Source organism: Coturnix japonica, chromosome 3 (assembly GCF_001577835.2).
Source record: "Coturnix japonica isolate 7356 chromosome 3, Coturnix japonica 2.1, whole genome shotgun sequence".
Taxonomy (NCBI): Eukaryota; Metazoa; Chordata; class Aves; order Galliformes; family Phasianidae; genus Coturnix; species Coturnix japonica.
Genome location: NC_029518.1, coordinates 39784920 through 40073277, shown reverse-complemented (window position 1 = coordinate 40073277; position 288358 = coordinate 39784920). Strand labels below are relative to the sequence as shown.

Here is a 288358-nt window from a genome sequence, read left to right as displayed (position 1 = left end):
CATTCATGTGGAACTTCCTATGCTGTACTTTCATCCCATTACCCCTAGTCCTGTCCCCATGCACTACTGAAAAGAGACCAGCCTCACCACTATGGCTCCCACACCTCAGGTATTTATAAACCTGGATCAAGTCCCCTCTCAGCCTTCTTTTCTCAAGGCTAAACAGACCCAGTTCCCTAAGTCTCTCCTCATAGAGGAGATGCTCCAGGCCCTTCGCCATCTTTGTGGCCCTCCGCTGGACTCTTTCCAAGAGATCCCTGTCTTTTTGTACTGGGGAGCCCAGAACTGGAAACAATATTCCAGATGAGGCCTCACCACGGCAGAGTAGAGGGGGAGGATCACCTCCTTCGACCTGCTGGACACGCTCTTTTTAATACACCCCAGTATGCCATTGGCTTTTTTGGCTACAAGGGCACACTGCTGGCTTATGGTCAATCTGTCATCCACCAGGACGCCCAGGTTCCTCTCAGTAGAGCTCCTCTCCAGCAAGTCTTCCCTCAGCCTGTACTGGTGCATGCAATTATTTCTACCCAGGTGCAAGACTTTACACTTGCTTTTGTTAAATCTCATCCAGTTTCTAACTGCCCAGCTCACCAGCCTGTCCAGGTCTTGCTGAATGGCAGCACAGCCTTCAGGCGTGTCAGCCAATCCTCCCAACTTCATGTCATCAGCAAACTTGCTGAGGGTGGCCACTATCCCCTCATCAAGGTCGTTGATGAAGATGTTGAACAAGACCGGACCCAGTACAGACCCCTGGGGGATGCCGCTAGTTACTGGCCTCCAGCCAGACACCGCACCGCCAACGACAACCCTCTGCACTCTGCCAGTCAGCCGATTTCACATCCCAGAGTTAAAAGCACTCACATAAGTAATGTAAGGGGTTATTTAATGGCTAACACTGCTTGGTGCTTTGGATTTTGTTTTCCCCACTCAGGCAATTCTACCAAACAATACATTTTCTACAAACAAAACTACCAAAGGAAAGATTTCAGATTTGACTCAGAAGAAATAATTGTATCAGCTGACTAGATTGGTCTCTAAGTTTATTTACATTCCAACAAAATGAGGCTCCACTTGGAATTAGATTCATGCAGTTCTCGCTGTTGTACAATACAGCTCTGCCCAAGTCTCACAACAACAACAACAAAAAAAAACTATTAAAGAAAGAATGAGAGTCGAACACTGACTGTCTCACAGGTGTTCAGTACTGCAGCAAAAGGAACTCTCTTATCATTTTAATTAACTCCAAGAAATTTACTATTTAAAATCACCTTTATAATAGGATACCTGTGCAGTAGAGAATACACGGTCCCATTTTGTTTGCATTACAATTATAGCTAATACAGATACAATGAATAAGGGCACAAGCACTATATAAAGCATGTGAACTCTGTTTAGTAATTCTGCCTCCAATATATTTTATTAAAGCCTCACAGCAAAGAGAAGGAAGTCCTGGAGAGAGTGCTCATATTCCTGCTGCAAACTAACTGAGCATAATGAACAAACCTGTGAATACTGAATAAGGCACTAAGGTGTTCAGGAACTTTAATTTAGGAAACCAACTTTTCTGTGCATATTATTTATTAGTCTTCTTTATAACACTTCTAGTCTTATTATGTCTTAAATGTATTATGTATTTATGTATTAAATGTAATAAATACATAAATGTATTTATGCATTAAAATATTTATGTCTAGATATGGTTTTAATTTTACCTCCATAGTTCACAGTCACTCATTGATATCATCATCAACCAATCAGCAAAGACCCAAATGGATCAGCAATGCAACTGTACATTAATTACCATTAATTAAATAACTGTACATTAAAATAAAGTAACATGCATTTTTCATGTTACAGAGCTTGCAAGGTACAGGTTTATTTGTTTTTTATCTCACTTTCAATTGGTCCTATTGTTTTTATTTACTCACGTTTTCATTCCTCAACTCTTTCTTTTTCAAACTTCTGTGCATTATTAAAATGCAAATGGCAAATGCAAATTTAATTAGAAGAATTCCCCTTCTTCCACCCCCAAAAAATTAGATTTAATTTTTTTTAATCTGAAATATCAGCCTAAGAGTATTTCACTCCTTCGTAGAAAGAAATTATTGCATAATGAAATAATTTTCTTCACAGAACCATAGCAAAATTCTAAAAATGTGAAGTACAAATAATTTCCTCTACATAACCCTTAAAATTCAATTGCTAGCATAAGGCTTACCAGAAATGATATTCATTTTTTGAAGCACAAATATAATCTGTATTGATTGAGCCAATTAAAAAAAATAAAAAATTAATGGAATCAAAGGTTCTTGTGACTAATTAAATCGATAAAAATGGCAATATTCATTCAGACTTGAACCAGAATCTAAAAGCCAAAGTCATTATCAAAACCCAGACTGAAGTTAAGAAGTTAATGAAATTATTTTGCCAGTACTACTCTAACTTGAACTATAATTCCATTCACTCTCCTTTTGTGTGCTTTTTCATTTTTACAGTCAAGCAAACTGAAAATCAAACACACAAAGTCTTCCCAGCAATTAATATTTTTAACAATAAAATAGTTATCAATACAATTCACTCTGAAAGTGAGATTATCTTGTTTAAGCCAATGTACATCTTGTTTTTGTGACATTTGCAGATAAGTTTATGACGGTTTAGTACAATTGGCAATTATGAACTATACCATGCATCGATGAAGGTCAGCACCTTCCAACAGGAATGAAAAGTAAGAATGAACAGACAGTAAATTTGTATGTATGCTCACAGAATACAACTTTTTGCTTCAGATACCACTATTAAGCAGCAAGTTTGCAACTAATTCAATATGTAAGATATGCATATGAAGAATATTTGTTTATAGCCAAACACAACAACTACACAACAGCAGATACATGTTCTGTATCAAACAGATCTCACTTATGCTCTAAGGTTAAGCAATAGCAAAATCATTTGGATATTTCTCAAAGCTAATATTCCAAGAGTAAACATGCTGTCACTGGAGATTCTGAAGATTAGAATTTTCTTATTACTTCTAAATTCATCAGCAGTTTTTGTTAGATTATTTATTTGCCATATTCTGCTGTTTACAGTTTTATTATATTTAAATTTTACTTCCAAAATAAATAAATAAATAAATAAATTGTGTCTTTGCAAATGAAACCCTTTCTTTTCTAATTTTGCAATGTGTCTTACAATTCTTGCATGATTGAGCAGAAATATTTTTTCAGGCTAAAAACTGTATAGTATTACCTAGCTTTTAATCACCATACTTGGCTTCACTGAAATGTATCTCAGGAATTATGGCAGTTTTAATTTCTTCAACTGTTGTGATCTTTGTTGTCTCTTCAAAACTGGAATAAATCCCTGAGATCAGACAGTCTTCTGTTCTTTTGTCCTATCTCTGTGTCATAATGAATTCTCACTAAATATATGAAAAGTGGTTTATTCATGGCCTTTCCTTTGTCTACGACATTTCACTGAGGCCATGTTTCTGCCTATTAGAAAAGGTTCTGCTGGATTGGAGAACTGCTGGATCATGTAGAAATAATTGCTTTAGAAAATGGAATAAGAGAAAAGAATATACGAAAGGAATGCCTGAGAAGCTCCTGAAAACCTGAGATAAGAAAATAACACGGAAACAAGCACAGTCCACTCTGAAAACTCCATGGGGAAACAAGAAAGCAGTGTGAACCACCATGATGCTGGCTACCCATACTGGCTGAATGCTGATGCAATACCCCAGACATTAAACCACATTTGTTTATGTAATGGACAAACTCAGATGCCTGTATGACATTTTAAATATCAACACTGTATACTTTTCATTGCTTTAAATGATGAAAGAAAAGATCTCGTAATATACAATAACGAAATACATACTTCAATGATTTACCTGTCTCAAGCAGATATATTTTAATGATATCTGCTGTGTTCAAAAGAAATAAAATTGACTGTATGAAGACAAATAATATTTCAAAAACTTGTGAAACTTTAGATAAAGGGAATGAAACTTCAGTAACATGTCATATGTTCCTAATTTCTCACCTCAACTACGGATGTTGATAAACATACATTCAAGTTGGAGATACAGCATGTTGCTGTATGGGCACACTCTGTAAAACAAGACCAAACGTCTTCATCTTGTTGGAAGTATAATTCACTTGGTTCTCACTCAGAAAACTTCCTCTATTTCAATCAGGTATTCTGATTTGACAAATTAATGACAATAGAGCCTTTGACAGAAGGGAGTACCTTAACTCCAGTTAGCTGTAACCTACAGGACAGGGTGTCTTATCTTTTGACAAGACAGTAATTCATTTATTTTTCTTTTCTTCCTCTAGAAAATTTTAGTTGGAAAGCTAAACTCATTCTTTTTTTGATTCACATCATTTCTTAAATACCACATTAAACACTTTCCATCTCCAAATGCTAACACGTATTCTCTCAGGTGTCTCTCGTAATTCTTATTTATTGCAGAGCACTTATAGAATAAAAGCTTTCCAAGTTGAACAGCTGAATCTACATCCATAGCTTTCTCTTCCCCTCCTGGTGCCCTACATGACCAAGCTAGCATGAAGTACAGAATATCGATTAGAAGTGTGCTATAGATTCCTTGCACTGCAAGTTAAATTACTGTATACTGTATATTTTTAATTTCCCACATATAACAATAAACATGATTGATTCTTCAATTTCAGAGCATCGTTTTGGCAATTAAGAAAATAAATATCCTTTCTGCCTGCAGCTTGCTTTTTTTCTAAGTAAATGTCTGCAGTGCATTAGCTCATGTGTGACAGACAAATAACTACCCTTCTCCCTGTAGGCCGCACTCTGTTTTGTGTTTCCTTCTTTTTTTATTTATTTGGAACCTGCCATTCATTTTCACACCTGACAGTAAAAACCTCAAGACGTGGTTGCTGTGAAGAGGATTATCTTTCAGATCAATGCTGAAATTGATTCCAAACCACACTATTTATCAGCCTGCAGCTGAAGTACTAGGAGTCAGGAAATATTTACTCTCCTCCAAATCCATTCTGATTCTCCTGTTGGAAATCACAATGCTACGGCCTCCATTAACACACAGTTTTTCTATTCCTTGTGTATGCAGAATATAATTATTAGAGAGACAACGCAATTAGTTGCATTATCAAGTTCTCTTGAAAAACAACTAGAGTGAGAACACAACAGCATAATTAATTTTCACACTACTGCTGAATGGTTGTTGGTACTGAGACTGTAGCCTTACGGTGCCATTCGACATTTCTGAATCTCATCTATGAAACAGAGATATGAAATGCATCTATTAATTATCTCTTTTAAAGCCATGCTTAAGGGTGTTTCGTTTTGTTTTTTTTCTTGCAATTAACTTAGACGGAAAGGAAAAACATACAAACAAACAAAAAAAAGCAAAAAGGCCTAAGAAAAGGCCTCCTTACTTAAACAACAGAATACTCCAAGAAGAAGTACACTAAACTTCCTAGGCAGAATACAACAGTTATTTAGGTACACAAGGTCGAATCAGTTAAACTCTGTCCTGCTTCTGTGATTAACAAACTTCACGATGAATAATGAGGGACAGTCTGAAGAATGGTAAAAGTTAATAGGAGTCTTCACTTATTTCAGGAATTATATTAGGCCTTTATTTATTTGTTAGTTATAATAACATTGTTGAAATATTATGACATGACTTCACTTGTGTTAAAATACAGACCTGAAAGTACAGGACAAAGCTTCTGGTAAAGCCTAATTCAATTCAGTACCTGAGCTCCAAATAAATAAAAGTTATAGTGTAATTTACAATTAATTTGCAATACAAACACAAAAAAAAGTATAGGGAAATCTAAAGGAATGTCAACAAAAATTAATAAATGGTTAATATAAAGATGATAATGAGTAGTTCAATTAGGCAACTGGCTTTCTCCTCACTTCTTTTATTGCAGGAGAACAGCTATTTGTGACTAAGATCTTAAACATTTATCAGCTCTTCGAAGCCCCCAAAGTTAGAATTTGAATGTTCTGGATTTTACTAGAACTGCAAGCTGAAAATGATTACAATAAGACTTAACAAATGGAAACTTAAGATTAAGTAATTTTGACTATTTTTAAAATGGATACTAAATTCATGTGTCTCAACTTCTGATGGCTAATCCAATATCTATTGCAAATACCTAAGAGGGCTTTCTAGGAAGCTAGTATTTAACCTGTTCTGAGAACTAAAACCTGCCTCAACAGTTTGTTGAAGTAATGAAAATAAACTAATATAAAATTATGATCATTCAAGATATAATATTTACAATTTTTGTGAATTAATTTTTAATCCCATTTTAATATAAATTCTAATTAATCTTTAAAATATTTAAGAAGTTAAATATTAATTTTACAAGTAGAGTGGTATGAGAATATTTCACTTTTTTTACTTAAGTTATAAAGTGTGTCTCATAGGGATCCAAAATTCAGGCAATCCTGCATTTTAGTGTTAGAATCTCACACTGTATTCTATGCTTATCAACCCTTTACAGGTACACAGCAGAGAATTCAAAATAACATTGCATTATAATTCAAGTTAAGACAGTTTAAAATTAAAAAAATTTACATAGATTTTTTTTCAATATATTTAAAGGTTTTTGAATATAGTAAAATTTAGTGAAACAGACTTATTAAGAAGCACACTATACCCAAATAAATTACTGGCAGTTCTGGAAGAAATTCAGTGACATGCAGAGAAACAAATAAGCCATGTGCATGTACTTTGATACTGAGCTTGATAGAACAGCAAACACACTGCAAAACAAAATTTTTGAACTAATCAGTAATCAAATCTCTTCAAGAACACACCTATGAGGGAGTTTCCCACTAGTAGCCAACCCCACAAATTACTTGCCATTATGCCATTTTTCTTTTCTTCTACTTTCTATTTATTTATTTATTTAATTATTTCAACTTAAGTTGCTCTAAATTCCAAAACAAAGCATGCAGAAAATTAAACTTGGCAAATCATTAATGAGCCCTTTAGCTTTGGGCTTTCCACCTTCAATTTCAGTTTTGAATATGCACTAATTTCAAAATAGAAGCAAAAAGGAAGCCATACTGTTCAAAAAATTCTACTTGAAACATGTGCAGCACATGCAGCCTGGAGCACTTACTCATATTTAGAAGAGAAAAGTACTCAGCTAGACAGAATAACACTATTTTTTATGATATGCATTGAATGCACTTGTTTCTAAGCGTGATCGATATACATCAGAACTCTTAGTAACAATTTGCATTTCTTCATGCATTACTTTTTCAAATAGAAATGAAATAAAAAGAATATTTTTAGAGTTTACATAATTTATATCACTGAAAACAAAATCATCTGTAATTTTTCTTCTTCTAGTATTAGTGAAAAATTATACATCTGATCTATAACTTATATGAAATAAACTTATTGTGTCTTATTATACACAGACACAACATGATTGGAAATTCATAATAAATAATGGCATTTTATTCCTGAGAAAATGATCTAGAAAGTAGCTTACATCATTTCATCAAACCATTAAAAATGCTCTACTATTTCTATTAAATAGAGAATATGTACATTTTGTACAGCTGGGTTTGCTTTGGAAACTGCTTTTAACTGTCTTACTCTGTCTAAATCTCATCAGCAAAGAGGTACTGATGAAATGCCCTGATTAGTAGGGAAGCATTGGATAAAACTGTGTTAATACTATTATATATTATTACAAAACCTCTTAGGAAATGAGTCTACTGATTTATACAGTTTTGACTAGTGATCTAGCTTTTTTCTTCCGGCATAAAAGGCTACTGTTGGTTACTTTTTATCACATTAGGCAATTATTTCCCACTATAATTCTTGACTCATTGGTCTGTCTACTAATTTCTAATACATATATAAAGAAACATTACACAGATACATGTGATCTTACAGCTACATATCATGTTTAATCAAATCACATTAGCCAAGGAAAATGGGTCATTTAAGAAATTAGCAGAGACCCACAGTGTCTTCGTAACTTCATAGCTTATTTTGAATTAGTGTCGAATTCCCTCCTCAGGTTTATAAGGAATTGCTGAAGGATAAAACTAAGTCTTACTTACTTACCTGTTAAGTAAAAAGTTGTCTTCAGTGTTCATATACACTTGCTATATCTGCACCCACAGGCAGACACATGTTCAAATTATGATGCAACCCACTGATCAAGACCCTGGACTTCATTTAGGGTATCAGGCTCGTTCATTTAAGTACAGTCCTGTTTTATGATTTCTGAGCAAAGTTTAATCTCTCCTTGTTCATTTTTTTTCACTTCTCCATTAATGCTTCAATTCATTATCCTACTGTATGTGGTGAAATAGAATCTCACTGTGTTTAATGCTAAAGCATCCAATCACGTTGTACTTGCATGACATAATGCTACATAAAAACAGGAAGTACCAAATAGTGATTGAGCCTTGAAACCGAAAGAAGATGTATCAGCACAGCAGTTCCCCAGAACTGAATAGTCCTGCAAAGTGAAGGCAGGCAGGTAGGTATTAACTGAGTAAGAATAGAAACAAGAAAGAAAAGACGAAATGGGAAAGGGGTGGAGGAGAAAGGAGGGAGAAAGGTGGAAAAGGAGATTTTGACAGCACAGTGCCATTAACAGCAGGTGATTCTCAGCCCTGCTCCCTTTACTTCCCTATGATACTCTCACTCTTCATAGCAAAATCTTCTGTTTCTTTGTTTGGAGCCACTAGTTCTGCTCCAGTTCTTAGGAAACAAAAATCTTGCCTTGAATACTGCTTTTCTCCTTAGACCCATATTCTGAGATTTCTTGCTTTACTTAAAGAACAGTAAAACACCATCAGAAAAATCAGAAAAAAATAATAATAAAAGAAACATATCAATAAATGTATTTGTATTCAACAAAGCCTAAATGTTCAATATATGGTAAGCGATTCATCTGTGAGAGTCAAACAGACCAAACAATGAAGAAATTCTATTAAGCTTGTTTATTTCTTAAATCGTCTTTTCAGATACAGTGCTAACCACATACAAAATTCTCAGAATATACATAATCCACCACACTTTCCACAGTGCAGGCACTTCTCTGTAAGTGAAACACAGTTAAGAGATTTAACTCAGCATTGTAGTAAGAGACCTGTTAGTGTCTCAATTGACTTCTGTGGAGTAATGCTAGAGTAAAATGAAACAACATAGTGCTTGATCAACCCTAAGATATGTCCCTAATGGCTTTTTGTTGTATTCCAGCCCATTAACAGGCTATCTGGTATGACAGTGCGAAAGGATCATTATGTCTTAATGAGGTGATTAAAAACCAAAAATGTGCAGTTGTTGCAAAATATTAGAATGGACTCAAGAAAACACCAGCAATATTTAACGTACTAATTTAATATTGTATTTATTTACAGACATTGTTCTGATATAATTTATGGTGTATTGCTACATGTTTTATTGATCTGTGCTTCACAATGTCTAGCATTTATAGGAAGCAGAATAACACAGGTTGTGCTAAAACTCAAATTTTGACTAAAGTTTCACTTGTTAACAGACATATCAGAGGTTTCAAAGTTTCAAAGTTTCTGAAGCCAGTGAATACACTAACACAGCTTCTGAAAATATGAAGCTTGAAGGACATTACCATAGTTCCATTCTAAATGATTCTGCCTTGCCAGTTTCCTGAGCACACTTTCCTTCAAAGGAAGGGAAAGTGCTTCCCATGAGAGCCCACCTGCAGTTTACATAACATGGTGAGTTCTGCTTGCTTGTACACCAGGATCTGCACTCTGCTACTCTCCTTCCACACTTCCCTCAGGATCTTGAACTCTATTTCATGGTCACTACATCCTTTTTTTTCTTGCCAACAGCAGGATCCAACTACGTAGCACCCCTGTTTCACCAATCCCCTATTGTAACAAGAAGCTCTCCATAAAACTTAACAAGAGCCTCCACAGTCAGTAAGTTTAAAATCTACTGGGAAGTGGGAAGGCATGGAAGAAAAAGGAAGTACTGAGTAATGGATTGATGGTGATGCTGAACAAGCCTCATTTCCCTAGAAAATCACTTTAACTAGACACACAAATAAATTTGATCTAGTGTTTCCAATGGAAGAGAAAAACAGCAGTAGTATGTACATGATAGTTTCAAATGGTATGCCAATAATATATTAAATGCTTATGCATAATTGCAACATTATTTGGCAAGTCAATAGCACTAAGATGCAAATGAAAGTGACATAAAACATAAATTAGGCCTTTCAAAACAGAGTTCAACAGGCAACCTATCAACTTATCCCTTTTTAAGGCCACATACCCCAATGTCATAGTGCGCAAATTCATAACTATAGTCACTTTTACTCAGGTAACCTCAGGAACTATTCTATAGAAACACTGGATATGCACATCCTCTAAATGCAAAAGGGATCCAGTGGCCAAGTCAAAATTACAGTCCTACTGTAGTGTTTACATACTGAAAACTACATATGTTATGATAATTAAAAGATGCTACACAAATGTGAAATATTTTTAAGTAAGAAAAAGGAAATATATATATATATTACTCCTATGTTATATAGATGTTGCCCTAGAGCTAGGGGACTAAATAGAAAAGTCATTCCCTAGAGAATTTTTATAGTAGATTTATGTATCCCTTAGTTTTCTAACAAAACCGTTGAAACATATATCCTTGGTATCTCAAAAGCAAGGCTACAATGTTTGCCTGTCAATTTTTAAAACATACATATTTCCTTAAAATATGTATTTCATTGCTCTTTAACTTATTCTCCCTAAAAAGAAAAATTAATTACTTCCATATCAGTAAGATACATACCTTCTTTTTTTATAACACTATATTACAAAATGCAAAGAACCACAGAATTATGAACATCCATTGTTCACTTGAAGCAACAGTATCTTAGGATCTTCACAACTGTTGAAAGTGACCCAAAATAGGATACAGACATCCTAATTTTAGAAAATGGGTTTATTTTATTGGTCTAGAATGTAACATAACATAAGCTTAGAAGATCTAGAAAATGTGTGTTTTCTGATCAGTCAGGTAAGCTTACCAGCACACATAGCAGCTAGTTAAAGTGAAAAATTTCAGATCTGGATAGCAATGTGAACACGAGTAAAGTAGTTCGAGAAAAATGTTGCTTGCCATTGTGCAGTACGTGGCCTGAGGTTCAAATTGGTACATCCCTCCTGATCTCTTTGGTGATGTCACATGCCAGAGTTCTCCCAAAGTCAACAAACTGCCTGATGTACAGAGAAGCATCTGCTTCTGGTCAAGATTTCTCCTTCATCAGTGAAGTGTTACTAATCCTCTCAGCATTCAACATCTTATACAGGCATAACCAAAACATCCTTTATGCATGATGTTGACAAAAACACACACACAAAGAAATCCCTTTTTTGTTTATGTAGAGGTTCATTTACTTTCTTCCAGAATGTACTTCCGATGTCTTAAAAGCTATAATGATGAATTCTAGTATTAGTAACAGAGCCATCACAGTAATAGACCTTACAAAATATATACTCTGAAACTTTTTTACCACAAATAAGATTTCTCTCTGAGCTTGTAAATTTATGAATGTTAAGGCAGGCTTAAAAGAAATATAGCACATTAAAATGAAATAAGGGCTGTTTTATTATTATTTTAAAAGGCTACAATAATTTATTACCTATAGCGTGTTCATCAGGACTACAATCTGACAGACCCATGTATGCTTTCCTCCCTAATAGATCAAGTTAATCATAAAACACACACTATTTTCTGCTCAGCTCCCTTCTGTTAATCTACTTGCTAGTATTAAATCCTAAACAGCAATGCTAATTCTAAACATTTCAGAGCCATAAAAATTATTTACATGACCTGGCACTCAATTTTTTTATTTTGCTAAGTGCAAAGAATATCCAAGGCAGTGACAACTTTAGATATGTTACTGAAAATAGTAAGTGATTTAATACTTTAACTACGTTATAGAAATTAATGGAATACAAGTCAAGAGAAAATGAGAGCTGATGAGTTTCTTTTAACTATGATTCAGGACACAAACAATGGTAAATGAGACAGTCTGACTGCTGCTGTATTTAAACAGGAGAATATACATGCAGTGAAAATGTGAATTAAAAAATAAAATAAAATAAAATATGGAAGCTTTTCTAAGTTCACATTTAAAACCATTAACTTTAAAAGAAAAGTGGCTTCACTGAAGTCCAAAGAGTTCAAGTTTCCTATGGGTTTAGTGCATAGCATAAGTTGATCCAGAAAAAGTCCATTTTTGCCACTTTTGCAAGGTCATGTTTTAGCAGAATCTATGACCTTACCTGACAACTATCACTAATGAATGACAAAGAGAGAAAACACTCTGCCAGAGGTGTTACAGCATATCACAGCATCACATTCACTGCCACCATGGTCTCACAGCAACTTAGATCAATGGCTTTTAGTATAAGCCATGTGTGGTTAAGCTGAAAAGAAGAACGGAACCAGAATATGCCTGCTTTTCAATTGTGTTGGCAATTTTAAATCTCCGTGTAGCGCTACGGCACCAATATATTTCATTTTTATCATATTTATTGTTTATTTTTTTGCACTCAATAATTGCTTGATTAAATTTTCACAGCACTGTTTCATCGCACATTCTGGATGGGTGTTCTCCATTTACAAGCCTCAACACAGTTGCAACACAGAGCAAGATGAAACCACCTGAATTTGTTTTCATTACAGCACAGCTCTTGATATTTTTTCATTGATCTATAGTATAATCAAAGCTTTGTCTTACTTGCAGAACAAGAGACCTCTTGAATTCGATGTAACAGTTAGGCACACTGGTTCACACATAAAATAAACAGGTATTCTGTTCTACCACCTGAATGAAGATGAAATATTCTGGAATACTGAAGAGTACTGAATAGAAATATACTGAAACAAAGAGGGATACAGAATATGGACTCTATTTGTAGGAAGAAGGATGGAGTTTGCAGGAAGAGTAATAAGAATAGCAAGCTTTGCTCCTTAAGAAAAGTGGAAGAAGCAGTGTGTGGCATTAGCAGACTGTCATTTCACTGAGCAAACCAGCTGGCACACCTGTTAGTGGCCTTATAAAATGAAAAATAAGATTTTTAAAGATTCCTTTCTGGGAAGGACAGACATTCTCTTACTTTTAAAGTATATACATAAAATGTGATTATGTGATTTGGAAGCCATGTGATGTATTAAAAAATAAACAGCATCACTTCATTTTGTTACCATAAATTCACAAAAATATTGACATGAACCAAGTATTCAGAATATAATGAAATTTGCCTTCAAATATCTAAAATAGAATGAATGTTAGCATTCATTAGTAGAAAAAGAAAGGTCATTTTTTTACTAGACAAACTACAGCTCTCAAAGGAAAAAGTGTGAAATCAAATTTGCTACAAAATGAAAGGACAAACCTGAAAAATCAGTTGATCACAATGGATTGTGATGAATATTATTTTCTTACTAGCTACTTCCAGTATTTATATAAAAACTCATTTTCAGCACAGTCACTGGAAGCATTCTTCAAAACATACCTTCATGACTGAAATGTCTCATGTCCTTATGATTCTTTAATAACAAACAACCTTTCAAACTGCAAACAGTAATGCAGCGATGATTATATCTGCTTAGTATTAAGCCTTTCAGAAAGATATGTCATAAAAGTAAGTAAATTATGAATTCCAAATCACAACTAGACAAGCAAAATAGCCCAAGATAGAAAGCACTGCATGTGATAGAGTTACTGTGCTTTATTTCTGTTGTTGTTGTTGCCATTCTACACGCTTCCTTTGTTGTCTCAGGTCATTCATATGTATTTTTACTTTTATTGAAAGGAACACAGTTTCTGTGAAAATAATAATATATTGCTCCCTGAACTGAAAAGTAGTCAGAATATCTCTGTGGCTGTGGTCTACTAAGTAAAAATAAATGTTATCTACTGATTATCTTTCTGGGGTTTTTCTTGTTGATTATGGTTTTCACAGAATCACAGAATCGTAGGGGTTGGAAGGGACCTTCAGAGATCATTGAGTCCAACCCCCCTGCCAAAGAAGGTTCCCTACACCAGGTCGCACAGGTAGGCATCCAGGCGGGTGACTCTTGGACTGAGAGGCCCAGACTGGACACAATATTTCAGGCGTGGTCTCACCAGGGCAGTGTAAAGTGGGAGGAGAACCAACCACGACCTACTAACCACACCTCTTCTAATACACCCCAGGATGACATTGGCCGCCTTGGCCATGAGGGCACAGGGCTGGCTCATGGTCATCCGGCTGTCCACCAGGACCCCCAGCTCCCTTTCTCTCTCCAACGAGCTCTCCAACAGGTCAGTCCACAACCTATACTGGTACCTTGGGTTGTTCTTGCCCCACTGCACTTTTCCTTGCTATATTTCATTAAATTTCCCCACCCAACTCTTCAGCCTGCTCGTATGTCAGTCACTCCTCCCAGTTTTATGTCATCAGAAACTTGCTGACAGTGCACTCTAGTCCCTCATCCAAATCGTTGGCAAATATATCAAACAGTACTAATCCCAGTACCAACCCTTGAGTGACTCCATTAGATACAAGCCTCCAACTAGACTCTGTCCCATTGACCACAACTCTCTGGCTTCTTTCCTTCAGCCAGTTCACAGTCCACCTCACTACTCAATTGTCCAGACCACAAATAATAATACCATGATGCAAGCCTAATTATATGAAAGAAAGAACTAGTCAGTAAGTTTTTTGTTGTTGTTGTTTTGCTGGGTTTTTGTTTGTTTGCTTTAGGGGAAAAAAAGGTACTGTATGACATCTGGCAATATAGTCTTTTCATCCTGTTGGCTAACTACCTACAAACTGCTGTACCAGTTATTACTGCTGCTGGTTAGTTTTAACTGGCGTGTGTTTTCTCCTGAGGATTGCTTCTATATTTCACATCCTTTCAATTTTCCCAGAGAAAATGCATTTAGCATTCCTGATGCTTAATGCACTGCATTATGAATTCTACCTTCTACAGTCAAATCTTGTATGGAAGATACATCTTGAAGAAAAAGAGGATTGAAAAATGTTACACATATATCACAATGACTTATAGCTGGAAGTTGAAATTATTGAAAACAGTTATATTTGTGCCAGGATTTTCTTGTGCTTTGTAGAAACAACATAGCCCTGGGCATAATCTCTGACAAGCATTAAAATGATGCAATAATGATTTTTGATATAGAAATAATTAGCATTTTTTAATGATCTGTTCTGTAGAAGCCATGTCTAATTTAGGGCATCTGTTTCTAACAATACTTCACCATCCATGTATTAAAGTTTAAATCTTAATTATTGCTTTTGCAATATAAGAACACAAACATAACTATCAATTATGGAAACTACAATCACTTGCAGAACACAGCTGAGGCATTACTGCCAAGCAAACAAAACTACAAGAATAAGTAAAATCCCTTTTAAACCACCCTGCAGCCCAGAAGATTCTATGAGTTCCACTCTTTGATTAACAACTAATTATGCAAATTCAGATCTACAATTCTAATAGCTAAGAATAAATGACTTTGCCTGGCCTATTTAGATCATATGCATGCTTTATTTTTCTCCTTCATATGTTTATATTGTTCAAGAAACAAATCAATTTGCCAAGATCAATAATGATTCAGATATTCCTCTAGTAGCAGCCCTGTAAACATCACCGCAATGAGAGAAGAAAAACAGAAACAAAAGAATAACAAATTTTTTTTCTGTTTGCTGGAATTAAAAAGCATAAAAACAGCTTTGTTGTACTGTTAAACAAATGTTCATCTGTTGGACTTCCAGGTTTAGCTTGCCAAAAGTGTTAACTAGAAGACAATTTCCATACCTTATGCTAAATGTATATGTCTACAAAGATAAATGCATCATGATTCTCTTTTAGATATGTGCATATATCAGAATGTAACATACATAAGATGTAACTATATAACTAATGTATCTTTATTATGAAAACATTTGGCTTCCAGAAAAATATATATAATCAGTTAAATTAACTTTTCTTTGTTTTCTTAAGATAAACTAGCTGGAAAGTCATAAATAAATTATCACTAATATCTTATGTTGGCTTTGAAATTGCTGAAATGAAAGTGTAAAGAAGACAGAGAAAATTTTTTCATTGGCGTCCTGTAACAGGAAAACAGATAATGAGCATAGCTTGAAATAGAACATTCTACTTGAACTTAGCAACATTTCTTATTGTGTAGGTGGCACATGAGACGCAGTGGAGTCTCAGACCTTGGAAGTCTTCAAAAGCTGCCTGGACATGGCCCTGGGAAACCTGCTCCAAATCACGCTGCTTGAGCAGGGGATTGGACCAGATGTCCTCCAGAGGTACTTTCCAACTTCAACCAGTCTGTGAGTCTGTGATAGCTAAGCCACTGCAACAAAAATTGAGTGTCACAGTTCTCCAAATACCTCCTCCACACACCGTAACACCCTACCATTGCATCGCCTTTCATATCAAACTCTCATACTTAACAGTCATCTTCGAGATGTAGCTCAATCTCACCTTCACTTTAATTATCCTTATTTTCTATGCTCTACCATTTAACAGAACTGAACAGGAACCAATTTTTTTATCTCACAGAACTCTGAGATTTCAAAAATGTTCTGCTTCGGATTTTCAGACTGGATAAATGGAGATGGAGGAAAGAAACAAAAGTAACCACCCAACAGTTGATGTGTGCATTTGAAAAATAAGTTTGCAGTCTGCAAAAGCTTAAAAAAACAATGAAACAACAACAACAACAACAAAAATAACCACCTGAGGCTAGTTGTTCTTCTGGGTAGGGCTAAAATTCATATTTTGACTACAATTTCCAACAGAGCTTAGGATTTCCTAATCTTTCCGTTTTAAATGAAATTGAACTAGCAAATGATTTCTGACAAAAGGACATCTGCTCAGAATATTCCCAACCAGATGCTCCCTAGTCTTTTCTTTTCCCATATTACAGCCTCTTCAGTAAGTGTTTTAGCCCTGTTTAGATACAGATTCTTTTTTCCTTGCATGCCTCAACATCTCACCTTAAAAGGGAGAATTAGTTCCATCTGTTTTTTCACAGCAACATTACAAATTCTGCTCATGAACTTAGAAGACCTTCCTGACAGCTGCCTTATTTCAAGTCTTTGCATGGCTACCATTGCCAAAGTACGGGGTACCAAATGTTAGGTACTCTTTTCCCCATCACTTTCAGTAACAGTTGTCAAGGTGTCAGGAAAATCCATCAAAATAAGTAAATACGTATGGTAGAGGTACAAACTTTTGTGTACTAAATCCAAAATCACAGTCTGTAACTGAGCAGATCTGACATTTCTACTCCTAGTTCCCTAGCTGCAAGTTAAGAAACGGCTCTCTTCTTCTACACTCTTTTTTTAACTCACTTTTTCAGTTTCTTAGTAAAGTTCAGAAATGCCAGTCTGAAACAATCAAGTCTGACTTCATTGAAACAGGGCCTTCTGTGACATGAGACAATTAATGAGGAAACATTACCTTTTTCCTATCTATTTTACTCTTTTTTCACACAACATGAACAAAATTAGGTTAATTAGCATTGTGCTGGGGGAAATAAAATCTCTTTATTGGGATTAACAGTTTTGGCCTGGCCGCATTATAAGGTATGAAACTGTTAAAAAAAATAAGAAAATGGAATCACATCCCCGATGTAGATTTTCTAATAAATTCTGTGTCAGAGATATAGCAAATTTGAATTAGAGTATTCTTCTATGAAACATATAAACAAACACACACATACAAATTAAAAAACAGAAATATACGTCAAATACATTTATACTTTTTGCTTTTGTAGAAAGAGATATATTGGTGCAGAACGGTTATATTTTCCTAAGATTATCATGCATGACAAAAGCTATTTTAAAAATGATAGCAAAGAAGGATCTATCATTCACCTGGGAAAGTGAAAACATGATATGAATGGATTAAAAAAGACTAAACATGCAGTTTCATTTCAGCTACCTAATGTAATTTCTGTTGGTTTTCAACTCCAGATTTAGTGTAGCTCAGGAGAGTTCAGTCAGACTGTGCAGTCAGTTCTGCACAGATAAACTATATTAGCAGCACTAAGGAGCTATTGTGTTCTGATCTCTACCAACACTACCGGAACTCCTTATTCAAATATCACTATCTATCTTGAGCTATAAATTTTAGTTTTCTAACAAAATCAGATGAATACAATTACTGAATTGTACCTCAAGTTAATAATGCAGTGACTACTAGTCTTAAATTTGAAAATGTCATTTTCTTAAGTACTGTAAAACAGCAGAAACCCCTTCATGTCAGTATGACTATGTCATATGATATTATTTGAGGATCGGCCTCAATTAGTACAAATAGCCTCAATGAAGAGGACTTTAAACTATGATATGCTGGAGAAAGCTTATAATGTCTTGGAGGCATTCAAGGCCAGGCTGCATGTGGCTCTGGGAAGCCTGGTTGCAACCACCAGGTTGGTGACCCTACACATAGCAGGGGGGTTGAAACTCAGTTATCTTAGAGGTCCTTTTCCACCCAGGCCATTCTATGATTCTATGATAAGGATGAAAAATCTGTATCCAATTATATACAGTTATGATTCCATTGAGATTAGATGGAGGAATGGACTGGCATGAACATCTGGGATGGAAAAAATCCACAATTACAGTAGGAACTGTGAGCAAACTGGCTAGAAAGGACCTGCCAATGTACTGCACAGTACATTGCACACAAGTCAGCAATATTCTCTTGAAGTCCAGAAATCTGCTGGTTTAGTGGACTGCAATAGCAACACTCCAGCCAGCAGGTAGAAAGACAACTTGTGAGAATGCTTCTGGAGTTCCACAGCCAGTTCTGGACTTCCCAGTACTCCAAGACTTAGTGCACAAGAGCAAGCCCAGTAGAAGACACTACATACAAGCTGAAGCAAGGAGCACTAGCTGTGACCTGCTTTAGAGTTGGCTGACAAAGATGTTACAGCTCTGTTCATTTTCCCTTTGGGAGAACACAGTTCAGACGGACTTTTTTCATCAGTGTCCATGGATGGGAAAAGAGGCAACCATTTGGAAGCTTGAAAGATGTAATTATATAAACAGAAAATATTTACATCATGAAGGTGTCAACCACCAGAAAAAAAGTTGCCAAGAAGGACCTGCAGTTTTCACCACTGAAGAGATTCAAAACCTGAATGGGTACTGCTCTGAGGAACGTAGCAGTTTTGAGGAGTGAGTTGACTTGATAGTCTCTGAAGGTCTCATGCCATTTAAATTATTCTGAGGAGAAAATCAGGCTTTAACTTAAAACAGAAGATAGTATTTGTTTCCTTGGGAAATGTAGAGTTTTACTGTATAATAAAGCCTTTGTTAATAGCTCTTGATGTGTCTTTTCCCCCTCATATCATATCCTTTCTTTTCTTTTTCTTTTTCTCTGAGGAGGAAAATTAGACTTCATAAGACTTAAATCAAGTGTAGAAATATTGGCCCTCTAGGGATAAACCCATCAATACAATTACAAATGCATTCCTTGAAAGAGGCATACACACAGCTACAAGACTAACATTTTTAGTTTATGGACAATTCTTGGCCAGCAGCAGTGTCATTTTTCTATTATATATCAAACACATCCTGACAATACAGCTTTCTATCATGCTTTTATTTTATTATTAATGTTTCTCTATTTTACTTAACAAAATACTATTTGTTTTCTTCATTTTCCTGTGGAAATGTTCAGTTCCTATGTGGCTGGCACTTAGTGCTTTCTGCTGTCTTTGTGATTTATGAGTTTGCTGATTCTCAGTTGTACTGCTGAAAATAAAATCCTCCACAAGAAAAAATAATTTGGAATTGCTTAATATGCCCCAATGAGTGTTCTAATTATTTTGCAGAAGTAGATTTGCTGTCACCCTTCATTGTTAAAAGCAGCCCACTCATGACAGGCCTTGACGCTACCAAAATAAATACCATAACTGGTTAATATTAGAAAACGCTATTGGCCATATGCAGTGAATGCTTTAATTTCTTCACCATCCAATGAATTTGCATGAGTCCTTCCCATGATTTATGGCAGAGACTGTCTTACAGCTTGTAATTCATCATACTACAAAGGGTCTTGGGATAAAGTTTTATGAAAAGAAATATGTTAGTCTTTATTATAATATTTTAGAAAATACATTGCCATTGCATCACAGCCCTGGAGCCCTATAACCAGATTTCAATGGATGAAATGAACAGTAATGGTTCCTAAGCATAAAAGTAAAACTTCAGGGAAACCCACAGTGTAAGAATATATATATGTAATTGAAAAAAAAACTCTGTTTTTTTTAAAGGTACTCCACACAACAGCTTGAGAGCTAGCTTAAAAATAATCAGTTTTCATTCACTGAAACACTGGGACATGCTACCCTTATTTTATGACTGCAAAAACTGTGGTTTTTTTTCAGAGTATCTAACAAAGCACACAGTATTTCAGCTGTTAATAACAATTGTGTCCGTATTTTAAATAGTATAATATATTCCGGGCAGTAGCTTTGTTTTAAAGTCAGATCTGTAACTCCAATATGTCTGACTTCTGAATGTCTTCAATGCAAAATTTAATCATGTATTGATAAGCAAGTGTGTCTAAAATATTCCTTTCATTGCTTGTTTCCTTGATTTGATTTCTTTGGGATGATTCAAATATGAAGACAAGTGATTATGTCTTAGCAATGAAAAGTAATACCTCAGCAGTGTTACTTTACGTCTTCAGACTGAGGTATAATTTTTGCTCATCTGTTTGCACTTCCAAATTTGCTTGCTACACTCCCACCTGAAACCAAAACTGTTTCTAGTGAAAAATAACTACTGAAGTAGAACGGCTATCTAAATAACAGGCAAGAAACATTTAAGTGTATCTAAAAGTAGATGCTAGCTTTTAAGGTTTAGATGTTATTTACTTTCTATATTCATTTTCATTTTTTTTTTCTCTGAGAATGAAAATTGTGGGTTATTTTCAGATTTAGATGGAAGAACAAACATAGTACAACTCTGTACTGACCAAATTCAATTACCAATTAATACACTCCAGTGATCTAAGTATTAGAAATTCATTTCAACTCATTTGCTAGTATAACTGTTGTTCTCAGAAATAGTGTATTTCCCAATACAGCCAAGCATTTCACAAACATCTAACTGAATTACACTGCTTTGTACATTCTGTTTAGCAAGAACATCTCTACCGAAGACAAGATGTCAGTGTACACTTAAAATTTTTCCCGACATTATGTAGTTTCTTTGAATTAAGAGGTAACCCCCATAACTCAAAGAAAAAGAGTTGGTGAAGGAAAGTCTTAAACTCTTACCCACATCCATCATTTGAGATTTATGTATCCAGCAGAGACCATGGATAAAGCATTAGGCTAGTACAGTCCAATTATCTCCCTTCTTCCCTGAATAAAAACAACTACAGGGGCTATATGGAAAAATGTTTTCCAAAGCATTTCCAGACAATGAACTGAGATGACTGAATTGAAACGAGGTTTATCATTACCTCTTTGGATACCAAAATTTGTCACAAATTGAAATTACATACAAGAAGTATACAAAGACTTAAATTAAATAGCTTTGCCAAATGAATTAACAGATAAAGGCTCATAATTAAAGAGATGGAGGAAATACGTGTTTCTTTGGGATCTCTTTTTTTTTTCCCTATGCTTTTTACATTATGGTTTGTAATCCTGTAAAAGAGATAAAGAATATAATATCCAAAGAGGCTTTTTCTCCTGTATACTTGACCTTGCTTCTAAAGTATTTAATAGGTTTTTTTTCTTGGTAACCAAACTATTCTTTAGTCATTATTTCCAAGAAAGATGATAAAAATTCTGTTTGCCCTCATCACATGCAATGAACATTTTACAGGCTCATGAACATCCATTTTGTTTGTTATTTAAACACAAAGCTGTTTCTAGGGTTTCTTTGCACCTTAACTTCATTATTCTGCAGCTTGCTTTACTTCATTTCAATAATTTAGTACCACTGTAGTTAATTGTTTTCTACATGTATAGCAGCAACATGTACACTGCAATGGCAGATTTTTTCAAGGTATTTCACCATATATATATTTAAAAAATGCCACAATATACTAACTGACCTTGTAACCTACACGTCAGCTTTCTCATAAAGATTTGCAGCAGTTGGCTCTACTAACATGCTGGTGTCACCAAAGTTATTTCTTATGATCACTTATAATTTTGGTTCAAGTCACCAGTCAAGGTAGCTTTTGTTTGTCAATTGCCTTTACATTCATCAATTTGAAGGAGAACTCTATGTCATCTTATGACTTACCAGCAGTTATTATTTTTAGTAAATAGGAAGACATACCAATAGGATAGTGCATAAATTATGCCAAATTCTCTGTAAGGATGGAATCAAAGAAACAATTTGAACAGCTGCTGCTAGAAGGTTATAATCAGGCTGTTTTTACTTTTTCCTCTTAAACAGCACACACACACGGAGTGGTTACTGTTCAAAATCATCACCTTTCTGAAAGAATGTTTATATACTTATATTATGAAATTGGTATTCATGAAGACTGCATTAATTTAAAAAATAATAATAATAATAATCCTACAGATGTTCTCTACAGATTATGGTGCTCAATCATGAGTAGCCTTTTGACTTCAAAGAATTTATTGTGACAAAATACTCTAAGACAAGTGTTTTACAGCTGTAGGTAAATATCTGAAAACTATTTATAAGCACCAACCGCTTTGAGGATGTGATGATTAGAGCTTTTAGGGTGAAAGATTTGCTTCTTTGTCTTATGCTTCATCTATGTCCACCTTACCAACACGCAGAAGGCATACTTTTTCCATGTAACCAATTTAGAAACCAACACAAGGTTCTTCCACTGAACTAATTCAAAGCACTTCAGAAATTAAATGTTTAACTATAATGATACAACTTTTCCCTGTAGATACTGTCTTTCAGGCTTGTTCCTGACAGCATTTGTCAGATCAATAGGTGATTTTTTTGTCACAAAGGCAGACAGGAGAACAAAGAGCCTAGAAACACATTACGTTTGCCTTAAGAGACTGTTGGTTTTGATGCAGGGTTGCATACTGCCACAGCTCAGTAGCTTGTAGCCTCTCAAGAGTTGCAATGCCACTCTACTGTGCTCTGTGAGCTACGACAGCTGTATGCCTGGCTGAACTGCTGGACCCAAAACCATTTAATGGGACAAATCCATCCTGGCACAGGCGAGACCCAGCTCCCACACACCATACAGATTTTTCAGCTGAGCCCAATGGATCAGAGAATGGGCTTAGTGCTGATTGAGAGCAATCACCCTAAAGAATATTGCCTATGTAGACACCTGGACAGTGCTAATAATCTGCTGACCATAAAGTCAGGTCATTCAGAAGACATACACTTCATCTTGCTTTTATTAGAGACAGCATATGTATATGTATTAAAAAAATAGATGGCAACTACACAAAGTACTGCTCTGAATCAGTCCTAATCTCTTAATTATAATTAGTGTGCCATGGTGGCGCAAGTGGTAGGAATGCTGCGTTGCAACACCGGAGGCCCTGGGTTTGAATCCCCCTGTGGCGCAAATGGTAGAAGTGCCGCTCTGCTACACAGGGGCTCGAATCCCAGGGGTCGGACTCGATGATCTCTAAGATCCCTTCCAACCTGCACGAGACTATGATACTATGATAATATGATGATGATACACAGTCTGTATTCATTTTGAGATTTAAAAATATATAAAACACTGAGATAAATGCAGCTTTGGGGAAAGACAGGTGCTCATCATATAACATAAGGTTTAACCTTGATGTAGCACTTTTCTGCAACACAAATTTAAAAGTCTAAGAAAAATACAAAACTCCAAACATGCTGGGAAGTTGAACCACATCAGCTATTCAAAGTTGGACTGTTTTGGGTTTTCTTTTGGTTTGGTTTGGTTTTTTTTCTTGTGTTTTGGTTTGTTTTGGGTTTTTTGTTTGTTTTTTGTGTGTGTGTGTTTGTGTTGTTTTGTTGTTGTTTTTATCAGACCCAAATAGTAAAGAGAAGCTAAATCTCTTCTCTCCTAGTTAGAGAGCTTTCATATTTAATTTGCGTCTAAGGAAATTTTACTAACATAGAGTCCCTGGGATAAAAAAATAATTTAATGGTGATAAAAGAAAATAGGGGAATTGAAGAAGCCCCTCAAGAGTTCAGTCACAAGAAGAAAAGATTCAATTACTCTAAAAATCTTTAGAGCTACAAAACAGAAATATTCGAAATGATGAGCCAAACTGGGGTCATCATCAACTGTAATACCAAATGGTACTTTTTCTTTGGCTTGTATTAGTCATGTAGAAAAATAATGAATTGCAAATTACTAAAAACATGTGGAGATAACTGTACTTAAGGAAAGTATCTTCTCCCATAATTATTAATTCATCAAATTAAAGCAAATGTTAACCACAGTAATATTTTCATTTTCTGCCTGTACTCGGTGACAAAAATGAAGTTTCAAAGAAATTATAGTTTCTGTCTATTTATGTAAGATCCCCAGTGGCAATACATTACAAAAGAGCAAATGTGCAAGCCAGTGACTAATTATAATACATTTTAATTCCGGAAAGGTTATTAAGTATATAGTAAAACACTCTGATGAAAATATATTTAACATTATCTAAATTTTCATGGAGTTAAACCGACTCACCATTTTATACTACTCTTTCTCTATTAATTTTTTTGTTATTCCTAATGAATGCTATGTAAACACGTTACTGTATTTATGTGCACAAAAATGTATATGTAGCACAGGGATGAAAAGTAAAAGTGAATTATCAACAGGCAACCACTTCATTCAAGTATTTATGTAAATTGCTAGAATCGTGAAAACCAATAAGTGTGTGACAAAATGAAATAGAAGCCTTAGCAAACAATTCTGTAGTATGAATTGTTTCATTTGAAGTGGTTTATAGTTGAACATTCAAGCATTGAAGCATTTTGAGAGACCTCAGAACTCACAATGGCCATCTTTAAAATCATCTTAAATAGGACTCATATTTAAAGCACTAACAGCAAAGCACTGATCATTCCTTTTTTTAAGTACAACCTTCTGCAACATACTTTGTCAGTAAACAGAAAATTCCATGTGGCATCTAAAATGTCTCTTCATACTTACATCTCTGGCCACTTGAGTAATTTTTCTGAGTGACAAACACAGTGAATTTGGCCTACACTAGTTTGATAAGACAAAGATGTTTTGTGTTCTGAGTGGGTCTTTCGGCAGGGGGATTTATCTCCTACATACATAACTGATTTGACCATTGATCCATCACCCTGCATCCTAATAGTTTCTTTGTTGCACACACCACTGCTTAAGATTCCTAAATTTTAAGATGATATCTAACAAACTGAAGATATCTTGAAGGTTCCCTAGGCATAATCCTCTGACAATGGAATGCTAATAAGTTAGAAAAATAAAATAAGCCATATCACGTTCTTATCTTCTGTTGACAGTGTTGAACAAATATATTTAAACTGTAGCCATCATTTCAACTACTGATCGTTATGAAATTCTGTGTGCTGCATTAACTGAGGTGGCTGTAATTCCATGCTCTACTTGTAAGAGCTCAGTAGTAACAGCATGCTGGGCAACGAAGACCACATCCTTTTCTATGCTCTGCTGTAATCTCCAAGCAGGTAAAATCATCCATTTCAATGAATATCAAGTACACAAATATTTTTAACTCTGGGACAACTGAATATGTTATGTTTGTTGTAGAATTATACCTTACTTAGAGTTCCCGGGCATTCTCAGAAGCAATGTATTCAAAGGGAATTGATGATATTGAGTATTTCATGTGGCATAGCCTGACTGGGTGTTCAGAAAAGATGATGCAGATTAATGCAGCTATACTCTGTGGCTGCAGAGGTAAGAAATCTTCAGTTTTGAAAGTTGATTTTAAATGAAACTGAGAAAAAGAAATCACAGTGACACACACTGTTGTTTTCATGAACTGATGAAAATCAAATAAATGTTCCCAGCGTTAATTGCCAGCAGTCACTCATCAGACATTATTTATTTACTTCAAGATAATTATTTTAATAGGTTTAATTTTATTACTATTTTATTGAGTTTCATCTGTCTCTATTATTTCCCTATTTAATTTACAAAGCAGCTGTCACCTTTGCCTTTCTAAGCATATAAATATTCTAGATGTACATATATCATCTTGATTGTTTGGTTGTAAATCAGTCATTTCCACTCTTTACAGTATTACATGATTCAAAGCAAAACAGTTAGGAATATCTATGCCCAAATAGCTGAAAAGATATTGTTGCCTGTGTTGTTGAAGAGAAAAAAAACTGTTGAAAAACAAAATCATACTAGTTCTGCATTAACTTTCACCAGTACATGTAATATGGCCTAATTTCCCAAGGTTTCAGTACGAAGCTCATAATTGTAAACTGTAGGATGTATATTTTTCTCCCTTACCATTTCTACTCAATGTTCAGTTTTTTGGGGAATAAACTGTTAAATATGATTACTTTTGGATTTTAACATTTCCATTTTAAATTTTTATACCTCTGCTTAAAATTTCTCCATAATTTTATCACCTCTGCTTTCATTTCTTTACTATCTTGCATCAAGCTTTCCTTACCTGTACTACTAGTTATACTAAACAGTCTCTGCCTTTCTATTTCAGAGTATCATGTTCTCACTGTGTCAGTCAATCCTTACCTTACCAACATATGGTTTCAAAAGCCAATTAGATAAAGTACAAGGAAAAAACTCTGTCTAGCAGACAAAGGTGCAGCTTCAAACTCTGTCTAAGAAAAATCCTAAACTGGATTTCTGTCCTGTTCTTACATCGGCTTTAACCGATGTTGTTGCTGAATTCTACAATAAGAACAAGCTGCAGACAGTCCTGAAAACATAATATCCTCTTACAAACAGTCAAGAAACAGACAACTTAACTGCAAATGATCAAGAGATTAAAAAAATGGGAATTAGAATGGGAAGCATGCCCTTCATGTCCTTGTTGATTCCTAAAGGCATTATCAAATATGTCAGAACTCTGGCAAATTTTGGTGATATTGTTCTCAAAATACTATACATTAGCTTTTCTAAGAGATTCAACCAATAAAAATGGTATAAACATTTAACTTACTGGCTTCATATCCAATCCTTTCTCTACTCAGATACTTCTTAACAAGCAAGGACAGCACAACATCAGAAGAGGATGCCCCAAAAGGCTATGGAATCCACACTCCTGAAGATTATCAAGAAAAGCCCTGAGCTAACTAGTTTGAATTGACTGTCTGTATTTGACCAGGGGTATAAACTAGTCCTTTCTAAGCTGAGTTATTCTGATTGTATGAAACAGGCACTTTAAGGAAAGAGATGTCTCGACTGCCTTCACATTTTCAAGATTTCTAATGTCATCAAAAATAAAACAAAGAACTGACCCAAGTATTACAATTTGTCATTTGCATTACTGTCGTCTATCCTTTGTTTCTGGACTATTTGAAATATATTAATAATTGTAATTATTTTCCAATCATTTATGAGATGTAGTACTTGATCTAGTGGCTGGCAACCTAGGGGGATGGAGTTGGAACTTGCTGATCCTCTAGGTCTCTTTCAGCCCAAGCTAATCTATGATTCTATGCTGAACAACACCACTTCCAGCTCTGTGATATGAACACATCTTGCACAATCACGTACCAAGATTTGGAGGAAAATATCTGGAATAAATTCTATTACTGTAGTTTTAAGAAGAAATGAGGGAATTATTCTGTTGAGTTCAAAGATGAAAATAAGAAGAGGGAAATAATGTTGGAAGGGATTGAGAGAAGTAACAGGTATTCCAGTGCACATATGGAAGTAATACATAATTTCAGAGAAAAGGAACACTGAGATTATGGTCAGAACATAATCTCATATTTTAAGAGCTAAAACAGATCAAACTCCTATAACAGTTGAAAGCATGTAGGGTCGCAAATGACAATTAACACACTTGGAAGCAGAAACACAAGAAAGAAACAGAAAAGCATAAGATAAGACTAGAAAACATGGATCCAGTGTCATACAATAAGGCAGAAACAATAAAGAAGAGATGAAAGATGCATTTAAGAAAAAAATTGAAAACAGTTATCAACTAAAAATATTAGGTGGGTAGGGTGGGAGGAAGAAAGGAAAAAAAAAAAAAAAAAAGCTTTAAAATAAGCCAATAGAATGCAAACCAAAAAGAGATACTAAAAAGTAAAAAAGCTGCTTAAGGTCTGAATCAAAATGTTGATACAAAAGGTAAAGCAAAACATATATTATCTATCGATGTGTAAGGTCACTCAGAGCTACAGTTAGAAAGCTTTAGATGTTTTTCTGCATATTCTGGATGATGGTGGAAGTCTGCCCCAGAAGAAATTCCTGTCTGATGCAACAGGAATTGTTCTGTCCTAAAGCACAATCAATGAAAATCAATTGGCTCATAATTGCTTTGCATCAAATTAAATTATGGAGGACTGTGTGGCCCAGGGGGTTGGAAATGAGATGAGGAGCCTTTCACCTTTAGGTCACTGCCACAAACACAGCCCAAGTCAATGATGACTGAGAGTTGTTACGGTTGTGTTTGTAAAGAAAATGGATTTTAAGCTCTACCTTTACTACTTTGTAACCTCAGATTTATTTATTTAAATAAATAATTATTTTGCCAATCCCAGAACAAAGCTGAATGAAGCTTCCAATACTTCTAATGTGACCTTTATGCCATCTGGGATTACAGTCTACAGTCAATTCTTTTTGAAAATTCTCTTCTCATCTTTTCAGTAGGTTAAGAGATCCAAACAGCCAAGTTGCTTTTGAAAACAGACTTTCAAAAATGGCAGTCTGTAAATGAAATGTAAGCTACATATCAAAACTCCTAAGCTATGCATTTCTTTTTCAACATAGGGCATAAATACTCAAAAATAAGCAAACTGTCAGCATTTGCTTTGATTCCCACTCTGTAAAGAAAAAGAAAAAGAAAAAAAGAAAAAGAAAAAAAAACAATTCACCAAAACCAAAAGGAAATATTCCAACTTTGTTAAAACATTAACTGGTAGTAAGTACAATTTTTCATCAAGCAGTGATAACATGTGGCTTTAATTTCATCCAAGCTAACCCATGCATTACTGTTTGCTATTTTGTTCTTGGCTTGAGCAGATGCTCTGACTGAATTACAATATGAGTTGAAAGAGGAGGAAACATGAATAATTATCATTCCTAGATTAATCATTGCTGTCTAACTACTTGCTACTACATAGATAAAGGAATTTTAAAATGGCGTGCTCCTATGAATTACGTACTATTATCACAAAATTAATATTGACGCTGTTTTGGCTTGTGGAGACTACAGATGAGAACTTCCTCTGTTACTACTGTGCTGGATGTAAATATTCCCATAATCGTTAGATTATTTAACATTTGAGCTAAGTAAACCTGGCTGATTTGGCCGGAAGTTTATCAACTCAAGAACTCAAACAGGGTTGTAATGAGAGATACTACATCTGGCTGGCAGCCATTCAATTATCAAGTTTTGGAGCCAGTTCTGTTCAACATTTTTATTAGTGATCTGCATGCAGGAGTTAAAGGAATCCCTAGTAAACTTGTTGATTCTACTAAACTGAGTGGTGCTCTATAATTGACTCTATGGAGGACATGCAAAAGGATCTAGACAGATTTGAGAACAGGGCCAATGGCAGTAGCATGAAATTTAGAGAGAAAAAATGCTAGATTCTGCACTGGGAAGAGAGAAATGCTGGACACTAAGTATAGCTTAGAAGATGAGTAGCTGAAAAGAAGCTCCACAGAATGGGATCTGGGGGTGTTGATTGACATGAGCCATCAGTGTGCCCTGGCAGCCAAAAGGGCAAACTGCATTTTAGCATGCATTAAACACAGCACAGCCAGCCAGTCAAAAGAGGTGATGCTCCCGTTGTATTCAGTGTTGCAACCTTGTCTTGAATACTGTACACAATTCTGATCTCCACAATATAAAAAGGATGTCTGTGAAGACATCCAGATGAGAGCAACAAAGCTGGTTCAAGGGCTGGAAGACACCTTGTGAGGAGAGGCTGAGGGCACTGGGGTTGTTTAGCCTGGAGAAAAAGTGGATGAGGAGGTGACTGTATTGCCCTCTGTAACTTCCTGACAAAGTGAAGAGGAAGGTGCTCATCTTTTGTCCTAGGTATTTAGCAACAGACCATCCTGAGTGAGATCACATGGCACGTGTTTGACAATAGGAGGATCAGGCCCAGCCAGCATGGGTTCATGAAAGGCAGGTCTTGCTTGACCAAACTAATCTCTGTGATCCAGAGACCCACCTGGTGGATGAGGGAAAGGCTCTTGATGTAGTCTACTTAGACTTCAGCAAAGCCTTTGATGCTGTCCCCCACAGCATTCTCCTGGAGAAGCTGGCAGCCCATGGCTTGGACAGTCACAGTCTTTGCTGGGTAAAGTACTGGATGGATGGCTGGGCCCAGAGTGCTTGATGGCCCTGTCTGTCTGTTTTAAAAAAGCATTTTGATAACACACTTAATGTTATGTTTTAACTGAGCTTGCTCCAAATTAGTCTGATGTTTGGACTCAGCAACCTATCTCACTCCCTTCCAACTGGAATACTTGTATTATGTTTCTATTCCATTCTAACCACTACAAGCATATGGGTTAGCAGGGTAGATAAACAGAAAGAAATATCCTGCAGCTGTTTAGTGATTAAATATTGAGAGTGTAACATCATCACAGCTAGACTGAGATGAATGAGACTGACTGTCAATACTCCTGGTTTCACTGCAAATCAGTGCATCTACTATATTTTAAATATAAAACTAAACCAGATTCAGTGTCCAGTTTTGACCAGAATCAGAACAGATAACAGAAATAACAGTGTTTAAGAGAAGAACACATTTCTAAAAGCCTCTTAACAATGGTAGCATACAAATAAAATAAAGCACAGGTGGTGATCTATCAGCAGGAGTTCTGAAGTACACTGCAAGTTTTTCCTCCCATTTTTAACAGATTTTATAGAAGTTCAGTTTTTCTAAAGAAAAAAACAGCATTCAAAAAGACTACTCTTAACAGAATTGGTTGCACTCAGACTTGCAGCTGGTATACTTCTACCATGAGCAAAACTGCATATGATAATTACATATACCTCTTTTCAGGAAGGGCAGAAAATAAGACACTTGAATTGCTCTTCTAAAATGTTCTCTGGTAATAGAACATTAATTATATTCGGATTTTAATTTAGTATTAAGAAACTGTTAAGCACATATCTATCTACACACCATTTCTATAATAATTATGTGTTAAAATGATATTTCCTTTACTCTTAATTTCTTCCTCTGAGAGCGATACAAATTAGACTTTTAGGATTTCAGTCTTCCCAGGGAGAGTAGAGCCAATTAAGCTTTTTCAACAACTCTGGTTTTTCACTACTATATATGTAGTTATTCGTAACTTCCATTAAAGTGATCAATAATGGTTTGATAGAATAGCATAAAATCTAAAGTAATATTAACAACTATAGCATGAGTCACTGAACTCTACTACAGAAGTAATCATGAAAAATACAATGAATGAGCATCCCAGGATCCCAGGCCCACAAGGATCATCAGGTCCAACCCCTGGCGTCATACAGCGCCACCTGGAATTCAAACCTTTGGTCTGAGAACGATGTCCAAATGCTTCTTGAACTCCAGCAGCTCAGTGCCGTGACCACTGCCCTGGGGAGTCTTTTCCAGAGCCCAACCATCCTATGCTGAAGAACCTTTTCTAACACCCAACTTGACATTTCTATGATGCAGCTTCCTGCTGCTTTTCTTGGACCCTGTTGTTGTCATCAGAGAGCAGAAATTAGCACCTACACCTCTGCTCCACAGGTGAGGAAGCTGTAGAATTCTCCCATTTTAATGGGAGAGTAACCCTAGTAACTGGCTGCCAGCTTGATGTCACCCCATTTACTATAACCCTTTCAGCCAGACCCCTCAGTTCATCGTTTGTCCATGAAATTATACATAGGTTGCTTCCAAAGTAATGACTCCTATTTATTTACCTGGAAACTACAATAGATACAAAGAGCACAATAACACTATTTGACAGAGCAAATTCTTGGCTACAAAACACTATTTTTCAGCATAGTCACCATCAGTACTTATGCCTTTCAACACCCATGAATGAGAGACTGCACGTTGCTCTTGTAAAAATTCACACCAGTGGAGGTGACCTGCAGCTTCACAGCTGCTAGGACAGCACTGTTGCTGAATCTCACTGCCCATTGCCTCACTGTGCTCACATCCACTGTTTGGTCTCCACCAACATTCAGCAGGTGTAAGTGAATGTCAGTAGGTGCCATTTTTTCCACATGGAGGAATTCCATGACACACCTTTGCTTCATATGCACTTACATGTCAGACGTCATTTTGTGAGACTCTCCCTCTGCTGCCATGTGTCACATGGCAACAACATGTGACGGAATATTGGTGGGAAGGTTCAACCAGTACACTGAATTTTACTTCAGTTAGAAAGATACTTTTATATAGAAAAATAGTGATTAGAGCAGTCGGGAAAGTAGGAATGCTGATCTGTGGGTACCAGACAGCCCAAAGTCACAACTTCTTGCCAGTAAAATATTCTAAGCTATACAGAGGAGCAAGGGGGGATTCTTCCATTCCCTAAGCAAGCACAGCGCACACAATGGGATTACAGCCTGCAAATCACACCACACACTTAGAGAAGTGTTTCTGTAGTCTCACTAATCTTTTATTGGTATCAGAGGTCTCACATTCACTTTTGGGGACAGTCACCCTGTTCCAGCTTAGGAGCTTGGAATGTTTTTACAGAGTGCATGTACAGGCAGTTTCTCTAAGTGTCTCTCAGTCCTAATTTAACCAGCCTCTTTGTAAAAGGTTAGCATCACAAGATGTGTTTTGGACTCAGATGGAGGCTATCAAAATGAATTTGTAATGCTCATACTCTGCCAAAGAAGCCTGCTTGTACCAGTGACTTAGACAGAGGTAAGGTACCAGCCAAAAGGTTTCAATTTACAACCCATTTCCTTTGTGTAGAAAAATGAACATTTCCCACATACCTTGGTAAATAGGACTACTAATAAGTAGATTCTATTATTCAGACTTCTCAATGCCATGTTATAGGTCTATGATAGAGAAAAAGTAATTAACTAACATAGGAAATAAATATTTATAATGAATCTTGGCCTGGACACTTGAATGAAAGATTTTGCAACTTAACAGTACTTAAAAGTATTGGTCTAATTGCACACTATACTTGAAAGCTAAATCTTTTAAGCTTTTTTACTACATGCTTTTCCACTAGCAGAATAACTATTGAAATCATTTTTTCAGCTAACTTTAAAACAGTTTGTCATGATTTTTTAAACATACATTGTATTGGCATAAACAAGTTTGATTTCAGCTTGATTTATAAGGCAGGTTTCATTGTGTGTTATTTTCCTAAAGTAGCTCTTAAAAAGCTGTTTCCATTCACAGGTACATTGCATCAAACAAAAAACCTTCTATACAAAATGTACAGCACAAGTACGATTTGAAAATATTCATCTCATTCACACTCCCCTGCCTCCACTGAAAGATTTATAACACAGCTAAAACAGGAACCAATGAATTCATCAGCATCTGGGACATTTTGATCATAATCAATAACCTAATTTTGCCCTTTAAATGGGATTTCAATTAAAGCATATTTTCCAAAGTAATTTTATTGCAAACCAACAGCATTAACTCACTGGATGCCAAATCCGGTTCTGGAAGGAGCAACTGCATTAGTTGTACAGTCAAACAATGCTAATACTTAATTAAAGAAAGGTAAATACAGTCGGTTGTGCTGTTATAAAGGTCAAATATTTGAATGTAAAACATTCATTTGGTAAATAAACACAAGAATAAAAAATCAAGCATTACTACACATGTGCAGAAGACCATTATCCAAAATGGAAGAATGTTTGGATGACTATTGAATATTGACATAAGTACAAGCTTACAGTACAATTAGAATTCTGAGCTCTCAGGAAAGCAGGAGTACCTCAGGAGGGTACCAGCAGCATCCTCTGAAAGTTAACTTTACCATTTTTATGGGATGGAAGAGTCTGCCAGCAGCAGCAGAAAGGGAACAGACAGACCATCACCAGTCTCTTCATCAGATGATGTTAAATGACACTGTCAGAACTTATTTTGAGCTTTCTCTCTTGTTGAAATAGTGCTTACCAGCCGAGTGAGTTAAGTTAGAAATGGTTTTAAATTACATGATTTAAAGAATTTTCAATTCTGTAATACAAGACACTTTTGATGTAAGGAAGGAAAAAACAAACAAACAAACAAAAAAAAAAAAACCCACATAATAAGCTGGAATAAGATGAACGAATAAACACATATGAAGCCATGCTAAATGAGAAGGTTTTATGGTCCACTCCTGACGTAAAAATGAAATTAAATCAAGTTGTATAATCTGGTTATCTTCAAGGACTCTTTGTCATGGGTAAGCTATGGGTCCAGCTACAAAGTGGCAGTAATTGATGTCTGCCTGCATAGACCCATTGTTGCACAGCTTCTCTGTTCCCAAGAGGCTGGTAGCTTAATGTCTGTCACTTTAGGAAATGAAAATACACCATACTTAGGAAAGAGAAAGGCAGGTAATTCAAGGGTCTCTTCTCTTTCCCAGGGTTGTACTGCTAAGTCAGCAAATGTATTTTCTTTGTCTATGGCAATTAAGTAAATCCTTGTTAAAGTGCTAAGATATAAAACATCACACAGCTCTTATGGGCGGATAGTATGGATACATACATCCAAGGAATAAAATTCTAGCAATTCTGACATATATATAAGGACATATATAAGGACACAAGCCTTCTGACCTTGTCCAGGGAATATAAAATTCTTCATAGTCTATGAACGAGGCCATATCCATTGTAGATGCCACCATATTTTTAGTTAATTATCAATTTTAACCATTGAGCTTGTCTTGAGGCAAATCTCAAGATAAATACACATCAAAACTACACAGCAGAGAACTATATTAGATGTAAGCAAGCTCTATGGAAGCCCAGCAAAAAGCAGATGATGCCACTGCTTCTCACTTTTGTCAGAAACCATTTGTTACTTTCACAGTTGTCCACGCAATTTGAAAACTGAAAGTTACAGCTTGGTAGCAGTCACAGAAATCTTATTTAGTTTAGGCTGGGGGTGGAAGGAAGCTTTAGCTTCCCTCACACTAATTCAATTACAGAGTCTATCAGCTTGTGTTTGTTTACATTTGAAGTTTGTCCTTGGAAGCTTCAGCATACAAGAAAATCTTTCCATGGTAATTAGCCAAATATGTGTAAAGCCAGTCATGAATTATCAGGTTACTTCATGGTAGAGTGGTAAACACATAAGTATGGATTAATTAAATGAAAAGAGAAATTTTCATTTTATGTATACTCCTTTTTTTTCTCAAAAAGATTCATTCCCGCTATACAGTTAGGAATACCTTCTGTTGTTACTTTATGCATCCACCTAGGCTCTTTGGAGCTGTGAATTCAAGTCCCAGCTGGGAGATCCAAATTTATAATGACATTCTAGTGAGTTTCTGAGGCTCAGTAAATCTGGCATAGGGAGTCAGACTCCTCCGAAAGGAATGACAGCAGATGCCCTCCAGGGGAGATAGAAAACATGAGTCATACCAGGCTGCCACACTGGGCACACATTGTTGACTCAAGAAAAAGAACTGACAGGCAGCAGCCATAACTTCTGATGTTTCATTTAGATCCCTCCCAGTAGGTGTCACTGCTATGCAGCATTGCTATAATACCTTAAAATAACGAATATAGAAGAAGCATTTATTTCCCTTCCAAGTGGTAAAAAAAAAAAAACAACAAAAAACAACAAAAACCATACAGCTGTACACTAATTATGGCAGGCATGAATAATCAGTAGGAATCAGCCTTGTACAGAGGGTGAAAGAGAAACTGCATTAGCTGTACATCACTTCTATTTTCATACAGCTAACTTTTCTCTTAGAAATTGTTACACATCTTCAAGAAATGTCCTTAAAGAAGTGGCTAATTTAATGCACAGACTCAGCGTTCTCTTCATAACAGCAATGTACACTGATGGACATATAACAAACTTTATTTATCCATTTCACACTGTTATAAAATGGCTGTTGAAATCTATTCTTTGGAAAGATGGAAAGATAGATTTATAGTATACATGGCACACACAGCAAACTTGTAGAAACTAGTCTGGAAGTCTGGAAAAAAAAAAAAAAAGAAAGAAAAAAAACCTAACAAAACAAGAAAATGAATTTTCATTTTAAAAGCAGTCTGTCTTCATGCAGAGTCTGAGCATCCTACCACCCAGCTATTCTGCGGGCATTCAGACACTTCACTATAATGTCTCAAAAATCAATAGCAATTTATTCTCTCTTTGGACCCCAAGCAACAAAAGTAAATAATACTGTCACCTCCAGTCTGCCTTCAGAACATGGCCACAAAGTGGTCTTGCTACTACACTGCAGCTTTACACAGTTCTTTATCTGTGCTGGCTTTTCTGCCTATACTGGCTTTCATTAGGGACAAATGCATAAGACAGAAACACAAAGGGGTCAAGCTCTTGCATGTTCTGGCCAGCTGGAGAGCTGAGGATGAGTAAAGGGAACAGAGAAACAAAAGATGCCAAGACTTAGCTGATTTTATTTGAACAAAAATAAGCAATATTAGCAATTGTTAGAATTTCCCACACAATAAGTGAAAAAAACAAGCTTGAAAGAAGTTGAAAAAGAAGTTGCAACTTCAAATATGCAACGTGTAAAGGCATTTCTTAAATTACTTCCATAAAACGACTAACAAGGGCTTTAAAATTCATGTCCCTTAGTAAACTGCATATTGAAAATGTCAGAAGATTCAGAATAATCCAGAATGTTCAGACTAATTAATTTCTTGACACTGATTGCAAATCATGATGATTTTAAGAAAATCTCTTTCATCATATGCCAGCTAGACTTGTTTAACTGTTCATAGTGTGTGGCATTGATAAAAGCACAGACATGTTTACGACGTTTCTAACACTCAAACTGGTAGGGATGAAAATACACTCAGTTAACAACTGGTGACCTTCTGTACACGTGTAAAATGGCCTCTTTTTAGAAAACAGCATATCTATTTTTAATTTTTACATATTTAATTGCCTTTAGTAGATGCGATAGTACAGCAGAAGATTGTCTTCCCTGTCCCCTGCCTCACTACTCCCCCCCACACCTTTAATTCAGTTTTGTTTTTTTCTAGCCATAATGATTTTCAAGGATTCATATAACAAGTTCAAGGTGTACCACTCCTGCATACTGGCATCAAGTCCTGATTTGAAGGAGGCTTCCATTTCTTCCCTGGCATTTTGTACCAATGAGCATAAGGACAGGGCACAAGCTGAATATAAAGCAAAGACTGTGTTTGAAAGAAGAAAATTTACCTTCTATTGCATAGTAATTCCATGAAGTAAGTTCTCACTCTAAAATGATAAATTGCTGGAACTTAAAAGCACTATAAAAATTCTGAATTTAATGGATTGCATAAGAATTCTCATTATCAGGCAAGTTACAGTTGTGATAATATGTACTTTTTAAGTAAAGAAAAGCAAAAACTCTAAGAGGATTTTAGGCTACTATCTTAAGAAAGAGCAAAATCTGAATGAACTGTTCACAACTGCTTGAGAATAATGAGATACTAAGACTTTTCACACAAGTAGTTGTCTAATCAAAGGGCATTCTGAATGAATGTCACTGAGAAGTTTTGGTAAAACATTAGAATACAAATGTATTTCTTCTTTTAAAATTCAAGTGGAAGAGGGTAAAAATCCAATCACCACTCCTAAAGAAAAGAAACACAAAAAGCTGAATTTTATATCCAGTCATAAAGTGAATGAAAAGGAAGGAAGATTGTAGAGATTTTATTTTTGTATATGACTCATGTAATCCACAAGGAGATTTGGATAAGAAATACCTGGAAAGAAGGCAGCAATAAAGCTGGAAACAAAGCCACAGGGCTTCCTCTGAAGGTAAAAAAGATATCTGCAAAGAATGAGAAGTCAGCTATTCTGAGAACCAACACCTGTCACAGAGCAAAGAAAGCCTAAACAATAGATTATTATTCAATTATTTAACTTAGAAACAACTACAGCAATAACATAAAATTGTACATGATTTTTAATGACAACTTAAGAAGCATGTAAGCAGCTGAAATCAGACTGCTGGTGTTTGACTGACTCTGGTCAGAACCTACACTGAACTCTCATATTCAATTCTATGCAGACTCTCACTAAACCCTTATAAAAATATCTCAAATGATAAAGAAACCAGAAATAAATAAATAAATAAATAAATAAATAACTCAATTCTATTATTGTTTTCCCCAAGAAGTATGTGACGTTTAGTTTCTGAATTAGATAATTTTATATCAGCTATTTTCTTCAGTATCAGTGAATGCATTGCTAACCATATTTAGCACTGGGAACACAAAGCAGATATGTATGAGACAGGCTTAAATCATTCCAGAAATTCTTCTGTGGCTCTGATGTATCTCCCAGTAAAGTTCTGACAAGCGAGATAAGCTTTAACACTTTCAAGAATAGTTCTATTGTGCTTACAAAGCTCTATGGGAATGCTTTGGAGCTCTGAGATTCAATAGGTCTTTAGGTATAGAGTATATAAAGCAGTGAACACCAGATCAATGTGCACTGCAGTTTCTGGCTAATCCTGTTAGTCCTGTACCTGCAAAACGTTAAGAACTTAAGTCAATACCTCATAACAAATTTATAAACTAAGCCTTTTTCAAGCTCAAGCTTATAAAACATCTGGAATTCAAATACACATATATTAATCGAAGTGATGTCCAGAAATGATATCTCCATGGTGCGACTAGATGACTCATTCAGATTATCAGGATGCCAGCTGGTGTTCTGCCATCAGCTTCAGTAAGCATCATCAGATCACACAGACGACAAGATGGGTTAATTCACACATAAACAGGAATACTCTAATATGGCTTAACAGGGATGTGATAACATAGAAGGCTTTTAAAAGTAGCTAAGTAAGATTCAAAGTACTTTTGCAAGTGAAGGAGATGAAAGAGTCTGAAACTACCTTCAAAAAGTCATTCCAACCATAGCTCAGTGGCAGCCAGCTTAGTAAGGTCAAGTAAAATCAGTTGTTTCTTGCCTGATCCTTAAATCTCATGAGTGCCAAAGCTAGAACCACAACTTTAAACCCAAGCTTTAATTAAAAGAATTCTTCAAGAGAGTTCTTGTTTTTTCTTATACCCCGTTAGTCTTTCATTGCTGCCTGCAAGGCTGTCAGTTTAACAGAATGCAGACTATACACACCAAAATGTGTTAAGGCTCTGTGCTCAGAGATATCTCCTGGGAAGCAGAGGATACAGTTTTTATTTCCTTCTCTCAATCTACATGAAGAACAGATATGAAGTCTCCTAAGTACTGTACCCTGTCAAGAACCAGCAGTAAACTGTACTGTTATTGAAAGAGGTTTAGCTCAACTCAGTGAGATGTTCAGGTTTCAAAGAGCATACTTTCGTGTTTAGAGGCACCTAAAATTATGATGCCAAATATCTGCAGAGTAAAAATTCAGCTACAAGCCTGAATAATATGTTCAACTGTAGCCCAAACAGGCACAAAGCAGTCAGAGATTCAGAACTCCTCTCAGCAGTACATAACTTTCCTCTGCAGTTGCTTCATTTTGCCCGCACCTAACTCCAGGTACTCATCTGATCTCACTGGAAGTGAGTACAAGGTGTTAAACCAAGCCAAAGTAAACTATATGAAGGCTCAAGCATCCCAATATATCAGTCACCTGACATTCTTACATGGAAGTAACACAATTAAGAACTTATAATTAAAAATTATGTGACTTAACTACCACAGTGAATGTAACACGCATTGCAAACTGTTAGCTAATTTTTATTTTACCCACAGCAAAATGAGCAATAAATATATTTATGTTCATTTCAAGGGGACCTCTGACTTGATAAATTAATTTTTAAAAGGATTTTGTAATTAAGAATTGTATAAATAAACATTTATTTTATTTGCTGCCTTTAAATATGCATTACCAAATTCAGAATGTCCAAATCCAAGTGCTAATTCTTCCTCCAGAAGCATATGAACACACACTGTATGAGTGTTGCTATCTTACAAAAGCTTCTCTTTATATATTTCTAATAATTAAACTATTATCCACTCTCAAAAATTCTGAGAAAAAGGATAATTTCACAGAATTACAGGTGTTCGAAAGAACCTCAAGAGATCATCAAGTCCAATCTCTCTGCTGAAGCAGGTACCTTACAGTAAGTAGCACAGGTAGGTGTTGATTGAATATCTCTTGAATATCTCCATAGAAGGAGATTCTACAGCCTCTCTGGCCAATCTGTTCCAGTGCTCTGACTCTTACCATAAAACTCGTATTGTTGTTTGTACAGAATTTCCAACGTTCAAGTTTTAGGCCATTACTCCTTGTCTAATTGCTACATACCACCGAGAAGAGCCTGGCCTCAGCCATTTGCTCCCACCTCCTTCTAGATATTCATTAATATTTATCAGATCCCCCCTCAGTCTTTATTCACACTGGAGTTGCTTGAAGACCTTTTATCGCTTGCATGGTCTTCCATGGATCTCCTTGCAGGAGATCCCTCTTTTATGAACTGGGGAGGCCAGAAATGAACAGAACATTTTAATGTGGCTGCACCGGAGCAGAGTTGAGAGGGAGGATAACCTCCATCAATCTGCTGGCCATACTTCTTAGTGCACCCCAAATTACCACTGGCCTTCTTGGTCACATATGGGGGCCTTGTTGATGTGTCCTCATTCCATGTATTCCATCAGGAATTTCTGTCATCGCTGTGGCTGAGTGATCCCAAGCATAATGACCACTCTTCATATGGAACTAATGAGAGGTAACAAGATTATTCACTATTCTTGTAACGAATCAAATCCTTCCCTTCTAACCAAATCACTACTAATTACTTCAACTACTAATAGCTACCCTGAACAAACTAAGAATTAAGATAGTGATTCATTCTAATCACCATTTTGCCAATACTGCCAATAAGGTTACCGCTAGGATGCTAATGTGGGCATTTTTCTTTAGGACTTAAATAAATATTGTTAACTTACATCTCTCAGATAACTAGACTCCTAATCAGTTTAGGTCCGATTGACATTTGCATTCTAAAATTAAACAAAAACAAAAACAACTAGATGACACTACCTTGCGTTACAGGTAAGCTGAATTCGCACAGGACAGCATGTTTGCTTCCTATCTTACTATACAAACTATGCAACTTAACTAACATAATTAAGCAAATCTAATTAAGGAGATTTATCTAGGTGCACTATATTACCTTAATGAAAAGTATCACCTGTTAAAACGTTCTGGTATTGATAACTGGATATATTTTGCACTGTCAACTGATCTAGTTTTCTTGGTTTACACTCACTTCTTGAACATGCTTCAATCAATTCTCAATTAATAGACTTTCTTTTTCTCCCCAAATAAGTAGGGTGTACTTTATTGACATATTAAGAATTTTACATATGACTGTTTTGTTTGCTAAAGAACACCACCTTCCTTACCTCAGTATTTTCCCTTTCTCCGTATTTGCAGTATTTTATATTTCTAAAACCATACTCTAAGGTCACAATGAGTTTATTTCAGAAAGGAGATAAATACGTAATCTAATTCACTTCATGTACTGAACCTAATTGATCAAACCATGCAGATAATTCTTTCTTTACAATGACAGAATTTATAAAGACATGCAGTTGTTTCTGAAGTTTTTTTGTAACAGAAACCTATTAATTTATATGAACGATTTTCTCTGAAAAATGAATAAAACATTTATAATGTACCTTTAAATACTCCTATTTTATTAACTTGTTCAGTTAAAGTAATACTAATCTATAACCATAGCTAATTTTCATACATTATTTTTGTTTGGCATATGTTTATACAAAAATGTATTGCAACTAAATGAGCGATTTCAATATTTTTCGCATTTTGAACCTTTGACATTATTTCTTATTTGAATAGTCCCAACACTTCCCCTCGCTGAAATCAACAGGACTATTAAAGAGTACCAGGCAGGTATGGGAGTCAAAAGGGAAATCATTCCTATCATTTAACGGGTTCTTTGGATTTCGTTCTCCTCTCACCTACTAACTAGTGCTACAAGAAATAACTCGTTGTTGCCAGTTGGCTGCCAGTTGTTGAATGGGATTAAGTTACATGGAGCTTAAATTATCAAAATGGCCTTTAGTAGGACATTCCCATCAAATAAATATGGAGTAAAGAGTTTCACTCTGGGCAATCAGGCTTATAAGTAACAGTTCATTATCCTGAAATATCCTTTCATACCACAAATAGATGTACGCAATAACTCTTTATTTAGTTTTATAATTATCAATGACCATTCTGAAAACAGCAGAAAAATTCACCTCCAGAGGCATTTTTATTTGCAAAAATGTTTACATAATAGACCACAAAATACAAAACATTAAAAAAAACACCAACACCTTAAGCACTAATTAGCTACTGCAAAACTGCTCTCCCTTATTCTCAGCAAACAGCAGAACACAACCTTTCATAAAAGAAAGATGAAGATGTTAAATTTTCTAACCTTAAACACATGCCACTATTTTCTGAAGTTCACCAAGTTGTCAGATTAGAGGCTTTCACTGTAGCTTTTATAGAAATCATTTTTAAAAGAAAAATAAATAAATAAAAAAGTCTCCAAAACAACACCATACCTGTGCTATACTTGATAGAGGCAGCGTGTGAAAGAAAGGGCAGAAGATAGATAGAAAAAAACAATTCTAAACTAGACAGCAATATGAACTTAATTGCTCTCACTGCTAGATATGATTTGCATTTATTAGGCTAACAGTTACAGATTAATACACAATTTTCCTACAGCTGTTTTGTTATTCTCTCTTTACTGAAAGTCATCAACCCACAATGTTCCCTCCTTTTCCCTAGAGCTTCTATCATAGCTGATAAATCTGCACCAGCTCTTCCTTTCGCCCTTCTCATTCCTGGCCAAACTGGACCTTTGCTTTCTTAAGCCCTTCCCTGCACTTGGATTGGGTTCCTCCAGGTTTACCTAGCCCTGATTCCAGCTCTCTTCCTTTTTCATCAGGAGGCCCCTATTAACCCCAATCTGATTTGTTTGATTTCCTGCACATCAGGATGAGCTCTTAAACTCCAGGTGATAATCCCTTGGGTGATACCCAACTGCTGACTGGAACAAGCAGCTGGGGAGAACTTCTCAACTCGCTGCTGGTTCTGCTCTTCTGCTTGAGGGCAGCAGCCTCCGGCAGAAGTACACTGCAGCAACATCACAACCACTACAGTACGACTGGCTAGATCTCACCTGTCAGAGCCTGAAAACAAGTCTAAAAGCCCAGCTGGACACAAAAACCAAGCCTACTTTATTTTACACTGAAATGACCATGCATGTAATTAGTTACAATTAAACAAATCAACAGAAATGGAAGCAGTAAGGGAGTCTTAAGCTCCACAGTTATTTTGCAAGTTAACAATTCGTAATAACTAATTAATTACATTATAACTTACTTCCATACCAACTAAATCAATGATGAAAAACAACTTGCAAAAAGAACAAATGCGCATGTCAACAAAACAAAATCAGAGTTGTATAGAAATATTACATGTGAAACATCAATGAACAATTAGTTTAGTGCAGGGAAAGGAAACACCTAAGAGGTACCCAAGATGGAAAACACTACAGTGTGTTTCCACCAATGGTCAACTCTTTTTTTTTCCCCTGAAGGGCACTTTTCCTCTGTTTGAATTACTGTTCATTGATGTCTGTCAGAAGAGTTCTACCTGTTTCCAAACAGAGGAGCTCTTCAGAGTCTGCAGGAAAAGAACATAACTTGAGAAGCAGAAACTGCACTACATTAAAAAACAGACTGAGCAGCAGCCTCAGCAAGGCAGATGAAGTAAATGCTTACCCTGAAAAGATGGATAAACCACTCACTCCATCTTAGATTGTCAAAATTTCAGTAGTTTAACAAAAGAGGTTCTGCAGTAGTAAGATCACAATTTGATTCCTAACAAAACTTCAAGAACGAGAATTTACAGCCAGCAGCTATTAGAAGTAGCATTGATTAAGCCACATGAATTGAAACATTGTGCTTGGGGGAAAATAAACATAATTTGTACAAACTTATACTACTACATAGCAACTGCTTGGTTTTGTCTCCACTATAGGTTATGCTAAGTGTACTAAAAGGAAAATAGTTCTGCATGCACCAAATCTCCAGTTTCATTTTGTCACAACTGGAGGAAAACTAATATAATTCAGTTGTGACAATTAAGAACATTAAATTTGTATATCAGCTGTGTAAGTGACAAATGGGATATCAATAAAGATCATTGAGAAAGATGGGCAAGTTGCCAAATATTAATAAAAATATGATGCATCAAACTTTGAACAGCCATATCAACCACTCTAGGGACAAGTATTAATTATTAGATCTTTAAAATATCAAAAACAAGTTTTGTATATTTCACTAATTCTTGTCTTCTTAGTTCACTTAAAACCAATTTTAATTAGAATGATCTATTAATACAACATAGTTTTTTTAAGGTATTTGTTTTGTTCCCCTTAGATTGCAACACAGCATATTTTTAACTCATATAATCAGTAGAAATGATCCATGCAATATCACAAATTTGTCGTTTTCTTTTTCAGTGAAACAAAGACAGAGCCACAAAGGTTAACTTCACAGAGAAGTATTAGTCTGCTGCTTTAAGGAACAAAGAGAGGAGACAGCTATTTATAGAATGCTGCTCACCATTATCCTTTCCAAATTCTACGGAAGGCTAAATATTGATGCATTCCCAAGTCACCTTTTCCCTTCTTTGGTGTTAACAAGAAGGAGTGCGTTTTTGATGCTCTCAATTTGTCAAGATCAGGTGGACTGAATGGTTTTACAGAGTACACTATTCCAACTCCTTCAGGGGCTATACAACCACATTAAACTCTGCTTGTTATTAATAATTCATTGCACCTTCTGTAGTTCACTACAGGGGCATCACTCTTAGGGCATCACTCTTATTGAAATAACAGGGAAAGTCAGATAAACAGTGTTACCGTCACAATGAGAATAAGCCTACCACAAACCCTAGAAAACTGAAAGCTCTACAAAACGTTTGGTGTTTTTTTTGTTTTTTTTTTTAATGCAATTCCCAGACTAAATTCAGCATTCTACAGCCCTTCCTAAAAACTTATTAACAATTTGATGCATCAGTATAAAAAAAGCCAAAAAATAAATTCTGTCTACTAAGATTTGGCCTCTCTGCAAATTTGAAGCATCAAATTTCTGCACATTCAGCTATACTGCAAAAGCATTCATGTTTCCATTATTCTGAAAGATCTCTTTACAGTTGTATTGTACTTCAATTACGGCTTAAGCAAAGTATAATTCACAAAACATAACTATGCTGCAAAATGCTATGATTTGGAATTGCAGCATTTTTTAACGTAGTTAAAAAATACCCATGACTAGACCAGTTAAAAACATAGATTACTATCATAAATACAGAGCAAGCAACTTTATCCTGGGTTCGAATCCCCCTGTGGCGCAAATGGTAGAAGTGCCGCTCTGCTACACAGAAGGCTCGAATCCCGGGGGTTGGACTCGATGATCTCTAAGGTCCAACCCACACCAGACTATGATACTATAGTACTAAGCAACTTTACTCTTCATAGTTACTGACAAGATGGTTCATACAGTCATGTCACATATTTCTCACGTTTGACTACAATGCATATGACAGTAAAGAGAAGGAAAGAAAGAAGTGAGACAAAGCTGCATTTTGCATAAGCACATTTAAGAAGGGAGTGGAGACAAATGATGTTTGTGTAATTTACCCAAACAAGCAAATTTTGCTTTGATGTATCAGGGCAATACCGCAGGCAGGGGGGACAAGAGAAAAGAAGAAAAAGGAAAAAAAAAAAAGACAACAAAACACCCAGATTTTTACTTACAGAATTAAGTCAATTTCAAAACAATAGTCTGCTGAGTAGAATATGTTCTGGGAGAACTTATAGAAAAGGACTGACAAATGTTCTGTCTTCCAGCCCTACATAATTTTTCCTTAAAATAAATAAATAAATAAAAATCTTCTAGTATACTGATGCTCTATTTAACTTCTATAAGAAGTAATGATACTAAATGTATGCTTAAGTCACCTTTAATGCAGGTGTTAAGAAGGAATTGCAGACAGATTTGCTTGAATTCAACTAGTTAGGACAAGAACTAATCTCAAGCATGATAAGAGAAGTTTATATACATTCAGCTTTATTACAATCCCCATCTGTGTTTGCTTTTATTCACAAGGAGGTGGTAGAAATTGTTTAATACAAATATTCTTCATTGGTATTTAATTTCTTGTTGTTTTGAACTAACTCCAAATAGACAACACTATTCTATTTTGTCCGTACCCATAAATAGGAACTGGGGGGGGAAAAAGGAAAAAGAATGTTCTGCTTGAAGGAATAAGGAGGAGACAAATCAGTATCACTTGTCAGTCACCAAAAGTGTAAAATGCATATTTGGACAATTTAATTCTCCAAGGAAAGACAAAAAGGAGAAGACCCTTAAGAAAAAAGTAGAGAACCAATTACTTAAAATACTGAAGTACACATTTAAGAAGCATTTGTTTAGAAAATTTTTAGTAATCTATCTAGTATCAGAAATCTTTGTAACAAAAAATGTTTAGAAAAAAAAGTTGAAATTTGTCAGTAATAAAATGTAGAGAACCAAATGAAACTAAATTCAAAGGAAGAACAGAAACCTGTCTGCTATCCAAAAAACATCACTGATTAATATCCTCATATGGGGCTACTTTTATACGAAATTATAATTCTAAACTGCCATGAAAGGACAACAACTTAATCATTTAAATAAAGATCTGGATAAAGACCTCTAGGCACTTTAAGTGCTCAACACTGCTGGCTTTATGTAAAACGTCAGATCCTTGTAAACTTCCACAGGGAGCTCATCCAGACCATCACCTTATTTACGTGAAAGAATAATCACAATGGCAGCCTGTGGAACAGTGCTGGAAGTAGGAAAAAGCAGGAAAAGGAAAGTTTACATCTTACTTCTGTTAAAACAAAACAAAAACCATCACTGTCAAAGCAGTATGAATGGTTGGTTTTAAGGGAAAGGAGTCCTGGAAAGGAAAACTAGAAAGGAAAACAGGTCACCTCCAGTTAAGGGTAGAACTCTCCTTCCCAAATCCTAAGAATTTCAGCATACAGAAGCATGGATGGGGAGACCAGATTTTTAGTAGCTGTACCTAAAATAGTAAAAATACTCCCTCCCACTTTCACCTCCAGCAAGCAGTTGCAATTCATCCCCACATCTAGGCTTAAATAAGCTTTGTTCCGACCAATTGTTTCACCTTTCTCACTGTAATTTTCAAGGTACCTGGGTCTGATGTTTTGGAGAATTAGGTACAAGATGGCAAAATCTGTAGTTAAGGAATGTTATTAGTGAATGGCTTGCTGTAAATTGTACCTAATGTACAGTACTGGTGAATGCTAAAAGGGCAAAGCCTTTGAGGCACTTGAGACTAAGGAGTTCTACTACTACGCTTTGGACATACAAGGAAAAAGGAGACTGTTTTCATAGTCCTTCTCAGCATTAGGTGAATACATTAGCTACATTATAAAGGCAAAATTTTAAAAAATAATTTCTGACTATATTGGAAAAACCAAGAAGGGTCATTATTTTAGATACAGAGATGCAGCGAGTAGATATGAATAGTAATTTCACTGATAAAATGAACGAAGACAACAAACATTTCTTGGTTTTGTATTTGAACCCTCCTCTCCCAATTGCACAAGTAGCAAAATAAATAAAGATTTCACTGTGTAGAGAGGCCCTTTGTCCTCAAAGGACTGCCTAATCATATTCATGTCTAGAAATGAAGTAAGGTTTCACAAGCTGTATTCACATAAAAATCAACTGTTTGAGTTTTGTGTGGTGATTGCATCTTAAATTGGTTTACAGCAGGCAGCCTTCTTTCTCTTAGCTCAGGAAACTGATTACATGAACAGTTCTAAAATAACACATTTAATAAGAAATGGGAGCTAACACTGCATGCTTATTTCACACAGTGGCACACAAAGACTTCCCAGCTCCTAACTGGAATTATAGCAATTGTTGCCCTACTACCTACACAAATTCCTTACATTTTTCAGTTTTTCTAATACTGAAATGATAATTTCTTAATATTGACAAATCAGGAATAGTAAACATTGTTCAAATATGATCAGTGTGTGATTAAAGTAGGAAATGCTACACCCGCAAAAGTAGAGTGCTCTATGAGAAACATTTCAAGCCTGCATTGAATCTAAGTTATCACATGCAAGAGTTACATAGTGATGTTTGAAGCTTACATCTGTAATGTAAAGCACTACATAAGCAAGAAGGAAGGAATCAAATTCTAAACATGTTTGTGATATGTCTTTACAGAGCCACAAAACAGCTTGCTCACTTCAATATAAGTTACATACTATTTGGTCAGGATGTTAACTACCCTCAGTAAAGGGTAACTATGTTAACAGAGTAGCTGTTAACTGATGCACTGCTTGATTACAAGGTATTTAATACAGCATTAAGTATCTGATCACAGAATCACAGAATGACCCGGGTTGGAAGGGACCTCAAGGATCATGTAGTTCCAACCCCCCTGCCTGGCAGGGCCACCAAACATACACCTTTACTAGATCAGGTTGCCCAGGGCCCCGTCCAACCTGGCCTTGAACACCTCCAAGGACAGGGCATCGACGTTTACTTTTTAGTCCTTATATTTCTCTTCGTATCAATAAGTAAAAATTAATTTCATCCAGAGATCAATTCAGAGATGCGCTTTTATAACCCCCAGGAAGAGCTGCACACAGAACACACAGATATTAAACCACGGTAAGTACATGTAACTCTCAGAAACTCTCAAATATGAACAGGAGAAGAAAGCCACAGATTGAAGCATCAGTCCAGAAAATTCAGACAGAGCAGGTGAACTCACAGGACAGGGCAGGGATCAGCTGTGTGATCCCCCTCCCCCCATGTTTTCATACAGGTTACTCATCTCCTGTATTTGTCTGCAGAATATCTAAGGCACAAAAAATGACTTCCATAAGCGTCTTTGCTAAGCTTCAGATGTTTTAGTAGGACTGATGTGGCCAATGCCCCATGCTATACTTTAAAAAACTAAGTCTTAATGTTCTTTCAGAGCAGCGTTCAGTACTTTTATAAGCTGCAATGCATTTTCATTTTACCTGGATGGGGAAAAAAAAAGAATAGAGAACAGCAGGAAAGCAGCTATTCTAAGAAAGGGAGGCATAAAGTGTAAACATAATAAAATAAAGAAGCAAATGAAGAAACTCTTCCTTTCCTTTATTAGAAATATGGGAAACAGATTGTGCTCATCTTGCTCAGGGCCAAGAGCTGCACTGTGTGGAATTCAGCCAGGCTCTGCCACACAGCTCACTAAGTAGTTTTGCTGTGTTAAAGAGTAAACCAGATGGGACATTTGCTTCTGACAGGATAATTCTAATGGAAATTGTTAAAAGTCATGCAAAAGTAACTTTTCAGCTTCATCTGCTATTTTATTGTGTACAATGAGGGCAATCAGTACGATGAGTAGGATGCGGGGGAGGGGGAAATAAATTAAAAAATGCAAAACATTGGTCATTAGCCTGCTTTAAAATTTCTCTGAGATTCACGTGTTTACATAAAGGACACAGGAGCCTAAAGCCAGGTACACTATTAAACAGATGCGCAGCTAATATCAATAAAATATTTGCAGATTATGTAAAGTCAGTGAGTCAAAATACTTTGCTTAAAGGTGAGCCTATAGGGTCATACAGCTCGAAGAAAATATACAGAGCAGGTTAACAGATTGCTACACCCAGGGCCTGGTGAGACTGTAATAGGCAGCCTCTTTGTTCAAATCAACATCCCAACATCTTCAGACAGTCCTACAGTTTCCAGATGAGTTTTGAACACTAAAAAAACGACATCACGTACAGCTCCTGCTCTCAATGTGCTCTTGTAAACCAAAGAATTATGACCTGACTGTGTTAGAGCAAAATTAAGGTTTCTTTCTGTTGTTGTTTGTTTTGGTTTTCAATCAAAAACTGTCCATGGCAATGAACAGCTTTAGCTGAAACAAATTTATCCCATGTAGTTCAGATACATACTGAGCCTAATACTTTGAAGAAAGCGGGTCATTTAGTGTAAGGAGACATGCTTCAGTCATAGCAATCTTGCCAGATTATGTAGTTTGGCAAGCAAAGTTAAGTACAACTAAAAGTTCGCTCTTGCAGTGGGCAATATTGATATACTCTAATCTTGCTCTCTCAGCCTAAAAACTCCTCTAAGCTCACTTCTGTTCATGAGGAACCGGCTTCACAACAGACTTGGATAGTCTTTATAAACTGTCTTCGACTTTCTCCTGCCATGTTCCTTCAATCAGCTGCAGAGCAGACATAATGAAATTGATGTGATTGGATAAAGAAAATCAATTTATTTATTTTTTAACATTTAGTTTCAGTAATCTGATTATGAAGCTTTTAGTAATAGTGTAATTACTTTGAAGTTCTGAACATATGTTTCCACTGAGAGTATTGCACAGAGGACTCTGTATCAGAAAAAGGAAGAAATAAATGTACCAAAAAATATTACAGCTCATCCAAAAACAAAACAAATGGAATGAGGACCACATGTCAGAAATGTAATGTTTCATTTTCATCATGCACAATTCCTTTATTTAACAGCAATGATTGAACTGGAAAACACTTTTTCCATGACTTCAAAGAATATCACCAGAAATTTGTTCATCTTCATTCATCTTCATTCATTTTAACCAGTTTCTGCGACTCTTAAACTTATCAAATCAATTTCTAAATGCTTTTCCTTCATATATCAGTATTGCAGACACTCTCAGTCAAAGGGTATGGGCTTGGAGTAGGAGGAAAAATACAAACAGACCACAAGAGCCATTCTAAAGTGATGGAACACAAAAAAGCAAGAAGAAAAGGTTCATGCTATATTTTTTCTCAGGTCAAACATTAACAGTCCTCATACAGGCATGAAAATGCTTAAGTGAGGAAAGTGATCATAGAATCATAGAAATACCCAGGTTGGAAAATCCCTTAAAGATCATCAAGTCCAACCGCAGCCTAACCATAGTACCCTAATTCTAAAAACCCGCTACTAAATCATATCCCTGAGCACCACATCCAAACGGCTCTTAAACACATCCAGGGATGGCGATTCAACCACCTCCCTGGGGAGCCTATTCCAGTACTTGATGCAACATGAAAAGTTACAGCTTAGTAATATCAGGCAGATTTCAGACTAACTCCAAAAGTAGGCAACAATGTTCTGATTTTCTCCAACTTGTCCAATGTCAGGAATAAAACAGACAAGAAGGTTCCAGTCAACTTTTCAGTTATTGTGTAATGTCACCCACCTTTCCACTGCTTCTGTACTGATCAAAATATATACAAATGAACTAGCTAAGACTTCCGGTACAATATTTAGAAACAGAGAAGTTGTTACAGTTTTTAAAGATAATATTTTATCGTATAAAAATGTGTCTACTTAGGAAATAAGCCCTCAGGAATACGAACACTTGCAAGACATAACACTGAGGAATAGAAGGCAGAAGAAACACATTATTAAATGACTGACAATCATATAACTAAAGCCTGCCTGCTCATAATCTGCAAAGACCGAGCTTTGGATGGAACCTGTGGAATTCTAAGTTATATAGTTATATATTTCCAACATTTCCATTTTTTCTTCTAACAGTCTCATGACAGAGCATCCTAGAGCAATGAATTTCTATCAGTAAAGGGGGTACAATGTGTTTCTGATTTGGAAATTCATTCCAGCTCTTGAAGAAACACTATCAAAACTGAATCTGATAGAGCTTTGGATTACAGTGTACCTAAAACAAAGAAATACATTACTTTGGCAGGGAATCTCTAACATATTACTTCCACATTTTGCTACAATGGGCCTTTTTTTCTAATTATTTGTGGTTAGAAATGGAACTTGGAATTCTTAGTTCTGATCTCAGATACCTTGAACCAAACATTTGGCAATAAATGCTATATGTAATTTGGTATGTAACAATTCCTCCTCCCTGCTCTCGAAGTTGTTTTCAGTTTGCCTTGGTCACTTTGAAAAGCCGGTAAGAGAGGGATTTAAATATAATCTTTTGTTTTACATTGTCTTTTGTGCCAAGGACTGCAAAATCATTGGTCAGCTCTGTATATGTTCCTGACGATACTAGAAGCTGACGGTGAAGATACACAAGAGCTACATAGATCAAATTGTTTTTGTCCCATTGTTGCTGTCTCCCACACATCCCACTTATCTTGAGCTGACTTTGGTTTTCACCAGGCATTTCTGTACGAATGAAATCCAGCAAAAATGGAGAGTGTTTTTTGGTACAACAATAAGTTTAATTAGTTCAAGAGTCAAATTACAAATATGTCAGTGAGAGGAGTGAAGCAGGATGTGCATATAGCAGCAAAGCCTGTGAGGGAAGAGGAAGGGAAAAAGAAATGGGAACCGTTTATTTTAATCACCAATTTGACTGGATCAGAAGACCTACAAGTCTGCTACAACAAACATTTAGCACAACACAAAAGTCATCTTAAATTAACACACGTTCATGTCTACCCACTCATAATTCTATTTACATATATATTACTAGTAACTAGACAATGCAGAGAAGGGTAGAGATCCTGCTCATTGTAAGGTAGCGTGAAATTGTGTCTTTAGGATCTTAGCTAAAAGACTCAGAAAACTGCACCAGAACATCCACAGCCACTGCTTTACTGATCTTAATGTGAAATATCTTAATGAATCAGATATTACATTACCGTCATTTATTTTGTGAGCAATTAAAAAACAGAATGTCATCAGGAAGTCTTTGTTTAGTTCTTGTCAATCCACACAGAATTTCTTCTGTCATCTTCAAAAATAACACCAGTGTATATTCCTTCTGACTAACCCCATATAGTTTAGTGCATTAGAGGCCCTCAGTCTTGATAAGATCCTCATATTCAAGTGACTATTTTTATTTTATCTTTTCAAGCAAATAAATAGTACATAAAATTGAACATAAGACCTACTGTTAGGCTACCACTTATATTTTCTCTCCAAAAGGAATAACTTCTCTTCAGCAGTGAAGAAAACTATTAAGAAACCTAGAACTAGTCAATGAACAACTAATGATTTAAGTCAACTAAGAAGTTATTTCATATGTAACATCTCAATCATGAAGCATGTTATCAGTTCCATTAGTTCCTGGCTTACAACAGAGTCCCTGTTTCTAGAAATATATTTAAATACAACATTTTCATCATTTCATCATGAATACATTATTACTTAACACTATTTTCTCTTGTTGCAGTGGTAGAAAAAACTGGCCTTAAAATGATTTTCAACAACCATTCCAAGACAACAATAACTTGTATGCAAGCCAGCTGCAAACCGAGATTTTAACCTAGGTTATCTTCCAGGACTTCTTCCTGACTTTAATAGGATTACTTAGGAGACAATTTTAAAGTGACAGTATCAGCCACATCAGCCATGCTTGACAGACATGGTGCTTAAAAGGTAGGTGTATTTATTATTTTTGCTGTAGTATTTAAATGCTCACTGAAAGAACAAGAAAAAAGAATATTCACCACATAACAGAGAAAGCTCGACATATCAGCACAGTTAGAGCTGTCTAGGACACCAAACAGCTGCAAATGAGCCCTTCAATAAAGTCTTCTCAACCACTGCTCCATGTTCAAGCAACAGCATTGCTGACCAGGAGAAAAAGTCACTAAAAGGAATCAACAGCAAACTCTATCCCCACATCAGCCATTAACCATGAAAATAGGCTCTCTAAGCATTAGGCAGCCTGGCACAACTGAAAAGAGAGAGAGAGCAGGGGTGACAATTCCAGCTTGCATTCATCAGGCCTCTAGGCTGATCAGTTTTCTTGTCATTGGATGTAATTTAACGTTAAACTCATGATTTCTAAATGTTCTTAGCTTCACTGATTTAAAACTTTGAATTCTCTCTAACACAAAGGTATTTCCACTGTTTCACAGAATGACCCGGGTTGGAAGGGACCTTAAGGATCATGTAGTTCCAACCCCCCTGCCTGGCAGGGCCACCAAACATACACATTTACTAGATCAGGTTGCCCAGGGCCCCGTCCAACCTGGTCTTGAACACCTCCAAGGACGGGGCATCCACAACCTCCCTGGGCAGCCTGTTCCAGGGCCTAACCACTCTCCTAGTGAAGAACTTCCCCCTAACATCCAACCTAAATCTTCCCTCCTTCAACTTGGATCCATTTCCCCTAGTCCTGCTATTATCAGCCCTTTCGAAGAGTTTACTCCCCTCCTGGGAGTAAGTTCCCTTCAGGTATTGAAAGGCTGCAATGAGGTCACCCCGCAACCTTCTCTTCTCCAGGCTGAACAAACCCAACTCCCTCAGCCTGTCCTCATAGGGGAGGTGCTCCAGCCCCCTGATCATCTTCGTGGCCCATCCTCTGGACCCTTTCCAAAATCTCTGTGTCTCTGTCTCTATGTCTTTCTATGCCTACGCCAGTGTTTCCACTGAAGCAAAAAGAGTTATTGAGCAAATGCACACATAAAAAAAAATTAAAATAAAATAAATCAGTGGGGAGGAAGCAAAGTGATAAAAACAAAAAATACACTGATTTTGAAATAAGACATGAAATCACTTGAGCTTAAGGTAAATGGTACAGAAGCTGCCCACAGAAACACTTTCATTTATAGCAAGCTCCCTTAAGAACCAACTGACAGCAGACAACAAAGCACAACACTATGGAACTAGAGACACTACTGCAAATATAGAAAGGGAATACAAATTTGACTCCACAGTATTCAATAGCGCATGAAGATTCCCATCATCCATCAGACAGAGAACATACATACAGTAATCTCTTTTCAAAATAACTTTAATTTAGTTAATTTAATTTCAAAGTAACTTTAATTTAGTGTTTCTCATTTATAAAATTAAATAATTTTCATTGATAAGAAATATTAAACATGCATCAATAAGTTCCCTGAAGTTTTTAACTGAACAACCCATCAGCACGGAACATAAGTGGATTGCAATGTATGAAGTAATACATGCAGAAGTGAAACGACAGCTGAGGAATCCTTTCAACCATGCTGAGAGGGTAGAACACACTGCAGAACAAACAATATTCTAAAAGCAGTCACAAAAGCAAGATCTGCTTTTGGATGTCCTGCAAAAGCGAACAGTTACATCATCAACTTGCTGACATGACATTCCAAATGCAGCTGTTACACAGCTGAAAATAAGTACATATGTATTAAGGGGAAACAGTTTTAAGCTGAAGGAGGGAAAATTTAGGCTGGATGTCAGGAGGAAGTTCTTAACTATGAGTGCAGTGAGGTGCTGGAATAGGCTGCCCAGAGAGGCTGTGGATGCCCCGTCCCTGGAGGTGTTCAAGGCCAGGTTGGATGGAGCCCTGGGCAGCCTGGTCTAGTATTACATTTGGAAACTGATGGCCCTGCCTGGCAGGGAGGTTGGAGATTCATGATCCTCAAGGTCCCTTCCAACCTGGGCCATTCTGTGATATGCGTAGTTTGAAGGCCTCTCTCAAGGAATAACTTCCAAAAATAAGCACATTTTAATTACGATATTATTTTATTTTAATTTTAATATATGATTAGTACTTGTTTTACAAATAAGATGATAGCATTTAAAAATCTATATGTAAGCAAATCTTTCTGTACAAGCCTTGACAAGAGAACGCAATACAAAGCAGGAGAACAAGTCATATGGACACTATTAACAGTCAGTGATGTATGTCACTTTGCACAACTGCAAAGTGGCATTAAATGGAAGATATAGGAAATTAAAAAAACAATTAAAGGAATTAATTGCCATATATTGCACAACTGTCCTGTCTTGCCACAAGAACTCACTGTGGACATCAAGCATCTCCAGCGTTCGAAGAACAACACATTTTGGATACTATGTTATCTACCTCATGATACAATTCTTTAAGCATTCAGATTCTAAATAGTGTTCATACAGATTACAGTCTTTCCACCTTTCCTTCCTACTATTCCCATCTTTGCCATAGTATTCCTGACTCCTAAGTGCTTTGAGGAAACTTTTCAGAGGGCGGGATGTTGGACTACATCATTACATCACGTGCTTGGAAAGCAATTCTTCTATTTACAGAATATTTTGGGGGGATGGGAGTGTTGGAAGATTTGTGCGTGTTTGTTTTTGCTTTCTTCATTAAAACAAAAGGTTGCTACTTAAATCACTTAGAAAGCAGCTCATATAAGGCAGTGTTTATAAGTTCGCATCTAACTGGGGAGCACAGTTCACGATCAATATTCAGAAACATTTGTCCACCGCAGAAAAAGTAAAGCAACAACTCCTCAGTCACGTAAAGCATGTCTGCATACACAGTGAACAAGCAGCAACCTTTCGCTGTGAAGGCTGAAGGCGTGAACTTCATAGCCATAGGGGTATTACCTCAAAGCTCTCAAAAGCAAACACTGCAGCTCTGCAAACACAGATTGCATATACTACAGCAAAGCAACAAAACAGCAGAGGACATAACATTAACATCGATATGGTGGACTACGTGATCCCCTATGCTTTCTTTCAGCAAAGCGTGTTGTCAGGTCATTTTAGCATACAACAACCCCGCCGAGCAGTGAGGCTGAGACAGGGCGCATGAGGGAGCGGCCCGTGCGGCCAGAGCCGGGTGGCTCCGCGGCAGGAGCTCACACAGACACTCGCTGCTTCGCACGAATTACAGCAGCAACAGCAGCAGCAGAAGGCTGCGGAGCCCCTCAAGAACCAAACGGCCAAGCTCCCAGCCTGCAGGAGGACTAAATCGCTTCTTTTACGAATACCTGCCAGCAAGCACCGTGTCAGGCCAAGAACGCCTCACGGCCAGACAGGTTCGTGAATCCGGCAATGCTTGCCCAGCGGTATTTACGTGGATATAGCGTAGAGAAATAACAATTCATTATAAACGACTCTAGCTGCAGGCCCTGGACGCGCTCTCACAGGGCTCCCTCAGCAGAGGGACGGACCAGGGCAGGGCAGGGCAGGGCAGGGCAGCGCTGCGTGCACGCGCCGTGCCCCCGTGCCCTGACCCTGACAGCGGCCACCCGAGCACCGAGACGGCCACGACCGCAATCAAACAGCCCTCATCGACCCCGCGGAGCCGACACCCGCCGCGGCGGCAGCCATGCGGGCAGGAAAGGGCGGATCAGCATCCGGGCTCTGGGCATGGGAGCGCGCTCACTCACCTATCATGGCGGCCAGGGGAGGAGGAGAGAGGAGGGGGCGCGCACGCTCGCGAGCCGCAGCTCGAGCCGGGCAGCCGGTAACAGCTGGTAACGGAGGAGACAGCGCAGCCGGCAGCGAACTGCGCGTGCGCCAAGGGGGCTGTGTGGGTAATGTAGTTGTGGCGTGCTCGGGTGCCTCACGTGGCTGCCGGCTTTCCCCCAGCGCACACAGACACACACAGACACGAGTTACACGAGTGTTTTATCTTATTCCTGCTGCCCGCTGTGATGCGGCGCAGTGCCCCGCCCGGTTCCCGCTCGTGTGCCGCGTGCCGTTCGTTTTGCTGCCCTTGTGGTTCCACCGGCGCTTCCCCCGCCCGGCGTCACGGCGGTTGTTGACGCGTTGCTTAGCGACGGGCTCTCGGCCCGGCAGGTGGCACAGGGCTGAGGGGGAGCGACCGGGGCGATCGGAGGTGAAAAGGGGCTGCGGGGACAGCGGGACCAGCCGGCAGCCCCAGAGCGGGGGCTGCGGTTCGAGGAGCGGGAGGAGGGCGATGCCGGCGATGCCGCTGGCTGCGGGGTGCGCGGGGCAGCTCGGTGCTCGGGGAACTGACCGGGGCCGGTCGTTGTCGTTTGCTTGTGCTTTTGCAGTCCGCGTGCCGATTCTCGCCCGCTGAAGGGAGATGGTTGAGGAGGAGGCGGGCGGCGGCCCCGCCAAGCCCGGGGGGAACAGGCTTTCCCAGAAGCAGGAGCCGTTGGGACACGTGAAGAAAAGCAAGCCGCAGGTCTCTGACGGCTTCACCGTTAAAGCCATGATGAAAAACACCGTGGTACGTTTGGGGATAGCGTAGTGGTGTTAAGTGGCGTCCTCAGACGTGTTCTCTGGGCGGGGAGAGAAGGCGTGGGTGCTGGAACTGCATCTGGAGTTGGCTGGTTGCTACGACTGCCTGCAGGTTGCACGGGACTGTTCCCACAAGGAACAGCCTGAGCATGTGGAAATGCAGGCTCCTGCCTTTCTGCAAGGTCCCGCATTGTATGGTACGAGCACTGTGTTAGCTGTCAGCCCATAGAGCAGAGTGCAAGGCTCCCTGCTCTGCAAAGTGCTGCCAGACGGTACTGAAGCACTATACGTGTAAGTGCCTGCACGTAGTCACATAGTGCAGGCTAAGTTTGATGTGTGTGTCACAAAGGACCTGGAAAATACAGTAATTCTTAAGCTAAACTTAGGAAACAGTAAAAACTTTTCACTCAAAACTAGATGTACACCAGCCTGTAGAGGAACTAAGTCTCCATTTGATATTTCAAAGGCCAAGGGGAATGGATCCAGCAAACTTCTTTTTCATTAATAAGCTATTTTCTAATGAACTTAAAGGTACATGAGTGAAAATAATGTGATCAAGGCTGTCCAAATTGCTTTATATTATTGTCTACTTTTATTGTTCTTAAGGAACAAATATAAAAGCTTCAACTAGTGCAGAAGGCAAATGGTCTCCATGTAAGTGAAGGAATTGCTATGAAACTCCTGGATTGCATTTATCTTTATTTAGATACAGTTCAGTGTTTTAACTCACTATTGTTTTTTCTGCTTTGCTTTTTTTTTTAAAGTTGTATATATCATTCTGATTTCAGCTGTGAAACATATAATTTCCCTTATTTTGCTATAGCATTCTTCTATTTGAGGTCTATACATTTGTTATCTGTAAGAACACCCTCTTAAGAAAAGTAAAAAATCCATCTTTTAACAAAGTTTAAATGGAACAGAAGTTCTTTACATAAATAACTTTCTTAGTATTAGTGAAATGAAAACTTGTTTCACCTTAGTGGGAATAATGCATGGCTAAGGCAATCCAAGGAGTGTTTTATAGATTGTTTAATTTGTTTGGTTTTAATTCTGTAGATGTAATAGACTCTGAGCTTAGCCTTTTTAAAGACATTTCTCTCTACAAAATTCAATTTACTAATACTTACATGTGCTTATTTATGTCTTGATCTGCAAGAGATACTTGATTTAGTCTAGAAGAATCAGTGATTTCAGCACGGTTTCAGAAATAGAAGTATTTTGTTTTTAAGAAGAGAACCTTGACTTATGAGTATAACTTGCTGTCACTTTAATCAGAATTCAACTTTTCTTTTTAAAATGTTGGAAATTTTATCTTTTATTGTCACCAGTTCTAACTTTCTAAACATCCATCTGACATCTCAACATTCCACAGGTTCTTTTCCTACCTCCCTGGCTCCATAGGAAGCAGTGAGACTGTCTGAAGTCCAAGGCTGTTTTTTCCAAAAGTTCTGAGTGAGGACAGGCAGACAGGAATTATTTCCCTGGGGTCAATGTGTGAAATGTCAGAATAGAGTAAGGATTATCTCACTGCCACTCAGTCTCTGTAGAAATGAGAGTTTCTTTTCTCTTTTCCAACAACAGACCTTGAGATTTATTAAGTACTCACTTGTCAGAGGTTGACATCATAGATGAAGTTGTCATGGAAGGCTTAGGAGTTGATTGGTGGGTTAAAGGCTAATATAGTTTAAGCATGGCAATTCTTTTTAACAGCATGACAGAGCACAGTGTCGTCAGTGACTTGTTCAGCATCTCTAGGTCAGACTGTGAGGTACAGATTAATAACCTTTGATGCAAACATGCAGTGAAAAGGGCGTAGGTTAGTGAATTACCATTATGTACATATGACGGTAAATATAGTAGAAAAGGTTCCTGAGTTCTTTGAAGTTTCTTGTGCAGGGTATGTCTTACTAAGCCATTTTTTCATGGAAGTTGCTGGATAAGGGTTGTTTTTTTTTTTCTGAAGTCTGTTTTCATAGTCAGTGATAAGTACAGAAATGTAGATATCTGGTGACTTTTGTAGAATATCCGGGACTATTCTAAGCTGTGGCGTATTACCTCCTAAATTTATTAATTGAAATACTTGTTTAATAAACATTCAACAGGCAAATTGTTTCAGAATTGAAGAATGTGTTGTATGTTATTTCCTTCTGAAATTAGAAATTTGTACAATGGTTGAATTTAGGAGCAAAATCCAGTAAAGGCTTTCTATACTAACAAGCTAGATACTATGACATTTTACATTTTAATTGTTCTATCCTCCAGTTAGAGTCAAGAGTGCCACATTACATGCTCACCAGTTCACCTCTACTGCGTGACTAGAATTAAGATTAAAATTAAAAACTTATAAGCTTTTATCAGGGATTATAATATTTCTACATGAACATGGACAGCAGGAAGATCATCATAGTATCATAGTCTCGTGCAGGTTGGAAGGGACCTTAGAGATCATCGACTCCAACCCCCGGGATTCAAGCCTCCTGTGTAGCAGAGCGGCACTTCTACCACTTGCGCCACAGGGGGATTTGAACCCAGGCCTCCGGTGTTGCAAGTGGCATTCCTACCACTGCGCCTGTGTTCACTTCTGATCCTCTCCAGACAATTGTCTATTTTTCCTGTCTTCTGTAACTGTACATACTTGAGGGAATAACATATTAATGCTCTGTTTTCTTCTATAAACTAGTGGTAAAAACACTTGTAAGGAGAGGGTGTATTTAGTGTCTGTCGTTACTAGCTCTAATGGATCTGATATTTTTTAGTACAATTGGAACATAAAACATCTCTTCATGAATGCCAAGCCAATAAAGCTATGAAATAATGTTCTTCATTTTGCTGTTTTTAAAGGACCTTGAGTTCTTTCCACTGAAATGCCAGTTTTGTCAGAAGAGGCAGTTATCCTTTCTCTACAGGTCCTCCTTTAGTGACACTAGTGGCAGTTATGTTGGAGTTTCCATCTGCAGAGTATCAGTCTTAACTCCTTTGACTAGAATACTGAATTCAAATCTCCTTCCTACTGGATGTGAAAACCAGTAGGGTTTATACAGAAAACATGGCTAGCACATCCATCTGTGTGTTCCATGAAGTCAGTCAGTACCTGCTGAGGTACTAAAGGACCACATCTGCCCTGTGTTTAAAGCATAAAGCGAGAATGTTTACTAAATGGACTTAGAAGGGAGGTGGTACTAAGAATTGTTTGATTCATGTATTAAAAAGAAAAAAAGCAAAACATGGCTATTCAACATGGGAGAGTCTTTGCTATGTGCAGAAACACGGCTTCCATCTCTAAAAAGAATGTAATTGTTTATAAGTAGAAAAAAAAAATGTTATTTAGATTACAATCCTGGATTTTCATCCCTCTGTTTCTCATTTAGGAGCCTGTATTGGAATGAACTCTGAGTCTTTGAAGTTTAAACTCCTTCAAACTATTATCAGCACTGTATGTAGAGGACTTTCTCACCCTTTGATAATAATTCAGAGCAAGGATTCCTTTTTAACCACAGAGATAATATGATTTCATTTCAATTCTGAAACTTCTGATTACGTATTTTTTTTCATATTCTCTCAGCCTATGTAACCAAAATGACTTATTTTATTTACACTGTAGCAGTAACAGTGTTTAATCTGATTTTATGACTATAGAAAAGTGCTATTTGCAAGAAGAAAGTTCAACATTTCTACTACAGCAGTTAATTTACTGAAAAGATAGTAAGTTTTGGAGCAAATAATAACAAATTAAAGGTGTATTTTGTTAAATGTGCATCGGACAGTAATATGTGTGTTTTTGGGAAGCTTGTCCTTGTCAATAGTTTTGTACAATCTACTTTAGTGAACTGTAAGGGAATTTTAACTCTTAGTGCTCTGGGAGGCTGTCCTATCTTCTTCTTGTTTCAGGCTGTTTTTTACTGCTGTCACATATTGTGCCTACATTTGTACAGTGGCGGAGCTTGTACATTTGTAGATCAGGGAACTGATTCTGCTGAACAGTACTCCATCTTGTTTAAGCTAAATGTAGGTGTGTGGTCTTCAGGGCTGAGGAGAGCAAAGATCCTTCCTGCCACAAGGCTCTTCATTCCTGCCCTCCTACCTGTCCTGAAAGCATGCTTCTCTGTCGCTCCTTTTGTGTTTGCATTGGTGTTTCTTACAACTACGCAGGAGGCTGGCAAATAAATACTGCAAGAAAAAGGGAAAACAGAAATGTGTTATAAGCACGAACCTTTATCTGCAACATCTCCATCTTAAATCACTCAAACTAGTTGTGAAGCCAAGTTTTAGCAGAATAATTTCACAAACACCTAAAGCAGAGTAAACTTGCACTATATTTGAAAGTTGTGATTTTCATCCCTGATCATCTGTTCTTCCTTTATGCAACAGAAACACTTGTGTGGCCATGCAGGGAACTAGGCTAGGGTGTAGCTAAACCTAGATTAAAAGCAACAGTTTTTTTTTTTCATAGTGCAAAATTAACTTACAACTCACAATGGTGTAAACTAACAAATCTGCCACTGTTGCACCATTGCCCGCTTCTGCTGCATTCCTGCCTCTTCTGTAACACTACTCATAGTTAATGCAACTGAATCAATGAGGCGCTTCAGTTGCATTAGATCCCAACATGAAAGGCTTCAACACAGTGCTGTTGTTTTTTTTTCCCTTCAGAAAGGGAAAATATCTGTGTTCCTTTCCAATCCTATTTCTTTTACTATAATGAGCACATTAATATTGTGTAGTGATCATGATAGCATAATGTCAAAGCAGAACACTGAAAGACACTTAATGCTTAAGATCATAATACCTTCTAGGAACCTTTAGTTTGTATTAAGTTTTCCAGCTGTATTTTATGTGACTTAATCATACTGCTTTTGCTATTTAGTACTATAAGACTTTAAAATCAGCCCTTAATTTTTTGCAAATGTGAGGGATGGTTGATATTTTTTGTTTCTACAGTGATAAGATGATAAGATTTGCTTAATATCCTCAAGCATATGAAGAAGTCATACTGTTTCATTTATGAAGATCTCTTACACACTTAAACCTCTGGTAAATCTTTGTTTTATAATTCAGTCATTTGACTTAAAATAGATAATAAACAGATTGAGTTAGAATCCCTTCCATATTTTTGATTGATGTTTCTTAAGTCACTTCATCTGACTCATAATATTTAACATATAAAAAGACCTTATACAATTTTAAATTTCATAGCTAGAGGAGGTAAATGTAAATTGATTTTAAAACATGATGACAATGTTTCAAGAATCTTCTGCTAATCAGATTTTTATGAACTAATGAATAAAATATTCTAACTAGAGACAGTTAAAAGGCAGTTGTCAAATTATTTCAATGCTGGCGCTGAAATTCAAGTGTTTTAAACCTTTGTAACCTAAACTAACATAAAATAGCAAATGTCACATTAAATTCTTGAAAGTATATGATGGAAAAACTCTTGCAATGTCACAGTTTACATACCAGTTAAAATCCTGCAGAGGTTTGAGTATGTGAGTGTCTTAGTCTTGTGTTTCACTGAATGAAGTGAGCACTTCGTTTTCAGGGGCTTGACTCCAAGTAGAAGAAGAAAATTTTAGAAAATAGGCAACAGTCTCAGAACAAATTTCTAAGCAGCCACCATGTTGAGTCCTGGGCAATTATCAGAAGCCCATATTTCCCAGATTTATGTAGTTTGCTCTAACAGTAATGCCTCATTTATTTCCACGGAAACTATATGAGGGACAAAGGAGCACAATAACAATGTTTGACAGAGAAGATTCTCAGCTACAAAACACTCTTTTTCAACACTGTCACCACTATTAGCAATGTATTTACACCAGTGATGAACAACAGCCTGCCTGCTGGGTTTGTGAAAATCTGCACCAGTGGAGGTGATCCACTGTCATTGCTGCCACTGCTGAAACACACCACCCAGCTCTTCACTGTGTTCACATCCACTGTTGGTCTCCATCAACATTCAGGAAACATCAGTGGATGTCAGTGGGTACAATTTTCTCCACATAGAGGAATTCAGTGAAACACCTTTGCTTCAACTGCACTTCCACATCAGATGCCATTTTGTCATACTGCACCTCTGCTGCCATCTGTCACACAGCAACAGAATGTAACAGAATATTGATGAGAAGAGTCAACCTCTACTGCCTTCCCACCAACATTTGCCTCTGACATTGTGGCCAAACGGAATGAAATAGGAGACACTACTTGTGGAGCATCCCTTATTGCTGAGTTGGAACGCATCTGCTATAAAGCTTTCACACCCAGACTTCAAAAGTTCCCATAGAACGTACAGATGTACCCTTTCTTTTAGAAAGCTGATAATTTGAAATCTTTTTTAAAAAATGTAGCATCTTAAATGAACAAAAACATAGTGAGACCAATTCTTTGTATAGGGAAGACTGCTTTGTTGAAGGAAGTGAAACTCCTGTCTAAGCTGGATGTCTTAATCCTACGTGGTAGAAAGGGATGAATAATGGCATCTGCAGCTCTTTTCTGAAATTGTTCTGTGGGGCAAAAACCTCGTATATAAGACAACTCAAGGAAACAGAAATCTTGTCCAGACAGTGAGAAATCTTGAGCTCTATTGAATAATCACTGTTCATTTTAAAATTGAGAAGTTACTACAGATGCAGAAGCTGCATCTTCTCTCCAGCTGCATTCTCTGCAATCATTAAGCAGCCTAGGCTTTGTACACTGTTGATGCTTTGCAAAGAGCAATGACACTGTGAATATAATAGGACATAGGTTTGAAATTGGTTATGTCTGGATCTTGTTTGGGCTTGGGCTAAGATGCAGAGTTGGTAACCTAGGTGCCATTATGTGTATTACAGTCAGATATGAAAATCACGATTTTCAGAACCGTTCTACGTGTGGTTGTCTCTAGTCTCACCTACCCCCAAGCATCCATTATGTCTAGGTTGTTGCAGAGATATAAACAATCAACACTTCAACAAAGAATGGATTAAATACCACCTGAATTGACAGCACATATTACATTTTATATGCTCTTTTGGCATGAGTGCCAAAAATACCCCTAATAAAAAATCTGTACATAATTTCTGAATTTGGTCGCAATATTTAGCAGCATCATACAAGATCATGTCGGAAGGAAATGCTATTCAGTAATGGTATTGAGTTGATTATAAATAGAAAAATGGCCTATGGATTGTACAGCACAACAGTGAGTAGGACAGGATATATTTGCAAGGAGAAAGGGTCTGAAATTTATGCTTGGAAAGCTGTACTGGTATGAAGCCCCTTGAAGGAAGGGAAGTATTGACAAAAGGACAAGGCTGGGATAAGAATGGGACAAGGAAGCCATAGAGAAAGCTCTTTCTGGGGAAGGAGAGTGCAAAAGATGTATTAAAGATGGAGTGAGAGGAAGTGCTTGAAGTGCATAGGTAGATTGGACTCTGTAAGGCTGCATCAGTGTTTGATAGCGGCAACAGATGTTTATCAGCTGAGATGTGTGCTGCAGCTAATTCTTATATGATCTGTTCTAACTATACAGCACGTATTGCTGCCAAGTCTGCATCTAATGCTGTGGGGATTTGAGTCAGCAGGATTTGAGTGAGTGTCTGTGGCTGTCAACCTCTGGATGGTGTCTCTTGTCTCTCAGTCTTCTCTTTTCAGTGTTGTATCTTAAATGACATTGGAAACTTAGTGAAGAAGACAGTTAAAATACCACAGTGGCATTTATTCTTGAGAAAATAGTTGAAGAACACTGGGGAAACAGGAAAGGAAATAAATAAAATTCTCCAGAGTGGAGATCTGGGTGGTCATTAATACAACAAGATTTTTGCTCTGCAGATTTCTCCAGAGATGAGCAGAAAAGAATTTTTACATTGTTTCAGGTACTGAGGAGTGGAACCCCTGTGAAGCGAATAGAGATTTTCTTATTTTTAATACTTCTTTGTATATATGCATAGTCTGTGTTTAGCTGAAATAATGTGATAGGGTTTTGAAGAGGGCGTATCTTCTTGTTTTCTTTCATTTCTTTTTATTTTGCATGAAGTTTTCTTGACTATTTCAAAATAGCAATTACTACAAAGCCAAAACATAATGACCACCAGTGCTGAATTAGTACGCTGATCAAATTTCTATACCATGTAATATAAATAAGCTGTGGAAGACTGAGTTGTTCCTCCCAGCAGCAGTCAATTCCTTGGTATATTTGACATTCATGGAGGCAGATTGGTGTAGCTTTTCATTCTCATAGCATAGCTGTATCATTTTTTTCTAGAAAATGTATCGCATTCTGATAACTGATTTTCTGAAACAAAATACATTTTCAGTTAGATTAAGTACAATGTTGTAAAAGTCCAGCATGGAGACACAATGTGTTGCAGACTTCTCTATGAAGCCTTTTGTTTAATTGTTACATTCTGACTGTGGGTAGCTTACAAATATTATAAATACTACAGCTGCAAATTTTTGTATTTGAGAGGTGTAAGTAAAAGATGTGTGTAAAATTTCATTAGAGAGCAAAGTAATTTTAGAGTCAGAATAAACCTTCAGTGGAACTTCAGTCAGATTTCTTACCTGACAGTACAATGTTACCTTGATATTAGATAATAAAAGCTGTCTGCAGGCAGTATACACATACATGAACTCTTCATACATTTCTGATGCTATTTGTTAATGAGTGTGCAAATTTGCATGTTTGTCTGTCTGAAAACAAGATTCTTATTTAAAAAAGCAAATTTACTCTTCATCCATGTTTTTGTTAAAAAAAAAAAAAAAACAACAAGATCCTGATAGGACTAAATACATTTTTTTTTTTTCTTTAAGTAGCTGAGGTGTAGTTCTATATGTCTAGAAATGTTTTAGGGTATGTACTTATAAAGCTTCTGTGCAGAACTTAATTGGGTACTTTAGATAAACATTTTTTTTTCTCTAAAAATATCATAAGAAATGAGCTCACTATACTTCTGTGTTGCAGCTTTATAAGGTATGAGTGAAAAATCATATTCACTGGAAATGTATATATATTAACTCATTTTTTACGTCTTTGCGTTGTTTTACTAATTCATCGTGTCCTTCTAATTTGTGCATCCTTCATTTATTTTGTCAGATTTTAGGTTAATAGTTCAATGCCAGAGGAGCAGTTAAGACAGCTCCCATGTAATGTTGTCTGTCAGACTTGAAAGGGGTTTCTGCATGAATTGTATAACCTTTAGTTGAGTTAGAAGACGTGTTATTTAGAAAGTCATACAACTGAAAGGTAATGGGGTGTTAGAGAGTCCATTATATCTGTAAATTATGCCTATACCTAATTTTACTAGCATCACTATCAGAAATTTGCAGTTCATACCTATATATAATTCACACAGAATGGTCAAATTTCACTCTGTAAATAAATATTTTACAGTTAGACACACACGTTCAGAAACTACCTTGAAAATTGACAAAAATAATATTTTTGCATACTTCTGGCTTCTACTTAAAGCCTATTTTAATCATTATAACCTTCTAGTTTTATTAACATTTGATAGAATCATATAATGTTTTGGATTAGAAGGGGTCTTTAAGATCATATAGTTCCAACATCTGTACCCGAAGCAGTGACACCTTGTACTAGATCACCTTGACCCAGGCTCCACCCAGTCCCCTCTTTTGGCCTGCCCACCACACTCCTTTTGGTGCAGCCCAGCATACAGTAGGCTTTCTGGGCTGCGTGGACATGTTGCTGGCTCATGTTGCTTGCCCCAAAGTACCCCAGAATCCTTTTCAGCAGGATGTGCTGCTGTGAAGTGAAAGTTGTCAACTTGATATGTTGTGGGATGAAAAAAGAAAAGAACGAAGTCGCAATCTGCTGAGCTTGTATTTTTATTCCCAAATAAATATACAGGTGGTGGAAATAATATTTAAGGGGTCCTTACTAAGAGTAGATTTTAATAATAGAATTTCATGTTCTATATTTTCGATAGACACATGTCCCTCTTTTATTGTGTTCCCTCAAATGGCTGACCTCCAAGGAAGAATGGAAGATCACATACATCACTGTATTCAGTATGCTGTAGGTGGTTTCTGTATCAAGACATCATCTGTTTCAATCACTGGAGTGTCTCATTCTTTTAAAAATCAATTTATGGAGCTTAGCTTCAGACCTAATTTAGTCTCTTTGAGTTGCCCTAATATTAGAGGCATTCAATTGTAATACATTATTTCACATTTTAGATTTGTTTTGTGTATTACATGATGAGGCAGTAGTCTTTGATTAGATATCCACAAAGTACTGTAATGAAAACATGGGTTTCTATCTCATGGGTTAATTTTACATCCCACTTAAGTTTCATATTTTTCATTGTAATGGGGCAATATGTCATCCCATGTGGCATTTAATAATATCTTTCAAGCCAGGGGTCCTATGGGGCGGCTGCCCCCTGTCACAGGCACAGGTAGATCTAGGTAACCCATGACACTTCTTTTTGATGGTGTCTTATTGTCTTGCTCCTAGCATTCAGAATGTGCTGGTCTTCTGATCTCCTTTCCAGCAGAGCCACATAGGAGATATACATGTACCACATCAAACCTCTTGGCATTGTTTGGTCCTGAGTATCTTCTAATAGTCTTTTATTCCCAGCACCACACCATTTGTTTTTGTTTTCGTTTTTCTTTTTCTTTTTCTTTTTTCTTTTTTCTTTTTTCTTTTTTTTCCCTCTTATTCCAAAAATTTTTAACAGTATATCCAGTTTAGTTGCAAGGATTTCAGGACTGCAATCCATCTGTAATTGCAGGAGTGAAACAAAATAAGGAAACTGAAGTTTCGGTTCACACTGAATTCTTGATCCCAGCAAGTTTTGTGTTAAGCAAAGATAGAGCTAATCCTCATAGCCTTACAGAAATAACAGCTTTCAGGGCTAGAATGAAACCACACATCTGAATTGTCTTCAAGCAGACTGATAAGAATTGACCTATGCAGTTCAGGGTGACTGATTCATTCTACCAGTCTCCCAGGCAAGTCAGCAGCACATTCTGATCTTCAGTGTCAAACGCTTCTGATAGGTTTAATGAGGTAAGCATGGATATGTTCCTCTTAGCTGTGCCAGGGAGGAAATAGTTCATAGGCAAGACTAATGCTCACTGAAGGCTGTTACAAAATCTGAAAGCCCAACTGCATAGATTTTTGTGATTGGCATAGAATTCAAATTCTGTAGAAGAGTATTTTGGTTTTTTGTGTTGTTTTGTTGTTGCCATTTTCCATCAGTAGTGGTCTGTTTTCTGTTTTTGTTTGTTCTTTGTTTTTTATTATTTTATATTTCTTCCAAGAATAAAAGGTCACAATGCACAGTAGCTGCAGAGAACATTCAGGCTAGAAGATTTTTTTCTAATCTAGGCACTATATATTTCATGTTAGTTTAAAAAATGTGTATGGCAATTTGTACTAACTAGAATTTGAATTGAATTTTGGAGATCATTTCTTCCAACTCTTTCACAGCCATATACCCAGAACAGAGCCTACTTGGAAGCATGCTCTTGTGGTTTTGTCCAGCTGGGCTTTGATTGTCGTCAAAGATGGAAATTCTATATCATTTGGACAACCTGCTCTAGTGACTCCATTCATTGTGAAACATTTTTCCTTCTGCTCTCTAGTTAGAATTTCCCTTATTAATATTTGGAACCAGTTCCTCTTGTCTTTCTGTTGTGCATCTCACCTCATGAAACAGCTTGACTCATTTCTACCGTGTCCTTATGCTAGGTAACTGCAGGCAGCAGTAAGATTCCTTTTAAGCCTCCTCTTCTTAAGGTTGAACAGAATACTTCAGACTTTTTAGTCTCATGTTCAAGCCTTCTTTTAATAGATACGATGGCTGCTCTGAAAGTGGTGCCTCCTGTTTTGTTATGTTGGCCCATAATGTCAGAGACAGTTGGTGGTGTGTCAGTAGAGGCTGAATCTTCTCACCAGTATTGTTACATTTTTTACCATGCAACAGATGGCAGCAGAAGGGCAGTCTGACAGAATGGAGTCTGATATTGGAACGGTGTTTGAAGCAAAGGTGTGAATTGAATTCCTACATGTGGAGAAAAGTTGTACCCAGTGGCAATCATTGCTGTTTTCTAAATGTAGATGAAGATCAAGCAGTGAATGGAAGCACAGTGAGGCTCTGAGTGGTGCGTTTCAGCAGTAGTGACAGAGACAGTGGGTCTCTTCAACTGGTGCAGATTTTTCAAGCACGGCATGCAGGCTCATGTTAACTGCAGGTGAAAATGCATATTTAATGGTGGTGACTATGTTGAGAGAGAGTGTTTTGTAGCTGAGAATTTTCTCAATCAAATATTATTAGTGTTCTTTGTCTCTCTTGTAGTTTCCATGGAAATAAGTAGGAGGCATTACTTTCAGAGTGACTAGCGCATATATAAGTGTATTTAGGGACTATTTCTCGTACACTTAATCTTACAACAACCCCAATATTAAATAGATTTCCCCAGTATAGAATTGCAATAAATGGATCATGTGTCCCTGGAAGATTTTTTATTTATTTTTGATTTATTTAATTTTTTATGAAATGTGCCCATTTTCTACTATTTTTTAAATTCTATATTATATAACTGCACATATTCCAAATTTTTAGTCATATCTTTAAATTAAGATATTACCACATAAATTGTAATCTCAAAATATTATAACCCAGCTGAGTTCATGTTTATACTTCAGTAGTTTGCAAGTTCAAGATGATGTTTCTACAATAAGAGTACGAGTTCATTATCTATACCTAATTTTCCCAGGAGAATGAAAGCATGCAATCTTCATTCCTTGAACACACACTACTGCCTTCATTATTTAATTTTACAGTAGTTAACAAAATAAGCAATAAAAACAGTACATATTCAAGGACTGAGACAGATGATTGATTTTGTTTCACTGGCTTGTTTATACTATTGCCATTTTAGAGGAAAACTTAAAAAATACTCTGTGGATGCCACATCACTGGAGGTGGTCAAGGTGAGGTTAGATGGGGCTCTGGGCAGCCTGACCTGGTGTATAGATACCCTGCCTATGGCTGGGGGTTAGAACTAGGTGGTCTTTAAGGTCTCTTCCAACCTAAGCCATTCTATGATTCTGTGGATAATAATTTAAAAAAACTGAAATAGTTTTCTGCTATTAAATTGTCTCGAAGCCATTTAGAATAAACCTGCCTATAAACATTGTTAAATGACCATTTTTCACATTTATGAATGTATTACTATTTTCCAGGTGCTAAATGACTGACTATCTAAGTAGCTTTTTTTCTTTGATAGTACATTTCTAGGCTCTGAGTCAGAAAAAGATAGATTATTCCATTAATTGTGAATTCTGCTACTTTTGCTCTGTGGGAAAGCATAAACTTAAGTTACTCTGTAGATCTAATTTCAACTTGCTATTTAATGGTAATACTTCAAATTGTAGTCTTCCAGACAAACCTATTCTTGAAAGCTTCAGGATGGTTAATTGTCCTATACTGAGATATTGCTGTGAAAACTGTAAATCAGGAAACAGTTACTAAGTTTCATAGAGCAGAAGAACAAGCAAAGGCAAGCAGAGATTTTTTTTCCTACCATAGTAAACTTTCTATTTTCAAATTCTGTAATTAACATAGCTGGCATAACAATGGTAGAAATTTATGAAAACCTATAAAAAATGAATTCTGGTTCCTATGTGTTTTAGTATTTGGGAAGATGTCATAGCTCACATAGTTCACTATAACATTTGCTTTTAATTTGGTATGACATAACTGACTTGTTCTCAAATAAAAAAATTATGATCATATGTTATTGGGATTTATTTTTCCTCATCCAGCCACATGAGAAATATAACTGGCTGGCACATTGCCAATAGTTAAGTCCTTGTCTTGAATCTGTTCTTCACGGTGAGGATGGTTTTACAACATTCCTTAGATACATCCTAGAAAGACAGTCCACAAAACTTCTGTTCTGAAGCAATCCCTGCTGTGTCTTTTTAGTAGGGAAAATGAAACACATGGTTTCATATGATATGCCATCATCTTAAATTTATTATCTCTGGCTTTAAGGTGTAGGGAGGTACTGTAAAATACTGAAGTATTTTACAGAGAATAAACAACTACTAGAATTCTTTGAACACGTGAAATCAGGACTTTCTTTCTGTGTCTTGGCTAAAATTATTATTTTCTATATAATGATATTAAGAAAACTAATGTGTAGAGATTTTGTCAAACAAGTGGATGGTCTATGTTTATTTCTCTTATTCTGAAGAGATTCAGGTCAGTTCCAAGACAGTTCATATGTATATATATATATGTATATATCTTCAGTCTCTTCAGCCCTTCTTATTTCATGTTGAGCAAGAAAGTGTTCCAGATAAAAAGATTTCAGCTTTTACATTTGGAAGGAGCTGTTTTCACATGCTGAAATGACAGAAAAGCAACCCCCTACTGTTAATACAGTTTTCTGATCTTACTGCACTGAAACAACTTAGCATAACCTGATCTAGACAAGAAAAGGAAACATTACTGGGGATAAGGTAGTTCTGGCACTCCAGCTTTGAAACGTATTGAGACACATTTTATTTAGGTACATAAAGGTACTTACCTCTATCTTCGCACTGTTCCCTTTTAAAACAGCATTTTGTATCTACATTTTCAGCAATGATTGAATTTTTCTAAGATTAATATATATAAACACAAAATTTTTTTTAAAAAATTATCCTAGAAAAAGCGAGCAGAGAAGTGAATTGCTGCAGAGACCAATAGAGCAGATAATAAAAAGTATACTTAGTATGTTATTTGATTCATCATCAACATTCTAGTTAATTTAAAAGTAATTTTCTTTTATCTCATTGAAAACAAGATTAGCATTCATTTACTAATCAGTGAAATGTAAACTTAAAACAGCTGCCAAAGAGGAAGGCCAACCCTATCATTACAGGTTTACTGGAAGTATTTAACTAGTACTTAACTAGTGCTTTACTGTAACACAAAATCTCAAAATGCAATGTGAATACAGTATCTATTTTTCTTGGATTTGACTTCAAAACACACACATAGTTTTCACAGTAAGCAATATTAGTTGTGAATTTTTATATTATAAGTGTATTAAAATAAAGTGTGATAGTATTTTCTACTTTGTTTTTTTGTTTGTTTTTTTTTTGTTTGTTTGTTTGTTTTATGTACAGCAAGCATATTTCAGAAACTTACAAGTCCTTGCAAAACTTTTACATACCATCGCGCCTTTAAAATCGGAACGTGTTTTACTTACAGTTCTCCTCTACATGTTGTAGTATACATAATGGTACTTCATCTTAAGCATAAGTCTTTCCACTTCTTATCTGAGTAGTTCATTAAGGTAGTAACTCAGACTACCTGAGTGAGTTAGGACCAGAATAATCATTTTGTAGTACTAGACTATTTGGGGCACTCTTTGGACGGCTTAATTCAGCCAATCACGTCTAGAGGATCATAAAGTAGGTAGTTTAAAAATTGGAATTTACTATGCATATAGGAAATAAATGGTCAAAATGTGCTTTTATTAAAAAGTCAACAGGAGCCATTCATCATGACTTAAATTTCAGATTTATGAAATCTAATAGCATAACAAGCGTGGAAATGAAACTTTGTAAAATGATCTGTCAGTCTCAAGTATTATAGAGCCTCAGATTTTATTCATCCTATTTCTTTTGAAGGCATGATATGCTGCCTATACTGATGAGAAGATATAGGAAAAAATTCATTTGAAAATAAAGAATTTCAGGTCCATTTCACAGATATGAAAACATTTTATCTTATTCATAAACCAATACTAGAAACTGCTTTAGAGGAATAAAAGGAACATAAAGTGAGTTCAACTTGCTCATACAATTATGAAAAATATTTACAGGCTGAATTTAGGTTTCACTGATTTAAGTACAAACTTGGTAAATGTAGCACTACTACAGATAGTCACAAGAGCTTGCTTCCAGCGTACACATGAGAATTAGTGAATAAATACAGTAATGGCTCAAAAGTTCATTTTAGGTGCTTTCATCTGGGTTGCATTTTATTTTCAGAAACTTGCAAAGTTTTTTCTGGAAAATTTCTGTGAGAACACAAAATAATATACTCAATATAGGACAGATTTAAAATATTACTAAAACTTAAAGAAAAAGGAAGTCTGAAAAGTACACCAAAACGTAGCACCTATTTTAGTGGCTCTTTGTTTTAATGATGAATTTTCTCTTATCCATGTTGTATTACAGAGTTGATGCCACTAGTCTTCAAGGATGTGATCAATCATATAACATTTAATAATACCTACAAAATAGTCTTTCTATAATTTGAGTTGATTTCAAAGCCATTCGAATTTTGTTTAAAAATAGTATCGTTAGGCTTGGAGAAATCAGCTTAGCAAAGAAATTAATGATAGAAATCTGAGCATGTACTATGAAATATTGTGGTATGTCAGCAGTTTTGAACAAAGATGGAAGTTCCGTGTGGTTCAGTACTTTGTAGGAATTGATATTGCCATTTGCTGTTTATTCTGTGAGCCCTGATTTTAATTATATGATTGAAACTTCATGTCCAATATGAAAGGAAAGTTGTAAAGTTTATGTTAAAATGCTGTCTTCTCACAGTCCTCATTGAAAAATGGGTGAAAACAATGAAATCACTCATTAAAAATAAATGTGGTTTCATTTTTTATATTGTTTGAAAATAACATAGTGACAACCCATTTATCCTGAATTTTAAAGTTTATCCTATAAACAGTAGAAAAATCTAATTTAATTTAATTTACATGATCTGCCCAAATCCTAACAGCCCTCAATTAATAATAATGCACATGACAGCAGAGGTAGATGTGCTGTTAATCTGTTATGAAGAACATGAAAGCAGCGAATGTTACGACTGTAAGATGTTTCCTAAGGGATCAAGCAATCTTCCACACTTTCCTTAAGACTGACCTATCACCTTGAAAAGCAGTCATGAAGGACAGCTGCAAATGAAAGACCACTGTCAGGTCAACCTGTCACCACGCTGACAGGTCTCTGATATAAAACCCAATTTAATGTTTAAGAAGCACATCCATTATCCTTCTGATTTTAAAATAGAACATACATCAGCAAAATGATAGAAGAAAGTACTTAAGAATTATGAAAGTCAAGGACTATTTCATATCAGAGAGTCACAACCTTTTTTGCATATTACTGATTAAAATTACAGTGACTGTTAATACTCATCTGTGTCTTTTTTTTCTTCCAGAAAGTTGAGTTTGCATCAGTTGAACTTCTGCATGTATTAATTTTTCATTTGGGTTAACCATACATTATCCAATATCACTCCTTATGGGGGTTGAAGGATGTCTTGGAAGTGTGGGTATCTGGGGGCAAACTGATATATCACGTTGGAGGAAAAAAAAAAAAAGAAAAAAAAATCTGTCTTTTTCAAAAGAAAAACCAAATCCATCAACAAGACTTATTTTTCCTATCATCATTTTTAAATTTCATTTCCATTTGTAATTTGAAATATAGTAAATTTAATTCCTGTGTAAAGAGGAGCTGTAGACTGTTAATATGTTTTCAGTCCTTGGAAATAGAAAATTCAAGGCATTACTGATCTGGCAGCAAAAAGGAAAAGGATATTAAAACTTTTTACTTGATGACTTTAATGGATTTAAATGGATATGCTAAAATAGTAGAAGTAAAGCACTGATTATATTACTGAAATGTCCAGCAAGGCTGATGGAGAAATTAGATTATGGATTTCTAATATCAAAGCGGCTTTCACTGTTTGAAGTAGATTCCAGTGTCATCTTACTGGGGTCTTTTTAAAATGACTGTTTGAGTTTGTGCCTGGACTTGATTATGACTCTTTTCCTGTCTTGTAGGACTTTATTTGTTTGCTTGTTTCTTTTTCATCGATTCATACCGAAGAGTTAGAGGCTCACTAGGTGTTTAATTCTGCAGAACTGTGTATAACATTAATGAAGTAAGGTACATTTTTTAACTTTGAGAGGTTCTCAGGAAAAGTACCTTACTGGTTTCAAGTTTTTGATGCGTTTGTCCTGACTGCATGTAAAAATATGCACTTATTTAAACTGGTAGGCATGTGAATTCCAGAAGGGTTTTAAGTCTTCTCTGCATTTTGTTTCACTTTCATTTTTACTAGTAAACATTTTAAAGTTAATCTCTGCACTATTCAGTGTGTCGTTTTTCTCAGTGTATTGTGTTGCTTTTGTCTTGAGACTTGAGGTATTAGTGGCAGTAATCAAGTTTTCAATGTTGAAATACATTTAATTAATTTAATTTCTAAAGTGTAGGACATCCTCATATGGAGCAATTTATAAGGGCACAAAATTTTTGTAAAACACTTAGCGTTTCCTTGTTTCTTGAAGACAGTTAAAAACTCTACAATTTAGGTTATATTTTATGTCAACAAAAAAGGTAGAACATAAATAATTGAAGTACAGAAAGAAAAACACCAAGGTATGTAGTCCATCCAGTCCATACACGGGATTATTCTTCAATTTATAATATATACATAGAAGTTCATTAATCTTTGTATGGGGATTGAAGCAGCTGCCATATAGGCTTGTAGGTTTGTTCCTTCCAGGAAATGTTTCCTATTTGAGTGATATTCTTGTTAGTGTAGCAGTATATAAAATCCATTTCTGTATGTGAAAGGTGGCCATAAATATTTGAAGATTGTCACAGATTCACATACTGCTCAAGCAACTATTGAAATACTGTTCATTATTATGAATATGATTTTTTGTTGTGTTTTTGTTGTTGTTATATTTAATAGAGGCAGATTAGGACTTGATATTTCCGAAGAAGATGCATCAAAATGTTATACAATATGGTCTTTGATTTTTGCAAATATCAATTTTGATGAAGCTAATCATATCTTAAATATTTTTTAATCCTCTTTATGTCTTTTTATTATTGCAGAATCTAGTTTCTGACACTAGTGTTATTATTATGCGTATTACAATCTGAACTCATTTGGGAAATTAGTTTTTCTAACTGATTGTATTTGTTCCTGTGTGTCTTTAAGTTTTCTACGTGGGGCAACACTGAATCTTCTGAAGTATCGTTTGCTGAGGTTTTTAAGAGATATGCTCTTACCTGTCATCACAATGACTCTCTGCCTTGCGTTATTATTAGCTAGAGGTATTGTTGATTGATAAATACAAAAATACATTTCCATTTAAATTTCTAGAGAACTCAATCTGAAAATGAGGGTTGAAGATTTGAGATAGAACAGTATTAAGACTTGGGAAATGGCCTCAAATTGCACCAGAGTAAGTTTAGTCTGGATATCAGAATAAAACTTTTTTACAGAAAGGGTTGTTAAGCCCTAGAATAGGCTCCCCAGGGAGGAGGTTGAGTCACCATTCCTGGATGTGTTTAAAAACCGTTTGCATTTTGTGCTCAGGGACATGATTGAGCAGTGGGTTGTTAGTTACGGTAGTATAGTTAGGTTTTGTTTGGACTTGATCTTTAAGGTCTTTTCCAACATGAGCAATTCTATGATTCTATTCTGTAAACATTTTAATCAGTACAATTAAAAAAAAATCAAAACAGTAGCAGTAGGTAAATAGTCATCATTTATTGTTAATATACTTTATTGAAAATATTATGCCATAAAACTTCAATCAAAGTTTTCATTCTTTCTGTCAGTCTACATCTTAGGAAATCTGTTTGGCAAAATAAGACAGTTATGAAGTGTTTTGCTTTTTTCCTTTTGAAGAAATAATACCTCAGCTGAGATAGAAGGTATCATTTAACAGCAGTCATGTTAGATGGTCCCGAGGTAATGTAACCTTTTAAAAAGCAAGTTACTCTTTTTGAATTGTTTCAGCTATATTCAAAATTTCAATTCAGACACATAGTTACTGTAAAAATGCTGTATATTCTGAGGAAAAATATGTGATCTTGTGTTAGCTTTTGCCTGAGAACAGAAGGAATGACTGATGATGAATTAGTCATTTACATATGGCTCATCTGGGTTTTACTTCTGATCCTGTCAGTCTTAAAAGAGCTATGGATTTTATGGAGACCAGTGATGCACTTACAACCTGTCTGAAAAGCTGCTCTTTAATAACAAAATGCTTTGTATTTCCTTGTGTCAGCAAATTTCCTAACCTGATACTTTCTGTTTGCTTGCTTCAGTCCTACTGAGCTGTTTATGTGGCTCTAAGGTGTTAATTTTTACAAGAACTTTAAGTAAACTAGAAAATGCATTATTTAATATATTTAGTTTAGTCATATTTCTTCCTTCTGGGTTGTGATAAGCTGCAGCGCTTATTTTATTCTGTCTTTCATCAGTGTTATTCCTTGATGTCAGTTGACAGTTAAAGTGTCAAGTACTGTATTACTGCAAATGAATTCCTTTTTATATTAGTAGGTCCGATACCTAAATAATAGCTACCGATCACCTTTCATTCGTGCCTTCTTTACTTTTCAGTTACCCAACTGTCTTTTGTTTCCAGGGTGTTGCAATTGATGTCTATCAAATTCATTTGAGAGTAGTTGTTCTCAGTTTGTGCTTAACTATTATGTTTAGGGATAAAAAGGAATTTACTACCAATCTAGGTAACTTTACAACTGTTATTTTATGCATAATCTTGAGTCAGTAGATTTCTTTTGGAAAGTGGTAAATTTTCACTATTTATAGGAAGGCATGTTTTGACTTTTGTTAAGAATCGTAGGCGTTCTGAATGTGGAAATGGAAAGGAACTCTACCTGAATAACAGAAAGATCAGTAGCTACATTTTTCCCTCAATGTTAAGAGGCATTTGGATGTGGTGCTCAGAGATATGATTTAGCAGAGGGTTGTTAGAGTTAAGGTACTGTGGTTAGGCTGTGGTTGGACTTGATCTTTGAGCTCTTTTCCAAGCTGAGTAATTCTATGATTCTATGTTAAATGTTGTAGCAGTGTTGTTTTTCATTTAGTGCATGCGCTTTAGAGTACTCCTGTTTTCTTTACAATGTAAGCAGGCAACAAAATGGAATCTTTCCAGTTGATCCCATTCCTTTTCAAGGTACAGAGTATCATCTTTTCAGTTTCTTTTCCTGACTGCAATCTTAAGTATGAAATCTCATTTTTCTGTAATAAGTCATTATTTTATCATTTTTTATTATTATTTATTTATTTGCTTTGGATGGTACATGTCTTTTAATCTTAGAAATACCATTAACTGGGACCTTGTTTCGTATGTGTGGATAGTTTGTTTTGTTTAGAATCAATTAATTTTCGCCAACATAAAGCACAAGTAACCTTTCATTTTGATTTTCCTATACAATTTTGAGCTAATTATCCTTTATTTTTAATGCTTTATTTTTTATACTTTTTCCGTGTATACAGTATAGAACATTGTCTTCCTAGGTCTGGCTTACGTTTGTTTATGTTTGTTTTTTTTTAGTTCATTCATAAATTCAGATTTACATTCTTCAAGAAATATAATTTTATGGATGTATCCTGGCATTCAAGATGGTGATATGTGATTTGAAAGCTAAGAATTCCACAGATTTATAGTATTGGAACAGATGTCTTTGGGGTATAACTTAATCTTTATTTAATTAATTCGAACAGCTTTTTTTAGAAACAGTGTATTGTAACGAATATTGAAAATATTGATATTTGTATGAGCTATTTTTCATGTTATTGAAGATACTTTTTGCTTTCCTTTAGTTCTCACTTTTTACACTAAATGTTTCCTACTAAGCTCAAAATTGAGGGAGGCTGAAATTCTGTTCTCATAGCAGGTTAGTTCCTGAGATAAGGAATGGAAGAAGGAGAAACACTCAAGAAAAGGAAATAGAAAGTAGGTCACATGTTCTAGAAGAAAAAGGAAAAGCCTCTGGTTCTGTTGTGGGGATTGTTGCAGTGAAAGGAAGTAACTGAGTTCCAAAACTATGCAGAAGTACTTGTGTTTTGATTAGTCACAGAGATGTATTCTTGTATGGAGTGGGGGGGATAAGGGGAACATCCAATATTTCTGTGGGGAGGGAAAAAAATATGTCAGTCTTAAATGTTATTTCTGGTCTGATTGATTGGAGTCAAAGATATATGCAGCAATATTAAAAAAAAAAAAAAAAAAAAAAGGTCTGAATCTATAATCACATAAGTATGTAGGGCAGTAAGGTGAGCAAACTGATGAAGTGGCACTTTAAGTCCCTGTTATCTTACACAGAAAGAAACTAAGGAAATTGCAACTGAAGCAGTTGGACAGCATATCTAAGTGAATGATGACTACATTAAAGAGGATCTGCCTCTCAGTCCTCTTTTCAAAATTGGAAAAAAAAAAAAACAAAACTGAAACAAACAATGCTTGAAGTCAGTACTCACAAGTCTAAAACTAATCTAGGAAGTGAGAATAGAGAGTTATAATATTTGAGGATTTTTTGTTTTGCAATATCACAGAAGCATTGGATCAAAAACAGTATCAAGACTTTTAGAAAAAGAGAAAGGCCTTTGATATTAAGAAAAGTTGATCTATCTCTTCATTACATGCCTATGGCATCATGATGTCAAAGAGCTGTTGTCAACTCCTACCTGAATTGTTTTCTAAAAGATGAGAAGTAGAACTCGTGGTTCTACTGCATTTTCTTCTAGTAGATAACCAGTTCACTGGGAAAGGCTACTGCTGATCAGTTAAATACCTGCAGTGTGGACATTTGTCTATTACTCATTTCACAGATCTGCTTCTGTATAGATAGTTTGGTGTCAGAGACTTGTTGGAAAGATTCATAAACACTTCATTAGCAATGAAGTGAGTCTAAATATATGTCCTAACATTCGTTTCTGCCATGCCTCAGCTCTTGAATAACTTTGGGTTTGCTACAAAATGTCCTCATCTAAGCGCCTCCAAGGTAGAATCGTTTCTTGCTTCTTTGAAAAACCCTACACAAAATTGCATAGAAAAGACTGACCTAATATGGAGATATAAATATGATGCAGAGAATTGTTTATAAAAGTTTAAGTATAAGCTGCTTTGAATTTGATGCTGCTGCTGAAAGAAATGGCTGAAAGTTATTAACCAAAAGTTATATTCATGTGGAATTTAGAGGTTACAGAGGTGAAATTGTAGTATTAAAATGATTTGTATTTAAAATAGAATTCATCATTTTCCCTTCCATACTTTTTTGGATCTGGGCCTGTGGTCCTTACAAAATGATTACATCATGATGTTCACATTAAGCAGCTGACTATACTGATTGACTCTTCTGTAGACGAAAAGAGCTAGCAAAATAGTTTAATTTTTGAAATTTTTACCATTCCAGGCACTGGGATGTAACAACTAGTACAGAGCATTTAGTTGTCAAAGACCATAGAATCTTTGAATGGCTTGAGTTAGAAGGGATATTAAAGATCATTTAGTTCCAAGCCCCTGCTGTGGGTGGGGTTGCCACCTGCCAGATTAGGCTGCCCAGGGCTCCATCCAACCTGGCTCCAACCTCCAGAGAAAGGGCACCTAGAACTTTTTAAAAATAAAAAAATTAAAAAAAAAATTAAATAATAATAAAGAATAGATAAATAAATAAATAAATAAAATCAAGAAAAATGTATGATTCCCAGGTTAAGTGGAATGCTTTGTCAGACACAGAAAACAAAACAACAGCAACAACAAAAACTGTATCCATCTGCAGACTGACAGGAGAGAAAAAATACATTAGTAATCATCACTTGTCTGTCTTCTTCCTTTATATTAAGGGAGATTGCTTGGCAAACATAAGGAGAGAAATTGAAATGACATAAAATACTCTACTCACCACAGAATGGAGGTGGAGAAGAGGTGGAGGACCTTCTGAGGACAGAGTGATGTACAGATATTTGTAAAGTAGAGCAGTTTTGGTTTATCTAAACAGCTTATCTTTTTCCCAATCAAAAATAACATTTCTGAGGTGATGAAATAGAGTAATTCTGTATGCAGCTTTTGACTTCCTTTCAGTAGTGTCTCAAGGCAATAATGAGATACAATATCTTTGTACAAAATCACATCTGATTTTTCTTTCAAGTTCTGGTGCTTTAGAAGTGTTTGTAATGTTTGCTGACCTCTATCAAAAGTTTCATTTGGGGGTCTTAAGATTGATTTCTCTCATTTTGACTTTTGAAGCTATGAGATGTGCTTTGATCTGTTGTCCAGATTTGTGCAGTAGCCCCAGAAGCAAGATTTCAACCATTAGATGTGGCACCATTTAAAGCACATCAAGAGTGGCACATGTAAAGAAATCTCTCCCAAGTTTCTTTTTGTGTACATAAAGCTTTTGTCTGCTACACATTGATAGACTGTTCTCTTTTGATATTGAGTGCTTTTGATATTGATAGTAAATAAAAGGAATTTATATGGAACTCAGAGGATCTATTGGGATGTCTTTCTATGCCACTACTATCATTTGAAGTTTCTTATCCAATTTTGGATTTGTCTGCATAGTAAAATCGAAACAGGATTGTAGCATGTATTATCCACCTATGGTATCTAATCAAATGGAGATCAATAAATGAGGACATAGCTGAACAGGCTTTGCTGCTTATTGTCAGCCAGAGTAGGCTTTCTTGGGGATGCCCAGCACAGATTTTAGTTGTTAACTTTGACCAAAAATTTGTTTCCAAGTCTTCAAAATTACTAATGCTAGTAATAATAACTAGCATTATATTTATTAGAGAGAGATCTGGATATGTCACACACATGCAGAGGCAACTACAATAGCACAGTTTTTCTTCTGTGTTGGTAGGTAACTGTGTGCTGGTTAATATGATGGGTTTCTTTGTGGTACCACTTTAGGTACATATGGACTTTTTAACTCCTAGAAAAGGAAACTCTGCATGTCCTGACTTTTGTAGCTAGTTTTTGTCTCTGAATGCAAGTTGTTATTAAGCAGTGTTGTGCAGCTGCCTTGTCGGGCAAGTTAAAAGCTTTATCACACTACATGGATGAGGAAATTTCCCACTGGGGATTGTAGTAATGCTTTGCATGTCAACAAAGCACTGTTTTGTGCTAGGTATATTATTTGATCTTTATTCTTCCTGTCTTGAGGATTTTTTCATTACATGGGGCAATTTATTTGGCTTAATGTGTCGTGCATTGCATTTGAAGTTTATCTTAAGATTTGACTCTGTCTTCAATGGAGTCTTTGTAGGAAGTATGGGACAGATGACTGGACAGTGAAGTGGAATGAAAACTCACTGACTGGCAGAGCTCAGAGGGCTGTGGTCAGTGGCACAGTCTAGTTGAACACCTGTGTCTAGCAGTGTTCCCCAGGATTTGCTGCTGGGTGTTATCTTTTTCAACATCTTCTGTGGGCTGGATTAAAGGGTAGAATGCATCCTCAGGCAGTCTTCTAATGATACAAAGCTGAGAAGAGGGACTGACATACCAGAAGGCTGTGCTGCTATTCAACAAGACCTAGACTGGCTGGAGGGCTGAGCAGAGAAGGACTTTATGAGGTTCAGTAAAGACAAGTGTAGAGTCCTGTACTTAGGGTGGAATAACTGCCTTCATCAGTACAGATTTGGGGATGATCTGCTGGAGAGGCACTCTGCAGAGAAGGACTTAAGCATGAAGGGTGCAACAGGTTGACTGTGAGCCAGCAGTATGTTCTTCTGGACAAGATGGCTGATGGTATCCTGGGGTGCATTTAAGAGCGTGGGCAGCAAGTTGAGTGAAGTCATCCTCTCCCTCTGCTCTGCCCTGGTGAGGCCATGTCTGGAGTACTGTGTCCAGTTATGAGCTTTACAGTTCAAGAAAGTCCAGCGGAGGACTGCAAAGATGTTTGGGGACCTGGAGCATCTCCCTTATAACAAAAGGCTGAGAGACATGGGACTGTTTAGCCTGGAGAAGTCTAGGAAGGGATCTTATTGATGCTTAGAAATATCTAATGGCTGGCATACGAGTGGATGGGACAAGGTTATTTTCAGCATTGTCCAGTGACAGAAGGACAATGGGCACAAGCTGAAGCACTGGAAATTCTGTATGAACATAAGGGAAAACTGTATTCTGAGGATTACAGAGCCCTGGAACAAGCTGCCCAGAGAGGCTATGGAGTTACCTCTACAGATATTCTAAACCCACCTGGGTTGTTTCCTTTGTTCTCTATGCTAGGGAACCTGCTTTAGTAGGGGAATTGTGAACATCTCCAGATGTTCGTTCCAACTTCAGTGATTCTGTGATTTGTCAGCAGCTTCTTGTTCCAGTAAACAAAGAAAAGAATGGTGACACTTCCTGTGGGTAAGTGAGTGAGTTGCTCGTGGGACTATGCTGTATTAGCTGAGTAGGATTTTAGTTTAACAGCAGTACAAGAGAAGAATACACTAAGACCCTGACAGTGAGTGGTACACAAACATTTTGTGAATGAAATTTCATTTATCTCTGCCCTAGTGCATCAGCATGTAGCAGTAGACTCCATTCCATACAGTACAATTTAATACAAATGCATTTTTCAGTTTGGATAAAAAGAAACAATTCGTACTATTTTATTTTTAAAAACAATCAGTTTACCAGATGATAATGCAGTACTGTGTTTTCAGGAAAGACTGCTAATATGTTTTCGTCAAGAAAGTTGAGTGATCGTATGAATTCTGATCCCTGTAGCTTCAAAAATAAGTATTATAAACTAATTTTGTGGGAATAAAAAGTACAAGAAGATCAGTTTCAATTCCAGTCTTCCCATAAGGAAGTCAACTGACTAAGAGCTGGATTTATTTTCATTCTTCCCATAGTCATCTAAATTAATTGAAGATGATTAAATTTGATTATGAGGATAGCAGTCATATTTTTTTTTAAATATATGAATGGTTATATAAAATCAGCAAGATCTCAGTGTATTCTACTTTAAGGAAGTACATCTTTTTAATATTCACACAGCTCTTGAAAAATTATCAACTAATCAACTACTGCTTGGAGTACTACAACCTATGTCTGCATAGGCAGATGGGAAACTGTGTCCAATTGACTTTTGGTGCTCAATATAAATTCAGCACCATTCTCTTGAAGAAGCAGTCACCCAGTTCTTCCTGTCATACCTGATCCTGCTCCTTCCCTCGTGCTATCCAAATTTTTCACATAACTTCCCGGTAAACCACTAATACTTAATAAATCAACCTAATAGAAGAAAACAAACAAACAAACAAAAGTAAAATCATCTTTGTTTCTGATATGGTCCTCTGAATACCTAAGTGAAATTTTGGGTTTTTTAATGGAAGCAGTAGCCTCTGGTAGAATCCGAGGAAGTGTTTGATTCAGGGCAAGATATGCCAGTTCAGTGACAATTTTGTTTGGCATCTACTGCCAATGAAACTACAGCACAATTTTTCAAGGAAATCACCAGTCATCCTATGCAGGTACATATTTAGGCTCCTGAGCATACATCATTTGATACTCACTTAGAAATTTAGGCAATTTGAATCTTAGGTAGTTATTATCTAACTATTTAAAGTTGACTTCAACTAATTTTTGTTAGCATTTTCCTAGTGTGTAATCACTGATGTCTGAGAATGCATCCTGATAAAATTTTTTAAAATGCCCATGAGTCGATGAAAAAAATATTATATTTTTCCTTTTTTGTTTAATGGCTTGTAGTTTTTATCTTGTCGTATAGTTCAATAGCACTACAATAAATTAGTTTTGCAATTATCAAATTGTTTTATTTCTCTTTGGCATTTAATGAACCTCAGCAGCTGTTTATTGCTTCATATAATTTGCCATCATGAATATTAGCCTTTAATTAACTGGAACTCTAGTCTTAGTCTTTCTAACTACATTGCAATGAAATTTTTTATTGGATTGATGAAGGTAGCATTTGTTTCTGCTTTTTCCAATAAACTGAGTACTTTCAGAATGTTTGGGTTTTTTTGTTTGTTTTGTTATGTTGTTGGTTTTTTGTTTGTTTGTTTGTTTTGTTTTGTTTTTTAAGTCAGTAATGGAAGATTAAACTAATTATGAGAAGCAAAGATGCAATATATTTTTGTATATTTTACTTGGAAGATGAAATTGCGTAGAAGCCACATTTGGGAAGGTCCTCTGAAAAGCATCTTGTCCAGCCTTCTGATGAATGCTGAGCCTCCCTGCCAAGCTAATTCTTTACATTTTCAGAGATATTCCACCACGTCTGGGCAATCTATTCCAATGATTTTTTCTCAGAATTACCTTTGAAGCAACTTGCTCCTGTTGTGTCTTTTCTTGCGCAAGAGAATACCACCATTTTACTAACTGCCTTTTAGGAACTGAAAGGCTGTGATTAAATCTACCCTAAGCCTTCTCTTTGCTGGGCTGAACACACTCAGTTTCTTGAACCTTCTGTCAAAACCTCTAGACCTCTAATCGTGTTCATGGTCATTTGTAAGATACACTCATTTTTGTCATGTACTGAGAGGACCAAAACTTGAGACAGCACTCTAACTGTGCAAGCAATTCTCAAGGGGAGTGGAACTCCTTGACCTGCTAATGGTACCACTACCAATGCAGTATAGAGTTTAGTTTGCCTTCATTGCTCTAGAAGTTCAACTAACTAAGTTTTGTGCTGTCCATATGAATTCCCAGGTGTTTCTCAGCGAAGCTGCACCCTAACTGGTGTTATACCCCCGGCAGCTTGCTCTGCTGTTTGGGATTATGTGTCTCATGTGCAAGGCGTATTTCTGCAGCTCTTAGTCCAAGTCAGTGAAGGTGTCTCTCTTTGTGATTATTATTTCTTCTGGTGTACAGTGCTTCTTCCAGTTTGATGTCATCTGCAAACTTGAAAAGCGAGCATTTGGTCCTATAATTCAAATTCTTTATACATAAGTTAAGTTTATAATCAATACCCAACCCATAGGAAATCCATTTTTGACCAGCTGCCCATAAGCCAGTAAAAGTCTTCTTCTGAAAGTTAAAGCCATTGCTTTTCTATTAGATTTTGAAAAGCATTTTGAAAAGTCACACCACTGAATTTGTGCAAAAAGTTCCATAAATCCATGAGTTGCTGCATGAATACATAATCACTTTTCTTTGTTCCAGACTTTTCACTTAACGGGTTGTTTTCATGCTCTGTACCCTTAGAGAGGGAAACAATGAAAAATCAGTCCCCATTCATTCTCTCTGTGAAGCAATGATTTGCTTTTATTTCTGCTTAATAATGATTTTTCTGACATTATTTTTGTATAAAAGCCATCTTGTAAGTTCAGTCATTGTGCTTCTTTGAAACTCTTTTAAATGAACCATATCTTTTTTGTTTGGATGGTTGGTTGGTTGGTTGATTGGTTGTTTTTTTGAGCTGGCAGATCAGAATAGGTACACTATTTAAAATGTGATTTATAACTATTGAAATAAGGATGACATATAAAAGCATTTCAGCAGCTTGTCAATTTTTAAAATTCATTTCATAGGTCAGAAATATTAGAGGAATAATAGAGGAATGTCTTTGATGACCAAGATCTTTTCATTCTTCCTGTTTCTTTGTTCCCAAATGAAGAATAGGAAGAAGTTGAGTTTACACAAAATTGTCTACTAGAAAATTTGCAAAAGCTCAGTAGATAAAAGTTCATACCAAAAATACTAACATTGATAAGGTAGAATAATTTTTGTTTTCAGATAAGATGTAGTTTGGGATTGCGTTTGCTACCTCTAATGGTGATAGTCCACCAAAAGTAATTAAGATTGTAGCTCATGTAAACAAGACAACATATTCTTTATCAATAATGTAATTTAAAATTTAATTAGAACGGTGACTCCTGATATGTTATGGAAACATGGCTCAAAGAATGTGAGAAGATCACACCAATATTGAAAAATACATGGAAGGACCGTAAAAAGAAAAAGAAATCTAAGGAAAAGTGAAAGAACATATCTTGATGGCGCAGAACAAATTGTACCTCTACAGAACAACAAGTGTAGATTTATTCACATGTGTTTGAAGTGCTTTTCTCAGAGTGTTATGCTCTACCGCTGCAGATGTATTTACTAAGCAGTATTACAGCTGTGCGTATCAAATCTATTTTCACTAGGCATGGTCTATCTGTGATACCACTATGCAGCAATATATAACAGTTTAGAAGCCCTAGTTTAAGCAATTTTCACTAAAGTACAGCATATGCATATCACTGGTTGATCACACTGTGTCAATCTTACGAGTAGTAAAAAATGGCAAATTATGTTGAAGGAAAAAAAAAGCAAAGTCAAATTTTGATCTTGGTTGCCACAGTTAAGTTGCAGAGTAGTGTAAGTGAAGCAAAGAATGCTACATGCTTGTATTCTGTTCACTGAAACACTAAATGTACTGCTAGAAACTAGCATCAAGGTCATTAAAGACATAGAAATATATAATGACACCATTAGAACAATACAAAATACTGGATATGATTTACGATCCTTGAAACTCTTGACTTTTTTTGAAAATGAGGCTTTTTATGTTATAAAAGGCAGCAACTCACAATGATATTTTTGGAGAAAGAGATATTGAGAGAATTGTAGGCAGTCCTTATCTCAGACATTGCTAAAAAGTAATAAAAAAAAAAAAAAGAAAAAATGGACAAGAATTTCTCAGGGAGTAATCGTCAAGGGCATTTGAGATCAGTTTAGCTCTCTTAGTCTCTTCTAGCATTTGAGATTAGCTTTGTTAATTAGTTTAAACAATAGATTTTGTATAAGTACTTGAAATTCTGTTATCTTTGTGCTGGTTTTCAGTTACTGTTACTACTAAGTTTGGCTGAGAAAAAAGTTCCTTTGTGGACGTTTTAGAATTAGACTGTCATTCAGGCACTCAGTCTACATGATATACTGACCAGACATAGCTAAGGAACCAAGTGGAGCTGAGTCGGATTTTTTCTTCCAAAGACAGAGTGGAGTGATTCAGCAGTAGACTTCTCCACTTTTTCTAGGCTCCAACTACTAATCATAGAATCCTAGAATCCTTATTGTTGAAAAGGACTTCTGAAAGCCATCTAGTCCAGCTCCTCTGCAACGAACCAGGACATCCACAGCTAGGTCAGGTTGCCTGGGGCCTTATCCAGCCTTACCATGAAAGTCTGCAGGGACAAGGCATCAACCACAACACTTGTTCTGGTGCCTCACCACCCTCACTGTCGAAGATTTTTTATATTTTTATATATTTTTTAATTATTTTTATATCTATTATTTTTATATCTAACCTAAATCTCCCCAATGATCTTGAAACGATTTTCACTTGTGCTATCACCACAGACCCTGATAAATGGTCTGTCACTGTTTACTATAGCTCCCCTTTAGATACTGAAGGGTCATTACTGAGTGGCTGGATGAAAGCCATATCCAGACAAACTCAGGAAAGGATCTAGTGAAGTAGGTCAAAGAAAGACAATGGTAAGACAAGGCAGCTGTATTAGATAGAAACCAAGTCAAATGTCTTCTATAAAGAAACAGTTGGAAGAATATTTCTCAAGGACAAATACTTGATTATACAAGAACTTCTATTTATTATGTAAATGTATTTCTGATGTTTTAGTCTTTAAAATGCTGTGGAAACTGAGGTGGCCACAAAGAAATACAAAGTTTTTATGGGGGAGACTGAAATTGGTAAACAAAGAGGAGAGGGTAGTGAATCTTGTAGAGAAGATTGCAAACAAATTTGGGAGATCAGTGAGGATTTTTGTTTGTGTTTTAAGCCATAAGAAGCTTTTTGCAATTATGGTTATTGTTATTATTTATGTAAATATTTTATTAAATTATTTTTTAATAATCATTAGCATTATTATTTATGGAATTATGGAAGATTTTGTTTGTTTCTGTTTTAAGGTAAGGGGGCCCCCAGTTGCAGGAGCATTTAAAGAGAGACCAAGAAAGCCTACAGCATTTCGCAGGTTTTATGAACGTGGAGACTTCCCTATTGCTCTTGATCATGATACAAAAGGGAACAGAATAGCATGGAAGGTAAGTCTTGGCATGCCTTTGACAGCCAGCTGAGCTTGTTGAAGTGACATCTCTGATTGTCAAAAAAAGTTATCTTGTAAGTAAACAAACTGAAGTAATTTCTTAGAAAATGGAAGGTGGTGGGGAAGCTGTTAAAAAAAAAAAAAAAAAAAAAAAAGGCTCTTGATTCAGCTGTCTACCTTGGGTAACAATTAAATTATATGCTGCAAAAAGCAAGATGACAGAGTTGCTTTGCCTTAGAGAATTGCCTCCTGCCCAATTCATCTCTCTTTTTATGAGGACCTGGCAATGCAGCCTATTTCAGGCAGTCCATCAAATGATGGAAGTGGTTGGTTTCACTGAGCAGCAGCCATTTATCTACCCCAGATTTCACCTTCCTGCAGGACACTTCCAAATAGAAGCTTTAATTACCTAAATGGATAGGTCAAGATTGCCTGCTCCCTGAAAATGCAGAGCAGAATACAAACGAAGGCAGATTCTCATTCCACAGCTGTACTCTCAGTCTACAGCATATGTCAGACAGCGTAATCGCTGTCATACGTGCCCCTGTTAGAGGCTGACCTCCACTGCTGAAACCATTACAACTACGACATTTCTCTGACAAAAGGTTAATTGGCTTCAAAATAAATGTATTGCCTAATGACTCCATTCTAATGCGGCTGTGTTTCTCTCTGAAAGGCTTGGTGATGTTATTTGTAAAACTTGCCAATCTTCTAAGTAACCACTGCAGACTTTTAAATTTAATTTTAAAAATGAATGCTGATCTTTAACCTGCTCCTACTATTTAATTATTTTTGTTATCATGAATTATTCTTTTTTTGTGTTGTTTATTGAACTAGAAAAAATTTTCACTGAAAGCGATGATAGTTACAGAAAACGAAAATGGTACACATGAAAATAATATATCAGATTTATAGAATATTTAAAACTTTTCATGTAGAGAAAATGATACAAAATTTCTATGTATAGCTTTCTTAATTCAACAAAAGGGGAGAAATTTTACGGTTTCATAACTGATTCTGCTGCTAATGATGTCAACAGGATTTGACCTATGCTGTAGTAAGTGGCATAGTATAATTTATTAGTAACTAGGATTTAAGATAGATTTTTTGTGTATTTAAGTATAGAAGAGGGATTTGTACTGTGAGAAAGTACTATTAACAATAACAGTGCTAAATTAACACAAGGAGCAATTAATATTTCTTACAACAAGACCCTACCCTAATCAGAATGAGATTCCGTTGTAATGTTACTTTATACAGCCTTAATCATGACTTTTCTAGATTAAAATTCAGAGGTTTACAGTTTCAGTTTGCATTCCAATCTTTCTTCATCCAGTAAGAGTCAATAATAGTTTGTAAATATATGCAAAAACCTGTAGAGTTCAGGTTTTCTTCCCAAAGCATTATAATTTCTAATTTCTCAAGATTGGATTGAGAGATACATTTACCCTCATTTTCACTGCTATTTGGTGTACATACTTCTATTATAAGGATTAACATTCCACTTCATTATGGTACTGGCTACTTAATTGACTTCTTGCAAACTAACTTTCTATGAGCCTTCAAACTAAAGCTTAACATCTAGAATAAGTGTTTGTTCCCTGCATCTGGCAATTTGAATAGTGTGAAGATATTCTTACTACCTTAAGACAATGACAGTAAGGAATCTCTGGTGAACAACCCAGCAGGATTTTTTTTCTTATTGCAATTTGTAGACTTATCACTCCAGTTTCTCCCTAATACCCAGGTACCACAGTAACACACTGTCATGTAGCTAGTGAGACCTGGGGCTCTTATGTCATGCAACTGTTACTTTTGGTATTGCTGTTCATCCTCTCTTTCAAAACAAATTATCATTACTTCAGCAGACATCCAAGAAGGCAGTGTAGTTGTGCAGTGTTCCATTCTTCTATCATCAGCATGGCAGGGCCCAAACTTATTTCCCTTATTCCAATCCACTTGATTTATTCAGAGATCAATCTAGATGGAGTTCTGTGGCAGGCACTCAAGAAAACAATACTGAGATAGCAGAATTACTTGAGGCTGTTTAATTTGGCACACAACCATCATTGATTATTGTGCATCTTAAGAAGATGTAGAAGGCAAATAGGAGTTTTCTAGATCAAAATTTAGGTTACATAGCTTCTAAAGTCCTGCATGCTTCTTCTAGAGGCTGAGAATGTTGTTAATCATTAGTCATTAATTTAAGATGATGCCTGTATTATTTACTTGGTTCAAGGACATGAAAATAATCAAAAAGCTAACATACATCTAAGGGCTCGTTTCCTCTCATTCATCATATTTATTTGTAAACCTGATTAAGTCACTCTAGAAACACATTTTACTTCATACTGCTTAAATTCATAAAGAAAAAAAGAAAACATTTTCCTAATATGTTTAGGAAAATGCTTTAAAATATCTTGTCTAAACTACATTTGTATGAGTTTGATTGTTCTAGGGAATGGATAAAAGAAAGAAATGGTAACTCTTGTTTGAATCTGGAAATCATTGCACGATATTATTGTTTTATTCTGACATGAGTTTTTTGTTTGTTTTTCTTTATTTATTTATATGCTATTTAAATCATGGTTCATTTGACTCTTGTTAGTTTGGATACCCAGTGGTGCATGAGAGAAAATGCAAAGAAGTCTCAGAAACATGATTTATTCTGACAAAGGAAAATACTACAGGATTTTTCTCCTTCCTTGGATACATGCAGTGGGTTTTTGGTTTTTTTTTGGTTGGCTTTTGGTAATTACTGAAACAAAATAAAATAGTCATGCATATCAGACATTAAATAATTTTTTGAAAACTCTTTACTATTCACTATATTGTAACTCCATGGAAGAGTCATGTTTTTCAGGTAGAACAGAAGAATTTGAAATCTTTTAACATACATGAATTGTGTTAACCTACAAAAAGCTTTGGCTATTATACATAAATGACCCTGGATTTTGTAATAGTTCTGGCTAACTCTTATTTTAAACCCATCATTCATTTCCTGTATGGGTGAGCTAAGTATAACTATTATTTTAGACCCAGGCAAGACATAAATGTTAAGTTCAGAACTATTCGTGAATACCTGCATGTGTTGATTCTCTGATTCTGAAATAATAATTCTTACTGGGAGATTAGCTTAATTGATTCCAATATGGACAAAATTTAGAAAGAAGCATTTTTACTGTAAAGTAATCATAAACTTTGACGAGATTAAACTTTGCCTGCAGTGATAGAGCTTACATAAGATCCCTTTCTTAAAATAAGAAGCAAAGCAAATTAGATTCAAGTTACAAGATTATTGTAGCATGATCTGGCTTTGATGTGACTTTTCAACCAAAGTTTTTAGGTTTAGAAATTCACACTGGCATCCTGACTGACAAGTTGCCATATTACACTACATAATTTCAGCATTTAGTTCTTTTATTATTATTACAAGTCCAAATAAATCTGTTTCGACTCAATGGAAAGAAAAAGATGAATGGATGAAATACGGTTACAACATAATCTTAGTAAATCATGATAACAAGTTCCGAAAATTAAATCTTATTTTAAGTAATACCACCTGAAGAAAAGAAAGAAAAATAATTTTAAATATTCTAATAATTTCAAACTTAAACAATCTGATGTTAAAAGCTGTAATTGAGTTTATTTTCAGAAGAAGGCATGATCGCTTTGTTGTTCTTAATCTTCAATTGCAGAAATGGAGAAAGATTGTCTTCATCTTTATCAAGAGGTGAATATGAAGAATGCTTTGTGAATTATGTTGGTGAAAATTCTGCATCTCTGTAATTCCTCAGAATATTTTCTGATTTTGAGTAATCTTGAGTTTAAGTAAAAGAATTCATAGAAAGTGAATTCAAGGCATTCATTCCACTCAGGGAGTATAATGGCAGTCAGTGAATTTTTTTGCTTAATTCACACACTCAGTAAAATACTCAAACATCTGATTTAAATTCTTTGATTTCATGATCCTTATGTGGTCATTAAATACATCTTTAGTACCTTACAATTGATGGAAATACATAATACGCATACTTTTGGATACAGCAATAGCTTTTGAGAACATACTTCTTAGGTTGAGCAACTCAACTAATGTTCAAGATTCTTTCCAAATTTGAAGCATTTGATTTTCTCTAGTAACAAAGAATGGATAATAATTGCATGGTTTGAAATTGTGTCTCTGATGTGGATCAAATATAAAAGTTCAGAATATAAATTGCTGTTAATTAAGAACTTGATGGTAGTGGAAAGTAATCCTTTTGCCAAAGGAAGTGCTGGAATGTTTATCTCGTAAGTCCTGCGACTAATTGTTTGGGATCCTTAAGTTCTCTTATGTATGTCACAATTTTCCTTTAAAATGTGTAGTAAAACATTCTTTTCCACAGTTTCACACTGAACAACGAATTATAAAATCCCACTGCTACATTCTTGTAAAGGACTTCCATTTTTAAATATACTGAGTTAAAGAAGGTCAGAATGCAATTAAACCTTAGACTAAGGAAGCTGATAATCCAAAGTATTTCTGAATTTTTAAGGATGTTTGAAGTGTGCTCTCTCTGTATCTTAGAGAAAGTCATCAGAATGAAAAATTACTTGTTTAGGGACTAGGGTTAATCGTGAAAGATGTTTCTCTGTGGAAGAAAAAAGCTACTCTCCTTCGAAATAATTTTAGCTATTTCAAAGAGAATCAATTTCAAAACCACAAAATTCTTCATCAAACAAAATGTCAAAATGAATATTATGTGTGTCCTTTATGGACTTTTTTCTAGTTTGTTTTTTTTTTTTTTCCAGGGTAGCAATGGCTTTTTTTCAGTGATGGTGCAAATTTTATCATTATAGTTTCTCTTCATCCTCTTTTCTACATAGTTTAGCTTTTCCAGATACTCTTGAAAGCTTTGACACCAAAATGACTTCTTGATAGAAACTAGATCCAGGGACAGAAGTCTGTTTTCTACATTGATGCTGTGTGTTTGCATGAGACATCTAATTTTTTATTGTGCAGACTATTGAAGGTTGTTTCTGGGAACAGGGACCACAAGTAATTTAAACATGCCACAGAACTGTAATTCTTGTTAGCACCTCTCATCCCTAATTTGATTTCATCTGTCTGTTGTATATTAGCCTGTATTAAATTCTGAGCTGCTGTGATTAAACTGGCACCTATACCCAGTGGCAAGAAAAATCCTTTCCTTCCTCCCCACCCCTAAAACAGCTGCTGTGTGGTTTGTAAGTTTGTTTTCAGTTTGTTTTGTTTTTATGCAGTTTAACTGTTTTTGACTGAGTACATTTTTTGACTGGGTTCATTTTAAACAAGAGGCAATATAGTTTACTGCAGCAACCACTATAGCTGAAAAAGGGAAGGTGCACAGCTCCTAAGCAATATTCCTCAGTGTTTTCCATTTCTGTAGCATTAATTTTCAATTAATACATATGAATAAACACTTAATGGATGTTGTTCCATTTGTAGAGTTCAGTTAGCCTAAGGAAGACTTAGAGTGTGCTCATTTACCTTACAGAGTGATCCCATTAATATTTTGTCATTTATAGAGGATATTATTCCAGAAGTTGGAGCATTTAGTAGCTTATTCCCATCAGAAGGGAAAGGTCCAGTTTTTCTGCATTCCTTCTCTCTGTTCCTAAAGCATACTTGGTACTGGCACTGATACTAATCTGAACTCTCCATGAGTAAACGTATCTCACTAGCTCACGGAAAAGGACTTGGATATGCTTTTTTCAGTTAACAATGTCTTCACAGTCCTGTGAATTTTCAGTACAAAAGGGTCCATAAATGTTAAAGCCATGTGTTAATGACGGAGAGAAAAACATCAGTAAAGAAAGACAGAAGGCTGAAGTATCTTAAAACTATTTTTCTTCCAACAGCAACAAACTGCTACATTAGCTTAGATGCTCATGGAAATGGGACTTCAGATATCTCTCAGATAAGGGAACTATATGACTATGAAAAATGTTTTCCTTTTGACTTTATTTTCATAAATATATATATATATACATATATATATATAATATAAAATTAAAATATATAGAAAATATATAAAAATATAATATGTATATAAATATATATATTGTATAAAATTTTATATAAATTATATAAAATATTATGTATATGTGTAGATATATATATATAATATATGTGTGTGTGTAGATATATATGTAGATATATATTTTGGCTTCTATTCATTGCTAAATTCTTTAATACCTTCTTAATAACAAATGTCATATTGAAGAAAACATTTCAGTCCATCAAAAATGTTGTCACACAGGGTTTTGCAGATTATATACAAAAGAAGGGTAAGCACGTGTTACAATCAGGCACTGTTACAGTGCAAAAATGCCAGTATTGTATTATACATTTTTTTATTTTTTTATTTTTTTAATCATTTCACTGATCTTGTTTAAGCCTTTCCCAATACACTTGTGTTGGTATAACAGAAAAGGGCAGTGTGAATTCAGGTGAGAGCAATTGGAAGCAGGAATTACTTAATCCAGAAATAATATGTAATAATTTAGAGAGGCTAGAAATATGAGCTGATATAAAGTAATGGTCTTGGAGAAACAAATTCTATAAATGCCACCTCTGAAAAATAAAAAGGTGCCAGTAGATCTAAGATGAAGAAATAGTTTAGAAAACAATTGGAAAAAAATAAGTAGTAAAGAACCTGGTTGTGTGAGGTGTACGTAATCACAAGAAGGAATTATTCCTTTACAAACTAAAATGCAGCAACAATGTGTTGCATCATATCTTGAATCTGAAATTATTTGTACTCTCTCACTATGACTTACTGAAGCAAGTACAATCATGAGATGATCATGTGTTTAGACAAATCTCATTCCTAATTCTTTGTGACTGTTTTACTAGTACCCAACTGATTACTATCTAAGTGCTTCCTTTGATGATGTGCATGTGACATTTTCTTAGACATTAAAAACTGTAATCATGGTTCTGTTCTTCTAGTTTTCTTTTAAAAAAAAAGCTAAACAGTACTAAAATACAGACACATCCTAATATCTATGACCTGATTCTCATTTAAAAGAAAGTTATTTTAAATCTCTTAAGCAATACTATGTAAGTATTATACCCTCATTGTTCCCTGAAACTATATAAAAGAGCACTAGAATAAATCCTTTCTATGGATTAAAAAAAAAATCCAATTGATCCATTAAAATTGGGTCCTTCTTGCCATAGCTAAATAGTATCCATTCTTCTTTCCATTCTTCTCCCTATGATATTAAAACTTTTCTTACTAATCTGTTAGAAAAAAAAAAAAAAAAAAAAAAAAACATGTTAATTTCCTTATCAGCAGAATCTTTTCAAGGGAAAAATATTAATGTTCTCTTAGATATGACTCAGATTTTCTTTGTTTCAAGAACATCAATGCTGAACTTAGATGCTGGTGCTCAGCTGAAATCTAAAACAGGCCTTGCAAAAAACAGTGGCAGTTTACCTGATTCTTGTAGCACAGAGCTGCCACATTTCAATTATTAATTCCTCTGTGGCTAATTAATAGCTGCATCTTGTAGCAAGATTTTAGAAAACAGTAGTGCTGTGGCAGTTAATTTTCTGTTCCTTTTTCCCCATATACACAATTAAAGCCATCTCTTTATCCGATGTAAATTGCCATCTCTTGAAAGTATATGGAATGAAAACCTAGCCATGTATCAGAAATAACTTTAATTTAAATTTGTTAAATGACCTCTGAAAGCTAGATGAAAGATTTTCTGCTGAATGGGTTGGTGCTCCCTGCCTGTATAATTTATGTGAGAAATTAGTGCGAATGGTTCACTTTTATGGAGCAATGCTGCTTGTAGCAAGCCTGCAGAAACAATTTTCCCCCAAGCCTCCATCTGTTCTTCAAACCAGGGCATATGCCATCTCATCGAGCTTGAAAGTCAACTGATTTATAACTCCTGAAAAGTGCATAGATTGAAAAGAAAGGTCGACTTCTGCTATGTGACAGTGATTTGCTAGGCACTTGGATAAAGACAATTCACATTCCTGTGGACCCAAGAGGACACAAGTGATGTAAGCTTCAAAAATTAGTAGATTGACATGTTGGACAAAAACAAATAGTTCCTCCTCCATGAGTTAAACAGCTATCCCTGTGTTCTAAAAATCAAAACTTTTTAGATGGTAGATATGTAATATAGCTATGAAATCTTGTTATGATGTGTTTCAGACTGAATATTTTCCTAGCTACAAAGGTTGCTATCTAGAAGTACCAGGGCTTATTCCACTTTAAACTGCAACCAGAAACATCTGTCTTAAAAACTGCTTGCTGTTATTTGTCAGAAAGTTCTGTTCAGAACCACTAACACAGCTTTGATGAATTTTGTATGTCTACACCGAAGGTGAATTCGGAACACTGTCCCAATTAATGGATGATATCTTTTTTGTCCATTCATTGTCAGCCTTCTTCCTTTTACCTAAATATTACATAGTTCTCTGGTGAATGACAAAACAAATGGAATTGACAACATAAAAATCAATGTGTTTTTGATGTTTTCATTTGCGGTCATGAAATACTGAGACTCTCCTACTTTGATTCTCATAGACTGAATAGCATTAACTACTTTGTCTTATCTTTTTTTTTTTTATTATTATTTTAAATTTTCTGGTAAAAATTTGAATACAATTAAGTGCCTATTGAATACAATAAAGATAATATAGAAATCATGCAGAGCTTTTTAATGTGAAAATTTGTGGGCAAATTTTGCCTTGTGAAGCACAGAGACTTAGCATAAAAAATGCATGTAAACTGCAGAAAGAATCATTCATTACAAGCATGAGCTTGTTGAAACATCTTTAGTATTCCTAAGAAAAAATAAGAAATAAAGTCTTTGTAGGTGTCTGATGTTATGTAGATATGAATGTGCTGATCTAACTCACATAGGCAAGTATAATTTCTGAAAATAGTGGATAGCACAGAAAGGCAGATTAACTAGACCACCGTTATGAATTATGTCTATTGTATAAATGAGCCTCTAACACTTAAGTCAGTATCCAGCATAAAGGAATTAAAATTCACATAATGTGTATGCTATTAACTGATTAAAGATGAAAATATAGAGCTACTAAACTGTTCAAATTAAATACAATTTATAAATATTTCACTGTGTTGAAGGTGTGTTAAATGTAGTTATAATATGGCTTTATGAAATGCTACACTGAAACATGGAAGATATTTAAGAAGGCTTTATACTGCAAGTCTTGTACAAATTAATAGGGAAAACTTACTGAAACATATATTCTAGATACATAGTTTGCCAGTGGCTCTACTTTAGAATTGTATTACAGTGGACATCTATACACAACAGTTTTGTGATAAATATTATTCTATTTTGTTACTCTTCAATTGTTTCCTTTTTTTTTTTTTTTTTTTGTCCATTACATTGTGTACATGTAGTAAATTTATCTCTCTCCATCATTTTTGTTATAGCTTCCAAAGCAGAAACAAATTTACTGTCATTTCACTGTCACTTTCAGTAGCTTCTTATGATCCTTTCACATTGAATTCATGTTCACATATCTACTGTTCTGCAAAGTTTTAATTTGTATTCTGCACTGTTCTAAATCATCACATTTAATTCTGCTCGTTAATAGTATTTACTTGTCTTTAAATAGTAAATACTATTTATCTGTCTTTAAATGAAGTTACTCATGAGGACAGCTCTACAAGAATTGTCTTAAGCTTTCTACTCAAATAAAATATACTTTAATTACTACATATGTGTGTCTTTGAATAGCAATCATTCAGATTAAGATTCCAAATAACTTCCTAAATTAATAAGCTCTAAACTTTAACTTTTAAACTTCCTCTGACTTTGAAGCTTCTTTACTACTCTGTTGAATAAAATAACTGTCCAGCATTGCCTGAAAAAATTCTCTTCCTTCTCAGATTTAAGCATGTAGGTAACACTTCGTAATCAACCTAGTCTGAAGCCTTGTTTTGGCTGATAATGTGTAACAGTGGTGTTAGTGAGATGATCTACTTAAATCTAACATGAGAAAAAGGTATTTACACTTGCTTGTTCTTTGTTACAATTATGTAACTTTCTTAATAAGTGCTTTAGTGTTATTGCATCAATAAGGCATAAATTGCCATGACCTTTAGAACACAACCTATTTAAAGATGTCTGATAAATATTTTATTGAGGCAGTTGATTTGCACTTTTTTATTTAATGGAAATTTATTTTACATTTGAAGTTGGAGTCTATATGTACATTTCAGTTAGCAATGTGTCTGTGTGACAATAGCTGTAACATGTGGTAGGTTACAACCAAAATAATTTTATGTATTTAAATTAAACAGTTCCCCTTGGCTTTCAGCTTTTGCACATTAATGCTCTGGAAACAGGCAATTTTGGGAATTATAAATGCTGTGGTACCAAGTGATAGAATTTGTGGGTTACTAGGTTTTTTCCCTATGACTTGTTTCAATATCAGACCAAAAAAAAAAAAAAAATGTTTTAATTTGATTTTTAAGGAATGAGTAGCTAAGTTGTCTGTGTATAATGAAACAATTTAAGCGCTGCAGGACATTGTAGAAGTTTCATCAGAGATAAAAGCCCAAATAAAACCAACTGTCACATCATACGATAAAATAAATAAATTATATCTCACATATTGGAACTGATTTTCTGTGTTTTAAAATAAATATTATGTTCGCATGATCAGGAAAATGTGTGCTTAATTAAAGAGTCATTAGAAAAAGTTGGAGTAGTAATACCTAAAAGATTACAGGTAAGGATCTTTAAAGAGATAAGAAAGAATATTGAATGAAAATTTCCTAAGGCTACAAAGAAGCAAAACAAAGGGTGTTGCTTACAGCTTAATCTAAACTTCTGTCTAAAGACCTATTTCTTTAGAAACGTGGGTTGTGTTATAATGTAGTGAATCTCTGCTAATAATGAAGTCTAAGTGCAACAAAGTGTGGTTCTGCTTTAAAAAGGGACATGTTAAAAAAAATTGAGGGTTTGTTTTTATTGCTTTTCACTGACCCCTAGGTAGATTTATACTCTTTTATACCTTTCACCTCTCCCAATTAAAAAGCATTTTCTTCCTCTTCATGTGCTTATCTAAAGACAAATTTAAATTAAAGCATGTAAAATGCATATGTTAAATATTTGTTGAACAAAAATATCAATTTTTCCTATTTGATACATCTGACATCTTCTTGCTCCTCTGTCAGCTGTGTTAAATGCTAAGTTAGATGATTTCATGGTCTCTATGATGTCTAAGATACCACCTATCTGCATGCCATATGTGTGTAGTCAAGTTGTATGATTGAGAAAGAGATTCTTTTGGTTTTTGTTGTTCTAGCTGTCAAATGACAAACTTTTACAGTCGCTATTTTCATTTTTAACTTCTTGCTGGCGTCTCTATGTTAAATACACACACACATAGTGATTATCGTTCTCTCTATTTTAGTAAATAGTTTTATCTCAACCAATGAGTTCTACTTTTTTTCTTTTTTTCTTTTTTTTCTTTTTTTTTTCCAATTCTCTCCCAAATCCCAATGGGAAAGAGTAAGACTGAGCAAACAATTGTGTGGTACTCAGCCACCTGCCAGGATAAACCGTAACAGTCCTTTGGGTGCCTAGTATGGGCCCTAAAGAGTTGAGATAATAGCAGATCTGACTGGAGTGTGTTAGCACAGAAGTTTTTTGAGAGTCTTTTTGTCGAACTATATTATGTTGCACCTTTCTTGTTGTTTATTTTCCCCGCTGTTTGTTTGTTATCTCTAGTTGCTGGATTAAGGATCTTATTTTGTTATACTAGGTGGCTTTGGCTCACGTTATGATAAAATTGGCATTAGAGAAACTGATATGATGTGTGTATTTGGCACTGCAGTCATCTTTAGGTTTTGAAAACCATATTGCTAATATCATTAGCAATTATACTCTTTGCTTTGTCTCCTCAGGGAGACAGGCTATGTAGAAGTCACAAAAGGACATTTTCCAGCATTTCCTCAGCCTCCTTTTCTCTCACACATCTACACCTTTCCTTAGACTAGTTACAACAGCTCTTGAGAATTTTGAATATCCATGAGATGTTCAGATCTACATGCTTTTATTGGTATGTGTCGCAAATGTGTTCCAGGTTAAGATTAAACAATTATTTAAGAACATCACCCAGAAATCTGTTCTGAGTCATAACAGTTCTGAGTAGCAGGGATAGTGGGATCATATGAGCAGATGATGCCAAGAGTGGCACCCCCAGTAATTTAGAATTTCACTTTTGGACAACTGCAGAATCCTGAAAAACTGGTAGAATACTTGGAGATAATCCCAGCTGAAACTAAGACAAAAAAATTTAAGCTCAAATTTATTGCTTTTGCTCACCAAAATGTAGTTGCCATTTTACCAATTTAGGCATTTTTTTTTTGTGCATTTGCCTATTGTTTCTAGTGGATTTTTATTTTCTAAAGTATAAAAGTTCAAAATTAGGAAATAATTGATTTTGATGCTAAAACTGTGCCATATCCATTGCTTTCAGAGGATCCTGAGTTACTAACCTATGCTGGTATCACAGAATCACACTGAGAGGTTGAGGCTGGAAAGGACCTCTGGAGATCATCCAGTCTAACCTCCATGCTCAGGCAGGGTCTGTTAGTGTTTGTTATTCAAACTGATTTTGGTGGCCTCCAGGGAAGGAGATTTTGCTGTCTCTCTGGACAGCCTATCCCATTCTATTTCACCATCACAGTAAAACAGTTTTTCCCCATGTTCAGACATAACTTCCTGTGTTTTGTTTTGTGACTGTACCGAGAGTCAGAAGATGTTGATTGTATGCTTAATGAATCATAAATGCATATAAACCCATGAATACTTATAAACCTGTAAGAACCTGTATCATATATGATGGTCCCACTTTGTGATTCTTATCTTACCCTCGGACTGTTAAAAAGACCCTGCTTTGCCTTGCAATTTAATAAGAGCACTGGAGATTTTCTATACTTATTCTCCGGCTGATGGACTGGAGGCCCATTGTAAAGCCTGCGACTGTGACAAAAACATTCTTTTGACACCACCAGTTTGGATTTAGTTCAATTTCAGATGAATTTCAGTTTCCCTTGATCTGCCATGATATGCTTCTGAGATGTGAAAGACAATGTGCATTTTTAATTGATCTTAGTAAAAATTTTTTGCTTAATATATTCACAGTTCATATAGAAGCAGGGAAAAAGAAAAAAAAAAAAAAAACACACATTAACCAGGTGAAAAACGATGAAAGCTGTAGTATATTTTATGTTTGTGACAAAGTCAAACCTTCTGCTCTCATGCAGCAGTTTGTGGGGAAATAGCATACAAAGGTTTGGAATTTAGGCCTGTCACATATATTGTGAATATTTTACACCTTTCAGAATTAGAATACACTTGGCTGTTTAAAATTTCTACACAATTTTGAATCATAGAATAGAATCATAGAATCATCAAGGTTGGAAAAGACCTAAAAGATCATCCAGTCCAACCATTCACCTATTACCAATAGCTCCCACTAAACCATGTCGCTCAACATGACATCCAGTCGTTGCTTGAACACCCTCAGGGGCGGTGAGATAGAGATGAATATTTCTAGTTTAAGCTAAAGACAAAATACACTTTTTAAAAAAACTGTCTTTATTTTTTGTTTCTGATATCTGATGTTTCATTGTATCTTATGATTCTCATATGAAGAGGTGAGAAAAATAGCTGGAATGAAACCCTTTGGTAGCACTAATGAAATTACCATATTCTTTCTTGACAAACTATAAGGAACTTATAGTCATCATAACTCCCTCCCAAAGTAATTATTTTTGATAGCTAGAGATTATCTGATAAGGAAAAAAAAATAGTCCTTATTGAATTTATGCATGGATTTTTAGTCATTTTAAAACTTGAACTTATTCAAATCATTAATATGAATTAATATAAATAATAACAAAATATTCACAATCTATTTTTCATCAGCTGGATTGACATATTTCTGTGAGATAATCAAAGGCAATAAAATTCTATCAGTCTAGTTACAATAGGTGTCACTACACTATATGTAACAAAAAACAGGAAAGAATGAAGTGAATATAACTTCCTACTCACACAGCTTTTTAATAAATAGCGCTTTCCATCTGTGTCAGAGATCTCTTGTCTACAGACATTTCTTACTGCAGACAACAATGTAATATTTATGCTTCTTGTGTAAAGAGTTGCAGTTAATTAGGACAATAAATCAGTTTGCTCTCAAGGGCATAGAAAGACAAACTTTTATGGATTTACCACCTCAGAAGGTGATTTAAACTATTTGAATGACTTTGCATAAAGTTGGTTTGGAATACTTTCATGATGCATTAGTTTAATGCAGCTGGTAACTTTCAGGTGAGAAATAATGATGATCACTAACAGCAGGAGCATCAGCCCCATACCTTTTTGTTGTGTAATTGTTCATTGATGCATTGAAGATCCTAGGTCGTTCACCTAGTTTTTAGAAATATAATTACCTAAAGCATTAATATTGCCTAATATGGAGTCTTCTGAGTTAAAATAATTCTCCAAAACATGGTTTAATTTTTACATATGCACCAGTAGTGATTCACACTTCCAGTTTTTAGTTGGTATTGGGTTGTCAGATTAATGTCTAAAGGTAGCAAATACATGTCAGGATTCCTAGAATTGTGCTGTTCCTCTTAATCTTTTATCAAACAGGTGTACCTGAGAATGTAAAAGTGTGTTCTCCCTAGCTATAAACTATGTTTTCTCCGCTTTAATAATTAATTCTATAACTTTGCATACTACCTCACAGAGTGCCAACTCTTTACACCACTCTTACTTCTGTAAAGAAGACAAAACTACTCCCACAGGGCACAGTACAAACCCCTTAGAATGGTTATTCTAGTTTTCCTCAGAGATTTCTTCACCTGGCATAACATGCTAAAACTCTAAAACATTATTTATATAAAACCTACTACTTTTGGTCTTTAGAGGGATTTAAAAGGTAGTTGAGTCTGATCTGATTTATCTCAATTAAGTGACCTTATTTGGAAGAGATTTGATTCAGGTCTGTCATGTTTTATCTAAAAACCAATTTTCACTAACCCAAATGGAAGCTACCGTGGCCTGTCTAAAACCTGCCAAGGCATATCATACGATTGCATTGAATTTTTTACAGCCATTGAACAAAACATAGTGTGCAAGTCTTGTTGTTTAATCAGTATTCATTTCAGAATACTTTCAAATACTTAGTAAAACTGTTAAATAGTAAGATATAGCAGAAATGCTGAATCATAGCCTCAAACAGTGACTGAGCACCTCGTAGAAAGGCAGGACCAACCCAGGGGAGCTCAGGTGCATGCAGTGTACCTGAATGACCTCAGTTAAGGGCTAGCAGTGCAGGTGAGGGTATTTCTTGTTGGAGGTCCCAGTCTACTTGACCTCTTTTCCTTCATTTATGTATCCGTGGCTACTGTGCTGAGGCTCATTCTCATTTGCTGTAGCTGAAGACTTCGTTAACCTGCTATTACTGTGGAACTTTCTATCCTATTATAGCATTACATAAGGTTATATGTTCAAAAATTCCATTGAATTCCATCTGACTGAATTATGCATTTTGTAAGCCAAATGCTTTCTAACACCTGCACCTGAAAGTTGACACTTTGTTCTTATATACATCGAAAGTTGCTATGAGAAAAATGCTCAGGCTTAATGTTTTAACTATAATCCAATGCATACTACTTTTATTTACAAAGGACTATGACAAAACTGTTTTACAACCTTGTAAAAAATAATAATAATAATGGTAATAATCTACTGACTGCAATACAGCCTATAGCAAATGTTTCTCTGTTGCTTAATACTTTATTGAACTTGTCTTCCTTTGTGAAAAGTATTATCTCTTTATCCTATGTTTGTCTAAATACTTATTATTTTTATACGTTTCAACATTCTTGAATGTACCTATTATACAATATGATTAAATATATTTGCTTTCTTTCTTCCTATTAACATTTGGTTTACTCTGGTAATTTAATAAATTTCTTAAAAATGAGTTTTCAAGTACAAACTCTACAAACTAGGTGAATACAGAAATGTCTGAAAAGCTAACAGATGTTTCTTGCTTGTCCCAACACTACATCTAACACATAGGATCCAAAAGTCCTTCGAAGTTCTTGGGTCTGATTGTACTCTGGCTGAAGTTTGTTTTTGCTGAGGCTGGGCTGAAGCAAATGACATGAGTCTAGCTGCCCTTTGAGAACGACGGTTGGGTGGAGTTATTCTGATATTATTTTGGACTCTTCTCCTGGTCTGCAGCTCACTTTGAAGATTAGCTTGGGTGTTGGTTGTTGTTCTGTTTGTTTAAAAAAAACTTGATCAGATGGAGATCACAGTAGAAGTACTGGGGGAGGTATGGTTTTTAGGATTTGAGTCTTTCTATTTTGTGTACATATCCAGATTTCTGGGGGATTTTCTCTGTACAGGTTCTATTCTGTTTCTCTGTATTCCAAGATGATCAAAACCCTTCCTAGTAACGTAGTCCACTTCAGGTTATATTTCATCTTTGCAGTTAAATACTTTTGTTGTTGATATGATACTACATAAATATTAAGTTTGTGATTTGCTGTTGCAACGAACTAGGAAGCTATATAAATCACGTACTACAAAACTATGTTTTGATTCATTATCATCATCTTCAATTACAAGATCATAATGCTTTTCCCTTAGGGCCTTGCTTCATCTAATATACAGGATGGATAGTTCACTTGGGATAGAACTACATCAACACTTTGTTGCATAAGAACCAGATTAAAAAGTTCCATCTGTTTGTTAATGTCCTGGGTTTCCTCAGTTGCTCTTCAGTTTTACTCTGTGTATTGAATCAGTGGAATGACAGATTTTAAAACTAGTTACAAATAAATCTGTGGCTTTGTATTTTTCTTTTCTTTTCTTTTCTTTTCTTTTCTTTTCTTTTCTTTTCTTTTCTTTTCTTTTCTTTTCTTTTCTTTTCTTTTCTTTTCTTTTNTTCCTTTCCTTTCCTTTCCTTTCCTTTCCTTTCCTTTCCTTTCCTTTCCTTTCCTTTCCTTTCCTTTCCTTTCCTTTCCTTTCCTTTTCTTGTCAGTGCAGTACCTTGAAATGTCATGCAGCCACGTAGATTGTTTCACTGATAGAAATGAAAGCACAGTTAACCAAACCAGTAGAGTAGGATGAAAGAAGTCTTAAATCCTTTTTACACCTAGATAAGCTTTAAAAAGATAAAGTATCAAATTGGCAGTCCCTAGGAACATTGCTGCCATAGTTTCTAACTCTAACATAATCCTAGTAATTATTTTAACAATACAATGATTAATTCAAATGGAGACATTTTATTTGGAGACTTGACTAACCAGGTTACTTAATTTTATTTACTTTCTCTGTTTGAAATGTAGCTTCTGCTGACTAATACAACTTTTATGGAACCTTTAACTGAAAGACTTCAGAAACCATTCTTCAGAATTTTAAATATTTTAATATTGCTTAGAATTAACTTATGCTATGTCAGTCAAGTGAAACAAATGTTTCAGTTAACAGCCTGGAAAATACTTTCCAGCCATATGTGAGGCATCTTTTCCATAAAGTGAAAGAACAAAACAAAAACCTGCTTCCTTGATTATTTTTCTACCTGATGTTTCTGCCGATCAGGTCCAGAACTCCAAAGTGCAGTGCATGAAAAAACATAAGCAGACAACCTAGAACACAGGGAAATTTTCATGTAATAAGGGCACATTGTGCCGTGTTTCTTCTATATGTAAATTCATCCTGTTAAAGAGATGAAGCTTGATTCTATAATAAAAATTTTATCACATTATTATATAATGCAAAGATTACATTTTGGATTGCACAGCAGATATAGTGTTTGCTTTTCATAAGGTTACAGGGTTCGTTCTTGCAACTTCAGAACTATCTAGCAATGCAACTTTTTTACTACATCATTCATTACCATTCTTTCTGTGTTTATCCTATGCTTATCCAGCAATAAAGTAGAGATTAACAGCCCTACATTATCCACTGTAGATGCACATCGGAAGCATTTCAGATTTAAGGTTTAAACCATTTTCTGTTGCTACATTGCATCTGTTTCTTACCATGAATTAGCTAGATATATTTTGAAAATAAAGAAAAATATTTCTGCATAGGTGAGTAAATGTTACCTCATTAAGGAAAAGAAAAAAAGCCTTCCATAGTTAAGAAAGAAACTCAAACAGCAAAATGTTTCTCTCAGTAAGAAAAGTAGTTGCAGATCTTGAGGGTTGGAAGGCTCTACAGAGGGATCTTGATAGACTGGATTGATGGGTTGAGGCCAATTGTACAAGCTTCAACAAGATCAAGTGTCAGGTCCTGCACCCCAATAATCCTGCGCAAATCTATAGGCCTGGGGTAGAGTGGCTGGATTCTGTATGTAGGAAACCTGCCTGGGAGTTCTTGTTGACAGCTGGCTAAACATGGGCCAGCAGTGTGCTCAGGTGGCCAAGGAGGCCAATGGCATCCTGACTTGTATTAACAGGACTAGGGAAGAGATTGTCCTTCTGCATTTCAGTAGAAGAGAATCTGTCCTAGATGTCATGGAAAGGTAGCCAGTGGAAGCTGTTTCTTAAGAAGCTGGTATTCAGTGGAGCAAAATCCCAATAGGTACAGAAGGTGATGTGAGATACGACTCGCAACAACTATTTCATTGTTCCTAGAGAGTTTAAGCATGGAGCACAAGAAGAATCTTTCAGTATCTCCACATAAAGCAAAATTGTATTGATACTATTTTCCAGAGGGTTCATAAATGAACCAACATACAACTAATGATTACTGTAATCTTCAATGGAATTAATATTCTGAAATAAATAACGCCTTACAAGCTTTTGATTTAGACTGCATGGTGGAGGTGAGTATCAATCTTATTTTGAGGCCTCCTACTCCAGGAAAGTGTTAAAATATTTGGTGAAATATTGTTGTGGTAAATGCGTATTGAATGTATTATGATTATATTTCATTAACAGTTTGTACTTTATTTCAGGAAAGTTAGTATATACAGCAAATCTGGTTTGTTTTTAAGAATTAAATTGCTGCAATTTAACCACTTATTTTATTTAATGAGCTAAAAGATGTTCTTCCACATAATACATTTTCATTGGATTATTTCCGTAATGGTGTTAAGAAAATAAAGTTCTCTTTCTTTACCGATTACCTAGACCGTAAGTTCAATATAGAGGGTGAAATTGTAAATGTAAATTGAATAGTAAGGAGTGAAATAAATGTTATTGAACAGAGAAGTATTTCTTTCACCTATTCTTATTATAAATGCTAGTGAAAAAGCACATTGTAGGACTGTCAGAAACTTTGTTTGCTTCAACAGAACTGAATTCAAAGTAGTGATTCTTCTTTGAGTGGCCCTTGTCTAATATTAACTGTTTTGCATATTAAGGTAAGTGGATTAGTCAGCATGGTTGTTTACTAAAGGGCCGGATGTGATCTCAATGATCTTGAGCTTCTTCTGAAGCTTTTAGAATGCAGAGAGTTACACTATCAAGCAATACCCTGAATTTTATCCAAAGAGCTGAAACGGGAGAACAACTGCAACAGCTGCTGTCACAGAACTTAAAAATCTGTCCTGTTTGTTTCCTTGATTTCTTTTACCATAAGGTAATGGAGAAGACTATGAGGACAAAAGCCTCTATGTTACTAGCTGCCTTTCTGTGTAGAAGCTTGTTGAGCATTGATAATTAAAAAGTATTTGCTTTAAAAAACAGAAAAAAAAGTAACAGGGCTGTTTTTAATTAGAGGAGCATCTAAGAAAGATTCTTCAGTGTACCCTGTAAGGGTTGATGGGGAAGTAGTTGCTATGGAACTATATTCTGAAGTAGCGTGGCATGACAAAATTTAGCCTGATTTAATTTCCATCTCTGTTCTGTATTTTCTTAAGGGTGACGTGGCTGTAGATCTCATCAGTAGTCTTCCAAGAAAGCATAGCTCAGCACTGATAATAGCTGCTTCCTTAGCAGCAGTAAAAATTTCTCTCCTCACTTCCCTTTAGCAAGATTTCCAGAAGTAGTGAGGAACGAGTCTTCTAAAGTTTTTAATATTTCATCTAGTGAGCAAGCTCCTAGTGTTATTTCAAGAAACTGAAGCTGCATTTCATAGTGTTGTGATCAAGAAATGTTTTACCTAGTCGCTGTTAATTTCATTAAGAGAGTAGTAAATTCATAGGCTTTTCAGGCAAGCTTTAATTGTGAGCTATTTAGACAAAACAATCTCAGGAGATCAGAAAATTACCCTTATCTGCAAATCCATGTTTTCATGTCCTATGGGTCAAAATGTCATATGAGTCAAAATGTGCACATTGTAAAATATATGTAAAGTAACAATTGGCAAATTGGAAGACAGAGTATGATGACTGAAATAGCTATTTTTCGTTTGACATTACATGTGCCTCTGAGACTTATTCTCACTTGAAACACTGCTAAATATGTTTAAAAATTAAGTAGATAGTAGTGCTGGGGCTGTGGTTGTCAAAATTCCTCTTTTCCCATCTAATCCTCTGCTTTGGCAGAGAATACATTTGGATGTTATCCAGTGCCTATTTGCAAGGCTGTCTCCCACAGGAACTTCTTACTAGAAAAGGGAAGGGAGAAAGCATTCTGCCACCATTAGGTGGCTCACTATGAATGTATTTGTGTTGGAACTAGCTGTGTTACCCCTCCTCCACTTTGCCTTGCTCCATGTCTGGGGCTGTCTCTGCTGCTATGAGCTTTTTTGCAATGTGTGAGTCATTTACAGGAATAAGGAGAAAAAGACCCTGTCTTTGAGTTCAAGAAAAGCTGAGACCTGGGTCTTGCTTGCTCTGAGGAAAGTGTTCAGAAACTGCAGTGTAAGGAGAGGTCTATTTGCCTCCCGTTACTGCCTGCCCCTTTGTTCCTTGTGTCCTTGGCAGAGGCTGAAAGAGCTGGGCCTGTAATACTTGGTCCCTGCTGTGCCACTTAAAGCAATAATAAGCCATTGTCTTCATTAAGCAAGCCTTGTTTTAGCAAACAGAATTCAGATACTAAAAAGGGGACATTTTTAAGGGGGGAGAGTTAAGAGACAGGGATGCTTTACAAAATTCCCTAGAGAAACTGCTTTGTTTCCACTATTTTATTGCTGCTTACTGAGAAGATTCATATTCAAATAGGTTGGGGTTGTGAATCGGTCGTTTGCACATTCTCATGCACCCAGGAAGGCTATGATTATGGCTAATTACAATGACGAATGAAATTCTAACAAGAGTGCTCAATCAGATTGCTGTTCATGCATGAAGCAACTAAGACTAGCCAATGGAGGTATGATTTTGGTAATTACAAACAATGGGGCCAAGTTGAAAAAAGCTTAGTAAATCTGCTCGAGACAAAATAAGGTCTAATTAATCACTTTAAGTTCTGAATTCTCCAGATGATCTGCATGCTCTGTTCTATTTAGCATTCTTTTAATAGACTTAGTCTGAGGAGCAAGAATGCTTCCTTTTTGCTCATACTTTCACTGAATAGAATGCAAGTGTTTCAAAATATTCTGACTTTCCCTTTTTGACAATGGTGTTGCAACCTGTTTTTTTTTCAGGCCAGTAGATGGAATGTTAGAAAAATAAACACACTGTTATTTGCCTTGCTAGCAGCATCATCGTTTTCTTTGAGAAAAAGCAATGAAGTTGCATTCGGGTCTCATAGTATTACTGACCTCATTCTTAGGTGTTACCTCCGAAGATTTTAAATCTGCCTTAAAGGATAATTGAAAGTAATCACTAAATACTTATGAAGTATTTTCAGGGTTTTCCTTATTGATGGGTAAGAAAATATTAAAAGCATATTATAGAAAATGTAGACTTAACATGAAATTCTGAGAGTGGGGTGGCTTTTGTTTGATACGTTAATATTGATTCCAGTTTTTATTTTAAACATTCTATTACATGAATCGGTACCTTTGTATGAGAAATCCTCGTCATTAGGTTTTCTGTGTGTAATCACTGTACTGAGAATAAATAGTATGTGAGTAACCCATAACCTGACTTTAGTACGTTAGGGGACACTTCAGCAACTACAATTGAATCAGTTGGCATGAGAAGACCACCTGGTTATTTGACTTCAGGGAAATGTTGCTTTGAGATATTCTTTGATAGATGCCCTTTAAGTTTTGAATGTTAAAGGTGAATATTATTTACATTTCATTAAATACCTGTTTTTCATATTAAAGTTTCCATCACGTTTCTTAATCCTCAGAAAGCTATAAGTCTGTCTCCATAAATGTTCATGAAATATCAAGGTATTACATACTCATAAAACCTACAGAATAAATTCCTTTTTAATTCACTGCAATGTGAAAATCCATGTGAAAAGCACTTATTTTGTACCACTGCTGTTTGTGTGAGTCAGTCCTCACTAATTCCAATTGGATCTGTTTCTCTCATTGAGAGATGTTGGAAGATTGTCCACAGGCCATTTTTTAGTCTTTTAAAGTACACCATATACAACTTCTGTTACCAGGAATGTGTATGAAGTACATAAAGAGGTTGAACATTTTTAATAAATATAACAGTACTGGACTAGAAACAGACTTCATCACTACTATTTTTTGAAGTCTGTGTTAAAAATGATAAAGCTTAGATTTGAAGTGCTAATGTAACTCTAACAAATTAGTCAAAAGCTGCTTGTTTTACGTGAACTTACAGATTTGCTAATAAAGCTTCAATGTATGTGGAAAACTTTTAACCATGATTCTTCTAAAATAAAAAATAAACGTATGTATGAAATAAAAATAACGCATGTGGCAATGTATTACCCAAGATGCAGAACTATTTCCTTTGTTATCTCAAAATACATAATTTTCATTGTGTGGATCAGCCATGTGAAAGCCTCAATGGCCTTTATTCTGTCATATGTTGCATTATCCAAAAGTACACACATCTCTTATTAAGGATTAATGGAATCTTTGCTATCAACAAGACTTGGGCTTATGGAATTCTTACGATAAGCCATGGATTCTGTTGCTTTAAGAAGTGATTGAGTCAATTTTGGGGACTACCATTTCCCTTGGTTAAGTTCAGCTGTTCAACTCAGCCTCAGAGAGGCAATTTTGTTCACTAAACTGCTAGTGGATATAGTGTTCTGTGAGTGAGCTGAATTGATCAGCAAAAGATCAGGACAGTGCCAGAATAAATAGGACAGAAAGATAGTACACAAAGAGTCAGGAGAGCGAGAAGGAAGTAAGACTTCAGCTTTTTTTTTTTTTTTTTCAGCTAGATTGTTTTAGTCACCCTGCCTGCTAGGTTGTGTTTATTATCTTGGGTTCCTTCCATTTAAGAAATAATTTTTCAGAAAGTGTCCTGAAAAAGTTTTTTTTCCTCCAGTTTCCTCTAGTGCTCATTAAATACCTGTACATTTGCATGGAAAGTCTTTGTGTAATCTTGTTTGGTGTTTATTGTGGGCTTTTGTTGTTGTTGTTGTTGTTTTTTAAGTAGCTCATTGAATTAAAATAGTCTGAGTTGTATGCCCAACACTAGGATATTCTGAAATTAATTAGGTAATCCAGTTCATAGCTAGGTCACACACACTGTTCATGATCTAACAAAAAGCTGAAGTAATCATTTTGCCAGGCTGCAGGTTTTCATTTCTTGTAATATAAATGAGAAACTTACTTGACTGTGGTCAAGTATACTTAAGTATACTTAACTTACTTAAGTTGAAATTCTTATAATAAATTCTTCATGTAATGCCCATACAGTATTCTCTTACCTGTGGGTCTTCCACCTAGTGAGACCAACTTCTTTCGTCCCTGTGTCTGTGCATCTTCACATCTCCATCTCTTGCTTTGATATAAGATATAGTGAGAGTAAAAGGATACTGTCTATAGTTTTATTCTGTCTGTTTATTCAGAATTTTTAAATCATCTCCAGCTCTATCTAATGGTCCTCTAAAACAGCTAGCAAACATCTTTACTCCAACTTAATTTTCAGTTATTACAAGTTCTTTAGCAATATTCTTAAGACAAATTTAAATAATAAATAGTATATTGTGGCAGTGGGAAAGGAAGGTCTTATAATAAGTCTTAATTCTGTTGATAAATCTATTTTTAATGCACAACAGTTAGAGGAAGTATCCAGTATTTACTGGATCTGAAATTCCATTACTTTTTTCCTGTAACAATATAGCTATTCTGGACATTATCATTTATAACACATTCCAGAAGTGACATATGTCAGTAACAATTTGATGTGGAAGTGTTATATTTCGTAGCAAGATCAGATGTATTAGCTATATCCCCAATTTAAATAAGTAAAATCTGTTCTTCCCCACAGTTTTGCTTCAGGAAATATTTATCACCTTATTAATTCTAGTGATAGTGAAAATTGGAAAAGCTATGCCTCACTTCAGATGTAAAAGAAAAAAAAAACCAACTTTATATCACTTGAGTTTGAATTTCATTTTGGAATGATAAACATTTTCTTAGTTTAGGTAGCCCATAACTTATACATACTCTGCATGTATACGTATATACTGTGTATTTTGCAGTTATGATAAGAACAAAGTAAGAAAAATAAGCTCTCTGAATTTTTTAACAAGTGTCTTGTTAAAAAAGTGTCTTGTCTGTGTTAGCAGACTTAAGTTTGATCTGTATCCTTTTACTAACTACAGACTTTGTTGATCCTTTATGTATGAATGTAGCAAGCAACTGTTTGGAAGTTGTTAAAGACATATACCATTTTGTCGATTTAAAACCAACCTGTAGTTTTTATTTATAAATATTGAACAGTAGTGTTCTTTTCAGAAAAGTTTAAGAGAAATGCGAGACAGAAAAATAAATTATTTTTTGCTCTTGACAGAGGGTTTGTTGTCAGCCCAATAGGATCTAACATGAACTATTTGCTGGGTAACCTACAGCTGCTCCAGAAAGAATATCTTACGTCAAGCATTTTTCTGGACAGTGTTATTTAGGACTATGTCAGAAATTAGAAGAAAATATATAGAAACACAGTATTAAGAAAAATATTTTTGCTGAAAGCTTTTCAGGGCTTATTTTTTATTCTCTGAACTTTATTAACATTGTATTACAATACTACTGTTTGATTAATGTAAATTAACACAAATCACTCCAAATCTGTTGCTGGAAAGAATACTACCATGTTAAAGCACACAGGCAATACTTAATTAACTCTTTGATAGCCTTTATATATATTTAACTAGAACAATATAATACAAAAGTAATAAATACTGCTGTAAAGTTCTGAACTTACAGAGATGCATTACAGTCAAACCCAGAAATGTATGACTTTATTCAGAATATTTTAATTAATTTTAAGTCATGGAAGTGTTACAGTTCTTCAATTTCATAATGTTGGGTGTTTGTTTTTTCTCTGTTCTGCTCTAAGTCTCTATTAATTTGTTCCTGAAGCTTATGGAAGGCAGGAAATGTTACCGTTAGAATTAACTGTTCAATAGAACTATTCTAGCTGACAGACAAGCACAGGAGAAGAAGTTTTTATTTTTATAATATTGATTTTTAATTGTTATTTTTTAAAAGAAATTTCTACCATTTTTTCCATATGAAATGCTTTCTATGCAGCTTGGAAAATGTGGAGTTTATAGTACAAGCCTAACAATCTATTCAGACACAAATAGAATAAGGTACACTTGCATAATAATTATAATCATAATGTGGGGAATAATTTGATTCTAAGAGAACTGCTAAATAGAGAAACTGCAAAAAAAGTGTGTGTAACTCACTTTAAAATGTATGCTGCTTAATAAAAACTTGGGAGGCCAGAATGAGATTCAAAACAAACAAGGAATAAATACCTGACAGGAGAAATTATTTTAAGAATTACTAGCCTTCGAAAATAAGTAGCTGTAGTAAGTCAGAACTGGCTGCTATTTGTAACCCACAAATCAGTTTACACCTTTTAGAAAGTTTTAAGGTAGGAATGCAAAACCCTTCTTGAGAATGAGTTGTAGGGATACTTCTTTATGCCTGTGATAAGGGCATATCATTTATCTGTGATAAATGTAGCTGTGTAAAACAAGACATTTTATGCTACAGTGAGTGAAAGCATAATGAATACCATATTCAATATCAATTGAGAAAGATCTTAGTAGCGTACCTATCTTATTCCCTTAAGCCATGTCATACTGTAGTTTGAAAAGTCTTATTATATTTACAAAGTAGGTTCTATTTATCTTGAAGTAGGAGTATTCTTACTTGTTAAAATATTTGCCAAACATAGTTCAGTCTCCAAAATATTTTTGGAAATGATGATTCTACGGTTGAGGGGGGGCGGGAAGGGGAGGGGAAGAAAAACAACCAAAATGTAGTAAATAATATAGAAAACAAGATTTCTCACATATTCTGTCCATTGTTTCTAATAAATTTCCTGTATTCTTGCAATAAAATATATTAGTTTTTGTGCAAGGCAATGAAGTAATGCTTGTGTATTGTTAGAGAATTTTAAAAATTTCCCTGCTAGTCTATTTCTGTATCCATTTTTTGGTCTATTACATCTTGAAACTTCTCTTGGCATATAGATAGGTGTTATTTACTTAGTTGCAGGGGTACTGCCTGTTTTATTTCTATTACTAAATTACAAGAAGAAAGAATATTATACAACTATACAGTGGCTTAGGTTGGAAGGGACCTTAAATTTCCAACCCCTGCAATGGGCAGGTATACATTCTACTAGATCAGGTTGCTCAAAGTGCCATGGTCTTCTAAGGTGGGGCATCTAAAACTTCTCTGGGCAACTTGGATCTTGCCACCCTCATAGTGAAGAATTTCTTCTTAATATCTATACTGAATCCTATTTTGAGTTTAAAGTCATTACCTGTGTCCTATCAGTACACTTCCTTATAGAATTCTACTCCAGGTTTCTTGTAAGACCCCTTTGAATGGACATTCTCTTTTTTTTTTAATTATTCAGTTTGTATGTTTGATTGACAATTATACATGTCACTCCAAACTGTATTTCAGGCCTGCTGTAAGGTAACTGAAGTTGACAGGAAGCCTCTTATGCATTTTTGAAAGAGGGATCCTAGCCCTGAATGAGGAAAAAAAGAGATTGCACTTGAATTCAAAGAATACTGAGGGTGTGGTTTCATGGTTCTGTTATTCCAAGTAGATTTAAAATTCAAATTCTCGTGTTTGTTTTTTTTTTATTCGGAGTCCTATAAATGTTATAAAACCTTGTGTAATAACATATTACTTGTAAGAATTAGATACTATTATACTAATTTGAAGATCTGTTTGTCTCGTTTTCAGCAGTTATTAGTCTGAAATAGTTAGGAAAATTACCATCAACCTGGTATGTATTTCTGCTTTATTTCCCTGGTGTGCTCTTCCATTTCCTAGAAATAAGTGGTTTAGCAGCCTCCTAATCTGGATGTTAAATTCAATATTTTTGAATTTAGGAAGTCTTTTCTAATCTTTGTTAACTTATTAATTTGATCTCCACGATATTTTTTGTCAATAACTTCTGCAATTTCATTTTGCACTGTATGAGAATAAAACGCTTTCTTTCATTTTAAGTTTATGCCTGTCTTATTTTTCTTTCACTGTGAAAAAAGTAGAAGTATTGTTATTTATTCACTCTACCTATATTGTTTATGGTTTCTGATGTGTCCAGCTCAGTCAACGCTTTATCTAAACAGAAAAATTCTGGCCTACTTAGATGTCTCCAATTAAGAAAAAAAGTACACGTGCTTTAAAGTTGCATGACTAGAATTTTTTGCAGTGATCAAACATTGTGAATTTACTACCTTATATAGTGAAATTTTAAGACCAGCACTTAGAATTTAGTAATGCTTGCAATCATTGTATTAGCCTTTTTTACTGTCACCAAACAATATGCCTGCATTTTCAATGCACTGTCAGCAGGATCTCCAGGATTATTTGCCTCTGTCATGCATGTAAAATTAGGATTATTTGATTGTTTTCAATCATGTGCATTTATCAGCAATGAATTTAATCTATTGTATTATCATCATTTTCTATATATATATTTTTAAAATATACTGAACAGTACGTGCTGCCACCTATCCCTTTGGAATCTATCCCTTTGTCCCTGGAAAATATTCCCAGGGACAAATTCAAGTTATCACTACATTACCAGATATTATGGAGTGATTTAAATTGTTATGTGAAACAATTGGAACTGATAACTTTATATTCGTGCTTGTAGTGGAAATGCTAAGTCATGGCTTGAAGCAGTGATTGAGCATCTGGTGGGAAGCCAGGGCCAACCCAGGGCAGCTCAGATGCATGCAATGTACCTGAGTGACTAGAAGGGGTGGAGCCAGGATACACCCCTTCCCAGACCTCATTTAAGGGTTGGCAATGGAAGTTAAGGCATCTCTTGCTGGAGATCCCTGCATACCTGAGGCTGTTTGAAGGTAACCAGCTCATTTCCTTTATTTCTGTGCCTGCTGCATTTGGGCTTGTTTTTATTTGCTGTACATGAAGATGGCCAACATGGTATTACCATGGTACTTTCTACCCCTTTATAGTATTACAATGCTGTGTGTGGCTCTAGAGGGTTGTTTTTTTTCCTGAGTAGCTGTGGTTTGCTTTTGTGGAAGGAATACCTATCAGTAGTTGGAACATGTCTTTTGATTTAGTTTTGTCTGAAAGGAATCTAATTCAGGCATTCTAAGTTCACTTTATTGTGTGAGGATAAGCTTTCCTTCAAATGCATATTCTTCCACAAAACTAGTGCACTAACATAGACCTTCCTCAGAATTCCTCTATTATTCAATATAGACCTCTGTCAAGAATCATTCTCCAAAATAACCTCTTTCCTTTCATTATCAGTAGTGGACACTAGAGACATTACACTACAGTTGTGTGGTTGTGAACACAAGACTTTATTGAAGTTCTCCAGACGTACTGTTATAAAACAGAATAATCATTGTTTGTGTAGTTGGCTGTTATGTGGCATAGATGCTGCATGGCTTCTGAGATTTTTTTGCATCCTTCCATATACAACACATTTGTGTATGTAATCATTAATTTTATCATCCATTTTAGCAGTTCCAATGTCATGTTCTGTTCTGTTGCCACTAGCATCTTCTTAAGTGATAGGTTGCATTCTACAGTAAGTGATGGAGAAATTTCATAGTTGTGTTTTCTTGTAAGATTATTTGTTAGGTATATACAGATTTTTATTAAACATAGCACTTCCCATCTTGCAACTTGTGTTCATTGTACCATCAAGGCATGTTTGGAATCTTTTTCTTACAGGGGGGGAAAAAAGGACATTATAGGTTATGTGGATCTGTAGATTTTGCACTTCCATTTATGAGACTTGAAACTATAGGTTTTCAACCTATATCTGATGGATTTTTTTTCTGCAGGAATGAATGAAGACCATTATTTACTATCTAAATCAGACTTGTCAGAGAAAAATTCTCCAGTAATATTTTTGAGTCAAAATAGACTTCTTTTGTGATCTGTGATCAATCAGGAGTTTCCTTTTTAATATTTGCATGCTGAATTTGGAATAGAGACAGAGTAACTAGGCTGATGTACTCTTTTTAATAAAAATGTGCATTGGATCTGCAGTCAATACTCAAATATGTGTCTACCTAATAAACCATTAGGATGTTAAAGTTCTGATTGCTTTCTATTTAGAAGTTTCTTTTAAGATGTTTAGAGTTCACATTTTTGTTCATAATACCAAATACTAAATTTAACCTTATCTGTTTTAAAATAAATAAACAAATGGTAAATTACTGGTAATGCTGATACATTTTAGATTTTCTTTGGGAGATCAAACTACAGTAAGAGGGGGAAAAAAAAAATAAAAAGGAACTTTATGGCCCAAAATGAAATAAATATTAAAGAAAATTGAACACATATTTCTTTTCTAAATTTCTATTTTTAAATAAATAGGCGGTGTTGCTCAGACATCAGAATGTCAGAATATATGTTGCTGCAAGGAAGGTTTGTTATAAAATCCCAACAGGGAAGCTCAATACAAAATAAATACATTACTTGATTTGAAACATCAGTATCTCCTGGAGATGCTGCCAGATGTGACTTGAATGGGTACACTCTTTGCTCGGTAAAGAACTGGATGGAGGTCTCAAATGGGGTGGTGAGTGGAGTTAAATCCAGCTGGTGACTGGTCGTGAGTGCTGTTCCCCAGGGGGTCCGTATGGGGGCCTGTCCTGTTTAATATCTATTGATAGCCTGGACAACAAAATTGAGTATACCCTTGAGTGCCCAGGAGGCCAATGAAGGCCAATGGCATCCTCGCTTGTGTCAGCAGTAGTGTTGCCAGAAGGAGCAGGGGAGGAGGTTTCCCTTCGTAATGAGTTCTGGTAAAGAAAAGTATCACGTAGAATGAAATGCAAGTGAACAAACCTAATAGAAGGTTATAGTTAACAAAAGAATTTTATATACGTGTCTCATTGTCTCTTTATTGTAGTTGTTTTTTAGAATGTGTTTAGAGTTGTGAGTAATACATAAATTCATTTTTAGATAAGGAGTTGCAACACTATTATATACCTGAGGAGATGTCATGGTTTATGAGGCAAGAGATCATATAATAGTTCATGCTGCTTTACTTTCGGAGCAAACAATGCCTGCTATTTATTTTCATGGAAACTGCAACAAATGCAAAAGAGCACAATAACATTATTAGAGTGAATTCTCAGCTAGAAAGAAATTTTTCAACGTAATCACCACCTACTGGTGATTATAACTACATTATAACTATATATTCACCAGTAATGAACAAGTGCTCTTCATTTCATGACGTGACAGCTGTGGATGGCCATCAGGAACATGGCTTGTCTTTCGTATTGGAAAACCCTTTCAATAATGAAATGCACTATCCAATGTTTCACAGTGCTCACTTTCATTAAATATTTTATTAAATGCAAACTGTACCCCCACTCAAGAATTTACTCTTTTTTTCTCAGCTATTGTCAGTGCTCGCATTTTAGATACATTCCTATTGCTATGTCACATTATTAGGGTGTTCAGTGAAAGAAACCGTATTGAAATGTTTACGCAGAATCTCACTGAATTTGTCAAATTAATTACAAAACTGTTTGTTGCAGTACTTAATCTTTGTTTATTGAAATCTAATTATTCTGGTTTTATTTTTGAATAAGTCTTTGAAATTATTGAGAAATTGTGGAGATACAGTATGCTTGAGGCTGGTGACTACTGAGAAAATTGTCTACTCATCTGAGACATTACCTTTGCCAGAGAACTTTTATACACATATATACACACATATACACATTACATATATATACATGTAAATGTACAGAGTTTATATGTGTGTATACATATATGTAGAAATATAAACATATCTAATTTATTCATTTTCTAACTCAGTATTTAGGCTACATAGTTTCTTGTTTCAAAACATCTTTCATATAAATAAAAAATAGCTCTTGACAGCATCAAAATAAACATCTACTCTGAGAAGTGATTATACAAAAATGTCAGCTTGTAACTTGGCATATCTATTTCTGTTGTGACATTTGAGTCATATCTGGCACAATGTCACAAAAATATTTTACGTTTAGTTACCTACCTTCGGTTACAGCAGTAGAGACCCACAAAGTCAGCATGCATCTTGAGATATTTATATTTTGCTGGGGCTGATGATTGATAAAGTAGGAAAACTGATGAAGTTCAGACTCCAGGTCGCATTTCTTCCACTGATAGACTGTATAATATAGAGAAAAAGTGAACACCCAAAGTGTATGATGGTTTTGAGAATGCCCTTGTGTAAATTTTTTAAATTGTTTTCTTACTGTAATTTCCAATCAGTATTAAAGTTCCCATTTTATGGGGTGAAATTGAACACATCTCCTCATCAGAATTAAAAAAGCAAATATCATAAATAATTGAGCATCTGTAGCCAAGTGATATTTTCAAATAGCAGTACCTTTGTATTGTTGAAGTCCAAGGGGCCAATCATAAACTTTCAGTAGCCTTTGAAATCAGCCTTATTGGCACACAGTGAGCATGAAGAATCCTAGTATGCAAATAACAAGTATTAGGTTCTTCATTTAGAGAAAGTGCGTACTCTGTGAGATTGCTTCTGTCTCTCTTGGGGTATATTTACTTGAAATTTTTAAATGTAATGTGAAATTTTTTGGTACTGAGCTCCATGAAGGCTAGTTATGAATTTGACTCATGTATCATGCACCAAAGTCTGGTGTATTTAACAGATCCACCTTCATTGCTTTCAGTTTTCTTTGCTTAACTTTACCTGATGGATCGTATATAATATTAGTGGAGTTAACATTCATCTTCTCACTAGATAAGAAAACAAATGTAGCTGAAAAATCTAAGAAGTTCAAAGTCAAAAGTACTTTGAGAGTTTTATAAACATTATTATAGCAATAGGAACAGTAGTATCTTCATTCAGAAACATTTGCTGCAAGCGTTTATTCATTAGTCACTTTAATAATCACTTTGTTACAAGAGAAATTTTTTAGTGAAAAAAGTATTCTGGGGGAAAAAAAATCAACAATTTGCCTCTAAACATGTTCATAGTACTACTTTTAATATTGATTTTTCTTACTTCTGAGAAGTTTAGTTTAATATTTTCAAAATTCTCAGTGGTATGAATTTGTATGATATTGTATGATAACGTTTAACATCTGTATCAAGATTTGTTCCTGTAAGTCTGCAACAGTGTGATACAAACAGAGGCAGGATGAGAGTCTAAGAAAGCTTTGTCTTTGTACTTTCTACTCTACAACTCCCTATTTGGTAACACCTAAGTAGTTCTTTGGTTGCAGCTTTAGCCCAGGCTTTTAAAGTATGTATTCAGTTTATTTGGCAATCCACTGAAATATGTTTGTACATCACAAATAAGAGAAAAGAGGTGATCATACTTAGTGATTTTGTAACTTTGCTAAATTTTGAGTTTTGCATCACAAAGGAAGGATTCTTTTCCAATATGAGCAGTTTCCCTGGCTAAATATATTCAGTGTTATTTTCTGTCTCTGTATGGTCTGTCATCATTTTATGCCAATTGGTAAGAGGCAGGAAAATGAGAGACACTTACATTGATCATCACTGATCGTGTTTGTAAGACAGAGATATATTTCATATTTCCTGAACAAGATGTTCTTGCAAAGAGGTATTTATGGAAAGTAGTAATATCTGAGTGTCAGTAATCAGTCTTTTAGAAGTGTCTCAACAGATCAATTAATGTCCCCTTTAGTAACTCAGTAACTGCCTTCTTGAAACTAATTTGGGAATCATCACAAAGCACAGGTAAATCCTTGAGATAATCATCTCTGTAAATATAGCTAAATGTACATATCTGTAATTGCCACTAATATTTGTTTACTGATTAAGTAGTAGATCTACTTATAGAAAAAAACCTAAAATGTTAAAACTATGTACATCTTCAAATGCTATTGTCCACTACTTTATCTTTCAATGGTAGAACTTGTATTTATTATTTATTTAGTAGAAAGATTTCAGTCTTCAAACAATAGTCTCTTATCTGAATGAATGAGGAAAATAGTGAGAATTAAACAGAGTTGCATGATTTTGTGATGTCTGTAAACTGTCAACATGTTTTAAGTATACGAATGTAATTCTGAGATATGCAGAGTGTTTTTATGAGAAATCATCAGTAACGCTTCACAAGGCAATATTTCCTATTTTGTTCTCAGTCTCTTTCCCAAAGGTGTTATTTCTCACTGGATCCAGTTCAGAGAAAGCTACTGAAATAGGTGAAAGTATATTGAATCTATTTTAGGTGAAGAAAAAAAAAAAGTATATATATATAAAATTACATTTTTTTCTTCACCTATATATATATATATTTTAGACTAAAACAGTAGAAGATGAGACTTTTGGCTGTGGGATGTTATGTATTGCTTTACAATTAAAGCATCATCAAGATCTGCTGTTCCACCCAAATCTTTAATCCTGGAAAGTTGCAGACAGTAATTAGGAGCTCTAAATTTTGAGTCACATGTAGATTTCTCAGTGAGCAACATTGTTATTTAACAATTCTTTCTCAATGCCTGCCTGTAACTGTAAGCATTTGACTGACAGAGTTTGCTGTTTAGCATTCTGTCTTACCTATTCTTCCACCAATGAATGAATGCAAGATATTCAAGTTTAAGCAGGAAAAGATGACATTTTCTAAGATGTCATTGCATAAGCAACTTCTATTCTGTAGTGCATATTTCTGTATTACTCAGAAGTAAGCCAAACAACTCCATTAGAGCTGTTGAGTTGTTCTACTTCCTTTGGAATCTAAAGACAATTTCTCATGATTCTGTGGGAAATTAATGCAATTTTTTGTTATCCTAGGGAAATCTTGAAAAACTGTGATTTTGGCCTGTCTTTGAAGAAGCAGAGCCATACTTCATACTTGGAGGGGGAGAAAAGTCTTTCTTTAAAGATACTCTAATTTCTGTTTGTCGTTATATTTTACCAGCTTCTTAATACAGGCTGGTTAGACCTTTGCTCTGTAAACTGAACAGTTTAAGGCTTGTTTCCTCTAAAATGTCTTGTAGAATTTTTTTGTAGATTTTTTTGTTGTTGTTCTTACCAGCTGTGATGAAGACAAGGTTATTTCCATTATACTATCAAAGTGCTAATATTATATTCAGCTCTTTCATATATTCAAATGCCAAATATGTCTGTTCTTAGGTTTTTGGTGCATACTGACCTTTAGACTAAAATAAACCCTCAATTTTAATGCATTGTTTCCTGCATGTGTAAAATAGATGATGAATAAAGTTACCATATGTTCTTGTCTGTTTAAAACCATTCCAGACATTCAGTTTTCAACCATTTTTATGATGTTTTTGGTAGACCTTACCCTATATGAGAATAGTTTGGGAACTTGTTTCAATGTGGCTGATAAAAGCTGTTACATCTTTAGCAGTGACACTTTTATTTATAGTATAGATTCAGTAGTTAGATCCTCTTTGTTTACTTGGTTTGTAAAGAAAATGTACCACTTTTCCAAGTATTCAGATAAAATATGTCTTTATCACAAGGAATGGTTTCAATTCCATAGCAAGTTCAGTAGAACTTTTGATCTGCTTATTCAAGTTCAGCACCCTGTCTAATGCGCTTATACTTGGGTAATTTTTGCTGATACGTGATTGTATTCAGAGGACAGACTTCCATTGCTCCTCTTCTAGTCAAGGTCTTTTCTCACATATAAAGATTTCAAGCATGTTCTCATTTACTCTGGTTACTGTCTAGCCACAAAAGAAAGAAACAAACTCTTCACAGACTAGAGGTTAGCCTTGGATCTAGGGAAGTCTTTGCTGGGGGATAATTTCTGTAGAATGACTAGACTTGTTCACGCAAGCTAGTTAGAAGAAAGTTCATGTTTCTGTCAATTTTTCACAGCTGTTACTTATTTTTATTGCAGTGAATCACATGAAGTTATGCTGATGTTTTCTTTTGAGCTAGTGGATAGGGTTTTGCATTTGTTCTAGGGTGTGTTTGGATCCAAGAGAGAGGTCTCAGGAGTGAAGGCAAGTAACTCTGCACTCAGGGCAGCACTGAGGGTTACAAGCTTTATTCCCAGCAACCAAAAGCTCCCTAAGCAAGCACAATATGACTTTCCAACTCTCGAGAGATGGATGAAATGCCAAACTGGAGGGGGAGATGGAGCATGCTGGCAGTGGGTTTGGTAGGAGGTGTCAGCACAAAAACACCACAGCATCCCTCCCCCTTTTGTATTCTCTCACAGGGTCCACAGGGGTTTATTTTCCACTCGCATATCGGGCCTGTGTAGCCAGTGCGGTATACAGAGCTCAAGTGGAACGCTTGCCTGCAAGCAAGCTCAGCCGCTTGGAAGACAAGATAAACTGGCAAGGTCAGCTCCCTATGAAACAAGATAAACGGCTGTAGCTGCAAATACCACTTCCGTTAAAACTGTCATGCAGCCTATGGTTCTAGTCACGTAGCCATCTGGTTATGTTATCTCCCAGAATCCTTTATTCTAACTCAGGATCATTCTTTGATCAGAACCTTTAGGTCTTCAATACAGCATTATAGAAGTCTGAAAAATATAATATATATAAGTAATAATGGAAGACTTCATTGGTTTGCTTGGACAGGAAAAAACTTACTGACCAGAGCAGAGGTGATAAACTGAGGGATTGGTGCATAATCTAAAGGAGCATTTTGGCTATTTTTACCCAAGGATTAATTGTGTTTATTTAGCTTGAATTTACTGGAATCCTTTAAGTATATTCATGTTCACATAGTGCTATATTGTCATGTAAAATAGATACTGTACTATTTTTTCATGAATATTCCTCTTGAACTATATTTGAAAGATGATTGTATTGTACATAACTTTTTAGTCAGATACATTTCTTGTTCTTTTTTATCTCCTCAACCTAATTGATTAACTGGAATTAAATGTTCTATCCATCCTTGTAGCTAGGAAGTGGAAACTTTTAATGTAGTCTATTTTTTATACAATTTTGTCTATTTGCAAGAAAATCTTAAATCTTGATTTCCTGACTATTGAGGAAGTCAGCAATTAGAAAAGCTTCCGTGCACCTGCTTTTAAAGTCTTTGCTTTGTACTAAAAGTCTTGTTTTAATCTTTTTCCTAGAACATATGCCCCTAAGGGTTTTGGTGGTTTTCTTTTTCACTTCTTTTGTATGTTGCTTTTCTCCACAAACCTGAAACTATTCTGCCCAAAACAGTGCTCAGAAAAGTTACTACTTTCACAGTTTTACTTTCACGTACAACTTCTGAGAAGGAAGTAGCTTTAAACTAAGTTTTACTAAAATTTGGTCCAAACTATAGCCTCATTTTTAACTTCACTGTGAATGTGGGGTGTGGGAAGATTAAGCTACTGAAAATAATATAAGCTGAAGAAAAATGCATGTGAAGTAAAAGCAGAAACATCCATACTTTCTTTTGAATTATGTTTATAGTCTGTGAGAAGGCCATGGTGTAAAATTCAGAAGATGAGAAAAGTGTAAAATAAGTAAGAAATTCCAAAGAGAAAATACACATATGAAATGAAATGAGATAATGATGTTTCTTGGATTTGTATTAAATGCATTTTATTCTTATCTGTCATGAAATCTTAATACATGACTTAAATATTGATTCTTCAATGAATAAGGAGGTATGTTCCAAACTTTGTTAATACTTACTAAAAGCAAACACTTGGTTTTTGCATTTTTACTCCAAATGGCAGAGGGAGTAGGAAGCCATGATTATTTACCATGCCTTGAAAGCTTGATAAAAATCCTTTCCTTGCCTTCCTCTTTTGTGCACTGTTCAGAGGAGAGGGAGGAAAAAAAAGGGGGGATGGATGTAAACAATTATATGCTTAGGCACAAGGGCTTTTATGGCCTCTATTGTGTAATGGTCATCTTTTATATGTAGCATGGAATTTAACATACTTACAAGTCAGAAATCACATTGCTCTTAACTTACATAGGGATTTTATCCAGCAACTTATGCCTTTATTATTTCTCTCTGTGTGAATGAAGTAAAAAAATAAAAGAAATAAAATAATAATAATAAAAAAAAGTTTTGTGTTCAGTTAAATGTAAAAGCTATAAAAATGTTAAAATGAAACTTGGCTTTTTATCTTGGGTTCTGAAGTGTTCTGCCACAAATACATAAGCAATTTCAGACTTGACAGCCTGAATTTGTGTTGTTCAGAAACCTGTCAATGCAAATATATTTACAAAGCAGATGTGAATATAGACAATTGCATTATATCATGTGAAAGAATTGGAAAGAAAGCTTAGTACATGATAATTTCCTAACTGTGCTTTCAAAATGTAATGTTTCATTGTGTGTTTCATTTAAATGTAAAATCACAGTTCACTTAGAAGGTTTTTAATTTCTGAATTCTATATTTAGATTGTCTCCAGATCTATTCTCATGCTGTTTTGTAATACTTGAAAAAACAGACTCTGGTGGCAGAGGCGGTTTGTCAGTATGTTTTTCACATTGCAAGCTTAAGCTATTGTGATGATTTGGAAAGGAGTATTTAACTGATCAGGCAAATTTGATTCCTTTGATTTACACCATTACAAAGCAGTTTTCACAAAAAGACTGTTTGATTCAGCTCTCACAACAGCTTGTAAGAGATATGGAAGTTGTCAGATATTACTGGATGCACAGGGACTGCTTTTGAAGTTCCTTTGAGTTGACAACTAATGAGAAGCTTTTTTTCTTAAGTTGCACTTCAGTGTTGATAGATGATGCAGCTATTTTTTGTTTGCAAAATGATGGATTAGATACAGCTTTGTTTGTTGTTTGTAACAGAAAATCTACTTTACCTCCAGATAGTTATTTGCCTGTTTCTGTTGTTATGTTTGGTTTGTTTGTTTTTTTTTTAGAGTCATTGGTTTTTCTGTTATTTTGTTGTTTTGCTTTTCCTGGTAAGTATCTTCCTTACAGTGTTAGAGCTTAACAGTGATGTTTATTCACACTGTAGATGACAGGAAGTCTGCTTCAAAACTGATATGTTAGTGTGATTGCAGTGAATACATTTGGAATGTCAGAAAGAAGTATTTTTTTTCCTGAAACACTAAATACATTTTGTAAGATAAAGACACTCTGGTATATGTGGACCTAATAGTGTAATGAAGAGGTTATGTTGGTGGAGGTTTTTTGAGGTGTATTTCAATGAAATTACATGGAAAAAGTGGCAGTTCCTTTTGCTTCCAGATATGCTATTTTTTTACTTTATTAATGCAGTATCAACAATTCAGAATTCAACTGAAAAACAGACCTTAAACTTGACATCTGAAATTTAGGCACAACTTAATGACTAGTTCTGGAATAGCCAGTCATACTCTTAATATCTAAATATTAGAAATCTTACTTTGGTCTCTCTAGGTTTGGTCAAGAAAATATTTTTTGTTATAATGATGATACCATGAGAGATTAAAAACAGAAACATCAATCTTAACAGAATATTAAGTCTGAAATTTAATTACGATCACTTAAATCTCAATATGTTTAATTATTTTTATTGTTCATTATTGTATTAGTATATTCATCTTGGATGCTTGTCTGGTGTGATTAGATGATGTTGTTGTAGGATTTAATTGATCTTGCTGATTTTCATATTATAAGAACAAGGCTGTGAGCACTGTAGTGGTCGCTGAATGGTCAATCAAATATAATTTGGATTATTTAAATAATGAATTGTTACTCTTCTTAAAAATTAAGAAGATTTAGAGTAATTACCTGTTAAAGCTTTGTTGGATTCCTGCAGAAATAGATAATTGTGTGCCTACTGAGGTATTATTAGCCATAGCTGATACTTAAGAATGATGATACGGTAACCAATAAAAAGAATATTGTCATAAGTTTTGCATAGCGTTCCAGCAGTATCTATTTTCCCTGTTTTCAAGTTTAGTTTCTATAGCCTGTTTGACTTATATTTATAAAATCTTCATGAGACTCCATTTTCATTGCAATTTCAGTTTTTAGATTTATTTAACACTAAAAAAATAAGTGAAAGTCTATATTAGACTGAATTTACTGCTATTTAGAATCCTATTGGAACATGGTAACACATAAGACTGCAGTCACACAGCAAGACAAACATTGTACCTCAATGCTGAGATAGAGTATGCCAGCACTGTCTGCACTGTGCAAATGCCTCAGCTTAATCTGAAGAGGGAGTCGTGTACAAAAATCTTACCACTGATACACTGACTTACTTCTTCTAGGTAATGAATTTAAGCAGAAGTAATAACATTTCAGCAATGTCAAACTTGATACAGCTATAAAAAATTTGTAGTCACTTAAAAAATATATTTCATGGTTTTTCACTGGTATTCGTCCACATCATGATGTCTTGATGTCTTGGAAACCAGACTGAACTTTGACACTCACATTGAAAGTATTGGTGAAATTGTTAAAATCTTCTCTCTCTCTTTTTTTTTTTTTTTAATTTATTTATTTATTTGCTTTTTCCTAAATTGCATAGTATAGTTTAGTTAGCTATACAGACAGTGGGTTAGCTTAAAGCTTGGAATAGTGCTGCTGCTTTGAGTCTCAGACTGTGGTACCCTTTTTGTTTTTGTTTAGTTTTCTCCAGAAGAGTGCTGAATTTCTGGGAAGATTGCTAAGGTTATGCTGTGCTGCATGGCAAACACCATGTGATAGTGATCACTTAAGACATAAATCTCAATAAAACATGAGGAATTTCTTGTATTTCTTCCTTTCTCCCCTTATTGTGCAGTTTTAATTCATATTATCTGGGAAACACATACGTGTTTTATTTTTTACCTTATATTCTCAGTTTTACACTTGACATTGTTTTTAGTCCATTTAATTTTTTATCTGACTTAATAATATTGCCTGTTTGTCTATGCTACTTAACCATGAATGAACACAACTGTGGCTAACAAAGTGAACAGAAGAATAACTCACAGGAATAAGTGTGATTTCTCAACATCATTACTTGTTAAATTTCTTACAATTTATTCATCTGGACAGCGTTAAGACAGAATAGCATTCCTAATTAGTCTAGACTACACATCTCTGAAAAACTGTATTAAGTAAATGTATAAAATTGTATATTTTGAATGTGTATCAATAGTACTTCAGTTTCCAAGTAGGAAAAATACATTTTATTATATGTATGATATGAGAATGTATGATATGAGAAATGTATGATATGAGAAAAATACATTTTATTATATGTATGATATAATATGAGAAATGCTACTTGAACTTAAGCAAACAACCAGTGGATCTTCTAGCATTATGGAAGCCTTTTTTAAATTTCAAGGACAAATTGAGTATTACTTTTATAGTACAACAAAATAAAACCTTAGGTGCTACAGTACCCATCAAAATTACTCTGTCCTTCCAGATACTTTTGCCATGGTGCTGTCCTGGTTCCATGAATTTTGTATTGTACTGAAATGAACCATTTGTAAGAAGTATCATCTTGAGAGAGCAGATAAATCTCTAATAAAGCAAACTTCTACATGAGGGACAGTTTGTAAATTCAAGTCTGAAGTTGTAAGTTGTTGATCAAGCAAATAACCCCTTTGAAGGGCCACTTTTACATACCTTTCTGGATTTGTTATGGGCACCAAATTCAGAAAGAGCTATGGAGTTTTCAAATTGGCATTTGTTCTCAGGCATGATAACGCTGCCATTGTTTTCACTAGCTGAAGAAAGGTGTTCAGGTTTGTGTATTGTTTTGCAAGTTAATCCTCATGAGAACAGATAGGTAACTTATGTCTGGTATTTATTTTAAAGAAGCAAATGAATAATTTCTGTATTTTTATTTTAAATTTTTAATCAACGTATGATCTCGAAAAACAAAAAAAAAAAAAATCAAAGGAAGTTGTAAAGATATAATGACTAAAAGTCATCTGAAGACTTCTTCCCACCTTTGAAGTGCTATCTTTGGTGACACCATCAATGTGAAATGAGTCATTGCACACAGCTCTTACAGACATCCATGTCAGATGCCACAAATGAATATAATCTCCTCCTAAAGCAAAGTTTATTTTTAACTTTGTGACAGAATGTGGTCTAATCAACTCAATTTTATATTCTTGAGTGATATATCTGCAACAGACATTTTGTTTGCATATTTTGGATATATTATAATATTTAAAAGCCTCACAAGAGAGCTTTTTTTTTTTTATGTTTTCACATTCTTCACCTCAGTTTGTGTAATTCATGCCAACCTCTGCATTTATCCTTGTAATGTAATGGGCTTGAGAATGGACACTGTTTAGTGTATAGTTAGCACAGTCCTGGCATATTTTTGTTAGAGTCAAAGAATTATTTCTGCTTTGTTCTGTTTGTGTGTTGATATAGATCATGGAAATGTTTTGATCACAGCGTAGATTATAAATTCTGAAGAGCGTGCACTTGTCTTGAGTTATGACTTAATTGGAATTGTATTGATTTTCACAAGAAGTGTCTTTAAACTTCTCTATGGCAGCCTGATCTGTTTGTTCTCAAATAAAGCCTTGATATTTACATTAATCTTCTGCCTATCTTATTCAGCTCTTTCACAATTGAAATAGAGGACACCACCATCACATTGTTTGGTATCAACCAGCAGATGGTGCAGTATTCCCTTCCATTTCTAAGGTTTTTATCAATGTCTAAAATTTCTTCATGTAGTATTTGAGTTGCCTGTCTACAGTTTACCTCTTAAGACCTTCCAGTGTTGCTCATTGTCTCATTCCACCAGACCATGACTAAAAAGCATAAAATAAATTCTGAGTTATCTTCCAGGACTCTTGGGGTCCATGGAACAAAGGACTTCTGGTTATTGACCTCTTCTCAAACAGTTCTCTGTTCCAGTGCTTCTCTTGGTCTGTGCTCCTTCTCAGACACACAGACAATACTTTAGTTTTCATTTCTTAGTATTCTTCTTGAACTTAGTGAAGATTCACAGACTGTGACCCTGCTTATTCCGATTTGTTTCAGGAAGTTCTGATGACAGAACTTCTTTGAAAGATGCAGCAGTTTCTGGCCTAGGTATACAGCTTTCATGGTAACTTTATCAATATGTTTTATTATATTTCTTTCTGGGCACTGGATGTTTATCTGGATATGTTCAGACATTGCTCTTTCATGAGGAGGATAGTCATCATTAAACGTGGGAAGCTGAACCCATTGAATCAGTGGAACAAATTCCCAAGTGTATGTACTGCAAAATAACTTGGAAATTTTGAGGATGTTTTTTGGGAGTTGTCAGTCAAAAACAATCAGCAATTGCTCAGTGTACACCAGAGAACCTTCTCACACTCTCTGAAAAATCCTTGGTCCTTGTTAGACTTTGATCTTTAACATTGTCTGGGGTTTAACTGAAGTTTCTGTGCTTAAGAGATATTAAACAGCATTAAACTGAATGTAGTTCTTATTTCCATGGGGCAGCCACGGGACTGATCAGATATTTTTTACCTGTTCTTTTCTTCACATTACTGAGAATTAGTTTTTTAAAGTTTGTAATATATTGCAGGTCTGTGAAGGAGTGAAGTATTCCAGATATTGTAGAGGTGCCAGCATCATAAGATATTCAAGTTACTGGACTAAATATACTACTCTTACCAAAAAAAAAAAAAAAAAAAAGTATCTAAATGTACTCTAACTAGTATTAAATATTACTGACCAATATTTGCAGCATGAAAAATGAACAGCTTCTTGAACTTATTTGAAATGGACAGTTGATGGATGAAGAACTGACTGCAGGAGCAAGTCCAGAGAGTGGTGGTCAGTGACTCAATGCTGGATGGAGATTGTTGTTGAGCGGTGTCCCCAAGAGATCAGTGCTGGGGCCAGGAGTCTTCAACAACTTTATCAATGACCGTGACAATGGGGTCAAGTGCACCCTCAGTGCAAGCTGTGGGGTGCAGTTGACGCACCAGACGTGTGGCGTGTCATCTAGAGGGATCTAGACATGCTGGAGCGGTATGCCCACGTGAACCTCACGAGGTTTAACAAATCCAAATGCAAGATCTTGCATCTGTGTTCAGGCATTCCCCACTACCAATGCAATCTGGAGAATGAAGGGATTGAGAACAACCCCACTAAGAAAGACTTGTGGAGTACTGGTGTTTGGGAAGCTGGACATGGGCAGCAACGTGCCCTTACAGTCTGGAAAGCCAGTCAGATCCTGGGCTACATCAAAATAAGTATGACTAGCAGGTGAAGGGAGGTGATCCTGCCCTTCTACTCTAGCAAGGACCTACCTAGAGTACTGCATCCAATTGTTGAGTCCTCGTACAGGAGAGACGTGAAAATATTGGAGCACATCCAGAAGAGGGTCACAAAAATGATACAAGGGGGGGAACACCTTCCTTACGAGGACAGGCTGGTGAAGCTGGTGCTGTTCAGACTAGAGAATGCTCCAGGGAAACCTGATTGCAGCCTGTCAGTGTCTAAATAGGTGGTTTAAGGAAGAAGGGAATATGCTCTTTAATAGGTGCTGTTGTAATAAGACAAGGGGAAATAGCATCAAACTGAAAGAGGGGAGACATAGAGCAGATATAAAAAATATGCCTTTTACAATAGGAGTAGTGAGGCACCGGAACATGCTGAATATGCCCTGTCCTTGGAGACATTCATGATCAGTCTGGGTAATGCTCTGAACAGTCTGATCTATCCATAGGTGTCCCTGTTGGGGAGTTGGACTAGGTGACCCTTAAAGATCTCTTCCAACTTAAATGATTCTTTGATTTATTCAGTTTCAGTCAAGAACTTATACATGACTTTCCAATGCAAATGTGGCATTAACAGAACCAGAATGAGTTATCAAAGGATGACCTGACCTTCTCTGGCAAACACCTTCCTCTTGGAATACTCAGAGACTCTTGGAATACTCAGAGAGGAGAATGTGTAAGATAGGATTCATTTTGCTGATAGGCCTCATAAGGGGAGCTCTAGACATAGAGAGAGATAACTGTTTTCACTGTTCACACTTTACTTTCAGATAAGTCTAATTTCTGCATGAACTTAATGATTTTTTTTCCCCTGAAGCTCTAGGCTAAGATTACTTTACTAGAATTCATAACAATTCTTATCATCCTTCCTTGGCTGATGCTGTGTGCATCCCTTTTGGTCTTCTTTCAAAATTGTATTCCAGAAGTAAGAAATGTTTAAGGATTGCGAAAGATTCATGATGGTTAACAATTGGAAAAGACTATTACCAAAAAAAAAAAAAAAAAAAAAAAAGTTTTTAGTTACTGAAGCTGTAGCATTATATATTGTAAAAAAATAATTTACGATTTTTAGTTTTTGTTGTTATGCATTCTACCTTTACTACATACACTGATAAATCATTTCATCAGTTTCAACTATTTGCAGTGTTTCATTATTTCTATCATTCTAAGTAATGTTTTTATTTTAAAATTATTGTAGCCTTTGGTAATATACTAAGAAGCATCATTTCTACTAATCCCCTGGATACTCCCCCATTAACAGGTTCGCTTCTTCTATTGTAACCGGGTTTTAATTCATAAAAGGACTTCATTTTGCCTCCTGTGGCTACTAAGTTAACTTAATAATCTCCTGAAAAGGACTCTATTGAAAGCTTTTTGAAATCCTAATTTAATATCTACAGAGCCAGATATCCTTTATCTATTATTTTAACTCTTAAAACTGTCCCTTAGATTGCTTTTAATAAGCTGAATCTCCAGAGTGCTGTCTACAGATTTCTGCTCTTTGTCTAGCACGCCTGTTTTTATTAGAGTAGGAGACATGTAAAACCTCGCATTTAGTGTCATATAACAGCTTCTCGGTTCTTACTAAACTTATGAGACAACTAGTTGAGTCATCGGGTGCTCATACATTTGGGATTCTGATTAGACTTCTTAAAGGTACAGATTCTTAGAAAGAAAACTGAAAAATGGGTTGTACTCATTAGGAGAATTTTACAAATGTCATGTAAGACCAATAAGATTAACTGCATGAGAATAAATGAGTGAATAAACTGCGAATTTACTGGGACCCTTCCTGTTCCATGCTAACTAATAATGATGTCTTAAAAAAAATTAACTTACATCTTAGCGAGATTAGCGAAAAGTGAGGATTCTTCCAATTGTAGTAGTATAATAATAAAACCTCTCTACTAGAGTATAATAATAAATAAATAAATAATGATTGGAACAGATGTATGATAGGTATAGTTGTTGCTTTTTTTTTTTTTTTTTTTTTCTGGCAGTGTCCAGAAATCCCCCCATCACAATGTCATTGCAGTTTGTGAGCAAATGGAACACTTTTCTGCTCCTGTAGGAAGACATCAGTAGCCCTTTTACTGTGCTTATAATAAAGGAAAAATGAAAAAGGCTTAAATAAGAAATAGATTAATTGCAACTACAGACTGAAGCACATTTCCAGCATCCAAAATGTTCCACTTCTGTTTAGGACCAGCTTTGAAATTGCACAACTGCTCCAAAGATATTAATGGTGACTAACCTTCAAGTATTTCAGGAAATCTCTCTTTTTCTAATTAGGAGAATGAACAGAGTATCACTATGCTATTTATTATAACTTTTTTGCTAACTTTTCCACATAGAAATAAATGTCAAGAGTCAAAAGGTGATGGGAACAGTGTAACTGAAAGATTTTAACTTAGAAAAATTGCTATTCTAATTTACCTTTGAGCACTTCATTTTCCACATCTTTACTACATTTTAAAACATACACTGTATATAAATATTCTTAATAATAGCACATAGTAACAGATTTTAAACGTTTTCGCTATTTCTAAAGCTATACAACTACTGACTTTTTTTATGTGCCTGTCTGAAACATATTATAAAATTGGATGTATTCTGCATTATATTTTGAAGGTTTCCAGGTATTTTATGGTATGCCTTAATCACTAAATCAAAATAAATCTTGAGACAGTTGTTTTTAATTTTGGCCACAGAGTTATTGTTTTATTCCTGTACCTTTATCCCCATGATCCTGATTTTCTCTATTTTTTCCTGGTTTTGTCTTATTTATGATAAAGCTGAAGAATCTGTTAAATTAACTTGAAGTAGCTTTTCATTAATAACTGGTGTGGAAAAAGAACATTAATGCCAACAGACACAAAAACAACTGCTTGGTCTCTATCTTTCTAAATGTATCATATAATCAGTTGAGCTTCTTTTTTGATTTGACTACATAGTTCACTCTTTGCGAATAGTGTTATCTTTCTTCTCATTAAAACAATAGCAAAAATTATTTCAGTATTTTTTCCAAAAAATTAAACTAGTTCATTGCTGATAGACTGCACCGTATACGTTTTGTTGACATGGTTTCTTCAGTATGGTTTAAACTGAGCTACATATTGCACAAAATAATTAGTGGTGATCAGCATCTCTGCCTCCAAAAGGTAGACAGAATTCCAGATGTTTTCTTATTCTACCTCCAATTTGAAAATAGAGAGTAATCATATGCACTTAGTTGTGTCTTCTTATGGAACTGTTACCGTTTTTGCTTTCCTTTTCAGTAATTTCTCCACTGATGCCTACAGAACTGAAAGTTTCTTCTTCACAATAGTAGCCCTTTGTACCTTCTATAGTGATGGGGCAGAATCTGTCCTCTGCTTCTTGCTGGTGCCTAAGTGCAGCTGTGGCAAATTTCAGTGGTCCTTGATGAGAGTGCAGTTTAATCTCTGTAGGGGGTATGGACCTCTGAGCAGTCATTCACTCCCATTCACCTCAAAGTAGGTGTACACAATACAAAACAAATATTGCTTGATTACTGTAAATGCAAATTATCTTTTCACATCATGTAATGCTTACATTACACAACTGCAGATTAAAAAATAAAAATAAATTAGGGCTTTCTTAGTCTAAAGTTTAAAATTTACTGTGCTTGTGGAACTCTTATGTGTTAATAATTTGTGTAAGGAAAACAATGGAACAGTTGGGTGTGTCTAACAAGGTTTCAGAAAGTCTTTGAACAGTAAAAAGAATGTAAATAGAACAGCATTCTTTCTGAAGTAGTGGAAATATTTTGTCAGCTACTGAGGTTATCCTGTTATTTTGTCTGTTATTTGCTTTGCACAAAAAATTCTTGGGTACCTTCTACTTCTGTCAGTTATGTTTACTGAGTGCTGTTCTCAGGGTGCATTCATCTTCTATTCATAGATATTCTCATTAGTTAAAAGAAAACAATCCTGGGAGCATAGTCTACAGCTATTTGCTGTACTGAGATAGCGTGTTTTGCATACTTTTCTAGAAACCAGTTGACTTGAATAATCTAAAGTGATTAGAGAACAAATAGGTTAAAAAATTTGGGAACTTTTTTCCTTTTTTTTTTTTTTTTTTTTTGTTTGGTTGTTTGGTTGTGTTTTTGTTTGTTTGATTGTTTTTTAATTCCATTTTGCAACATTCATATGTATCTGTTTGTTCCTGTTACTTCCACTACAGAACATATGAATCTGGTTGTTTTATACTGGGACAAATTGATCATAATAACATAATAATCCTGTAAGTGCCTCGTATAGTAATAGCAATGCTTTCCAATCTATTATATAACTACCTAATACTTGCCCTTTTTATATACCTCATATTGGTGCCCTGTAATTAATTAGGCTGCTCAAGTTCTTTTGTTACTATAACATCGGGATGAACTCCCACACTGTAGCAGTATTCCATATAGTATGACATGCAGTGTTAAAGAGACAGAAAGGTAAGACCTGTATTTTTAGTCATCCTGATTCATCTGTATGGATACTACAGTCCTCTTTAATATTGGTAAAATCTACCTTTTCTCTATCATCATCAAAATGTATGCTTATAAGATCTATAGTCAGGCAGACCAATTTAAAAAAAAAAAAAAAAAAAAAAAGTAGATTCAAACCCTTAATATTATTTAGATTAGCTTCTGTGTGGCACAGTTCGCATTCACTGACATAGCTAACAAAATATTTCTTAAAATGTGATAGCTAGCTTGCATTTATAGGTGAGCTTGTAGGATGAGTAGGTTCAACTAATGCGGAAGGAAAGCTTTTTTCCCTAAAATCAGAAGGTACTTTAAAAGGGAATATTCAAGAATATTTCTGCTTTTCTCTTTCTACCAAGCTAGGAAACAGAGATGGGATAGTTAGAACTTTTCAACTGAAGGTGGTTTAGAACAGAAAAAAAAAAATTTTTAAAGGAACAATTATTTTACCAGAGAATCCATACAAAATCTTACTATGCTCTAAAAAGTTCCTTTTTCTCCTTATCAAACTAAAACCTACAGTTTCTTCTTATACTTCTTTATTTTAGATAAAGGAATTAAATGAATGTATAAGCAGTCTGATACAGTGTTTCTGGGAGATCAAATCCAGGTTTTGGATAATTGTATCAAAGGATGCTACATGGATAATAAATAAGATGGCAAATACAGTTTCTGTACATTAAATGCCATCTTCTAAAATTCATGTTTGTTTTATAGATTACCAGATTGCTTTAAATTTGTTTAAGAAAGGTCAATAATATGTTTCTTGTCAAACATCCATACCATAGCTATTTTGATTTCTCCATTTATAAGGTAGGCTATTCAGGGTGCTTGTTTTTTACTACTTACAGACTAAACTTGGGCTTCTTGTTATCTCAGCAGACTTTCCTCTCACTATTAGCTACTTCATAGGAATGACTTACAGGAAAAAAAAAATAAATCTGTAGATATCATGCTGTCGTTGGTTTCCTTCCATCTTGTGCTTCAGTGAATTATACATATTCATGAAATAAGTATGAACTGTATCTTGTTTGGTTTGAACCTAGGTAGCTCAAATGTCATGAAACAGTGGATTTTACTGATGCTTATGCAGTGATTTTCTTTGTCTGATCATATTTTATAGTAGCTTATTAATTCTTTTATTTGGCTTAATTGCTGAAATTTCAAATTCATGTTTCAACAAATTACCACTATATAGAAGTTCACTAATAATTATTTTGTGATCTTGTAAAATTCTTATTTGCAGCATTTTTGCTAGATGTGAATAAGTTTTGCCAAGAATTTAGTCTTTCATCAGCACTTTTTGTGGGTGGATGTGAACAACAGAAGAATTTTGTGGGTGTAAGCAGAAAAATCACATTTTTCTCTGAACAGCTGTATAATAGCCACTTTTAAAGGCTAAACAGTAAACACAGAAGGAAAGGGTTTCACACCATGGAATGTAAGACAAAATATTTCTGGGATCCATATTGTGGGAGTTATTATAGAGCACAAATCGCTAAGTAAAAATTTTCTGTATGCTTGGCCAGCTTCAAGAAATAAGACAAAGTCCTTTTCAGAGCCATACCAGTAGCTGTCCACCAATAGCTTTGGAACTAACTGAGAACCCACAAATGCTTTATTATCTAATGCTTGTAATACCAATATATTGTGGAGATTTTGGTTTCAAAAAAGAAAAGCTTTTGTATAATGAAAAAAATATATTTTTTAAAACCAAAAATTGTTCTGTCCTAAAAGTTAATATATCACTTCTAGTTTATGTAATGTTTGAATTGTAAGATTCAGTGTAGATTAAGGTTACGTTGTTAAATGACTAGCTATTATCACTGGGAAGACAAATTGAACAAGCTTTTCAATGTAAAAGCTTTCTTCAAGTCTGGTTCATAAAAGTCAGATTTTAAATGTAAAGAATAGCTGAGTGAAATTGCTCAGACTATCAGAAAATCTTTGAGTAAAAAAATGACTGCTGTTGCATGCAGAGAAGACAAGATGTTAATAAAGGGAGAAAGAAAAAAAAGAAAAAGAAGGATTCTATTGTATGTTTTGATCAGAGTAGTTGCAGAACCTTGTACAGTAACCTGACAAGGTAGTGTATTTCCCTGGAAATTGTTTGTAATTTTGAAAGAGTTGTCAAAAATCTATGTAAGAAATGGGTTTAGAAAAAGAAATAAATATGGATAAATAAAATGGAATAATATTCTGACAAAGGTGGTTTTCTTTGTAAAAAAAATAATAATAATAAAACATATATATATATTTCATGTTTACACCTAATGCTTTGCTCAGATGCAAGTAGTTGTAGATTTTGTTCTAAATTTTCTGAAAGCCAAACATTCAGCAATGAAACTGTAATCAGATAATTGTGTAAACTATAAATTTGAAGTTTGAAAGAGAAACACCAAAGGACAGAGGACAAGGAAAAATGTCCTCTTGCTCTTCCTTTTTCATCAATATCTTTTTGACTAGCTGGCCATTTCTTCTTGATGCAAACTTCTCTCTGTAGTGAGGAATTTTGCTTCTGAATTAGGCTTGTAACCAAAAATTTGCAGTTGCTATTTTACCAGCTTACAAGCCTTATCCATAATGTACTGAGTGTCAAAAATTGTAAATACAGATAATATAAATATCTTCTGAATTGTATTTTTGTGGTTGCTTGGTATAGTTATTTTTGAATTTTCTCATTAATTGACAATGGGATATTGACTCTAAACATATATGGCAAGGGTGTTTTTCCTTGTGAAATTAAAAACAAACTAACAAACAAATATGAAGATGATCAGGGGGCTGGAGCACCTCCCCTATGAGGACAGGCTGAGGGAGTTGGGTTTGTTCAGCCTGGAGAAGAGAAGGTTGCGGGGTGACCTCATTGCAGCCTTTCAGTACCTGAAGGGAACTTACTCCCAGGAGGGGAGTAAACTCTTCGAAAGGGCTGATAATAGCAGGACTAGGGGAAATGGTTTTAAGTTAAAAGAGGGAAGATTTAGGTTGGGTGTTAGGGGGAAGTTCTTTACTAGGAGAGTGGTTAGGTCCTGGAACAGGCTGCCCAGTGAGGTTGTGGATGCCCCGTCCTTGGAGGTGTTCAAGACCAGGTTGGACAGGGCTCTGGGCAACCTGATCTAGTAAATGCGCATGTTTGGTGGCCCTGCTAGGCAGGGGGGTTGGAACTACATGATCCTTGAGGTCTCTTCCAACCCGGGTCATTCTGTGATTCTGTGATTCTGTGAAATACAGTGAATCCACCATATATGGTATTATAGAATCTCTGCTAGGAAATGTGGATTTTATTTTTTCCTTTCTCTGCATGGCTCACAACTGGAAATTGATTTTGTTCATTCTTAGGTAAATTGTTATAATGCAGTAGTTCATTTTAGACTCTTGAGATGAACAGGCTCATGTGTGAGAGTATTTAAGTATGTAGTTGGCTCTGCATCTGCCAATAGTGAGATATTCACAGCAAATGTATCATCATAGTATCATAGTCTCGTGTGGGTTGGAAGGGACCTTAGAGATCATTGAGTCCAACCCCCAGGATTTGAGACTCCTGTGTAGCAGAGTGGCACTTCTACCACTTGTGCCACAGGGGGGATTTGAACCCATGGTCTACGGTGTTGCAACGCGGCATTCCTACCACTGCGCCACCGGGGCACACAATGTAAAGGACTTACTTTCAAGAACTTCTTCCATTTTAATTTTCATTTATCATAAGTAGATCAGTTGCAGCATGAAAGGCTGAAGTGTTCTAGTCAGTAACTATGATGTGCAAGATCATGTCTGCTTATAGTCAAGCAGTGTGGGAAATGAATGACAGTGGCCAACAGGGAATGCACGTCTGGTATTTGCTTGACTTCCATGATTCAAGTGAGAATGATATTACTGGCCCTTAATCAAGTGATGGATATTGGTTTGCTTAACTTGACAATTTTTTCCATAGGGTGTTTTGAGCTTCAGCATAATCTGTGATAAAGCTTGTTAGATGTGAAGGAGGAAGTGCTTACCAAATTCCAAAATGCCATCTCGCTGGAAAAATAATGTAGCAGTTCACTGGAAAAATAATGTAGCAGTTAAGCAATATTTTAAAGAAGTGGTTACCTAAAGAGATGTATTGGTCTCTCAGTAGTTTTGATGATCTTAAACTTTTCAGAGAAAATGCTTGGCTGTTGAGAACCAGTTAGCTATATTCAGAGCTCTAATAGGCTGAAAGCAAACAAATTCTTGTTATCACTGCCTATTATAAGTGTATGTAACATTGGGATGATGGTGGGTAGAAAAAAGAACAGGTAAGTGCAAAATCCCTCACTTCGTAGATTAGTATTTGAGGGAGGTTCCTATTAGAAATAGGTACTTAATTTCTCTATACTTTTTCACAGTAGAGATCCATGAAATTTCCTTAGAATTCTGTTCTTGAAATGAGTAAAATTAAGTTAAAATTAAGTCAGTAGTCAAGGAAGTTGGATATTTATACAAATACTGGTATAATTCTGAATATCTTTTTTATTACAGGATTTTTATTTTTTTTTTTGTCTTATTTGCTCTTTTGAGTGTCCAAGTGAACATACAGTGATCAGATCTTTCTGAAATAAACAGAATGTTCTGCTTGAATTAACAACATTGATTCCTGTGGGTGACTTGCAGAGTATGGTATATAATCAAAACTTTAAGGATTTGGTACTGACAAATCAGGAAGCTTTCAAATGCTATTTCAGATGGTTGAATCACTAGTTTCATCTAAACAACTCAGTTGAGTGGCAGCTGTTCAGAAAATATATGTGAGCATACTAATTTTCCTTCTGATTTTTACATCAAATATTTTGGTATTTCAGTATCTGCTGATATATCTATCTTGCTGGAGACTTAATGACACTCAATGATACTCCGCAGTGATATAAAATCAATTATTTTCTAAATATACTTATTAGATGCCATGAATTATCCATCAACCTGATAATATTGTATTTGTTTTTGGAAAATTGTATTCATTTATTTTATTTATTTTACATTTTCAGGTAGAAATTGAGAAGCTGGACTATCATTATTATCTGCCTTTGTTTTTTGATGGACTTTGTGAAATGACATTTCCATGTGAGTTTTTTGCTCGTCAAGGAATCCATGACATGCTGGAACACGGTGGAAACAAGATTCTTCCTGTCATTCCTCAGCTCATTATCCCAATAAAAAGTAGGTGAAGATGTGGGAGGAAAAAAAAAAAGCCACTAAAATCACATTTATATGGCATAGACTTTTGACAAGTTGCTAATTAAGCAGCAAAACATGACAGGCCGTAAATTTAATGTAGATTACTGCAAACTTGAGTAATTCGTAAGGCGTAAGGCCAGAAGGTTTATGCCTTCTATCACACGGTAGATGCATTTCTCCATAAAAATAGGCTGTCTGCTGAGTCTTTTTCTTATTACAATATGGCTCCTCGTCTTTGGAAATCTGAAGGGACATCTTTCTTACCTGATTTTTATGTATTTGTTATCTAAGTCTGTTGCTGTATAAAACAGTTCATCTGAAATGACTGGAGAATTCATCAGATGAAAATTACAGAATTATCTATTCTAATTTGTTTTTGGTTTTTTTTTGTAGAAATATACATTATGTAATCTTGGATGGAAAACCACTAAGAGTAAAACTTAATGTTTTGAAACATCTGTTCTTTCATGCATACAGTTTCATCCTTCCTGGTTCGTTAGATCTTGAACCAGAATCCTTCTCTAATTTGATAATATGATTCTTAAGCCTACATGTTACACATATACTAATAAATCATTGACATGCTGCACTTCTCAGTGTGGGATCATGACAGATTTGTTTTATTAGAAATGGAGTTTCAGCACATGCTGATTTGTCCTCTCCTGAAAAATTCCTGGATATGGAACCATTGCCCATTGGCAGTTTTGATGCAGCAACATTATTTCTTTTTACTTTTTTTTTGTTTGTTTGTTTGTTTGTTTTGTTTATTGAGAGAGAGAGAGAGAGAAAGAGTTTAATAGGTGAACTAATGTTAATGTGTGTCAGCTGGCTTCCATTTATTTTTCCAGTTGTCAACTATATAACCCTAGCACTAAGGAGCCATGTTGATCAAACTTGATTTCTATTTTATGATTGGTATCATTGCTCTACTTTGCCCTATTTTCTGTAGATGATTCAGCATCCATGCTAATGCAGAATAAAATAGAGTCATTTTCTTTGTATTACAGGATGAATTGTCAAGCAAAATTTTAGACAAGAGGATAAGGAATATTGTTTGACTTCTGATAATACTGATGTATTAATATTGGAAAGATCAGAATTGTTTTGTTTTATTCATTAGCTTTGTTCTCCTTTTAAAAGATCAATTATTGATGTCACTATCTCTGTCTTTCTGTAGAATGTCAAAAGGAGTGTATAATTCTAAAGAATGGTTACTCTGTAAGTGATAGTTGTGAAAGGTTATGGAAACAGCATCCTGTGTTTTTCTCTCTAAGACAGGAATCATGTCATTTCTTTAAATCTTTACTTTCAACACCACCTAAATAAATTTATAGTAGTATCTTTTTGAAATCTGAAATAGTTTCTTTGGAAAAGACTGCAAGTTTATGACGGCAGCTGCAGTTCAGATTTAAAAGTCTTGCTGAGACTAGAATCTAGCTTAGAAATAATTACCTAGAAGCTTTATCGGTTACACAGCTTTTAGCATTAGAAAAAGAGTGCTGGGTAAGGATATTTATATGGGTTTGATATATAGCCTTTTAAATTGAATCAGTATTTAAGATGCTGAAACCCATTCAGGAATGTGCTGGCTAAATTTAGTGGTTGGCTCTGTTTTATTTTACTGTACATTGGGTCACTGGCAATTTTTGTTGCTTTTGTTGCTGGGGAGGGGGAGTTTTTGTGATTTTTTTTTTCTTTTTTCATATCTTCTGTATTATTTGTAAAGTGTGAAGAGTCTAAATAGCATCTAAGCATGACAAAGGCTTGCTCCTGAGTAAACCCATAATAATATGTTAAAAAGACATACACCATTTCAAGGAACCTAAAAGTGTATACCTCTAAGAGTTTCTGAAATTCTCTGTGCTCGTGTAATTTAACAGCGTAGTCAGAGCTGTATATTTTTGAGACTAAGCTCCATCCCCAATAAGCTCAGCTATGTTTTACGCAGATTACTGTTTCTAAAGTGTTCCTCTGGGTGTGTTATATCTGATTAACCAGTCTTCTTTTAGACCACTACAATATTTCTACTGCGACCAAGAGCAAATCAATGGATTGTTAGGCAATATATATATATGATGGAGAGGAAGGGGATAAAAGAAAAATAGAAAGATAACTCTGCACATGAAGTGCTTTTAAAAGCAGTTTTCACTCCTGCTTTGTGTCAAAGAGAAATATTGGCAGAAACTCTGAAAAAACATTTTGAATTAAATTAGATTTTTTTGTATTTTTAAAAGTTTTAAGGAGAAATCTGTCAGCCTAACCAAGACAAACGATTTGTTTAATGTTCACACTTTTTGAATATTGTGTCTTAAAGATGAAAATGAAATTATTTAATAAATGTGTGGTTTACTCTAAGTCCTAATCACTTCTACAAATTTTCATCCAGTTATGCAAACAAGCAAAGGGAGATACCTGAAATCAACCAATACAGTTTCCTTCCTGAAAACACCTGAAATAATTCCTTACTTTTATTTGCAACCTTGACAGATGTTTGTTTTTAAGGAATTGAGAGGAAGAACAAAAAAAACAAACAGATTGGAGATAATGATTTCTCAAAGAGAAAAGTATTCAAACTATACTCTGGTTTCTCAAAATAAGAATTCAAGTCATATTTTATTTTTCAGTGCCAAGCCGTGATAAAGTTGTCTATAAACATTGTCACTGAATGATGTAAGAACAAAAAAAACAAATTACCTTGAACAACAAGCCTATAATGAGTACTTAATTAAGTAAATTAAAAAATTTACTTAAATTAAAATTTAATTAATTTAAAAACTAAAAATTAAAAAATTGTGGAGTCTCCTTCTCTGGAAATATTGTAGACCCGCCTGGACGCCTACCTGTGCGACCTGGTGTAGGGAACCTTCTTTGGCAGGAGTTGGACTCAATGATCTCTGGAGGTCCCTTCCAACCACTATGATTCTGTGCTTCGTACCGTAAACAGACTAGGAAGGAGCCTAATTCTGCTCATCACAAACTGTATCTGTAGCAGAAGGCAGAATAGAACCAAGATATACGTCTCTGGGGTAGCAAGCAAAGCTGTCTATAAGAAACTGGAGCATTCCTTTATTTTTAGGGCCCAAAAGGGTCTGTCTGTACCCCATGTCTTTCAATAACACTTGATTTATTTTAAAACTGACTCGTGGCCTGATCTTATCTATAGGCAGCTAAGAATAGTCAGGAAAAGGCAGAGAGGAGGTGAGAGAGGGATGTTATATTGTTTGCTTGCTAACTGAATGCTCCTGTTCTAAATTCTTTATGGTCATTATGTGAATGTAAAATTCCTTTTTATACTTTTATTTATTTGCTTATTTATTTTTTTTGTGGCAACTTATGTTTACTAATATGTTTGCCATAATGAGATCAGAAAAGCCATGGTTCTTTATACTTGCTGTTCTCAGGTTTTTGGAGAATCCTGCAAAATTAACCAGATTTAACATGAGGTGCACAGGCAAAAACACACACTAAACAGGCGGGATGTTATTACCCTTTTATCTGGTATTACTATGAGCAACATCAGGGGCATCAAAGACAGTTTATGGAAGCACCTGCTTTCCCTTCAAAGGCACCTATTGCTCTTCAGTAGCTGTAAGCATTTCATTTGTTTTTCTTTTTTTTTGCCAAAGTCATGATTGAAAGAGCTTCCAAGACCTTGACATGCAAGCAACCAATTGTTTCATTTCTTTCACCTCCAGCTCATTGCAGTGTACTTTAGCTAATGCAATTGTTTGTGAATCTCACTTCCTGATGTATTCAAAGAAACCCAAACAAATGAATAAAAACAAAAACAAAAACACCCCAAATCTAAGATAATTAAAAAAAAAAAAAAAAGAAAGAAAAGAAAAAAAAAAAGAAACATTTTCAGAGGGGAGTTACTTGTAAACTCAGATGATATCAATGGCCTAGTTTGTAGCAGCTCTGTCAAAAATGAAAGAATAGTACGTGATAGCACAGAGATTGGAATAAGTAAGTAGAATGATTAGTAGAAACATCTTGTTATAGCTTTACTAATGAAGATAATGTGAAATTAAGCACGTAAGCAGCTTTGATTGCACAGTTGCCAGAATATTTTGTTTTCTGTGTTGTGAATCCTAAAAAGGACATGTAGGAAATCTGAATCTAGGCCTAGAAGTCAAATAAAGCTCACGTTTGCACATTAAATGTAACTTAGATGGAAGTATCATTTTTACAGAGTTACAGGCAGCAATTCTCATCATCTATAGCCATTTATTGTTGCTCTCTTCCTAACCATGGTGGTCAAGTATTTCAAGAGCCATCAGTGAGAGACCTTGTCAAATATCTTCTGAAAGTCTCAGAAAAATGTATTGCCTGTCATTTTTTGTCCACATTCTTCTTCTTCAAGGATTTACAGTACATTCAGAACACTTTCTATTAATTTCTTTCAGTATAGATGCCAGCATTACTGGTCTTTGGTTCTGTAGATAGTTCCTGAAATCCTTTCTAAAGTGATTCACTGATGATGAAACTGTGTTCATTGAGAGGATGCTCAATACAGTTTAGTAGTTTTAAAGTGATTTGCTATATTCTTCTTCAGCGATATTAGGACTTCCATACCTTTTTGGTAACCTTCAGTTATCAGTGACATTACTCAGAATGTTGAGTTGTACTTATTTCTTAAACTACATTAAAATTTTATTCCTTTCACTCATGTGGGAGAATGGTCTGCAGTGATGGTACACACAGAAAATAATTATCAGATTTTTAAAAATAAGCATATGTTTGGAATTGATGTAGGGGCAGGAACTGTCTCTAATTAAATGTTTATACAGTGCCTAATATAATAAAGCCAGGAGTTGGTTGACTGTTATGCTTGGCATGGTCCAAATATTTAATAATAATAACAGTTCTGCAGTCAATTTGAACTTACTTTTGATATTTACAAGTGTTTTCCTAACACACACACTGCAGACTTATGCAAACTGAAGGACTTAAGGCTCAGGTTCTGCTGTCTGTTTGTTTCTACTATATCCTCCATTTTGGCACTCAAAATCTTGACCCAAATTCTGTTTCTTTGTTTTGGGTGTTACATGAGGGATGTGATAATGCTGTGTTAAGGGAGGTGTAGCAAGTAGCCAACAAATGTTGGCTGGAATGAAGGTGAAACAAGTGCCAATGTTACTATTTAAAGTTCCTGTAGGTATGCCTGTAGTACGCATCTAAGTTAGGTTATGTGAAAATGTTCTTCTGAATTCAGTATGCGTTTGGTTTGCTGTAAGAGCTGGGACTCCTTAGTCAGGAGTGAGAGACATAATTCATACTTTTGACTTTATTATGCAATTTTTACTGGCATAATCTCAGCTTCCACTCAAATTAGGGTTATCATCACATAAGACAAAGTCTGAAAAGGGGAACTGTGAAAACCTTTGGCAGCCAACACCTGCAGAGTTTGTTTCTTGAGGTGGTTGGATAGCCATTTCCATTTACATGGTACTCTCTGTATGCCTAAAAATATGGGGCCTTAACCTCTGGGCCAGCTTCTACAATCAGGAAAAGCCATTCTTGGAATTAGGTGCAGTTTATCGCTTAAGAATTAAGAATTTGTGATTTCTGCCATCGGTTGAGTTTTACAATAATTATTGTGCTGAAAAGTATACATGTTACTGATTATTTTCCTTTTTGTTCATTTAACTGGTATCTCCGGATATGACAGTTAAGTTATGAATAAACATAGAAGCTGCAAATTATATGCTTCCTCTTTCACTTCTTAAAGAAAACATACAATGTATGTTCCTCTTTAAGGGAGTATTTTCTTGCCTGGCATTTGGACCAAATCTTTAGAATCTTTCTGTGAGTCTCCCTTTACTAAAGCAGCCCTAGAATGTGATTTGGAATAACTGATGTTTTTGCTGGGACTTAGTGGAAACAAGCTGGATTGATGGACTTTTTGTTCACATGTGAATATTCCCAGGAACATCATAAAACTGTGTGTAGCCTGATGAGTATGCTAGGAACCTGCAAATAAGAAATTAGAGTAGCCAGTCTGTAATTTCATTTAATGGCACTTCTTTACCATAGAATCACAGAATGATGTATTACGGTATCTTTGTACCTTGGGCTCCCGACCTTGGTTGCTCAACAGTAGTTTTAGCATGCTCTTCATAAGCATACAGAGTCATGATAGGAGAGTACTTACAAGCTGATTTTCAAGAGTTTTTTTCTATATATTTATTGCAAACAGCCTGCCTTGCCCTTGCTTCAGAGTTCTAGCTCTGATTTTTTAACACTCAAGAAGGCATAAGATAAGAAGCAGAACAGAGTGTGGCACAGTGTATTTATTTCAAGAGATGAAAAAAGTGATGTTCATCTTGTGTGAGGATACTATCTCATTTCCTATGGAACGAAATTCCAGTTCACTGCCAACACTTACTGTCAGAAATACTGAATGCCGTAACTTGATTGTGAGCAGGCAGTTCTTGAAGAAGTTCTTAGTAAGTTAATGCTCTTACAGTTTTGATTGCATTCTTTCCTATATATATATATTTTTTTCCCCAATTGTTAATACTTACATCACATTGAATCACATATTTATATATTTTATGTTAATAAAGCATGTATGGCAACGTTTGTTGCCAGCTGCATGATTATATATAAGGTCTTGTAACTTGGGGGGTTTTGTATATATGTATGTATATGTGTATGTATATGCATATTTCTCAAGCAGAATGCATTTTTAATTACCAAAGAGACAATTGCTTTTAGTAGCCTCAAAAGTGAAGAGAAACAAAACGTATGTAGGAAATGTCTTAGCATCATACAATTAGAATCACTATGGTGAAAGCTAAGAGAAAAAAAAAAAAACAAGTAGTCAAGACAAAATCTTTCTTTTTTTTTCTTTTGTAATGTTTGTCTTCACATAAAAGCCTACAAGTTTTTTTTCTGTGTTTTCTTCCTGTAAACATTTGCTTCATTGTACTGATTCTCAGAATAGTAGGAATTGTTAGTTGAATGAATAAAATGGTCATGAAATGAATGGGTACAAAAACACAAACAGTCTAATTGTGGCACTAGAATGTATCTGTTGTCAACCTTTGCAGGTTGTCTTGTGGTTGTACAGTTTCATTGGCCCCAAATGGTACTTATTGAACATTTATTTTTTATTTGTTTGGACCATGCCAGTATTACACAGGCAGCATGAGGGAATAATGAGCTGCATTCTTTGGGTTACTGAAGAGTCAGCACAAATTGTGGGAACAAATAACAATCAGACAAGGCAGTGTTTTATAACATCAGGACTGCAATCCATCTTTGGGGTCTTTCAAAACTGAGCTAATAAAGGCTCACTTACAATCCCCAGCAGAGCACAATTTAATTAAATTTGTCCATTAAAGTACTCCTCCCCCTCACTCTGCATTTTAGAAATTAATTCTGCTTTGTGACTGTTGTTCTTTCTACATCACAGATGCACTGAGCCTTCGTAACCGGCAGGTCCTCTGCATCACACTGAAAGTCCTCCAGCACCTGGTGTTATCAGCTGACATGGTGGGAGAAGCCTTAGTGCCCTATTATCGGCAACTCCTCCCAATCTTTAACATCTTTAAGAACATGAATGGTGAGTTATCCTAACAGACACTGAGTTGTCTTTCAACCCCTAAGGTAAAAAGGGGCTTGAGACAGGGTTAATTAACAGTGTAGTTAAGATTTATTGCTGTATATAAACTCAGATCCATTTGGAGCTCTAAATAATGTAAACCCTCCCCCTTTACTATTCCCTAAGGATGCACTGAAATTAACAATTTCATTTATTACTCCTAGCACGTACGGTTTAACTTTGTACAGAAGCACTGAAGCAGTTCCGTAATCTTCCAATAATTAAACTGTAAAGTTTTGTAAAAGTCTTGAATAAATTAATAAATTACAAAGGTTTTTCACTCCCTTAAATACTTCAATTCAGTCCACTTGTTTTGTTCAGTTCTACACTTTTCACAAGCAGCATTCACAACTTCCTGCAGACGTTGGAAGGAATAAAAATAAAAGGAGCAATCAAACTAATTAATTAGAGGGTCAAGATAACTCCTTGTATAAATCTTTCAAATTGCACGATGTCTAGCAAAGTAGTGAAGTTGTAAGTTACCATTTCTCACTTAGCAGGTTTTATTTGAAGAAATTTTGAACTATTTTGTATCTACGATTGAGAATGTTTCTTTGTCTCAATCAATCACCATCTTGCCAGTCTCAGTCTTTAAAAACTGTGATACTGAGAGCACCATGAATACTGTGTAATGTGAATGCATTTACGCTGTAATCACCAGGTAAAATCAATATGCTGTATCTTGCTTTCTCCAAATTACTCTTTAGGGTATTTTTCTGTAGTACCTCTATGCATACTATCCATACAATTATTTACCGTGGTATTGACTTTATGCTTATGTTATTCATATACAGCCCTCTAGGTCAAAAGGATGCAATTCCTCTCAGTACTGATGGTTGTTTCTTTCTTGAAATTCATGGCATTTTTACAGTTATCTACAAGAGTGCTTCCTGTTTGCATTACCACTGAGTGTACTATCTTAAACTTACTCTTCTAATACCTTGGATAGAAAAATGCATATCCAAAGACTGACTTGAAGAATCAAATGAAATTTAGATTTTAGTTTCCTCTAAATGCATGTAGGTCTGTGACTATTAAAGTTAGTAAGAAACTTGCAACATGTGGGATTCTGTAAACAATATGTGATTCAGGTGACAACTGTGGTTTTAAAGTTGTGGGAGGAAAGGTTATGAGTAAACTCAGTAGGCTGAGTATAAGTGTGTTCAGTAAGGCTCATTGTGTATTAGAATATTTCCCCATCACAGATCAAATTTGACTATCCATCACGAAGAGAAGGTCTGTCAGTGGTTAGTAAATACACAATTTATGTTTTTCCAAGTTTCTACCTGAAGTAGAATAAGCATTCTCTTGAGTAGGCATGTCCCAGTGATTTCAGACAAATACAGGAAGCTAATGTGGACTTTGAGCTTAATAAAAACATAAAACATTTTCAGAACTTCCCCTGAGCTCTGATTTTGATGTGTTCAAAATAAAATGTATTTTCAAAACATGTGCATGTCATCCATGCTATGTATATTTGTATGCGTATCAGACTACACCAATTCTTCATATTTGGCATTTGTAAACTGAAAAACAAAAATAAGAAAACTAATAATTAGAAATTAATACATCTTATTAAATCATTACTTTCTCAGGAATAAGATTTGAAAGTTTGGTATTACCAGCAGGGCAATAGATAATATTTGCAAGGCATATCACATGAAACTATCCCACTTATTGAATATTTGCCTAATAACAGAGGAAAATTCTTCTGCTATTTCCATTCCCCTCAGAAAACTTATGTTTCTTTCATCTTTCACTGGGTCTTTAAAGAAACTGTGTTTTTCTATCTCCTTTCCATCTCCTGTATGCTTAATAGACAACTGAGGTACAAGTCTTTGCTCCCAGTTCTGAGTAAGGTTTAGAGTCGATTCAAGCTATTTTCTCCACTGCTTGTTCATACAGGTGGAAGATGGATTGAATGAGTGGATGCTCTTCTTAGCACTTTTAGTACTTTTCTGTGTAACTTAAAGAAAACATGTTGCATCTTCTAAGTGTTGTGTGTGTTGAGATCTATGAAGTCTGTCGCTGTGGAAATTTGTCCAGAAATAAGGTAGTTGTTAGGTGCCATGTTTTTGTCATTGCCACTTTGCTAGATCAATATCTGTCTTCTGGAAGGAGCTCTTTCCCAAATTCAAACACAAATTCTCACACTAGACAGGCTTAAATGCAAGAGAACATGGGGAAAAAAAAAAACAACAAACCGTCTTAATAAGACTTAGCCGGCATCAAATGAAACTACCTAGTGACCAATTCAAGACAAACTTAGCAAACCAAAAATCATGTAATATGTGACATCAGACTCTAGAATGTTTATCCCAAATTCTTCAGATGTTAAAAAATGTGGTGGAAGCTGAGAAATCATTTGGGTGAAATGCCAGATATGCTCATCCTGCACTCCCGTTATCTAGTCATCTCATTTTGAGAGACACTCTTTTGGACTGGATGGGTATCTGCTGTTATCTCAATCATCCATCCTTATAGTCTTCTTAAACTAGTACCTAGCAGACTTGCAAAAAATATACAAGTCCCACTGCTGAGTTTAGTTGCCTTAGGAATTATTTTCACAGTAAATGCATTTGATTTGAATTCATCCCAAAGTATTAAAAAAGCTTAGAAGTAAAACAGGGAAAAAATAAAAATAAAAAAATAAATTTAAAAAAAAAAAAAAACATATTAAATTCAGTCTTAGGTTCAGCCTGACAGGCGCTTATCTCTTGCACTGTTCTTCAGCCACTGAAACTGGTAAATTAGTCATATATTACCTGAGCTTGAAATGTAATGTTAGATTGAGAAATTGTCAGTCCAGTCCCACTTCAAGCTATGTTTTCCAACTTCCCATCTGTTTCCCAACACTGAGGCTACAGTTTCACAGTCAGCAACAGTACTGTTTAGTTGCCATTGCCTTCTGGGGCACTGATAAAGAAAAGTAAGTAGCTTTGATGACTCTCCCTGTAGGCAGCCATTTGGTATAGCTGACTGTGATTACCACTGCAGATTTTTACTGGATTAGTCAGGGAGGCTATGAGCTATGTAAATCCTCTTTTCTGGGATCTGAAGCCTTTGGTGTACAAGGATGGTACCTCTTCTCAGTGGTCTGTGGTGCTAGGACAAGGGGAAATGGCCATAAACTTGAGCTTAGGAAGTTCTGCACCAGTATGTGAAAGAAGTTCTTCACAGTAAGGGTGATGGAGCACTGGACCAGGCTGCCCAGGGGGGTTGCGGTGTATCTCCTTCTCTGGAGATACGCAAGACCTGTCTGTATGACTACTTGTGCTGCCTGCTATAGGGGGCCTGCTTTGCAGGGGAGCTGGACTCAATGATCTCTGGAGATCCCTTCCAACCACTGCAATTCTCTGCTTCTCTTGAAGTTTCACATATTGAAAAATAATTTTGATTTTATTTTCTGAAATTTTATGTCTATCTGTGACAACACAGTATGTATGGAATTGTTATTAATCAGCAAATTGAAATATGGCAAATACATACTATTAATAGAGTCCATGGGCCATGGATAGGAGATTGTCAGGCACGTGTTCAGAGTCATAGAAGTGGAAGAGGATATTGGTTCACTATGGGCAAATTCTGCCATTAACTATTAATTCCTATTTCTTGTGTACAGGTAACTTCAACGTTGAGATACTTTAAATAGAAAAAGCATATATGTTGATGAGAAATGAATTTAATGTTTTATTTAAAACAGCTAAAACATGCTCACCCATCCGAGTAATAAGATAAGGATAACAAGTCACTACACCTGCATTACAAATGCCAGGGAAAGTTCCAGGTCTCAGACAGCAGGTACCTAATGGTTTTGAAAGCCAGAGTGAGAAATCTCAATGAGCTTCTGAAGAGTCTGTGTAGTGAGCAAGAGGCTTTTTGGTGTGTAAAACGTGCTTGGTATGTCTGAACTTGTGCCCTCTCCAGATTTTAAGCCCTAGTCTCACATGAGACATTTCTCTTCATTTGGGTCCCCAGTCTGTTGCAAATCAGTGTGACTTAAAAGGAAAGTTTTCCTAGTGGTGATGTGGATGCCAGTGTTTTCAGTATTTGTGGAGAAAGCAAAAGCACCATCACCAAGTCTACAGTGTATTCTGAAAAAGGATTGAAGCCTTCGGTAAAAGCTCTTAGCTAAAGTCCTAACACTGGCAGGAGAGCAAATAGAATGGGTAATGTCTCGATCCCAATGGAATACTACTGAAACACAGGAGCGGTTTGCCTAATCTCTGTGGACTAAGAAGAACATAGCACCCTCTATGCAAGCTCTTCAGCATATGGACTGTTAAGCAAAAATGCTACTATATAATATGAGAAACAAAAAAGTTATCATACTGCTTACTAGGTCTATTATGTACCCTGTAATGCCCCTTCAGTTTATTAATTATAAGCACTCTAATGAAACTAATTTCAGTCTTCTGAAGAGGGAAGAAAAAAATCTGTAGAATCAAATGGAAATGCACTCCCCCCCCCCCCCCCCCCCCAAAAAAAAACCAAACAGCTTTTATTTTCTAAGCCAGCTTTTAGAAATCTGTGAGGTATCTGAGGTAAACAGTTTCAGAACGTATTGAGTAATTTTGTTCTTTTCTGAGAGCAGGCAGAAAATGAAAGGAACAAAAAGGACTTTTCTGTGCCTGAAGTTTGCTGTTAGGTTGTGTGTATAGCAGAATACAGCCTGAAACACAAGCTTATTTATTATAAAGATTTAACAGCTAAGATCAGCAAACTTCTTGTTTAATTTGCCTGACTATTGAATGAAAATTTCATTCTGTCAAATCCAAGCAATCTTAACAGCTACACCATGTCAATTCATGTACACAAGTATTTTTTCGTGGAATCAATGTAAATTATTCACTAGTAATGAAAAGCAGCTTTTAGAGAATTGCAGATAAAATAATGGATGAAAACAAAATACTCTTATTATTTAGATACCTCAGGCTGAGAAGTATGGGGTGGTGCTCTGAAGGAATCTGTAGCGTGGTGATTTCATCTATGGCTTGTTTCAGTCACCAAAAGGCAAACAGTGATAGCAGATCAGACTGAAGCCCAAGCAGCTTGGCTGCAATAAAGGTGCTCTGACACTAACAGTAAGTTAAAGCTAAAATGAACTTTTGTCAGCCTCTGTGTAGCTAGTCAGTCATCTCAAATAAAATTTTAGAGATGTAACTGAGAATACCCAGTATAGCTGAGTTGCTGCATTCAGTGAAGTGTGAAGCCACAAAACAGAGTTAAAATGCCTGCTTTCCAGATCCCCTGAATTTCACTTAGGAAAAAACATTTTCTTATCTGAGAGATGTTTCACGCATTTTGGAGAACTCTTTTTACAAAATACAGTAGTGCTTCACAGACTCTAAAGAAAGAAGAGCTGTTTAATTGCAGAAGTAAGAGACTACAGTGTCCCCTGTATTGGAGCTGGAGTGTTCTCAAAAGTGCTTGTGAGTTCCAGAGGTGTTGATGGTCCTCAGAGTGGTTCGTGGTTATTAGTGAGAAACTTGCATCATCTTTTAATGTGATTGAATATGCTTTAAAGAAACGTTTTGTCTGCTTCCTTCTCTATGAGATCCCAAAGTGCTTTCATAAACATCATAATGTCAATCTTATTCTAAAATTCTTTACAGTTTACCAAATCTGTGTTCAGAAATTGTTCCACATTCTCTTCATTTCTCTTCTGAACTTTAAGGTTTTGGGTTATTCTTAGGCAACTGTCATGATTTCAAAAACATAAGAATGAAGACTCTGAAATGGCTTTAAAGAAACACACTTCAAAGAATAGGACCACCATGGGAATATAGAGCTTGAGTGGACAATTTTTTTTAATGTCTGTAGATTTTTACAATACATTCTCAGCAAAAGAGGATTCAGAATGTTCTGATTCATCACCACTTACAGAAAAAAACCTGTGATTTTCCCTAAAATGGAGTCTGCTGTGCCAGCAAATCACTTTATTAAACCTAAAGATTAATTGATTGCATTCCAAAAATTAATACTATTCTGGAGAGAAGCAAAAAAAAAATGTGTTTATGCCACTACTACTTGAAATTAATAATATTATTTTAAATAAATTAAATTGCTAAGAATGTTTATTTAACTAATGCCGTTCACTGTTTTTTAATAACTCAGAACATTTTTCTTCTAAGAGATCAGCTGATAGTCTTCAATTTTTTTTTTAATGGTTTTTTTTTGTTTGTTTTTTGCCAAAAATCTTGTTATGAAAGTGAAAACAATGTGAAAATAATGTTTTTAAAATAGTAATTAAATATGGAATGGGAGTAATCTTCAACAGTTAACAAAAGCTGCTCATGTATTTCATTGTACACTAATCAGTCCCTGCTTGTTTCAGTCACCAGTACTACTTAATGAGCTGCAGAAAATCCAATGGAATTCTGAAGTACTGAAATTAGAAGTTACTGAGACCCACCTATATCATTTTTTGCTTTAATACCTTCCTATGCAAAGCATGTTTGGTTGTTTATTTAAGCTGATGATATCACACACTGTTCATATATAATCAAAACCCTGTCAGATACTTTATAATACATTTGGAAAATTTTTATGCTTAGATCGTAATTGCTGGGTAATTTCTAATTACCATCTAATTTCTTAGCTGAAAAATACAGCATCAGTATGTGTAAAGTAAAACTGACTCAGCTGTGATTAGGCTGCTGTTATTAACACTTAGCACTTGCTTTTAATGTTTTAATAGCCTAATTATTCAATCATCTTGAATTATTGATAGAAGAAAAATGGAAAGCTCACAATGTTCAAGGAGTAATGTTTCTTTTATTTATTTTTTTTCCTTTTTCCAATTTTAATTTTTTTAGTATATTGACTGGAGGAAAGGAGAGTTATCTAGTGAGTGAAACACAAACATGAGAGTTAGGATTTCTGAATTAACAGCAAATTAGTGGGTAAATCCAATAGTACAAGTGTTAAATTCATCCTGTGCCTCAGTGTATGCAGCTGTAAAATGGTTATAACCTCAGAGATCTTGTATAACTCAATCAACATTTTCTTTTCAGAACTTTTTAAAGTTCCAGGGCAGTGAAACAGTATTTTCACCAAGTTAAGAATTAATATGCTTTGCTTTAATATTTTGTGGGATTTGTGCCCCTGTGGAAAATAATAACATTTGGAAAGCATACATTAGAGGAAGAATGGGACATCCAGAACCAGATTTGTGCAGAATTACAATGGCATTTATAGGTCTGCCTTTTCTGCATGTTTATACCTTTCTGAATCAGTCCAGTTCTGATGAGGCTTTGAGCAATCTCTTCTATCAATCTAGCAGAAGGTATTCTCAGCTGTGTCAGGACGTTGGAACAAGATCATCTTTAAAATCTCTTCCAACTCACTTCATTCTATGATTCTAATATGAACAGATAAATACCTGATCTCAAAATGAGACAAGGAGATACTTAAGTTACCAGAGAAAACCATCTTTAGCATTCTTTGAGCAATATTGCATGCCTGCAACATTAAGCTCTAATGAAAGCAGAGTAGGTACTGCCATTTTCATTTGTTTTGCATTACTTAAATTTCTGTGGTTTTTTTGTTGTTTGTTTTCAACAATCAAAATCATGTACAGATTTACACAGTTCAACAGCCCACAGTTCTATACTGCTGTTTGGCTACATAAAGACTAGGCTTATACTTGCTTCATCTATAGTTTCTTCTTTGCAGGAAGGTCCTGAATTGCTTGATGAATCTAACCAAGCAATGGCATCTAGGTTAATGCAGAATAGCTTCAATTTATGCACAAAACTGCTTTTCATAGAATCACCTTGTTCAGCACATGACCACATAATGGGATTGCAGCTCTACAGGTTCACAGTTATCTGGCAGCTCCATGTAGATAAGAACTGCACCATCCATACTGCAGTTCTCATTATAGCCTCTAAACTTTAGAGGAACGGAATTTCAGATTTGCATGTGCACTTCTTATTTTCAGTTGATTTGCTATAAGCAGCTCCCTCATGGACTTCCTTGACACCCTGCTGAGGTTCCTGATTTGGTTTGTATGGACTAGAGACACCTGTGTTTGTTCTCTAGGTGTTAAGGCTTTCTTTGGATTTGTCTCTTACAATTAAGATAGAATGTTAAAAATCTGACTGCAGTGTTCCCATTTAGGAGTTATTTCCTTCTTCTTGGTAATTTATTTCTACATTTTTCATCTAATTAGATTGCATACACTGAGACTGAGAAGTGATTTTGTCAGTTGAACTGTCCCTATTCACTTCACTCAAAACTACTTTCAGATATGTATTAAATAACCTCAAGAAAATATTTATTTTTTGTATAATTTTTCTATTTTCATTTTTGTTTGCAAACAAAGGTGCTTAAGTTTGAAGGGATATGTGGTTTCAACTTGTCGCATTTATTAAAGTAACATTTTTTATTTTAAATTATACACCTGAAATGTTCAATTTTTAATTCTAAGTAAATTGTGTTTCTTTATTGTGGGTATTTTCAGTTTGTGTGCTCAGTTAGGATTTCTTTCTATTCTGAGAAGAGTATTTCTATGAAAGTAGTTTGAAGTTACCAAAATCACAGAAATTGGATCTGTACCTGACTTTCTGCTTTTATATGAAACCAAACAGCAGGTAATGGGGAAAGAGGAACTTTGGAAGGAGAGTTTTCCTTGTGGCATCTTTCTCTTGCCCTCAAGGAAAATAGATTAAAGCCCCATGTAATGGAATGATACAAGGAGGTGTATAAATATTGCGTTGTGATTAAACCACCACAATGCTCAGGTGATTAAAGTGCTTCAGGTCCTTCAGTTATTATTCTATTATATCATTTCATCTCATTTCAGGACATTGCTTTTTTCTTAGATTCTGAAGAACACTCTAGGCAACAAAGCTGATTTTCTGAGGCCCATAACAGTGAACTATTGATTCCTTTTTCTATATTGCACATCCATCATTCTCCTTTTTAGCTGTACCGAGAAAAACATGTATTCTTGTTTTAATATCATATGGCCATCCGACATGCTGATGCGATTAATGTATGACAATCTCAGTTTCTTTTGCTGGACTGTAGTAATTGAACAGTATGTTTTTACTTTTCTGGTTTGCATATTAGGTAAACTAGATTTGATGTTTATGATCAGAGTATTTATATACTGATTTCTGCATCTCATCCATAAGCTCCTGCTTCAGATGGAAGTTACATTTTAGAAAAGCATATACATATATGTATATACTCTTTTTACAATAGGACTTTCCATTTTTGCACCAAATTAGCTTCCCTCTTATTTACATTTTGAAAGCTAAATTAAGCATTTAGAAAAAGAAATGCCATGGTTAACATTCAATCTCAACTCCTCTTGATTGGTTTTGTGTATTACAATACAGTTCCTAACCAAGCGTACTTACTGTTTATAACTAGCGCAAATATTTTTGTACAATTGTACTCAACTTGGAATAGATGTTAGTGTCCCAATTTCTTTTTATTTTTTCATTTTTCATTTCACTGACACAGCTCCTGCATTCATTTACTCTCTGTAATATACATCTAAATATAATTTTACTGTTTAACAACTTTTCTTTGCTAGAAATTGTTGGCCAAGTGCTTATGAAATTGTTAGGTCAGAACATATCTAGGAAAAATGTTTAGGAAACATATTTAGGAAACAAATAACGGGAAATAGTTTGGAAAAAAACTAAAATTGATTCTCCCCACAAAAGATGAACATATTCAAGCCAAATGAAGTGGGAGGATTCAAAAGCAAAATTGCCACTATGAGGACATGATGTTTAACATTTCTCCTTGTTTGGAAAAGTACAAAAGTTTCTTTAATATTTGGACAATGCTTATTACATTGTCTGTCCACTGAGTGCAGAGGGAGCCTGAAGAGATTAGCCTTACAAGAAGCAAAGTTGGCTTTGGTAAAAAAAACTGCCAGTGTGCTACATTTCAGAGAGGCAGACTGTCCTCATATTCCTGTGCATCTATTAAGTTGTCAGTTGTAAATCAAGGCCAAACAGTGCTGTGGTCGTAACAGGGAAATCCTCATAAATTGATATGAGACAAAAGAATACATTAGTTTGCAGGCTCTGTAATAAAAACAGTGTGGTATGCTATTTGAGCAGCAGCACAAATAGTTACAGCAGGCATTATGAAAAGGCAGTTTCCCTGAGGCACAGGAGGCGTGCTCGTTGGCCCCAGAATCTGTTCCGGAAAGATCTCAAATTGGTTGTGTTCTTTTCCTGTAAAATGAACTCCCCCACACCTTATTTAACCACCTGCTTACAATTTAAACACTTCAATGAGGTTGGAAACAAACACAGATTTTGTTGTTTTGAAATAGTTTTTCTAATGTTCCTTGACTTTTTTGAAAAAAATATTTGTGGAGGGCAGGCCATTGATCACTGTGACCCAGGCCCACCACAGCAGAGAGAGACGTATCCAGCAGAACTTAAATGATATGAAGTAATTGGCACATACATTTCTATGAGCAGAAATAATCAGAAGCTACCATCTGCAACATTGCATGTGGAGGGAAAGAATCAGAAAGATGATTTATTTTCTTTTGTATTGAAGGCAGATCTATAATGAAGATCTTTATCACATTATTCTTGTGATTTTAGCAATTCAAACTTCTGTTGAACATTTGCAAAGATTACTTCCTATCTTTTTGAAAACTAGTTTATTGATACGTAGACTTTTCACAGAATCTACATATTTTGTCAAATATAACTGAATTAGGGAGGTAGGAGAGGTATGGAGCAAAGAATAAATCTACATACAATCCTCCTTTTCAGAACTGCTCAGCTCCTGCATAGAAAGTATAATTGCTTGTCTGTCTGAAAGTAGTAGATATTGAAGAGTCAATATTTCCTGTAAGGGGTCCCAAAGAAACGCATGAAACTCAAGATAGGAACAGAGACTAGTTTGTGGAGGAACAACTACCTGCAGAATAGTTTGTTGGGGGTTTTTTTTGTTTTTTTTTTTGTTTGTTTGTTTGTTGTTTTGTTGGTTTTTTTTTTGATATGTGAAAAAGAAGGAAAAAAAGTAATCTTTTAAAAATAAATTTAAAAATATTACAAAATGTTACTGAGTTTATAATACAGGCGTATTGCAGATTTAAGTATGTCTCATAATAGTGTATGTTTTCAATAAAAAGAATATTTAAAGCTTTTTCTTTTTCCCAAAGACTTTTTTATATTAGGAAAAAAGTTATATGAAAATAAATAAACTACCCAATAATTCTTTATATATTTACATGATAATAGTATCCTTAATTCTAAGTCAGATATAACATATTTGTTGCCTTTTTATCTCATTCTGCTCTCTGAAACTTAACTTGTTTCAGAATTTACATTACTTGTGTGAGCTCTGACATATAATTCCACCTATGGCCCATAACATTACTGAATATGAATAGTGTTGACTAAGGGCTCCAATCTACAATCACTGTTCAGACAGCAAGCTTGGGAGAGCCTACTCAGAATTGAGTACTAAGAAATTTCAGGAGTGTTAAACTCTCAAGGTAAAATGTTGGCATCCTTGAATCCAAGCGGATATTTTCTATTTTTTGAAATCATATTCCTTTCAAGTTAAACAGAGTATTTCTCAGCTGTCTCTACTTAGTGCTTTGTATTACTTCGTAAGGGGAACAAAGATTTATTTTAACTGCAATTCACAAAACTATCAAAAGAAATAGCATAGAAATGCAGTTCCAGTTTCTACAAAAGATGTACCCAAGCCTCTGTTTTGATAAAGGTAGCTTTGAGGAGCAATGTGTGGTGCATCTGTGCAATATTTCCTTTTCAGTGTTGTGGGACAAGACATAATATAGTTTTCTTGGTCAGATTTTAAACAAAATCATGACCATTTACACATTAATTTTATTCTTTATTTTATAAGCCCATAAGTACGTGATCTCAATGGTTGGTTTTGAATTGTAAGTGCACCCAGCAAATGCCAGTTTCTGAGGATTTTTTAACCTTCAGCCTGAAGATATGCTCTTTTATCATTTACAAAATGTTTATCAATGTTCACTTAACAAATTAGTTTAAGATACTTATTGTTTATGAATAAAGATTATTTATTTTGCTTTTATGCTCAATAGCTGTAACTATTCTTAAATGGTCCCAAACATTATTACCAGTTTTGTTTTGTTGTTTTTTTTTCATTATTAAATGCATATTTTATCTTTGTCTGTTTACATTAGCATTTCATGTATTCTGAGTTTCATAACTGATCAATAATTTATTAATTTTAAACAAATTACTTTTTTAAGTCTTATTAAGACTGTTGTCAAGTGACACTTTTAATACAATATAAGATTAAGATTAGATTAATACAACTTAGATTGCTTTTAATGAAAAGAAATTAAGAACTAAAAATGTAAAAATCTACATTTCTGACATCATTTGGCTGTTGCTAAATGTTCATGTTAGTTTATGTGCAAAGCTGGCAGGATAAAAATACCCTAATCTGCATATCGGCTGTGTTCCACCATATATCTGTTATACCACAGCACACCTGGCTTTGATAGAAGGCAGAATAGAATGTGGAAGTATACATAAAAATTGTCATGGAAGATTACTCTTTTATTTCTTCCATCTTTTAACTTGTAGAGATTCCTGGCACTCATAACCGTGCGGTAACCAGGTAGTGTTGCTGTTAATTTTCAAATCCTACAGCGTTACAGAATGATAAGTCAAGATGCTCTGTCAGTCTCACTGTTTAAATAAGCAGTGGTCTTAAATGTCATCCTGCTCTACTGCAATTAAAAACGTTTGCTGATGACTGGAATATGTAGCTGATTCTTCACTGATTTGTTCTATTTATGTGTTGGGCAGCCTGTTCCAGGGCCTAGGAGAGTGGTTAGGCCCTGGAACAAGCTGCCCTGGGAGGTTGTGGATTCCCCGTCCTTGGAGGTGTTCAAGGCCAGGTTGGACGGGGCCCTGGGCAACCTGATCTAGTAAATGTGTATGTTTGGTGGCCCTGCCAGGCAGGGGGGTTGGAACTACATGATTCTTGAGGTCCCTTCCAACCCGGGTCATTATGTGATGTGTTTGCATTTATTAGAAGTAAGAATAAAAGTCTGGCTAAGATGTACAGTGTTGCTTCTCCACTTGAGAAACAAAGTGGTAGAAACAATCTTTCAGATTTTTTTTTTTACTTTGTTTTTGATAGATAAAAAACAACAGCATTTCAGCCAAGAACCTGGATATTGTCATGAGAAGCAATTGAAATCAAGTCTTTTTGCTTTACCTAGTTTTAAGAAATGATATGTTTGCTCTGTGTTTATTTGTATATATTTAGTTCTTTTTTAAACTGATTAAATGTAAATTATTCTCATTACTGTAGAGAGAAATAAATTCTGGTCACGTGAATTCTCTGCCATTTGAGATACATAGTGTAGGATTCAAGAGCAGAATTCTGTACAAGCTTACTCCTCTATGATTAATATTTAGCATGTTTTGTACAAGGCAATTGTTCACCAACATTATGAGAAAAAGGTCCCTTTTATTGCATTATTTTGTGTCGTTGGAATGGCATGTGGTATGCTGTTTATGTAAAGGAGCCGTCTAGAAGCCATGGGTCCTTTTCTCATACCCTCACTCACATTGAGGCAGTACGTTTTACAGTTATTGATCCTAAGGAAACAAATTGCCTGGGAGAGCTAGGGGATTTCATAGAGTAAAGGCCCATTCAAAATGTTAGCAAGAGCAGAATTTGGTGCTAACAGAAGCAGAAATGTTTAAATGCCAAAGCCTTAATTTCTGTATGCAGTAACAGTCACCATGCCATAGATTGATTTATATGAACACTACTTATATGCTACAGCTTCCTTTTAAATAAAATTATCTCCACATTCAGAAGTGGTCATGAACATACAACCTTCTTTTCATTCTTATTAATTACATTTTTATGTAACATTTGTCTCTGACCAGTACACAGACAAACTGTACCTTTTCTACTCTACTTTACTGGACAGAAAACCTGTTTAACTGCAGTGAAGTATAACATTAAAATATAACTGTGTTTTCCATAGTAAGACTATGTGTTTTGAATGTGAAGAATATTAGAACTACTCTAGAAGTAGTCTTTCACAAGTAGGAGTCTCATTTCATGACTGTCTCTTTTCAGATTTTTTTAAACAGTTCCAACAAGTTCTTGTGCTTTCACGAAGAAAACAAACATTGGTAGCAATAAAGTATAAAATTTCATTTCTTCTTTGGTTAGATCTAATGCCGACAACTTTTTTTTTTTTTTTTTTTTTTTTTGTGACAGAAGTGTATGTGTGACCTGGAAGTGTATAAATTTAGTTTAACTTCAATGTTTTCTACACTTTCACATTGTTTTCTTCTGTATTTATGCTCTTTAACTCCTGTGGACATACTGAAGCTGTAGTTGAGGAAAGTGCTGGCTTCTTCTCCTTCCTTATAATAGGAAATCTATTATAAAACTTGTTTCTTTGAAGCCTATGCCATATCTTTCTTGAAAAGAGTATGTTGGTGCCAGCTGTGATGTAGAAAAGCTGGTAGTACAGCATTGTTTCTGGACTACGGACTATTTTCCTCACCTTACAGGCTTCTATGTTTTGGGGGTTGATGGGGATGGAAATACTGGGACAAAAGTAGACATGTAATTCCTTGTGTTCATATAGCCATCTCATTCATTAAGTTGATATAAAAAAAAAGAATAAATATCATGTAATATGGTTGTTATACGAGAATATCTATTATCATTGTTATTATTGCAATAATCATGGATACCATATGTTATATATTGGAAAAAAAGAATAATATTTTTCAAGTCTGAGCTCCTGCATAACCCACCTAGATTTAAGTCTAGCTGATGGTTTTTCAATATTTATATTTCTACATTTGCATATTTCTCTTTGTCTTTATTGATTTTTTACTGTGATTTTCGCAGATAGTTCTAGGATTGCCTGGAATAACAAATGTTAAACATAGTAAGAAATTGTCACAAAATCCATCTGATCAGTCTTACAGTGTCTTTCAGGCATCCAAAGCCATTATTAATTGACTTTTGTAGCTTCATTAAAGAGGTACAGTGTGGCTTACATGTGTGTGTTCATACATACAGATAAACCTCAAGAAATGGGGTGCTTCAAGACAGAGATCACAAGCTATTTTAAAAGGGCGTGATATACTTGATATACTTCCTACTGATCATGGTCCATTACCAGTATCAGGTTCCACTGGGAGAGAAGGCTAGTCAAGGACTATGCTTGACTGCTTTAGGGCAGAGCTTGTGTTGTTCAGTTTACTACACTAATTATATTCTCTTGATGAGATCATTAGAGGACAATAAAGGAAAATGAAAACAGTTTGCAATATGTGTGGTCAAATTAGCCACACAGAGAAATTATGGTTTGTACTTAAATGCTGTTTAGAAAGTGTCCATTAAAAAAAATGTAGACACTCATGTATGTACACTATAATGATGCCTAAACTAATTTTCTTTAATGTGCTTATTTTTGAAATTGGGAATTGGACCCTGTTTCTATCTGATTAGAATGCAAAGGAAAGATTTAAATGAGACAGTCAACAGGATATCTACGGCCATGAACTTCATGGAAGCATGCATGCTAGTGTGTACAATTACACAGACCAGAATTGGTGGATCATTTACAACATTTTTGTTTTTAACAAAAATTAAAGATGAAATCTTATTTCCATCTGAGAGAGAGGCTGTTCTCATGCACTTAAGTGCAATTAGAAATTTACTTTAGCTAATGCATGATAATTTAAAGAAAAAGAAAAAGAAGGATTTCTTTAGTAAACTCTGCATGTGTATACACAACTTTTTGTCCTTATCAGGACACATTGTTACAACTTGTGGAATATGTACTTTGAAAGTACATCCTTCAGAAAGAGAAGTAATAATTCTATATTACTCAAATCTGGATGACTGAATTCCACTTATAAGCTAGGAAGTGTAACTAGGTAGAGCTTCAACTTTTTAAATGACCATTCTTTTATTGCAAACATTTACTTTTATAGATTACTAAAAGAAGTACATTTATGGGTAGGAGAGTACATTTATGGATTAACGTAGAAAAACGTCTCTATTTTTCTATGGGATAACTGGACTGTTCCTTTTTATCCACTAATTACCCTGAGGTCTTTTAACTTAACTGAGGCCTGATAGATTCCACAAACCAGAAAATTAACTGCAGAAATTCCTGAGAGCCCACATCTATATTAAGAAAGCAATATATTCTTTAAAACATACCTTTCTGTTACCAGTGGACTAATTGCCCCTTTTCCATTCCTGCACTTGCTGCCTACTCAGGGTGGCACTGCAGTCCAGAAAATTCTGTTCTATAATGGCTGGTTGTAAGTGCAGTGTTAGGGGCTTTGTGAACTTCATTTACTGGGGATTAGAAAGAGATGGAACAGGGTGACTTCAGTTACTAATAAGCAGAGAAAATGACTACATTATATGCTGTATACTCCTTAATACTTGATTATACTAGGTTTCTTCAATCTATATCCTCAAAGCTTTGCTCCCCATCTCTTAGGGCATTAACATTTTCGTAATCTTAAATCTTAATATCCTTCTAAACTCAGCAACTGAAGAACCGAAGAACAAGTGTTAGTTTGATCCAGGTCTCAGTAAGGAAAGATTCCTATTGACATTAATGAGAAATGGACCAGCCCATGAATGAGGTATTTGTATTGCCTTTTAATTACCTAGCATGGCCAAGTTAGTCATCACAACAAAATCAAGGGACTGTGCAGACAGTTGTTGGTTCAGATATTCTTAACTGAATGCCTACACATGCATATTTAATTCATTTTATCAGAGTTTAATCTGAATCATTCTTCAAATCAATAAATCACTTAGAAAAAAGAATCATTTTTTGCCAGATTGGAAAGAACATCAGGTTCAACAATGAAAAAGTGTCTCCACTCTTTTCCAAGAAAAAGAAGCTAATCTGCATGCAATTTGCTCCGTATTTAGGCTTTTTATCTATGTCAGTGAACACCTGAATGTTTCAGTATCCTAGGTGCTTCTCTACACTGTCGGTAGTTACAAGAGAACCTTCCAACATCTCTTTCCAGTTTTATGGTTTAGGCCTTCATTCCATTTCTTTTTCCCTTCAATAATATCTTAAAATGTCAAACATGTAAAGGGTCATTTTCCATTTCTATTGCAATGACATTTTTTAAGAACAACTAGATATGGTCTTTTTTTTTTTTTTTTTAAGAAAAGGTAAATTGGAAGGTGATTTTTAATGTTTTTGGCCAGAAAGAGTGAATTAAAAGATCATTTTTTCATGCAGCTCTAATGCAATTTCAAGTTTTATATCATATAAATTTTGTTTTATTTTGCAATATTGCCTAGTCTTACTTATGTACATATTATTAGACATATGGCTATGGAAAATATCCTCTTCCTTTTTGCTTTTATGCTAAAAATCTACAGGTTAAAAACTATGTTACTCTGCTGGTCACGCCAGGTTAAGACTTTGAACTGTGTATCTGGACTGACTGAAGGCAGGTTTATATTCAACTTCCATTGGGCTATTTCAGAGCATGGATAAACATGTTTATGTATGATCACTAACTTGTCTCAGTTTCTGTATGAATTTCCCTCTTGTGTATTAAAATATAGTTCCTCTCATTTCTGTGGAATTACTTCAAATCTTAGACAATCAAGTTCCATTTTTAGGTGTTGATTTTAGTTCTTGATGCCTAGCAATTACAGACAGAATGTCTGGTTTTTGTGAAACTTTGTAATCTCAGCTTAACATCATGGCATCTTTTTTATTTATTTATTTATTTATTTTTGGTAAAAGAAAATGAGTAAAATATTACTATTACTGAGATTATGATTATGATTATGATTATTATTATTATTATATATTATAGTAATAATACTATATTACTGAGAAGGTCCAGTTCTTAATTTTTTCATGTTCTTTGACTAAAGCAGACAAAGAAGGAATTTGTGTGTTCAGAAGTTTCCAGAATTCTGGCAAAAGTCAGAATTGTCAGAAATTGCTAGCAAAGCTGGATGGCTTCTCATGCATAAGTACCTGCACTGCAGGTAAAGAAAGTATCTTATAACTTTGCCATTTACCTTTGTTTCACATTCTTGTTTATGTTATAGGTTTTAAAAGTGCATTGATCTTCATCATTCCAAGTGTGGTGATATAAACAACCCGAATTAAAGACTTGTCTTAATGAATTGTTAGAAAATTAGTGGTTCCTTTAGTGACCACAGTGATACAAAAGTAAGCACTACCAAGAATTTCCTTGCTGATATTGACCTCATAAAGTGTAAGGATCACATTTCCACTAGCTTTATCATGGCTTACACAAAACGACTTTTATTTTAGATGTAAAGGCTTATTAATACATTTTTCTTAGTATTGCTTTGACATCAAATGTTTTGGATCAATTGTAATCCTCTTGCCAAATATTTTATAGCTATGAAAAAATACAGTGAAAAAAACAAACAAACAAACAAACAAAAGCCAAACTCATGTTTTCTTTCACTTCAAAAGATTTCTGGATAAAACTTCCTTTTCTGCTTATATTTTTAAATGTCCATGTCGAGCAAGTCACTATCCTCAGTTCTAGAAGATGACCATTCTCCTGATTCTATTCTGGTATGCCTCATCAAGCTGTGTGCAAAATTTCACCTGTTTTTCCCTATAGCACCTGTAATATGTGATCACTTGGCCCTGACTGACAAAAAAGCCCTTTGTGTAGGCCTTTCCTCATCATGCCTGCTCCCTATTGTCTTCCTGTGCTTTTTAATGGAAGAGTTATTTTCCTTATCCACTCCAAATCCAAGTAGTACATTCGTATTTCTTTTAGACTGTTCTGACCATATAATTGAATTGCCATTAGTTTTGGTTTTCTTTTAGTCTTATAACATTAGATAATGTTAGTCGTTGTGCTGTTACACTTTAATATTACGATAGCATGCACTCTAAACACAATAATATAGAGGTAATTATAAAAATCACAAAAAGTGTGTTAAATCTCCTAGCCTGTCCTCTGCTAGTATAGGTATGCTCTCAACAGTATGTTAGAGGCATAATCAAGTTTAGTAATAAAATATTAATAGCTTTGCTTTTCACTTTTGAAATAAAACATCCATTTATAAATAGGCTTCGCAATGATAGTAGATATTAAATTTTCCCATGTGTTTTGTTTCTTAGAGTAAATAATGAGTTTAGAGGTAGATGGGGCTTTTAAAAGAAGAAAAACACGGCAGAGCTCTAGCATAAAATGGAAAGATTTCCATGACTGTAAAGTAATTATAATTGCAGGGAATAAAAAATGCTGCTGCTATTTTTTATTAAACCAAATAAAGTTGAGAAAAAATCTGTACTTGAGGGCAAAGAGATTTATTTATTTTTTTTATACTCAGTACAGTAGCTATAAAAAAGTGAAGTTTATAAGCTTTGAAAGAAAGTAACACGAAAAGTTAAATACTTTTCAATGTGACAATACTTAGTGTTGTTTAGTTGGAAATATTTAAGCAGAAAAGATGTTACGGAATCTGAGTCATATACTATGTAGAAAATGCATGCTTGAGTAGTTCGTGAGGTGGAAAATGTTTAAAGAATTTCTGCATTTATTAGAAAACATAAATTACATTGGCATATATATTATTTATAACAACATTGCTACTGTATCATATACAGTTGCTACAATGCAGCTGAACATTTTGTTATTTGTGTAAACATGAACACTGAAAAGATTGTTTATTCCCAGAATGGGAGAGAAAAGTATTCTAATTACAGTTTGCATTGTTTTGCCTGTGGGCTCCCCAAGAGCCAGTCCCTGATGGGAAGCTGATGCCTCACATTCAGTGATGCATGAACTCAGTCTCTTTGTTCTGCAATAGGGGGAAAAAAACCACTATCTGTGCAGTGCCATTTCTTGACTAATGCATGTAAAAGGTTATTGTACTTGATTCCTCTGCATCTGCACAGAGCTGACACAGAATCTTTTCTTTCTGCTTCTGCATTTTTCTTTTGTTAGTTTCTTTCCCTTATCATTTAAAGATATATTGAAAAGAGATTAGAATCAATCTTTTATTTTTCTGGAAATGAAAGAGCTATTTTGTGAATCTGTACATTGATATCAGAATCATTGCCATAATAATAGTCAGATAAGCTATTCACAATGTATGTGTGAAGGGAAAGTAAACTCACTATCACCTGTACCTTTGGGCAATGTATATAAGCTGAAACATGGGCAGCCAAATGTTATATTATGTACATGGCATGCAAATTTATGTTCTAAAATATTTTTGACACGGTATTGAATTTGCTTGTGAGCTTATAAAAGATCCCTCTCATAGCGAAGGTCCTTTTTAGGATGTTCTCTGAGTAATTAAATCATATGGAAAAATGTCAGAGGACAGAATAAAATATATTTATTCCAGCCGTATCTTCCCACAGCATGACATGTCATCTGAAAACAACACTAAGCACTTTATGCCATCTGTGCTGGTTGGGGTTACATTTACAACACATTTCAATTTGGAATATTCCTTCTTGAGTTACACACAGTCAGCTTATAGCTATAAGAACCTAAATAGAGTTATCTAAAAAACAGAGAGACATCAATACCTTATTCACTTTCATCTGCTCCTCAAGAGCTGTTCTATCATTGGGAGACAGAGCTTGTTCTTCATGCTGCCACTCACTGTAGTAATTAGATACAGAAGTAATTAGATTTTTATGCAAAACATGCTGAGTAATATATATTAAATATATATACTGTGTATTCCTAAATATATATACTATATATTCCTATAAAAAACTCAAAGAAATATATTTTAAATGTTTGGTTTTATAATAATAAGAAAACATAAGATTGGGAAAATGCTGTAATTTCTTGTGAAAATTTACAGTAAAATATTTGGTAGCTATAAGAAGTCTTATCTTCTGGTTGTATATAATCATTGTATAGCAGCTCTCCATAAGTGATCTGTGGAATCAAAGAATACACTGTTTCAGTCTGCACATGTTGAGTAAATTGCATCTTTCAAGTCACTCTCAAACAAGGGTGGTGTGTTTTTGTGACTTGTTACGTGCAACAATTACCAATGAAACTGAAATAATTTACGTCTACATTTTTTTCCTAACTTGTTTGCAGTTAAGAAATGTTTTCACAGCAACTAAAAACTGCATATCAAATGATCTTGATTTTCCTCTATGTTCAGCAGAGCTTTGACACTCGTGTTAAAGGATCTGCTAAGTAATTCAGATCTCCCTAATTGACAAAGGCTCATCCTCAGTGTAAGCTAAAGCTGCAGAGGAAGGAAGATGTCTCCTTAACAGAATTTGATTTTGCCATCCCACTTGTAGAGAGTCCTGGCATGAGCTGAAGCACTATCCCCTTATGTGCTGTGGATTCTTTTCACAACTATTAATTGCAAAATACTTTTATTAATTATATATTATTTTGCTTTATCTTTATTAAGCAAGGTTGTTTTAGTCTGAGTACTTTACTTGTGTAACATATGCTATATGATGTCACAGTCATGATGCAAATATTTCCACAGAATCAAGGTGAAGGGTCTGAAGGCTACTGTGTAGCATAGGAGAATTGTGTACACATTTTGGTTATTAAGAAATACTGTTTTCGTGCTGTGACATAAATCTCTTCTCTCCTGTTCCAAAATGCAAGTTATCAATTATATTTGTCAATGTCAATGCCTCCTTAGAGGACATTCAACTCTGAAAAATTTAGGAAACAAAATGGTGGAGAGTCACCTGAGGGGGAAAAAAAAGAAAAAAAAGAAAAAAGAAAAAAAAACACACACACAAAAAAACCAGGATGAATTGATTATTGGTTATTTCTACTCTAATTGAATTTATAATTAAAATATGGCTTTCCTTCTTTTTTACTTAAATCTGCCTAGAAAAAGTTCTGGGTCCTTAGTAGCTCTTTTATTTAATCTCAGTGATAGACTTTCAGCATATACATATATCATATCCCATGTATAATATGTATGCTAATTTCTCAAGAACATTTTAAAATGCATTATGAACAGTTCCATCTGGTAGAATGAGCTGATGAGTTGACAGAATGACATTTTTTTTGTTATCAGAGCTGATTGAAATTGTAAAAAACTGTGAAAGCCATTGCTTGTAGAGAAATCTCTTATTAAACAGTTGGTAATATTTGAGAAAAGGGATGTTTTCTGATACTTAAACTCCAATTGCAAATTCACTTCAGATTATAGTATATTGTGAAAGTTTTGAAAACATATTTGTTCTGCTGTGATCTGCTAAATTACATTTCGCTTCAAGTTATAGAGAAGTTTTCACTCTCACTCTGTTTCATAAAGATTTTTGTCAGGATAGCCATTAAATGTTTCTTCTTCCCAGGAAACACTTCTGTACATGCTGTCTTGCAACACAACTTCTGTATAAACAGTCTTTCTGTGTAGTCAATCTGCCCTTAGCCAATAGCCTTCAAAGCCACCTTTTCAACCTTTATACTTATCTCCTTTCAGGAAAACAGTTTGTGTTTCTCCTGCACCCTTCTGTGTCCTGCTATTATGAGAATTATCAGCCTACCACATTCCAAGTGGTGACAGCGCTATCTTACTGTTCTTTGTTGATTGCAAATTGTTCAGTAATATAGAGCATATTCCAGACGTTTAGTATTAAAATATGCAGTACTAATTGGGAAAAGGCAATTGGAAGACAACAGCAGCAACAAGATAACAAGATCCTGGTAGATCTCAGTCAGCAGTTTTCTTTGAACAATACAAATAAAGAGTAACTCTTGTATATGTGCATAAAATAGGGGGGAAAATAATCATATATCAAAGGAAGAGAAATATTGGCCAAAGCAAATTCAAATCTGAAATAGCATTACATAATTATTTCGTATTACTTTATTTAGCGCTTGTAATGAGGGCCTCAGAAGATCAAACGTTCTTTGTTATTGTTAGACAAAAGAAATGTAAGCCATGTAGAACTGATGATAGGTAACAGATTAGGCAGTTTAAAATATTGTAATCTAGACATAAAAAATATATAATTACATTTAGCTAAATTAATTTCCAGTTTAAAAAATATTCTGACGGTTTTGTCTCTAGGTAAGTACTGTCCAAATCCAGACAGCCAGTGAATAATAAGTTGGTTCTGCTCTTTCCTCTGTAACAGTGTGGAGATTTAATGCAATGCAAGTCATATACAATTGGAGTAACAAACACATAAATATACTTAATCAGAAGCTGATTACTGCCAATCAGACTTGGGAGGAGAGATTAATCTTCAGCCTTACAGAGCCAGACCTGTATTCTTTAGTAACATCTGTGTTTCTCCCACATTAATGTTTTCTAGATTGAAGAAAGCATTTGCACGTCTGAGTCACCAGTTAGGGTGACAGTTTGCTCATGCCTCAGGATATTGAATCCACTAGTTTCATACATATTAGTCATCTCATTTGAAAGGTTCTGAATATGTCCTCTTTAGGCTTCCCTTAGTACAGAGATTTTTAGCAGATACCAGTTTGATAGATTTTCAAAAGTGATGTTGCAAAAGGATAAATGGGAAACTACACTTGACAGGGTCTCAAAATTAATAAAAAATCTCATTTCCTTTTAGTGTTTTTGTGAGCAAAAAATCCTCAGAAAACCAGCTTGTCTCATTTCAATGTAAAATATACATGCTTATTAACTTGTCTTTTAAATATACAGTAAAAACTCCTTAGCAGGAGTTTTGCTATTTAACTCAGTTTTCTCTCTACTTGTCTTTTTGCCAAATCTTGTTTTGATACAGACTGTTGACATTTGCTATTGTTAGGATCTGGCCTTCTGCAATTATTGCGTTGTCTTCATTCATTTATTTATGGTATTTATTTATTTATTTATCCAGATATTGTGATGAAAAAACATCTCAGATTTTCACATGAACAAAACGTAGGAGGAGAATGGATTTAATGTCTTCTATAAGGAATTTTTAATGCTTGTTAACATGACAGGCAAGTAGAGAGTATATATATATGAAAAGGATAACAAATTATAGACTACCATAGAAATATTTTGTAGCTTAAACTTGCTTGTCTTTTACAGAGATGGTTTCTGTGGCAAAAGAATTTGCAAGCATAAGAATTAGGCAACAGCATTCTAATATTATTAAGAAACTACTTTGAAAAGCTGGTAGGGAAACAGATGTTTTGATTTGGCCCCCAAAGCAGCCATTTCTACCTGCTGAGTTACAGGTTAAAAACTTAGTGTTAGCTGATATACCTTCAGAGCTCCTGGCCACTCAGGAAAATTTACCAAAATGTTGCACAGAGAAGAATGTTGCAATATCAAATAAAAATATAATTCCACCAAAGAATACAATATGTCACAGCACATTCTCTTAATTTCTCTTCCACGCATACTGTACCTATGAACTGCTTAAAGTACAAGTGCAGTAAAGTACATGTTGTTCGTTATCGATTTAGGTATGATATATTTCAAATATGTGTGCTTAAATCAGTACAAAATAGAAGATGGTGTCTTCATTTAAATTAAAATGTAACAAATCCTTTGTGCTGTTACAATCCCTGTGTTCTGGAAGATTCATTCCCTCCTTCATTGCTTTGGCTGTATTAGAACATTATGAGTGAAATGATACTTAACCAGAAATTTCACTGTGAAAAGTTTGCTGTTTAATTACATCTTTATTGAACTTCAGCTTCTACAAAACACAACCATCCCTCCATCCTCTGAAATTAAATACACACATTAAGCAAAAGTCAAAATCAATGACCGGATTTGCATTCCAGTTTCTTTTATGATTGCTACCACTACAGGAGATGGGTTAATGTGTATCTGAGGTTGCTGATATCAATTTCTAAATGGAAACATTTAAAAAAGATAAAAAGAAAAAAAAAGTGTATAATGAATTACAATTTGTTCACTCGTTTAACAGTCATTAACATTTAACACACAAATTGTTGTCCCACATTTGCATGTGTAAGTTCAAGTAAGAAATCTAAATTTAGAGAAGAATGTTTATTGTGATTGCTTGTACATGTATGCATGTATGAACAGGTATCACTGACTGTCTCCCAGCATATGGCACCTTTGAGAATTGGTGACTGGGCTAAGGGTAAGGGAAACATCAGAGAAGTAGCAAAGGTGACTGAAATATGTGAAGGTAGTGGGAGTAAGAGTATGAGCATGGGTTTGGCTGCAAGTATAAGACTTGTAAACCTGTCAGTCTTCATTATGTCATGTTTTAAGATGAGTAGAAAAAATACAGATAAAAGGCATAGACATAATTCTTGTGACTAATTAAACACACAGCCTATCCTGGAGATTTTAATCTATATGTGCATATATTAATAATGCATTTATAAAATTTCTGGAGTTTAGAACCAGATAAAGCCATAGAAGCATATTTCATCAGTGTTTTCTTCTGCGTTATTTTATTCAGTCATGTAAAATCTCCCACCTTTGAATATTTCCTTTGTATCAGGGCAAACATTCTCAAGTATTAATCTAATAATAATGGATTTGAGTTACAGCAGAATATTTATAGCCTATTCAAAATCAACAGAATTCATTTTAAGTGCATTTAAAATACAACTATAACTATGAATTTACAGCTAGCACATCCATAATGCTAATGATTAATTTCACAGGGAGATTATTTTGACAAATATAAAATGAAATAACTGGGAAAGGGAAACTCTCTTGATTAATTTTAAATGATAATTGGTGTTAAATATCCACAGCATTAAGTAGCCAAACAGTTATTAAACAAGACATATTGACATAGTATGCGGATCTTTCCATTTATTTGTTTTGGGGATATATAGCATTTGGGTTAAAAGCACAATACATGGAATTAGCCAGGTGTATCATAAGTATATTAAGGACTGGCTCACTACTGCGGAAGGTATCACTAGCTACAAGCAGTAAAAATCTCTCAGGGAACCATTTTCGTTGTTAGTCAGTGTTTTGATTGATGATAAAAGTTACAAAGGCTTTGCAAATTGCAGTGTCTAGTGATGTATGAAATAAATAAGGCAAACCAAACTTACCTTAATCAACAGATCATAGAGAAATATATTTGTTTTAGTATAGCTAGGTGCAAAGTAGTAAACCTGGAAGCAAAGTGCACACTATGTACTTACTACACGATAGAGCTTGGGGAAGAGTTTAATGTCATTGAAGATATCTGCCTGAATAGGAACTCTCAGTGCAGTGTTATGAATAAATGGGATAATACAGTGTTTGTAAGAGGAGGTCTATGTAGTAGAAGTAGATTATGTCTATGTGCATATCAATAAACTGTTGTTCCCATGTTCCAATCGGATATTCTCACTTCAGTAAGAATACAAAATATTACTTTGAATATGGAACTATAGGTTTTTTTCTTAAATTCTTTGGAATCATAAAAAAGACAAAAAAACACCTTGCATTATGGCTTAATTTGTATGTCAGTTGTTATTTATTACAGTCCTGTATTTGTATCTTTGTATTAAAATCTACAGTTTACTACATTTAAGAAGCCAGTTGTAAATGATGCATAGCTAGGAATCACTTTCAATTTAACGTTACCTTGGCAGCATCTTAGAAGACTGGCATTTGGCTTGGACTTACTTTTCCTTTGTCTACAGTATTCTACTATACTGTGAAACTAATCTATGTCCTTACTATTCTACTCTTTCACTACAACCAGTGGTTGTAAATTCCTGCCCACTGTTAGGCCAGGTCCTGTGCTTCCCTCACCATGTAGTGACATATTTTTGCTGTCACTAAACGTACGCCAGCCAAAATACTCTAAATAGATATGAGGCTAATATGCTGAGTTGGCTCAACACCACATGAGATAATAAAGCTAGAGCTGGGAAAATAAAGATGGTGGGAACATAGAGAGCTGGGAAGAACAGATAAAGTTAGGCAAGAGATGGCAAAATATATTAATAAAATGGCACTATTTGCCAACATCTGATGGGAACCGCAGCCTGTATGATCAACAAAAAAGCCAAGAAACTGGAAAAGATTTCATTATGGGGAGAAAAAAATTCTCTTCGGTGAATCACTTACAAAAGAGTACTTTCCTGTAGTATGGAGGGCACCCTGTGCATCTAAATATACTCAATATCTCATGAGACTCAATAGGAGCTCTACATACCTCTAAAATGTCATAATAAAAATTGTTCAACCCAAATGCCTGGCCAAAGTTTAGTTCTGAAGACAGTAGTGTTAATACTTATTTGCAATCTGTATTGTATTTTTTTTCAGTAATGGGTTTCAGAGCTGTTTTATCACTTTTACTGTGATCTTCTGATGATTGTAATAGAATCCTCTGATGTTATTATGGTATCCACTGGATGATCTGCAACTACTTATAAAATGTGATATTGACCTACTTCAAGAGTTGTATAAAGAAAAATTGAATCTATGAGATAAATATAACCATCCATTGACAGTGCCAAGAATATATCTCATCCAACCACTGAATTATTCTGTTGTTATTATACCTATCACCCTTAATTTCTCCTAACACGCAACAGGTACAATATGAAGATGAAGTAATTTTGTTTCATAGTAGTCTAAAATAGTACGTCCTATAACTTTAGGAGGCTTTTCCAATTTTCTCCAGAAACATCTTTTCTATACTGCCAGAATTCTGAAAAGCTTGTTGTTTTTTGCCAGAATAGAATGTCTAATAATGCAAACAGAATGACAATGTTTAAGATAAATTGTAAAAGTGCACATGCTGATCTATCTTTTCGTATTGAATTCATTCAGTCGTCTTATCTGAAATCTAAATTATGTTTCATTTAGCTTTTCTTCAATGGCTTATACTCTTACATCTCACAAATGGAAACCACAAAAATATTTATTTATTTATTTATTTATTAGCCAACTCATTGATTCAATTGCAGCATATTACCTCAGTTTAATCAAAACATACGCGTTAGCAATTAAGTTGCTTTCCTATTTTTCTGCAGTATTATATAGCTACAGCCAACCAAATGAACTGCCAGACTCATTTGGATGGGGCTTGTAAGAGGAGACAATTAATTCCTTTTTCTTAATACGATGTAGAGCCATAAGTAGGAATTTTTTAGTATGTAGGTTATCTGGTTTAGAACAGGAACAAATAACAAAGAAGAATACTCAGTTGAAAACAGAAGAATAACATTAGATCACTTCAGTATTTTAAGAGCTGATTATTCATTATGCTGCAATGCTATGTACTGCACCAAAATTTCTTTTCAGTTGAGTTAAGTTCTTAATCCTGTTTAAGAACATTGCTCTCTTTTAGTTTTATTTTTGCAGATTACGCCTCTGTATGTTAAGATTTTTGCAAGGATGTGTTTTCTGTCCTCTGTTTTATTTCTGACATATTAAAAGGAGTAAATGGAAAAAAATGGAAGGGCTAACTCAAATCTTTGTATTTATGCCATCAGCATCTGATAGACCCTATATTCCTTGTAGTGCTAAACACAACTAGTAGTACGAAATGTTGCAAAGTAATCATTGTTCTAAAATGTTAAGCATAGCTAGACTGGCAGCTTGGTAACTGCAGTGCTAAAAGCTTACTTTGAGAAGTAAATCTTTCTTCTCTTAAATGTGAACTGTTGAAGCTATGACAATAATAGTGAGCAGGTTCTTTGAAAGGGTCTCCAGAAAGAAGTCAAATCTTGAAAGAATATGATTTCTCTGTTCGTAATTTCACAAAACTTCACAAAAAATAAAAAAATTTTAAAAAAAGGCAGAATTTTTGAAAAAGAAAAAAAAATGAGGTTAAATAAAGCTTTGGACAGTACTCTATTTAATTTGGAAAAATTATTTCTTGCTACCTTTTTCAGAGAAAGCAATTGCTTTCTCCTCTGAACCTGACTGTAAACTTAATAGGAGTTACCAGGATACATAAAGATCTTCAGGCCCAAGATGCAAAAATGCTTAATCCACATTTTCTTTCTTTGAAAATGTTTATATTTGTGATGATGATGATAGAACATATTCTAAGGAAATATTTTCTGTAATTCACCAGTGAACATTCCAGAAATGTTCCAAAACCATTTATTATCTTACATGCTTTGGCTATTCTACTAATGGGTGGAGATTTTCAGAAAGAAAAACATAATACATGTTCCCATAGTAATTTAGTAGCTATCTCATACTTACGATGAAGTCAGCAAGTTGATGAGTGAATTTCATGATGAGATTTCTGAACAGTTTTTCATTATAGACTGTAAATAAATTGTTACTTGCACCATCTGATCATCTTTTGGAATTAGCATAGATCAGGAGCTTGCCTACTTGGCCAGAGTGCACAGAAATTTCAACTGCCTGAAAAACGAATATGCAGGTTAGAGCATGTAAAAATAGTGTGGTACTGTTTGTACTATCAGGTGCAAGAACAGAAACATTCAATGCTTATAAAAAAAAGAAAAAAAAGAGAGAGGGAGAGAGGAGAGAATAGTAGATAAAACAGAAAGAGCACACAAAAGGGAACAAAAGCATTCCTTCTGCTGAATACTTAAGTATAGTCACTGGAAAATACAATAGGTTAATCCAGCTCCCTTGTTGGCTAAATTGTGTGTTCTTCCTACAGATAGTTCCTAAAAGAGAACTGTTTATTGTTTTCCTACATAGAGACACAGCATCTGTTGTTTATGGCTGTAATCATAGCATGCATAGTTTAAAATGTGGGACTAAGGGACAGACTATGTTTCTCCTTCTGGTTTGTCTTATTTATTAAGGCTTCTTTGTGATTTACTAACCAAACTTATGCCTTTAGACTAGCTTTTTGTGCATTGTTTCTATTACTTGGAATATATTTTTTCATGCCTAGTATTCATGAGAGAGTTTTTGGACATTAAGAATCTCTGTGTTGTTGGGATCTGATTTTTGTTTGTTTGTTTTGTTATTGTTAAAACACTTTGTTAAATTTTGGACAGGTGCAGTCCTCTAGAGCTTTATAAAACTCATGGGTGTCACAAGATTATCTTTTATGGGAGGATCTCAAACACTGTTAGCTCCTGGGATCTCATTTTACTGACTCTGCTAGACTACCCACTACCCTCTAGCTCACTCATGAGTATGAAAGTACAAGATAAGAATATAAACTTAGATATAGATTTATTTGGCTTGCAGTTTGGCACACTTTTTCCTTCTTCCTGTAAATATATTGCTGTGCAAACAGTTGGGAGTGTACCTTTGAAGAAATCATTCTGATTCATTTGGTGAAGCACACATAGGTGGTATGTAACTTTGATGTTCTCCACTCCTGATATTTTGTTTAATGGCCGTTATACATAGCAATGACTGTTTATGTCAATATCTATCAGTGTTGTGATGCAGAAGCACACAGAAACAATGTATGCATTTTCTCATTATCAGAGAAAGCTCTCCATATGTTTCTTTAGGTATATCCATAAGCTATAAAGCATCTTATTGCACAGCTGATGACTGCATTCTGACTTAATTAATGCCTTCAAAAATATGTTTATTTTTATAGGTCTGTGGCAGCAATTCTCACTTTTGCTGACTCCATTTGTGGGATTATGGTCAGATTACTGTTTGCTGCAGTAGTGGAATATGTCACTTTTTGAACTTGTCTGCAAGAGCTGTTGTGAAATTTTTGGAAAATTGTTGCCTAAGCAATTTTGCTTGTACATTGTCAGGAAAGTGAGCGTATGGTAAAACTCTTTCACAGCTGATTATCTAGGTGCTTGCCAATAGCCTCAACTGTATCCCAATAGCCTCAACATCATGCCTCTGTGCTTTGTGTTCATTTTTATGAAAGGCAGAGGTGTAGTAGATGTAGTTTTTATTTTTTAATCCATCTATCATTGGACATTGTTGCTTACAATAACTTTCACAACTCAAGTTTCACGTAATGACATCAAAAGAACAGGAAACTAATGCTGTGCTATTACAGCTTGTTGTCCATAAACCAGGATTTTATCCATAATAGCTCTGAAAAGGTGAGAACAGAACAGAACTCAGCTCATCCTTTCTAGTAGCTCGTCTTGGTTACACTGAAGAAGAAAAGCTTTAAATAGCATATCTGGTCACTGAGCTTAAATCAATTGTCTTTACAACAGGCAGTCTCAGTTCTCCTTTATTCCCCCTTTTTCTTTGCCTTCTTGGTCTTTACCTTTTTTCCGTGTTTCCCTAGGATTGTAAGCAATCATTAGGAAGTCATACCACTGTGATTACCCTCATATCTGCGAGGCACTAATGACTGACCAGAAGTCTATGGCTCATACTGAGGAGGCAGTCTTCACTGAAAACCTGATGATTTTACAATAGACAGAATAAACAGAGGCTAAAACCATCTTGAAAGATTTCATAATATTAAACACACCAACATGAGCAAAGTTCCTAGTGGCATAAGCATCCCATTTATTGAAAGCCAAGTTTGACTATCTGAAATTGTTTACACAAACACAAATAATTTATCACAAAGTTTTAGAAAAAATGCATACTATGGAAGAAGTATTGGTGATTACCATCTAGATTACTCAATTTTAAGAATTACAACATGCATTTTTATCTGATAATAATGCTGTAATAGTGGGTCTGTATTTAGTACATAACATCACTATGAAGAAAATATTACTTCAATCAGCACCCTTAAGCATTTTATTGCTCAAAGGATTGGAGTTTTCTTGAAATATAACCTGCCATTTTAGTATTTAAGACAATTGCTCCATCGCCAAAATTGTTTTGATGCTTACATTAGAGAAGTGTACTCTCAGCTTGAATTCCACTTAATACAGATTTCCTGCCTGGGAATTAAGTCATTTACTACAAGAATTATGTTGGTGCTAAAAAAAAAAAAAAAAAAAAAAAAAAAAATTATGTTGGTAAATTCATTCTTTCGCAGGACCTTAAAAGGGCATGTGTTCTTATTACCATCAGTGTTAATGGAAGGTTTTTAATTCATTTGGAGCATCAGCACTAAGTTTTTAGCTGACATGTTTGTAAACTACACCATACCATAATATCTATTACTTTCCAATTTGCATGCCTGCATTTTTGTTCTGTTTTGCTTCTTTTTCATCATAGCATGAGTTAAAGGGTTACTTGGGAATATGAATTAACTTTTAAATTTGCAGTGATCTCTCCTAATGTTAGTCCTGATACCCAACAGGAGTGATAAAATCTGCCAGTTTTTTGTGACTGCCAAGTAATATTTGAGCTTTGAAATTGGGACTTTGTTGGGCAAGTATAGGTGCAAATTTGTGTAAACAACTGCAGTTGTAGCTTTATACCTGTCTCCATCTGACTTCCAGAAGCAATTCATTCATGGAAATAAATCAAGATTTAAGCATCAGTCGAAAAACACAGCAATCAATTTTATAGGTGCTTTTATAACATGATTTAACACGAAATGGGCATTGTTTTCTTTACTATATAAAAGAGTCGATAAAGGCTTCTAAAATACAGTCATCAGGGAGTCCATTCTGTTCCCTGAATGAAATCCATCCAGTGGAATAATTTGCACCATACTGAAAAAAAAAAGGAAAAAAAAGAAAAAAAGAACTAAAATGGTGTAAAATCAAAAACCTGCAATTGTGTTTATACTGTATACAAAGAAGTGGGTAAGAACCTACATTACAGGTACTTTGTGTAATTTCATTTAGATACGTTTTATTTTCACATGTAATGGGCATTCTATGTAAATGGTTAGATGTAGTATGTACATTTTAAAGCACCTGGCAAATATCAGGCTTTTCAGTAGCTGACAGACAGTAAGGGTATTTGTTACAGAAAGCAATAAGACAGGCTATTTCTAAGCAACTTATTTCAGGTAGCAGAAGCAGTAGAGCCAAATAAGCTTGTTGGAGGAAGCTCACTCTACTGAAATGAGGCAATCTTAGTTGAAGCACCATGCCATCTTGGAGAACCCATGTATCTTCACACAGTACCTTTGGGTACTATGTAGTTACTACCATATATGCTAAGTACTGAAAAGAGGTAGGGGTTATTGTCAAAGCAGCAAGACTGAGTATCAATGCAGTAAATTTCTATTTATATGAATATACAGAAACAGTAACAACATGCTTCTGCTTTTCTGAAAGTATTTTGCTGTTCAATCAGTAGGTGCTCTGAAATGAGCTACAAAGTGAAATTTGGATGCTGTAGGTTGTTTCTTCTACAGAAATCAGCTGTTGCTTAAATTTTCAAGACTACTTGGTAACATTTAAATAATTGTCCAGAGCTCGAGGCAACCTCAGAAGTCTGTCTGCTCTGTGGATTCTTGACATATTTATAGTCTCTTAACATTCACTACTATCATGCAGCACTGCTCCAACAATGTTAGCGATGAAGGGAATGCTTGCATATCCTGGCTCTTGGCATTCCTGATGCAATGGTTTCTCTGGCTCCTGAGAGCAAAGCTGGAGGAGATGATGACAAAAAATCTTGTGACCTCTCTGCACTGAGCTTCCCACCACTGTACACTGAGAGACAAAGAGTGGCAGATCTTATGAAAGCACTACGTAATCAAGGCTTGAATGTTCTCTTATCAGGGAATTCAAACCTTGCCAGGTGTTCAAGTTGAGCTAGGTGAGATCAGGGTATGGCAAACACTTAACTGTCCAGGTATTCTGTCATTGCCCATATACATGATAACTATAACAACAGAACTGTTTTAGTATAAGAAGGAAAATGCCAGTACTGGCTTCTTCACTCTGCCTCTCTGCAGCCTGGAAGTATCTGCCAGTGAAATTTACAGGTTTGGAATTTTTGTTTTGGAATAGAGTAGCAAGGAGAATTGACAGTTTGTCTGATGCAGTTACATGCAGAAATTCAGACCATAGCTCTTATTGAAGGGGAATGTCAAAGCTCTGCATTCCATCTGGATGTCACCAAAAAGAATTGTGATTTCATCAACACAGCTGTTAGCTTTGCAATGACATATGGGAGTAACCTTTTTTCTTTTTTTTTTTTTTTTTTTTTTACATGAACATTGTTACTGCAATTTTCCATTTGTCTTCTGCATTTTTTCCTGATATCATGTCTTTAAATATGAGCACAATTTACAAGGCATTGGAAATTTCTGACAAACTGTTTTTACTTGTGTTAGCAATCTAACTTTTGTTATTTAGAATTAGCATTGTCTTACGCCGACTGTTTTCTGAAGATCTAAATAAAGCTTTAATTTATTCTGTAGTTATGAGGTCGATATTTTAGTCTAGAATGTATTTTCCCAAGTAAAGCTGACTGAGAATTAAGGAGTTTATACATACAATGATCAGTGAAAGATTTTCTGGATTCCACTCCACAGCAGAGGTTAGGGAAGAAAGAAAATTGTACAAAAGGAAGGCAAGAAGCTACTGAATTTCATACAAAATATTAGTATGCCCAATAAAATATGATGACAAATACATAATAATAGCATAGTAAATTCCTACATGCTATGCTATATTTAATGTCATCTTGTGCTGTGTAGGTGCTTCCTGAACTAAGATAAATCTGTACAGGAATAAATTTATACAAAAGCAATAAACTTCTGCACAACAGTGTTCCTTATTTTGCAGTTAATCTTGGAGTTTTTATGAACAATTCCAGCATTTCAATTATTATTTTTAAAAATATTAGAAAATAAAGCTTGATTTTTATTTATTTAATTATTTATTTTGGTCATAATTTCAAATCACTTTAATACCTTTCAGTACATGTTTTGTGCTACAAGAGGATGAGAAAAAGGGAAATGTTACCTTTCCTGTTTAAAGAGGCGTATTTTTTTGTGAGAAAGTTTAAGCATATACCAACAATCTGCATTATTTGACATAGGCCTCTTTTGGAGGCTTCTTTTTGGACTGAACAGTAAAAGATGTGAAAGTCAATCTCATTTTTGTGCTGCTACAAGAAGCATGTGCCCTAACTAATCCATGCACAAGCACTTTGCAAGTTCATTTACTTGATAAAGCAGTGAGATAAATATTGTATACATTCTTCTGATATTTTTTGCTTATAAAATATTCATGAGGAATTTAATGCAAGTAGTAAATAAGGAAATATGAAGCACTAGATATGGAGATTTGCAGTTACTAACTGTTTTAGATAAGAATTTTCTGTTAGATTCTAGATGTTAAATTTCACTGACTAGTTAATAATGTTATATTTTTGAACAGTAATAGAAAAGGAACCTTTCATGGAAAAGCAACACTATTATTTTATGTAAGACTGCTGCAATACTGTAAGATACAAACACTTAATTACACCTTAATGTTTTGCATTTCATTTGTATGTAGTTTTTGCTTTGAAAAATAGCGTTAAGATATATCATTAAGATAGATAGATAGATAGATAGATAGATAGATAGATAGATAGATAGATAGATAGATAATTAAGAAGAAGGGGCAATCTTACTCTAGAAGAGCAATGAAATGTCAGTCCATATGTGAGAAGTGGTTAATTTCATTTCTGTCCTAGAACGTTCTTTCTGAACTCCTGGCAACTTTTACACTTGCACTGCTTGCAGCAGTTGCTAAGAGAAAAGTTTAGTTGGTTTTTTTTCCTGTTTGTTTGTTTGTCTGTTTGTCCCTTGACTCCCTTACAATATGGAGAGGAACCATAATTTATCCATATTAAATGGGTCTGCTTTAATATCTTTATGTGAATAATTCTATATTTTCCTTTTTGTTCTTATGCAGTGTTCAAAATGTCCCAGTCAGCTGTTACACTAACAAATACATTCTTAGCAGTTCAACAAGTCTATCATCTCACTCAAAACTTACTAATTTTGAGCACTACTTTAACTAAACAGTAGCCTTCATTGACTCACTGAAGAGCTGTGTAGTTTGCCCTTGCTATCTCTAGTTGCTGTTAACCTCCTACAGTCCATTTATTTAAATTGTCTGTTCTGAATGACATTGCCCTAACTTCTCTTCACCACTATCAAAAGAGACTTGCAAGCTCGCCTCCCTCAGTAGCAATTTCTTCATCAGTTTCTTTACAGAACCATCTTTATCCCCAGTTGAAATCTTTGAGAGCATTACATGAGAAGGAGTCAAAGCTGGCCTCTGGGGAACTGGAATTGAGGTTGAAGGTCTCACATTAAAAAAGTCATTTATTTCTGGTTTAGTTTTGCTCTTAGGCATTATTCACAGCTTTGCTCTGTCTTCAAACAAAAGGAGCAGTGGCCCCACTAAAAGAAGAAAATTTGAAGCTATTGAATGTGCTTAGGGTTAGTAAATATTAACTCAAGCTTTCGGGAGCCAATCCTCAGTATGTCTCTAAAGCAAGTAAGCTTCTGCCTTTCACTGCCATCTCCTTTTTGTTTCCATACTAACTTAATTCTCTTCTTAACAGACAAGACATTTCTAATAACACTTTCTCGAGGCATATGGTTCTGTAGGTCATTGGAGAAAAAATCATACTCCTCAGCTGATTATTATTGTTTTAATTTGTTTTCTTGTTGGTACAAACTGAAATAAATATAAGTATTTACAAAGAAATGCAGAAAAATATTTGATTCAGGACTTAGTAGTTCTGGGCTTGACGTGAAGCTTCAGTGTGTGTTTTAACATATCTGTTACTGACTGCAAAAATGTACCAGAACAGGTTTGCAAAAATCACCTGTTTAAACTTCGATCACACAGAATGTCTCATTATGCTTTTGACTGTGGGAGTGTCAGTCTATTGGCTTTCTCATTTTCATGTTATTTTTCCTGTGTTAGTGTCAGATTCCATACTTCTCATGTAACGTAAGCTGACTTAATTTAAGTGAGGTTTATTTGTCATATGTGGAGGACACGGTGTATTCCTTGTTGACAAAAATGTTTTGATAAGAAGAGTAAATTTATACCTAAATAAGGTGCTTGTAATACCCACTGACTTCAAAGGGAATTGTTTCCATTTATTCCAAAATGTAACCCAAAGAATTTAAGCTGTCAAGATAGCCAACGGTTAAAGTGAACATACCTGATATACTGTGACATTTTTGTCATTATTTTTCAGTTTATTTTCACTGATAAGAAAAACAAATGTGCTAGAGACATCAAATAAATAAATATAAAATTCTGCCATTCATTATAGTCTTCTGCTTAATAATGTGAAAGTAAAATAAAATAAACATGTTTGTCTTATTTTAGTTAAACAAAAGATTACTAAACATTTTATAAGAGCAAATTCAGCAATTTAGTAACAAATTGCTAAGATTCAGAATAAAATTGACCTCTCACATCAATCTCAACAGAAATGTCTGTCTTCATATAATCTCATCTGCTCTTTATATAAGGTGTACAGGAACGTGCATGAAGATACAAATAACTGATTAACTTGTGCACCTACAAATTCATGCTTGCTAGACATGGCCTCTACAATCATAGCTTAGTGGCTGACCCCATAGTTTTATGTTTTCTTCTGACAAATAATGGGCAAGTGTCTGCACAGCAGGTACACTGAGATGCTTTAGGTGGGACCTGGCAAGATGGGAGAGAAACACAATACAAGGAGAAGCAGAAGCAGCGATTTGGACTGTAGGATGAGTATAGCTGGGTTGGTGGGTGCTAATCTGGAACTATCTTGGTTGGACTCCACTGAGCTTTGTACCCATAACCAAGTGATTTTCTTTTTTCTTTTCTTTTCAATACTTTTTTTTCTTTTTCTTTCTTTTTTTTTCCACTGTAGATGCTGTAAGCAACTTCTAAGATTTCCACTCTTATGTGGCTATGTGTGGGGCCAACACATGGTTATGAACTTTTCCTAAGCATCTTTGCCAGACAGGGGTGCAAAGGATTGATATCACTACTAAACTGTTTTCTAACAGTTGCCACTTATTGTCATGAGAACTTGGGTTCAGTTCACTCTTTCACAGAGTAAGCCTGCATGTTATGTAAAAGGGAAGGTGATTAAACCTTAAATATTACCTGAAGAATATGGTGCTCTCAGTCTATTCTGTGATTTCTTCACTGATGTGTTTGTAGCAGATTCAGGCAGATAAATTAAATGTTAGTTTCAGAGCTTTTCCTACACACAGATAACTCTCTCAGAAGGCAGTTGGTGTAAATTTACAGATGATTCAATGACCATTCATTGAGAACAAATAGATGTCTTCTATACCATACAAAGAGACACCATGGCTGTTGAACTAGCTGATAGGAAGGAGATGTCACTTTCACCGTGCTTTTATGCAATACCGGAAAGTTTCATCTGGATTGGTTTAGTGGCTTGAGTACAAATTACTGGCTTGTTTTCAAATCACCAAACTGTGGCTTTTAAGTAAACTGTACTGTCAAAAGCAGAAACTAGCTTGCCTTCATCACTTTGTTCAGCTAATGAAGTTATTACAATGTTAGGAATTGAAAGTTGCAGCTAGTATTTGAAGTCTAATTGCTGGCTTTGAAATAGTTTTATTCTATTAGTCAGAGTCCATTCAGAAACTACAGTTTTCCAAAATTCCAGATCTATCAACTATTTTGAAAATATTTTTAAAGATTTCCTTTAGCTGCTCTAATTTCTCTTCCTACCTTTGATTTGTGCTTCTCATACAGTTTCTTGGCATTTATTCCTGTTGATGAAAATAGCCCCCTTCAGCATGTATATCACTGATTATTTTATGTTGCCATTTCTAAAGATGATCATCGAGTCCAACCCGCCTGCCAAAGCAGGTTCCCTACACCAGGTCACACAGGTAGGAGTCCAGGCAGGTCATGAATATCTCAAAAGAAGGAGAAACTCCCATCTGATCTTCAGTAAATTCAGGTTGGAGGAGAGGGAGGAACAAAAAAAAATCATAATGCAGGCCATTTAAAGAGAGCAATAACAATTGTTAGAGCTGGAGGAACTGATATGTGAAGAAAGATTATATGAATTTTTTTGACAAGTTGAGACATACAAAAATTTGATTTTGATACAGTGGACTGAAATTATGGAATACTCCCTGGTGTTCCTGTATTGCAATCTGTAGAAAAATCTCTTGAAAGAAGAGATGCAAATCACTGAGGACTTCCAAAACTAGACAAGATAAACTTCAGAATACTGAAAAGGACCTTTTATGTCACTGATTGAGATTTGACAGCTCCTTCTCTATCCTTGATTCTATTATTATACTTGCTTATTTAAATTCTTCAACAGCCCCATGTTATCCTTAAATTATCTGTTATTATTAAATGAATTCTTTTAGCAGGGAACATAGCAGAAAATATGTTTTAATGGAAAGATTAAATGTTTGACTAAGAACTGTTTATGTTACCAGAAAATCCTCAAGGAAAACACCAATGACAGCACACATGGGAGTGACACAAAGCTGTTCCAAGGAGCTTCAGACTATGTTATGAAAAACTGATTTACTATGAGGGAACTGGGTTCCTTGAGAGGTGGTTGATGCTCCATGCCTGTCACTGTTCAAGAGACACTCGGACAGTTCCTCATTTATATGGTTTATTGTTTAGCCCTGAAGTAGTCATGCAGTAAGTCCCTTCCAACTAAACTGTTCTGTTCCATTCTATTCCAATAATTTCTGTTAACATTTTAGGCTGGTAGCATCAATTAGCTTTTATACTGCCATGGAATTTAAGTGAACTTCATGCAACTTATAACAAAACCATGATTTTCATGTTGTTCTTTAGAGAACTTAGAGCTGTAATTTCTGAAGACTATTGTTTCTGTAACACTTAAGACCACTGGGATTTGCAAAGGGTTTCTCTTCCCACAGGCTTTGGCTATGTTTGTCAGCTCTTTAAAGACTATATAGTGAAATGCTAGCAGAGCTGATTCCATCTATCTCCTGCTGACATCAGTAGGAGCTTAGCACCTCCCAACATCAAAGATTTTTGATACTGCAGCTGACTCTCAGTAATGCAAAACAATTAAAAATAATAGCAAATGGAACAAAAAACAAATGATCCAGTAGAATCTGAGAAATCTTTTGAGGGTACTCTAGTATTATAGAGTAAACTTAGTTTTACGATTGTACACTCCATTTGTGACCAGAGAGTATCAGCAGAATTTATGATGCAGAATGAAATTAAGACCTAAAGCTGAAATAAATTGTTTAGTGATGAGAATTTCAAAAGACTGGCAATGACTAAATCAAGATTAATAAAATTTCAACCTAAAGTAATGTGGTCATAGGAAACAGTGTAATTTCTTATTTCAGAAAGTATTTAATATTTAAATGATGTGAATCAATGCTAAAAAGTTAGTCTTTCTGTCCACCATCGTATTTACTGTACTGTTTGACATAGCAATGATCAACAGTACCTTATACGGTGGAGGTCCTGATTCATAGCTGAAGATCTTGTAAAATAAGTAAACATTTACACTATAAAGGCTTTAGTCCCAACATACACTTTTCTGTTGATTCCAGTCTTACCTATAAATTTATCAAATCTTGATTCTTTCTGCAATACTACTTCTCATCAGTAGCATGAAGCTTTATTAGTGTGCTATGGTGTGCTTATTTTCTTTCTAAGCAGTCTAGATTTACTGAGGATAAAGCTGACTGAATGTCACCCTCCCCTTTTAAAGGCTTGGCTGCAAGGCTTGGTGTATTTGTGCCTGAAGTCATTGTAGCTAGGACTTTATTCAAGTCCTCTATTATGCTTTGATATCTTTTCAGCTGGACCTACACAGAAGTCCTATATTTAATTGTCCTTTCAGAAGAGTAAAAGATTCCAGAAGCCCTGCAGTTAAGAAATCACAACAGAGACATTCTCTGAACATAACAGAGGCATAACTAAACCTGAATGTAACTGGAAGTGCAGTTGCAATACTACATTACAAACAAAATATGAAAATGAATCACAGGAAGTTCAAGAACAAAGATCAGACCTCTAAGCTACGAAGGAATGAATAGGATGTTGCCACAGGGCATAAACATCAACTAGCACTTTCCTTTGAAAGCCACTTCAGAGATTAAAAGCATGGACTCTAGGACTCACAATAACTCACTAGTGAAAGAGGCTTTTGCCAGGGTACAGTATCCAATGAATAATATCAACCAAGGTCTGTCTGAAGTGGACTATGTCTCATTTTTACTGTCAGCTAGCCTTTAGTCTCTAAAGTATTCAGGGTGCATCACTACAGGGAAAGTCACTGAAGTATGAGCTGGCATGTGAACTTCTGAAGTTGAATGCATTGCTTCCCAGACCTGATGTGCCCTGCCAGGCCAAAGGGCCAACAGTATCATGGTGTGCATCAGGCCCAGTGCTGCCACCAGAAAAGGGGAAAGATTGTCCCATTCTGCTCTGTGCTGTGCAGCCTCACCTTGAGCACTGCATGCAGGTTTGGGTGCCACAGTATAAGAAGGACATAAAACTATTAGAGAGTGTCCAAAGGAGGGCTATGAAGATGCTGAAGGGTCTGAAGGGCAAGGTGTGTCAGGAGTGGCTGGGGCCCTTTGGTTTGTTCAGCCCAGAACAGAGGAGCTGAGGGGAGGACTCATGGCTGCTTACAGCCCCTCATGAGAGGAGAGGAGGGTCAGTGCTGAGCTCTGCTCTCTGGTAACAAGGTTACCCTCTGGTAAAGAACCTTTTCCCAAAGGTTAGGCCCTTGAACAGGTCCCCCAGGGCAGTGGTCACAGTCCCAAGCAGCTATAGTACAAGGAGTGTTTAAAAAAGCTCTCAGACATAGGGTTTGTAATTTGGGTGATCCTACGTGGAACCAGGAGTTGGTCTCAATGATCTTTCTGGTCCCTTCTAGTTCAGGATGTTATATTATAATATGAACCTTGTAGCATAGGTTAATGTTTTGTTTGTGTACCTTACAGACATTGAACTGGGAGATATTTCATTTCATTTTTTTAATTGTAGCCCTAATGTGGAATTACAGTGACTCTCAGTTAATTTTCATAGTTTCCATTCTAAACTACAAAATTCCTTCCAGACGGGCCAATGATAGAGTGATGAGGTATGTTCCTATTTATAGAGAACATATAGTTCTGAAGAAGTTCCTCTGTGCCTGCAAGAAATTACTCATCATGAATTAAAATGCAGTGCTCATTTGCATGCAGCTACTATGTACCACCAACTGTTTAGCCCTGTTAGACTGTGGGGTATAGATTGCCTGTGAAGATAAGCCATAGATAGCATCAATTTTATGGAAGAGCCATGTTCACATAGGTATCTGTAATATTTGTCTATGCAAAAAAAAATGCTTTTTATGTTCTTTTTGTCAGGATGACGATTCAGGAGACTGGAGGGTTTTTTTGTTTGTTTGTTTGTTTTAGGTGCTGTTGCTAATTTCTTTATTATTTCAGGATACTGCGTATAACACCTAGGCCTGTTTTCATGTCTATAGTCAAGAGATACACCAAAGAAGTTTGTCTCCATGCTGAACTTATTGGTACAGGCATAGACTAAGATACGTAGTCCTAAGAATAACTAATAATTAGCTTCCTGGTCCATTAATCAAATCCATTTCTCTGTTGAAAGAATCACTACCTGCAGACAACCTGAAAGAATGAAATTTCAGACTAAAAGATAAAAGATTTAGGTTGCATATAAGCAAAGTTTTTTACAGCTAGGACTGGAAAAGGTTGCCCAGAGAAGTGATGGTTGCCCCATTCCTGGAGATGCTCAAGGTCAGGCTAGACAGAGCTCTGAGCATCCTGCTCGAGCTCTAGGTGTCCCTGTTCATTGCAAGGGAGTAGAGTAGATGACCTTTAAAAGTCACTTCCAACTCAAATGATTCTATGATTCAGGTATATCAGGCAGATCCTAAATGCATATTCAATTAAACTGACTCTAAAGGCTTTTACCATAGTTTCACAGTGTTTGCAAGGTTATGCCTAACTTTTTTCTAGTTCACAAAAACAGAGCAGTTTCAAAGTCATGCACCAAAATTTGTGCTATCGTCATTTATATGGTTAACTAGACATACATAAGAGAGCTTAATATTCCACTCTGTCCTTTTGTGCAAATGACATGAGCCAAGGTCCCTTTTTCCTGTTCTTGATGTGCTGCTCAGGTAAATGATAAAGATCTAATGAATTAGAGTAAAGACTAATAGATAACAGATGTACAGATGCTATCCACTCTATTAATTAATGCTGATGTACATTATGTGGAACTAATGCAAATTACCGTATGCGAATGTTTACAAATTGAAATTATGCTCAGCAACTCAGTAAGCACCTTAGTGAAAGTATTTCCAGTTTATTAGGGAAAACGCTATGAGGGAAATAGTAAGGTACAATCACTGTGGCATTTATTCATGACCTTCAGGTTCTAATTTAGCTCTCCTCGGTCATGAAATTTTTCTTCAGCCTAAGTCAGTTAAGGCTGCATTTTATCATTACTCCCATTCTGCAGTATTATTTTATTCTGCATTCTCCTACTGTTAAAAATGATAAACAAAGAAAATTATCATTACTGATGAAATAGACTTAGGTCTTGAAAGGTTGTTTTTTGTTGTTTTTTATTTTTATTTTTATTTTTATTTTTATTTTGACAAAGTACATGTACAAAAACATGTATAAACGGTGTTGTTTTTAAAATTCATAATCTGTTGCCAACATGTCAGGTTTTTCAGGTTGACAAATTATTTTTTAATACTCGTCAAGAAAGATGAGTTGTCCAAATATTACACAACATTGTGTCCAGACCCAAAATAACATTTAGAGGGAATTTGATCAAAACTTGTAAATTGTAATTGAAATGAAGCCTGTATGGCTAATGGTTTACTCAACATTATGTTTTCTCTTTCAGATAGGTACTATGCATAATGGAGCATATATAGTTTTCTGTTATAAGGAAATATGTTCATACAAATTAAGTTTTTACTGTGTCCACTGTTGAACAATAGCCTGTGTCCAGATCAAACACTCAAGCTGATTCGAATAAATAAAGAAATATAAAATAGGAGTTCTTAAAGGAGAAATACTGACCAGAATAAGTGCACTTCACTTAAAGCAAATATTTTATCTGCGATATGTACAAGCTACTGAGAAGTGATTGAATCAATAGAGGAAATCAATACGAATTTGGTATAAACTTGTGTTTACAGCAAACACATGGCATCACTGGAACAGGTGTCATGGTATTAAGACATTGTGCATGAGTAGTATTCGTAATGGCTTTGGTAAAAACGTTTTTCACATTTAATAATGAAACCCAGCAAGCTAAATATTATTATTTTTTTCCCCATTTGAAAATATACACCTGTTAAATGACCTTTTGCTTACTTGCTGTTTAGAAGGCTTATTTTCTGTCTTTATGTGCTTGTGTGCTTGCATATATGAAATTCACTTATTTCATTCTCAGCATAAGTGAAGACAAATCTTTTCGGTAGTATTCATGAAAAAATTTGTAAGCTGCAAAAAAAATGCTTTCTTCTTTTGCAATAAGATCTTTGTTCCCTTATGTGTATCAATTACGTGTCATTCAAACTACCAACCCATTTCTGTTAAATACACTGCTATAATAACATGCTACTTTTTCTGTAATTAATTATTTTGTCCTAAAAAAGTTTTTTTATTGGAATCTTTCAGTAGCAATTCAGGCTTTTGCAGTAATACCAGGAGTACTACCAAAGAAAAATGAAAAAAGAAAAAAAAAAACAAACCACACAAAAAATCCCCCCAAAACAGAAAGCATGGTAATAATCTGCTACACTGTCATATACGCCATTGATCTCTGGTAAACAGTGTGTTACATTTTTATTTGATGTAGTCAGGAACTCTTGAAGTCTTTGCCAGGATTGTGGAAGGGAACAACCGCCTGAGGTTTAGGCAGATTGCAATCAAGTCATTAGCCTAACTGAATAGCAGAAGTTCTGGGATGGGATTATTTATGAACCTAATTGACAGCTTGCACTGGTTTACCATAGGAAAGGGAAAGAGATAATCCAACAGGGAAAAAGGCTACCCTGAAAATGGAACTATTAAAGCAATGAAATTACTTGGTTTGCATATTTTCAATCTTCTTGAATTTATGGTTGCCTTGCTGGGAGAAATTTAACCGCTGTCTGCTGAGGAAATGTTGCTTTCTTTTTAAAGTTCTGTTGTGTCAGCATCCAATTTCTTTGTAGTACATTGTTGAACATCTCCATGTTCTCTCTTTAAACATGATAAACTGCCTCTCACAACTGGCCCAACAGTTGTCTTGATGTATATTTTATTCCTCAACTACCTGTCAGTGTATTTAATGTAAGAGATTTTGAGATGCGTGTAGTCGGGATCTGTTCAGGATCCAAAACAATTTTTAACTTTGCTCTACCAAAGCTTCCTGTGCTCTGGTTTCTCATCTGTAATATGGAACTGGTGACACATTTCCTGTCAGGACAGCTCTTAAAATAAGCTAAAACGCTGTATGAATATTCAGAAGAAACAGATTTTTGCATTACCTGTGATATACAAATTAGCATTTGTAATAAGTACTCTTGAAGTGTTTTGAAAGCCTTGGATGAAAGCGTCATGATTAATATGTCCTGTTTGCAGTTTTTCCGATGTTGTTTTATTACAAATATTTTCAGTGATTCAGATATTGTGTAAATGCTTGCATATTTAAAAACCATTGTCATCTGATTTCTCTGATTATAAAGGTCATTGTCAGCATAAACTAAACTGTAAGAAACGGGATTCAAAGATGAGTAAGTAGAATTACTTGATAGTTAAAGAGCTTAAAATAGCCCCTTGTTCCTCTTGGAAGCTATGTAATCAACATACATAGAATTTCCTCTGTATTGCACCCCTGTCGAACCCAAGGTAATCCCCTTTTTTGATGCAATTTGATCAGAAGCTGAGCAGCTAAAATTGATGTCATTTTTCAAAAGGGCACATAATAACTGAGTGAGAAATTAGCACTTGAGCTTTAGGTAACTATTTTAAAGTATTCTAGTCGTACTTCTTTTCCAAACCATGAAAAACTATTGAATTTTTAAAAAAAGCTAAACTAATTTCTGCATTTTACATATGTCTTAGTGACCATTTACCAAGGGTGTTAACATTTACCTGTGTTGAAAAAGAAATTGCTTCTCTGTCAGTTCCACATTTTCCTCCATAGTTTTTGTCTCAAATGAAGTGGGAAGCTGTAGGACTTTTCATGTTCAAACCCATGACTTTCATGTACTTGAGCAATTTTCAGTGCATTGCACAACTCTCTCAGAATTAGCATGCAAATCTAGAACCATTCACAGATTTTTTAGCAGTCACTGAAAATGGGGAAACCACCCTTCTTTTACAGAAAAGGTAATGCTCAGTTCTCTGTGGATTTGAGATCTGTGCTGCTCCCTACTCATTTTCTCCAGCATTCCTACAGTACAGTCATTAATGGCAAAGGAGAAGATATGGCTACAGCCATATGTACAGAAGGCTACGGTATAAATTACAGCAATTTACTTTTCAGTGATCACAGAGCCTTCTGAAGAAACTAGTGAGCTCCTCTATGACTGCAGCTCTGGGCTCTCATAAGCTCTCCCGCTTCCATGTTTGATGGAAGTGAGTAAATTCCTTCTCTGTTTCAGATGGATACAAAGAAGTCATCTCATATGAAGCAAAATGGGAGAGGTAAAGATGCATATCTCCCACTAGGTCACTCTGAATATTTTTAACTGCTGCTCCTTGCAAGAACACCTTACAGCATTCAGACTGAATTATCTTGTCAAAATTCTTTGGCCCAGATTTTATCAGATATTTACAGACATCTGATGCACATCAGTGCTTTCTACTGTTAGTTTGGCAGCTGCTACAGTAAATCTGAGAAGCTAGTACTGGTACATGTGTTGGTGAGACATCTTTTCCAGGTCATAGTAGAGAATTTTGAGTACTCCTCTGTCACCTCTGGTTTGTTCTTTCTATTAAAGAATGTTGAGGGTATGTTCAATTAGATATGAAGACGGCTGCAAAAAACACAGGGCATAACATGCTCAAGGCTGATAAATAGAATGGTAATTAGGGTAGACTGATCAGTGGTGAGGGGCTGAAAGGAAGAGGGAGTATTAGACATAGAACCAGAACTCTGAATATGATGCAGTGAAAAACAATAAGTCAGAAAAGTGTTCAGAGAATATGCCGTTGCATCAGACCTCCAGGCTAGAAAGATGATAGTGGCTGTGTTTTCAATTGGGTTCAAGAAGGGACAATTTATGTCAGTGAGACCAGGGCTGAAAGGATTGTTTTGAAGGCTAAAATGAGGTTAGTATGTTCCATTTCTCTTATTCAATAAGAAGGAAACCACACCATGTTAATATGTTTGGGAACAGCAAGAGAGGTTTCGCTGGGTTTGCTTTCTCTTTCTAAATTTTGTTTTATATACTGCATCTATTCTCATCTTTTCAGTCCACTTGTCTCTTCCACAGGTTTCTCATAATTTCCTGTCTTGTGGTTATTTCTAGCATATAGTAAACTGCCCACAATGTAGTAAATCTATTTTCTTACACATCTAGAAATAATGCTTGTTTTTATTTTGCAAATATACGTAGTAATTTACAAGAATGATGACCTGCTACTGTGATTGCTGTTTTCTCAACTTCATTAACCTGCAAAAAGCCCAGTTTCTAATGAAATCTAAATCCATTCCAAATCCAGTGTAACTGCTAGTATTAATTAGTTTTTATAATGCTCTTAAACAAGATATGATATATGATCTCTTGTTAAGTATATGTATGCTTACTATGGAAGAAGACTGTAAAGTGATTATAGGGAATTATCAGGGGAGAAGGTGAGGTGGAGTGTTGTTTGTCTGGTGTTTTGATTAAGCATCCCTAATCAGTTCAATTCATTTTCATCTGTAAGTGAACTCATACTTTCATAAAATAATACGCCTGTTTTATTATTTTACAGCTTAAAACATTTATGTTTTATATCACTGTACTCTTCTTTCAAATGCTGCTTTATTTTTTTTATTATTTTGGTTCATTGCTTACACATTTAATTTATGGATGTGAGCCCTGAGCTGTATGCTTAAAGAAGATTCATTCTCCTCTTCCCTTTGCTGCAGAGAAATATGAACTTCAAGGCTAATACTAACCTGTATGCTGAATTTGCTATTTATTCAGTGAATATACTGTGCAGACTTATTCTTTCAGATGTTTTGAGTAAGTGGTGGCTCAGACAATTTTCTATTCTTTCACGTGTAGAATTCCAATGTGAAGTTCACGAGAGACTGTTGAAAGATCTTAGGCAGATTTCTCATATGGAAATCTCAAATAAGAACTTCTACACTAACACTGTTATTATCACTCTGTGTGACAATGCAACGTACACTTTTTATTGGACTTTCTTTAGTACTTCAGAAAATACTATACAAATTTGAGTGGTGTCTTCATCAAAGATTGGATATAAATCTACAAATATTAGTAAAACTACAGGTGCAGTATTTTATTCATTACATTCTTAGATATTTTTTTTTCTTGTCAAAGGCAGATTAAAACAGAAAGTAAAGTAGTGTTAAAGTATTTTCTTTCTGGTTTTATATCCACCCTCTCCTTATGGCAATCTCAGTGATTATGAAGTCAGATAAAGTGTAAGTCCAGGCTGCTTCTTGCTTCAATAAGATTCACTTTGGCTAAAGAATTACTGGGTTTTTTGTGGGTTTTTTTTGTTTGTTTTTTGGTTTTTTTTATCTCTTGAAAGAGAAGCAAAATTGGTTAATATGAAACAAGTTAGACTTATAAGTTCTAAACATTTGACACTTTCTTTCTTCTCCATGTGTAATTTCTACCACACGAAATAAATGACTGACCCCACCCCCTACCTAATAATATATTGCCCAAGACTATAATTTTTGAAACATTAATGGCATCCTTCCAACTGGCCATAAAGCTGCAGACACATTTTTTAATCATTACCTCTCTCATTGCGGGAAGCTGAAGTCACACCATTTAATGTGTGGTCATGATAAATTTCACCTTACATAATAAAATAGAAGCTAATGAAGAAAAGCTCTGTTGTGGTGAATTAGACAGCAACAGAACAAATCACTTACTGACATTACCAAACATATATTGAATGCATTGGCTTTTGAACTAGCTCATATTCAATTATTTAAAAGGGTCTGGGGAGTGTAGTGTTGGCATCATAAGGAAGAAGATAATAATAGTTTTTTAGCTATCAGTTGACAGCCTTGTTACTTAATGTCTTTACATTTAATAAATATTTCTATGCTCTGTGACTTATTTCTATCTTTTTATTTGTCAACAATGTGTAAAATATGAAATTCTATTTCTTCTCTCTACATATTTGAGGGGGGGAAATGGTTGTATATTTCCAATAGAGTGTCAATTGATTTTGGAATTTGTAAAGGAATCATTTCTTTAATGCAATTAGACATGAGAGTGCACTATATGTTTGTTCTTTGACTACAGATGTGGTTTATATATTAATTCTGTTTTAAGAGACCCACAGGTTTCCTGAATAGAAACTTTGGAGTGCAGGGAATTCAGGCTAATCAAGAGACTGTGATGAAATCACCCAGAATGGAGTATGTTTGACAGGAATGATTAAGAGGCATACCTGTTTATTATTCTGTAAGTTATTGTTTTACTGTAATTTTTACTCCCAGCAATTAGAAGTACATATTTTTTTGCTGCTGTTTTCTACTTCATCCTTCCAATTCATAAGCAACAGACTGCTGTCCTTGTAGTGTCGTGACACAAGAAAGGCTCTAAAGCATATGTAGTTAGGATTACCATGCACTGCTCACTTACGTAAGTTTCATTAACAGACTATGGATTTATATAAATGCAGATTTTGGGGGTATAAAAGACCATTGCCATTCCTATACATGTGAGCCAATAAATGTGCTCATGACACAGAAGTAATTATAATTATTTCAACCAGTCTGTAGATCCGGTAATTTTATATGTTAACTACTTAACCAAAGACCATTCCAGCAGCTGGAATGGATCACGTGACTGTAGATCTTCTGACTGTAATCACAAAGTGACTAGTGGTGTTTGGCAACAACTCAGAAAAGTGATCACTGTCTCTCCTTCCTCCTTTGCCATGGAGTCCTGCTGTTTCATTCAGCTCACTCCTAAGAGAGATGATTCCATTTACCGTTTTGGCAGAAAATGAATTTAGCAACAAAAAGGTATGGTTGGTATTTCTGCTGGGTTTGTGAGCTGAGTCAGCCTACAGACATTTGAGATGAGTAGAGAGGTGGAAGGAGGAAATGTGTCTGGAAGAAAAGCAGCACATGTTCAGCCAAATCTAGATCCTCACTATATAGAACAACTAAATTCAAGAAAATCTTTTATTTTTAAGTGTATTGCATATACAAGAGAACTACCTGACATGAAATTAAAATGCACCTTGGACAGGAGATGACTAACAGGGACGGGGTGATGAGGAAGGTAAATTGAAGTGTGTCAGAAAAAAGGCTTTCTAGAAAGTCTGTCCCAAACAAGATCCAAACTTTAGGTATTGTGTTTCACCTCAGGAAGAAGCTGCTCTCTCCACATGCTCTAAAGCAGGTTGAGTAAACTAAGGGACCAAACCTAGGTTAATGTTAGTCTTGGTGATTGCATTGCACTGCCTTTAGCAATGAGTAAATGAAATTCCAGTAAGTTAAAATATTAATGGTCTAATTCCGTGCAAAATTTAGCTTTGGTAGCTTCAAGAAGAGATTAATTTAGATTTAAGGAAATGATTCAGAAACCCAAGGGAAGCATAGAGGAAAACACACATACATGCATGCGTTTCTCCAGAGGACAATCTAGAAATGCTTTTAATAAGGCAAAAAGTTATCAGTTAGTACGAGATGCGAGAGGCAATTTCAGGCAGCTGGTACTGAAATGGTTGAAATTACATTTGATTATTCTAGGGGTGGATTTGACCTGTAATATCCTGATTTCAGGAGGACTTTTTTTTTTTCTTATTTTATATTCTAACCTCCTAAAATGATACAATTCTTCTCATACTGAGGGTATGTGAATCACTAAAATAACTCTTGTGTCTTTTTTTTTTTTTTTTTTTTACCTTACTGTAATTCAATTAACTTATAATAGCTTTGCTTACATTGCTAAATAGTAGATCCCTGTGCTATATAACATCTCCTGTCTGTGATTCTGTTTGTGTAACAGTTCAGCATGATACAACTCTGTCAGAAAGTAAGCAGCAGGTATACAAACTGTTACCTGAAGCTGAAAAGAAATTTATAACTCAAACTCTCACTGCATGTGGGATTTATCTGCCTTCACAATTTATAGCACATCTGCTATAGCACATCTATTCTAGTTCTTGCCCCGCTCTTTATTAAAAGATTAACCTTTTAATATGTGTATTTCTTTACAGTCACCGTGTGACGGTGTTCTAAATGACTCCTCCAGTCTGCAAACACATGCATACATAACTTTACCCTTGTGAGTAGTTCACTGCCTTTCAGCTGGAATTATTGTGTAAAATTTTGTATAACTAAAAATGGAAATCAGAACTCATCATTAGTTCTAATTGCACTAAATATATATATATATATATATCCCAAACAATGAATATTTTAAAAATTTCTATTCAATTGTATTTAATGTATGAAAAAAAAGACTCTAGAAAAGGTATCATTTATTTCAAAATTCCACCTAATTCGATTTTACCACAACTTTGTTCAGCCTGGAAGAGCATTTCAGTCAAAACTTTTTTTATTATTTCTGAATAATCGATTCTCTCTTAATGGAAGCCAGTTCTTCTTATGTCAGCTGACATAGTCCCCATAGATGTTGTATTAGCATCATTTCACTCTATCAGGTAAAGATCTAAGAATGCAATATTTTCCTAGAAAAAAATATGCCATTACCCATATGGCATGAAATTTTAAAAAGAAAACAAAAAACAGTAGGTTTTTTTGTTTTATTTTTTACTTTTTGAAGACTAAGATTTTTAAGGAAGCCATAAATTAGAAAGATAATGGGATACTGGAGTCTCTCTGAACTTTAATTACAAATCAGATATCCCTCAATAGAAAGACTTAGTATGTAAAATATTGTGGAGTCAGGCTTGGATCTCTTCTTACTAGTAAAAATATAAATCTGTTTAATAGGAATATCTTCCAAGAAACAGAATACTTTCTAATACCACATAGAAGCACCAAGTGTCTATTTTATTTTGTACTGTTGGCTTTATAATCATATGTACATTTCCTTTTCAATTCAAGGAACCCTACTAATGAAAAAATCTTTTCCTAATTTCCCTGTATAAGTACTCCAAGCATGTGCAACAGGCAGAATCTGAGTTAGAACTTCTTAAAAAAAATGGAAAGGACTGCTTAGATTTGCATTTCTCTTGCTTAAATCGGGGTCAAATCCAAAATGTGGGGTTACAGTAGTTTACAAGAGCATTTTATATCATTTGTAGCTTCCAGGTAATAAATGACTGTTTCAAACACAGTATGTAGCCTTTAATACTTATGTTTCTGTTTGCCAGGCAGTAAGTGGCGTAGTTGATCCAAAAGATGCTTATCAATTATTCTAACTAGATATCTCCCAAAAGTTATATTCCTCAATGAGGATCATATAACTTGACTGCTGCACTCTTTCAAACCATGTTTACTGTGATTTAGACAGACTGCAAAACAGATTACAATCCAGAGTAGTAAGGAATGCATAACGGCAACGTGAGAAGAATGTGGCACCTTACCTGTGTGTGATAACTGAGCTCACTGGTGCTGCTTTACAAATAAATGGACAGTCTATTTTCAGAAAGAATTTAAATAAGGCACAATAGAAGGTTTTGATGGCAGATTTTCCAGCAGTGATTCAAGAAGGTATTTTTTTCTGGTAAAGAATGAAATCACATGCTTATAATCATCTGAAGTAAACAGAACATGAGCACTGATTTTTGGTTAAGCTCACAGCCAAGAATGTTTCCAAAACTGGGATGAATTTAAACACGTTAGCTGATTTCTTGACATAGGAGCCTACCATCTAAAAATTATCAAGTATTTTCCTTGTTTTCTGTTTTGAATCCTAGGCTTTCATTTAAATTCAAGAATTCAAGAGGGCAAGATTATGCATTTCGTGTTTAGCACAAGCATCACTGTCTTATCATTCTAATTGTCTTCACACAAAAAAATCAAAATGATACAATGTATTAAAATTGTTTTAGGTTTAGTTGATTTAGCTATTGTCTGATGAAACTATTTGCTGTCAAGCTTACTGCTTAATTTTAGTAGATGAAAGACTGCAAAAGGATGAGGACAGGGATCATTGCTGGTAGTCTGTGAACTCTAAATGAAGTTCAAGTCACTGAATTAACTTGGATATTTCCCAAATAGTATGAGCCTTTTTAGAATGGGAAATTGGCCTAAATTTTGTGCAGTAGGAAGGAAATCACATAAAATTTCAGAGAGATTAGCAAATCAGGAATGAATTAGAAAAATCAACAGAGGAGCCTTTCTTTTACCATTTTGGACTGACTAGAGTCTTTGCAGTTTGCTCCATTATTTCTGTACTGGAAAAAAAAGGGCGCTAGGAAAAGAATGCTAAAGTATCCTAAAGTATCCCACTGGGAAAACACAGAATTTACTGTCCCCAGAAATTAATGGTTTGTTTTACTTTCATTCTTTTACATTTGTTAAACCTTTTTCTTGGAAGAAGCCTCAGGCAGTGAATTTTTTTTACTAGACTAGAAATGAATATGTACCTTGTACAATTCAGATTCTGCCTATGGACAGGATTAATTCTGGAAACTGAAACACTGCTGTCAGAGACCAATGGCAATCTGCAAATCAGCCATCATAAAGGTAATTTGTATCAGACCACTTCTGTGAATCTATTTGCGTAAACTTGGGTTTACTGGTTTCCTGCAGGAAATAAAGTGGGAGCAAAGCTAGTAGTAACACAAGGGCACAGCCAGCAGAAAAAGAAGAGATTTCGAGAAACAATATCATCATGATAATAATCTCAAAAGCTGAAATGATTAAATTAAATCTGATATTTATTTATTTTTTTCTTAAGTGTACATAATCTCTCATTCTGAAAACTTCTGGACCTCTCACACAGCATTTTCTTCCAATCCTCTTTCTTCTATTTTGTTTTATTGTTATTTGAAGGAAAGGAGAAACTGTTTGTCTTTGTTATTTACTTTTCCAGTTTTGTGTATAATTTCATTTCTTGAAAATATAAAAAAAAATATTTACCATGAGAGAAGGATAATAGTAAAAGTACCATGAAACCGTACCTTCGTACAAAGTCTTCACAGCTTCCTTAACTTACAGTCTTCAAATATAGTACAGCTGCCAATCACAATTAGTAAAGGAAAATTAAATTGTGACTTTATGTAGTGAACAAGAATGTCACTAGAATAATGTCTTTTAGTTAAACTTTGCCTTTACTTCCAATGACTCATCTATTGCAGGGTGAAAAGCCAGTTAGTGTGTCAACTTGCCATTCTCCCTAGATTTCTTCCCTTCTCTTTCTCTTCATCCCAATTTAGGTCTAAATGTTACCTGACAATATTGTTGAAACACTCTCTTCCTTCATCCAGAAGCTGATTTAACTTTTTGTACAGGCCACTGATTTCATCATGTGGGTGACTGTGGTTGCAGAACAAGCTTAGATGATCTTTATCTTGTGTCTTTTGGAAAACTTCAGGGTTAGTTGAACAATCTTGCTACTGACTCAATTTTATGTGCTTTATTAACCCCCAGAGCTTGTGTAGAAAAAGAAAAATGCTTAAAGATTGTTCTTTTCGTGGGATGACTGATTTTAGAGAGGATTCTATGCCTTATTTGGCTTCTTGTTTGAAGGTTGGAATATTCTTTTCAAGCACCTTTCATGCAGGATTTTTGGTGCCATTCCCAACAATCATAGAAGCACTTTAGATTCTTATAAGCCTGATATTAATATTACTAAGGACTGTAAGAGTTAATATATGTAATGATCAAGATTTACAGCCCTACTGATTAGATTCCAAAAAGTTATGCTAAAAAAAGTTCCAAATGACTCACACCATGTCCTGCAGCCATGCCCACTTTTCTTATATTAAATATTGATCACGAGTTTGTGATTTGAAAACATTTTGAGCTGTATTTCTCATATTGTGTAGCTCACTGAACAGCTTATGTACACGCTACTAGCCATATATATGGAAGAGTAGTCCAATACTATACTGTGACTAGCAAGGCATAAAGTTTAAAAAAAAAAACAAAAACACACACACACACACTCAAACTGCCAAACTACACTGTCAACTACGCATCTGGAAGAGAGTGGAAAAGAAAAATTGTTATGCTACAATTATTGTCCTAGTTGTAAGTAATGAACTTGAATGCTAGTCAATGTATTTGTCAGAAAGAGTCCCAGAGGAACTCAGGGCTGGAGACCATTTTAGAAGTCAGGTAGGCAGCCAATGTTCAGTGATATTCATGGTGTGTTATAACGGGGTTTATGGTTGGCTTTCATCTTTTCTGTGTTTGTAATGGCTACTTGGCTGGGTCCAACAAAAGGTGTACATTTTATTTTTAGAATATTTTTTTCTTCTTTGCTAAGAAAATATTTATTTATTTGAAAAATAAAGATTATCAGTGTATTCTAATTGGCAATATATACTATGTATAGCAAATGCTGTTGAAATTATGCAAAAGGATGATAATGTGTAGGAGTAATAATGGAGATGTAATGTTCAAATAATAGCTGCATTTGTCACTTACATCCAAATTTGTAAATGTCACTGAGGTCAATTTACTGCATATCTAACATCGCAAACATTGCATGCTTGTTATTGTTGTTCAGAATAGTAGCAGCCTTATCTTAGATACTGTTTGCAGTCCTATTTACACCTCCAGTAATTACAATAGGAGACATACATGCATTCATGAAGTGAATTTGACCTTAGATACAGGACTAGGAAGCATCTCTTCCTTAGTCATTCAATTCAGCTTCCTGAACAAAGGCAAGTATGTCTTTTTTTATAATAGCCATCCCTAAAGACTACGGTCTTTCAATTTCCTCATTCACGTGGGCTGTGGTGAATCAAGCCTAATGAAATAGCTCCAGAGAATGAAAGCTGAAGGCTCATAATATTAAATGGTGGTCTCTGTACCACAGTTGTGGAGAGGTTTGAAGAGTTCAGTTTTTTCACTCACTCTATTACTATTACTGCACACTATGTGAGGGCAATTTTAAAATGCAAATCATATTCCTTTCCTGTTAGGTCAATAAACCTTGAGTGAATGCTGGACTTCTAATGCCACTGTGTAAATTATTCTTTAGGGTCTGTGTTACAAATCCAAATGTTCCAAGCTCATTTCATTGGATGCTTTTGAGATGGTAACATGATTTTTGTCGTTGTTTCAGATAATAATACACAATCTTTGGAAAAAGTCTCTTCCTCCTTTATATTTAACAGAAATAGACTAGGACAAGTTTTCAGCTCATGTAAATGCTTATCGTGCCAAAGAAGTTCTCTTATGCTAGTTGTAATTTAGCTTTCTTGGGAAAAAAAAAAAAATCTAAAATTTGTTCTAGTATTTTCCACAATTCTGTTTAGTTCAAATGATGGAAACAAAATGTGCATCAATCAAGATAACAGCTCTGAAAGACAGATAAGCCTTCTTGATGACACAGTTCAAGGGAAATGTGTTGATTTGCCAGAAGTGCACTAGAATGCAATAGTTCAGTACACAGCTATCTTTACTTAATTTCAAGCTTTTTAATTGAATGTCAGTCAATTACACAGTTATGATACACATCTTATTACAAAACAAGGTACTACGCACATGCATTTTAAATAGCGTATTCCTCAACTTTTAAACCATTTTCTGTTTTAAAAACCACTGCAACTAAGCAATCATATTCAATTATGGTATCAGCCACAAAACATTTATTACTTAATATGATTGTTTAAATACAAATTAAAACAAATTCCTATCTTGTTTTCTATTAAAACATTTCCCAGCTTTAAATACTTCTGCAGGGTGAAGTATTTCTCAACTACTCATATAAATAGGATACTTTAATATTACCTATCACAGTATTTGAGTATTTTCCAAAAACTAATTTGAATCACAATAGCTCAGCAATCTAATTTACACTTAACCTCACCTTTTCCACCCTGATCCATGTCCTATTTTCTTCTTCTTAGCTGCTTTCTATAGTGACTATGAGGATACTAATTTGAAGTGAAATTTCAGCTTTGTTCTGAAAGCTAAGAGAGCTGTGGTCAATCTAATATCTTCTGACAGGGAATCTAAAATCTTTTGTTCTGTTTATTGAATTAGCCTATATTCTGCTCCCGTGAGCTTTGTTTTTCAGATTGATAGATTCATGATTAATGCAAAAGAGAGCAGCCGAGGATGACAATCTCCTCACGAAGAAATGCTCTCTGAAGTATGTGGGAAAAACATTTCTTAAAGGACTTTGGCATTTAGGATGGAGATCACGTCTTTGGCCTGGTAATTTTAAAGGATACCAATAATCAAAGTCTGTGGTATTTATATGAAAGTAATATGAATTTCAGTAATTCATTCTAGCAGTTTTCAAGGAACGAGTCAGGGCCTGATCATTATACAGAAGACTAGGATACAGTTTTCAACTCACTCAGGTGGAAAAAGGCCTTTTTTCAAAATTTTAAACTATTCAACCTCTCTACAATGCCAGGTAATCCAAATGGATTGCTTTGACAGTGTGGTAGGCATAAGAATCCCTCAGCGTAAGGGGATGATAGGTTGGAAGATTATAGCTTTAGCAAAATTTAACAGAATATTCTTTTCTTCTCACATCATTTTCTGTCTTGATGAAAAAAATGAATTTGCACAAGTGCTCTATCCAAAGAGCTGATTTCTCTGAGGCACTTGGAAAGGTGAAAGCCAAGAACATTACACACATTAGAGATAAAGAAACTGCATGAGGGAACCATTGACAGCTGAGATTATGGACTTTATCAGGTTTTCCTCTGTGAAAATATTTGTGTCAATATGGAGGTTTATACTAAAGGTGTTCATCAAAATGATTTGTGAGAAAGTCCTCAACACAGCAGAATTAAAAGGAGAAAAAAAAAAAAAAAACAAAACAAAACCCATAGGTGGATGGTATTCCTTAGATATTTCCTTCTATTCAAGGACTAATTAAAGAGTGGGGGATTATGGTATTATAGTTCTCTTAACAAAATCAAATACAAAACTTTGTCCATGTTTTCTACTTTCAAATAGTCACTATGAGGCATTAAAAAATTGATATCCAGATTCCATTTTTGATCTGTTTTGTGGAACATTTCTGATGTGCATCAACATCCCAGTATTTGTTTGTAGTAATCAATTTAAACTATGTAACGGAACATATGCATTATATATGAAATATGTGAAGTTCCAGCTGAATTAAACACTCAAGGTTCCCATCCATTTAATAGGTCTTCAAACAAACTTTGTGCACAATTTTATATGAAAGCGTGTATAATTTTTCATTTAAATTGCTGTTTAAGATGTGCATTTTTGATCTTACTGCATTAAGTAATTGTAGGTTAAGCGATGAAAAGATTAATGCATAATATATTTCTGCAGTGTATGTTTATGGGCACTCAGACATGTTTTATTATCAATATTTTTTGTACCAAGTGGAGCTCATTTGTCATTAACTCAGAAACAAAACAAAACATATGGCTTGTAAAGGTATTGTGAATGTCCATTAATAATTTTTTTAGGGAGGTGGAGGGCAGGAATGATAGTCAGAGGAGTGTAATATAATGATACTTAACTTTTCTAGGGGAGAAATACAGAGTTGAGTATTGCAAAATGCACCGTTATCATTATTATTTAAGATAAAATCCTGTGACATTCTTAAAGCAATATTTTTTATGAGTAATTATTATGTTGTCTTCAGCTGTTAAATGAAAATCTTAAGTTGTGTATTCATTTGGACTACAAGTACTCATTTGGAAACAAGCTAACATAAATTAAAACCCTATAAGGAAGAAATGGTTGTCTGATATTGAAAGCCATTAGAATGAAGTGCTGATGATGCTGAAATCAGAATAATTATTTTAATTTTTTTTCTTTGTTAAGGGAATGTGATTTCCCTCAAAATAAAGTACATGGCACTAATCCTACCAAAAGTAAATGAGCAAATCTTAGAAATATACTCAGAGAGAAAGATGATTGTATTCTGCATTACCTTAATATAAAACAACAATTTCAAAATGTGAGGAAAATGTTAATCCTTACTCCCATTAACACTTTACCCATGAAAATCAAATCATAGGATTTGATCTAGCTCTTACTGAATTCACTGTTTTAAACTTAATAGAAGGATGACCTCATCATTGCTGAGTCCAGCACGGTCCCTCTTGCTCCAATTAGACTTTAACAACCTTGGTTTCTTTTTTTCCTCATCTTTTTACTTCATTTCCCTTGAATGGAGTGCAATTTCACCTAAAAGTAGTAATAGACTAATCATTACCTGGCAGTAGTGTATAGTGTAAAACTGGAGTTCGAGAATCTCAGTCCTAGAATACCAGAAATTTATAGAAGCGTGTCCATTTCTTCTGCCGGATGAGTGATAATTGTTTTTCTGCTCATTTTCATCCCAAAATAATTAAACTATGCTACACAACTGCGTGCTGTATTCTTGGTGCCAAGTGTGCTGTTTGGAGGATGTGCAGAGTTTCCCTGAAAATATCACAATGGGAACTGTGGTTCATTTGCATTGTCACTTCCTAAAATTTTGCAGAAACACACCCTTGAAAGAATTAGGTCACACAAAACGTGGCCTGAGGGTTTCTCCTTTCTGTTTTTCCCCCGTGGATTTCCACAGCTGATGCAATGAAAATTGTTCTGCATCGATAATTTTTTGAGTTAAGGTTTCCTGAAAAATGTGTTTGGCTTATGGAAATGAACCATCATTCACTGGGAAAATTCCCCTGTCTTTCCTTCCAGATCTGTTTTCTCAACACAAATGCAGTGGTGTTTCAGTGCATGTACAACTGTATGCTAAACAGTGGCAACTGTAATTACCTTCTCCAAGTGGTTGTCCTTAAAGCCATGCATTCAAAATGCACGTTACAGTAGTGGAAGGAAATGATCACAGCAAATTTTGTTTTCCTTGGATATTACAACTTACATATCAATAACTGTAACTTCAAAGCTGACAAGCTTTATCCTGATGGTTCTTACCTGTGTGTAATAGTCACAGGTTTGAGGTTGGTGGGTTTTTTTTGGTACTGTGAAAAAAAATTGTGAGATAACAATGCAGTTGTTTTTTCATATTGAAAGTAAGACGGTTGATCAGTGTGGTGAGCACACAGAAACTAACATGTATACTATATTTATATAATTATAATTATAATTATATTTTCTGAAGCTTCTGATATATACACATCAAATATTTTCTTTATCTGCATTTACTTCCTCCCCCTCCCCCCCTTTTTTTTAAAACTTTGGTTGTTGTTTGGTGTTTTTTTTTAAATATATTATAGTAATATGTTACAAATATTTAAAATAATAATAATAATACAATGGCTGCTCCAGAAGTAATGCCTCCTATTTTATAATGCTCACCCATGACATCAGAGGCACATGGCAGGAGAGGTTGAACGTTCCTGTCAATATTCTGTTACATGTTGTTGCTGTGCAACAGATGGCAGCAGAGGGGCAGTCTGACAAAATGGTTTCTGAAATGCAAGTGCATATGAAGCAAAGATGTAGAACTGAATTCCTCCATACAGAAAAATATGGCACCCATGTGCATTCATTCACTCTGGCTGGATGTTGGTGGGGACCAAATAATGGATGTGAGCACACTGAGGCAGTGGATGGTGCATTTCCATGGTAAGGACTGTGACAGCAGATCAGATGATGCTGGTCCTGATGCTAATATATGTTGTTTCAGTTTACTTTATGATCACAGCATTTATTTTTCTTTTTTAAAATATTTGGAAGTCCCTTTTGTGAGTATGATACAGAGAGATTATCTTTATGTATTTCCTGTAGATTACATGGTATCTTCTTATATTTAACTGTTATTGTGATATAAATTAATAAAAAGACAAGGAATAAGCCTGTATCATTTAGATTTGTTACTTCTGAACAAATATAAACAGTCATAAATAAATAAAGACAGATGCAGAATAACCATCTGTTAGGAAGTTAGTTCAAGTCAAAACACTTAAAATTTGGCACTGCAGGATGTATTCATGTAAATCTGAATTTAGCCATATAAGTAACTAGACTCATGTCCAGATGTTCTGTTGCACTGCAGCCTTCACTTGGGAGCTGGGAAGGGCTCAGGATCAGCCCACTGAGGTAGCAGCCTAAAATTGGATTTAGGTGCTGAACTTTCTGTTTGAAAGTGTTGGCATGAGTTCATCATCGAACAAAAGGTCTGTCTTACAGATTCTTCATTGCTATTGCATGCATAGAGGTCGAAAGATCTTCTTTCAGTCCATGAATAACTATGGTGATTATGTGAAATCTCCCAGATGATGAAAGATGCAGATTTGAAGTCATGTAGGCTGAACAATGCTGAGTTTGTTTCCTGCTTCCTGGAAAGGTACATCACCACTAGATTTTCATAAAATAATAATTGCCGCAGCCACTACTGTCCTCTCTCATCTTTTTTTCCCTGCCTTCCTAAGGATACAAGGCTTATGGGGTCATAGTATTTTTCTTTTCTGTGAGTCTTGACCCCCCTAACTCCCATAAATTTTAGTCTAATTGTCCAGTTCCAGTCAAACTGGAGAACTGGCAGTTTCTCAAAAAATGAGCATATGAGTAAAGGAGAATAATCAAAACACACACCCATGCTCAGAGAGAAAGGTTGGTGCAGCTCAGTTACTGTGTGGTAGCTTACACTATCTTTCAGCTGATAGAACTTGAACAAAACTTGCTTTATGAGGTGTAGCACATTAAAAAATACACATCCATGGGAAATGGGTATCATCACTGTCCTGAGGCACAATTTGTTTTCACAAGAAAACAGTCAGTCTCACCCAGAAGGAAAGGCAATCAAATCTGTCTTCAGGAAAGGTTCTGGGCTGTAGCTCCAGGCTGGATGCAAAAATCTGAGTCTTGAGAGAAAAGCAACATTTTAGACATCTGTTTCTGCTTGCTCTTTCCCACTGGCTGCCTCTGGGAGACTCACTGCTCAGCCTTTTGCTCACTTGGACACTTATGACTGTAACACCTGCTTTAGGCAGTCCCATGCTTTGTAAGTCTAGCACGGATGTATGGATTGTCCTACAGAGTCTCTGTGATATATACAAAGTTTTACAAAAGACCTGACTGTGTCTGAAATTTCCGTTCTGGTTATAAGAGATTTATACCATGGTGCTGTCTCCTGCACTGTCTCGAATTCTGCCCGTCTGTTCTCACAGTTGTCTTCCGCAGGCACGTGAAGTCAAGTCAGTCTGTTTGCTGAAAACTACAAGCATTATTACTGTTCCTCTCCTGTAAAAATGAGCTCTTATCTTGTTTTACTACTTCCCCTACAGAGCTAGATTCATAACCCCTGCGCATGTCAGCCTGAGCTGCTAGATACAGATACATTACAAAAGCAAGCATATGTAAATAAACTGATATCAGCCTGACTTTTTCCACTACACCTGAGGATTTGCAGGCAGTAGTTACAGTCTCTCTGCCAGACGACTATCAGCAGTTCTGGGAGCTGTTGAGGCAGATGGCTGAGGCACTAGATCTGACAGCAAATACGCCTAAAATGACTTACTGACTCTTCAGTGGTTTTTGATATTAAGCAGAAAGGAAAGCTTATGCCTCTCTATAATGAGGATATTACTAAACCAGCAAGAATGGATGAATGTATTTCTGATCCATACAGTTAAAAGTAAGGAAGACAGTAAAGGAAGAGAAGTCTCAAGCACTTGGAGGTTACTGGTACCTCTTCTCTCATAGACTACTCTAAAAAAGTCAGTACTCATAGCACACATTCCTGTAGAAGCCCTTTACTCACATTAGTAAGGCTGGCTTTTACTTCTAAGCTTTTTCTCAAAGTAAACTTGTAAGCAGGTGAAATTCTTACTCAAAACTGTAAAGCAAAGACATCCCTGCTACAGAGATGCAGATAAGCCTATGTAAATTTTCACTTTGTCTTAGTGCAGAATGACAGTGGAAAATCAACAGACTAAGATATAACATACCAGTTGGTAACCAGGGTGATGCAGTGAATAACATTATGGAATAACTTACCTTATTGAATAACTATGCTAACCTGTTATGCATTCATATAAATTGGAATCTTAATGTAGTATGCCTAAGAAAAGTTAATTAACTAAATTAATAATCTTGACTTTCTTTTCTCCTTTTTCAGCTTCTGTTTTTCTTTGGCTTTAGATATTCCATGTCCAAGTGCTTATTCTTGCAACAAGAATTGTCTATTTTACTTATCAAAGAAGTGCCTAATAAACTTTGTGCCAGGGCGAGTAATTCAGGAAACACATTCCAGATATCACTTTTCAGTGATGGAATTTTTTCATGGCTCATCAAGGATTTTGCTCACAGGAATTTATAGACTAGTATATGTTATTCTTTTACCTGCAGTAGCATCCCATAGTTTCCTTCAAAAGTCATTCTGCACTAGCTGCAGTTGTCCAGAACTGTGCAGTAATAGTTCCCTGAAGCAATGTTCCTGTTACTCCTGTGCTAGTGCTAGTGGGTACCATTTCAGCACTGCAGCTGCAGAGTTTGCATCAGAGACCTTTAAACTCACTGCAACCATTAGCACTGGGCAATGTAGAAGGTGAAACAGCCATCTGTGACCTGCTGGAGAAAGGAGATAAAGGAATTTTGTGAGGTATTACCTCTCCTTTTCTCTGGAGGATGACCTACAGAGTAATAAGCTTTGCAGGAAAACTGCAAGAAAATATTCCTCTTGAAATATCTCCCACTTAGGTGCTGGTCATGCTGCATTCCAGGTTCCTTTCAATGTGTCCCATATTTATTTAAAACAAAACAAAACAAAACAAGGAACCTTATGGCTTTCTTTCATAGAAATGAAAGAAATCCAGTTCATTAAGGCTAGGTATAATCTAAGTGTGTGTATTACTTTCAGACTGTACTAGTGCGTGACAGCATATTCAAGTAACCAGGGAAAATTTATCTTGACAGCATTTGTTTTTGTTCTTCATTTTAATACACAAAAATGCAAGCTGACAAATACTCAAACATATTGTGCTCTGCAGTGCTATTTAGAAACCTCTAGGCTAGCCCGAGTTGACCAAGAGCATTCAGCCATATCGATGACTTTTTCTTTTGTCTGTTCCTCCCTGTTCTGACCTGTATGTGTGTGTATGTGAGTGTTTTCTTTTTGAATCAGAGCAGATGTAGGTATTTCTGTGACCAGGGATGGAAGATGAATGAATGATGCATAACAAAATTAAGACTGAAATTGCAAAAAGTAGCATAGCATGGCATGCTTTACTTAGATATTGGAGAATATGTAAGTGGTCATGTTGGCCTTATAATGCAAGGATTATCTGGGGAATAACAAATTACAAAAAATCTGATCCTTGGCCTAAAGACTCTGTCACAGCAACGTGTTGGGGTAAGCACTCAAATGACCTAACTAGCACACTTCCATCAGCCTGTAGATGCATTATATTTGCAGCAGTTTAGGACAAAGAAAACAAAATATGAATTCAGTTGAGAAACAGAAAATCTTTATCAAGCCTCATTGTTGGTCAGGTTTATTGCTTTAGTAGTGAAGCAAATGTATTTGAAAAGGTTTCACAAACTGAGCTGGAAGTGCTGTGCTGTTAGCAGCTGGATGTTTTCTACATGAAGGCACCCATACAGAAATGAGGAAGGTATTTGCAGTGAGAAGGGGGGTGGAACTTGCCCTGCTGAGCATGACATGCATCCTGTTTGCACACAGAAAAGCCATTTTTGCTTCCATGCTTATTCTCAGAATAGATAAGTTCAAAGGTCTATTTCAGTAAATGTGGAAAATCTAGTATAGGCTTAAGAGATTATGTGCTTATGGGTGATTATAATTATTCGGGTGTAAGCAATGTAAGAAATAGCTGCTTTTTTTTTCTTCTTATATATGCCAGCAGTAAATCTGTGTCATAGACACTGTAAATCAGAAAACTAGATTTTTAGTTCTCTATTCTGTAAGACATAGGATTGGTTTTGATTTTTTCAGAAAAGCACTATATGTAATGGGGGGAAAGATTCTGCATTAACAGGTTTTACTGAAACAACACCGTTTTCTTAAAATAATGAACAAGTATAATAAAACTTAATAAAATTTTCTGGCCCTATTGTTTTTATACACACATGCTGTTCGTTAGATTTTTTTTTTATTATGAGCAAATTCATCCAGACATCATAAGAATGCTTTTATTTTAATGAATTTACACTGCAAGTTAGGATCAGACTTTAAAAAGCACGCTCTAGAAGCTATGATGCCTATCATATAAATGGCATAGACAATAGTCCATCTGTCCAGCACATCTCAGAAGGTGGTTTAGTAGTGGGACAGGTTACTGAGGGAACATGTACGAGTAACTTCTGTCTTTCTACAGACCCGCTGATAGTATCAATAGCATTTTTTCCTAACTGCTGCTCCAGTTCAGTTGCTTTCAGTTTCATCAAATTCAGCAAAGCAGTTCTCAGATGAATGAAAATATCAGGCAGTTCAGGAGCTCACAATATCAGCATGCTTTGCTCTTTGAGCCCTTGCAGTTCTGAAGTAAAGGTAGACAAAGAAGCACTTGTACTGGCGATAGCTGACTTCTAGCAATTATCGAAATAGGTTCTGTAGTTCCACAATATGCCACCAACAAACCTCCCTTTCATTCATCTCAGGAGAAACGTGTTCAGAGAAATGTATGATTCATAGGATGATAATAATGTCATTTAATATCAGTGAAAAGTGCTACAGAGTTCTTTAAATGCCAATACTGAAACATTTTAAAAGGAAGCTTAGCTTGGAACCAGATTTGAAGTACTCAGCAAGCTACATAGGAGAGATTGCATAACTCTTGTTCCTCAAGTCACCCATCCTTCAGATTTCTACTTCACAAATAAAAATGACACAAGGTTCAAAGACTGGGACAAATGCCTACTGGGTTTTCTTTCTGTTGGGCTGGAGGCTTGTGATAGAGGTAGTATGTCCTTCCCTAACTGAATGCCACAGCGATCAGACAGGAGTGCTTTGTTGGCATGCTGAGATAAAGCATTGCTCCTCAAGCATTACTGTAGAAGACTGAACTGCTGTCAAGTGTAACTTCCCTGTGACCTAAGATACTTGTTTTTTGGCACGTAACTTAACGCCCCAAGGTTTATATCTTCTTGTGCTGGATGCTGCTGGACCTCTTGTTTCCTTCATACTTTACACCCTTTTGAATTACATATTAAGCAGCAAAAGGTGCAGTGGTAATATGAGAAGGGCAAGTGCTTTCCAGTTAGAGTCAATGGTGAAAAAGTTACCACTACATACATTCTTCATACTTAATAGTGGAAAAATTAAAATAAAAATTAAAGAAGGACCTAAATTAGTGAAAGATTCCTAAAGCTTTTAGAAATAAACAAACAAAAAAATTAATCTGCATTTGTCATATGTGCTTTCAAAATGCTTCAGCTTTCACAGTTCAAAAGCTGTGAACCTACAGAATTATCACACCTACAGGACATGATTTTCCCTCTCTTCTATCAGCTTTGCATTGCTAGAGGTATGGGACTATACAAAATTCTAGTTCTAGCAAAAACATTGTCTTTTTCTGTTGCAGTGTAAAATGAGTAGCTGTCAGCCAAGTGCCTTTCCATTAGAATTTATTTTATGTCCTTCTGTTCCTTATTTAAAAAGAAATGCAAATTCATGCCTTGGGAAGGTCATTATTTTTATTTATCATTGAATTTTTATTTATCATCGATGCAGTTGGGGAAACTCAGAAAGAAGCAATAAACTGCCTTAAAAAAAAATAAAATACCTTAAGTGTCACTGGAAGGTCCTAGCCATTTTAGTACAGGTATTTGTGGCAGTGAAATACTGTTTTCTCTATCTGGCTTCAGGATAAATGAGTACATTCCAGTCCCACTTCTATCTGTCTTTTAGCATGCATAAATTCTGTCCTTTTCCCACAGCAGCAAAAGAAATCTTAGCAAATCCACATGGTCATTCATAGCTTACATCTCCTTGTCCCTTCTCAAATCACTGCTAAACACCCTCAGTTGACTTTGTGTTTTTGTTGACTTCATTTAATTAGGGTACAGAAAAAGTAGGCAACTGCAGACAACTTCAGACATATCCAGCCCACTGCTCCCAGAATTCTGATGTGAGATTTTTATTACATTGTCCCATTTTTACATGGTTGATTTCAACCCACTGTTACAAAGTTACAAAACCAGTCGTTGAGGTCATTTAGTTGTCCGTGCACTTTTTTTATGAGCAAGATATACAAAACAAGGTCCTGAAATGATGATGGTTTTGGACAGTGATTTTAAACACAACAAATTTCATTTGTATGTAACAGATGTCCATAACATCAATGGTTAATAACACTAAAGAACTATAGTTCCTTAAAGTCCATTAAAGTAATGAATTACTGAGCTTTTTTGCTTGTAAAGAAAAAAAAAAACAACAACAAAAAACCAAACAAACCTGCTTTCCCTCTAAAGCATTTTGGTTACATAAATAAAAATATTCCAAGAGAGGAAGGAGGACAGGTTGTCAAGCATTGCAATTTTAATTATGAATGAATTCAGTGTTGAAAATTGGCTGTTGTAGCATTACATTTTATACTGAAAACAGCGATCCTAAAAGCATTTTGGGACTTTCAGCTTTGTCACTTTGAATTACTTTGGAAGATGAATTACATTTATTACACTCGCACACATACGCAGATTTATTTCCCGTAGTTTTAATTCCTTTTGCATTAATCTGAATGAGAAGAGAGTGGGACAAGTAAATGCATTTCACATCAGACCAGTAAAGCTATGCAAATTGTGCACCCACAAACTTGTTTTTCATCTTAAAAAAGAAAGAAGAAAAAAGAAAAAAAAAAAAAAGAAAAAGAAAAAAGGTGTGTTTACATGTGTCCAAAATGACTGGAAGAACACAGGATTCACATAAGCGATGCAACCCTTGTTGCGCTTTAAGCATGATTTGTGACCTAATTTTGCAACAGTAAACGGTGTCCCAAGGCCACAGAGCTCTCAGATTTCAGTTTCTGCTCCCCTGTTGTGCATGCTGTTTATCTAAGATTGTTTAACACTGCTTTGTTCGATATTGATTACTAGCACAAACACTGGGAAACTTCAAAGTCTAAATTCACTAAGTGTTTATGGAGGAAAAATATACAATAAGTTTTCCTTCTTTTATAACCTCAATGGTCAAATGTATTTCTTAATACCATTTGTTTCAGAATCTGTGATTTCAGTTCAGTTGAACTGTGCTTCAGTTCAACTCAAAAAAAATAAATGTCTGGACTTAGAATGGATTACATCTGATGTTGCTAACATTTCCTGGAAATGGAAAACTCTGATAGCAGCTGCTGTCTTGGCTCATTTTCAGTTATTGGGGGTTTTTGTTTGTTTGTTGGTTGGTTTGTTTTGTTGGGTTTGGTTTTTTTGTTTTGTTTTTTTTTTTTTACTGCAGCGATTTAAGAAGGGTTGCAGCTCTCTCCAGCAGCTTGCGTCATTAGTAAAACATCATCAGTCGGTCAGATGTTTCCTTTCCAATCACAGTGCTTCCTCCACTTGCTGAACTGTTTACTTTCTGAATCATATTTATAGTAACTACACTTACACTCTAAAATAAATGATAATTTATGAAATAAACTAAAAGCGAACTGCATATGGAAGATAACAGCAGAAAGAAACCAGGCTTTATGTTAAAGCAAAATGCCTCCAGTGAGAATCTAAAAAAATCTTGTACGCAGCTTCTTCAGGCAAACAATACCTTGCAAGTTCATAGCAAAAGTATAAAGGGTTTTGTTTATTAGACATATGATGAGCAGAAATTTATGCATATTAGTATTCTTTCTAAATTCCGAGTATATGTGCTTTCTTCTTGAATTGAATTATTCTTCTGCAATCTCTGCAGAACCACAGAATTGTAGAGTGATAAATATTCAGCACTAGTGATGAAAAATAGAATGAGGAGCCAAGAAAAGCAAGAGACAAGGAACTCTAAATGTTGATAGTGTCAAAAAACAGGTTTGTGCGTGTTCAAAGGTAAGGTCTGCTTATTTACTGGTACTTCCAGCTTTAATGTTTTTAAGTGCTTTGAAAGATGCACTTTTAAAAAACATGGATACATTCTCATAGTTTCAAAAGTGTTAAGAAAAATGTTATTAATTTTTCAGACAGATCTGTACCTTTTCTTTCATATGTGATTAGGTTTCCAAAACCAACATTGCATTTGCAGGTTAGCTCTTGTTACTGTGCCAGAAGTTTGGTTTTGTTTTGTATCAAAACAGACAATCTCCCCAGGAATTAACTTCGGCAAATATACCTCCAGTAAACAGGTTTTAATATTTAAAGAGCACTTCCCTTCATCACATTTGAAATGGCTGGTGAAAAGCCCTGCCGTCACAAAGATCCCTGCACCGTTTCTGGTTCTGGGATTACTTTGCACTGAGCAATTTTGGGTATTTGATCCTGAGCAACATGATCCAACTTTGAAAATGGAGCTGACTTTGAGCAAGGCATTGGACCAGAGGACCCAAAGGTCCCTTCCAACCTGAATTACTCTATGAGCTCTTCTTTCCAGTGTTCTAGCTTTGGAACAAGCCTGTGTGAGGCCAGCTTATGCTTCTGTGTGCACATAATCTAGACACGTCCTAAGAAACATTTAAAACTGGTGATCATGTTGCTCTGAGCTTTAAAGAGTGGAAGGCAGAATGTTATGTCTGGATTGGTAGTGACTCAGAGTCATAGTCTTCTTGCAGCTCTTCCTCTACCCAAGTGAAACGAACCAGCAATTTTTCTCCATTTCTTAGTGGTCAGGAGGGTTGTAGAGCCTCACCCCATGAATTTTCACAGACTTACAGTTAAAGGAAAAAGAAGACCAAGCCACATTATCCTTCCTGGAGCTGGCTATTTCAAAGCAATATTGTGAGTCAGAATAGTGGGAACAGTGCAAAGGAGTCCTGCTGCACTGACTCATTGGGGGCTTTCACTTTCCACTGCTGTTGGGAAGCCAACACCTTCTATGACAATTAAACTAATTCTGAGGGGGCACTGAGAAATTTCTAAAGCTCTGAACTCTACCTAAGCAGTGTAGTTATGAGGAGTGAATCCTAACACACATACATGCCAATCTGTATACCATGTCAATCAGCTTTTATTTATGTTTTGTTTTTGTTGCTGACTTATAGGAAGGATAAACTCCCAAAATATAATACAAAATATTTTAAAGCAAGTTTGTACTCCTTAGCTGTATACTGCTCTGTTTTAAGCTTTTCCATATAAATGTGATTCCATACCAAGTAAATACATCTGCACACAACAATGGCATCACTGTTGGTTTTTTTTTTGAAGCAAAAATTTATGCAGTTAGTGGTTAGTTCGTAATAGTTTTAATTGATTAGAAGGCCTGTTGGTTTGGCTGGGATAAGCTAAGCGAGATGCCCAAAAGGAGTTTTAACCATAGTTAAATTTCACCATAAATAGTAATTTCATTTTCTACACTAAAAATTAAAACACATGATTTGTGACCAATCCCTACAATTTGGCACAAGTCACTTTACTTTCCAGTATCTCTGTTTCTCGTGATTCAAAAAGGGAGGAATGACGCCTGTCTTTCCAAGTAGCTTTGTTGGTTTGTATACAGAAACTGTCACATGACAAAAAAAAAAATAAAAGAAAAAGAAAAAGAAAAAAAAAAATAGCAGCAATGAACAAAGTGCATATCACTCTACCATTAACTAGTAGTAGTTCAAAAATTCCTGCTAAATTCTCTTGTTCCAAGACAATTTGAAATCTATGTGGGTGTATATGTGTTTGTAAGTTCATCAATAAAGAATAACAGAATGGCCTTTGAATTACGATTGAATTACAAAAATTGTTTAAGCTGTAGATATGGGTATTCCTTCACGTTGTCTTCAGAAATCTCTTTAAGTATTGTTCTGTCCTCCAACACTAAGCATTCCTTGGACATTTAGCATCTAGGAAAATTCTAATATCCCAAGATCTATGACATTCCTAACCCAACCGAGGTATTCAATTCAATCTGTGATTTACAGTGAGGCACCTTGGCATATTCCAGTGATTAAAAAAAAATACACAACCCTATCCAAAATCTTGTCTGCCTTAATGTGATGTCTAATCTAAACAAATATTAAGTCCTCTTTCAGATACTAACAAATGTCCAGAGGCAAGAACAGATCTGCCTGAGCTTCAAGGGTTAGTTTACCTTTCTTGTTCACCCCAGGTTTTAAAAACTGCTCTGCGAAGCTCTTAATGCTTTGAGAGAAACTTGCTTCTTTAATGTAATACGTTTTTATATTTGCAGCATTACCATAGTAAAAAATTTAAAATAAAATGAAATGGAATACAAATAACACTAGATTTTCTTCAATATCCTGAATCATGAATAGAAGCATGTCTAGACTCAAATGCAAACCACATTTTAAAGCACAACTCAAATCCTTTTCCACTCCCTGCCAAGTGCTGAGTTTGGTCCCTGCGGGTCTGAGCAGGGTTTCCTCAGCTACAGCAGCTGGCACAGAGCAGGCTGGTTCCATCAGCCTGCGCAGGTCTTGACAGGTGCCAAGCCTTTCACTTCGCTTTCAAGGACCACAAAGCCCTTTGTGCATGATTTAGGAGACTGGGAACTAGGCTTTTGATCCAGAAAGGGAAAATGAGATGTTTTCCGGATTTTAATCCTCTAGATCTGTTAGTAGTGCTTCAATGAGTTTCTTCTAACTGCAGTAATAACATTTGCTCTGAAAAGAGTTCTTGGTGCATGATGAATTTGCCAGACATTTTACTTTGAGACCAATCTGACAAATGTTCTTTCTAGCTTTCTCATGTTGATTTATTCTACCTCACAAAGGACAACTTCATAAAGAACTTGAATCAGATCCATGTTCACACTTTACATATGCAACATTTTTGTGGCTGACAAACTTGGCTCCTCATGCAAACTAGCTTGGAATTAAAGTCAAATCATAGAAGGGCATGCTGAGACCGCTATAATTCAGTAGCTATTTTTTTTTCCAGTTAGTCATCATTATTATGACTAGATATTTACCCTTAGGTACACTGAGCAGGTGAGTTCTGACTCACCCACTTGGTGGACGCTGTCCTCTTGGGTTAATTGTTATCTTTCTGTCTGAAAGATTTTTTTAATTCCTATAACTGTGTGGGATAGCTATTTTGCTACTTACCAGGTGACCTTAGTGCTGACATAACCTTTCCAGTATTGTTAGTTGTGACTTGCGCCATGACCTTTATGTGATTTATGTTTGTCTTGAGGATACGAACCTTCACACAGCACAGGTGGTTTGTTAGAAAAAATGATAATGAAGGACAGCACATCACACGTTGTCTTCCCTTGCAGATTACTTCCTTTACCATTGCCTCATTGTCTTAGGTACCTTTTCATCGAGGACCTTTTGATCAAGGCATCATTTCTTGTACAAAGAGTGCTCTAATGTAAAAGACTATAACACGGGTTTCTGGAAAATGCACTGTCCCTGCATCTTGTTAACCTGCTCCAAACTTGCTTACTTCTCCATTATGAAGCGTATCACCATTACTTCCAGAGAATAGTTTTTTTGTTTTTTTTTTTACTGCATCTTTGAAAGAATGATGAAAGCTGTGTAAGCTCATTAAAAGAGCATGTGTGTAGGCTTAAAATTACAGATAATAGACAAGTGGTTGGAAAGTCAGTAATTCCTTTACGTATTTGCCAAGACTTAGGTTGAGGTTCAGGGGTTCCTTTGCCCAGTCTGGTGAAGTCAGAAGCAGCTCCCAGGTGTTTTAGGGAGCACTGGAAGTGCACATGCAACACAGGTGAAGGAGGCACAGTTGATCTCAGGTGTTTTCTGCAAGAGCAAACCATGTCCAGTCTAAATCGCACTCCATTTTAATGTGTTTTTTGCATCTTGTATAAGCTAATCCCATTTTCTTCTTCCTTAACTTTCTTTCTGCACTCTCAGAATCTGTTATTTCTAAAATTATTATCAACTCATTGAAGTAAATGTTGATACAACAACTCCGGCTTTTCACATCCACAAAATGAATTGATAACTTGTAGGAATGTGTCTGCATGTTTAAGAGTAATCCTCACAAAGAATTTAATGCCTTTCTACTCCAAATCTCAGTCCTTGTATCTATGTTTGTGTAGATGTTCAAAATAGTCATATATACATTATTAACTTTGAATGCAATCAGATATTTTACATGAAAATTCAACAAAAGGGTGATTTTTATCTCAGTGTTCACTAGCTTTTCTTCATGAGCATGGGGGTAAAGAGTCACAAAATTAACATTAAGATCCTTGAGCTTGGATAAAGGAAAGGATGTAAGGGTGGGATGCAGCTGTATGTCTGCACTTCATAGGACTTATGATGCGGAAGCAGCAGTGGAAGCAAAACCTTCTCTCACACTTACTTCTATGCACCGTGTTTCTAATGTTAAAGACAGGCACCAGAGACAAAGTTGGTCGTGTTGTCTTGACAAACATGTCCTTTGCTGGCTCAGACTGTAATAAGTAAGTGGAGGTATGTGAGGTGATAAATGTATGTCATGGGCACATTGCCACCACCACGTGGAGCAAGACCACTGGCTGTGTGTAGACTGCCCCTGGCAATGTGACATCCTGGCCACCACAATGCTCATGGTCAGTGTACATTACACTCATAACAAACTGGTTTTTATATGTCTTAGAGTATATATATATATATATATAAAGGAAGTTTCCAGAGTACTGTATTAAAAGGAAACAGAATGTATTTTGCTCTTTTAAATTTCTCAGCATCATTCCTTACTCATGCATTTTGTGTTCTGACAGTTATTTATGCTACAGATTGTTTTGAATAATTATGGTCTGCGTCTATAAATGCGTGCCACCCTTGCTACTCCCTGTTAGAGAAAGAAACAGTACGTAGTGCTGCATGTAGGGGCACCAATAATGTGTCTTTTTGACATTGACTTAATTTTACATAATTTTCGGGGAGCAGAAGTTGAATGAGTGCTGTCCTGTACTCCAGACATCTCTTTTAGGCCAAATGACATCCTCTCAACCAGAAACTGCATAGCCTGTGAATGTGGTGTGTACATGGAACTGACCCAAAGCAGTGCCTACTTAAGATTTCAAAGCACAGCAAGTATAGCTGAAGTCACATTCTGTAGATAAGCATTTATGCATCTGGCAGGAGAATTTGGTCCCAAATAAGCAATGTTATGAAATAATGTAGCAATGGTTTTAAGAGATTCACTGTGTAACAGAGTCCATCCATGTCTTACAATACAGTGTGTTTTCTTTAGTGTTTATTTGGATTTTCACTTGGATACTGAAGTAACACATACATAAACAGCTTTTGAAAGGGTACAGAGTGGGAGCCTGAGCGGAGCCTTAAAGAGAAACCAAAGATATCCTGTTTTCAAATTCAGCCATTTTGCGTTGCAGAACAAAGTTTCTAATAGAGGCAAAGTGACTGACGAGCAATTGTCTATGTAATTATTTCAAAGTGTAACAGTAAATTTAATGTAATCTTTTTTCTTTCCCTTTTTCTTTTATTAATCAGTTAATTCAGGCGATGGGATAGACTACAGCCAGCAGAAGCGTGAAAATATCGGAGATCTGATTCAAGAGACACTGGAAATCTTTGAACGCCATGGTGGAGAAAGTGCTTATATAAACATTAAGTACATGATCCCTACTTACCAGTCGTGCATATTAAACTGACTGGTATCAAATGGGATCATTCCATTTCAGTTTAAAGAAAAAACAAAACAAAACCTGTGTCGGACTCTGTGTGGCATCTTGTTAGTCATGCTTTCTTCTGTACAGCTGCTAAAATAGTGGCTTCTGGGGCATTAGTGTTAGTACTATTGTGAACAAGTCTTTCCAACACATAAATAGTGCCTGTTCCTTTGATTACAATGGTGTACTGTGCTTGTTTGTTCCGTGAAAGAATTGCTTCTTTATAGCAGAGCTGACTCGAGCAGGAATCAGAGTTAAACCTTCAGTTGTGTAGACAATAAAACTATAATTTTCATATGCAATTCAGCAATCGCTGTTCTGTGTCCGCTTGCCCTGAGGGTGATGTCAGACGCTGTAACAAGAAGAGTTTATGCTGACTGCTTAATAGGTGTTTGTCATGGAAGAGAAACACCAGTTCAGCAGTGTCTCTCTAGCAGCTGTGCCAAATAATGTGCACCAACATACAATAAAACTGTTGAATGTATATACCCGTTGTAGTGGGAAAAACTATATGGCCCATTATAAAGCACTGTCAGAAAATTAATGGATGTCCCTTACAAACTCGTGGTCTAAGCTTCCAGTTGTTTACCGTGACACAGAACTTGGGTTCCTTCAGTGACTATCAGACATGAGCACAGTTTGGAATGAAAAAAAAATTTAAAAATCATTTAAAATATCATTTAAAGTCAGCTCAGAACAAGTCAGTAGATATGAACCCTGTCTAAAAAGCATAACATTTCAAAATGTCCAGACTTTGGACTCGTTTTGTATTTATTCTGGTTTCTGACTCTTAAAATATAACCAGGTTGCACTTTCGAGCATTTCTCTGTAATTACAAGGTCTCAAGATGCACCCTTTTGTGGTAGAAGCATACAACTTTATCCAAGTTTTATCTGCTCACATGCACACACACTGCAAGGACTGCCTGTGCCGGAGGCACGGCCTTGTGCTGTCCTGTTCCTTTGGCTGGGCACAGGGCACGTGGGGTGCACCTTCCCACCCACTGAAATGCTGACACTAGACTTGCTTTTGTCTGCTCTGATGGTTAGCTATAGACATTTTTCTTTTCTCTCTTACTTCTCTTTCCTGTGGCTGAAAGACAAATCAGGAAGAAGAGAATCTGCCGTACCCAGGGGTGCCACTGGCCACAGGTGCTCCTCAGCCATGGTTCAGGCCCCACTGCTGCAGAGTACCTGCAGTGTCCCAGGCTCTGGAGACCTTCCTTCTCTGCCTGGTTTCCACTTATTTGTTTTCTTTTACACATAGCCAGAGTTTCCTCCAGGTCCCTTGGGTTCAGGCAATGCCTGTCCTGTGACTAACACACACCTGTGACAGACGAGCACAGCAAACATGCTGCCTCACATGCAGGCCTTGGTAAATCTCCTAGCTCCCCACCAGAAAGGAATACAAAGCCTGGCTGCAGGCCTGCCTGGGGAAATTCAGCAGCTTTCTCTTTGAAATTTCAGGGGAAAGGGGTTGAGCACATCTCTCAAAAAATGCCCTTCTGCACATCCATGCAGGCTCTAGCAATATGGCCTTTGCTTACTGTTTCTCCCTCTACCTCCCCTCAGTGGACCCCTGCCCTGCACGCTGTGCCCTTCACCAGTGAGCTGTTCTGTCTCACGTGATTGCACCTATGGGTTTGGCTACCAGGAAATCACAGGTTTCCACCATGAGTACACGTTATGCTGGAGGCCTGCTGCATGGAGGAACCGGAGTTATTTGACTCTGGAACAAATCAGGCCCTTCATATAATGGAAATACGAAGTCATCTTTCATTTTTTAGCTATTTATACTCCGTCCTGACAAGAAATCCAACCCCACGCTCGTGCCCAAGCTCAGCAGCCAATGCATCTCCTGCCCCACTGGGCTCCTACCACAAAGCCACCAGCAGAGGTGGCATCTGGGGACAGGATGCTGATCCCTGGGACCTCCGCACTGCGCTGCCCTCTGTGTCCCAGCTGCACTGCTGAGGAGGTGATGAAGCTACAGCTTCATCCTCCCAACTCCCTAGCTCTGTTCCTTGACTCATTCACGAGTTTTGTATCCTCTCCCCTTCTGCTCAGCTAGGACAGGACTAATGACTGACAGAGGCTAGAAAATAGGCACCTTGTGCAGCTCCAGACTTGCCCAGGCCTGATCCCTACACCTCTGTTCTCTGTTTGAAGATGTCTCTTACAAGAGTTTGCTTCAACATGGAGTGACCTTACTGCACACCATAAGGGCAGCAGAGGTCATCCCCATTCACACCTGGGGAAAGGTTTTGCAGCCAAGTGCTTTTACTTGCCTGCTCAAGATGGTAACTTATTAATCTAAGGAGCTGGACTGATGAAAAGAAGCATGATAAAAAACAGAGGCCAGTAATTTAGGAAGACTGAAAATGAAACTATTTTTGGATGTCATTTTACTAAGGCAAACTGTAGGACTGCTAACCTTGCCAGTGTCCCTTTAAGCATGATCAGCAGCGTATTTATAGGCAATTACAGCACAGCTCAGAGCACTTTATAAAGCACAAGATCAAGGACCCAGGTGCTTAAGCATTTGAGTAATATTATGTCATTTGATACGCTGCCTCGCTATTTTACCAAGCTCAAAAAATGGAATTGTAGTTTCAAAATAGTATCTGTCTCTCCTCCAGCTCTTGTCATTGTGGTCACCAATGCAATGGGCAGCCAATCAACAGTTTCTAATTGAGATCAATTAAAAGGCACTTTGGGCCAGGTTTTTCAGGGGATATAAATTAAGTGTAGCTCCATTAAAGCCAATTTGGCTGTATAGAAGTACCTCATGCCCTAGTATGAGAGCATGAGATCTGCTCCTTTTTAGCTTTCCATCCACATCAAAGTAAGCAATATTAGGAAAGGACCCTGTGGACAGTAAAGTGTTAAAAAAAAATCATGTGCTGGTTTTCTGAAACCAGTGTTTGAGATAGGTCTGGATTATCTGGCAATTACTGGGACAGCCCGGCATCTTGTGAGTGCTGGTGGGCACTGTAAAAAGCAAGCCCTTTGGTCTCTGGTGAATGCAGCTTGAAGCTGAGCAGGGGCTCCAGCCCTTGCCCAGCACTACAGGGCTGCCATGGCTTGCTGGGGCCTAGCCCAAGCCACTGCCAATGCTGGCAGCAGGACACTGGAGTCAGGCTGCTGGCTGGTGGCCTTCCAGCCTCTCAAAGGGATGGCATTGACAAAAGGAGGCTGGCAACGTCCCCCAGAGTGAGACATGAGGGGCTGTGGGAAGCCCTGTGTGGGGAAAGGCGTGGAGGTGCCCATGGGGGATGCAGGGAGGCGTAGCTGCAGCCAAGTGGGGCCAAAAAGAAAAGGAAAAAGCTAAAGCACACACTGTGTGCTTTCCTAATCCTGTCTGGAGACCCTCTGACTTCCAAAAAAAAGTGTTCTCCAGTCTGAGGCGCTCTGCAGGCAGCAGGGCAGCCGGCATTTTTCCACTCATCTGTAACATCCTGTATTTCCCGCTGTAAATAAGGGCGGTGATGTCTGCAGGAACTCAGTACAAAGCCTGTATGCTTGAGGTCGCTTTGTGCCTTTTGGAGACTGGGGGAGGATGGTTCATGCGCTGGCAGGACGAGACGTTCCCAGCCCTGGCCCTGCGATCCTTCCTGCACATGAGGGGAGGGGATGGGAGCGTGTGTGCCAGGCACACACTAGCTGTGCTTGCTCTTGCCTAGCAAACACAGCCTGGGGTTGCTGCTGTGACCCTCTCTATCCCAGGGACAGTAGCACCAGGCCTTGGTCACTGAGCTCTGACCCACACAGGCCTGGATCTGCAAGGAGGATGGAGGGAAGGTGAGGGGACTGCTTGAGTGTTCTTGCTGACAGACCACCCTCCCCCTATACCATGGGCCAAAAACTATGGAAGAACTTCAGTTAGATTTGGTTTTGTTCTAATTAAAAAAGTTGAATGTTCTGCAATGCAGTTGCAAGCCAACCTGCAGCACCAGCCTGCTCTGTGGCACAGTGGGAATGTATTGGTTTTGGGTCTCATTTCTGTATGCTTGGTAAAGAGGAACTAAACCAGCATATAACATGTGAGTGGAGATAAGCAAACCAGCTGTACAAAATATCTGTGCAAATTATTTTCAGCTACCAGCATACATAAATGTAACTTCTTGCCTTCTGTGGGACCACTCTGGCCTTACATAAGGTCAAATTGTTCTCAGATATAGGTGTAGTGATCAAGGATGTGGACAAATTCCTCAGAAATTGTGAGAAAGCTCTAAGAGATTTGCATATCACATCCTATTCCAAAGTGCCCAACATGGTGTGCTGAGGCCTACAGGGTGTGTACTGGACAAAGCCAATGGCCACCACAGAGCAGTCAGCTCATGCTGCATGCTGTTGTATTAGTCAGGAATGCGCTCACTTTAGAAGCGTGGTTCACACAGCTCTATCTGTTTTCTGGGTGTAATTCCTAAGCCCTTCCCAAAGGAACAATTACCTAAAAGCAACTTGGCTTGCCTAACTCCAGACTTAGGAGTGGTGAATTATGCCCTTCCATCTCTCCAGCTCCATCTTATGCATTAGTCCCATTATTTCATTTGTGGGTGTTTGTGCTTCAGAAGTGAAGTGTCCAGAGGGGCAGCTGATAGCAGGGCCGTCAGGGAATGGCTATTCCAGCAAAGGCTTTGGCTGAGCCGTTTATGTTTTGGGAAAGTACATGTTTTGGGGAAATTGTATCTGCTTCATCGCAGAGCTCTCCCTTGGTGGTACCTCAGGCAAAACATTTCTGGAAAAAAAAATCTTCATCCATTCTCTCCATGCATAATGCTGCAGTGTGCTGGGAGAAGAATAGCTACAATGCTGAAGGTGGGGGACGGGAGAGAAAGCAGACAGCAGGAAAATTTTGTCTGACTCATCAGATGTGAGACTGCATTTCTCTAGTGTTTTGGGGCCCTGTGGCTGTGCACTCCAAACCCAGATTCCCTGGGCTGATGTTTGTCCCTCCCAGCCATCCCCTGGGAACTTTGTGCAGCTGGGTTTCTGTGCTGGAATCTTTCCAGTTCTTCTCTGCCATGTGCGTGTCCCAGTGATGTGGGGCAGCCTGGGACCTCCTGCATCACCAGAGGGTTTTCCAATGTTGTCTCCTTCTATCCCTGCCTGCTGTGACCTCCTGTTTCGGTTAGCAGCATGCAGTCACCATTATAGCTGGGAAACTGCACAGTGCCCAGGAAGGCAGTGCCAGCACCTCTCACATGGGGCTCTCACAAGGGGCCAGTCCAGGACAGCGACCACCACTGGGACTAACAGCACGCTGTGTTCCCTCTTCTCTCTTGAAAAGAACAAAATTCCTCCTGAGTGAGAGAAAAAAAAAATGAATAACACCTATCAGAAAGTGTTTTAGATCAATTACCCGACATCTGAGGATGAAACTCGGATCTCTTTCTAAACGTTTTCGGTGTGGGGAGGGGAAAGCCTCCTTGCTCAGCACTGCATTAAGCAGCGTGTGTTTTATTCCATGGCTGTGTGCTTGAAGAACTCTATGCCTGAATTTTTTTTTATTAACACTGAATCATTTATGTCTGTTACAAAGGAAGAAATTGCCACTGCGCTGCCTCGAGAATCAAAGTAAAGGGAACATCTGCTCTAAACTTCTTGCATCCAATTATTGCTTGCTATGCATTATTACTTACTGGAGCAATGTGACTAAATTAAAGCTTCTTTCTTGTGCCTGCTTTTATGCATTGCTTTGGTATAAAATGTGTGGCTTGCTTAAAATCAACCTACAGCTAAAACTATGTCCGCACACAGCCCACGTGTACTTTGATGCAATTAAGGGCACAATAGGAGCATTCTGAAAGATTTCCTCTAAAAGGCCTTTTGTTCACTCCCCCATAGGGGCTGGCTGTACAAGCATGCAGAAATGCAACATTAAGGCAAAAGCCTCCATGAAGAACCCTGCAGACACAGAGTTGTTTTCTGTAGCTCAGCAGTTGTCTGTATGCAAAAGTAGGGAAGCAAGTGGCGATGCGAGGGTGATGACCATTTTGATAGGAATCCCCCACATCGCAGGAATGCTTCTAATGATGCCAAAAAAACCCACCAGAATCATTCCAGGGTCACAAACCTGCAGACTACTGAAACTAGCGCCTAAGCTGTGCTGCAGACAGCGAGGCAAAGACAACAGAAGCAAACCACGCTAGTTCTGCAAGAGACAGACGGCCATTATTTTTGTTTTCCTTCCTTTCTACAGAGCATTCAACATTACCATTGAGCTTAATTGATTGAAAAATATCTGAAAAATAAAGCCCTTGAACTTGCATGCCTAGAAACCTACCAGCATCACGTGTGTAGCAAAGGCCACATATCTCACAAAATACCACAGCATTTCACAAAGGAGGTTTAAGAGCTCCAATTGAATAAAGCTTTCTCTGTGAAATATCTTTATGGATCTACAAAGCAGTTAAACCCTCCTTGGGAAAAAATGTGTACATCTCTTCCAGGGCAGTGGCAGCAGTGTAACTACCTCATTAATAAGGTTTCTCCCTTATCAGTAGAAGGAAAAAATAAATCTCCATTACAGAAAAGAAATTTAAACTACTAAATTCTGACAGCCTTTTCTTTTCCTTTTCCTTTTTCTTTCTCTTTTTTTCAATCCCATGCACATTTAAAAGCAAAGCAGACACATCTGCCTAGCAGCACTCCGGCCTTCCACAAGGGATGGGTCCTGCTACTAGTAGTCAGTGACAAGAATAACAGGGATGAAATAAACTTGATAGGACCCTTTTCTATCAATAATTTTGCTACAGACATAGTACAGGATTGGATTTTGGGATCTGAGCTACAGCAGCTTTAATTACAGGACAATTTGGTGCCACGTGCCGGGGGTTATTTGGGCAGTTGCAAACCCTGTGGTGCTCCTTCTTGCATACACTGATGGCTGTTTTCATCCTCAAAGAAAGAAAAATAGTATTCCTCTGTTCTCCAGTGTTCTGTTGTTTTTTTTTTCAAAGCCTGTAATCCTCAAGCAGTTCTCAGCTTCCCAAGATGTGTGCATTGCCTCTGCTTACCAGTCTCTCTTTGCACCCACAAGTACTTCCAGCATTTTATTAGCAGAAGCGTGGTGCTGCACTGCCTTAGAACGTCTCCCAATCTGTTATAATTGTGTCTGGGGATTGGAGATGCATTGTGTGTTGAGTGTATGTTTTGTTTCCTCACAGCCTTCATTCACATCTGTTTCCTATAACGTGATCAATAGCAGGCAGTTGTAGTAACAGTAGCTTTTAATTTCCAGTTTGTGGTTTCAGATTTCTTATGAAAATTCCCATGTTTTGCTTGAATTATGTAGTACAGTTTCATTTGCTTTACCCGAGATATCCTATGGTGATAGTTTCCCTCCCTTTGGACAGGACTGGGTCAAAGCTGTGACCATTCACTTCCACACTCTTCTAAAACTCACCTGCTCCTTTATCAAATAATTTGAGCTGGAAGGGACTCACTAGGATCACCAAGTCTGACTCGTGGCTCCTCACAGCACCATCCAAAATCCAAACCCTATGTCTGAGAGCACTCTCCAAATGCTCGGTGCTGTGCCCACTGCCCTGGACATCCTGTTCCATGCTCACCGCCCTCTGGTGAAGAACCTAACCCCCAACCTGACCCTCTCCTGCCACAGCCATTCCCTCAGGCCCTTGCTCCTCACTGTGCACAGTGGAGTGCTGCAGGCGGTGTGGGGTCAGACAGCTGAAGCTGGCTGAACAAACAGGGCCATGCAGAAAATAAGTGTGAGCACAGAGGATGAGGCCCGGCCACTTGCCTGACAGCTGCTGACGCTGCCCGGTGCCAGGCCTCCCCCTCTCGGCGCCTGCTCCCCACAAAAGCAAAATGAGGAAGCAATGCCGCGTGACCGTGTGGGTTTTGGTTCAGCTCAGGCAGAGCTGGTAGTGACTGCTGGGCTCAATGAAGTCAGAAGCACTGCCTATATGAAAAAGGAGAGCAGGAACTGCCCCCTGGCCTTGTCTTACACTGACGTTGCTGCTACACAGGTGGCTGCATCTTTTTCCCCAAGTAATTTGTTTTCTAACCCTAGCAGCACTTTAGACGTGTCTGCATTTTAGCTGTATTTTCATCTTATTGCTGAGAGATCTTTTCTTTTAATCCATTTTACTCTAATGGATATCTCCCAGGATACCTCCCACACTGGATCTTCACCTGCATTTTTGCATCTAAATGACTACAGAAAATGTCAGGAGGCTGGAGAGCTCAGTATCTTACATTGCTCTACAATTTGATAACAGAAGTAGCACAAACCTAGCAAAGTCTGGCCAAGGTTAAAAATCAGGGATATGATCTATTTGTTTAGGAATTTGAACAAAAGTTTCAGTGTTGCACAATGACACGAATAATCAAGTTTTGTCTGAAAGACTTTGCCTTCCCATCCCTCCCTTCTCCTCCCTGCCTGCCAAGCCCCCTGTAGCCATTTGGTTGCAGGAGGTCTCCTCCTTTTCTCTCCATGGTGATCTGCTCACACCAATGCCTGCTCTAAAGGGCCCCTGAGCAGGGGCAGGGCCTAGTGCAGGCAGGGAAAATGGAGTGGGTTTGCAGGAAGGAACTTCATGGGCAGCATGTGAGGGCAGGGGGAAGTGCTTTAAAGAGCTGAGAGGTTTGCTCTGTTGAAAAGAAATGTGAAAAAATCTACCGAGAAAAGAAGTTCTGGAAGAAGAAAGAAGAGACCAGTGGTGTATGGAGGGAGATCAGCAGCCAAGGGGATAAGGGCAAGTCAAGGGAGGTAGGTGGTGGGGAAGAAAGAAGATAATGCTGATTAATGGAGATGTGAAGGAAAATGCTTATGCCTGTGGTAGGTGAGCGTGCGTGACTAAAAGGAGGAAAACTCCTACTGTGCTCTCCCTGCTGCAGTGTGAGGATATGACAGTGAAATCTCCTGCTCTGGGGATCTCCACAGAGCCACCCCTGCTCCTCCGGGACATACCGAGACTGCTCTCCTGCCATTGGATGGCACAGTGCTGAAAAACACTGAGTGCATAAAATCATGATTCGAGACAAATAGATACTTATCCCTGCATGAGAAAGAGAATACTGCTTAAATATTTAATCATGTTTTGGTTTACAATAGTTTAATGATGTTAAAACATCTGATACACGCTCAGAAAAAAAATCAGCATTTTAAAGCTATGAATTATTCTGGTTGATTTTTTCTTTTTCCCTCCAGATGAAAGTAACCATGTGACAACAGGCTCCCTCCAACAACTCAGCCCATGATAGTCTCATTACAGGCTAACGTATCCTCTCAGACATCTGAACCAAACCATTGAGAAAGTAATAAGTGATCATTCATAGATGCAGACTTGTAGCTAATAGCATCCTCACTTACCTTCCAAACACTGAGCAGAGTTAAAATAAATTCAGGATGAATGCATGCGGAAAACTCAATTGCAGTCACATCAGAGATGAACCAAAAATGGAAGCACTCAGAATTACTAGCGTTAAATCCAAATAATGACCTGTAATGGATGTCAGCCAGAGAGGACAACACATCCCCTGTGATCATCTTAAAGGGACTTAGTCGATGTGTTCACAACCCACATCTCAGCAAATACATGTAATTCTGGCCAAGTAGATGTGCTACACAACCGAGTGCTGAAGCTAGACAGGAAGTCTTGTCCCAGTGAGGTTATGAGAGCCATGTTTCCCTTTCCAGAAATGTCTGGGCTGCAGCTCCCATTGTGTTACTGGAGAAGTGTGCCAATGCATCCACTGTGTAGGAAGAGCATGGTGGAAAGTCAGAGGAAGGTCACTGTCTCTTTGGGTCCCTCCCATAAGGCCATCAAGACTTCACCTTACAGATTTCTTAGGCCGTGGTAGAAGCTGAGAGTCACCAGCATTTTTGGAACTAGACCTTCAGATCTGTCACAGTTGACTTGTGACAGTGTCTTCAAAATGTTCCAGAGCAATGCTGTGGTGTCTGTGGGTTCCCTACAAAGGCAGGCAGCTGTCACACTCCTGCAGTGCATAGAGATGGCAGTGTTATGGATAATGCAACACCATGATTTATTAAAGGCTGTGATCCTCCTGCAGCTTTTACTGCATCATCATAAAGCAGCACTCCTATGTAGTACGCTGAGCTATGTCATTCTATTGGATCCTCGCCAGGGTTGGCAAAAGCTTATTTAAGGTTGCAACCTGTTGGCTGGTGAACTTAATATGTGGTTGGAGGTCATCAAGGGAGGAAAAAGCACCTAGTCAACACAGCATGAACATCTCACAGGGCAAGGGGGTCCTGTGGAAGGGAAAATCCAGCCATAGACTGCATCAGCCAGTGCAAAGTGAGCAAGGTTTTTGTTTTTTTTTTTTTATTTGCTGGGTGTTACTCTATTTCAGAACCAGTGAAAATAAAGGCTGACTGGCTCTAGGGTTTGATGATTAGGGCAGGTAATTAGAGCTCTTTGGTTCCTGATTCTGCTCTTCTATTGACTCGAAGAGGGACATTTGGGTTGTAGCTTGACCTCTTTGCGTCCTGATTTTCCCTTCAATAGCACGGAAATACTTGCTGTTTTGTTGTGGTGTTGTGATGCTTGGTTAATTTGAAGGAACATGACAAATGCATTAAAGCCAGTAAAAATGTTAACCAGAGTGCAGCACCATTAGGATGTATATGTTTGCATTTTAGAAAACATTCAAATTCCAGCTCTTATATATCCTTTGCAAATGAAACTTGCAAAAAAGCAGGGCAAACATTGCTAACACAGCTTTGCCACACACTGTCAAGTGCTTATAAACCCTATTTATAGCTACAGTTAAAGATTCAGATATGCAAGTACTCCATTAAAAGACCACATTAATGAGCCCTTAGAGAAAATATCTCACAAAGCCTTTTGAGCTCGTAACTGCTCAGTTGCACAGGGCTTCTTGCTTGTTAACATTCATAAAATATGAATACTGTGTACTAAACACCAGCACTTTGTGGATTGCAATGACTTATCTCACCATCAGCAACTTAACTTACGCAAGCGAAGACATAGCAGAGCAGTTCCGCTGCAGATGGTCAGGCTGTACCAGCCGCTCACGTGCCGCCCTGCTTGGGGGCCTTTCTTCCTGGCGCAAAGCTGAGTGTCAGGCTGACTTGCAGGTCAGTATCTGTGAGTATAATTTCATAGAGAACAATCAAACCTATTAGCTAAGGGTGGCAGAGCTGGGCCTTCTTGCAGCCGCAGCTCCAGAGCGTGGCAGGCATTCAGAGCAAAATCTAATAGATAAAAGTCACAGGAGATCTTTTTTTTTTCCCTTTGACATAAGCTAGCTGATGAGAAATGTCATTTAAGAAAGAAAAGTTTCTGTATTTGATTTTTCATTATTTCTCTACTGTTCTTTTCTCTCTGGCATTGTTCATTTCCCATTTTCTCTCTTTCCTCTCTTGGAAGCCCGCATTTTAGGTGTGTGACAGATGCTCGTGCTTGAACATTATTGATATGTGTTTTACCTTTATCAAGTTGCACTGTGTAAACAAACATTCCTTCAACCCGTTTAAGAAAATTCTCTGTAACCTTTAATAATGTATTTCCATTCACCAAGGGGTCACAAGGGGCTTAAGCGCTGGAGGAGACAGAAACCAACCTGCATCCTGTCCTTTGCACCTTGGTCCAGCTGTCTTCCCAACAGAGCATGCATTTGTGCTCTCCCCTCCCCCCCCAAATAAAACAAAACAAAACAAAAACACCCAAAAAACCAGATGCAAACATGATGCTTCAGAAAGCTTCAGGGCAGCTCTTACTGTTCAAATGTGCCTTTCAGTAGTGCATTAGTAGGCTTGTTAAGCAGGACTAGAGTGCTCAGCTTTATTTTACTGTGATGAATCCCTGACTGTTTAAAATGTTATCATCATAGTGTAGCAGCAAACCCTCCAATGCCATAAACTGCCCTACACCATGCAATTGCTGAGTGCCTGATAAAACAGGATCACTTGCAGTCATATGGGGATGAAGCTGAAGGCAGGGCTGTGGCACTTCTCCAATTCAGTTTGGAGTGCCCATATTGCACTTTCCCCCAAATATTGTCACTTAACCCCCTCATGGAGCTCTGGAAGACAGAGCCATCAGGGTTAGGCTGTACCCAGTGCAGGTGTTTTGCATGGCTGTGGGTGGCACTCACATCTATGGCCTTGGTGGGCTTCTCCTTTGGGCTGTTCTGGTGGAGAATACTCATGACCAAGGATGAGGTGAGAAGGAAAAGACTCTGGCAATGGAGGTTCCTTGGCGTTACAACTGAACATCACAGGTGTCTTGTGTCTGCCTGAGGGCAGAAATGGCTCTGAAGGCTTTCAGATGTAAGAGTATTAGGATCTCCTTGAGGTCTTCCAGGATTAGCTGGCAATGGAGTAGGGGTTTGAAGACTTCAGGTCTTACAACATTTGTTCCCTCCAACATCCACTGGGGACTGAATTTAGGAAGTTCTTCTGCTTGCTTTTAGCTTCTGTGTATGAAGCAAATTCCAGCCATTAAGGAATTAGAAACTACAAGCCACTACAAAGCAAATAGGTCATCTCCACATCCTCAGTTCTTTGGGTGATATGGGAAAATGGGAAAGTTGGAAAACACCTGTGGTCAGAATCCAGAGGCAGCCTCGTAGGGAGTGATGCTGGCTGCAGACTGGCCCAGCCTTCAGGCTCATTAATTATGTATAAATTAAGCTTCTGTGTGACAGTAAATGGAAGGATGAAAAGGGATTATGTGAGTATGTGGAGTGAGTAAGTGGTGCTGGTGGAGGCAGGATGTGTGTGTGGGGCAAGGGGACTGGAAAGAATTAGAAAAGGGGAAGCATCTTTGAGAATAGCAGGCAGACTTATAAAAAATAAAAATAAAAAAGGAATAACCTACAGAAACAGAACATGTTTTTTGTTTTATTTTAGCTGAATTACAGCTAGGCACTTAAACAACTTTGCAAAAGCAGATCTTATTTTCTGTACTTTCCCTCTCCATAAAATGCAAATAATGCTTTTTTCCCCTCACAGAGTAATACAAAACAAGTTCATTCATGTCTGGGAAGTACTTCTATGCTACATGGGAAATACAGCAAAGATTATGAATATATAACTAAAGATGTGGGCTTTCACTGTAGCATTTGGCATCTGCCCAAATGTGTGATGCATCATGCAGAAGGGCTAACAAGGAAGGACATGAAAATGTAAGCCAGAATTTAATGAGTTCTGGAATCAGGAACTGAGGACTCCTCAGAAATGGAAGTGGGAAAACACTGAACTCACAGAGAACACTGATAGCAGTGTATGTATGCTTAAACACAGCAAAAAAAAAACAGCAAAGAATGGACATACAGATATAGACCACAGAGTTCAAGAAATATGTATAACATTGAGAAATAAATCTATTTGGAGCAGAAATGACCACTGTGGATGACCGGGAAAATACAAAGAGCAATAAAGAGAGAAGAATATGAGACCTATAAATCAGCAGGGTCAGCTCTGCTAGAACTGGTACTATTGTGAAAGAAGAATGCAAGAAAATGATCTAAAGAAACTGAGAAGGGAAAAGAAGGAGGGAAAAGATGAAAACACACTAAAAGATTTTATAAAGTTAGTATATAGGAAGTGAAAGTTCACTCAGAGCTACAGCCATCACCTTCCTGAGCAAGGGCAGGCTACCTTGACTAACAGGGGCTATTGCTGGAAAAACGAATTACTACCCATACCTCAGTGTTCAACAGGGAGAGGTAGAGAGTCTGTCACAGTTTCTGTGTATTTTCCAAGGACAAACAATAAACACTCATAAACTCTGAAGACTACCAGGAAATCAAGCATACCAAAGTAAAGCACTTTACAAAAAGAGGGGTATTCACTTCCCAAATTCATCTTTAAAAATAGATGCCAGACAAATACAATCAGCTATAGCTATAGGAAAAGTACCTGGGCTATTAAGGGGGGCCAGAATTACACTGCAAATTTTAAAGGAGAATAATGGGGAAGAAGTGCTTGTGAGCTCCAAAGAGCACACAAGACAGCTGATTAGCCTTATCAGAGAGATATAATTGGTTTCCAATTATTTTGCTTCATTAAAAATAAATAGATAAATAGATAAAATAAGAGGGAGGGCAAGAGGAAAGGGAAGGGAAGAAGGAAGAGCTAAGATGAAAAAAAATCAATTTTAACATTCTTAGATTTCAAAAGTACAGAGATACATCACACCATGAGATATTCCTGTGTAATATGAGAGGTCTGAGAACTGAGTCTGTAAATGCCTGGTTTGATTACAGAAGCCAGGTGGTGATAAAATAACACACAGAGATTGTTTAGGATAGAGGTAGGTAATGGAGTGACACACTGCTGTACTGAGCTCTCTTAGCACTGAACAGCTGTCACTGGGAAGGAAGAAGTACAACCAAATGCAAAGAAGAAAGACAGAGACTTTTGGAAAGAGAAGATGTTTATACTGGTGTATGGAGTTTAACCTGAAAAAAAATATGAAGCTAGGACAAAGAAAGTCAAGGTAAAAGTGCTGTAAGAAGATAGCTGGGGCAAGTTGGAATTGGAAGAATACCTGGGGATAGCAGCCAAGTTTCTGCTTGTGTTCCATTTTAAGGTTCAGAGGACGAAAGAAGTAGGTGTGAACACTGCAACATCATATGCTTTGATGGAGTTCATGAACTTAACATGTGCATTTAAAATGTGCAAGGAGACACAGCTACCCAAAACGCAAAGCTTGTTTCATGCTCAGTGGGCAATCATCCTACAAGAAGAGCTAAGAAAAGGTCACAGCTCAGGCCCAGCCCCTCTGGGGCCCAAGGTACCCAGTGACATGACGGGTTTGGTGCCTGCTCCACACAGCATTCAGAGCTGTGAGTGTGGAGCTGGCTCTATCAATTTCTTCAGAAAACTTCTCACAACCTCCCATTATGAAGGTGATTAGAGCATAACACTGAGATGGGTAAAAACTGAATCCAAAGCTTGCTTTCTTTCTGAAAGGTATTTCAGCCCACAGCTCCCCTGTGTAATACCTTCTCAGATTAGGCTAGTTGCATTGCTCCTGTAATTGGTCCCAGGGGAGAATGAGAGCTGAGGAGGCTGCTTCCTGGTGCCTGGCCAAGGTGCACCTCCTGCCTGCTGTCATCTGTGGGGCAAGGCAGAGTCAACCTGTGGCACTGGTATTTTGTCCAGTCTACAGGGGTATGGAATTCACCTTATTACAAGAGAGGACAAAGCTAGTTAAGGGAAGATGGGCAGCCTTAACTGCCCCTGTCCACTTCAGGGGAGGTGGACTAGATGGCCTTCGGAGGCCCCTTTCAACTCTAAGAATTCTATGATTCTATGCATGTAGAGCTATAGCATAAATTTCAAAAACAAAAGTGTTTGGGAACATGAATGTAAGGAGAAAATGCTGAGTTTGTGCTTGTTGCTGTTGGTTATGCCAGCTGATGATATCTTTCCCTGATAAAGCTTAATCATTTCCTAAATGAGGGGAATGCTTATAGAATCATAGAATCATAGAATCACAAGGTTGGAAAGGACCTACAAGATCATCTAGTCCAGCCATCCTCCCATTACCACTGCTACCACAAGCTACTAAACCATATCTCATAGCTCCTCATCCAGATACCTCTTGAACACTGCCAGGGACGGCAACTCCACCACCTCCCTGGGCAGCCATTGCAGTGCCTGACCACTCTCTGAGAGAACTTTTTCCTTATGTCTGATCTAAACCTCTAACCTAGATTTGGTTAATGTGGAAATGACAGTGGTTACACTTGAAAAGGGAGAGCAATTAGCAGTGAAAGTATCAAGAATCATATTTGAGACTACACATTTCTGGTACCATAAGGAGGTAACTGTGAGTTTTCTGCAGCCACAGTGCCAAAAGGTGAGAAGGCTGGGGGACCTGAGCTGACCACCGAGTGCTTTGGTGTCTGTGGGACAGCTTGGTCACCCAGCTGGACACTGGTGTTAGATGCTGGCACTGTGCTCATACGGTAAATAATTTGCAGACCCAGGTGCACAAAGGAAGTCACAAGGCACCAACTGTTGTGCCAGTAATCCTCATGCTTATTTCCATGAATGTAGACCAATACAAAGTTGCAAAAATCTTTAACTCCCACCTGTGGACAAGGCCAATAAGGAATCCTAACTGCTAATCTAACTGCTGCTGGCATTTGCTTACCATCAACGCTATTAATTTTGCATGTTTGTAGATAGGGAGAAATGAAGTGATAATTTCTTGTTAACACTCCTTGATAGCACCTCTTCTGTACATTCTAGATATTTCTATTCAAGTCCTTCTGCTTCCATCTGCAGACATGACTTTCTCTTATAGCAGACCTTTAGCCACAGTGAAATCTGGCATTAGCACATCAGGTGCAAACACGAGGCCAGTCCTACACAAACCTTTTTTTGAAATAGGATTTAGTCTTGATGGACATAAATGGAAAAAAAGAGTCCACATTCCTCAGTACTGAGGCAATTTTTGTTTACGATGGACTGAGATTTGTCAGTGTATTAACGCACCCTCAATTTATTGGAGAAATGCATTACAAAATGCTACTCTATACTGTCATCTTTTTTTTTTTTCTTTCTTTCCTTTTTTTTTTTTTTTTTTTCTTTTTCTCATTAATTTCAATCACAGAAGAAGAAAAGCCCAGCTGTGTTAATTGGTATGACTCCCCTCAAGGGTATTGTGAAGCATGAAATAATTCCCTTCATTACTGACAATGCAGGGACACGAGTTTTCCCGTGAGGATCTCTCTTGTCTGGTGATCTGGTGACCGTACAGAACGGTGATAGGATTAGGGAAATATTGTTTTAAAATTAATAGTTTGGCTAAGGGCTGGAAGGTAGCAAGGTAGCTTAAAAATACAGAGAGTACATGTGGCTTTGAGAGTCTTGGAAGCAGTTACGTCTCAGCCTGCTGAGACATCATTTGCCCCAGCTCTGGTTTTCTTTTTAAAGGACAGTTGGGCTGATATTTGGTGTTTAAAACATCCACAGACAAGCAGAAAAGCAAATCATTGTAAAGCTGGACAGATTCATTTCTCCTTTTTTATTTTTGGGAGTCAGAATTTCATTTCCCTAAAGTGCAGGGAGAGCTCAGACATGAGCTCCCAGGCTGGCCCAGCCAGCTCCAGCTGGTGGCACGGCCATGGCCAGCAAGATTTGCCCTCTGCTGCAGCAGGTAGCCAACTGTCTTCCAGACATAGATCAAGCTCCTGTCAAACCAGTGTAGATGAATGGCTGAGGAGGGACAAAAAAAAAATAATCCCACCTTCTTTTTCTTTTTCATTTGCTGAGCTAGCAAAAAAACTCATCTATTGCTACTTCTGCTGCACTTGCAACATTTTCTTTAGCAAAGGTTTTTTTATGGAAACAAGGCTGCCTGCATGTGGAGGAAGCAAACCTCCTGACAGCTATGTCATTTCCTTTCTGTCTTGTGTACCACCTCCACTTGTCTCAGGGAACATCTGGCTGCAGCAGAGCAAAAGAGCAGGGACATTTCTGCCAGCCTCTGGTCTTTCATTAGCTTGTCTTGGATGATACAGTCAAGTCTTTACTGCAGGTTTAAATTTGCTGAATTGATACACATGCATTTGGGTATTGTTTCTTCTATGCTCTGAACACACTTACTGGCTTGGTGACATCTTCCCTTATTGCTGATGGATAGATCCAAGCCAGCAGTGACCCTTGCTGCATGGGTGTGTTCATTAGCTAAGCGTGAAATACTGAGCAGTGTCAGACACACAGATTGTTCCATCTCTTGAGCAGTCTCTGTGCTGAGGCTTAGCCATCAAAAATAATCAGGAAAATGCATTACAGATGAAGGCTATGGCACTAGAGATAACCTTGCCATTAAAGGTCCCATAATGGAAGCACATTGCTCTCACAGAAATGGAAACGAGGATAACATGTCTGTTAACTGAATCAATAGTGATCAATGCAGTGACAATAGCTTAAGAAATGGATGCATTAAACAGAGAGTAAGAACCAATATGCTCCCTGTGCTGAACCATGGCTCTGCAATTAGAGATGCTGAAGGGACACAAACCACATTACTAATAATGATTGAAGTCACTAGCAAAAAAAAAAAAAAAAAAAAAATTACTGGTTTTTGTTTTAACTGTGTTGTATCGCAGAAAGTGAGATCTTGGTTGGGAGAGGACGGGTACAGAGATAAAGTAGCTTTATGATCTGGAGTGAAATCCCATTTTCTCCCTACGGTTATCCAGGAGTCACACAACCATCATAGAGAATGTGACAGACTGGGTGGAAAAGGAGCATCATCAGCCAGGGACCACCTCATCACCATCCCCAAGCTACCCTGTGTTGGGGAAGCTTTCCCGTTGCAGCTGAGTAAGGACTGAGAAGATGTGTTTCATCCTTCTACCCACATGTTTTTAGAAAGGAAAGAAAAAAAAAAGACTTAAGTTTAACAGGCCCATTGGAAAGGTTGATGCAGTCGGGAGAATGATATCACACCAAGTTAACGTGCACATGAGGGAGCTAAAACCCCTACTGGAAGAACTTGGGGGATGGTAGGGGGAAAGGGAAAATATGCATTAAACTTGGCATCTAACAAATGCAGCTGCTGATGCTGTAGGCATCCTGTGCACAATGCAAATGATAAAAGCAGAGCTGCACACGTCGCTACCCCAAGCTTACTGCATACAGCTCCCACAGTGATCACGGGATGATATATAAAAACATCCCAGGGGCTATAGACCTGTGGTTAAATATACTGATTTCATGACCTTATTAGGGTTTTTCCTTCATCAGAGAAGAACATAAAGTGATTCATAGTCACTGGAAGCGTGCATTTGCATTCTTCCACCCTACTAACATACCCGTGATTGCTCTTTTAATTTAAATGTCTCGATCATTGCAGTGCACTTTCACACCATTCCCAAGAAGCTAATCATGATTATAGCAGCAGCGACGCTGCAGTGTTGGTGGCCATTTCCCAGTGACACAGAATCCCTGTGGCAGTATTGATGCTTACAAGGATGCTTTCCAGCACATAGTCTTAGCAGCCCATGGTTTGGGGTACCTGTGAGCCAACATTTCAACATTGAGAATCCCTGCAACATAACAGAAGGTAGAAGCCAAAAGATAGAAACTGGTTTTCTGGAGATGCAACTGCATATTTGAAGTACTTGCTCCACTGTCACAGAGCAAGTAGAAGAATCTTAAGAAAAGACACTTGAACCTTTTAAGCATCATCACTTGGCACTTGACCTCTCATGCATATTTATGTGCAGCACTCAGCTTGATAATAACCACTTGAAAGACATTTAATTCTTTGCTTAGGAATGAAGCTATGTGGAGTGTGACAAAAATTTTCCAAAGTCCAGATATTAAAATACAGAAATGGCTCTGGTATTTCCTGCACACCAGCCCAAACTTCCTTCCAGGAATATTTGGTTTGAGAATTTACGTGCTTCTTCATTAAGCGTGTATATATTTGTAAGTATATGGACATACATGCACACGAGAGTTAGTGCAATTAGGGAGATGCTGCAGGACTTCAACCAGGCTTTCCTGAAAGAATTTCAGACAGGTTCTGTGGCCTGGGTTGTTTTGTAAAACCTTTTTGTTGCACAGAACTTAATGTTATTCATTATGCACTGAAAGCAAAATCATATGACTACTATTTCCTAAGTAACATAATTATCTTATTGATTCTTATGGGGCAAAACACTAGTTTTATTGTTAATTAATACTTCCAAATCTGGTTATGCAATTCTGGATATAGGAAGTTTGGTTCAATGTGTGTTTAGGTGGTAAAAGTGTAAAAATAAATAAGCTTTTTTTCCCTCCGAGATTGTGAGTATAGGTATTCCTTTGTGTGGTCTCTGCTCCTAACTCCGACAGCAAAGTATGTGCTATAACCTATTATCACTATTCATCAGCAGGAAAGAAATATGGATAATGAAACATTAAAATGTCCCATGAAAACTATATTTAATAAAGCTTTCAGCTGTCGAACAGAAATGTAGCAGGCAAAGAAACACTGTCCTGCTGTTTCAGAACCAAAGCAATTTTATGGAAAATGGAAAGAATATTTGCAGTAATTTCAGGCTCTCACCCTTTCATTCTTACTTTAAGAAGAAATATATCAGAAAATTCTTGCTCAGAGGACACGTAAATAGCATTTTGCCTGTCCCACAGAAAAGACAGTATGAAAGATTCATTAGGCACTGGGACACAGAACGACTTCTTGATTCTTTCAGATCTTGGCCAGAGCTCTAATGAAATCTAAACCTGCTACATCTGCCATACTACACTGTTAATTAGTTTTCTATTTATTTAGCAGATCTAGAAGTGGAAAGCAATCTATTGCCAGTGAATTGTTTGACTTCTGTGCTAAGCAGGCTGCATTCCAATCCTCTAATGTTGAAACTAGCATGAATCCAACTTTCATTTCATTGCCATGCCAAATTAGCACCCAGCAAATTCTGCATACAAAGACTTTTTTCTTTCTTTTTTTTTTTTTTCACTTTGGTTTGTAAAGTCCAATATTTCTTGGAAGCCAAGAAGGTGAAGGTAATTTTCTTCACTATCTCTTTATCCCCCTTGTTCACTCCAATGGATCAAATATAAGGTGCACATATTTACTGAGATATGTTTATAGTGAGAGAAGACCACAATTTTAAGCAGACTTTCTTCATTATGTAAACTAAAAAATAGTGATACATACTCCTCAAGATTTTCCATAAAATGCCATCCATTCCAAGAAAAACTCAAAATGCCTTAACAAAGTTTATGAGATGACTTTTGCACATGCTTTGCCATTTTCTATTTCTGTCTCTCCGTATTCTGCAACATATTGCAGCATCTAAACATGGCATTCTGTATGGGACTGACTCCTGTCTTGCAGTGTCAACAGAACCACGGGGTTGTGAAAGTATTAAAGAAAGACAGATAAAAATAGAAAAGAAATTGACTAGAAACTAAACCATGAATCCTTGCATAATGCAGTGCAGGAACTACAGTGTGTTAGAGGTGATTGTACAAATACAGACCCATATCTAGACTTCTGAGTTTGCCTTGAACTTTGGGATTCTTCTAAAATCAAGATATGAAATTCAAAGAATGTGAATCTGGGACCACACAGTGGTCAACCAAGACAACCAGTCAAGTACTGGTTGAAAACCTACCTACAGGTGCTGAACTGTGCTGTGATCCTTTCAGTGTCTGAAGAAAGAAGAGGACAGGCCATCAGAGTCTGTTGTGACAAGACAAGGGGGAATGGTTTCAAACTAAAAGAGGAGAGATTTAGATTGGATATGAGGAAGACGTGGTTTTTTATGATAAGTGTGGTGGAACAGGTTGCCCAGGGAGGTGGTGGAAGCCCTGTCCTTGCAGACATTGCAGACAGATCAGCCTGCAGAGGTCCCTGATGACTGCAGAAGAGTTGGACTAGGAGACTTGTAGGGGTTCATTCCAGCTCAAATGATTCTATGATTCCACAATTCTAATTGATTAGACAGCTTGGTTTTCATAGGAAGAGCAACTTACCTAAAGAACTGGTAATTCTGAGCCTGGAAAAAAATAAAATGGTCCAATGTAGTGATATCTGTAACTCAGACCCTGCAGGAACATGAATTCCTGAGTGCTCCTGAACCCTCCTTTCTTACTGCTCAGTGCTTCATCATGGTAGGAAAAAAAAAAAAAAAAGGAAAGAAACTGAGTGAGTCAGAAAGAGTAATTTTCCAAATTTCTTTAAGTTGTTTTCCGGGATTTCTGGCATGTTCAAAAGGACTGAACAGTACCACTTAACAGAGTTTGCCAGTAAGCAAATGTTGCATTTGCTATGGTTGGGTCTGAATATTTGATAGTCAGGAACCGGAAGAGTACAAAGTAGGATTTAATCCTCTCTTCCAGTGTTGCTAGAGCTGAATGGATTGAATCAAGCAGCTGAGATTTAAGGTGGAAATCTGAAAGCTGGAGTTGCAATAGTGAAGTTCTAAAACATATAACCGTGTCTTCCAGTGATTAGGAATACATCCAAGAGTTTCAGGAGCTTTAAATGTACCTGGCCTGCAGTTTTTCCAACTGAATTAATTATCTGCACACACATGTGACACACTGCCAAAAAGACTTCTACTTGTTATGAACTATTTGTAATCTTCCTGCAAGCTGCCAGAGCTGAATGTCAGCCGCAGCTCCCCTTTGTTCATATGCCCAGTTGGGAGATTCTGGTTCTATCCTGACTGTCCCCGAGTACTGAGTGCATGGTACAGAATGTCCTCTTTCACTGATTCCTTCTGCACAGCTGGGAGGGGCAAGGAGCCCACCCTGAAAACAAGGCTGCTGTGGTGCCCCTCTTGCTGACTGGGTTGTGTGCTTTGTGCCTTATTTCATGCAGTAGCATATAAAAGGAGTTTGTTTAACTTGCATATGCAACCAGCAGGTGCTTGTGACCATGGGGCTTGCATAATCAGTGAATGACAACATATAATCTTTAAACTTGCAGAAAGAATTGAGAATTTCTGCAAATTTCTCTCTCGTCTGGCTGCTCATTTTGATTGGTTATAGAAAAAGAAAAGGATAAAAAAGCCAGTTGTGCATAAACCCCATCTGTTCTATGCAGCAGTATGTGTGTGGTTAGGAGGAGTATTTAAAGGGACAAGTGAGCAGTGTCATTGGATAAACAGAGGAACTGAATATGGGATCAGAATCCCTTTTGATGCATGAAATGGGCTGTGATAATTGGAGATCGCTCAACACATACGTGTATACATATACTTACAAATATAATTTCTTAAATTATACTTCCATTATGCAAACTACACCTCTGCAGATGTTGCACTGAAAAGCTTCTCTATGTGCTCAGTGGAGAAAGATATTTACTGAGCAGTGGAATTAGATGCTGAGTGTTAGGTGCTATTGTGTAACACGATGGACACATCTGTGGATGCTCCCTAAAAGCCTCTGCATTTTGTGAGGCCTGATGCAATTTTTTAGAGTTACAGAACAACCCTGGTGAAATCATACTTTTGCCACGAGAGCTGAGCTGTTCTGAGGAATGGGAAAGAAGAGACAGAAGAGGAGAGGAATCACTGAGCTCTACTTTCCACAAAATAAGGCCTTTGGAAATAAGATGGTGTCAAAATCTCTGCATTTATCATTAAGCACTTAAAAGGTCCTTTACAGTTCAGGCAAGAATGATGCTTGCCCTGGCAAGCTTATAGGTGCTAATTGAAACTTCTGTGTTTGTGTGTCAGCACAACACAGCAAAATGGAGAGCTACAGTGGCAATAGAAATACTCTAATGTTGCTCAAGTCAAAATAAAAACTTCATCTTGTTTGGCATCATCCATGAGAAAAGGTGGATATTGCTGCAGGACAGGGAGACATTGGAAAAGAGAGGCTGGCACAGCTAAGGGGGGAGTGGCCCAGTGAGAAAAGCCTGGGTAATTAGAGAGGAGAGAAACTATGCAGGAAGCTTAGAAAGCCACGAGCTATGGGGTAAATTAAAGGAGACGGAGCAGACCGAGTAGATTTGATTGCCTGAATTACATGTGTGCAGCTGAGCAGCAGGTGAAAGGAATGAAGAGGTAGCAGTCTGAGAGGCTTTAAAGGGATCACCCGGAGGCCAGGGGGCAGGTGGAGGGTTGAGCTGTAGAGAGGAGGAAGTGAAATAAATCTGGGAAAAGTGGGGGGGGGAGGAGGGATATACATTGCTTGGAGGTAAGTATGGCTGTATGAAGGTTGTGGATAAGTGGAGGATCAGGTGGGACAAAAGTGAGAATTTGAAGCTTGATATGTGTGCTGTGGGTCAGGAGAGGGAGCAGAAGTGTTAGGAAAGTGGGGGGGGGGGGGAGGAATATCTCATAGGTGAGATAGCAAAGAATGTGAGCTTTAGTAGGCTGTTTGTTCAGTGTAACATACAAAAGGGAAGAGGGCTACTGCTGCTATTAATGCTATGTTTTGATCGGTGTACAGTATCTAATCTTGCAGAATTAAGAACTTGCTAGTAAATGGCAACACAAGTGAAATGTTCAGCTGGGAAGCTATGGTTTGGTGCAGCCAGTGTGATGAGGCAAAGCAGGAAGAAGACCTGTGGTATGGATCAGTGTGCAATCTAACTTCTGGAAAAGCAACATTGAAAGACAAGCTTTTCAGGGACAAATGGTTTGGGGAAGCTCTGAACATGCTGAGCTTTGAACTATTTCAGTGAATGAATGCATTCTTAAGAGATCTGAGGCTACAAACTTTCTTTTTTGCAGCACATGCTGTCACGCCCCTGGAATTCTGTTTATCGCCTCTTGCTGCAGCAACTCTGTCCCATTCATACCCACTGTCCTTTTCCACCACCCTCTGCATTCCACTTGAGTTTGCTTTGTCGCTTGGTTGAGTTCTTCACATTTCTCTACTCCCATACTACATTTTTGCTGCTGTTGAGTATGGGGTGCCCTTAAAGCTGTACTCTGTTCTCCTCCCCAGTGTGCATGGGTGAATGTTTGCCTCCTCTTTTCTGGGGACGCTTTCTCTGTGGTTGCTCTAGTGTCACCATGGAGCAACTTGTTGCCTTCTTTATCTGCTCTTTGAGATTCACTCTCCTTTCCCTTTGATACATCGTGGTTTCTGTGTGCTATAGCAAGGAAAAAGGCCTATTTCCCATCTGCTGAGACTGTCCTGAAAGATGGCAAAACTCAACATCTTAAATTCTGGGAGAGTTGGCCAGACTGGGGTGGGGGATGAGAAGGAAAGTTCCTATCTATCTGCTTATCCTGGTAAATGTCCTCTAGTCATGTTATATTTCATTTGGCTTTGAGAAATCTATTGATCAACAATGGATTTTCTTCCCTCCTGTATTTTTAAAGGAGAGACCAACTTTGAGTGTCACTGAACTCACAGCTCTTTTCTTCACCTTCCTCCCCTCACCAAAGGCCTTTGTATAAACTGAAGTCTGCTGGGTCCTAGTGGATTGAAGGGAAATGTGTGAGTTCCAGCATCAAATCTGAGCTAAGAGGTTTCTGAGTAGGACATGTTGTGACATCTGTTCTCCGCTGAGGGCACAGTGATAGCCTGGGAGGGCCATTGGTTGTGCTGTAGCAGTGGTTTTGTGATACGGCAGTTCATGTGGTGTAGTCAATATAACATCAACTTGCAAACACCTTGATTCCTATCTTTCATTATAAGTATTACTTGTATGAAACGTGTACATCTGCATGTATGTGCACTAGGCAATGTTTCTGTGCTTTTGATTTCCAGTTTGTAGGCAGCTGAACATGTCAAGAAGAACAAAATGCCAAGCTGGCAATTCTGCTAATTTGCAGTTCGTAATATTGTGAAGTTTTATTGTGTTTTATGTTCCATTTCCCACTGCTGTTCATTCTGGACTCCCATTTCACCATATTTAAGCATGTGATGCAACAGAGAAAATATTATTGGTGAAATGCATGTCTGCTGCCACTTACCTGAGGCAGTTTTGAAGCCTGTCAAGTGCTGTTATTGGAGTTAAAAAGGTATTTCTTTTTTCTAAGCTTCTTTAAAAGTGATACTGTAATTTTCCTAATTATTCTGGAAAATGAGGGGTTAAATCCTCACATCTGTGAATCAAAACACCCATTGAAAGCTTGAATCTTCCCTCTACAGGTTCACGAAGGCCATCTTTTTAGTTCAGAAAATAACTGGTTTTATGAACTAACTGCAGTGTAAACTGATTGCTGACTTCACACTTAATTTTGCTTATGAATTACAAGAAACTGGGCACATGTAATGGTTTCCTTGATGTTTTGTGACAGCAGAATAACTGAGGCTTTTCACTTTTACACAGGGTAAATCAGTGCCTGACAATACTCAGGAAAACATCTGGAGGAGACAGGACAGTGACTCTACAGATTCAGGTAAGTGTTTGCAAAGGTCATATGCATGTAGGACTATTCGTTCTCCTGTTTCTGGCTGGATAGAGTGCCAGCTCAGAGTGAAAAGATCTGTACTACAGCCTGGGCCTTGTTCACAGCCCAGTTAATGTGAGCTTTAAAGATTAGCTTGCTGCTATATTTCATTTGTTGCTGGGTTTAGACACAGAACCTCCCTGCTACTGCTTCCTGTGCTGAAGGACATGATGGATCCTTTTTCTGTCTAGCAGCTTTTTGTTTGTTTGCTTGTTTTTTCCTTTTGTCTTCACCTCTGAAATATAACCAGGAAGATGAAGTTCAGCAGACAAATGCTCTGTGTCAAAATCAGAACAGAAACCTGTCAGTGAACAGACACTAGAACTTCATTTTATTTTGTGATTCTGGGTAAATTCAGAAGGTTTTTATGGTGTGAAAGGGGTCAAAAAGGAAGTGTAGGTACTTCAGTGAATGAGTACAGAAGCCTAAGAATGTACACTATGTGTTGTTTGCTCCAAGATTACATAAGGTGGTAACCCAGCCGAGGTGGCTAAGCCAGGCACCATGCTGTTACCAGATAGTCATGCAAGATAAGGGGATCCCATTTTTAACCTCTCAATTTTGGCTTCTTGCTGAGGCAGAACAAATAAACCTCCAGATGTTGAGGCCTATCTTCAAATTTATTTTCTAATTCCCTGCTGAGATAGAAAGCATCTAACATGTTTGTTGCTTGTGCAGCCTTCTGTGAACCAAGATACCAACACCCAAGAAGCTCGGTCTCGAGCTGTGAAGCCAGTTATTCTAAAAACGAAGCCTTTACTACCCTGTTTGGCTGAAACTAACAAACTTGAAATTCAGCTATTCCTTTGAAAAGAATGGTCTGCTAATTGGTGTCGAGGCTTAAATATTTGGGCTTGTTTATTTCTCCTACTTCCCTAAATTATGTTTCAGAAACACTCCTGTTATTACAGTCTATTAAATCAGACTTATCAAAAAGGAAACATTTATTGATATCTTGAGAGATGTGTGTCTAATTAAGCTTGTGTTACTGTGCATATTTTATATAAAAGTAAATGCTTCTTGCAATTTGACTTTAATCAGGTTTGAAGGGCTTTAATAACTGCTTACCTTTTTTTTTTTTTAAATGTTCCCTGGGCTAAAGGAAGAAATACACTTTTAGTTTGTGAAGTTGCATAATTTATCATCACCTGAAGGAATCCTGACTCAAATTGTAGTTTGTATTCTATACATTTATTCCCCCAAATGTTGGCAGCTGGTACTATACAGACATTTAGAATGGAGGCTCTGGGGAGCCCAGGGGAAGTCAGAAGTGTTTGTGGACTCTAGATCTGAAGTATGATGGGATTGGTTAAAAGACTCAAATGTCAAAATCACCTATTTTACTTAGGACTATAATTACTAGAAAGGAAAAAGATTTACAAGTTTCCAAATTCCTGGTTTAAAGCTTCTAACTTACCACTGTGGCTGATGGTGGTGTTGTGTAGGCTCCCTGTTTGTGCAGTTATTGTCCTTCACCAGTTTTGTTACTGCCTTTCTAGCTTCATTTACAATTACCATTGTTGCAAGGAAATTCAGTTTCAAGTATGCAGTCATTAAATCTCCCATCCTGTATTTAGGTTCTGTTTTCCTTGTGCTGTCCCTCAGCTTGGCAGTTAACTTCATCCTTCGTAGATTTTTTTTTTCCATGCAGTAATTTAAATAATATACTATGCAACTGATCTTAAAAGATAACTTGAGAGTGGCAGATACTAGCTACAATTTTTTTTGTTGTAAAACAGTCAGTTTTGAGTGATGTGTCATATATACCTACATGAAAGCATGCCCAGCTTTTTCAGGACAGTCAAGTTTATCAAATTAATTGTTTCTGTCAGAAAGCTGTGTAATAGATTATCTGAGCTCTATTGACAGAGGAACATGGTAACATGGGCTGTGCAAAAGAGCCCTGTTTTAGTACATACTATTTTATGCTTGTATCACAGAATCTAATAATGGCCTGGGTTGGAAGGGACCTCAAAGCCCACCCAGATCCACTCCCCTGCTGTGGGCAGGGCAGCCACCTACCAGCTCAGGCTGCCCAGGGCCCCACCAAGTCTGGCCTTGAACACCTTCAGAGATATTGCATCCACAGCTTCTCTGAGCAGCATGTTCCAGTGCTTCACCACCCACTGGGTAAAGAATTTTTTCCTAACATCTAACCTAAATTTCCCCTCTTTTAGTTTAAAGCCATTTGTGTCACTACTTGTGTGGGAGCTAAAGAATTTATTTCTTTCATCAGACTCCTTAAAATTTGAGTGTTTTCTCACTTTTCTCATTAAACTGTATAGTAACTTCTATTTGAAGTTCTGATACTGTAGTTGTTCCCAAATAACACCGAGATTTTCATTTCTTCCTTTATTGTTTCTGGTTTGGAAAATAAATAATAACAAAGAAAATCAAGTAGACATAGCAGATAACAAGAAAAGAAAGAAGTTATTCCCCGCTAATGGAAGATCTGGGGATAAAATAATCCCATGCTTGTTTGGACTCACAAATCCATGCTAAGAAATTCAGCAGCATCCGGGGGGTGTGTCCAGGTGTGTGTGCGTTCAACTGCTGGAGCAGCCTGGGATCAGCTTTCCCCTCAACACCAACTAGCACTTTGCTGAAGGCTCACCAGGCATTGCTTGGTAGTGCCCACCACTGTACTGGATGAAAGCTCAAGTGGGAAAATAGCCTTACTGTTGCACTTGGATCCTTCTTTTGTTTGCCTCATTTATTGGACTATATGCAGCCAGAAAGTCCACGCTAAAAGCTGATGTGGAATACAGATACCTTTTGTCTCACTCCAGTGCCTCGTAAGACATTGTTATTAAAATCACCCTGGTAAAATGAGTGTCCAAAAACAAAGCAAAAAAAGCCTTCAAATAAGCAGCACAATTAAGATACTACTTTGGTTTTCACATTTGAGGATGGTTCTAATTTTTTTGTGAAAGCCTGAGATTAGACAAATTAAAGGAAGCGAAAGAACTGATTCAGAAATCCTTTCTGAAAAGATCCCAAATTAGATCATGTAATTAGTACGTGAGCATTATAAGCATTGACATTTGGTGGAAATACATTTATGCAAACAAATTCGGTTCACATGGTTTAGGAACACTGAATGATCTTTAGAAAAGAATGATGATTGAGGTTTATGTAAGTTTTTGTCAGATTTAATTCTGGATATTCAATAGCTCTTAAAACAAGATTTCTCACCAGTTACTGTAGGATATCCCTAGTGGGAAAACTATTAATGGTAATTGTTTAAAAATGGCAGAAAAAGAATGCTAGTAAATGACTGTTTTGATGTAAGGAATGTATGCTGCTGAAGAAACAGGGCAGATCCCATAATTAGTATCTTCTGCATTTTTCCTTGCATAACCTTCCATGTTTTGCCAGCAATTTCTTTTGTCTTTCCAATACCGTTTTGTATTCATAAAGCTTGCAGATTCTGCTGGCAAAAATAACAGGTAAGAAAACAGTTACAAACAGAAGCCTGTTCTTCTGCCCCTGCCCCCTTCCTATGGAGAAACAGGAAAAAGCGGGGTGAGAAGAACACTCCTTGGAGAGAAAAACTCTTCCAAATTTACTTTAATTTTGCTAAGTGGGCACCGTTGTTATTGAAAGCTGCTTGCCTAGAAGAACAACTGCTCTTGAGAACTCTTGAGAGCATGTGAAGAAATCTGGAGTTGATTTGTGTAAGCAGGAGGAACAATCTGTTTCGCTTCACCAGCATCATGCAGTTTCGGTGTTACAACATTCACTTGTTAGAGGAGCTCTGTACAAAAGCTAATGTTTCTTCATGGCTAGAGGTGGGCTGAGGTTCCTTCGTCAATTAATTTCTAAATGTTGGGTGTCTGAAGAACACTTCTGGAAACCAGATTTGCAGGAGGTCAGTACTATGCCTGTGAGTGTGAACTACAATCTGAACATTGTATACCACTTGAAAATGGGGGAGGGGGAACCCATATCACCTATTTTAATTTAAGAAAACTCGTAGGCCTGCTATGATCAGATGATGAACAAACCTGCCCATCTCTCTCTCTTTTTTTTTTTTTTTTTAAATGAGAGAATGCCTTCAGAGAAACTTGTATAAGTACATATTAAGCATCTAAATGCTTAGCTAGTTGTGGATTCAGCTCTTTGGGCAGCATATCTGCTAGCAGCTGTGGGTGCATTCATCAGTAATTTACTCATTTGTGTATAGAAAAAAATTGACAACTTGTTTTATACACTATACCATAGGCTCTTTGTTTAGACACTACAGAGGAATACCTTAAGGATGCATCTCAAACTCAAACATCACAAACATCCCATCAACAGAAACCTTTCAGTTCAGTGTCATCCATGGAGGTAACGCCTTCTGATCTTTGGCATAATTCTGCTAGTTTAATATAGAAACAGCTAGACTGGTGAAGTTGCTGATTGTATGTTGAGTGTTACGGTTCAGTTATAAGAAATATTTTGTGGGGGAGTAAAAAAAGGTAAGTTTATGCAGGAATATATTTGGAAAAGTCCTGGTGTAAAAATTAAGCAGATCCAAGAAAGAACTTCCTTGAAAATATGACTGTACCCTCCACTGCCTGCAGATAAAATGCAGCAATACTGGAGTCAGCCTTAGGGAAAAGGGGCATCACTTTTGAGTGTTTGCCATGATTGATAAATGTTTAGCAACCTGAAACTTTGGTGTTTTTTTGTTTTCCATTCTTGGATACATACATATGTACAAAATAGAGTAGAAAATAAATAGGAGTGTGAAGCAAGTTCTCTAGACAGCAAACAATTAACGGAAGGTTTTTACTGTTGTAAATTGTAACCAGTCTGGTAATGTTGATTTGGTCCCTGGAAACAATCAATTCCACTCTTTTTCCCCCCTCTACCCCCCCCTGTAAAAAATTAGGATTTTGCATTGAGACCAGAATTCTGAATCTGCTGTAGGATCCTCTGATTCAGAGAAGTGAGGAATGCATTCTATCCTGGTTTACTCTTGAAGGAAAACTTAAGAGGAAAGAAGGCCTTGCCTTTAAGAACCCATTACAATTGCTACTGGTTTACTTGCATAATTGCTTTTGCACATTTTCATCTTCCTGAAGCAGAGGTTAGTCCAATAGGTTATAAAACTGTGGATGCAAATGAGTTTCAGAGGAAGAAAGCAGGTAACTAGTTTGTCCTGTGTGTTATATGAAGAATGTGAACTAGCTAACACGTAGGCCTGAAGTCCTGTTGGTCTAGACAAGACTTTCTGGCTCCTCACATCAGCCTCTTTCTAAATAAATTCCTGAGGGAGAGGCTTGTCTTCAGTGTCATTCTGACAGACTGAGGTTTGACTGATGGAAATAGCTGTATAATGTCTAGCTTGGGCTGAAATTCTTTCTGAATTCTTCATTTTCCAGTGAAGAACTATTTCAGTCACTTGTTGGGTATCACAGACAAAGTTGTCAATAATAGCAAAGGCAGTGATTGAAGCTCACATAAGCAGCTTCAGAATGAGATATGGATAGCTTTATTGGATTTAATTACATGCAAAACTGAACAACTCTGATATATGAAATACAGCAAAAGCAGGAATATATTTATTAGGGCAATGTTTTATGAAATCCAGGCATATTATAATAGCTGCTCCAAAAGTAATGCCTCCCAGTTTATTATGTTGGTGGTATGGCAGTAGAGGTTGAACCTTCCTGGCAACACTGTTAGGTTTTGTTATTGTGTGACAGATGGCAGCAGAAGGGCAATCTGATAAAAACCGTGTATGCAGTGGAAGCTCCCATGAAGCAAAGGCGTAGAACTGAATTCCTCCATGTAGAAGGAATGGCACCCGTTGACATTCATTAATGCTTGCTGAATGTTTACAGAGACCAAACAGTGGCTGTGAGCACAGTGAGGTGTTTCAGCCCTGTGAGGTGTTGTGTTTCAGCAGTGTCAACAGTGATGTGAGAGACAAGTCACATTCCGGACAGCCATGCAGAGTTTTAGAAGTGTGGCATGCAAGCTCTTGTTCACTGGTGATGAAAATCCACAGCTAATGGTTGAGACTATGCTGAAAAATAGCATTTTGTAGCTGAGACTTTGCTCTGTCGCAGTGTTACTGTGCTCTTTGCATCTGTTGTATTTGCCACGGAAATTTGTAAATAGGAGGCATTGCTTTTGAAGCGGCCTATGTATAAATACAAAAAGCATAACCTAGACAGTGAAATACTATTCCTGAGAGTTAACATTCTGCAATTGCTTCAGTAAGTTTTAAACGACAGCATGAAAGCACACTTCAAGATCTTGTGTTCTGGTTGACAATTATGAAAGAAAACTACAGAATTCCTGTCCCACTTATATAAGCAGGGCCTGGTCTACCACAGCTGAGTGGGCATCTGAAGGGGAAAAAGGGAGCACAAAGTAGAGATGATTAAGGGTTAAAAAGATGAGTCATCTTGACAATGTGGTATTAAGAGAATTACATTCATATTTCAGTGCTTTAATGCACTATTATTTTTTTTTCCATCTAAGAATAACTCTCCAATTTACAATTTTGAGCTCCCTATAATGAAAACAAATTCATATTCTAACATCTTGCTATAATCTCAGGGTAGTCTGGTACTTAAAGAAAATAATAAGTATACAGTTTAGTTTCTGGGAAACTCCTCAATCTCACAACACCTAAAGCTCCTAAAAAATCCTATTCATCAAAACAAGAGCAGAAATTTTCATGTAATCGTTTGACTTGTAACCCTATTTACTTACCTGTATTGTGTTTTAAAAAAAACCAACCAAACAAAAAAACCAATGCAAAAAGCATGTTGATGTTGAAGAAAACTGTACAGTACTGAAGCTTTGCCTTTTTCATTACTGGAGACACAAATCCAGTTAAGACTTTTTCAAGAAGCTTTCATTTTTCAATTAACGTGTTTTATTTCAAATTTATTCTCTGTTGAAATGAGTTACATTTGCAGCTGAGGAAAGCAAAGATGAAACTTTGTTCATTTCTTTTGTACTCAGCTGTACAATTTATTTTTTCTCCTGGCAACAGATTTTAAATCTTTGCCTTTATTTTATTTTTCATGGGAACTGTTTAGTAAGTGCTGACATTACAGCTGACAACGCTTTGTGTGTTTCTTCCTTTTGCCTGGTTTCTGTGTCTGTGTGTGCAGGCATGCATTCATTAACGTAATTCCTCAACATTCAACAAGAGTGTATCATAAACCAGAGGAAAAAAGCTCATAAATATTTAGATCCTTGCCTACCTTCCAAAACTAAAGTGAAAAAGAGTATTTAGTGAGGACTGTGAGGACTTGGTTTGAGTTAATCTGCATATGAAGTGAAAGAGGGTACAAAAGGATGAAAAGGTGGTGGAAACGAGCATACAAACCCTGTAGTCTCCAGGGGGCCATTCATCTTGTTCTTGTCAATACAATCTCAGTCCTAGGGCTTGGCTGTTTTTCGCGCATGACCCAACAGGCTGTCTTAGCTAAGGCAACGTTTCAAAGGATGTGTGTGCTTTCCTCTTAATTTCGTTCAGTCATGTAATTTTTCCAAAGGAGAGCAAAATTCTTCGTGTTTCAGAAGAATCTAGACAGACTTCTCCAAACGCATCTCTACTTGTTTGTCCCTCACACTGCCGTATGAACCTCCCCTTTTTGTTAAAGTGACAGGTAGGTTGTGTGAAAAGCCATTCTAGGCAATGTGACAATTAATGAGAAATAGAAAGGTCACATTCTAGCTTAAAGCATGTTATATCCATTTGCGTATACAGTCACGCTGTTATACAATTTGGACTTAATGCTATGTATATTTATACATAAAATTCCACTAGCAAATAGCATTGCTAATAATAATAATCAAAATTACAGATATAAATATTATTATAATAGAATGCCAATAAAACTTGCTATTTCATTTTTGTAACTGTACAGAGTCACCCACTTAGGCTGGAAGGCACCTCTTGAGATCTAGTCCAACTCCGCATAGGGAATTCTGCAATTATTTTAGATGCTTTTTAATTTAATTTCTCCATGAACTGAGATCAAATGGATTTTGAAGGATTGTATCACTACATACAGTTGCTGACAGTTTGCAACTGTTTTGCTTAGATGTCTTTTTCAGCCGAAATGATACAAGGGCCACTAAAGTCTGCAATAAGACATGAATAATGACTTCACACAAAACAAAATTCTCAGTCATAAAAAGCTAAACGACAGCAGGTTTTCTTGGCTATTTAAAATATAAAATAAGTACATTTTTCTTCAGTTTCCACATTTATTATCTGAAGGCAAAACACAAAATTTACATCAATACTGCATGCAAAATTGGTCATTTAAATTGTAACTTATTGGTAACATTCACTTATTATATTACTAATCTACTATTTTGTACTTCTGATAATTGGTTATCAAATTTATCATTGTAATTCAATCTCTTAATTAAATTAAGCTTCTTGGTTTCTTTAATGGTTTTTAATAGACCTCCTGAGAACCCGACTGCTGGAGCAACATAGCAAACATGTTAACAGAACATCTCAAGCGTAAGCCTGAGTGTACACTGACACAACTGCCTTTACTAATCGCCTGTTGTCAGTCTGACACAGAGCTCCACCTACTTGAACAGACATCTAATAAGGCACCAAGATCTATCTGTAGCCAGAGGGATGAAACTTAGTTCACCTCTAACCTGTAAGACAGGTGTGCACAAACTCTGAAAGGGTAAAAAAAGATCAATCATACCTCTAATGAAAATCTGATGGATGACTATAAACAGTATACATGGGAGACAAACCAAGGTAGAGATGTATAGATTTGAACTCATTTGCTAAAGGAAAAACATTCTCTGGTATGAACTTTGGCCATTCTATCGATTGTTTCATGGCTTTTGAAAAGTAGAAAATATCTGGAAATGGAGAAACATTTTAAGTCCAGTAGTGCTGCTTCATCACCTCTAAAAGAGATGTGGTTTGCAGGCTTTTTCAGTAACAGAGACTTTCCAGACTATTCTAGAGTGGGCAGAAAGAAAGCTGCCTATTTTGGCATACCTAATACATGGTTTCATGCTGACTTTCTTTAATCAAAATGAAATCATAAAAGCTCAAGGGAACTTCTCCTTGTCTTTCCTCAGGTAACATTTTCTTTATAGATGCTGCCACAACCTGTTTTTAAGCATACTGCACGACATACTAAATGTTTGTTGATGCGTAACAAAATGGTATTGCAATGTAAACTGAATAGTGGAGTATGCTCTGTGGGATTCTTCTGCATTTCTCCGTCCCTTAAGCTGTGGGGGAAACAGTTCTTCATTAATGTCAGGATGCCAAAGCGAGGACTAAAAGCCCAAGGGAGAGAGCTATCACACGTCCAGTAAAAACAAAAACCTGTAATCACTATAACAACCTTTACATAATCAAAGTATGAAGGAAACACTCAAAAAGTGAAAACTCTGTGAAACCTCCAGATACATATTTTAACAAATACAATACCATAAAAGATAATGTTAGCGCTTAGTGATCATCTTTATTTACAAACTGTAAATAAATTCCATCACATAAAAGTACCTATCTGAGAAAGCAGCCTAGACATCTGTAAGTTACAAGAAAAGTCATCATGTATGTATGTGGAAGCTTCTCATGTTCAGGATGAATGGGAACGTCTATGCTCATGAATTAGACCTGTGTGAAGGTAAACTGAGATTATTAGAATGGTAAAACAATTTCCAAATACCTCAAATTAATCTGCAATAACTTTTTGAAATCAGATTACTCAATTTTGCCCTTATGCTATTAGTGGACTTCACACAGTAATTCCATGCACCACCCCAACTCTCTGGCCTATCCAACACGATAACTGATTTCTCAAAGCCAGAACTAGGGAATGGCTGCATTACTTTCAATAGAGTAATTTAGTTCTTGTCAGAATCCTGAACCCAAACTGCTGCTCAAGCTATCCTGAGAGCAAAAATAACTAATAAAAAATGTTTCTGTATGTTTACAGCGAGATTCAGATGCCTGTGCAAGAACTTGCAGCAGCTGTTCTGGATGTCCTCAAGATGTAAGAAGCTCCCAGAGAAGGCTGATGTGATATAGGATGAAAGAAAACTGACCTTCTGGAGATTTGATTAGGCACCAAGCAGGACAACATGAGGCAAGTGAATCCTAACCTTTCTCTTAATAAAAAAACACTGTAACTCAGCATTAATAATGAGATACAGCACTAGCTAAACAAGATCAAATGATCTTGTGTGAAACAATTATACCTCAAAATCAGCTCCAGTGATACTCAAACTGGGACTTATAATACACCAGTCTACAATTGTAGAAAAAAGCCTTGGGATGCTTTTGGGATCCCAGGTAAATAATAAAGATTTAATAAATAGCAAAGATTTGGGATATATGAAAGATTTAGTGGAAAAAAAGATTCTGATCTGTCCAATTAGTTTGATTATATTTTATCAGAAAGCTCAGCCAATACAAATGATTCTTGTTCATTACCAGCCAGTTTAAAATGCAGTGTTTCACTGTAATTCATGTAGATGTTTTCTGTCCAGTTAAATATAAGATCCTTGGGTAAATACTGCTACTTTTTGTGTACTGAATGTAAAGAAGCATAAGCAACTCCAGCAATGCTTTGGTACGAGTCAATATACACATATGTTCGCATTTCAGACATTGAAAGGAAAAATTCTTTTTTACCAGTTATGTTTTAAGCTCTACTTGCTTTTAGTAGTAATTCAGATGAATTTAAATCAATTTACAAAGTTAAGGCTGAAAGCATTTCATTTATATTCAGTAATAACCAACATAATATGGCGTTTTACCAAAACATGGGACGCCTCAAAAACAGAAGACTTTTTTGGTTTCTTGTTGACAGAACTGACAGCTCTTTGCTACTGCTGTTGCCAAAATAAATATGCTAATTTACTTTTTAATTCTATAGCAAGTGTGAAAATACTCCACTGTGAAAAATAAAAATACTTTTTCATTATGTATCTTAAACGGAAATGTCTTTGAACATTGTATTTTTAGTTATACATTGAGAGTAAAAAAACTGCTGGCGGCATTATTTTTAAGTAGCTGATTTCATCACTTAATTAAACACAGAACAGTATTCTGGATAGGTTTAATAACTAATGTAAATCAGATGATAAAAATGGCATGTATGAAACAAGTAATGGCTGCTAAGACATCTTAATATTCTCAATTTCTATATAACTTACTATTGTAATCTTAACTTGAGCATGTGTTAACTGGGCAGACATATTCAGCAAGTCTTCTCAGGGCCTCCACGGAGTTAGGCAGCACATAATCACCACTGCTCTCACTTCTGTAATCCATGGCGCAGGCAGGCTACGTGTTGTTTTCAAATAGGAGTTCTCCAGAAGAGAGAAACCAGAAGCCATTTGAAGTTCTCCTGTACTGAAACCTATGGTTGCATAGCTACTGTAGGACTTCTGTGGCTTTACAGATGGAAATCAGAATACCTGCCACTCTGACTAAACCTATAGGACTGCACATGGGACTGGAAAGATTAGAAGTGCACATGCTGTATTTCAAGAGACTCTTAGACTTCTTCTAATGAGCAAGTAAGAATACTGATTACCCAAACAACAACATGTGCAAAACAATGCATGTGTTTGCATGTTAGAAGACAGAGGGAAGTTTATGAGGTTAGAGGTAAAAAAAAAAAAACTTTTTAATTGTGCATGACTCAAATATATTCTGTGAAAACTGTATTTTTCCCTGTGGCTTTTAAATCTAAGTGCTGCTAAGAACAAGAAACTAAGTAGGTAAATTTTATGTTCAATATATCTCAGTTTTGTCTTCTTTAACTAACTGTTGGTTATATTTTTTTCTATTCTTTATGAGATTTCTTTCTTTTCCTCCTTCTTCTTGTTTTCTGCCTTTCTTAGAACTATTACAGTAAAAGTGGCATATGAGAAACATCCTTCTCATCTTGTCTCCTTAATTCCAACCAGGAAGATAATGGGTTAGTGTACCGTTCTTAAGACAACTGTTATGCAGCTTGGAGTACCTTCAGTATGGGGAGATACAAGAAAAGGATCCTACCTAACCAAGGTGTGCTTAACATCTCTACCTTCCACTCTACAGCAAATGCTCAGTGCTGACTGTGAACACAAATAAGGTGCAGAGATTACCCAAAATGTGTTCTGATTCAATTTACTGAGCTTAACAGCTGAAATTTGTGCTAGGCTTTAAAATGAAGTCAGAGCATCTTTTCCAGTCTGCTGTGTCAGGAAAACATTCAAACTGGAATGAAGCATCCAATTCCATAGACAGTTACGCCTGACACAGAGAGTAGACAGGTTAAGTTTTTAGCATGAACAACTAAAGAACTTGAAGTGGTCATTGGAAAAAACTCATATATGCTTTACTATTATCTAATAGTTCTGTTCAAAAAGTTAGCTGTCAGTTTGGCTTAATGTCAAAGGAAATAGCTTTTCAGCACTTGTCACGGCATCACAGAACCTGAATATTGTTGATGTTCTTGATATTTTCAGTCTGGCTCTAAACATTACTCTGTTCGTATTTTAGTCACCTTGGAGAGATGAATGAATTTCAGATGTTCTGCTGGTAGTGGCCACATCTGCTGCATCATAGGTACAGCTGCTACCGCCTTGTACACTGTGAATGAATTGACAACAGTCCTGGAGTAGTATTTTTCCTTGGATGACTGTAATGGGTAAGGGAAGAACTGCTTCCTTTCCTGAAGGAGGGCAACATGGCACGTTGGTGTCTTCCTGTTATAGAAAGCATTTCAGAAAGCTGATGCCATCCAACTGTATGTGCCTATGACTAAGTCAACAGAGATGCTTTAAAGAATGTTTCCCAGTAGTCATCAACCTTTAGCACTCCTACTTCCCAAGCTGCTATCAGATAGGAACACTATAGCAGTAATTGAATTTGCTTTTTATGATCGGTGTGAGGCCTTTACTGCCATAGACAGAGACTGCTGCCGGCATAATCATATTTTTTTCTTATTTCAAGATTAGATTAATGCAATAAAACTTCACCTTTAAAAAATAAGCTGCTGGAGAATACTACAGTTTATATGACACAAGAAAGGCTACCTAGATAAAACGCAGGAGTTAAAGATAAGGACTTCTGTTGGTGTTCCGACAGAAACTAATGGGTTATGTAGTTACCTGAAGAAACTTGACAAGCCATAGGACCTGATTAATGTCCAACAAAAAACTAAAGGAACAAAAAAGATGCCCGCCCCCACCAATACTACACCATCTCCCTCCCAACCCACAATCCCTGTTTACCCAGCCCTGCCCCCTCTATATTTCTTCCCCCCCTGGGAAAACTCCAAAGTTCAATCCAAAGCAGGAGTATTTCTGCTGCTTCTGTAGATTAGGTTGCAGGCAGGCCAGTCTTTTTGGGAGTTATACCTTCACGCTGATCTTGAAGCAGAACTAATTCAACCTTTACTCCCATGCATTCCCATTTCCTGGAAGTGCAGGAAGGTGGAAGAACACAGAACACAAGGTATGCAGACAGGCTTTTATGTAGATTTTCTGTTTTTGCAGAATACTTGATGAAGAAAGATGTCATACTGATCTACTTATTTAAAACTAATGGCGCGATGTCTACATTTTGTCACAGCATTCGGCTTCTCCAAGGGCATTTTTCCAATGATTTAAGTTCAGTCTCGAGGCACTTGTGACAAAATAAAAGATGAGAGGTTTTCCCTAAGTCATTTATCCTTAATTACGCAGGCAGCCTCAGCATGTAGCTCTGCCTCCATTTTTGTACCGTTCAGATTAGAAAAACAATTCAGATTAACGCGTGGCAAAGCAGAGCTTGAATTTGCATTGAAATGCATGAGTGATTCCAGTAACTGCTGGTGTGCAACATCTTGTTCACCAGTAAATAAATGGAAAATAGCTTAGTAGAAGATTTATTGTTCTCAGTAGGCAAGACAACAGATAGTTATTGCACATCTGATGTTGGTGTTTCTTACCTTATATTGTGTACTTGCTTCACCTGCTCATATCCAAACAGTGGAAGCACTTTATGTGCAGGAAGCAATAATGAAGCAGCATGGGAACAGCTGTACCGAATCTTCTGAAAAAAATAAAAAATCTCCATATGCTATTTTTACTGTGAGAACTGGTAGTCCAGAATTATTATTCTGACATTATCTAAGCTCATCTAATTGTAAGATGCAGCCTGACACTGACGGCCTCAATCAGATCAGAGCAGTTCTCCCACTCGCTGCTCAAAAACTAGCAGATAAATAAATGGTAACAATAACACACCACCCTTCAGGCTGATCACAGAATTGTAGGGGTTGGAAGGGACCTCTAGAGATCATCGAGTCCAACCCCCCTGCCAAAGCACGCTCCCTACACCACGTCACACAGGTAGGCGTCCAGGAGGGTCTTGAATATCTCCAGAGAAGGAGACTCCACCACCTCCCTGGGCAGCCTGTTCCAGAAAAGGACGGCGGTCTGGTTTGGCATGTAAGGTTTGGTATTGCTCATCATGCTTCTAGAACAAGAGAGGAATGGAACAAATACAGCCTTGTCACTGAATAGCAGCAGCACCGTGTCATCATCCATAGCCATGCTGCAGGGTGCTCCGGGCATGCAACACAGGGACCAGCAACACACATCTGAAGAAAGCAAAGCAAAACAGCCTGCAAAGTCGCTACTCTCTTTCATAATAAAGATGATTTAAAAAAAATAAATAAATAATGGAAGCAATGAGGCTTATCTTACATAAACCATTACATTTTACTTCACATAAACCAAACGGAAGCGAAATACAAATCATTGTGTCTATCTCAGATAAAGAGTTATCGGAGATGGCCGCGGTCCCTTTCCCCGAGGCGGAGCCCCCCGTACCTCACCCCGTACCTCACCCCGCACCTCACCCCGCACCTCACCCCGCACCTCACCCCGCACCTCACCCCGCACCTCATCCCACGCCGCTCCCGCTCCAGCCGCGCTGCCGCTTTAAGGATTATTACAACCCGCTCCTCTCTCCGCTCGCACCGCCCCTCTCCCCCCACTCCTCCTCCACGGCGGCGCATGCTCGGCGCTGCCGACCGCCTCCCTCCCTCGGCGGCTCCGTGTGCTCCTCTCACCGCGCGAGACGCTCGGCGCTGGGGCTCTCCCCGCCCCGTCCCCTCCCGGCAGCGCAGCGGGCTCAGCGCCTCGACTTTGTTTGGCAGCTCCGGGTGCGCGCAGCCTCCGAGCGGGTGTGTCGGAGGGAGCCCCGCCCCCCGGCCCCGCCGTGCGCGGGCAGCCGGCAGCCGGCAGCGGTTGGCTCCGCCAAGCGGCGCTGCTGCCGCCGCGTAACGGCCGCCCCGCCCGGCGTCCCGCCCCCGGCATGTCCCCGCCCCCGCGGGCCCTGCCCCCTCCCCTCCTCCTGCCGCCGCTGCCGCTGCTGCCAGCGCAGCCTGAACTGAAGCGAACTCCAGAGCGAACTGAGGAGAAGTGAGGAGGCGGCGGCGGGGCTGACGCTCACAGCCACAGGCGGCGGCGGCGGCGGCAGCGGGAGGGCGGGCGGGCGGCAGGCGGCAGGCGCAGAGGAGGACGCGCCCGGCGCAGCGCGGCGGCGACAACAGCGGCACCGGCGGAGAGAGCCCGGCGGCGGCGGCGGCTCCTTGGCAGCGCCAGCGCCCGCCCGCCCCGCTCGTCCCCTCCCCGCCTCCCTCCCTCCCTTCCCCCGCCGCGGAGCGGAGCCGGGCTCGGCGCGGGAGGAGCGGCGGCGGCAGCAGGAGCGGGGACGCGGCCGGGACCGCACCGGCCGAGGGCGCGCGGAGCGGGGGAGCGGCGGCCCCGAGAGGCGGCGGCAGCGGCGATGACTCCGCGCGGCCGGGGCGGAGGGCGCGCCCACAGCGGGGTCTCTCCGACTTTGCTTTTTTTTTCCTTGTTCCCCGCCGGCCCCTCGGACTCGGGAGCGCGGCGCTCGCGGCTCGGAATCCTCCTCCTCCTCCTCCTCCTCCTCCTTCCTCGGGGAGCTCCCTCCCCGCCCCGCCCCTCCCCCGCCGGCCCGCCCGATCCCGCCGGGCGCCCCGTGTCGCCGTCGCCTCGCTCGGCGGAGCTGCTGCGGGCGCTCGCCCTGTGCGCGCGGGCTTGGAATATGGTTGGGGAAATGGAAGCCAAGGAGAAGCCGAAGCCGAGCCCCGATTACCTGATGCAGCTGATGAACAACAAGAAGCTGATGAGCAGCCTCCCCAACTTCTGCGGGATCTTCAACCACCTCGAGTGGCTGCTGGACGAAGGTACGCGCCCCGCCCGGCCCTTCCCTCCCCGAGCCGGGCCCCTCGCGGCGGCGGGGGCAGCGCCGGGCCTGCTCCGCTCCGCGCTGCCGGTGCGCCCCAAACAAAGGGGAAGTGCGGGCTCTCCCCGCCCCGGCCGCTGCCTGCGCGCCGCGGGTCCCGGCTCTCGGCGTTCCCTCCGCAGTGTTTTTAGTATTATTTTATTTTCTCTTTTCTCCCGTCCTCGGGAGCCCGGGGGGGGGAGGGAGAGAGGCGCGGAGCTGAGGAATGCGCTCCGGGGGGAGGAGGAGGAGCGGGGCCCGCGGCGCGGCCGGGCCGGTGCCGGAGGGGGGAGCGGGGCCTACGGGGGGCGGGGGGCCGAGCTCCGGCCGCGGCGCGCCCCACCCGAGCCGAGCGGCCGAGGAACGCTGGCGGTCCCCTCGAGTGGGGAGTGGAGAGCAGAGGGCCGGCTCTCCTCCCTGCTCTCCCTGCTGCAGAAACTAACTTGAAAGACTCGTATGTGCGAGTTGAGCGGGGAGAAAAACACCCCGTGCTTACGAAATGGCCTCGTTGGCTCCGGCCGGGCGCCGGCGGCCCCGGGGGCAGCTCCTGCTCTGGGAAAGGGGGGGGTGCCCCTCTTTGTGCGCGGCCCCGTAGGGCCACGTTCTGTTGATGGGTAACGGCGTCTGGGGGAAAGGGAAAGTAAAGGCTGGCAACTAGGTGCGTCCCACACGGCTCTCTCCATGTGATAATAGCCCCACTGTACTGGACGTCAGGCCGGGCGATCGTTCGTGGCACTTAAATTTGCTTTGTGCCTGGGTTCGCGCGTTTAGTTTTCTCGTTAGAAGCATTTTGTTTCACTCCACCTCAAACTCATGCTTTGCACTGAGTTAGACCTGTTTGGCGTATTTGTAACACGTTCTGAAGCTAGGAATTATTTATGCAGCCTCAACTTCTTGAGATTCTTTGCGTGAAGTTACCCGGTTTCATAATCTCAGAGTTAGGATTCCTGGTGGTGGACATAGTCCTCCTTGATAACAGAACTTTGGGAAGTTGTTGACCTCGGGAGATGAAGGCTCTGGTTATATTTGGTAGAACAACTCCCCGCCCTCTCCGAGACTGTGAAAAACAGATAGTGGTTGTAGTGCTGCAAACCCGACCTATTTGGAATGGTGGCTTCGGAATGAGCAATGGAGCAGCACAAAAAAGTGGACGACGCAGGAGATGGACCGTGGGAGCGGTATCATGGGAAGTTCTGGTTTTACTTTCAAGAATTTGGGGAGGTGAACTTCCAGCAGAGCACATCTGGATGTGGAAAGCAAAACTACATAGAACATGGTGTTTTCTTGTTCACTCCACCAAGCGTTCTTTTCACAACATTTAGAAGTATAGGAAACAGTGGGAAGAAACATAACTGAGAAGATTTCTTCATTTTTTTTTTGTTTGTTTTCTGAAGCCAGAAGAGCCTCACAGGGACTTGGTGTTGGAGTTCTGAATTTCGAAACCTCTTCAGCTCGATATACTCGAACCAGAGGAGGCCCAGATTGTTCTGTTTGTTTTGTTGCTGTTGTTTTTTTTCCTCAGAGAACAAAAGAGAGGAAAACATTTTCTGTACAAAAAAGCACACAAAGGAATATCTAAAATCCAGGCACCCTCTGACATTTTGATTTTCTTTTTCGAAATACTAAACGCTCTGGACAGCTGTTTTCTGAACTATTCCAATTCCCAAACGAGGGCTGTGGGGACTCTGAGAGAAAAAGTTGTCGAAGAGTTGTGTTGAAGCTCTTCTTTGTGCACTTCATTAAAATAAACCAAATAGTGTGTTTCTAAACAGTCTCAAGAATATTTCTGCAATCCCTTTAAGCGATTTTGCTTTTCCTGTTTACGTTGGCAGTTGGATGGAAGTATTGTGGAGGCTGAAAACTTTTTGGAATGTTGGAGAAAAAAAAGCAAACTGTTTCATGCAAATGAGTCAATTGCTTGAAGACTTCAAAATCTGAACACTAAGGGGCGCCAGTTATTTTTCTTCTGAAGCGTGAGGCCGGCCTCTGAACGCCATTAGGAACTTGAATAGCGAAATTAACTCATCTAGGAGCACATACCAAAGATCGACGGAAATAGCTGTGGAATTGCGTGCGTGTCTTTGTTGGTACGGACTTGTACATGGCCTGTGCCGTATAGGCAGTATTGCATAGGTGGGATAGTCATTGTGATGCACAGCTGAGAGGCCAGAGCAGCTCGTTCTGTGCAACAGCTGTCCTGGCTGCCTAAAGGCTCCCTCTTCACTGCCTTCAGCTGTTTGCTGCGTTGACATTCTCCAGCAGAGTTTTGTAGCTTGCTGGAAGAGTCTGTAAGATTCAGAACGTTTCCTTAGAAGTGTAATATTTAACACTTCCATGAGTTGTTTCCTTGCACCCATGAGAGTATGAAAACAAGAGGGACGGGTGTCTGCATGTGTTGGTTGTATGTGTGTAAAAGCACGTAGTGTTGGTGTTTCCCCTTGACACTGTGGGGTTGGTGTGCTGCTTCTTGCTTGGAATTCTGTGGTTCAGGTGGTGCTTATTGTAGGGCCATCCTCCCGAAGGTGCTGTGTATGTTTGAGAAGTCCAGTACTTCCAGACAACTGTTGGACTGTCAGCCTTTGTATTTTATTTTCTACCAGCCTAAACAAAGAACGCACGCCACAAACCTGGGAGCTCAGAAGCAGCGTAGCATTGCTTTCTCTACCAGAATGCCCATCTTCTTAATTTTATTTGCTTTACACGTTGAAATTTAAAAGCTAAAATCAGACCGGTGTGTGTATTGATCACTCCTTGAACACAGAAATCTTCTGTACACAGAAATGAACTCAGAGATTTAGACTAACTGTACATCTAATCTGAGTAGGTCTCAGAACACGCATCTCATTTTTGACCTATTCCTGATAGCCAAAGTACATCTTCCTTTCTGAGCTCTGTCCTCTTGTCTGATCTCTGAAAATCGTAGTGCTTAATTTAGTAGATGGTCTCAGCTTGACAGCATTTGTTTTTAAGATGGGCATTAATGTGAGCAGTGTATGGAGGAAACTTCTGTTAATGAACTATTTCCTAATAAAATAGGAAAGTCACAGCTTTGTTTAGGTTACAGATATTTTTGCATAAGTGTGCTTTCAACTTCTTGTGTGTAAATAAGGCTTTTGTGGAGCAGTGAGGATGTTTAAAGCGCACATCATAATAACTAGGAAACTGGATTGTTTTTATCAGCCTAGTGCAAACCTGTGGGAAGAGAGGGCTTTTCCTGAACGTGGAATAGGCTGTATTTCCTGTCATTGTTTGCACCATCAAATGTGACCTGATAGATTTTTTTTTTTGTGCTTCAAGTTCTTAATATTATTAACTTTAATGATTCTAACCTAGAAGATGCGTATATATGCGTACACGCACACATATGTTTTGGGGGAATAACTTTTCCCCTGTTGTGTAAAATGAATGTGTTGTACCATCTTTCTTGCTTTACATTTTTTAATAAATCGGACATTTAGATCTCTAAATGCATTCTGACCTACTGAAATTTCGTGAGTTACTTTGGTGCTTTTCTTTCAACAGACTTGGAACAAATGAACCTAAATCATAAAATAAGATCCGCGTAATGTAATTATATTTAAGAGCTTTGTTTGCTTGAACCTGTAGCTGCTCAGAAGGTGGTCATTGATTGGAATGGATGCAGATCTAAGCTGTGGCATAGACTTTTTTTTTCCAAAACCTTCTTTTTGTCAAAGAAGGTTTTGACAAAAAAATATCACCAGGAATTCCTTCTTCTTTAAGCTGAAGGTGACTGAAGTGCGCCTTCCCTGAAATATGAGTGAAGCCATGCATCCAGCTTTTGGAGAGAAACCTAATTTAATGTCAAGTAGGCTGACTGTGCTTGAATAGCAGTAATAATAAAGCATCTAGATAGGGGTTAAGGAGGATAACTTTTTCTGGCGTGTTGCTATCAGCTTACTGTGCTCGCTGAAGAAAATATGTGTGAGCTTGCATAGTTCAGTGCTTAAAACTGCAGTTTCATGTCAGTGTCGCCTTACCTAAAATGTCTGCTTAAGTTAGGACCGGAGAACTGGCTTTGGGTGTTGTAGATAAGTTCTCCCTTGGAAGTTACCTCGTTACTTTCCTGCATGACTGTGTTGTTTGTGGTTATGTAAATGTAGCCTGTGTTTAGCTAGGGGTTTGCTGACTTGTCAGATTTGAAGAGGGGACACTGGGCATATTAGCATGACTTTTTTTTCCACTTGTATCAGATTGTGTAATAAAAAAAACTAAGCACTGTTTCTGTACAGGCAGCGCCCGATGCTGCAAAGTTAAGAGATGAGAATTGTCAGGATAAAAACCTTGAATCATTTTAAAATCTTACTTTCAAATCTAGGATTACATCATTATATGAGATAATCAAACTTATAAAACTTAGTTTTCAAAAGCTTCATGAGACTTGTTCTAAGTTGCGGCGTTGTCGATAATGTGAAAACCAAAAGCTGCATTGAACTGAGTTTGTTTTGTTCTTTAGCTTGGGAAAAATATTCAAAGCTTTCTTTTATTCTTCTTCCTGCAGCAGCGCAGTTAAATTGCTCTTGGAGCGCTTACAGGATTGCAGTCACCTGGCATGTCATTTTAAAAGATGATGGCTGTGATTTTATCTGATAAAAGTTTGAAGTTAATGATGTAACTATTTAAAGCTCATGTTTTGTAAGCAGTTTGTTCACTGTTGCTTACCGATAACTGATTATTGAAGTGTCATCGTTGTTTCTTTCAGAGTAGCCCCAGTAGCTCTCCTTCTGCTTAAGAGCTGCTGAGTGAACAGGAGAAACCTGTTTGAATTCTTTCTATCATTTTGTGTTACTTGTCCCTTAAGGCTGGAACTGAATTGATATCTCCCATCTGAAATATTATTCAACATTTTCCGGAGTAGGCAGTGTAATTAAAACATCTTCTGCCCCTGTTGGAAACAAGTGACTGGTACATATTAGGTTACGGGTTGGTACGCTGTGTTTCTGGAGCTTGTAAGGGAGAAAGTGAGGATGTGTCAGTTAATATGGTAAAGGAGAAAAAAAAATCTGAGAAGCACTTCATAGATTTTTGCAAGTGTCCTTATAATGTCTTCATTGTGAAGATGAAGTTCACAGCAACAGAGGAAAAAAAGCAAATCAGAAAAATGTTGCTGGTATTTTGTGAATGCTGTGTCTGGAGAGAAGGCCAGTTGTGAAATGAAAAGTTCCTTTTGTAGGCGAGCAGCTTTTTTTGACCATCTTACCTCCTTCAGTCCTTCTTAAATTGAAGCTTTCTTCTTCCAAGTACAGTAATTAAGTCAGCAGTGGGATGCTGCTTAAAATGCTTTGAGTTGTGTGGAGTTTACTACAAAAGCAAGTAATTTGTGTTGTCTTCAGTTACTGATTGTATCTTTAAAATATTGTCCTTCTTGTATAATGCATATTTTTCCAAGTAGCCTATTCATGCATTAGGTATATAGCCCGTATCTGACCGGTCAGGCCTGAGTTCAGGTGAATTCACCAGGTCTTCCCAACAGCTCAGGCTGATTCAAGTGCCTCAGGACTGTCAGGAGGGCTGTAGGCTCGGATTGGAACATTGCATGGGGAGATACGGGTGGGAGGAATGCCTTGCCAAGAAAGCTGTGAAGTAATGAAATGCCCTCACTCGCTGACCCTCACCTTTACTGAAACATAATTCATGACTTCTCATTCAGACTGTGTGAGTTTTTTATGTATTGATTTTAATCAAAATGCATATTATGGTATTTCTTTTTATTTTGACATTTTATTAGTTTCAATAACCCAATGTTAAGAAAACAAGTAGAAACAGTGAAAATGCCAGTGTTTTAAATCTCAATATGCTTAATATAATTAGCAGGGTCAGTAGAAACACCATATCAGATATCTGCAGTTTTCTAGCAGGAGTAACAAGGGCTTTGAAGCACATTGGAGCTGCTCTTTGAGTCTTGAAACAGCTGAGTGTAATGTTCATAAAATCTAAATTAGATCGCATTGCTGTGGTCAGACAAAGAGTTGGGTGTCAGAAAGTAGAGCAAAGTTGTTCTGTTCTTTTGACTTGGAGAAAATATCCAGAGTTGCCTTCTGAAGGGCAGGTAAAGACATTTTATGTGTTGCTGTTCGGATTTTTTCAGTTTGTTTTTCTTGGGAATGTTTGATGGGACGGGCAGAGCAACCATGATAACCATGATCACTTTAGAGAGTGATCAGCTTCATTAGCTGAGCTTGCCCTGTGACTATTATTCTTGTTTCCATTCCTTTTCTGTTATTTGCTGCTTGCGTATCTGAGAAGGGCAAGAGAGTGGTGCAAGTTAAAGCTCTTGTATTGCTCTGTTACTACGCCTTAATATACTGCAGGTTTATTTGTCTTGCTTCATCTAGCAGATAAGTGTTCGGAATCAGTGTGGCCGTGCAGACAGAAATGTTAAGATTTTTCTTGTTGAGCTTCAAAATACTAATTAACTGAAAATATTGATTTGAATTTTTAATTTCCATTTGAGCTCTTATTTTTATACTTGGTGTCAAAGTAATACATTTTGCTTCTTAATTCATTACCAAAACCCCCCATCTTGTTGAGGGGAAATGGCAATAGGTATTTATTAATGGATTTTTTTTTTTTCAGTGAAGTCAATATTTTGAATCATTTATAAATACTTTTGCTTAGCGACAGCACCGAAGTATTTCTAATTTTCTCCATGTTGAAGTAGATTAGATAAGGTTCCCTGAGTTTCCAGCACAAGCCTCTACATCCCCCTCCCCCCGCCAGTGATTTGATACTTTGTAACTTGTGTGCAATCTTGAAAGACTGGACTTGGCCACAAGATAGGAGTTTTTAAAGGGAGTAAGATGTGGAGCAGTTTGTGTAATGAGTGCGTGGCATTTCAGGTTCTTTGTAGTGGGATGTGGAACAGTCCTAGTGGCATATAGCCTTATAAATGTTAACGCTTTGAGACTTGATTTGAATGGAAGCGTGACAGGCACTTAAAATCCTGCTTCTTCTCTGGGAAGTTGCATAATGATGGTTCTGGGAGGTAATGCATTGGAACGGCAGTTGAAGTGTGAGAAGAGGCAGAGGATGGTAGTACAGTATCTTATACCCTTGTCTGCTGGAATGGTTCCTGGCTTATAAAGTCAGTTGATACTTTGGACTAGTCAGGGTTTTGTGAGTTTGTTTTTGTATGTTGCTGGCTTCTCAGACGGACCGGAGCTGTGATTGAGCTCACCATATGTGATCTCAGAATAGTTGTGTTGGCACAATGGCTGGGGTGGTTCAGTGCTGAAGATACAGAGCAGAAGTTAAAGGGGGGAAAGTGCATTTGTTTAAACATGTACTTTAAAATCTGCAACTCTGAATTGGATGTCAACTGATTATGTATCAGGTCCATTCAAAATCTGAAGAAGATGGCTGTTTTCAGACTAGCCAACGCTAGACTTTACTGAACTGTTTAAATGCTTCAACGATTTAAATAACTAACTTTTCTGTTTTGGTTGTCCAATTCAGATTAAAGAGCTACTTTAGAAATCTCTTAACTTCTAGCTGTTGGAAATCCCAAAGTCCTAGAATGTACTGAGTTTGTAGAGACCCACAGAATGTCCTCTCCTAGTTAAGGTGTCTTTTCTTCATTAGTGTATAGAAGAGGGAATATATCTAAGTTCTTAAAAAGTAGACATCAGAGTCACCTGATGTTAGTGAAGCGTTAATAGAAAATGTAGTGTTCTATTATGTGTATTGAAATGACAGTTCAACTACAACATTCAGCTGATGTTACATAATTCTTTTTATTTTTCGGACTCCGAAGGGATGCAGGTCAACTATAAATAATTATGTCAATGATTAATGTGTAATATTCATTTTTTAGGTGTAGAAAAAGCCAAATCCAATTCTGTTTCCTGTGGGATACCTCTGGTTTTGTTGCAGGAAAGGATGGGAAGAAGAAAACAAAAATTCTGTGGCCTTCGAGCAGTACTGCTCATCTACTTGCAGTGCTCTCAGTTAATTTTTTGCTTGTTGGACCCATGTGTGAGAAAAGAACATGAATCTTTTTTCAGCAAGGTGTTACCTTCATCCCCCTTTCCCTGCGACTGGCTTCCATACTAGCTTTGCCTAAACGCTGCTTGATGGGAGTGTTTGATAAAAGTTGATTTGTGTGTTTAAGGTTAAATGCTGCATCAGGCCCAGCTGTCTCCTTTAAAGTCAGTTTCTGCCGTGAGAGCTGTCTGTGCTTTGTGAGAGCTGTGCGCGTTAGATGATGGTAGAGACAAGTTGTTGGTTCTTTAATTGCTTAAGTATCATGCCATAAAGATAAATGCAGTCAGGGAGGCTCATATCCAGTCAGTTTACAAGGGGAGAGAATTGCTATTTCAAGTTGCTTGAAGCTTTTATGGAAATCTGATACTGCCTCTCAATTAACCTGGAACAAACAAGGCTCCTGATACGGGCTCTTTTGTATCTACTTTTCTCATAGTTCTGATTAACTACTTCTTCAAGCCAATTTACTAGTCAAGCCAAATTTGGGCACAGATGATGTTGTAGGAATTAAAAATGAATTCAAACTGAAGTTGTATCATACTGGTTCTACATATATATCTTGAAAACAGAAGTGATGTTTCAGTGTGTCCTAGCTATAAAATCTGGGACCGCTATTGCTTTTAGGGGGAAGCACACTTAGCGGTTATGAAGTCTTTGCAGAGATTTGAACCTCATGTTATGAAATTTCCTGTGTTAGTGTGTTCAGTCTCTGTGGATAAATTTTTGTGACAAGACTAACATAATCCTTCGGGTAAAAATCTGAAAACAACATTACCTAGAAATGAAATTTGCTTCCGAAGGACCTGAGAAGTGTTCAGCTGACTTGACTGGGACTTCTTGAGATATGCCTATATGTTTACAGAATGGAAGAAAAACAACAACTTTATTTTTTAAAGACTTGTGGCATTTAAATACTCAGTGATAATTTGAGAAGCAGGAGAATGTCCTCTGTATATCAACTTAGTATAGGGCTTATTGAGGTTAAATTCTACACAGATTGAAGTACTTCAGATTTCTAGTAATTTGTGTGTATCTTCCAAGGAAGCAGGCCTAAGCTCTGTAGGTAGTGGGGTACGTAAACTGGTGCCTATTGATTTAGTGACTGTATTTTATTCATACCTATTCATGAGGAAACTTGTTGGTTCCAAATGGGAGGTTTAACACACACCGAGGGCACTTGGTAGTGCCAAGTTTTAATACTGTTAAGTGTCTTCAAAAAGACACTCTTGCATCAGCCTCAGATTAACATAGGATGAATAACAGAGTAATTCATCAACTAGGCAGCTCCGAAGAGTGTCAGCAAGAAAGCTGACGATGATGAATTGGAGAGAGATGGATGTTGCGGTAGATAGGCACTACAGCTAACACTGGGGTTTGGAGGGATGGCAGTTGGTATTTAGGTGTGAGCTGGATAATTAAGCGAGGAGGAGCTGCACTTTGCTTGGCTGAGTAGTAAAGAAACACGTCCCTTCTGCAATTCAAGATGGCTACTAAACTCAACGTCTTAAAATGGCAGGTGGATGACTGGATTATTCCTTACTGAAAGGCGTCTGTAGGACTGATAAGTGTGGCTTGTTGGAAACTTCTGAATTTCCGTTGATATTTGCAATCTCAGCAGTCTTGGTAATAGAAAAAAAAAAATAACGTAACTTCGAGGCAAACTTAGTTTATTCTGAACTTAATTTTCCTTCAGGTTTTGCACTCAGCCTTCATGGATCTTACAGCTCGAGTTCCATTTTTGAATTTTCTTAACTTTTTTCCTAGGATAATAGTTATGAAACTGAGGAGATCAAACAGGAATTTTTTGTTTTTGTTTCTATTAAAGCAGTAGTGTAACAAAGTGGCTTTTGTCACATGCATAGCTCTTACTAATCCCATTCAATATGGTTTGTGCTAGAATCGTTTCTTTTCTTTACCACTCACTGTTATATCAAGTTGCTGAGCACTTGATATGTAGAATACTGTTTAAAGTAATAACACTTGAACTCTTTGTGGGGATACAGATTAAACTGCCTGTCAGTTTGTAGTACATTTTTCTTTTCTGCATAAAGTAGTACGGCTGCTGAAAATTTTAAGTGATTCGTAGTACATGGAGTGTACCAGAATAATCAGAAACGTTCTTATTGTGTTCTGTACTTCTTGAAAGTTTTCTTGCATGCTCGTAGTGTTAGATTTCAGATAAAAAAGGCAAGGTACCAACACATTGCTAACATTGAGAGGTTTTTTCTAGTTTGGTTAGGGATTAGTAGCTGAAGGGCAGCATATGCTTTTATAAACATGTTTATTTTTATTTTTTGCTTGGAAGATGATGGGGTGAATGTAGTTAGTAATGAAACAAGAATAATTCCCAGGCTCTTAAGAAAACCGGTGGAAGATAATGACTCAAACATGAACGTAAATACTATGCACCTATCAACATTAATATCAGGAAAGAAAGAGCTTTAATGATGCAGTACAATTTTTTGTTTTTCAATGTGAAAGTAGTTAAAAAAAATTATCAAAGCAGAAAGATGAAAATGGTTTCCTGTGAAGTAATGGCATTTAAAACTGCAATGTTTTCCTGTGCAAAAAAACTCTAATTTATCAAAGTTACTCTATTAGCATTCAAACATTATGAGATTCAATACTGCTTGCTGTCAAGATTTGGGAAAGTAAAATGGTGCTGAGGTATAAGGGTGTCATAACTGTCATAGTGTGAGATTTGGAGTAGCTTGTCATCTCGTCCTTTAATTGTTTAAATCATTGAAGATTTCATATAGGGGTGTGAGCACTGATCTTTTGAAATGTTTTGTCTCTGCTGTTCTTTTAAAAAGAAAAAAAAAAAAAAAAGAAAACCCAAAGCAAAGGGAATTTTCTTTTAGCCATTAACGTGATGTGTTTCCTGGCAGTATTTTGACGTTAAGTAGTTTAAAGTACTGCAGGTTGAATATTAATTACTTCATTAACTTCATTAAGTCAATTTAGTTTACTTCTGGTTTGTTTACTGTAAGGAAGGGGCTACGCAGATCAGTTTCCAGTTAGTTTTCCTGGGATATTCCTGCATTAGTGTAAGGGAGCAACTTGTTGCAGGTTAACTGTTTGGCAGAACCTTTTCTTGGGCTTGGGCTGGACAAACCAAGATGCTTTTTATTGGCATTAATGCCTTTACAATGTAATCAAAGTTTCCTTCATATGTGCTGACTTTTTCCACTTTAATCTTTGCTAGTTTTCCTCCCATTTTTCACGCTGAGCTTCTTGCTCACTTACCTGACGTTTTCTGATAGCAAAGAATTTCAAGTAGATACGTTTCATACTGTAGTATTATCAGTAAAACTGCAGGCACTTATGCAAAAGTTAACGTCAGAAAGTTTTGTCTAGACCTTATTTTTAAAGGCTTAAAATATTCTCGATTGCATGAAAATGCTTTTTGTTGTGAGACCTCCAAGACCACCATCTCATTGAAGTGTTGAGATCGTCTTCTTATTTTGCAAAATTAACAGAGCCGTGTGAAAAGAAACAAGAGTTACCAGGATAGTGTTTTTCAATCTATGATTTGCAGACTTTGCCTATGAGGAGTTGTGGAAGATAACAAAGGAAAAGGAAGTCTGTTGTTGGGAGATTCAAACTTGCTACATTGAGCCATTACTTCTTTGGGGAACTTTATGTTAGTCTGAAAATGGATGAGGTTAGATGACTTATACAAAGGCATTTTCATTGGCCTCTTTCATGGACAGAGGTAAATTTTTGAAACAAAAAGCTCCAAAGAGATTATGGAAACAATTTGCATTCACCGTTTTGTACAGTGAAACATGCTTTACTTATTTGAGTTTTTGCTTTTTTAGGACTTATTGCTATTATGTTTTTGTTGATGTTGTGTTACGACGTTTTCCCTGGATGGGATGTGGAGAATCTAAATATATTTATCAAAAATGTAATGAGATACAATCCAGTTTGCAGCTCTGGAACTTGAAAATACTTGTTTTTTTTGCAGGTGTTAATTGCTGAAGATACAGCCTACTGAGTTTTGTATGGCATGCTGTTACAGCATAAGTCAAGTAGCAGGCTGTATTGAAAAGCATCTGCAGTTTTCAAGTAGAATTCCACTAAAATAAGCACACTATTGTCATCCATAAAGATATCAAAGGAAATTCTGAATGTTGAAGTATTTGTAGCTGTAAATGTTCCAGGAAACTTTGTTGTTGTTGTTCTTCCCTGACATCTTCCAGTGACTGGAGAGTTCTTTGTGTTGGCAGGACCTACTGTTTGGAATCAGTGATACAACAAGTGGGAAAAAATCAAATACCTCTGTGTTAGGTTTAATACAATATGTTGCACGTATGGATCCTGCCACCATAATCAGTCCATTCTTTAAATGCACCCTAAAAATGAAATCTTAAGTTATGAGATCCTGTGTGGTGGATCTAAGTTGGAACTACTGTAATTCCAACCTGCGTTGTATTTGAATCTTATAAAATGTTTGATAAATTATATGTGATTTACAGTGAGTGTTCAGTTTACTTTTTGGATGTTAACTTCTGTGGTGGCTTATGCTTTCTCCATTAGAAATTTTGTTCCCAAAAGAGGCCCTAGTTAAATTAAATGGAATCCATCAATGAAAAAGAAAATTAATTATATAGCTACAGTGTAAAAACTTAGATTGTACCTTGCATGTTAGTACCCTGAGCATTTTCATTCTGTGGGTAGCAGAGATCTTGGCTACCAGGCAGGTTGAAGAGAATATTAGCACAGAACTATACTTACGCCTGTTACTAGGATGTGTGTGGTTATGCACACTCTTGCCCTCCCCTCCTACCCAGCTGTCTTTCCCTCTCTCCCTCTGTCCTCCCCCTTCTCTCTTGTCATTGTAGTGTTGCACTAGGCAGTATCTCTAATTGTCCTCAAGGGAGAGCTTGATTTGGTATCTGTATAGACAAGATTTAATACGATTTATTGGTTTTTTTTTTCCTGGTATAATTAGGAGCTATACAGATGCTAGGTGCAGCTGGAAAGCTGATATTGCGTGGGGTTAGCCTGCTTCAGATCCAACATATATAGCAGTTTTTAATGCAGTTTGATGCTCTATTATTATTGTGATTGTGGGCTACATTCTAACTGAAATGCTCAGCTATTGAATGAAAAATATTTTCAGTATTTTCACGCAGCTTGGAAATAGCGGGGTTATAATTTAGGTTTGTATTCTTAAAAATATATTGCTTTTAATCTTAAATTGTGTTATGACATTTGATAGGAAAAATCATTGTCAAAGAAAGTCCTGAAATACAGTCTTGAAATTTACCAAAGGAATTGATATGGTGATTATTGTCATCCAGGCTTGAATACAGAATGTATTTTATGCTCAGGTTGTTTAATCCTATGGATTCTGACAATAAAATTATCGTCATGGTTTCAGTTAGAAAAGGGTCCAATCTCAGCTTTTGCTTTAATGGCAAGAGGTAAATACTGATGCTGCATTATCTTATCTACTTGATTATTTCATCCCAAAGTCCAGGAAGTTGATGTGCCAGTTGTTAAATGCATTGGGCTGTGAAGTAATTGGAACTTCAGCTTGCAAATACCAAGCTATTGTTTTCATTAAATTTAAGTTGAAATCAGCTTTTTGTGCTGCACTGCAGTAGAAAGCCATTAATTAGTGTAACGGTGTACCAGTTTTCTTTCTACCAAAAGAAAATTTCTAAAATTATTCAGCAATATTAAGAAATGTGTAGCAGCCTTCCTTGAAATTTAATGCTGTAGTCGTACAGGCTAAGGGGACCTTTGGTTATCTTTGATTTTTTAGAACTCGTGTTTGTGAAATGTCTTTTTAGATTCTTTCTGAAATTTACACTGGTGCTAATGCCATGCAATATGTCAGTGTTATTAGTCACTGAAGTCTAGATGTGTCACATGAAATAAAATGGAAGTGCAATTTGACGTGATGTAAAACACATCAGTTGAGCAAGTTTTAATAAATCCTAAGATGTGACTGTGATTTACTGAATTCTTGAACTTCTACCTGTTAAAGGTCTATGGTGTACCGGTTTTTGTCTCTCAAAAAAGCATGTAACGATTGACCAGACCAGCGCTACCACTTGTTTCCAATGTTATCTTAATTTATGTGGCCACATAAAATGAAATGAGTTAAGATAACATCATAGGGTAGGCTGACTGTTGAAATGCATTAGCTTTTATTAGATATCAGTTGCTTGTCTGATAACCAAGTATTTTTTAAAAGCTGTGAGATAATCACATTTCTGGAGATGCCAGCATTAGTTATACAACTGAGTCTAATGATTTATCTAATGTGTGAAATTAAGCCATACTGCATATAGTGCATGTGGTTTGGTCACTCCTAATATGAATTGATTACTTCTCAGTTTGACCGGCACACTTAATTATTGGATGTGCTATAATTATGTTCTTTTTTATGAGAATATTAAAGGATTAAATTTTTGTTTTGCTGACTTAGTGTTGTCTTCATTGTTTTATTGGGATTTAAAGTCTTGCATCCTCTGAAGCACACACCAGTAAGAATTTAATGGTAATGTTTCATAAAGATTTGGTGTGTAGCTTCTAACTCGTATTCATGTTGCTGACTATCACTTTGCTGCTTCAAAATAGGATTTGTCAGCCTGTATTTCCATTAGTCTGACAGGAGATTTTTGTGTTGTTTTTTGAAGTACAAGGTTTTATGTTATGTACTACTCACTTCAATTAGTGTTGTATAAAAAGAAGCAAAATGAAGATGTCTGCTTTAATTATTTGGGGGTGAGAAGTATGCACATCATGCATTTTGGTTGGATTGTGCTTAATCCTATATCTTCTGTGTGTAGAGACAGGAAATATTTAATTTTTTTCTAACTACTTTGCACGCGTGCCCAAAAACTTTGAAGAAAATGTAGGTGACTTTGAGATAGTAAATATCAGGAGAACTGTGAAAGCAAAACTAAAGAATCAGACTGAGAGAGTGCCTTTAATATGGGCACAAAATATATGTAGAAAAAAAATTGTGTGGTGCATTTAGACAATTTTATACATTTAATCGGGGGAAGAATTGCAAAATGTCTTGATAATGTAGTTAATATGAGAGCTTTATTCTCAGAAATATTTTGATTAATACAAGACGACGAGTTTGATGTAAATATATCTGTTTCTAAACGGTCGGCTTCTGAGAACAATTCATATGGGATGGTGAGGTATTGAAGAAGGTGAACAAAAGATACTATCTGTGAGGAACTTCCTCTGAGGTATACCTGCTGTTAGGGCTTTTTCATGTGACTGATAGGTCCTTGCATTACACTGGAGACACTAATGTCTGAATGGATGTGATGGCTGCCTCGGAATGATGCTGCTGTTAGCAGTGAAAAATGTCTTCCTTACGATTCTTGTGCAGCAGGCTGTGGAGTGCAGCACATTTTTATAATAAAGGTGATGAATTTAATCGCAAACTGGCAGCCAAATGGAAATTGCAGACCTTGATACTGGGAGAAAATTGCCTATAAAGCAACTCCTGAGAGAGCAGGCTTTAAATTTATCCACCCATTTCGACATTGAGGAGAACATAGGAATTGCAGGGTATTTTGCTTGGCCTGTTTAGTGCAGATGGATGACACTTCAGTCTTCCTTTATTTAAGAACTAGATACAGTTTGTTAAAAGAATGACCTTGTTGCTTAAACTTTACATGTAAAGGCTTTCAGAAAAATCCATTCCCTTATTTTCTTGAAACTTTCTTCTGTTACCAAGTGAGACCTAATATGAATAATGGATAGAAACTTCTCTACTGCTTCACAGATTTCCTTATATATATATATATATATCCTTATATATATATATATATATATATAGGATTTAACTCTTCTGTTATTTACAGATATATATATATTTTAAAAAAATGGTTTGTGTGTATGGTTGAAGGCTCTTTGCAGCATTGCACTGATGTGAGAAGCAATATCCTAAGTGATTTAACTTGTTTTGAAGTCCCACTAGTTGTTCTGGAAGTGTGGTACTTCCTCTGATGACACAGTGTGTGATAGAAGCAAAACATGTGTGAAAGTTGTTAATACTGAATACAATTCAGTATCTCTTGCTTTTTTGGTTTTAGTAGTACTAAGTAGGTCACTCTGAAATTAATGCCTGTGTGGAAACTACAACAGAGCACAAAAAGCACTGTTTGACAGATTAAATTTTTAGCTTCAAAATGCTTTTTTTTCAACATAGTCACCAGTGTTAGCTGTGTTTTTTTTTGCTAGCAGTGAACAAGAGCTTGCATACTATGCTCATAAAAATGTGTGTGGCCATGTGACTTGTCCCCACTGCTGAAATGCAGTGCCCTTCACTTCTCTGTGCTCACATCTTCTGTTTGGGCTCTACAAACATTTTGCAAGTGTCGATGAATGTCAGTGTGTGCAGTTTTTTTATGCATGGAGGAACCTGATTCCACACCTTTGCTTTATGCTCTCTTCCATGTCAGATGCCATTGTGTCAGGCTGCCCTGATGCTGCCATCTGCCACGTGGCAACAAAATGTAATGGAATATTGGTGGGAAGATTCAACCTCTACTGTCCTATCACCAACATCTGCCTCTGTCATGGGCCCTCATAATGAAATAGGAGGCATTACTTTTGGAGCAACCCTCCTGCATGCTGATATTCTTCATGTTACTGTGAAGTGTATTTGCAAATAAAATTCCCATTTATGGAAAGCGTTATCTTAAAGAATGTTTTGCTTCCTCACTTTCTTTTTCTGGAATCTTACTTAAAGATTATACAGATTCAATCTACTTGAATTATTTCTATTAGAAACTATTAGTGTAGTAGATATTTTGTACACCTAATTGATGTATTTCACTGCTGCTCTTCAGGTTTTTTTTAGTTGCTTTTGGAAGTGATCATCTTTTGAGCAGAATTAAGCATACCTTTCGATTTTTTCATTGTCTTCATTGTGAAGGGATTGGAGCATTTAATAGTGAAACACCAGGTGTGGAGTTTGGAAGTATTTTCTATTAAAGATGTCATCGATTCAATTTCTGTTCTGCATTGTCTTTGTCAGGGTGGTACTCTTGGTTAATTATTCCATAAATAGACCTATAGTGTGGCAGTCCTCAATTGTGAGTAAATAATACAAAAAACTTCATTTTAAAAAAACAAAGATTCACTAAGGTAGAACATTACCTGATTTCTGGGCCATTGTGAAACTTTTTTAACAAGTTTACGATGCTGCTCATTTTAGTTCCTAATGTAACTTTGTTCTGCCTTGTTGAAAATGAACTTTTTGCACTTTAATGAATGATTTTAGTTTTTTAAAGAAGCTTTTTAAATTTTTGTTGTTTTTTTAAGAGGGCATTAGGGTTATTAAACTGTTCTGTGGTAGAAGTTGAGTCTCATGGTTCTCAGAAATCTACCCCTTGACATTTCTGTGGTTGATGAGCATCTTGTCCATTTTGCTTTGCCTCAGGTATAGGTTTGTGGCTAAATAAAATAATGGTTGACAAGTTTTTACATTTTTTTCAATAGCTGATATCACAGGAAAATCATAGTCTAAACTGCTTGAGAAATAGGTAAATAGAGGTAATAGGTAATAGTCTCGTGCGGGTTGGAAGGGACCTTAGAGATCATCGAGTCCAACCCCCCGGGATTCGAGCCTCTGTGTAGCAGAGCGGCACTTCTACCACTTGCGCCACAGGGGGGATTTGGACCCGGCCCCGGTGTTGCAACGCGGCATTCCTACCACTGCGCCACCGGGGCACACAAATCTAATAAATCTACACAAATCTAATAATCTCATTTTAAGTCTTTGCTAATCTTGGAACAGAGAATGATAGATTTTTATGAATCATTTCCATTCAAAGTGGGACCAGTATTTCCTTAGAGTTCTTCTTTTGCCCTTGGTAAATAATTTCAGATGTTTGCTGGTGTTCAGAGCTAGCTGGTAAATGGTCCACTCAGATTGCTATGCTTTTTATTATTTTCTCACTCATAAGCATTCCAAGGTGTACACTCACTTAGGAAAAGCTAACTACGGATTTTAGAGTTGAAACAGAAACATTTATGTTGACAGTAAAAGAGATTATGTCCAGTCTGTTTACCAAAAATAACCTTTGTGTCTGGGTGAAAGGTCTTGGAGAGAAGTCAGGGGAGATGGTTTTGAACTAATTCAGTGTAGAAGCTTGGTGGTGCCAGAAGGTTTGGAAGGTCCCTCTTTCCCCTGATTCCGGAATTCAGAAGGTCTCTTTTTCCACTAATTGTGGCATACGTACTGTTTCAGCTCAGTAACATGGAAGAAAGCTAATCAAGCAAAACTAGAAAACATAGCAATACTCTTATGCTCAATTAGTGAGTAGAACTGGCTCACTGAAGCAGAGCTGGTGTGAGAGATGGTTAAGGTGCTATGCTCTTGTTAGTGGGAAGAAAAGCAAAGACAGTGTTGCCTGTGTTTCTCTGGTGCAGTGTGCTCCTGAGATTTTAACTCTCCTTTGCCCTTCAAAGAAAGGGGAAGTGGTATGGCCAACACAAGTGATATGAAGTAATGCTATTCTGGCAATCCAGATTTTTTACTCATTCTGACCACCAGAATCTGGTATTCTTTCCTAGGTTGAGCTCTATTTTAATTGTATAATTTTTTTTTGCTTCTGTAAAGCAGAGCAGGAATAACCATATCGTTATTGGGTCTACCATTAGGTCAGGATCAGCAGTTTTTTTACTGTTTCTTTGTCCTGTCGATAAAATGTGTGTAGGCCCAAAGCACATGTATGTTGTCATTCATCTCTCATTAGTTTCAAAATAATAATAATTGTAAAAAGCCAAAAAGCAACCAAAACCAACCAAAACAAAAAGGCCTATAGAGCAAAAATCCCACAGCGACGATCTCCTTCTCAATCCACGAGTGTTGGAATAGGCTCTTGAAAGTGAGTTGCAATTCCTAGCATGGTAAAATGGGGCAAATCTGCCAAGGGTAGCATTCTACTTTCAGTACAGTGTGTGCATAATGCATTATATATACTTTTTTTTTTAACACTGCAGTAGATATATTTCTAAGTTTGTTCTCCCCCCCCCCCCCCCCGCCCCACTTGTTTTTGTTTGGATTGAAGAGTTGGGGGTTAATTTCAGCTGCTTTTTATAAATGGGTTGCAAAATGCCCAGTAATTATGTTTGAAGTGCACAACTACAGTTGAAGTCCTTTTGCTGTTCATGTGATTTTTTTTTCTTTTCTTTTTTTTTTTTCCTTTGAGAAAGCCTGACAAAAGTTCCCTTTCGAAGTTCAAAAAATATGCCAGTGCAGATCTTTTGATTCAGTACTCATGATACTAATCAGGAAGACTAAGAGAATTTACGTAAGCATTTCCTGGCAGGCCGAAGTGTAGTCAGCATGCTTCGAGGCTTTTTGAATAGCAATTATAACTTGTGTTACTGGTTGTGTTTCTAGTTCCTCACTACACATAAGGAACTTGATAAACTTTACCTAGAGTACTTGTTTGTACTTCTAAACAAGTGTTATTGTGTCACAGTCTGGTTCCATTTTCATTAACAAAATCACGTTGAAGTGATTTCTTAAAATATCAGTCATGGACAGAGGACCCCAAAACCTCTTTTCTGCTTGTGTGTTCTGTTGAGTTTTTCTGTTGTTTTTTGTTTGTTTGTTTTTTCCTTTCAGCTTCTTTTACAGTGTAATTAAAAGCTCTAACTGGATACTCTAAAGGTCTCGTGGCCTGAGGGGATTAACTATTTGCTTGTTTTCTCTCTTTATCCTTCCAAAATAATTTCAAAAGAGAACTATTTCCCCTTGCAGCCGGTGTGTGGAAACAGGTGGGTGAAAAAGAAAAGTTGGAGGGGAAGAGAGGGAGTCTAGTAGAGAATATGAGCCTGAAAGGCTGTTTCTATTTTTGACTGCTTTTGTACTCAAAGCTTATAAGAAAAAGTCTTGAGTGTTAAATGTTGGAAGAAAACTAAAACTGCCTGTTCCAATTCAGCATAGTTAGTGTTAAAATTTTATAGCTGTAGTCTCAGCTGTATGCTATTAGTAGTTGTACATGGCTGTGATCTAATAAGAAATGGTTCATCTATGAAAGAGGAACATTGTTTTGGGCAATTAAAGTTGGAATAGGTGGTGCAGGCGGCTGCATAGCTGATGCCTCATCTTAGTTTCACTTTGATGCTCCGTATTAGAAATGGTACGTTTTGCATTGTGGTGTTGCTTTCCTTTGTAATTTATTTCTTTGAGCTGTATAATGCAAACCATGAAATAAAGTTCAGGTAGTGACTTTGAGCGGGATAACAAATGCAGTATTGTCTTTCACTTGTACTGGACACTGTCATACTGTGAGGAAAAACACTCTTTAACATGACACCAGTAATCACACTAGTTTTGATGTACAAATTGAAATCTTATTTCAGCAATAGAGAATATGGAAATGTTTCCTGGAAGCATTAATTCTGTAACTTCGACGAAGGCTGCAGATACAGCCTGTAAAATGTGCTGCATAGCAGAAATTCTTGATAC

The 288358-nt window shown here is 36.5% G+C and overlaps 2 protein-coding genes and 1 long non-coding RNA gene across 15 annotated transcripts in view; all 3 read left to right on the top strand.

Annotated features, from left to right (window-relative positions):
• The first annotated feature begins 57463 nt into the window (after nucleotides 1-57463).
• PACRG (parkin coregulated) lies at nucleotides 57464-226261 on the top strand. The gene is given in 7 exon segments (XM_032443568.1): nucleotides 57464-57505; nucleotides 57508-57667; nucleotides 58155-58333; nucleotides 90016-90150; nucleotides 143333-143504; nucleotides 150943-151092; nucleotides 225599-226261. Coding segments are annotated over 7 exon segments (999 nt in total). The 3' UTR covers nucleotides 225760-226261.
• A 23314-nt stretch (nucleotides 226262-249575) lies between these two features.
• LOC107311509 lies at nucleotides 249576-264636 on the top strand. 3 transcript variants are annotated; one of them, XR_004306608.1, is made up of 3 exons: nucleotides 249576-250680; nucleotides 251519-251588; nucleotides 261587-264636. It is a non-coding gene; the product is annotated as an uncharacterized LOC107311509 (long non-coding RNA). The 3 variants fall into 3 exon arrangements; XR_004306609.1 differs by lacking the exons at nucleotides 249576-250680; nucleotides 251519-251588 and adding exons at nucleotides 253986-255510; nucleotides 255864-255971; XR_004306610.1 differs by lacking the exons at nucleotides 249576-250680; nucleotides 251519-251588 and adding an exon at nucleotides 254019-255510.
• A 2380-nt stretch (nucleotides 264637-267016) lies between these two features.
• QKI (QKI, KH domain containing RNA binding) overlaps nucleotides 267017-288358 on the top strand; it is a 138069-nt gene continuing 116727 nt past the window's right edge. For 7 of the 11 annotated variants that reach the window (XM_015858029.2, XM_015858035.2, XM_015858033.2 and 4 more), the window contains exon 1: nucleotides 267067-267847. In XM_015858029.2, coding sequence (XP_015713515.1) covers nucleotides 267424-267847 — 424 coding nt within the window. In that variant the 5' untranslated portion in view covers nucleotides 267067-267423. Of the gene's footprint in view, nucleotides 267848-288358 lie in introns of all 11 variants that reach the window. The other 4 variants (XM_015858036.2, XM_015858032.2, XM_015858030.2 and 1 more) reach the window with 3 other exon arrangements.